Raw genomic sequence first — 240,654 nt, 5'->3', positions numbered from 1 at the left:
GATTTGTGGTGCAGTACCCCAATGGCCGCCGGCTAATCAATTCTCCACTTAAAACTTATACTCTGTGGTGTGTCTTGCTCGCTTCTGGTACAACAGTTCTGTATTGCAAAGTATATGAGACTCTCCGCGTAGAAGGTAGAAGAAGTAAACCATTTATTCAGACACCAGAGAACCACATCCCATAAGCCATTTATCCAGTCAGTCCACTTCATCATAACAGCAAGGAACCCAAAACATTCAATACACAATATAAAACCTGGAGCCTCACCATCCCAAAACTTCTCCGACCTCCTACTGGGGTCTTCCCCAAAACAAACTCACATTACAGCTAAATCAGTCTGTTCAGTTCTGACAATCATGAGGGCGGCCATTAGCAGCCATAACATATCTCTATCTCTCAGCATTTTCTGTGACATAACTTCCTTTTCCTGTCAGGAAGCTTCTCCCACCACATGTGTCTTAGGCTTCCTGTGATGTAAGCAGGTCACATGGCCTATTAATGGGTGGGAAAGATCTTCAAATCCAAACTGCTACTACACTTCCCTGCTCAATCCCTGAAACAGGGAAGCTGCCTTCTAGTTCCCTATTTAACCACTCACTTCCTATTTCCCTTCTTACCTCTTGGGAGGGAGGAGTATGGTTCTTGGGGGTGGGAATAAATTGTCTTCTTGGCAGTATTCCTTTAATTGCTATGTGATTTGGAGCTGTTATTAAAAACCCAGGTATTCATTTAGTATGAGTTTGTTCAAGTATCAGTGCATAGAGGAGGATTCAGAAAGGGGAAGCTGAAACCCAAAGAGAGAAGAGACTTTTTTCCCCGATGCAAGTTATATGTTATATGTGGGGATGAGTGGGGCATGGAACATTTTGTATTAAAGAGTATTTTCTATTTTTTTAATTTAAATTTATTTATTTTTAGTTTACAACATTCAGTTCCACAAGTTTTTGAGTTCCAAATTTTCTCCCTTTCCCTCTCCTACTCCCTCCCCCCCCCAAGACAGCATGTAGTCTGATATAGGTTCTATATATACCTTCACATTAAATGTATTTTCACAACGGTCAAGTTGAAGAAGAATTATAGCCAATGGAATGAACCATAAGAAGAAACAAAACAACAAAAAAAAAAAAGAGAGAGAGAACAAATAGTTTGCTTCAATCTGCATTCAGACTCTGTATTCTTTCTCTGGATGTGGATAGCTTTTTCCATCATGAGTCTTTGGGGTTGCCTTAGAACCTTCCATTGCTGAGAAGAGCCAAGTCTATCAAAGTTAGTCATCATAGACACAATGTGTCTGTGATTATGTATGATGTTCTCCTGGTTCTGCTCCATTCAGCATCAGTTCACATATGTCATTCCAGGTTATAATGAAGTCCGTCTGTTCCTCATTTCTTATAGCACAATAGTATTCCATTACATTCATATACCACAAATTGTTTAGCCATTTCCCAATTGATGGGCATCCCCTTGATTTCCAATTCATTGCCACCATAAAAAAGAGCTGCTATAAATATTTTTGTACATATAAGTCCTTGTCCCACTGGTATAGTCCCTTAGGGATACAGCCCTAGAAGTGGTATTGCTGGGTCAAAGCATATGCACATTTTTATAGCCCTTTAGGCATAGTTCCAAATTGCTTTCCAGAATGGCTGGATTAGTTCACAACTTCACCAACAATGCATTAGTGTTCCAATTTTCCCACATCTTCTCCAGCATTTATCATTTTCCTGTTTTGTCATGTTAGCCAATCTGACAGGAGAAACGTGGTACCTAAGAGTTGTTTTGATTTGCATTTCTCTAGTAAATAGTGATTTGGAGCATTTTTTCATATGACTATAGATATCTTTAATTTATTCCTCTGAAAAATGCCTGTTCATATCCTTTGACCATTTATCAGTTGGGGTGTGACTTACATTCTTATAAATTTGACTCAGTTCTCTGTATATTTTAGAAATGAGGCCTTTATCAGAGACATTCTTGGTAAAAATTATTCCCCAGTTTTCTGCTTCTCTCCTAATCTTGGTTCCATTTGTTTGAACGAAAACTTTTCAATTTAATGTAATCAAAATTATCCATTTTGCATTTTGTAATGAAGAGCATTTTCTATTAATAATAATTATTAATTATAGAATTTCCCCAGAATAGATACATATGTTATATACATATATATATTGTAATACATATGTGTATTGTGTGTGTGTGTGTGTGTGTGTATCTTCATGTCAATGGAGAAAGAGAAAGATCCTGGGAAGAAGCTGATATATAGGGAGCCAGGAACCTCTACCATGTCCCTCTCCCCAGCTTGCTGTACTAGAGACTTCAGGGAATTTTCTCTTAGCTGAGATCTGACACTCTGTGTTGAGCTGAGTTATTGCATGTCCAATGGGAAAGCTTATTCACTCTGAGTATTGTCCCGTGTATATTCTCATGTGTATACTCTCTTTGATGTATGTTTGCTAACTGTTTGATTAAATGGGTTAATTGGCTATTTGCTATGTGTGTTAATTATAGAATTGGCATCTGGTGGTAAGGGAGTCATGCCTTAGATATAGTTTGGGGGACTCTTCCCCCATTAAAAGATAGCGATCAGGAACACAACTTGAACATGAAAATTATTTCTCCTAGACTACCAATATTTAAGGGAACAGATAGATATTATTCTAACCCCACATGCTCTTTCTCTGAGGAAAGCAGTATGGCAAGCCTCTGGCCCCAACCCTTTGCTTCCCCTGTTGTCAGGAATAAAAGTCTTCCTTGGAGAAGGGTAGGGGGAGAAGATTCTAGAAATATCTATTCGTACTTCCCTTCAAGCCACATCTGGATAGACTTATGTGGACACATAACCTACAAGGACAAAACAATATAGCAAAACAACACACCCCCTTACCTATATATACATATGCATGCATACAGAGGTGGGATTCAGCCAGTTCACACCAGTTTGGCAGAACCAATACCTAATTTTATGTTGAGTTCGGAGAACTAGTTATTAAAATGGCATTTGTAATCAGAGTCCTCTCTAAGGTGGGTGCAAATTTATGTTCCTTACTCTTTTTTTTTGTTTTGTTTTGTATCCAATGCTGTGCTCATTTATTTCATACTTACAAAAAGAATCGCCTGCCTCTTGTCCCTTCCCAGAAAAAAAAAACAGTCTCTTTTACAAACATTTAAAAATTAAAAACCAAATGAGGACAGGTTAATTTTGGTACAATTACTGAGCAAACGGTAGCTGTCATAATTAGAGTTGCGATGTCCTATGGGTGACAACTGTCTACGTGCCCCATAGGGAAATCCTGATTAGTGGCCAAGGAAAGTCCTCTCTTACAGGTAAGCAGATTCTCCCGGAAAGCCTGCCTGTGAGGCAGCTCAGCCTTGCTCTGGGCAGGGACTCTCTGGGCTGCTTGTGCCTTCCTGTAGCAGGGAAAGTGGCTTCCGCCTTCTGCACGGCAGGGCTCGGAGCTCATGGGGCACCGGGGCTGCCCATGGCGGCTGGCGCTGAGCTTGTCCCTGGGCAGGTGATGGCCGGCTCCCTCCGCCTTCCCAAGCACTCGTGTCAAGTCCTCCGGAACACATGGGGAGGCCTCCTGTCCCGGTGGAGCTGCAGCTCCCTGCAGTCCCAGGACCTTGCTCTGGAGAGGGAGGTCGTTCTAGGAAGGAGGGCCAGGTCTGGCCATGTCCGGATGTTGCGCACCCTGCGCAGGTTCTCCTTGGACAAAAACAAGCTCCAGGGCACTGGAGACCCTCCCGCTGCCTCCCTTTGGGAGGACAGAGTGGCTGTCTGTCCATCAGGCAAGATGTGGCTGTGTCAGTGGTCAGTGCCGAGCAGCGGTGTTCCTCCTAGAGCAGGCCACCTCCAGGAAGCTGGAGGCTGCTGTTTGTCTCTCAGAATGTCCAGCTGCTCCTGGTACTCTGTGAATAGTTGTTGGAAGTGCAGGTTCTGCCCGATGAGCAAAAGCAGCTCTTTGAGGAGTTCTGGCTTTCTTAAGCCCACCATTGTCTATTCCCACTGACTTCCAGTAGAGTGATGGACCGGCCCCAGCAAATCCTTGCATAATTCTGGAAGCCAACATTCAAACCCTTCATTAACTATGTACCATGCATAGATGAGGAGCCGGTGGCGATATTCATGGACGGACTGTAATGTAGTGGGGCTGCCATCTGGCTCTCCAGGTAGGCCAAGATAGTCTCTTGCTGGAGACCACCTTCATATGCGTATGAACCCCTGTCACAGAGTCAACTGGTATAGGGATCTTTCCTTACTATTGGAGTAATACTTTAAAAGTCTGTCAGTAAAGGAACATCCCCAGTCCTTGAGTACAGTTATTGATTCCAATAGACTACATAGAAATTTTGTCAAAGATTTTTCACAATGCCTTTTAAATGATGCAATGGCACCCAAGTCTGATCCTTGAAAGTACTTGAGCAAATGAATGAGAGAAAGTGTCCTGGTTTTCTTTAGGAATATGCCTCTGCTTTATACGGAAATCATGATTCTTTGCCAAAGGTTATATTCCACAGAGAGAATGGATCTCGTGTATTGCAGGGCCTATATTTGACACCAGGTATCTCCTCATTTTCTAGGAATGTCCATCAAAGCAACCGGCAGAGAGAATGTAAGATTACCTTGTGTTCCTTACATAGAAAAAAGTCATTTAGATTGAGTAGAATCACAAGGAAACTACTCTATATCATAAGGAATATAGCAAAAGTCTTTGTTAAGGAATAACTCAATATCCCCCATTCTGTGATTCCCATAGGCTACATAGAAGTCTTTTTAAAGATTTTTCAAGATTCCTCCTAATGGCCTCAATGGAAGGTGAAGAAGGTGGCTCTACAGGCCGATTCTTGACTGTACAGATGCACATGAATGGGAGTTAAATGTTTCAGTTTCCTCCAGGAATATATCTTTTCTTTACACAGATATCGTGAATCCAGACAAAGGGAGGAAGGGAGTTTTTTGTAAGGCACCTTCTGATTGTTATAATTTTGAATGGATTGCTCTTTTAGCAGTATTGTTATATATTTAATTCAAATAGTGGAAGAGAGAGCTATTTAACCTTCATCATTTTTTCTGAATTTTTTTTCTCATTTCAAATGATTTCCCTTTGGTTCTTCTACAGATATCAGTGTTTCCACAATGGCTCATTGAAGAAAGTGCTCCTGAACCAGAATGTGGGTTAAATATAATGTTTCACTGTAGCAAGTGACCATTCCTTTATAATGAAGAAACTTACTCCTTGGAGTGAAAACAATAAAAAGAATATTTCCCCTAATAGGTATTTTGGCTGTATCCCACAAATTTTGGTATGTTGTCTCATTGATTTCATTATCTTTAATGAAATTAGTGATTGTTTCTATGATTTGTTCTTTGACCTACTCACTTTTTACAATTAGATTATTTAATTTCCAATTAATTTTTAATCTATGCTTCCAAGAACCTTTATTGAATGCTAATTGTATTGCATTATGGTCCAAAAAGGTTGTATCTAATATTTTTTCTTTTCTGCATTTGGTCGTGAAGGGTTTTCCCCCCTTATAATTGTCAGTTTTTGTAAATGTTCCGTGTACAGCTGAGAAAAGGGTATAATCCTTTCTATTCCCATTCAGTTTTCTCCAAAGATCTGTCATATCTAACTTTTCAAAAATTCTATTGATCTCTTTAGCTTCTTTCCTATTTATCTTATAGTTAGGTTTATCTATTACTGAGAGCAGTCACCTGCTAGTATAGTTTTACTTCTCATAATTCATTTAACTTTTCCCTTAAGAATTTGGATGCTATGCCATTTACATAGTATGTCATGTGCATATATTAGTACTGATATTTTATCTCTTTAATTAGGTCTATTTTTGCTTTTGCTTTGTTTGAGATCATGATTGCTACTCCTGCCTTTTCATACTTCAGCCATTCCCTCACCCCCTTTTTAAAAAAAAAAATTGTGCATGTCTTTCTGTTTCAAGTGTTTCTTGAATATATTGTTGGACTCTGCTTTCTAATCCATTCTGCTCTCTACTTCTATTTTATGGGTGAGTTTATCTCTTTCACATTACAGTTATTATTACTGTGTATTTCTCTCCCTCTCATTTTCTTTTGTTTATTCTTCCTTCTCTGTTTTTTTTACCCTGTGCCCTGCTCAAAAATCTGTTCTGCTTCTGACAACAGCTTCCCATAATGCACCTCCCTTTTATCACACCCCACCCTCTTATCCCCTTCCTGCCTACTTCTTTGTTGGATAAAATAGATTTTTTCCACCCAAATGAATTTGTGTATATATTCTTCCCTGCTTGAACCAATTCAGATAAGAGTGAGATTCAAATGTTGCCTCCTCCTCCCTCATTTCCCACTCTACAGTAAAAATTCTTCCTTGCTCTCCTCTCTTATGTGAAATTATTTTCCCTGTTCTTTCTATCCCTTTCCCCTTCTCCTAGTGAGTCTCTTTTCCTCATTCACTCCATTTATTTATTTATTTATTTGGAGATTATCTCAACATAATCCACTCACACTCATGCCCTCTGTACTATGTAGATTGTAGCTTCTTCTGGCTACCCTAATAATGATAAAGTTATTAGAAGTTACCTGAATCATCTTCCCATATAGAAATATTAAAGTTTAACCTTATAAAATCCTTCATGATTCTTCTTTTATATTTCTCTTTTTATGTTTCTCTTGAATATTGTGTTTGAATCTCAAATTTTCTATTCATCTCTGGTCTTTTTATCAGGTAGTATTGGAAATAATTATTCCTTAAATGTTTGGTAGAATGCACTTGTGAATCCATCTAGCCCTGGAAATTTTTTTCTTAGGGAGCTCATTTACGGCTTCTTCAATTACTTTTTTGTAAGATAGGGCTATTTAAGTATTTTATTTTCTCTTCTATTAATCTGGGCAATTTATTATTTTTGTAAATATTTGTCCATTTTACTTAGGTTGTCAGTTTTATTGACATATAATTAGGCAAGATAGCTCCTGATAATTGCTTTAATTTCCTCTTCATTGGTGGTGAATTCATCCTTTTCATTTTTGATACTGGTAATTTGGCTTTCCTCTTTCTTTTTAAAAAATCAGATTAACCAGTGCTTTATCTATTTTATTTTTTTTCCGATGAAACCCAGCTACTAGTTTTATTTATTAGTTCAATGGCTATCTTTCAATTTTATTAATCTCTCCTTTGATTTTCAGGATTTTCAATTTGGTGTTTAATTGGGGATTTCTGATTTGTTCTTTTTCTTGTTTTTTTTTTTTTTAAGTTACATGCCCAATTCATTGATCTGCTCTTTATTTTATTGATGTAAGAGTTTAAGGATATAAAATTTCCCCTAAGTACTGCCAAAGTTACTTCTCACAAATTTTGGCAGATTGTCTCATTGTTGTCATTCACCTTGTTTCTATGATTTGTTCTTTTACCCACTCATTCTTTAGAATTAGATTATTTCATTTCTAATTAATTTTCAATCTGTATTTCTATGGCCCCTTAGTGAATGTAGTTTTTATGGTATCATGATCTGAAAAGGATGCATTTAATATTTCTGCTTTTCTGCATTTGTTTGTGAAGTTTTATGCCCTAATACATGGTCAATTTTTGTATAGGTGTCGTGTACTGTTGTACCAGAAGTGAGTGAGACATGCCACAGAGTATAAGTTTTAAGTGGAGAATTTATTAGCCGGCGGCCATTGGGGTAACAACTGCAAATCAATGACCACATGTTGGGGTGACAGCTTGGCTTGTATAGGATATGTGGAGGTACAGGGCGGGGGAACAGGAACAAAGGTCCTGGCTGATCAAAAGATTCAGTCAGGTTATAGTACTAGGGGGATAATCTCATTCACATTCCTTGGTGGAGTCACGGAGCCCCAGGGATATCTGCTAGAAAGGGTCTACCAGGTTATCCTTCAGTGGTATGGTCCTATCTTTTGACATTCCTTGGTGGAGTCATGGAGTCCCAGGGGGTTTGCTAAATGCCAAAGATATCTGAGTCCATTCTTTCTGGGGGTGCTTGTCAGTAGCTAGGGGTTTCTCAGGGGTTCCTAATTTTCCCTGTATTACAGTACTGATGAGGGCACAGTCTCTGGGAACCCCTTGAACCCTTGAACTCTCCTTGAATCCTCCCACTTGATCTGGCCTTGGCCTGAGGCTATAACCATTAAGCCCAAATGCCTACCTTGACTAGTCCTCTATTGTCCAGCTGTTTCCCACCCTTAATCCTGTTTCCGATCCTTAATCCTGATCAAAATATCTATACCCTAGCTCTGTTACCCTAGCCCTTTATTGTCTGTCATTTCAATCACCCCAGACCACCCCTCAATCCCTCCCACAATCTTTGTGTATATAATCTCCATCTTGCCTCCATGAAATAGGTCAGATCCAATCTAGCTCAGATTTATCTGGCCCGCTTTCCTTACAGGCGTAGCAAGGGGTGGGATCTCTTGGGGCAGGCCTATTTGGCTAACTCTTAATAAACTTTATCTTTTGCCTTGGCTGAGAAAGCTTGAGTCGAATTCTTTCGGCAGGACCCGGTGTGTCAGTACTTTGGGGTGTTGAGCACCCCCACCCCAACCCTCTTCAGTACCACTGAGAAAAAATGTTTATCCCTTTCTATTCGCATTCTATTTTCTCCACAGGTCTATCATATCTAACTTTTCTAAAATTCTACTCACTTCCTTAGTTTCTTTCTTGTTTATTTTTCGTTTGATTTATTTACTTCTGAGAGGGAAAGTTGAAGACCCCCATTAGTATAATTTTGTTGCCCGTTTCCTCCTGTACCTCATTTAACTTTTCCTGTAAGAATTTGGATGCTATGACATTTAGTGCATATATGTTTAGCATTTATATTACATTATTATCTATGGGACCTTTTAGCAAAATATAGTTTCTCTACTTACTTCTTAGATCTATTTTTGCAAATGGTTTGTCTGAGATCATGATTTGCTGCCTCTGCCTTTTTTTTTTTTACATCAGCTGAAGCATGATATATTCTACTCCAGCACCTCATTTTTATTCTGTATCTCTGTTTCAAGCATGTTTCTTGTAAACAATATATTGTTGGATTCTGGTTTCTAGTCCACTTTGCTATCCATTTTTTGAACGAGCTCATCCCATTCATATTCACAGTTATGATTACTGTGTGTTTCCTCTATCATATTTCCCTCCATTTATTCCTCTATATCCTTTTCCCCATCCCTTTATCAAAAGTCTGCCTTGCTTCTTACCACTGCCTCCCCCAATCTATGCTTCCCTCTTTCACCTCACCCTTCTCCTGTTGCCCCTTTCCTCCTACTTCATTTTTGGGCAAGACTTTTATACCCAACTGATTGTGTTATTCCTTCTTTGAGACAATTCTGATGAGAGAACTCAAGCTTTTGAGCATTACCTGCACCACTCCCACCCCCATCTTGCCCTCCATTATAAAAGCTTTTCATTTTGTGCCTCTTTTATGTGAGATAATTTGCCCATTCTACCTCTCTCTTTACCCTTCTCCCTGTGCATCCCCTTTTCTCACCCTTTAATTTGATTTTTTTTTTTTTGGAAATCATCCCATCATAGTCAATTCACACCTATGCTGTTTATCTATGTATATGTCCTCTAACTGTTCTAATAATGGTAAAGTTTTTAGCAGTTGCAAGTATTATATTCCTATGTAGGAATGCAAACGGTTTAACCTTAGTGAATCCCTTGTGATTTCTCTTTCATGTTTAACTTTTTATGCTTCTAATGAGTCCTGTATTTGAAAAACAGATTTTCTATTCAGTTCTGGTATTTTCATCAGGAATGCTTAAAAGTCCTTCATTTCATTGAATATCTTTTTTTTTTCTCCTGTAGGATGATACTCAGTTTTGCTGAGTAGATGATTCTTGGTTGCAATCCTAGCTCCTTTGCCCTGCAGAATATCACATTCTAATCCTTACTGTGGCTACATGATATTTGAATTGTTTCTTTCTAGATGCTGGCACTATTTTCTCCTTGATCTGGGAGCTTTGGAATTTGGCTATAATATTCCTGGGAGTTCTCATTTTGGGATCTCTTCCAGGAGGTGATCAGTTGATTCTTTTGATTTCTTTTTTAACCTCTGGTTCTAGGATTTTAGGGCAGTTTTCTTTGAAAATTTCTTGAAATGTGATATTTAGGCTCTTTTTTTGAACATGGCTTTTAGGTAGTCCAATAACTCTTGAGTTATCTCTCCTTTATCTGTTCTCCAGATCAGTTGTTCTTCCAATGATATATTTCACATTTTCTTCCATTTTTATTCTTTTGACTGTTTGATTGTTTCTTGATGTCTCATGGAGACATTAGCTTCCATTTGACCAGTTCTAATTTTTACGCAATTATTTTCTTCAGTGAGCTTTTGTACCTCCTTTTCCATTTGGTCAATTCTACTTTTTAAGGAGCTCTTTTCTTCAGTGAATTTTTATACTTCTTTTTCCATTTGGTCAATTCTGTGTCTTAAGGAGTTCTCTTTATTGGATTTCTGTGCCTCTCTTTTACCAATGAGCTAATTCTGTTTTGTTTTTCCTTAGGTGTTATTTTCTTCAGTATTTTTTTTTGTATATGTGAGCCTCCTAAAGTCTGCTGACTCTCTTTTCATTATTTTCTTGCATCACTGCCATTTCTTTTCCCAATTTTTCTCTCTACTGCTCTGATTTTAAAAATCCTTTTTGAGCTCTTCTAGGAATTATTTTTGGGTCTGGGGCCAATTCACATTTTTCTTTTGAAGCTTTGCATGTTTGACATAGTGTATTCTTCTGAGGTTTTGTCTTGATCTTCCCTGCCACCATAGTAATTTTTTATTGCTGTCAGGTTCTTTTGTTATTTGCTAATTTTTCTAGCCTGTTTCTTAACTGATAACTTTATGTTAATGTTAGGCTCTGTTCCTGAGGTGGAGAGGACACTGTCCTAGCATTCAGGGTTTTTCTTCCTGCTATTTTCAGACCTAGCTCTGGGAGTCTATAGGTTTTCAGTTTTTCCAAGGTGGTATGATTTAGTATTGTCACTGCTGTCCTGGACTATGTCCTGTGAATGACCACAAGCTGTGACCAGGACCCTCTGCAAGCACTAGTAAGCTAGTGCTCCTCTTAGCTCTAGGACCATGACGTAGAAATGCGTATGAGCAATGATACAGGGTCCTGTAATCAATTCCAGGAAAGGGGCCCCTGTCATCTCTTTCTGACCAGTTGTCCAACATCTTTACAATCTGTGGGTTGAGACTCCCCAAATTGCTACTGTTGCTGATGATCTGCCTCCAAGGTCTGTTGCTGGCACCCTGCCACAGTGTGTTGGGCTCTCAATCATCCACCTGATACAGACCTTTCCTGCTGCCTTCCTAGGTTATCCTGGGCTGGAAAATGTTTCACCACATACTTTTGTTAGTTCTGCCACTCTGGAATTTGATATGAGGAGTTATTTTAAAGTTGTTTAGAGGGGAATTTGGAAAAGCTTAGATGATTCCCTGACTTTCTGTCATCTTGGCTCCTCCCCTTTTTATTCTTTTTACTCTTTTTCCAATGCACTCAATGATCCAGGTACACTGACATACTGTCCATTTCTCAAGCAAAACATATGATCTCTTGTTTCTATGCTTTAGCACTGGCCTATTGCCTAATATGCTTACCTTACTTACTTCCACCTATCAGCATCCCTGGCTTTCTTCGGGACTCAGATGTCATCTTCTGCAGGTGGACTTTTCTTCTGCTTGAGCCTTGCTTTCATTACTTCCCACCTACTTTGTGTGTACATTTATATGTAAGGAGGATTTTTGTTATCCTTTTCAGAGTTCAGTTTCTCAGGATCCATGGCCACGGCAATATCTAGTTTCCAGGTGTTAGATAATAACTCCCAGAATAGCCTCAAGGATCCTAGATAATAATTCCAAGAATCATAGTGATAGACAGTCCTATTGCAACTAAACCATGAGATATGGGGATGACATAACTGACATTTCCTATGCTTGCGCAGAATGACAATATTGCTAAAGTTAACCTTTGACCTTAATGTTGTCAAGATGCCTTCTTTGTTTGCTGCCCTATAAAGCAAGTGGTTCAGCGAGTGGGGAACCCATACGGGAATCTGTGTGTGCCTTGACAAGACCCTATCAAGGCTTGAGGGGACATAGGAGAGTATATAAGCTGAGCCTGTCTCAATTGATCCCATCGAGACATAGGGGTAGTTTCTCCTCCTTCTCACTTGCCCCTGCGAGAAGGGTGATTAGGGAATGCTGTAGGAGCTGGTCCTTTCATTATCAGCAACTCCCTCTTGAGGAGACTACACTAGAATAAAGCAAGATTATGAACCCCTCTGAAGCTGTCTTCCTGTCCTTCCTGTCTGACCAGATCAAGAGTGAAACTGTTGTAATGGCAAGCAGAGTGGGACTTCTTTGCTGTTTTTTGTTTTGGAGTGCTTCTCAGTGCTAAGGCAATCAAGTGCATTTTGAGTCTTGCCTTTGTTTCAATCAAGAGTCTTTGATTGAATCAGGAGTCTTTGATGACCTGCTTAAGTCACGGGAAGGTCTAGGTCACATGGGTTTGAGTTGTGTGAGCATGGTTGTGATGCCCTTTGACCTTGAAGAAGTGTATGTATACTCTGAGGTTAGCGTTTTGCTTGGGACTAACTCATTGGAAGAGTGTTAGTATGGAGATTCTGAGTAGCCGTTAAGGAGCTCCCCCCACTCCCCACCCCACCCCCCCACCCGCTTTGAAAACCCAGATGTTGGTGCTTCTATCTATGGTAACTATGTATGTATAGCTTTGGTCAGATAGCTAGAAGCCTGTTGATTTGTGTTATTTGCTCTCTTTGTAATTTCTATTTGTATTTGCTCTGAAGTTCAGGTTGCTGACTTTTTCCCCTGAACTAAGTGAATGATATATGTATGTTTAATTAAAGTGAGATTGTAAACCCCTTAAAGTTGCTTTCCTTAGAAAAGCAGATCAAAGGACCTGTGCTAGCAGCCCTCCTGCGTGCTGGTGTTAATTGGCCTTACACAGCCACAGTAGTGGCAAGCAACATAATTGTTACATCTGTTAGAGGCTGGAGTCCAGAAACTCCAGTGCCTCCCCTGTGTTATCTGTGAAACAATATTGCATGCACTTGTTTATTTACATGTTGTTTTCCACATTGGAATGCAAGCTCCTTGATGGCAGAGACTGCTTTTGAATTTCTTAATGTCTCCAGTGCTCATCATAGTGTCAGGGATATGGCACCAGGCCTGGAGTGAGGAAGACCTGAGTTCAAAACCAGCCTCAGACACTTACTAGCTGTGTGACCCCAGACAAGTCACTTACCCTCTGCTTCTATTTCCTCATCTGTGGTACCTGCCTCCCAGGGTTATTATGAAGAGCAAGCAAAATAATGATTGTGAAGTGCTTGACATAGTACCTGGCACACAGTAAGTACTATATATATGTTAGCTATTATTATTATCGACTGAATGGATGAACTGTGCTTATATTATCAAATTTTAAACAAAAGAGCCAAAGTGACCTCGGAATACCATTCCAAGAGTTCAAGATGTGATGCCTTGAACTATCAGGTCCCCTAAGCAACTACATGTGCTTGAGTTGTATATAATGTGTTTGTAGTTTAACCCAGAAATCCAAAGAGGAAGTACCACTTACCAACTACTTTAAAAAGGGAGCAAGCCAGAAACTGTTTCTGCTTTTTAACTGATCAACATTCTCTCCTACCCCCACAGCTCTCACTGGATGAGGAAGGACCAGGTGACTATCCAGAGTTTGCTACATCATAGCAAAGTACCAAGTCCTTTCCTAAAGTCTCAACATTACATTGGGTATATTCTAACCAGAGAAGTTGAGGTGGGGGAGGGGTGTTAAATACTTTATTACATGTATGGTTTCATCAGTGTGGGGCATTTTTTCAAGGGTTGGTAGTCTGGAATCACTATCCAGTGACATCAAAATTTTTTCAATCAGCAGGCTTGTTTCCCATGAAAAAAAAGGCAAAGTCTACAATTCTCCTGATATCCTTTTAGCAAGAAAAATCCATTAGAGGTTTCACTTCTTTGTTCTGTTTCTTCATTTGCATTGTCAAAAGGCTATCCTATAGCAAGACATATCTTGCCACTTTGGAGGAAGGGAGAGAAAAGCCAACTTATGAGCATTTGCTTAAAATTCTTAAGGATGATTGATTTTGCTCTTGAGACTGGAAAATAATTTGTTTTCTTTAAGGGCGTGTACATAAGGAGGATTTTGTTATCCTTTTTAAAGTTCAGTTTCTCAGGCTCTCTGGCCGTGGCAATGTCTAGTTTCCAAGTGTTAGATAATAACTCCCAGAATAGCCCCAAGGATCCTAAATAGTAATTCCTAGAATCATAGTGATAGGCAATCCTACTGAGGCTGCGCCGTGAGATGAGGGGTGACATAATTGATATTTACTACTCTTGCACAGAATGACGATATTGCTAAAGTTAACCTGTGACCTTAATGTTGGCAAGATGCCTTCTTTGTTAGCCTATAAAGCAAGTGGTCAGTAGTCAGTAAGTGGGGAAACCCTGGGGAACCCATAGGGGAATCCATTTGGGATTTGAGTAATGCATGTACCTGCCCCATTGAGGCTTGAGGGGATTTAGGGCAGTGCACAAGCTTGATTGACCCCATCAGATGTAGGGGTATTTGCACCCCCTTCTCACCTGCCCCTGCGAGAAGGGTGATTAGGGACTTGATTCCTCAACGACCCTTCTGAGTAGACTAGAATAAAGTAAGATTATTAACCCCTCTGAAGCTGTCTCCCTGTCCTTCCTGTCTCACCACATCGAGTGAACCTGTTAGTGGTTGGAGTCCAAAAACTCCAGTGTCCCCCATGTGTTATTTGTGAAACAGGGAGAAAAACTTTCTTTGTTTTCTTCTTTGTCCCCCATCCTGTCATGTTGTTTTCAGGGATTTTAAAACATAGGAGTCTTACCACATTTAAAATGAGTAAAAATCAATGGGTTATGTGTAGAATTCAGGCTAAAATAGTATAAACATCAGCTGCATAAATGATTAACTTTTGGAATTTTGGAAGCATTTGAATCATTTCTGGAAAACAGAAGATTCAAGGACTTATGGGCATGATGGACCTTCCAAATTTTCATTTTTTTCCACAAGAAAATGAAACATTTATATTTCATATGCAATATGTTATCTAATGAAGATAATATTCCATTCAAGGTAAAAGCAGCTAGAAGTTTTTGTCTTTCAGGATTGCTTTGATTTATTCCCTTATTTTTTTTTACCCAAATAAATCCATGTTTATTTTTGAAAGATTTTTGTGTAGACAACTATAGGAAATTTCCTGATTCACCAATATAGGTTCCAAGATTGAATCTGTGGATAGCGTAGTTACATGCTTGAGAAAGGAAGTGTCTTGTTTGGTTTTTTTTTAAATTCCTAAGTCTGGTGTGGTAGTGCTATTGCTCCAACATTTCCTGACACCATGGACCACAGCACGCCAGGACGTTCTATCTATTCTTTCTGTCTCTCGAAATCTGTCCATGTTCATTTTTTCCGTGCTCTGCCATCCCATTTTCCTTGTGCCTTCAATCTTTTTCAACATTAGAGTCTTTTCCCATCTTCTCATTATATGGCCAAAGTATTTAAGCTTCAAGCTTCAGTATTTGACCTTGCCGTGAACAGTCTGAATTAATTTCTTTTAAGTATTGACTGATTTAATCTCCTTGATGTCCAAGAGATTATCACAATTCTGCAGTGCTCTCATCAAGTCGTAGTGCTCAGCTTTCCCTACCTCACATCCTTACATTGTTACCGGAAAAACCAGAGCTTTGACTATATGGACCTTTGTTGGCAAGGTGATATCTCTGCCTTTTAGTATGCTGTCCAGATTTGCCATAGCTTTGCTTCTGAGGAGCAAGCATCTTTTAATTTCATGGCTGCAGTCACTGTCTGCAGTGATTTTTGGACCCAAGAATATAAAATCTGACACTGCTTCCATCTCTTCTCCCTCTTCTTGCCAGGAAATGATGGAACCAGTTACCAAGATCTTAATTTTTTTGGTGTTAAGCTTCAAGCCAGCTTTTTCACTCTCCTCTTTCACCTTCATAAAGAGGCTTCTTAATTCTTCACTTTCTGCCATCAGAGTGGTATTGTCTACTGGCTTTTGATTCATCCAGCCTGGAATTTCACATGATGTGCTCTGCATAAAAGTTAAATAAGGTGACAGTACATAACTTTGCCATACTCCTTTCCCAATCTTAAACCAGTCAGTTGTTCCATGTTCAGTTCTTACTGTTGCACCTTGGCCCACATACAGGTTCCTCAGGAGACAAGTAAGATGATCTGGTACTCACATCTCTTGGAGGACTTGCCATGTTTTGTTGTGGATCCACAGTCAAAGGCTTTAGTGTAGTCGATGAAGCAGATGAAGCAATGAAGCTTTCTCTATAATCCAGTGAATGTTGGCAATTTGGTCTCTGGTTTCTCTGCCTCTTCAAAAACTTGCTTGCACTTCTGGTAGATTTTGGTTCACATATTGCTAAAGCCTAGCATGCAGAATCTTAAGCATAACCTAGGTAGCATGTGAAATGAGCGCAATTGCTTGGTAATATGAATGTTCTTTGGCATTGCCCTTCTTTAGGATTAAGACAAACTGACCTTCTCTAATCCAGCGGTCACTGTCGAGTTTTCCAAATTTGCCGGCATACTGAGTGCAGCACTTTAACGGCATCATCTTTCAGGATCTCTTAGAATTTTAAATAGCTCATCTGGAATTCTGCCACCTCTGCTGACTTTATTGTTAGCAATGCTTCTTAAGGCACACTTGACTTCATTGTCTAGGTCATCTGGCTATAGATCAGTAACTACACCACAGTGGTTATGACAGATGTTATGATCTTTCTTGTATAGTTCTTCCACGTATTCTTGCTACCTCTTCTTAATCTATTCTACTTGAGTCCCTACCATTTTTATCTGTTATGCCCATTTTGCATGAAATATTCCCTTGATTCCTATTCTTCTTGACCAGATCTCTCATCTTTCCCATTCTATTGTTTTCTTCTGTTTCTTTGCATTGCACATTTAAGAAAACCTTATCTCTCTTCGCTATTCTCATGAATTCTGCTTTCATTTGTGTAGATCTTTCCCTTTCTCCTTTCCCTTTTGCTTTCCTCATGACTGCAATAGCATTGTTAATGTTGAGTTGTTTCAGTAGTGTCTAACTCTCTATGACCCCATTTGGGGTCTTCTTGGCATTCTGGAGAAGTTTGCCATTTCCTTCTCCAGATCATTTTACAGATGAGAAAACTGAGGCAAACAGAGTTAAGAGACCTGCCCAGGGCCACACAGCTAGTGTTTGAGGACAGATTTGAAGTCAGGTCTTCCTGACTCCAGGCTTAATGCTTTATCCACTGTACCACCTTACACAATTGACTGAGAGATGTAGCAATCATAGCTTTCACTTTGATTATCATTTGTTGAATGTAAAAAAAAAAAGTGTGGCAGAAAAGATAAAGAGTCATCCTCCAAGCCAGGGAGACCCGGGTTCAAGACTTCTGCTGTTGGCAGTCCAGGGAGCACACTCTGCCTTTGGCCTGTGCCTCTATTGTGTCCCTCATTCTGGAGACTGGAGTTTTGCCAAGATGCTTGTTAGTCTAAGCCACCCGAGTTAGACTTACAAGTAACTCCATAGCTGAGGGGTGTATGGTTTTGTTATATGGTTCTTCTGTCTCTGCTAAAAAACTTAAACTTAAAAAAACTTAAACTTGTAAGATTATTGACAATGTCAAGACCGGACCACATAGATTTATATGAAAAAAATAAAATTAAAAAACCACTTAAAACAGGCTTCTTTCTCTCCTCCATCTTTCCTTTGCTCTTCCTGACACTGCATTGCTGTTGGCTATGCTTGCTGCTGCCACAGTTGTGGTTCCATATTCCCAGCCCACTAAAAATTTATCCTTAGCTCAGAGCTTGTGTTAGTCTCATCTCCTTCCAGGGAAGTAAGAAAATGCTATCTGCATGGAACAATAATTCCCAGAATTCACACAGGTTTTAGAACCTCTTATTCTTTTCTAGGATGGAGAAAAAAACAAACTGCCTTGTTCAGACACAAAAAGTTCACCAGATCCACAGGCTTCATTCTCAGTGTGCATTTCTCCTTTGCAAAGAGTAATACTTGGGGTGATTCCCGAGGGAAGGCTGGTACTTGGGGTTACAACTTTAAAGCTCCAGATTTGAAACTGTAAGCCCAAATGTTCTGTATTGGTTATAATCCACTCCTGAAATTTTCTTCTTCTTCTCCTTTTTTTTTTTGCCAAGAAGCATTTAAAATACAATTTATCCACTACCCACAAAATCAATTACTGTAAACAGTAAAATAAGTAGTTAAAGGCACATCACTAGAACTGTTTTATTAAGAAAGAATGAGAGCATAGAATTTCATAATAGATTAAGCAGAATTGATCTAAACTTCAAGACTTCTGTTTCTTATGGCCACTCTTCTTTTTAGATGTATCTATATTCCAGTAGTTCCTGTTTTTCTTTTAAAGTTCCTAGATAGTTTCCAATTTCTTCTCATGGTGGTAGAGGGAGAACTTTAATTATTTACCCATCTTCCACAAACTACCCTAGAACATGAGGTGTTGCCAAGGAAACAATCCATCAGGGATACACACACTTAACACTGTATGCCTGTTGAATTCTTCCAACACTCTGGCAGCAACTCAACAACTTCCTCTTGCAGTCATGAAATCTAAAGAGAACTTAGAAAACAGCAATATCTTCCAGGAAGTCCCTCCCAGGGATTTGAATAAAGCTGATTGCTCTAGGCTGGCCTGCCACTGACATTCTGGGTTCTGAACTTGGCTTACCACCACCCCTCCTACCACTCCAATTCCCACAAGGCATGGCTGAATTAATTTCATTTCATCTAAGGCTTTCACTGCATTCGAATGAAGGCCTTTTTTTTTTTTACTTAGTTTAAATGGATATTTGATTGATTTATCAGGTGTTAATACATGATATGGTTATAACCACATATACTTTTTCCATTCAAAATTTTTTCTTATTCCATAATTATTGATCATATTTGTACAAAAGCTTTGTAGTTTTGTTATTGTAATTGTCTATTTTGTCTTTTAGGATTTTCTCTCATTTGGCTAAAAATTCTCATGTAAAGCACTTCCACCCTCTTCTAATTTTTTTAAAGTGAGTTGGCCTTTTATATTTAAGTCCAGCATACATTTTCAACTTAGTATGGGATGTGATTTAAGATGTCAACTCTCAAATCAACTTTTGGGAAACCACTTTCCAGTTGTGCCAGCAATTCTTGTCAAAAAGCAAATCTTTCCCCTTCAGTAATTTATTTTCTTAGGATTGTTCAACACTGGCCTACTGTTTTCAATTGCTTCTGTTTCTCATCATAGTCTCTACCAAATTATTTTAGACTTTGTATTTTATATATGTAATATAACTTTCTATTTTACATATATTAAAAAGCGATATATAGCTCTTTATTTTGAGGTCTGTTATCCCCTATATTCATGCTTTCCCCCATTATTTCCCTTGGGATTATTATTCCAATTGAATTTTGTCACTGTTCAGTTTTATTTTAGCCCTAATCTCCTTGGTAATTTAATTGGTATAGCACTAAATCTGTAAATTTGGGTAAAATAATTCTTATTATATTGATGCAAGCCAATGACAATCACACAATCTCTATTTCCTTGTTTTCCTATTATAAAATCCACTTTAAAGAGTGTCTTGTATCTGTATGTATATAAACTTTGTGTATATCCTGGTAGGCTAGCTCCAAGATACTTTGTGTTTTTGTGGTTAAGGAATTTCTCTCAAAACTTCTTCCTTTTTGAAAAAAAGTTATTATCGTATGGATAGTTTTGTGGAATTATTCTGTTAACCTCACTTAAGTTATTAAACATCCCAATTAGTTTCTTTGCTGATTCTCTAGGTTTTCTAAGCATGCTATCATGTTCTCTACAAATAGGGATGATTTTGGCTCTTCTTTGCCAATGTTTATAATTTTATTTTCATCTTCTTATAAGTAGCATTTTTAGAACTAGGTCAAATAATAGCAGGTTGGGGATATCCTTGCTTTACTTCATTTACACTTGGAAAGCTTATATTTCTCCATGGCTGATAATCCTAGGTCTTGGTTTTTAATTAAATGCTTTCGATTAAAGAATGGCCCTCTCATGCCTATGCTCCTTATGATTTTAATATGAATTAGTACTGTATTTGGTTAAAGGCTATTTTCTGAATGTACTGAAATAATCACATTTGTTTCTGTTGGAAAAAGTCATTGTAGCATATCTACTTTCATATTTCTGCTTCAATAATTCAGAAGTGTAATTGGCCCATGTTTGAATTTTCTCTCAATTCACCAGCAAATAGTTATTACTTTACCCTAGAATTGGCCTTTCTCATTCTGATTTACTCATTGAAAGTTATTTACAGTGAGCAAGCATGAGTCAAGGCAAGAGGAAAATCTCAGGAGTAAGTAACTCTAGACTTCCTAGGACCACAGACAAGAAATCTCCCTTCTCTGGACTTCAGTCTCATTCTCTTTTGGAAGGTATTTGCTCTCTTATTCTAAGCACTTCTCATATTCGAGGGCAAAGTTTTAAAATGACGACAAACTTTGGTCTAAGTTATAACTTCCCTTGAGTACAAAAGCTATTTTTCCAATGTTGGTGAAATTGAGATCTGAGCACTGCTTCTCTTTTTTCTCTTAAACTTGAAGCTGAACCTAGTAAAGGGAGGACTAGTGAGGGAAGTCAGTTTTACAATAAATAAGGTCTCTTTAGATTTGTTTTAATATCATACAGTAATGCATTTCACACAAGTATGACACTCCTCCAAGAATGTATCTGTTTACATTAACAGGGGCATGTGCTGGAACTAGCTCAAATTAACTCAGGCAAGCAGACTGCTAAATTTTTGGTGTGTCTTTATATTTCAGAAATTGGCAAATGCTATATATCAGGCCTTGATTTATTGTTTTATTATCTAGACTTAACTGATAGAAAAGGTCAATGATGCAGATAAATCTCAAAAATGTGTTATTAAACATTAAGAGAAAGCTGGTGGTGCAGTGGATAGGACCGCTGGGTTGGCAGTTAGGAAGAGTTCAAATCTGGCTTCAGATGCTGACTAGCTGTGCCACCCTGGGTAAGTCACTTAATTTCTGTCTGCCTCAGTTTCCTCATCTGTAAAACAGGGATAATAAGAATACCCATCTTGCAGGGTTTTTGTGAGGATCAAATAATAATTATAAAAAGCTTTTAGCACAGCACCCAGCACACAGTAGGTGCTATATAAATGCTTATTCCCTTCCCGCCCCACCCCATTTACTAGTACACCACCGATTTTGCATCACTATTTTATTTTAAACTCAAGGCAAATTTTAAAGGGGCATGCAACAAAAGAACTTCTGGCTCAGGCTTTTTGCTATCTGTGATAGGAGAATAACTGGCTCAGACTTCATACCACCATGATGATAAAAGGATATTGCGCCAGTCTCTATTTTGATCTTCCAGACACTATTCTAGGAAGCTAGAAGGTCACAATACCTGCAAAATCAGGATTGTTGGAAATCAAGCCATTTTTGACAAACTGGCAAGAGTTTTTATCTTTTCATTTCTGTTACTTGTTTTCAGACATGTATACCCTTATCTTTCCCTCCTGCTTCCTGTAAAATTCCATTTTCCTATGCTACTTATTTCTTCACATTCTATATAAGGTTATTAAAACTGATGGTCTGGGCTCACTGACTGATTGGTAAGCTTTCAGTGCAGCCCATGCTCTGAGCATAATAAAAAATCTACAGTTAATCATCTCTGCATCACTAATTCAGTGACTGGCAGCAGTAAGTAATCAATGGAACTTTTGATCATTTTTCTCTCAAGCATCTGCATTTGTCCAATCAGGCCTTTTCTCTCTATATATTTTATCTAATTTTTTGAAATAATGAATAGAATGAGATTAGTCAACCAGGAAACTCACTGCCTCTCATCTTAAGAAGTTAATTTTAATAACAACTGCTTGTTTACATAGTTCAAATAAAACTCTGGCCCAGTGTTATTTTACTCAATTTATTTATGTAACACTGTGTATAAAGCAATTGATTCATAAGCAATGATTCTGTACAATCATCTTGCAGAAATTTTTGGGTAATTCCTGGTAATTTGAGAACAGCAGGCTATATCCCCTCAGATTCCTAACCCCCAATAGGAAAGTGCTCAAAACCAACAGATTTATCTTTTTTTTTTCTTTTAAGAGCAAATAAAATATGGGGGCAAGGTGTAGGAAAGGAGAAAAGCTTCAACTTTTAATGTCTAAAATGTGCACATAAAACAGGCACAAAGAAACAAATATGTATTCTCATGAATTCTATATCACTAATATAGCAGAGGCAATAATCTGTACAACAAAATGCAACTACGGAAGAAAAAAAAAAGACTAACTCATCATTTGGAATACTTTAAAAAAAAGTATAGTTTTGCTTTTAAATGCATAGTGATAAGGAAAAAAAACCCCAGCAAATAAAAGCAGCTAAAGTTCAACATAAATAAAAAGCATCCCCTCCCCTTGAATCTTAAAGCATATTTCATTTAGGACTTAATATTTCGTCACAAAGCACAAGAATAATATGCAACTGGCTATAGAGCTACATAATAAATAATCAGGTAGAGAATCTATTCATGCATTAGTTGAGTACAGCTAAAATCTTTATATCACACAAAACCATTCATTAATAATGTAGTTTAAAGGCTGCAATGTAAATAAAGAGAATGTTACTGATTTGCATTAATTCATATTCAGGCATCTAATTATGTTACAGCACAGCTGTCAGAAGAGTATAATGAGGAAATAATAAAACTGGGAGTTTTTTTTTTCCTTTCCACAATATTCTATAAATGAACACTGATGGGCAGAGAAGCAATCACGTTGCTGTCCGACATAATATGGGTCTAGTTCTGCATCTGTTCAAAGAACTTGTAAGTTGGATTTTCGTAGCCATTTTGCTGCATCTTGGAAAGGTGGCGCTCCTCTGGGGTAACTGCAGCATCAATCTGGAAGGGCACACAAATGAGACTTGGGTCACTAATGGGCTTTATTCCTGCAACCAACACGTATGCGTAATGCAAAAGGAAAATGACTTAGTGATACCTTTCATACGTCCATGGAACAGCATGTCTATACTACGCCATTCAAAATCGCCTAACAAGGTTCTTTTCTGTTAGTCTGCACACTTTCATAAGTTGATGGGCTGAATCTCCCTTGGCTGAAGGTGACCTCTGGAGTAGGTTGAGTGGCTCTATTTTATGGCCACCAGGTGGCGCTCTATACCACGACTCCTCATTCACCTAAAACAATCTGTTACTAGACCAGTAGTTGTAAACGGCACCTATTGGGAATATGCCTTCTTTTCCCTAACTGCTTGTCTAAGCTCATAAGACGTACCAAAGATCATTCTCTTTAAATATTGGCACCTTCTGGGCATTTCTTACTAATCATACTGCTAGTTGTGATAAAACACTGTGACTAGATTGAATCTAAGGGTTCTCTGGGAAATTCCATCATGTCCTGATTGCTGGTGAGAACCAAGACTGTATGATTAAGTGCTCAATCTTACAGTCGGTTCTTACTATATTTACTTTAACTTATCTCAGAGAATCTTAGTCAATATTATTCAAGTGAAGCCAAAGCACCTTCTGGTTGAGAATGGTGCTAATGTTTATAAGGCTTTCTGCCTAATAAGTTCTCTGGGGAGGACTCCAGAAACACACTTTGACTTCTTGCTCTTCCAGAGATCAGTGTCTTTTTTTTTTTTGATTACTGTACAATGGTACTGTATCAAATTAAATATCCAAAGCAGAATTTCAGGGTCAATGTGGATGTTTAGATTTAACACGTGAAGCAACAGCTGTAACACTCAGTCTCTTGTAACTCTTGTCCTTTTTTTTTTTTTTTAAAGATAGGAGCTTAATAAACAGAATATTCACTCTCAGGGCTTCTAAATTATTTTTACTTCTCTCTTGAAGATAACTGAAGACGAATAGAAACAATAGGTTATGGTCTGCCTTTAAAATTTAAAGCATGTTTATTAAATTCTTTAAATGAAATAGGTACCCCTATATAAAAACAGCATCTGTTCCTTAAGAAAATGTACATTTGTTTTAGTAACTGCATTTTTTATCATGCATGTTGTAGAAATAGTCTCCTTACATATGAACTCTCATAAGCAGGTATTTTATTGATTCAACATGTGGTGAAGTGGAGAGGGTGCTGGATCTAGAGTCAGAGGACCTGGGTTTGAAGCCTGGCTACTTTACTTATGTGACACTGTGCAAGTTACTTAACCTCTCTGGGCTCTGTTTCATGAACTATAAAATGAGAGGGTTGGACCTGAGGATCCTGAAGGTCCTTCTAACTCTAAAGCTGTGATCCTATGATTTCCTTTTCTGTTACAGGGGAGAAGTGACTTAAGTCACTTGATTTTTACTTAGGTTACAAATCTAGAGGCACTTAAAGATAATTAACTTATTCATTTTATCTTATTAAGGTTTTATTAATGTCTTTTCTTTTTAAACCACATTAATTTCTTGATATACAACTGCCTCCCAATTGATGAACTTGGCCATGTAACAAAGAAAAACAATTAAACAAAATTGTCATAGAATATGCAACATTTTACATTTATAGTCATGTACATGTGTTTTCATAATACGTATTCCTGGATCAAGATTGGTCACTGTAGTTAACCAGAACTTTTTAGTGCTGTTTTCACTTATGTTATAGTTGTTGGTGCCCTACTACCATTTACTCTACATGCATTCTAACAAACTTTCCTGCGCTTTTCTGAATTCCTTATAGTTGCAATTGTATTTCATATTCCCACAATTTATTCATCCATTTCTACTACTGACAGGTTCCTATTTTAGTTTAATTTTTTTTAAACTGCCACAAGTGCTGTTCTGTCTATTTTGATATACATTTCTTTCTACTTTTGACATTCATGGCAAAGTCAATGGCTTCATCACACAAAGGCTAAGTTAACTTAATGTAGGTTAAGTGACTTGCTCAATCTAAATAAAAGAATTAGGATTGGAATCAAGCCCATCTGACTCCAAATCCATAGCCTATTTACTTATCATTCACAGAAAAGTCTATGGGATCTGCCCTCAAGTTCACATTTCCTAGGGTGAAAATAAAATACGGCAAAAACCAAATGAGAGTACATCCACTGAAACACGGCTAGTATGGGATGGAATTAGGTCTATCCCATACTCTGAATAGAATGGAGCCAAAAAATACTGAAGAAAAACTTATGCACAGAATTACAAATACGTCTCTATATTTCTTAACTTTAGATGAGGACTAGTTATCCTATAGGCTTAGCCCAAGGGCCAGCACATTACGTGTCTGCTTTTAGAAGGTGGCAACTGTAAGGAAGGATGGTGTTGTAACTATCACAGAGACTAACTCCAGATGTAACTGGGGCACTGCTGACGTGGATTGCTCCCTATCCTTTTTAGTCATACAGCTTTAGTCAAAACCATTTCCCCTATTACTGTTGTTCAGTTGTGTCCGACTCTTCACGACCCCATTTTGGGTTTTCTTGGCAAAGATACTAGAGTGGTTTGCTTTTCCTTCTCCAGCTTATTTTATAGGTAAGGAAACTGAGGTAAGCAGGGTTAAGTGATATGCCCAGGGTCACACAGCTAGTAAGTGTCTGAGGCCAGATTTGAGCTCAGGAAGATGAGTTTTCCTGACTCCAGGCCCAGCACTCTATCAACTGTGCCACCTACCTGCCCATTTCCCTCATTACTTGTTCAAATTATTAAGTATATATCTGATAAATGGGCAGCATGTAGTCTTGAAATTCTCCCACTCCTATCTTCTTGTTAAAGCTGACCAAAGTTCTCTGACTCATTTCCTCAGAGTAAAATGGTCCACTTCATAACTTGATTTGTCTTATGGGGCAACAGCACAGTCTGCTCTAAATATCATTTTGCATAAGGGAACAATTTAGTCACAAATCCTTTCCCATCTTTTCCACTTACTTTTGATCTGCTTTGAAGTCAACAAATGAGGTCACCTTGCTTTAATTGGCATTTGTGTAATTAGCAACAACTTGATAGTTAAAAAGGCCATCATTAAAGGATTTGGAGATCTAATACAAATTCATATTACTGAATCTAATCTGTCTTTCTGGAAGAGATCGTCTCAACGAGCTATTTTTATATGCTCTGAAACACTTTATTAGTGCTACATCACAGACGGAGGACTGTTTTGATTTTTTATTATTTTCTTGCTGGGGTGATAGAGAACACACCTATTTTCAAAATTCAGAAAGGAAGAATAATGATGTCTTTCTGACAGAATATTGTATTTGTATCTCTTCTGGAAAGCACATGAATGTTAACAGTTGTGAATAATAACCTACATTCATCAAGAGTAGGAGAACATCTGGGAATTTCACAGATCATCTTTTCAGCCTCTGAAGTCAACTCTAGTATACAATAATGTCCTCAGAGGATGATGTTTAATTCAGGTACTTCTATCTTAAGCTAGTCTTGTGTGGCCTTCAGTCTTATTTTCCCCAGGCTCCTTATTCCCACTTCCCATTGTTACATCGCTACTGCTACTAGAGAAGGGCAGGCTTCTCTCTTGAAATCATAAATCGCCAGGTGGAAGTCACCATTTTTATAAATATTGTCCATTCAGTTGTTTTATTTTTCTAGTGAACCATGAACCCAATCATTCCAACAACAATCCAGACTGTGTTCCATTTGGAAATATCGTTCTGTACATCACTACTATATTGTCCTGTGCTCAGCTGGAACAGGAGGAGTGGTGGTGGGAGAGTGGAAAGGGAACCCTGCTGAGGCCACCTGTGATTCCACCTTCCTTCAAGTCCCCATCAGAACGAACTTAGAACTCTTCTATATTCAGGAAGAGCAGAGATGGTGTGCTTTAGAAGAACCAAGACAGATTCCTTTGTGCCTGAAACAACTGAAGGGAAGGAGAGTTGCTTTTTTTCTCACTTCCACAAACAAATAAACCAACAGACAGCTCTGTAATTTACTGAGATGTATAACGAACTAGGGGGCAGCTAGTGAAGAGAGCACTGGGCCTGGAGTCGGGAAGGCCCGAATTCAAATCTGACCTCAGATACTAGTCTTACGATCTTAGGCAAGTCACTTAATTCTCTTTGCCTCCGTTTCCTGTAAAATGAGCTGGGGAAGGAGATGGCAAACCATTCCAGTATCTTTGCCAAGAAAACCCTAAATGGGGTCACAAAGACTCAGACACTACTGAACAACAGACTAGATTTGTACATGTGTAATATTTCAAATTAGAAAATTCCCCGTTTATTTCCTGGACTGGAAAACAAGAACAAAGAAGGCTGTTCATTACTGTCCAGTCATGCACTGATTTACTGTTCTAATTATACTGTCGTTCCTATGAACTATCGGTTAAAAATGAAAAAGGAATGAACAGAACAAATAGGAAGCAGTTCTTATGCAAGAGGCATAGCTGGCATAAATTTGAAAGGATAAACGGGTTCAAAAACCACAGCATGAGAAAAGTGGGGTCTTTTCAATTTTATCACAATTCTTGATTATTTACTGCTTAGTAATTTAGACAACACCCAAGTTTCTTGCTTCTTCTGCCTACCTTCTACTTGTTTCATTTGTTTTGTTTCTCATTAGCATAATCACATCTGGGTGACAGATTGGGATATTCTCTAGTAGATTTTAAATGTTGAGTAAAATGACATCTGAAGACTACCCATGGGCTTAATCGTCCACAATGATTTCTGTTCAAGAGTCGGTGGCATCACATTTCCTAGGTGGCTACTGAGAAGTTTAACTGGCTGGCAACATGGGGCTAGTAGCCCAGACCCAATTGAGATTCTAGTCCCAGTTCTGTTTTTGCCTTGCTATGTGACATTAGAGACTCAAGTTTCCTTAACTGTAAAATACAAATGTTGGGTGGGAAAACATGTGAGACCTTTGCCAGATCCAAGAATTTTATTAATGAGCTGGGAAAGGTGTGCCAATTGGTCTTCTGTAAATCGTTTAAAATGCTCTAGGAGGACTATCGATTTTAAGGAATCGTTATAATCCATCTTATGGTATCCTTTTCATTATTTCACTAATCATCTCTTAGGGTTACTGATTTAGCAAAACTGAATTTTTATCTAAACTAGTAACATATACACATACATACACACAGCTGGACCTGCATGAATTATTTTCATCATCTTTGTGTTTACCTAGAAAGTACTAGCATTTATTTTTTCATAATTTGTTATGGTAATGGGCCGGTAATCAGGACAAAAATCCTTTAGATCCTTAATTACACTGTAGCAGTATTTACTGCTTACTTTAAGCACTGAAGGTAAAAGTGGGAGGATAAAAATAATATTCAAAGTCTCTAAATGAGATCCCCAATAACATGATTCTTTCACATAATTCTTCCATGCAGAGCTGTTTGCATATGGCGCTTTCAGTGAAACGCTGGAAGACACCTTTGATTTTAAAAATTTCAGTGAAAACTGCCATTATTATGTGTTGTCTGGTTTGACATAAAAGCCAATAAATCAAATCAAATTTATGAGTGTACTTCTTAGAAAAGAGATAAAAGGGCGGATGAGGTTGTAATAACATTAAAAACATGAGGAAAATTGATTCCGGTGATGGCAAAACCTCTCTCCTCATTCATATCAAACATTTCTGTATAGTATTTCCCTTTTTTTATTATGAACAGCCATCAGCTCAGCTCCTCATGGTTTTTTGCCTGCATTGTGGTAATAAACTTCTTACCCTTGGTGGCCCTTCTTCCTACTTCCTCTTCTGCCATCTAACCTCCTACAGCTGCCAATGGAACCTTTCTAAGGCACGGGTCTCATCATTTAATTCCCCTGTTCAAAAACCTTCAGGAGCTTATTATTTCTAGGATAAAAGACATATTCCTTAGCATGGTGCTTAAGGTCCTTGAGAATTTGGCTTCAGCCTGAAAGCTGTTACCTGAATTTAACCTTCTGTGTTTTATCTCTGGGTAAAAGGACACAAGCTGTCCCCCATGCGCTCTCTCATATCTATGTCTCATAATCCTTCTTCTTCTTCTTTCAAGGCCAAGCTTAGGTCCTATCTTCTCAATGAAGCCTTTTTTTAACTCTCTCAGTTTTTAGGGGGAATCCTTCAAAATATATTGCATTTATTTTCTTGTGAACAGGTTGCAATCCCCAGAAGAACATAAGCTTCTTTAGGCACAGGTACTGTTTTATATTTGTCTATCCTCAGTGACTAGTACAAAACACAGTACATGTTAAAATGCTTGATAAATTAAATTATGATTATTTGAAGGCTTCTACATAATTTTATTTTTGAGCCAAAATTTATCTGGGTGGAATCTGACTAGAGTCTATGAAGGGGAAGAGGTATTATGGATCTAAGCTGGAAGGGACTTCAGAGGCCCCTGAATCCAATGATTTCATTTTTCAAGAGAGGAAACTGAGGGACATCATCGTGGGTCTGTATTAGGTATGCTATTTTATATTTCACAGGTGCCTGATAAATATTTGTTGAATAAAAGGCTAAATACAGTTGCTTACGTATCTTTAATTAACAAATGCAAAATTTTGTTAATAAAATAATTCATGACCATTTATTAGTAAATGCTGAACTGACTTGAATTGAAATTTTGGTGCCTTTTGTACTGAGGTGGTTTTTAGGCTATGTATGATTTCACTGTTCCTTTGTACCCATTCCTTAATGACCATTTGGCAAATACACAACTGATTTTACTTACCTCTACTACACCATGGTGGATAGATGTATACTGTTTCTTCCTCAGCATCACCAAGGTAAAGACAATGACTGTTGCAATGACAATGCCACCCACCATGAGTCCAATGATCGCGCCTTTGTTTGAACTCATATCTTCAGCAAAGAATACCTTGAAAACAAACAAAAAGATTTATTAGCGCTGAAGACAGTTTTACCTACATAACCAAACATTTTATGTCACAGTCATCTGCCTAATGAAATGTTCATTTCTTCTACATTTCTTGGTTACTTCAGGACCTAATTATTATTGAAGGAGTCTTTTTTTTTGGCCAGGAGTGATAATTTCAGTCTACAGAATTACCCCAAATTTGCTGCTTCCTCAGGGATTCCTGAAAATCTATTCTGATATTTATAGCAGCACTTTCTGTAGCAGCAGAAAACTGCAAATAAAGTAAATGAAAATTGATTAGGGAATGGCTAAACAAACTGTGGTACATGAATGTAATGAAATAATACTGTGTTGTAAGAAACGACGAACACTAAGAAGCGTGGAGAGACTTGTATAAACTAAAGCAAAGAAAACAATATACAAAACTACAACAATATAAAAGAAAAGAACAACCACAAGACTATAAAAGATGAATGTTGCAATGTTATAAAGAACAAGCTTGGATCCAAAGAGCTATGACAAGATGTGTCCCCTACTCCTTTGCAAAGAGGAAAGGTTGATGAGTATGGTACATTGCATAGGCTGCCAGAGTTTTTGGTGTATTGGTCGGTTTTGCATTTTTTTTTCTTCCTTTTTCTTTAAAAAAGAAAAAAAAGTTATAAGGGATGGCTGTTGGTGGAAAGGAAGGAAATTTAAGAGGATACAGGAGGAAATTTAGGCAATATTAAAAGATATTGGTAAAAAACATTAAAAAAGAAAATTTAAAAGTCAATTTGGGAGTTTCTAGTCAGCTCCTACAAACTACTCCAGCAAAATCTGAAACATGTACCAGATCAAATAATGATGAGGAAATCCCATGAGAAAATGTAATGATTTTTTTTCCACCCCCAAACTGCACAAAAAGTCAGCAAAGCCAGTGCCAAGGCAGACAAACAAACAGGTAGCCTTCCAATAAGACCACAGATTGGCCAGAGACATAACCTGCAAGGTACAAGATGCTATAAGACCAAAGGACTCCCCTCAGTCTCCTAGAAAGAACCAGGGAGATTGGAAAGCCTCGGGGTGGGGGGGGGGGATGCTGGAACGCCTGGGGAATGACCGTGATCAGAGCTGTGTGACAGTGCTTACACAGGGAAACATATGTGTAGCCTTCATTGGGACAAATATGGCTCTGAAAAAGAGCGAAAGGTAATGAAAATGTTTTTCTCCACTCATAAAGACTGTTTCTTATTCCATTGCAGAATCCAATTTTCCTCTACCCTTTTAGTACAATGCCTTATGATTTCAAGATTATTCTAAAGTCAATTTTTGGCACAGATTAAGATCACTGCACTACTGCTATACGGATAAAAGGAATATCTGCTATTGTAGAATGATATTTAAAGCAAAAGGTTTAAAACAAAAGCCATATTATTGCACTTACCAATTTTTGATGATGCACTTCATATCCTGAATCATGTCGGAACTCCGCATCCATCTTCACTTCTGAGATCTCCTCTGTTTTAATGTTTGTCAATCCAGAACCTGTATTGGATCATAATTAAACAATATACTAAAATTGTTATTGTTTAGGGGGATGTTATTTAGTCCATTGTAGGTATTTCCATATTTTCTCTTTGGGTAAAGGATATTAAAGTTGAGTATTATTTAACCAGAGAAGAAAATGGCAAGCCACTACAGTATGTTTACCAAGAAAATCCTACGCACAGTATGGTCCACAGGGTCACGAAGAGTCAGATACGACTAAATGCCTGAACAACAACCGAACAAGCCCATTTTGGAGGTTTGTTCCTATCACATTAAAGTATATTCATGAGAATAAGTAGCAAAGTCTTTGAAAAAATCAAAGTTCACTGAGCTAAATATTCTCGTAGAGTTTTATTTACCTGAGAGCATAATTAGCTCAGCAAAGAGTTAGAAAGTAACCTTTTTGAGAACGCTTTTATTCAACTAACAGAATTTATAATTTAACAACTCTCCTGACCTTCACAAGTCCTACTCTGGTGCTTCACTATATCATGATGGTGATGCTGAGTTCTTGAAAACTATGCCAGAGAAGGATGAGCTCTGCCACAATCTACTTGAAAGGCTCCAAGTACAGTCTTGGTGAGAGAACTAGGTAAGCACAGAAAGGCCCATCACCAATAGGTAGTTCACTCGGTGATGAATTCTTTGGCCATGAAAGCTAATGTAAGAGAAAAATACAATATAGTCCTCTGTCTCATGTGAGAAGATCTTCTATTTCTGTGATAAAGTAGCGAAAAAAAGGGGAAGAATATGGTAAGAACCACACAATTTTTGCTTAGCTGTTTATACTCTAAAGGTAGGGATCCTGGTCCAGTGACCAAAAAACGGACAGACCACTATAGGAGCTATATTGTATCACCCCCAATTATCCTCACAATGCAGAGGGAAAAAAAACCCAATTGTTATTTTTATGGTACATGGTTATATCATCTTGTGGCGTTCATGACAGGTATTTTGCAAAGAAACTACCCTGAAAATATTTGCAACTTATGAGTTAACTTTTGTAGCAGAGAAATTCTATGGAGAAGTAGTTCCTCACATACGGTGAAGTCTTCTAGATACTTAAATTTGTGGATGACAAATGGTGCTGACTGCAACCAAACCCCAGAACATTTCAGAGCTTCCTGAGATTCATACTCAGTCAAGAAAATATTTATTGACTTATTTTCAAGAATACGAAATGCAGTTGGTTGGTCAGAATAGAACATACCTCTTTGGACAAAAATTGCAAAGGGACAATGAGCTGGGCCCAGAACTGAACAGGAGGAGGAAAGTACACTGGATTGCCTTTGATTCCAGGTTTCATCATGAAACAAAGGTCTATCTTTTAATTTTTTTAAGGCAAGAATTACAATACCCGCTATACATATGAAGCCATGCAAAAAATATTTGTTACATTCCAAGAAAAAGAAAGAAAAAGAGAAAAAAAATTATACTTTAATCTGTACCCTGAGTTGATCAACTCTATCTAGAAGTGGTTAACATTTTGCATAATGAGTCCTTTGTAACCATGGTGGATCCCTGTATTGGTAAGCGTTACTAAATCCTTCACAAGTGATTATCTTTGCAATATTGCTGTTATTGTTTAAACTCTTTTCCTGGTTCTACTCACTTCACTTTGCATCATTTCATGAAGGTTTTCCCAGGTTTTTCTGGAACTATTCCCTTTCTTACAGCACAATACTATTCCATCACATTAACCTTAACTTGTCCAGTGATTTCCCAATTGATAGTCATCTCCTCAGTTTCAAATTCTTCACTACCAGAAAAAGAGCTGCTATAAATATTTTTGTATATATGGCTACTTTTCCTTTTTCTTTGATCTCTTTGGGATATAGAGCTAGTAGTAGTACTGCTGGGTCAAAGGGTATGCACGGTTTTATAGATTTTGGGGTATAGCTTCAAATTGTTATCCAGAACAGCTGGATTGGTTCACAGATCCATCAACGATGCATCACCTATTTTCCCATATCCCCTCCAGCATTTGTCATTTTAGTCACTTTGATGGGTGTGAGAACTTCAAAGTTGTTTTAATTTGCATTTCTCTAATTATTAGTGATTTAATATAAATTAATATAATTATATATTTTTAATATATTATTATTCATTTTTAATATAATTATTAATAGCACTGATTTCTTCTTTTGAAAACTTAAACAGAATGTTTCTATTCAAATAACAGATTTTGTAATTTAACAACTCTCCTGACCTTCTCAAACCCTACTCTGATGCTTTGCATCATAGAATGATGGTGATGCTAAGTTCTCACAGACTATGCCGGAGGAACAAGGGCTTTGCCACAGTCTATTTTACTTGGTAGTTTCTTGAAAGGCTTCAGGCATGACCTTGGTGAGAGAAGTAGCTAAGCACAGAAGGGCACCTTATCGATAGGCAGGTCATTCATATCCTTTGACTATTTATCAATTGGGGAATGGCTCTTATTTTTATAAATTTGGTTCTATTCCTTATATATTTGAGAAAGAAACCATTATCAGAGAACCTTGCTGAAAATTCTCCCTCCTGTTTCTTGTTTTTCTTCTAATTTTAACTACATTTTTTTTTGTACAAGAACTTTCATACTTTATGTCTAAATCTTGGTCTCATTTTGAATTTACCATGGTATACAGTATGAGATAATGGCCTATGTCTAGTTTCTGCCAGACTATTTTCCAGTTTTCCCAGCAGTTTTTGTCAAACTGCGATTTCTTGCCCGATGAGCTGGGATCTTTGGGTTTATCAAATACCACGTTACTGTGCCTATTTGCTTTGCTTTCACTAAAGAGAGTTATAACAATAAGATGATATCACAAAATTTGTGGGATGTTACATCCGGTACCAAATTATTTTTAATGATTATAGCTTTGTAGTAAAATTTGAGATCCTAGTACTACCAGGTCCCTCTCCTTCACATTTTTTTCATTGATTGCCTTGATATTCTTGACCTGTTGTTCCTTCAAATGAATTCTGCTTTTTGTTACCTCCTTCCCCTCCTACTTACCTGTTAGGTAAGATGAACTTCTTTACCCAACTGTGTGTATACATATATTCTTTCCTTGAACCAGTTCTGATGACAATAAGTTTCAAGCACTGCCAACCCCACCCCCCATCACATTTTTCCCTTCACTGTATAAAACCCTTCCTTGTGTATCTCGTATAACATAATTTCCCCCATTCTTCCTCTCCCTTCCCTACTATATACTCATACTCTTCCTCATAATAATTTTTAAAATAGTTGCTACAGTTAGCCATTTGTTCGAAGGGAAACCTCAGGCAATTTTACTACTGTGCTATAAGAAATCATAAGCTTGATGATCTTAGAAAAACACAGATACACCTTGCATGAAATAATGAAGAGCAAAATTAGCAGAACCAACAGTAATAGCAATATTGTTTTAAGAACTTTGAGTGAATAAGTCATTTCGGCTATTATAAATACCCAAATTAACTACAAAGGACATATGAACACTATTTGCATCCAGAGAAAGAACTGATAAATGGAAGTAAACATAGAATGATTTTACATGTGCATGTCTCTGTCTATCTGTCTGTCTATCTATCTATGTCTAATGGTAGCCATCTCTAGGGCAGGGGGAGGGAGGGAAGAAAAAAAAAAGTTAAAAAAAATTTACATGATAATTTTATTATGTATTTAAAAGGAATAGCAAGTTGTACATAAAAGATTTGCAATTTCATGTGCAATCACTTTTTTACTATACTATGTTATGGAAATGCTTGTTTTAGTCGATAAATTAAAAATCATATAAATACATAAAAGAAATACTGCTTAATTATTGGCTGGGGAAAACCATGACAAGGAGAAGAAAAAGTGATTAGACAATTTTTATTAATTTTGGCCTTGAGATTAGGAAAAAGGCTTCAATGGCACTGTAAAATTATTGAATCCTCTCTAAAATTAACAAGAGATATTGCTTTATAGAAGGTTATAATAAGGAAATAAAGGTCTCCTCAGCCTAAGCAGATCATACAGCATGCTCAGAGAAGGTTGATCAAGTAAAGCAAGTTAAATACCTGGTCGAGTTGTTAGTCCTCGGTCAGCAGCAGGGCGGGCATCAACAGGCTCAACTTGGCACAGGAAGCAAGACACATGAAAAAACAAACAAAATAAAAACACAAAGATGCTAAGTCAATTGCCCTATGAGTAAAAGAGGGAAAGCAAGACCCATAAACAAACTGGAAAGAGCAACAGCTGAAAAGATTTATACTAAGTTAATCTTAAAAATAAAGGAAAGGAAAGACCACCACATCATATAATTCCATCTAAAACAATAGGTCAGTGTGGTAACCACAGAACTGGGATCAGAGACAAGATTTTCTTCTCTGCTTATTTGAATAATTTCTCAGATTTTGATTAAAAATGAGACATAAAATAGCCTAGTTTTAAACCTCGATGACAGCCAGTTCTATCATATAAATTTAGACAATCACCTATGAACTTTCTGGCTGCCTGAAGTACTTCTTCTCTGACCCAGGAATTCTAGGTTTTGGCTATCATATTCCTAGGAGTTTTATTTCAATGTTTCTTTCGGGAGGTGACTGATGAGTTCTTTAAATTTTGTCCATTGTTCTAAGATGATTGGGCAGTATCTTTTGTTATTTCTTGAAATGTGAGAACTACGTTCTTTTTTTGGTCATGACTTTTAAGTAGTCTAAATGATTCTTAAATTATCTCTCCTTGCTCAATTTGTTTCCAGGTCAATTGTTTTGGCCATGAGATAATTCACATTTTCTTTTATTTTTTCAGTCTTTTAACTTTGGTTGTTTTTTAAGTATTTTTTTTATATTAACTGGAGTCATTCGCTTCTATTTGACAAATTCTAATTTTCAAGGAGTTATTTTCTAGGGTAAGGTTTTGTTGCAAACTGCTAATTCTCTTTCCATACCTTTCTCCCATAGCACTAATTCCCCCTTCTGGACCAACTTTTCCTCTAGCATTCTCATTTGGTTTTTAAAATGCTTTTTAAAAAGCTCTCTCTTTTTTAATCTTACTTTAACTCTCCAGGAATTCTGGTTGGATTTGTGTCCAAATTGCATTTTTCGATGAGGTTTTCCTGATAAATGTTTTTGAGTCATTTTCTTCTTCTGGATTTATGTCTTTAACTTCCTAGTCAATAGCTCTTTACAGTGGGTGTCATTTTGGGTTTGCTCATTCATCTAGCCTACTTTGTGACTTTGGACTTTATAATATTTATGCCTGGCCTGAGCTTCTGTCTTCTTACATCCTTCTGTTGCTTTCACAGTTAAGGATAGGCATGTGCAAGCTTCTGTTTCTTGTTCAGTACACAGCTAGTGCCCTTTAGTCACTCTTCCTACATGCAGATCCCCCTACCTCCCCAGTCTGATTCAGAGCTGGGTAGTAGGTGAGAGATCCACCAGATGGCACTCACGCTCTACCCTGTGCTAGGATCTCTTCCTGCCCTAGTGCCTAGTATCAGTTCTTTTTTAGCTCCTGGGAATTGTAATGTTCTACATGTGGCACACTCCTGGCCAAATCCTGTCCCTAGTGTCCTCAAACCTCTCTGCCTCTCTCCCTAAATGGCTAAAAAATGTCTTACTGTGATTTTTTTCCTTGGATTTCCCAATCAGAATTCTGTCTGGTGCATTTTCTAGATCTTTGCGGAGGATGTTTGGTGGAGGTGGTGGGCTATCCCTCTTCCTGCTACTCTGCCATTGTAAGTCTGCCTAACTGCTTCTTCTCTGCAAGATCAGAATTCTCTTCCCCACAAAATAAGCCCTCCCTTGCAACAAATAAGTATGTTTGAACAGAACAAACATTTGTCATATTTAAAAATCCACTACTTGTTTTGCACCCACAATACATACCTCTCTGCCAAGAGGCGGCACTAAATCACTTATCTTCTGAAGTTATGACTGGTTATTGCATTGGTCAGAGTTCGTAAAAATCTTTCAAAGTTGTTTTCCTTTACAATTCTCCTGGTTTTGATCATTTAACTGCATCAGTTCTTACATCTATTTCCAGGTTTCCATGACTCTATCCCTTTAAACATCTATGCTCAAACCCCATCCTTGGTCTCTCCTATGGCTAGTGACTTCCTTCTGAGATCCCCTTCCATTCCTGAAGTCAAGGAGACAAGAGTCACAATTTTTCTTTAGACCCTTATTAGCTTTGGGACACCGGGTGAGTCACTTAGCCTCTCAGCTTCAGTTTGTGCATCTATATAGTGAGGATGATAATGGCATCTACCTTATAAGAACATCACGGGGATCAAAAGAAATATATGTAAAGTGCTTTGAAAACCTCAAAGTCTTGTTGGTATAATTATTATTTAAGAAGATAAGCAAGCAGTTGAAATGTACGCTGAGGTATTACAAATAATTTGATGACAGCTATGACAACTTAATTGACATTCCTTTCTGAGAGGGTCAAAATTATTACCTAAAAGTGCTTTCAATGCACTATGATATATGTATATGTGTACACACACACACACACACACACACACACACTGCTATAGCACAATAATGGGTCTGTCAAAGGCAGGGTTTTCAGATGACATTTCACTGTCATTTTATAAAGGTCTTCTTTCACCAGAAACTACAGTAGTTCCTTGCAATTTCTTTCCAAGTGTGAAATGATTCTTAATACGGTCCAAAGCAGCTAGGTGGCATAGTGGATAGAGCGCTGGGCCTGGAATCAGGAAGACTTGAATTCGATTCCTGCCTCAGATACTTACTAGCTTGTTCTAAATGGTCCACTAAAAAGAAATTTAAGAGTACTAAGCATGAATGGTAAGTAAACGGACAAATATTTATTAAATACCTCCTGTGTGCCAGGCAGTGCTTTACAAATATCTCATTTGATCCTTACAACAACCTGGGAGGTAGGTGTTATTGTGATCCCCATTTTATAAGTGAGGAAACAAAGCCGAACAGAGGTCAAGTGACTTGTCCAGGGCCACACGGCTAATCTGAGGCCAGATTCAAACTCAAGCCTGCCTGACTCCAGGCCCAGTGCTCTATCCACTGGGATACCTGGCATGGCTGTCTGCTATGTTTATGGGAGACTGCAATACAGGTTTAAGGAGGGAATGTTGTGTAGATACTGTTCTTACTATGCAAGTCTTAGAAAAATGACTTTTCTTTGGGGTAACTGAATCTACTTGCTGACTTTGACAAAGAAACATCACAGGGAATTTATGAACAATTAGATGTATGAGGGCAGAACCAGAGGGCACCACCTGCCCTCAGGGGATTCAATCCACCATGAGGGTAAGTTGAGGAGATAGCTCCTGGAGGGGGATACCAGAGGTAGGATTGTCATTTTTCTTATATCTGCATGTCCAACAATGAGGAATTAACGTCTCTTCAATCACTTAAGTCTTCTTTTCTTTCTACAAGGGGCATTTTGTTACTGTATTCAGGTTAATTTATACTTATGTCTAGTTAAGTGGACTCCCTGGTCCTACTAGATATTTTCTCAATTCTGTAGTATTTTTTTTAGCTTCTTTTTTTTAAAAAAATTATTTTAGACTCAAACACCAGAGCACAAATACAGAACAGAGAAAAGGAACAAAAACATATCATAAATTTAAATATTGGAACCTAGGAAAAGAAAAAGCATGTCATGTGCACAGCAGAACATAAGAGAGGATTCAAAATATGTAACAATAAATTTTCATTTCAAGAAAGCCTGCATGTAAATACTACATGCTGTGTTGAGAGCTGGCCACCTTTCCTTTGCTTCCTTTTAAGTTTTCTTTTGTTCTTGGCTATACACTTTCTGACTGTTCTTTTTTTTTACGTCCCCTCCTTCCTCACCCAAGGCTACAATTAAGTATGGATCTATTTCTCTATAGCCATAGATAGATTCATATATATATATGTACATACATATAGAGGGATATACTTTCCCAAACAAATTCTACGCCTGATCTTTGTTTCTATGTTTGTGCATATTTTTTTCCTATCCCTCCTGCTTCCTCTACTTTACTTCTACCTGCACATCTATTACTTGCCTACTCCCCTCCAAGGATCCCTTCCCTATCCTCCCATTCCCATACATCTTAACACCCTTTGATAGCCCCCTACAGCCTATTCCCTCACCCTCCCCTCCAGAGATCCCTCTCTTATTGCCATTGATCTAATCTATAGTTATTTTGAATGCAATTTCTATTCCCCCCTCCCCTCCTTCTTGCTCTGTTTGGTTTTGTGGGTGTGGTGGGCTGATTCTTACTCTGGCCAGTCCCTTGGCAGTTTAGGACCAATACTGGAATGAAATGGGACGTTCACAGGTCATTGAACAGTTAACATAAAGGTTTATTTAGCTATAATATAGAAATGATACTCAATAAGACTAAGCATTCAGTCTGCTGACAAGGTCCCCCTATTCTCCATTTGGAAGTAAGTCTGCTCGGCAGGCCAGAGTGTGGAGACTCATGGGACATGAACAAAATCTGAAGAACCCCGACTCCATGTAGATAGCCCATAAAGGAACAGGAAGCCAGGTCAATATGGACTGAGGTCATCAATCACTAAGCAGTCTGAGCTTTAGCCACACTCTCTCCCCTTAATTCCCACTCCCACCTCCAGTAAAGTCTTGGGAACATCACCCTTGGCTTTTAGATATATAACTAGCTTAACTTGCATGCTGGGATGGGGTGAGGAGGGAGAGGAGAAGATGCTTCTGCCTCAGGTGTTACCACCTTTCACAGGGGTTGGATAATGACCCTTCTTCATCTTTATACAGGAACTTAGAATTACTATCAACGTACGTAGGATATTTCTTTTCTTCTAGGGGATCTCGAAACTTATGTAACAATAATTTCAACTCCCCCGTGCAATCAGAAAGCAAAGCACATCCTATCAATACCATCTCTTGGTCCCTGGGGTCTATTCTAGGAAGAAACTTTCCAAATCAATGCGGAGAAAAGGGGGCCTGTCAATTAAGGGGGGCCCTGAGCTGTTTCCCCATGATGTACAGAGGGAGCAAAGATTCAAAGGCCTCAGTAACTCTGCAACAGGGAAAGACTGAGGAAGTCCTGAAAGGGGACAGGTAGAATTATGAAAAAAAAGAAAAAAAAAGAAAAAAAGAATTCCATACCTACTAGACCCAAGAAGCGACTAAATAAGGGGGCCCTCTCCCCTTCCTAGCGTGGCACTGTTTTATCAAAGACGGTTTCTGAAAGGTTGGAACCTGACATTTAGAGTCAGGAGCACTCCCCCCAGGCCCATCCTCCTCTTCAGCAACATTAACTTGTATACCAATTTCTGGCAGTTTGTGTTCAATTGTTTTTTCCTTCGTTCCAGTAAGAGTAAACCTTCTGAGATGTCAATTCCCCCAGCCCTTCCCCCCGATTATATGCTCTTCTAGTCCATCCCATTTATAAGATACATTCAATTTCTTCCCATTTTCCCCTACTGTATTCCTGTGAGCAAGCACCAACATTTAGTCCCTTTTGACAGCTCTAACATATTAGCCCTTGACATAGTCTGTGTGACCCTGGGCAAGTCACTTCACCTTCCAGTGCCCCACATAATGCTCTGATCTAATCTATACTGGTAGAGGAAGTTTCCTTACTGGGAACTCCCTATACTGAAATCACAGGTACAGTTTAAAAAAAAGTACAGACTTGCTTTTTCTACATTAAATTATTATTTTTGTTTCCTTGACTTCTTCTTACTTTTACTATATAAAAATACCAATTTCTGGCTTTTGCTGTTTGTATTACCAATAAGACTAGAAGATGATTGTAAAAATATGAAGTTTGTCCCACTTACTAACATCATCAAATGAAAGCTATTTTCAAATAAATCATTTCAACTTTATATTTATTTATATGTATAATTTTAATATTTATTTACATAATACATTACTTACATATGTATTTGTGTTCCCTAATAAAGTATAAGATCCTTGTGATCAGGTATCATAATATTTCTATCTCCAGAGACTAGCACACGCCTGGCAAGTAATAAGTGCTTAATACATACTTGGCTGAATGACTGAATAGAAACCAAGTGGACATCTGATTATAAGGTAGGAGATGTACTTTGTAATCTTATAACAGCTAGATAATTATGCTATAGACATGTGTCCTCAAAAACAGAGGAAATGTTTTGCCAGAAAAGAGTAAATCTGTAAGAGGAAAGGTCTACATATGAAAATTATAAAATTAATCAAATCCTAAGCTTCACAAAGCTTTAGAGAAAGTAAACTTCTAAAAAAATGCTCCCAAATTTGGACATATTGATAATTAAGTGCATTGAGGAAATGGACTAAATTTGGAGTAAAATAACATGAAGGAAATACTCTAATGTTCCCTCCCAATCCTAGTGATTTACTGATGAGATTCATTAAACAGCCAACATCTTATATCACAAAGTGGATAGACAAGTGCTAGATAATTAACACAATGATGTCTTGCTGTTCTATAGACTGAAAGAAGGCAGCCCATGTGGATTAGGGAGGCTGAAGAGTGTTGCCACGACAGTGCTCCAAGTGTTCCATGTGGGATACATAGATCTAACAGCATATTGCCTAAAAGTTTCTATGCCTGCTTATTTGAACTTCCATTTCTATGATTGCACATCACCACTTTCACCAATTCCTTAAGACTCTTTCCCAGTCCAAATGCTGTATTGTAGCAGCAAAACATTCCCTACATCAACATGCTAGTACTGCTGCTTTGATTTTAGGAGACAAAAACACACACCTCCCGATCAGAAGCTAAATTTTTCTCTAACAATATGAAAAATTAAAGAACATAAAAGCATAAACGTACTCTCTGTGTATGTTTTGCACATCTGAATACAGCTCTTTGCTGCTGGAGATCTTACCTTCATTTTCTGTATTAGCTGGAACAGAATCAACACCAAAAGGATGCCATGGCTGCAGATCGTCTAAGCTGAATTCTCCGTCAACTGGAAGGAGTTCCACTGTGGTTTTGGTTTCAGTCAGGGATGGCATGAGGGCATCATTTCCGTAACTGATCCTGGGTTCACTGATCATGTTGGCCAAGACATCATCTGAGTAGTTTTGCTCTTTCTGAAGCAGCTCATCTATATGATTAGAACAATGTCTAAGGATTAGTAATTAGTAGTGTTAGGCCATCTCCTAATTTGGCATACAATCTGATCCTCTCAACAAACATATTTTCTAGAAGAGTAAGTTGGAGAGTGTGGGTGTCTATTTATTGGTAATGACAGGAGTGGGTGCATGGAGAAAAGAAATGTGCACCATTCTTTCAAGGAACTAGGAGGAAGAGAACAGGCATTTATCAAGCTCCCAGTGCCAGGCTCCATGTGCTAAGTGACTTACAAATATTGTTTCCTTTGTTCCTCACAAAAAACCCGGGAGGTAGGTACTATTACCAGACCCATATTTTTATTACAGTTGAGGAAGTTGAGGCAGAGGTTAAGTGACTGGTCCAGAGTCTTAGAGCTAGTGTCTGAGACTGGATTTCAATTCAGGCCTTCCTGGATTTAGGTCCAGAATTCTACTGTGCCATCTAGCTGCCTGGCAGTAATTTACAAGACAATGCTCCCCAAAGCCTGAAAGAATTGATGGCTCCTTTAAGAAAGTAGAGCCATTTATTAAATGAATATTAGATACCTGATATGTGAGAAACAAGTGCCCTGGACACTTAGGACTCAGAGTCTTGACTTTGTCAATAGAGGCTCTGCTTCATATTAAATTGGGGATTAAGTCACTTAACCTTGTCAAACCTTGAGTTCTTTACCTTTAAAATGGACTAAAATACACTAGTTATTTCACAAGGTTGTTATGAAAATAAAAAACATATAAACGCATGCAAAGCCTTCTGTAACTGTAAAGTGTGATATAAAACATGAACTATCATTTAACTGTGTAACTTCAGAGGGACTCCAAAATTAGGACTGACAGATGAAAGAACTACTAATTACCCAATAATTTGTTATAATGAGGTTAGCTCATGATGTTCCTGTCCCTCACACCAGTCTCTTTATTGATGCATCTGGGGGCGAGTTATACGCCCTTATCACTTCCCTGGGACACCTTCCTTCTGCTCCCCACCCCTTTTAGAGCCCTTCCTTCTAGACAAGTAAAAGAAAATAAACTATAGACTTCCACTTTGGAGCAGGTTCAGATATCGCCCGACAGCTTCCTGTGGGCCATGACAACTTAGTGGTTTGTACTATATAGCAATAAAAACTCTCTTAATTGGCTCTGGAGCTGAAACTCTCGACTATACGGGGGGGGTAAACCCTGCCCCTCAATCCAATATGAGCCTTGCTCTCAACCCTGATGTTATCTGTGACTTTTCTGGCATTCTCTCTGCATATCTAATTGGTTTTCCCCTTCCCATCTGTCATACACATTCCTTTCTCTTCTCTGCTGCCAAGTCTTGTCATTTCGGCCTTCACAACATTTCTCACACATGTCCCTTTCTCTTCATTCTCACTGTCACCACCCGGGCACAAACCCTCATCACCTCACACCTAGATTATTGAAACACACGTGTAATTGGTCTCTCAAGTTCCTCCCCATTCTAATCCATTCTCCACTCAGCTGCCAAAGTGATCTTTCTAAAGTACAAGTTTCACCGTATCAGACTCTCTTCCTTGATAAACCCTAGTGGTTTCCTATTGGATTAAATAAATAATCCTCTGACATCTAAGGGCCTTCACCATCCGGCCTCCTCTTAGCTTCTCTATACTTTACTCCTCTCCTCATATCACACGAGCCCTACACCAGCCCCTTGCTGTTTCTTCACGTATCACATTCCATTTCCCAACTCAGTTATAGTTGGCACTGGCTATCTCCTATACCTGGAATGCTCTTCTTCCTCCTCACCTCTAACTTCTAGCTTCCTCGGCTTCCTTCAAGATTCTGTTTAAATCTCATTTTCTATAGGAAGCTCTTACTGGGCCCTCTCTTTCTTCTAAGAGAAGGGCTCTTTACATGAACTCCAGTGCTTAGCACAGTGCCTGGCACCTAGTGTTGTTGAGTCATTTTTCAGTCATGTCTGGGGTTTTCTTGGCAGAGATACTGGAGTCCTTTGCCATTTCCTCCTCCAGCTCATTTTACAGATGAGGAATTGAGGCAAACTGGATTTAGTGAGTTGCTCAGGGTCGTATGCCTGGTAAATGTCCGAGGCCAGATTTGAATTCACGAAGATGACTCTTCCTGACTCCAGGTCCAGCACTTTATCCACTGTGTCAGACTGATAACTTAAAAATATTCTGACAGCTGTATTTCAATTTAATTGATTATATTTTAATATATTCATCTAAAACATTATTCTGAGAGGGGTCAATAGGCTTCAACAGACAACCAAAGAGGTCCAAGACACCAAAATGGTTAAGAATCCTTCCTATGAGACTGTATATATCTTATATGTGTATAATCATTTGCATGTTGTCTCCCTCATTAGAGTTTGAGCTCCCTGACAGAAGGGATAAGGTTGATGTCTTTCTTTATAATGTCAACATTTAGCACGGTTTCTGAGAGAGAGAGTGTCAGTCAATATATATATTAAGCAACTACTATTTGTTAGGTACTCCCCTAAACTCTGGGGATACAATGAAAGGCAAAAGACGGTCCCTGCTCTCAAGGAAGTCGCAATCCAACAGGAAGACAACATTCCTCATCACTACCTCCACCCCCACCCTCTACTGAGAAAACAAGAGGAAGAAAAGCTATTACAGACATAGGCAAAGAAAAAAAAATCCCACATTGGCCATGTTTGTTTATATGTGTGTATTTGTATATGCATTACATACGTACACACAGACACATACATACCACTCTATCTTTCCCTCTATGTGTATGTATGGAAATATGTGTAAATACGTGTATTTATACACATATACATATATAGTTGATTCTTATCACATGTAGTAGCTAGGTTCTATAGTCACTGTAAACAATGAAGTAGCAAATTCTGCACAGGGGTCAAGAAGGATGAGGATTAAGAAAAGGCCATTAGATACAGCATTAAGAGATCCTGAGTAATTTTGGAGAATGGTTTTAGTTGAATGATGAAGCTGGAAGCTAGACTGTAGAGGGTTAAGAAGGGAGTGAGAGGAAGCAGAAGGACCTATTGTAGACAGCCTTCTCAAGGAGTCTGGCCACAAAGGATAGAGGAAGATAGCTACCAGGGATGGATGGAATAAGGGAGGAATTTTTGAGGATAAGCGAGACATTGTTTTTTTTGTAGGCAATAGGGAAGCAGTCTAGGCATAGAGAGAGAATGCAGATAAATGAGAGAGTAGTGATGAGGAGGCAATCTGCTGGAAAAGATGGGATGCAATGGGATCACTTGTGCAAGTACGGGGGTTTGTGTTGAGCTCTTTTTGTGATGGTAAAGAAGTGGAAACTGAGGGGGTACTCATCAGTGGGAGGACAGATGAACAGATTAAAGAATATGAACGTGATAGAGTATTATCGTGCTACAAGAAATGAAGAAGTGGGTGATTTCAGAGAAAGCTGACACAAAGTGACGTGAGCAGAACCAGAACAACAATTCACACAATAACTACAATATTGTAAAGACAAAATTCTGAAAGACTCTGGAACTATGATCAACCAATGATTAATCACAATTCCAGAGGGTTCAGGGTGCAATATGCTACTCTCTAAAGAAGAGGGGTGATGGACTCATATATACACATATGATCTCTCTCTCCCCCTCTCCCTCCCTCTTCTCCCCACACATTCTCTCCATCTCACCTCCATTCCTCTCCCCACCCCCAATGAAAAAGCAAGAAAAAGAAAACCCATTACAGACATGTACAGTCAGGCAAAAAAATTTCCCCCATTAGCCATGGGGTGTGTGTGTGTATGTATACACACACATATGCCTATCATTCCACCTCTCCCTCTGCCTGTTTATGTAAATATAAATGTGTATATGCATATATGTATGTGAATATATATGTAGTATAGTCTTAATTATTCACAGATTCCATATTTACAAATTCACCTACTTGTTAAAATTTCTTTGCAACCTCAAAATTAATACTTGTGCTTTCATAGCCATTCATGGATATGTACAAAGTGGTGAAAAATTTAAGTCAAATGATAGACATGTTCCCAAATGAGACTGAACAAATGATGCTCTGCCTTTTTGTTCCCATTCTGTAAAACAAGTGTCCTTTCTGTAGTCTATTTAGTGTCATGTTTTTCACTTTGATTTTTTTGGTGATTTCGCTGTTTAAAATGCCTCCAAATGTAGTGCTGAAGGGCTGGCTAGGTGTTCCCAAGTGCAATAAAGCTGTTACGTGCCCTATGAATAAGGCTTCCTTCAAGCATGAGTTACAGTGCTTTTGGCCTGGAGTTCAGTGTTAACCAAACAACACGGTACATCCAGAAAAAGGAAAAGGAAAATCTCCCACTTGTACATGAGGCTGTTCCTGAAAGTGCTAAAGTAAATGTGACCAGAAGAAGCCGACAGGAACATAGCCCTGTATTTCTATTACAGGCAGAGGCAATTACAAAAGAAAAATTAGAGAACTGATTACATAAAACTGAAAAGCTTTTACACAGATACTTAAAACAGAAGAATAAGAGGGGAAGTACGTGAATGGGAAAAAAGTCTCTGTATCAAATTTCTCTCATAAGTGTTTGGCATCCAAGTTATATAAACTATATATATATATATACACCTAAGACTAAAAGCTATTCTCCAATAGCTAAGTGGTCAAATGATATGAACAAACAGTTTCTCAAAGAAAAACCGCAAATTACTCACAACCACATGAAAGGATGCTTTTAATCACTAAGTAATAAGAGAAATGCAGATCAAACAACTTTGAGGTTTCATCTCACGGCCTGCAAATTTGCAAAGATGACAAAAAATGGCAATAGTCAATGTTGGAGGAGTTGTGAGAGGCTGCATTTATGCATCATTAATGGAGTTCTGAAATAGTACAAGCGATTTTGGTAAATAATCTGGAAATATTCAAATAATTTAAAAAAATTTTTGGAACTATACAATTAAAGGGACTAAAATGCTCATACTCTGAACCACCTGTGACTCCATTACCAGTACACCAAAATATTGATAGAAAACGGAAGACATTAATAAAAACTTATTAAAATAAAATATCAATAGGAGAATCATATTATAACATAATTAATCGTTACATAGATTTGTATTTGCCACCAGTGCACTATATACTCTCCTACTAGAATTGCAAATAGGTAACACTGTATTTCCCTCCAGAAATTTATTCACTTCTTTTTTAAAATCCTAGGTACAGATTATAGGAGAAAGAGGGGAGTGGTTATAAAGCAAAGTGTTTATTAAGCAAAAATTTCAATATAACAGTTAGCTTACCAACTTCATCCTGAATCTCCTCAGCTACTGCTGGCACATTGTAGAGCAGAGAGAGGGACTGGTTCATCCTCTCATAAATCACACGCAAGTGTGTCATGACCTATACCAAAGATGGAAGCTCAAGATAAACCTAAAGTAGTTTTTTCTCTTATTACTCATTACAAATGAAAATAATTTTAAAGATATAACATTAGGAACTTTTTCTCTGAAAGGCTATTTTTCTTTTTGATCTTACTTATTTTTGTTCCTATTGCTTGTCTTCAGGACATTATATTTCCCAGTATACTACAAATTTGTTAAAACAGTCAGAAAGATCCTTGCTGTGTCACAACTATACAATTTTGGGACTAGAAAAACAGTGAAGCCAAAAATCTCCTTTCTATATTTTAAAATAGAGAGAAACAAATTTTGGTTTTACAAGTTGCCTGAAACAGATATTTAAAGATTCTGGCATTCTAGAAAAGGTAAAATCTAAACGCTAGAATACTTTTTAAATCTCAAAGAATCTGGCATGTTTAAAAATATATATTTAGTAGGACTTAGCTTTAAAAAAAAAGAGAGAGGATTAACAGATTAAAGTATCACATATGAAAGATAACCTATGATTCTATGAAGCTATTTGATTTGTACAATTTTGGAGCCTATAGTAAATTAGAAATATTTTTCATTTATTTCTTCTAATTTTATAAAAGATGACAAGAATAAGTAATGGTAAGCTTATGATTCTTCATTGCTCCTTTAAGCGAGAATTTGTAAAAAAAAAATCCTGCAAAGTGGGATTTCAGGAATTAATGAGTTATAAAATTCTTGGCCAAATTATTCAAGAGAACTATCATCTGCCAAGGGAAATTTCTCAAGTTCGGAAACTTGTTATGCCATTAACTTCATAGAAACAACTCTTTTGCTGCTTTTATTTAAAAGTAGTATCTTCTCAACATATACAAATTAGTAAGACAAATACTTAAAAATTTGAAATATTTGCTCTATGTTTAAAAGATTAACACCTTTATTATTTACCTGAGATCTGATTTGGGCAGCTTTCTTTGGATCCACCATACGAACATGTTCAAAATGCTTTAAGGTATGTTGCCTGTCTTTCTGTTCAGCACGTACGTATTTCTTCAGCATGTTGAATACATGACGTGGCTACAGAACAAAAATGGAAAATATTTGTTCAGTGTATAAAAGTAAAACCCCAGTGTTACTATTGCTAAAAGAACACCTAAATGTTTTTCAATAGTGGGCCATATAATCCGAATCCCTTATTATGTAGGCTGTGTGAACTTTTAAATAATTGTTTATTGACTTAAATTTGCAAGTATGATACATAATGGTGGTGATGGACAGGTTAAAAGCCCTATTAGTTGATTTCATTTGAGACCTATTAGGTCTATTAGTTCATGTGTTGCTGCCTAATTAATTAGTTTTCCTTCAAATTATGATCACGTTGTCTGAGTAATCATGTAGGCCTTATCAGTTACTACTATGCTCTGTGAAGTCTAAGAACTTGGTTTAGAACCATCTATACTATCAAAATGTTATGATATTTAGATGAATTTTCCTCCCGCTTACTCTAAAAATCCTTTCTTTCCCATCTTTTCTGAGGTATAATGACTCCTATTTTCCAGTACCAGTACTCTACTGAAACTATTCTCTCAAAGGTTACCAGTGCAAGGATGGGATTAAAACCACCCTATCTGACTGGGTGAAAACACTTTTTGATTGAATAATCAAAAGTGGGCGTGAATATATTACAATCCTCTTGTAAATACTCTCACTCCAAAGTAATTTTGTATAAAAAGGAGACAGGTCTTAGAATCTGGAAGGAAGAGATTCTGAGCATCTGGATTTAAGGAGCTGGAGGAAACAGGGAACAAAGGGAGAACTAAGCTGTAACAAATATAGGAGATATTGAATAGAATCCTTTGCCCCGGAGAAGGGGAGTGAGACCAAAGAAAGTCTGAAGAAAAGATGCAACGACAGTTGTCTGAAGAGAAATCACAAACCAATGTAGATTTTAAAAAGATATGCACAGAAGACAGAGAGTTGACAAAGAAGGGATACAAAAGCACGGTATGCCATGCAAAACCCGTCTCAAGAATGTGAAAGTGTGATAAAGGCCCGTGAGGTAAGCCGACATAAAAAAATAAACTATATCAAAGGAGAGGAGGGAGAGTTAGGGGGGAAAAGAAGGAAAGGAGGTTTGGATGGGACAGAAAGGAGAAGGGAGACAGCAGTCAAAGCCTCCACTGTTTCCTCCACTGTCACCGCTCCCTGAGTTTCTTCTCCGTGCTAAAGAGCATGAGGAAAGGGAGGTGGATGGGCTGAGTCCCAAGCAGCCTGGGTGGGGGTATGGGTAGTCAGTGAAGTGACAGGAGATATAGACAGGCTGCTGGAATTGAGAAGGTCAAAGCCATATTAAAAATTTCTAACTAGAGAGAATGAAATCTGGGGGACTGCTTAATATCAAGGGAATTTTTTTCTCAGCCTATCCTTTTAAAAACTTGAAGTGCTGCTTAAAATATGTGATGATATTCATGGTCAATATTATAAGCTGCCTAAGCTTTTTGAATATGGCAGTTTCCTGCTAGAAAGCAATGGCCTGTTTATTACAGATTATGCAGATGGGAGAAACAGTCTTCAGAAACTATCTGTCTCTTACTGTCCTACAAAATCAAATATATACAGATTCTTAGAAGGAACCATGCATGTGCTAGCATCAACAGAATTTATGGATTTTATGATGAATGTGCAAGAAGATACAATTTATTAAACTATGAAAAATCTTTAGACTGCTTTAATTGTAGCTATTATGAAAGAAAAAACAATCTATTATCTTGGAGGTTTGTAACCAAATCTTTAACTTATGGACTAGATTAAATGACTTATGGGACCAACTGATTTACCAGATCGAAATCTTTTTTTGTGATTTAGTGTGGTCCTGACCCTGACAAAGATGTATTAGGTTGGGGTGAAAATGACAGATGCATGTCCTTTACATTTGGTGCCAAAGTATTTTGCAAAATTTCTCCATAAGCATTATCTGAATCTAAATGTAGAGTCCAATGTAAAGATGGCTGAAAATGGATAGGAATTTTTTTTGTGAACAGGCAATTTATAACATTCTTTCCTGCCCCAAAGGATGTGGCGAGTTTGATAATGCAGGCGCCATGACAACTGTGGATGAAAAATATGTTCTTTTCAGATTTTAAAGCTTGTAGAGAAGAAAGAAGCTAAATGCCAGCAGGCCTGCAATTTGACACTGTCTACTGGCCTTGCATTATGGTATATGACCTTTATTCAAAAAACTGTAACATGTACTGTTCAGTTTGCTCAAAATAGATATGTGTATATGGTTTGGTTTTCCTCCCATTTTTAATTTAATGGATGGTATTTACTTTGTAATAGTAAATGAAAGATTTTCTCCATTCCTAAGAAAAGATTTTTTTTAAAAAAAGTCTATATTCCTATATAAGCAACTTCTGTAAGGAAAACTGCTGTACATTTCATAGCAGCTGACCTTGTTATTTGGGGTAAATATACAATTGATGTTTTAAAAATTCAGTGCAATACATGGGTAGTGTAAATGCTTATTTTTCTTTAAGATCCAGGGAAGGTACTAGTGTTCTTTGAGCCTAGACATTACTGTCATAAAAAAGCATACTATTATATGTGTGCATATATAAAAATAAATATGTATGTATAGACAAAATATATTAAGGTAGATGCCTCATTGTGATCCTGAGATACTTCTGGGTCCTCAAAGGATATACCAATGGAAGAGAAGCTCTGGCACTGTCTACTACATGGGAATCATTCTTGGAAAAGTTCATCTAATTACAGAGTACCTACACTGACTACTTGGTGACAAACTCTGGCTATGGCAAATAATACAAAATAGGACTCAGGCCCTTTTACTTCTATAGTGAAGAAAGCAGATTGGTTAAAAAATAGGGAGGGAAGGCAAGGCACAATTTCTAGACTACCTCTAAATACTACCTTGGTTGTCAGTAGCATAGGCATGAGAATCTTGCCCAACAATCGATGAATGGGCATAATACCAAAGGAAGTGAATCTTATCAATTTTGGCATTCCATCAAACATGAAAGGAGAAGATAGAAGGAAATTAGAATTACATGGAAGGATGGCTCCAAGAGCTTCTTGGAAAGGCAATTTAAGGTCATTTTATTCCAGCATCCAAAGCTAACAAAAAAAACATAATTTAATGGGGCATGTGACCACCCTGCCTTGCACTGTTTGTGACAGTGGCATCAAGCCAATGAAAACAACGCTAAGAAAATAACTATGGCTTATACATCACTATCTTCTGTAGAACTGAGGAATCCTCTGGAGAACTTGGTAGTAGTCACCAAGTTAAATCCATATATACCTTGATACTCAGCACATTCAATGCAAAAGCAACATCTTGTAAATATGTATCAGGTGTAAGGTAAGGAGAGAGGCTAAAGACTTGAGGACCAAGGAGAAGCATCGTAACCATATGCTATGAATTCTTTTTCAAAAAAATAATCATAAGGCCTTATATGTGGTCTGCTCTGAATAACATCACAAAAATGAAATTTATTATATTTTAACAAACAGGAAATGACTAATGCAGGAATCATTCTTCAGTCAGCTGAATTTGAATGTTTAGACCACCCACTTGTTAAAGCAAAAATGAATAAAAAGCGAGAAGAGTAAAAATGAACAACAAAAAGTATTCATGAAATTAAAATAATTCCAACCAAATAGGTTCTGTCACTGATGCAAAAATGGAAAAATCATCAGCGCTGATTATAATAATTTCATACGTTATTTTAACTATTATAAATCAGTTACCATAATGAAAAATAAAAAGGGCCTTAGTAAACACTTGAATAATTTGCCAAGGTTTACATCGGTTTAGATATTTATCATACCTTTTGGAGAAGCAAACATATAAGTACATATAAGATGCATTTATAGAGAAAGCAGAAAAGGTCCTAAAAAGAAAATTGGGATAGTGGTCATATATGGGGCTCAGCCAAGTGTAAACTGAGGTGTATGTGTAAGAGATGATACTTAATTTGAAGGTGTCAAGAGATCAGCCATCAAGTTATCTGAAGGAAAGATGCCAAAGGTAGAGGAAGAATCTTTGAATTTCTTATTCCCCAAAAAGGTGACCCTGAGAACATCAATAACCATCAACCCAGGTGCCTACCTTCCCATCTATATAAATTTTTTTAAAAGATGAGAATAATCTAAACATGCATTGAGGATATCCTGGCTGAGAGTATTTTAAGGGGATGGAAAGGCTTTTGCAAACAATATTCCACAGTGGACATCTTCACTTGAATGAAAGATGAAGATATGAGCTCATATTAATAGCTTTATGATTTATATAGTCCTATAATATTTGCAAAGCATTTAATATATTATCTCATTTGATCAAAGATAATACAGGACCCTTTCTGTGTTTACTGTTGTTGACTGTTTAAAAAAACTGGATGTTGCAGACCATATCGTCTTAAAGGGTTCTTTTCTGAAAATGAATCTCTGATGACTATGGTAGAAATCATAGAAGATTCCTTGTGTGTCTGGGTTGGGGAAGGGAGAGAGAGGAGTTGAAATTGCATTGGAACCTACCCCAAGCAAACTCGGGGATGGGCTTGTGAGACACATACTGTGGAACATGGAAAGCACTGAGTCTTATCTCTGGCCACTTAGTGAGAAACATACTTTGGCCTCTTGATAGATGGAATGTGGAATCAGGTTTCTGGTTGATCCCTGGGGATGATCCCCCCCCTCCACTCTATAACAGATTGCTATGTAAAAGATGACTGGCACCTAAGACATAAGCGCCTACGATGGACTTTAAAAGGAAAGCCAATGTTCCCTCTTCTCTTATGAAAGTGTAGCTTTGAACTTCCTGTGAAGGAGTGTGGGAGACCATACCCTACAGAGAAGGTGACTGAAGACTGACAGCAAGAATGTGTGCTAGTCTAAGTGAGCCTGAAGCTGGATCTCAAAGCCCTAGATGCTGCTTCTGTTGTGTGTTTATTTCCCTGAGCACAAGTGAATTAATAGGGATCCTGAAATACAGACTTTTTGATACATAGCCAATAATACCAGTTCCCAGGCTAAGGAATATCAGGGAGTTAACTATTGCTGAACTATCATGGTATATAGTTGCTTGCAAACATCAAACTAGACCAAATCTTTTGAAGGTTAATTCAGGTTCTTTTTTTATGATTTAGAACACAAATCATCAGATAGCCTCATTGTAGAATCAAGAAACCTTTCTATGTTAATCACCTCATAAACTTTCAATTTCCTTTTTTATTTTTAAACTTTCTCAAGAGATAGGGCATACTGACACTGATTATGGAGATTCATGCTTTAATCTCCCAGCATGACACCTTCAAGTACTTGTGATCCAGACTAGTGCTGGTAGCCTCGTAGGGGCTTTCCATCTAAGAGGATGTATGTTTAAATGCAGGATTTTCTGTTCTTTAAAGTTGTTCTCTTGAATACCAAAGCCCATTTGATGTACATAATTGATCCTAATTGCTTCTGAGCTGTGTATTTCCTTATTTGTGAACATGGGGGTGGCAACTGAGAAGACTTTGGTCCAAGGTACAAAAAGTTCCAAGTTCAGTAACAATCGCTACAAAACCCAGAGTTTGCAAACATTCCTAATACCCCTACGCAGAGGTTGGGTTCCCTTTGCAACCTTACATTTTTAGCTATCCCTGGTTTACTCCTAGCCTCTTTGTGCTTTAGGCAAAGTTCATCTTACTGGAGACACTTCAGTAACAAAACAAGAGATTATATTATTTTGTGTATTAGATAGAGGCACTGGGACAATAAGTTGGTGAAACAGTTGATCTTTTCTTGGGACTTCTCTCAGTCTGAGTTCTTTCTCAGATATCTGTAAAGCCAAAAACTCTCCTCAATATCCCTCCCCCTCCTCTGCGACAGCTCAGTCTTCTCTCTGTATGAAGTTTGGTCCAACTTCTTGAATCCAAATGCTCACAATCTCTTGCTCTTGGTTTCTGAGATAGGCTCTTCCTTTTCTGCAAGATGCTTACCATGCAGGGTGTGACCTAGTCTCTCACACAGACTCTGATTGATTAAAGGAGGTCTATGGGCCCCGCTCACACTCATAATACACCTGGTCAAGACATCAGAGCCAAATGTTTTGAAGTCACTCTTACATAAGAGTGAATATGTGGAAGGAGGCTTGGTAAATAAAAGAGCAGAAAACGCTTCTCTGAGGCGAGTAGCCTCAGGAAAGTTCACTATTCGCTTCTCTTCTCTGAAAGCTCTTCTGGAGAACAAAAATCACGCCCCTGGGCCTGGTTATGAGAGAAATTGGGGTATTAAGTCCCTACACGTATTCCAACTAAGTGGTACAGGAAGACCTGAGTTCAAATGCAGCCTCAGACACTTACTAGCTGTGGGACCCTGGGCCAATCACTTAACTCTGTTTGCATCAGTTTCCTCCTCTATAAGGGGTCACAAAGAGTTGGATACAACTAAAAACTAAACAATAACAACTACCCACATTCCAAAGATGGAGAGACTACCTCTAGTGAGAAGGGCTGGTTTGTCTGTGACACTAACTATACTGATACATATAGATCAGGAAGCTGAGGCCCAGACAGGCTAACCTGACTTGTCCAAGGCCACGAACCTCTTGAGAACCAGTAATATAAACCTATGACCTCTGCCTCTGATTCCAAATCCAAGATTCTTTCCATTACACTATAACTGCCAAGGTGCTGAGGACTCACTCCTTCCCTCTATGAACCCTAGTACAATAGTTCCCCTAGCTCAGGAAACCTTTGGGATAGACGGTCATCTAAACCCTTTCAAAGGTTTCCAGCGATCACCCGGAAAGAGATATTCAAAACATTTGTGCTTTTTTTCCTCTTTTTCTTTTCGTAGGAATTCAAAATCAAAAGTAACATTAAGAAATAACCTAGCCATACCCGTGGAGGAACTGCCTGGAGGGCTGTGATGTAGTTTTCCAGAGCCATACGACGACGGTCGTTGAGCATAGCTTCGACCCTGGCCATGTGTGTCTCCACCAGTTGTTGCCTCTCGTTTGCGGCTTCTTGTTCTAACGATTCCACTTTTTCCTGGAAATGCTTGAAGAGTGAACAAACATAGACACGTCAATGATAAAAGATACTAAATGAGGGAACGTGTGCAGTAAACCATCACTAAGAAATTAAAACTCTTATCCAAAGACCCACATAAGCTATTAGTAAATTTTTTCATATGTCTGCAAACCTCCTGAAAACTATCATTCATATGTTGTAATCAATATTTTATTGATTTACCTCTAAGAATCAGGTTCAGCTGATTGGCCTTAACCAGGGGTATATTTTAAAGCAGTTTAAACTGTTCTTTAAAAAAAGAAACCTAAAAGCATCTTATCTTTTCTGTCAACAGAACTTAATGATAGTTCATTATATAAGGATGAAAATCTTCCTGATAATGCATATGGCTAAATATATAAACAGGCCAGAGCATAGGTGCTTCCAATATGCCCACATTATAGAATGGAAATATAAGAAGCAAAATAGTGGAAATGATGGTGATATCAAAAATAAGGTCATAAACAAACTTCAGTGACAATTTGTGATAATTTAAGACTAGATTTGCCAATATTAATCAACTTGTATACTACAACTAAACTAATATTATCAATAACAATTTTTTTTCTGATATTTTGCTTTATTGATAATGTATGTGTAGTTACCTGGATAACTGCTTTCTTATCGGCTTTGGGCAGGTTCTTTGCTTGATGTTCTGCCTCTTCCCATTCCCTCATAACCTGCATATTTAAATAAATGGTTTCTGAATTAAGAATAATTCGTTTACCCAATAAAATAAGAGTTTGTATAACCATTTCCCAAGTTTTCCTTATATTTTGAATTGTCCTTCTAAAAAGAGTACTATACTTAAGGAGATATCAAATTCTATTACACTAATATAAGGAAATTAAATTTGTCCTAGTCTTGAGTTATTTTTAGTTTCTCATTAATGTCACTGTAGGTGACCTGTTAACAATGCATTAACTGTGAATGTTAATAGTTATTAAAAAGTTAGACAAAAGATAGTGAAAGGAGCACTGAGCAGTTCAGAGTACCCTATGAAAAGCAGGCTGATTTTCTCCAATGAATGTTTTAAACTATGGTTGAAATGATTTAATTTTGATACCAAAGTTCTCAACTAAACTGAACCAATGAATCAATCAAAAAGGATTTATTAAGCACTTATTACACACTAGACACTGTACCAAGAGGTAGGGATACAAAAAACCAGATCTTGACAAGGAACTTACATTTTAGTGTAGTAGACATGTAAATAATTAGGTACACGCTAAGTATATAGGGAGAAGATATACTTTTCTACAAGAGAGAAGCCTCTGATTTAGTTCACTACAAAAATGAGTGGTAACTAATTTCAGTAGGTCCTTCACTGGGCTGCTTGGCAATCTTTTTATTCACCTCTTGATAGCTCCCTATTGAATACGGTTGTTACAAACTCTTTCCACTGAAAAGTTCCCAACCCTTTTCCTACACCAAGGATGGGAAACCTGAGGCCTTGAGGCCACGTGTGGCCCTCTAGGTCCTTGGGTGTGGCCTTTTGACTGAGTCCAATTTTTACAGAACAAATCCTTTCATTAAGGGGATTTGTTCTGTGAAGTTTGGATTCAGTCAAAGGGCCACACTTGAGGACCTAGAGAGCCACATGTGGCCTCGAGGCTGCAGGCTCCCCATCCCTGCCCTACATTCCTCACTCTCTGAAGATGACTATGCCCCCAGAACTTTTCTGAGATAAATATTATCTGAACTTCCATCTCCTGTCTATTACCATTATCAATCTTTTCTTTCTTTTCTATTACTCAAAGAAAGAAGCAACCTTCCTCCTTTTAAAGGCTAATGTTTTTCATTGGATTACTCTTCTTTTCCATCCTCAACTTTCTAATTCTACTGACACTTAACCCAAGCCTCAGTTTCTTCATCTGTAAGAGGGAACCACCTCATAATATCAATAATGATGATAACAGATGACATTTTCTACAGTGATACATATAAATTATGTCATTTGAACCTCACATTAACACTGTGGAACTACAAATATTATGATTTCAATTTTACAGTTCAGGACACTGAGGCACAGAAGTTAACCGATTTGCTACAAAGCAAGTTAAGTGATCAGAAACTGAATGTGAAGTCTGGACTTCCTAATCTCAGGTCCAGCATAACAGCCAATATACTATGCTGGACTTTTGTGAGATTTCTGTTACTCACTAAATGTACCAATCTTTCACTTTTCCTTAATAACCAACCTACTTCTTGAAATAATCCACACTTCTTCCTCTTGCTCTCCACTAACTACTTAATGTCTCAAAATCTCTTTTTCAACTACCACTGCTCCACTAAGTGTCTTCTTCAAGTTTACCAGTGACTACTTAATCACCAATTCCAAAGGCCATTTCCCAGTCCTTGTCCTTCCTATTCTTTCTGAATTATGTAGGGCTGCCAACCAATTCCATTTTCTTGAAATTTTCTTTTTCCTTGATGTCTATGCCCTTGAACTGTTCTGGATTTCCTCTTATTTGTGACATTTCCTCGCTGGTCCCTTTTGAAGAAGAAGAACCTTCTTGTTCTTTAAAGTTCGGCTCAATGCTTGCCTTCCCTCTGCTTCATCTACCTATCCTATCTCTGCAGCTGGATTATACCAAATCTATCACACCAACCCTCATTTGCCTCTCTCCAAAGTATCTGAATAATTCAAATTGCCTATTGGATACCTCAGGTTTTTCATGTCTAGAACTATTTTCCCCATCTTAACCATGCTCAAAACCTGTCACCTTTGCCTTCAATCTCTCTCTAGTGTCTCACATTCATTCAAGTTGATAAGGTCTTTAATAGCCAACTCTTTCTCCATCTATCTACCCCCACAAACACCATCCTCCAAGATCTTCCTGGTTTCAAGGCCAGCCCTATCTACTGTGTCAGTGTCTCTTAGAGCAGGGTGTTTTGTGTGTGTGTGTGTGCATGTGTGTGTCGTTGTTTGGGGAGGGGGGACTATATATATATATGTATGTTTTAAATTACATGTAAAAACAATTTTTAACTTTCACCTTTAAAAGATTTTGAGTCCTAAATTCTCTCCATCTTTCCCTTTACCCTTCCCTGATAGCAAGCAATTAGATATGGATTATACATGTGCAGTCATAAAAAACATTTCCATATTAGTCATGTTGCAAAAGAAAACACAGACATTCCCCCCCCAAAACCCCAAGAAAAATAAAGTTTAAAAAAACATTCTGACTCCATAGTTCTTTTTCCGGAGGTAGACAGTATTTTCCATCATGAGCCTTTTGGAATTGTCTGGGATCACCATATTGCTGATAGTAACTAAGTCATTCACAGACGATCATCATACAATATTGTTACTGTGTACACTGTACCCCTGGTTATACTCATTTCATTCTGTATCAGTTCATGTGAGTCTTTCCAGGTTTTTCTGAAACCATCCTGCTCATCATTTCTTATAGCACAGTAGTATTCCATCTCAATCATGTACCACAACTTGTTCTGCCATTCCCCAACTGATGGGCATCTCCTCAATTTCTAATTTTTTGTCAACACAAAAAGAGCTGCTATAAATATTTTTGTACGAATTGGTTTTTTCTCCTTTTCTTTGATCTCTCTGGGATACAGGCCTAGTAGTGGTATTGTTGAGTCAGAGGGTATGCACAATTTTATAGATTTTTGGGTATAGTTTCAAATTACTCTCCAGAATGGTTAGATCAATTCATAACCCCACCAACATTGCATCAGTGTCCCAATTTCTCCACAGCCTCTCCAACATTTGTCATTTTCCTTTTCTGTCATATTAGCCAATCTGATAGGTGTGAAGTAGTATCTCAGAGTTGTTTTGATTTGCATTTCTTTAATCAATAGTCATTTAGAGCATTTTTTCATGTGACTATAGATAGCTTTGATTTCTCCATCTGAAAACTGCCTGTTCATATCCTTTGACCATTTATCAATTGGGGAATGACTCATATTCTTACAAATTTGACTCAGTTCTCTATATATTTGAGAAATGAGGCCTTTGTCATAGGAACTTGCAATCACCCCCCCTCCCTGCCAGTTTTCTGCTTTCCTTCTAATCTTGACTGCACTAGTTTTGTTTGTGCAAAACCTTTTAAATTTAATGTAATCAAAATTATCCATTTTACATCCTGTAATGCTCTCTATCTCTTGTTTGGTCCTAAGTTCTTCTCCTATCCATAGACCAAGCAAAGGGTTCTTAGCCTTTTTGGTATTATGGACTCCTTCGGCAGTCTGGCGATGGCTAGAGATCCCTTCTCAGAATGTTTTCAAATGCATAAAACAAAATACATAGGATGACAAAGGAAAACAATTATAGTGAAATACAAATGTCTAAATTTTTTTGAAAAAGTTCACAGACCCTAGATTACAAAACCCTGATCTAAAGTATAGCTATTACAATAATAATCATCTTATTAAAAACTCCCAAAAGCCTTATATCACCTACTGAACTAAATCCTAACTCTTCAATCTTTCATCTAAGTTCAACATTATAACTGAAGGAATATTGGATTTGGAATCAGATGATTCCCAGGGTTCAACACTGTGCCTGGCATAAAGTAAGCACTTAATAAACACTTGTTTGAGATAACCATGGTTAAATTCTGGCATTACATAGCTTTAAGCCTTCCCCATTGTGTCTCCTTGGACTTCAGCTCCTGGAAAGGGGTTGTACTAGATAGCTCCTGAGGTTTCTTTTCCAGATGTAGATTTATGAGTCATGGCTATGATTAACATTGGAAATGAGGAAGCTAAAATAGTATGATAATGTAATTAGAAAAATCTCATTATCTCAATTAAAAAATTAATGGAGATAAAAAATAAGTTCGTCAAGGTTGCAGACTATGAAATTAACACAAAATATTTTGCATTCTCAGGAAAAGGATTAAGAAGACATCATAAAAAAATTTACAATAACAACAATAACCAAAAATCCCCTCCAAACCACTGAATATCAGGGGCTGGGCGGGGAACAACACACTTGAAATACATATAACTTGGCTGAAGGAAACTGTAAAACTATAACTGCTGAAATAAAGGAAGATCTAAATAATTGGTGCGGGGGAAGAAGCATTTAATGTTCATCATATGTCAGTATATATATATATACGTATATATGCACATATACACACATACATATATGTGTGATAGTATTTCTAAAATGAATTTACAGGTTGCATATAAATATACACACATAGTAGCTAACATTTACATAGTTAATTAATGTTTGCAAAGTGATTTACAAATATAACTTCATTTTTTCCTCACAACAATCTTGGGAGGCAGGTGCTATCATCCTCCCTGTTTTACTGATGAGGAAACTAAGGCAGGGGAGAGATTTGCCTAAGGCCACAACTAGATCCGAACTCAGGTTTTCTGAACTCTAGGTCCAGAACTCTAATCACTCTTTTGTGTGTGTGTGTGTGTGTGTGTGTGTGTGTGTGTGTGTGTGTGTCTAGTTAATTCCTTCGACTAATGCAGATCAGTACCTTCTGTGTAACTTATGGTCTTAGAGAGTTGCCTAAAGCAGAGAGATTAAGCTATCTGTCCCAGTCACAGAGCCTGTATGTGTCAGAGGCAGGATTTGAATCCAGCTCTTCCTAGTTCCCAGCACCAGTTTTCTACTAACTACACCATGCTGCTTCAGTGCACCACAAGAAAGCACATACACGTTTATATATACACATACGCATGTATATATGTGCATAAAAACCACATATATATGTGTATGTCTGGGAGAGTCAGGACCTTCTCTGCAGCTTACAGTTCTAGAGAGTTGCCCAAGCACTGAGAGATTAAGTGATTGGCTGTAGTCACATGCCCTGTATGTGCCAAAGGCAAGGCTTGAATTCAGGCCTTTCTAGTTTCTGGTTCCAGCACCAGCTTTCCATGCTGAACCTCATGCCACTTCTATGCACTACATGGAAAATATATACATGCATTTTAAAAATAGGTACATGCATGCATGTGTATTTTCCCTGAAAAAATAATAATATTTAACAGAAACATTCCATAAGTCCTTACCCTGTATGCCATCCTACTTTTCTTCTTTCTTTTTTTTTTTTTGGAGGGGGGAAGGCAGGGCAATTGGGGTTAAGTGACTTGCCCAAGGTCACATAGCTAGTAAAAGTGTCAAGTGTCTGAGGCTGGATTTGAACTCAGGTCCTCCTGACTCCAGGGCCGGTGCTCTACTCACTGCGCCACCTAGCTGCCCCAGCCATCCCACTTTTAGCCAATATAACTGAGCCTTTTCTTAGTGGTAATTAGTAGTAATAATAATGATGATAGCTAGCATTTATAAGATAGCACTTTAAGGTTTACAAAGCACTTTACAAACATCTCATTTTATCTCCCCAATAACCCTGGGAGGTAAATGCAATTATTATGCCCACTTTACAGGTGAGAAAAATGAGGCAGAGGTTAAACAGATTCACACAGCTTGTAAATGTCTGAGGCCAGAAATGAACTTAGGTCTTCCTTCTTTCATGTCTAGCCTCTAGACACTGGGTTACCTAGCCTTCTTAGTATTTTAAATTATAACTACAGATGATGAGTTTGGATAGAGCAAAAATAAGACTATGTACCATGTTCACTAGATAAAACTACCTTTTAAAGCTTACGATCATTTGTGGTTTGGAGAGAAATCTGGACTCCCACAAGATGTTTTGTTAAAAATCAGAAGCACTGCTGAAAATCTCAGGCAAATGTAGCGTATCACTAGTTTTCTTTGGTTTTGCAAACAGAAAAATAAATCTAGGTTACCTGGGACATTCTTTCACGGTGCTTGGCTTCGAGTCTCTCTTTGGCTTTCTGGAAATGGGCATGTTCATTCTCATCACCAGGTGTCTCCAGATATTTGTCAACAGCATCAGGGGTGCTGGCTGCTGTAGTAGGGACTGAAAGGCAAAAGGGAAGGAGATTTGCAGGGAGGACAGATAGTTGGTTATAGCACTGAAACCCCTATGATAAATTTACCACCACTGTAAGGCTGTTTAAAAGTATGTCACATCACTGATTTCACAGCACAGTAACAGTTATTTCACCCCCTGTTAGTATTAGGGTAAAGAATATCTTTGAAATAATCAGATTTATAATTGTATTATAGTAACATTTTACATAATTTAAGGGAAAAATACACAAAGAATAATCCCAGTTGGTCTTAAAGCACATGTAGCCTGTAGCAGAAAGATTTTCCAAATCCATATATATTTTATTTGGCTTCATGGTTTGGGTTAAAGCAAATGCTTGGGTTTGAGATCTTCTAGAAAACTGGCACTCAGAGACATGCTCCAAGTTGAAGATCAGGTGGTGAGATTATATACCTTTTAAAAAGGTTTGGTTGAAAACAGGTTATTTGTGACAGATACGAGAGGGGACACACCTAATCATATATGTTGGAAAAGTTTTGGGGGTTGCTTATCGGTACTGGGCTTTGGTGAAATTTGGGTAGGGGGAGTTTCTTTATTCGGACCACAAATTGGTGGTGTGGTCTAATCTTAACTAGCGGCAGAAGGAAAATGACTCAAGGTCCCGGCAGCGTGTCAAGAGTTCATCCAATCAAAAAGCAGCAAGCCTTATCTGTCTGACACAGTTAAAAGTGGAAAAGTACAGTGCCTATTTTGCCTATGTTCCTATAGACATTAGGACCATTTAGCCTGAGTGACTCCAAATTGGAGTCCTATCATTATAACAGGACATCAAACAATATAAAGTTTATAATTATCATCACATGATTCATTATATTTGCTTTTCGTAACTCAAAATTAAACATCCTTGTAATTACACTTTTTATATTTGCAGAAACACCCAAACCTCAAACATTACACGATATAAAATGAACTTACATAGCTAAAGTAAAAGGGAATTCTAGAGACTGTATTTCTTTAAAAAGCACTGACATTCACCGGTTAAGAAAAAATTATTTAAAAAATACAATCCATCTTTGTTATAACAAAAATGCTTTAAAGGAAAAAAGTAAAACCCAAGAGATAATCAGCCTAATACAATGGATAAAGAAGTGAAAGGAATTTGCATCCTAAGAGCATTTCGGGTTAGTAAAGTAACAACACTGGGGAAGTGGAAGGGAATGAGCTATGTGTCAGGTACTATGCTAAAAAAAAAAAAAAAGCCTGGGAAATAAGTATTGTTATCTTCATTTTACAACTGAAGAAACTGAGGCAGACGTGGTTAAGTGTCTTGCCCAGGGTCGCACTGCTTGTGGCTGGGGCCTAATTCAAGTCTTCCTGACTCTAGGCCCATCTCTCTAACCACTGTGCCACCTAGAAGCCTCCTGTGTACTGTATTCCAGTATACCATTTATTACTACATTATGTGTAGAACTGAATCCAGCCATGTAAAAGGAAGGAAGAAGATATAGGGGAGAATGGAGCAGATTGACAATGGGCACGTGAGAAAGGAAACTTTGACACCCAGTGGAGACCATGCCCAAAACTCTGAGGTGATTCAGGAAAGGAGCCCAGACTGGAGAAACTCATATTAGACTTTTTATTAGGCTAATACAGGACTGCAGCTCTGCCTCTAGGGTTCTCTGCTACAAGAAAAGGAGAGAGATGAGTGTGACTAATGGAGAATGCAAGGAAAAGGCCCAAACAACAAAGACACTGAGAGAAAAGCTTCAATAAAAGCCTAGACATCAAAGAGATAAACCAAAGAAAGGATTCTAAAAATGGGAAAAAAAAAAACTTGAAAGAGAAACCAAAGTGTGATTGGCAAATGTTATAATACAAAGTAAAGTGAAACGTTAGTACTTAATGAAAGTATATCCTGTGAACCCCTCAGAGATCAAAGAACAATTGTAAGAAACTTCAGAAGGGTTCAAAATAGAAATCAAACTCATAAAATAAGAAATCAGAAAGAAAAACCAGATTTCTCAAGGAAGAAAAGAAAGCTCGATGCACAATTATATTTTTACAAAGCAATTATAAGTAGGAAAAATTAAATCTACAATGAAGAAAATCTCTAAAGTGAAAGAAAGATGAACAGATTTAAAACACAAAAATGCTTTAGTTGATGAAAATTTGGAATGAGACAAAGGATACCAATATTAAGTGAATAACTGAATTACGTACAAGTCAAAGGAAAAAAACCTTGGAGACAGAATACACAGAGATAACTTAAAGTTCACAGTATTGCCCAAAAACATGACAAATTTAAAAACAAAACTAAACACCATGAAACAGGAAACAATGTAAGAAAACTACCCAGAACTTCTGAATTCGGGCAACAAAATATCGACTAAGAAAATCCACAGAATGCCATCCGGAAGGCAAAGAAGTAGGCAAGCAAACAAATAAAAAAACTTGTGCTTCAAATTCCAAGGCAGGTTGTGGTTAAGTTGAACAATTTCAATGATAAACAACAAATTTTGTTAGTGGCCAGGGGAAAGACCTTCTAAAATAAAGGAAAGGTAATTTGAATAAGACAGGAAGATTCTATAGTTAAAAGTAATGGAGCTCTAGGATTAAACAGTGAAGGGGTGGAGATTTCTACCATCTACTGACAAGTTGGGATGTGGAGGCGGAGAGTAAGGAGAAGGCGGTAGATATGGCAGAAGGAAAGCCTAGGATCTGGAGAGTAGATGAGGAGGGCAGAGATGGGGCTAATTAACAGGATAGTGGAGGAGGAGGTAAGAGTCTGTGGTAAGAGATGAGGAACTTGTGATGGTTTTATTCTGGGAAAAGTTTGTACAGTGGGAGGTTGGGCTGCTGTGCCTGTCTGGCTAGTTTTCTACCCCTGAAGAAGGAACGTGTGAGTTCCTGGAGCAACCAGACCCAGAGGAGTGAGGAACATATAATGGCAAATGATGTATGGTGTGGCCTTGTGAACAGACACCAATCAAAGAGGGCAGGGGCAACAGCTATACTACACAGCGTTGGAGCAGATGAGTAACACGACCAGGTGTAATGGTAATCAGGGCAGGACTTTTTGGCTGCTCTTCTCTTTTGGGATGCTAAGTGCTTTTAATGAGTCTCGCCTTTGTTTGAATGGGGCAGATAAAGAGGACCCCTTTTTGTCTTGGAATGCTTCTCCGCACTAAGGCAATTGGGAGTCATTGATTTGTATATGATGTGGTGCTAGGGATTGGGGAACTTTCCCATACCCTGGATGGTGAGCCCCAGTCCTCAGGGTCCTAAACAGCATATATGTATTGGAAGGTTAGCATTTCACTTTTGAGGGGCACACTCATTGAAACAATGTGGGTGACGAGACTCTGGGCAAGCCATGGAAGCAGCCCCCTGGCTTTGAAAACCCAGACGTTGCTGCTTCTCCAGTAACAAATGTGATTTGATCAGACAAGGTCTGTCTGTTGATCTGTTTGTAATATCTGTTTGTATTTGCTCTGAAGTTCGGGGAGGGGGGCTGATCTTTTCCCCCTGAACTAAGTGAATGATATATGTATATTTAATTAAAGTGAGATTGTTAACCCCTTAAAGTTGCTTTCCTTAGAAAAGCAGATCAAAGAACCTTTGTTAGCAGCCCTTCTGTGGGCTGCTGTTACTGGTCTTGCATAGCCGCAGCAGCTGCTAGCAACGTTGTTACACCAGGATAGAACACTGGACGATCACAGAAACTGGTATGAAAGACAAGAAGAGGAGAGAGCTTAGAGGCAAGTCTGAAGGATATTAACATAATTCTGGCAAGAGGTAATAGTACCTTGAATTCGGGCTACTGAAGCAGAAATGGAAAGGTGAGAACAGATATAAGAGTGAAGTGCACAGATGGAATTAAGAAGACTACGCAATGAACTGAACAAAAGAAGGTTAAGGGAGCAACAAGAAGTAAAAAGCCCTAAGGGTCTCAACTGGTGTGACTAGAAAGACTGATCAACGGAAATGGGAAATACAGGGAGAAAGACAGGTTGGGATATGGGGGCGGGTGGAGAGAAGGCCACTAGAGATTTTCAGGCAGAGGTTTGATGATGACTTGTCAGGTACATTAGGGTAAGATTTCTTTCCAAGGCCCAGATAGCTGATGAAGTCCTTTCCAACTTTAAATTTTAATATCATCACTTTTACCATTTTGTTTTTGGGTTTCATTTTAATTTAAAAGTCCTAACTTGAGAGTTACTGGCAAAGTTGAGAAAATGTGTGAAAACATCTTGGGATAAATGATTAGGCTCTTTTGGTTTCCAAAAGTACAACAAGAAAGGGTTGGTTGGGCAGTTTGAAGTATTTTGGCCTTTGTTTTGTTTGCTATAATTATAAAGAAGAAATGGAAATGTTGGTATCTTTTTTTTCTTGACAAAAGTTCAATACATAACTATAAGAGTGTCAATGGAATATGAGAAACATGAAGAAGTGTACAAAAGGAAGTTCAGAAGGGGGCAAAGACAAGCATGGGGGTGTCACAGCCATCATTAATAACTTTCAATGTACTTTATAAGATTTCTGGGTAAACACGACCACCCACCCCAAATGGAGTACTAGATATATTCTCTGATTACTGGGCCTTCTCAGTCCTCTCCAAAACAGAAAACATGCACTGCAGATAAAGCAATGTCAGCTGTCTTCACAGTCCAGGAAACCAAAACACAAAAGAGGGTTAAAAAACCCCCCATGAATGGACAGCATTGCTGAGCTTAACTCCTTCCCTCTATTCAACCACCTAACACACAGTGAGGCAACAGGAGCTGACCCAAGGGTCTAACACATAGGCTCGCAACAAAACCAGGCGCTCCAGCACCAGCCCCACCCTCCCCTCCTTCCAGTAGTATGAAGACATGGGCTTCAGCTGGGGAAGTCTGCTGGGGCTGAGACAATTTAATAAAACAAAAAAGAGCGACAGATTGGATAAGAAAACAAAACACCCAAATCTGGTACTTACAAGAAACACATTTTAAAAACAAGACATACACAGGATAAAACTGAGGGGATGGAAAAATAATTCACTACGCATCAAGTGAATCCAAAAAGGCAGGAATTGCAACCATGCTGTCAGAAAAAGCAAAAACAAATATTCACAAAATGAAAACGGATAAACAAGGAAACTATATTATGCTGAAAGGAACCAGGAACCATAGATAACAAACCAACATTAGTATTAAACTTCAAGTAGATAAGATAGCCTTGGCAATGTTAAGGGACGCCTCTTCACGTGATACAGAGGTAGAAGGAGAAACAGCAGGGAAAGAAATAGGAGAGATGAGCAGGGAAGAGGGGGCTCTCTGAGAAGGCTTCAATTTTTTCAGTTAAGTACAAGGCAAAGTTCCCAGATGAGAAGGATGGGGAGAATGGGCACAATGGAAGCTCTCAAAGGGATGGAAAAGTTTAGAATAGATGCTGTGGTGACTGAGATACTGAGTTAATTAAAGAAGCATAAAATGGACATTAAAGATGCGTAAAATGTTGGGAACTCCACCTTGAGGCAAACAAAAAAAATTAAAATGGCTTGTCCCACCTTCCACCTCCAACATGTGAAATTTAGTATGCCTCTGGTTCTATAATAACAACTAGCATTCAAATGACACCTACTGTGTGCCAAGCACTGTGCTAAATGCTTTACGAATATTAACTCATTTGTTTCTCACAACAACTCTGAGAGGTAGGTGCTATCATTATCTTCATTTTATAGCTGAGGAATTTGAATCAGAGAGAGGCTGAGCGATTTGTCCCCGTTCACACAGCTAAACATCTGAAGTCACATTTGAACTCAGACCTTCCTTTCTCCAGGCACAGGGCTCCCACATCTCCTGGATCACAAAAGCTTCTACTGAAGCCATAACAGATGTTCATATCATTCTCTGTATCATACTGCACCTCTATTATGAGAGGTCAGTTACTTATGGATATGGTCTCTCTGAACTTTGCTACCTTAACAATTAAACCAAAACAGTTAAAAAAAAATTGGAGTTCCCATAATAACCTTGGAACAAAGAACCATTTTCTAGGAAGACATTTGATTTTTTTAAAGGAAATATATCTTCTTCCAAACTTTATAAGGAACATAAAAGATATACATATATACATACATACATATATAAAATTAAACTATGTGCTTGCCAGTGGTATCTCAATGTTCATTGCTCTCACCACTGACATCTAATTCCACCTGATAAAGTTAGACATAATAACCACATACAAAAGGAACAAAATGAGAAAACTATTTAGAAGAGAAAGGCTTAAGATACCAAAGTTTTGTAATATACAGTGATGTTATATGTGATATTTATGTCAGTCATATTTTCCTACTGCCCCAAATGATGATGTGTATTATATATTTAACTCCATTTTTTCAGAAGGGGTTCCTATGGAGTAGTGAGAAATTTTTGAGACACTATGGAAGACAGAGCCAAGATGGCAGAGTAGAGGCAGCAATCCAGACAAACTCTCCCAATACTTCCCTCCGAACAACTTTAAAATAATGCCTCAAATTAAATTTTTGAGTGATGGAGCCAACAAAGGGTCAGGGTGAGATATTTTCCCCATCTTTAAAGAAGCATAAAATGGGGAAGGGGAAGTCTGTGAACCAGGGTGGGGGCTGGCTTGGAGTGAAGGTTGTGGTAACACCAGCCATAGGTCTGGGAGGCAGCAGCTTTGGGAGCTCTCAGCCCAGAGATGATAAGGGTGCTGGACAACTGGTCAGAGAGGGATTATAGGGGACCCTATGCTGTCACTAGGCATAGGACTTAGCAACTCTATTGCCCATATGCAGTTCTGGGTCACAGTTCCACAGTGGAGAGGAGTGTTAGTGCTTGTAGCTACAGAAGAGCAAGGGATGTGGTCACAGTCCCAGGGACAAGAGAAGCACTAGGACTTGTGGCTAGGAACAAGGGGAGCAAGGGCCCTTTCTGGGTAAAAGCTGGAGCGCAGACCAGGAGAGCAGTGACTACACCTTTCCCCATGTCACATCACCTTGGAAGCACCAAAAACTTGCAGAAGCCCAGAACTAGTTCTGAAAACAGCAATATGAAAAAAGCCTGAAGTTTGGGACAGTGCCTCCCCAATCCCTGGGAAGTAGAACCCAACTTTAACATAAAATTCAAAGTCAAGAAATAGGCTGGAAAAATGAAACTTACCATAAAAAGCTACTACAATGGCAGGGAATATCAATACACAAACTCAGAAGAAGACGACATCATAAACAACTACAAGCAAAGACTCAAAAGGTAAATGCTAATTGGACAGAAGCCCAACAAGAATTCTTCGAAGAGTTACAAAAAGATATATGAGTGGTAGAGGAAAAATGGGGAAAAGAAATGACAGTAATGCAAGAAAATTACAAAAAAGAATTAACAGCACCAAAAAATACTCAAGAAAATGACACTTTAAAAAGACAGAATTGGCCAAATGATAAAAGAGACACAAAAATTCAATGAAGAAGAAATACCATAGAGAAAAAAGAAAAAACAGCCAAGAAATCTTCATGATCATGATTCCTGAAAGGGAAGAACATATGTACGGGCTCTATATTGGATTGAAAAATATATAAGGAATAAATCAGATAACACAACAAAACTCAGAACAGCTACTATATACTTCGACTTTTCTTTTAGTAAATTTTAAAAAATCATTATTATCGCATCTACTCAATCTTATACTAGTGACTGCTGTTGATGCTTTTCCATTTCACCCCTTTACATATACCTCTATGATTACTGGGTCTCAGTTAAAACTGATAGGTCTGTGATTATTTTTCCAGGTGACCTAATTTTTAATTTTCATCTATACCAAGTTTTGCTTGTAACAATTTATCTGTACTCCATCTTAGGATATAAGCCTACAGTAACATTCATTACACTAGTGATACCTGTACCTTTCAAGAATATTATTTTTAAAAAATCACAATAAAATGCTCGGAGTTCCAAAGGACCCATTTTACTACATAGTAAGTAAATGGTAGTTGTTGATGTCTATTAATATAGGTTGAATGGAAAGAGTAAATGTGAAAAAAAGGATTGAAGAAAATGCTCCATGAACCATATTTTTAAGTCTTAGGATCAAATGAAAAACAATTCAGACACACAAAACTTCTATCTTGCAACAAGTAAATAACACAATATTCATGAAAACAAATTCCCTTTTGTCTAAAAAGATAAAATTGTTGCAAACAGGACAGAAAAATCTACTGCGATGGTTAGAACCAGTTAGAATCACCAGCAAAAATTCTTTGTTCTAGACAGAGCAACCAACAAAATCACCCACTGTGTTCCATATTATACTCTTTAGCTTACTTAATTCCGTTGTTTGAAAGTGAAAGAACTTTGAACTAGCAGTTGAAATGATCAAATTAGAGAACTCTAAAAAAGAACCATAAGGAGTTAACTAGTTGATTTACCATTTTTCAGATAAGTCTATACTTATGCTACCCAAAGTACCCATATTATTCTATCACTAGAGAAAGGGGCTAAAAAGCTATGATAGCACCACCTTTACAAGTGAAAAAGTTCAATATTAGATGTTTTGCTGAATAGGAAGATGCTATTTTTTACAACCACATCTTCCCACTGTTTTGCCTATTTCTGTAGAGAGGAAGATTAATAATGGCACACTTCTGCAGATATACCAGTAAAGAAATGATAACTATTAGTCTCACAAGACTGAAGAGCAAGATCGTGCTGGATGTTTGGTAAGGGAAGCTGGAGACGGATGTTGTAGAAGGGATTCCAGTCCAGGTATGGGTTAAACTAAATGACTTGAGGTCTCATCTAATTCTGAGATTCTTTAATTCCTCAAAAGTGAGACCCAAATGGTGGGTCTAACACATGTACTTATTAATTCAATTTCTCTCTGAAATTTGGTTTCAAAGTTCTTAAAGTTACATAAGCAAGGACTGATGATTTTTTTTCCTTTCAGAATCTGATTATTAAGAGAAACAATGAACAAAAAGGAGATGAGGTCCATATAAACCTATTCAATGTAAAAAATACCTTATGATACTTGTCTGGTTGAAAAGTACATAGCATCTGTTAATCAATCAACAAACATTTATTAAGTTCCTACTATGTGCCAGGCACTGTACGATGTGCTGGGGATTGATATATAAGGAATGAAATAATTCCTGGTCCCAAGGAGCTTATATATTATTGGGCTCACATGTAAATATACATGATAAATAAAAACAAAATAAATTCAAGGTTTTACATTACAAGATAGAAATAATACAAGTATAAACAGCTTTTTCTAGGAGTTTGGCTGAGAATGAAAGGAGAGATATAGGATGAAAGCTTGAAGGGGGGGAAAGTATCATGATCCCATGATATTTCCTTTAAGGCCAAAGACCTGAAAGGTCTGCAACAGCTTATAAAGGATATATCCACTGTCATACTTTATTAGAGAAAGAAGGAGACAGGTGCTAATGACTAAAAATACTGCACAGATTGGGAAATTACAAAAGTTGATAGATGTATTGTTAGTGGTAGCAACAGACCCCTTCTCAGGAATCAGAAAAATAGATTTGTTGCAAAGAGCAGAGTCAGTGGCAAGAGAGTGAGATGGCCACATGCTTGAGAAAGGATCCACTTACTGATGCTGCCACAGACTGCCATGCAGTATTCCTCAGTGCCAAAGTTGTTTCGGTTTCCACCACATCCGCCGTAAAAAAATGGTGCGCACTTCCTTTCAGTCACATCAAAGTACCAACGGGAGACCATTGCTCGACAAGGACCAGTCTCAGCTTGTTCAGAGCACACCTCTAATTATAGGATATGCGGAGGAACTACATTTAGCATGAAAATGGTTTTTGCTCACTATTCAAGTATACATATTTATTTACCTTATTGTATGAATCCATATTTGAGATTGCTGGGAAGCAATTATCAATGCACTCCCTAGGTAATTCGATTACTTTGTATGCTTTAAAAAAATAACTGAAACAAAGGAGCATATTTCTTATATGATTTAATTAATGTAACTCCCAAAAGGATAAAAGGGAATACTGTCAAAGGCAATAATACTTTTAGCTCTTGTAAGATTAATATCAAATGAGAGAAAGCATCTGTAAATCAAAATCTTGAATTAAAATAATCAAAACAGACATTAAAATTCTGACTACTCCTGATGTGAGAAGATTATTTTATCAGCGATCTAGGACTTTATTCTTTCCCTTTCATACAGTGATTTTCCCAAAAGAGCTGTTGGCTAAAACATAAAAGTATGTTTTGAATATTATATGCACTTCTCATTTTTCACCAGGAGCCAGTACATCCACTGTACTTTTGTGTGCTGCACATGGAACTCATAGGACCACAGAGGTACAGTTGGAAAGGACATCAGCGCTCATCTAGTCCAACCACCTTATCTTAAACACATGAGGAAATGGAGGTTCAGGAAGATTAAGTGACATGTTTTATATGCAGCAAAACCTTAAAACTGAATTGCACAGAATTTTGGTCTTCGAATGGCAAACCTGGACTCTGCATTTGAGCATCCCAATATCTACTTATGTAAATATGACCCTTTACCAATAATGTTCCAAACAGGAAAACACATTTAAACATTAAGAGTGCAAGAACTCTGAAGAAATATATTATGAATGAGTTTGTATTAGTATGCATTTGTCTTAGGACAGGTGCATAAATCAAAGAATAGAGGCAGCAGGGAACAGTGAACAGAGAAGAAAGACATTTAGTAAGAGCCTACTCTGTGCCAGGATCTGGGTTAAGTGCATTTTACAAACATCTCATTTGAACTTTACAACAACCCTCTGAATTAGGTGCTATTACAATTCCCATCTTACAGTTGAGGAAACTGGCTCAGACAGCAGCTAAATGACTTGCCCAGGGTCAGAAGGCTAAAAGCAACTGAGGCTGGATATGAACTCAGGTCTTTGTGAGTCAAGGCCCAGCACTCTCTCCATTGTGCTATCTAGATGTCCCAAGAAAACTAGCATTTGAATAAATAAGATCCAAGTCCTTTATCTAAGACATACCGGTTATGTGTTCCCTGGTTAAGTTACTTGAACTTTCCGAGCTTTAAGCAGGTTTTTAAGACTACAGATTGCAGAGAAGGTGCCAACATACATTGACAAAACAATTCTTCTAAGAATCCCAATGAAATCACATGCTAAGTCCCTAATCCTATCTCTTAAATGTTTATGCTAGGCTTGGCACTAATTTCTGGAGATAATAAGAAAGGAAAAAACAAAGAAAGCAAGCAAGCAAACAAACAAAAAACAAACCCTAAACTAGTGTCCATATATTCAAGTTTACATTCTCATGGGGGAGACAACATGTAAATAATTAGGTACATGAAAAATACAGAGTAGACAGGGGCCTAGGGACACCAATCTACAGAGGTGGAGTTTGGTCTGAGCCTTAAGTCAAGCCTTGGGATGCACATGGTGAGGAGGCAGGGCCTTCCAAGAAGGTGGGAAAGCCAGTGCAAAGGTGTGGAGGAGACTGAATGTCATGTGTGAGGCACAGCAAGTGGGCAAATACTGCTAGATTGTGTACTGTGTAAAGGGGAGTAAAGTAAAAGAAGGCTAAAGAGAGAGAGAGAAAAAAACAGATGTGAAAAGCTTTAAATGTCAAGGGATTCTTATATCTGATGTTAGAGGTAACAGGGAGCCACTGGATTTTATGGAGTGAGGCTCAGATCACCACTTGAGGGATCTCATTTTGGAAGCTGTGTGGAAAATGGATTAGGGTAGAGAATTATCTGAGGCAGGGAAAATAAGAATGAGAAAACTAGTACTACAGTATAGATGAGAGGCGATGAGGGCCTCAGTTAGTGTGATGGCTGGGTGAGTAGAGAGAAGAAAAATAGGACAGCAACCAGGAACAGAAACCTGGCTATCAAAACAGTAGGATTTGAAGGATATCTCAGCTCCAAAACACCTATAAAATTACATCTGGAAATAGGGTCCAGATCTAAAGAGACTGAAGCAATGACGAAGACTGAAGACAAACAAAAACTAACAAATCAACTTTGATAAAACATAAACACTCAGCAAGGATTTTCATTAACAGCTGCAGGTATCCAGGTCGATACTGCATCCTACAAAGGATGAAGAGTACATTAGGTCTGATAAGCTACATTTCCTTCTCAGTACAAGCATACATAGGATTCATGAAAAGTGGGCCTTAATTCATTCAGTCTTTCCCCATTCCAACTCTGTGACTAATGGTGACCCTCCTTAAGGTCCAGGTCTGGGCAGGAGGAACAAAGCCCTAAGACATTCCATCCTTTGGGCTTGGCGTGGCTATGACGCAAAATTCAATTCTAGGCATTAGGTAGTAACAAATAAAACACTCAAGGTGAATTATACAAAATGCAATTTCTAATTAAGGGAGGAAAAACAAATTACAATCAAAATCATAAGGGATCCTAGAGAGAACTGCTGTCACCAAAATCTTTGGTGTCACCAAAAATCTTAATTTGGTCAGAAGGTTAAAATGAGAGTCTAATGAAAAATTGTACCAAGCAATTTGGTTCCTGTAGCAAACGGGAACAGAAATCTGGCTATCGAAACAGTAGGATTTAAAGGATGTCTCTGCTCCAAAACAAGAGTAAAATTATATCTGGAAAACAGGAGCTAAGTGTTTGTAATACTCCAATTTGCAACTTGTACTTCAGCCTGAGATAAACTTTTCCCTTCTCCGGTTCTGCCTGACCCGCGCCATCTTTCCTGATCTCTTGACTACCACCTCGCCTTCAGGGTGATACACATCCTCAGGCAAGCCAGGGGTTGGGTAGAAGGATCAGTTCAATAATAACTTCTCCCATGTCCTCCCAATTTCCTTCATACATTCCAGGCACGCTATCTATCCCCCGAAATGTCCTCTTTGGCTTTCAGGAAGATGAGTTGATACCCCCTTATGAAGGGGGTAAATGTAGATAAATATAAAATTCAGGGGAATATTTTGCCTTTCTCCCAGAGTTAGGCTATCTATTTTAGAAAGCTTTCGAGAGCAGGCTTGTGACTGTAATAAAACTAGACTTTCCCTGAGGCCATTTTGGGATTGCAATGAGCAGTAATGCATCATCACCATTAGATTCATTATCGTTACCATCATCATCATCCTCATTCCTTTCATTTGGCATTAAGTAAAGGCTGATGCAAAAAACCACCAATCTAAGTAAGCTGGTAATGATGAAGGGTAAACAGAATATAACAATCTGTTGCTTTCAAGAAATACTTAAAACATAAAGATTCATGTAGTTAAAAATGAAGGGCTGGAGCAAAATTTATTATACTTTAGAATGCCGGTTGGTCCATAAATGTTCAGTATTGATATTAATTCACTGTCTATGGTACCTTTTGGTGAAACATAGTCTCCCTGATTATCTTTTTTTTTTTTTAAACTCGGTCTGTATTTACTTTTGGTTTGTCTAAGATCATGATTGCTACCCTTGACTTTTTTGTTTCAGATGAAGCATAAGAGATTCTGCTCCAGCCCTTTATTTTAACTCTGTGCGTGTCTTTCTGCTTCAAGTGTGTCTCTTGTAAACAACATATTGTTGGATTCTGGTTTTTAATCCATTCTACTATCTTCTGTTTTATGGATGAGTTCATCCCATTCACATTCAGTTATGACTGCTAAGTGTGTGTTTCCCTCCATCCTGTTCTCTTCTGTTTATCCTTCTCTTTTTTAAATCTGTTTCCTCCTTGGAAATCTGGTTTGCCTCCCTCGATCTATCTTCCCTTTTACCACCCCTCCCCCAGCCCCTTCACCTCTTGCTTCCCTGTTGCGTGAGATGAATTTCTATACCCAAATGTGGGTGTATAGAAATTCATCCTTCTTTGTACCAGATCAGAAGAGAATGAGGGTCAAGCACTGCCTGTCCCTCTCCCCATTTTCCCTTCTATTTTAAAAACTCCTGCTTGCCCATCTCTTTTATGTGAGATAATTTCCCCCATTCTTCCTCTCCCTCACCCCCTTTCCCAGTGCATCCCCTTTTAACCTTTCCATTCTTCTTTTGAGATCATCTCAACATAGTAGATTAACACCTATGCCTTCTGTCTAAATTGACTCCTTCCAAATTCCATGAAGTTATTGGGGGTTACATGTATCATCTTCCTATTTGGCAACGTAAATAATTTAACCATATTAAATTTCTTATGATTTCTATATCATGTCTATCTTGTTGGGTTTCTCGAGTCTTATGCTTGTCAGATTTTCTAGTCAACTCTGATTTTTTTCATCACGAATGTTTAAAAGTCTTCTATTTTGTTAAACGTCTATTTTTCCCCCTGAAGGATTATACTCAGTTTTGTTGGGTAGGTTACTGGTTGTGATTCTAGCTTTTTTGCCTTCCAGAATGTCATATTCTGAGTTCCTTTTTCCAGGTAGCTGCTAAATCTTTTGTGATCTTGATCTGGACCTGTGATCTTTGAATTGGTTTTGACTGCCTGAAGTAGTTTCTCCTTGACCTAAAAACTCTGGAATTTGGTTATAATATTCCTGGGAGTTTTCATTTTGGAATCTCTTGCAAGAGTTGATTGGCAGATTCATTCAATTTCTACTCTGCCTTCTGGTTCTAAGAAATCTGAGCAGTTTTCCTCGATAATTTCTTGAAATATGATGTCTAGGCTTTTTTTTTTAAATTATGGCTTTCAGGTAATCCAGTAATTCTTAAATAATCTCTCTTTGATCCATTTTTCTAGATTGGTTTTCCTATGAGATATTTTACATTTTCTTTGTTTTGATTTTGTTTCTTGATGTCTCATGTAGTCATCATCTTCCACTTGATCAATTATAATTTGGGGGGACTTATTTTCTTCAGTATTTTTTCAAAACTCAGTTATCATTTAGCTAATTCTGATTTTTAAGCAATTATTTTCTTCAATTTAAGTTTGCTGCTTTTACCAAGCTGTTAATTCTCCTTTCATAATTGTCTTACATTACTCTCATCTTTTTCCAATTTTTCATCTACAACTGATATTTAAAATACTTTTTTTTGCTCTTTTTAAATATCTATCTTTAGTTCTAGCGATTCTTGTTGAGCTTGTGTCCAATCTAAATTTTTCTGTGGGGGCTTTGCTTACAGAGGTTTTTAAATTGTCTTTTTCTGAGCCTGTGTCTTGAGCTTCCCTGTTGCTGTAGCAGCTTTTTATGGTCAGATTTTTTTGTTGTTGTTTGCTCATTTTACAACCTATTTCTTGATTTTGGACTTTATGTTAGAGTTGGGTTCTGCTCACCTCTGGGGGGTAGGAGTGATTGGCCTGAGATTCAGGCTTTTAAATCCTGCTCTTTTCACAGCAAGGTATGTTGTTCTGTAAATTTTTTGAAGCTTCTAAAGTGGTATGATCCGGGGTGTGGTCTAGTCATTGCCTTCATGGTCTGTACTCTGGTCCTTATCCAAGTAGCCCTTATGTTCCCTTGCAAGGGTAATCAGTCATTTCTACACTTTAAGGCCCACAGACAATTGTGTACCATGTTCTGGCCTAGCTCTAACCCCACAGTGTTGTTAGACCTCTCTTTCTGCTATGAGCTGGAAAAATGACTCACTGTGACTTTTTGTTGATTAACTTCTGAGAATTTGGTTAGACATACTTTTTAAAGTTCTTTAGAGGGGTGAGTTGGGAGAGCTCGACAAAATTGCTAAGTCATCCATCTTGGCTTTGCCTCCTGAAAATTTATTATATTTTTAGATGAATTAAGAAAAAGTATAGTCATTATGATTTCAAATGAGGTAACATTAAGTACAGAAATGATAAAAAGATAACCAGGGAATTTATATTTTGCTTAAATCCACCATAAATAATCAACCGATATTTAATATATATGGACCAAATATCATAGAAACTGAATATAAAGGAAAAGTTAATTGAAGGGAGAAATAGATAGGAAATAACAGGAGGGGGCATCAAAGTACCCCTGTCAGACCTAGGCAAATCTAACAAAAAGATAAACAATAAAGAATTTAAGGACATTGATAAAGTTTTAGAAGAATTAAAGATAATATATCTTTGGTGATCACTGAAAGAAAATAAAAAGGAATTGACATATTGCTTGGCTTCACATAGCATATTTACAAAAAGACCACGTGCTGTGGCCAAAATATGTAGAAAAGCAGAAATACTGAGCACATAATTTACCAATGACAATGCAATAAAATCACATGCAAAAAAGGGTCCTTGAAGAAAAATGTAAAAGTATTTAGTAGGTAGGGTAGGGGATGAAGTCAAGATGAAAGAGTAGTATGAAGTAGTATAACAAGTTGTAACCAAAACTCCCCGCAAAAAAAAACTAGAAAATGCACTAAGCAAAATCCTGATAGGGAAGTCCATAAAAAAGGAATGTGAGTAATTTTCTTCTAGACCAAGACAGCTTAGCAAAACAGAGAGGTCTTCAGATAGGGGGAATGGGGTCTAGCCAGGATCAATAAGCCATGTGGAACACTCCAATGCCCAGGAAGAGGCTGGGGAAGAAAGGCTGAAGACACATACCAGAGCAATGTGACAGAAAAAGATGCAGCTACTCAGTTTTGGGTCCTGATCCAGGTTGGAATGAGGAAGGGAACTGATTCCATGTGTGGTTTTCTGAGGTAGGGAGCTGCTGCAGTCTTTAATCAGTGTAATTAAAGAGGAGTCAAGTTCAGAAGCAAGCAACGGGGGGGGGGGGGGGGGGGGGGGGGGGGGGGGGGGGGGGGGGGTGGGGGGGTGGCAAGATAGCAGAATGAGAGGAAGCAGGACAAGTTAGCACTCCACTGCCCCTTCTCAACAATGTACTAGACAGAATTCTAATTGGGAAACCTAAGAAAAATTTCCAGTGAGTAATTTTTTCAAGCTCAAGGAGGCTTGGGGAGATAGAGAGATCCGTAGACACTAGGACTGGGGTCTGGTCAGTGGTGCACACTGTATGCAGCATTTTGGCACCAAGAGACTAAAAGAGGGCTAGGACAGGGCACAAGGGCAGAAAGAAATCCAAGGGGATCCCTGAATTTGTGCTGGGTGCAGGAACAAGTACTGTCTAGTAGCTCTTTCCCCTGTTCCTCAGTTTTGGGTTACAGATCAAGAGTGATCATGAGAATGGGTCTTAGCCTGAGTAAGGAACAAGTTCTGGGAACAGGAAAGCAGGGCTCTTATCGTATGAGTATGACAAAAACATAGTTCTAGACTTCTGCCTAGTGCTTAGGTCTGTAGTCAAACTGCCACAGGAAGGTTCTACTGAGACTCCTATACAAGTAGAAGTCAAGAGACCCAAACCTGTGGCAGGAAACTGAAGGGCTTAAAGCAGGAGGGCAGTAAGCAGATCTTGCCCAAGATTATAGCACTTGAAGAGCACTGAAAGCTTGCAGGCTCATAACCAGAGCTGTGAAAGCAGCAGAAGGATGTAAGACGTTTGAAGCTCAGGACAGATATGCCCTCTTCTTAGAAGTATGCAGAGCCAAGCACTAACAAAGAATCCAAAGTCAAGAAGTAGCCTGGAAGAATAGACAGACAAAAAAGAATGCCACCATCGAGAACTAAGAAGATGACTAGGAAACACAAGACATAAACTAATACTCTCTAACACACACACACACACACACACACACACACACTCTTATATATATATATTTCTATATCTATATCTATCTGTATATATCTCTATATCTATATCTATCTCACAAAAGAAAATTACTCAAAAGCAAATACAAACAAAGCCCTACAGAAAAATGCAGCTTGGACACAAGTTAATAAGAATTTCTAGAAGAGTTAAAGCAAGAGTTAAAAACTAAATCAGAGCTATAGAGGGAAAAAAATATTGACTATACAAAATGTCAGAAAAATAGACCTATGTCTTTACTAAGTTTGGAAGTATAGCACAGGAAGCTTTCTCAATTTCTGAAGCTTCAGGTTATCCACCATTAGAGTTAATGTGTTCTCTTTATTCTGTAATTGTTTTTCATATGATAGGGAAGGAAGACATGAAAAGAGAATTAACAGCTTGGAAAAGGAGGTACAAAATCTTACTGAAGAAAATAATTCCTTAAAAATTATATTTGGCCAAAGAACTGGAAATCAAGGGAATGCCCATCAACTGAGGAATGGCTGAACAAGTTGTGATAAATGAATGTAATGGAATATTATTGTGCTATAAGAAACGATGAACAGGCGGACTTCAGAAAAACCTGGAAAGACTTATATGAATTGATGCTGAGTGAATTGAGCAGAACCAGGAGGACATTGTACACAGTTACAGCCACAGTGTGCAATGACTGATTTTGATAGACTTAGCCTTTCTCAGCAATGCAAGGACCTAAAACAATTCCAAAGGACTTATGATGGAAAATGCCATCCACATCCAGAGAAAGAACTATGGAGTCTGAATGTAGAGTGAAGCAGACTACTTTTGTTTTGTTTTGTTTTTTTCTTTCTTGTTATTTCTTCCATCCATTATAATTCTTCTACACAACATGATTAATGTGAAAATATGTTTAAGAGGAATTTATATGTGGAGCCTATATCAAATTGCAGGCCATCTTGGAGAGGGAGGGGGAGAAAATTTAAAACTTATGGAAATGAATGTTGAAAACTAAAAATAAATAGCTAATAAAAAAAAGAAAATTATATTTGGCCAAATGGAAACTAACAACTGCATGAGATATCAAAAAATAGTAAAATAAAGACAATTCTCTTCTCTTCCCTACCCAAATAGAAGAAAGGGTGAAATATCTCATAGGAAAAAAAATGACCTAGAAAACAAATCAAGGAAAGAGAATTTAAGAATCACCAGACTACCCATCAACTAAAAAAAAAATATTCCTAGGACTATTATAGCCAAATCTGGAGGTCCTAGGTAAAGATGGAAAATTACTGCAAGCAACAAAAAAGAATTCAAATACAGAGGAGTCACAGTCAGGATCACACAAGATTTAGCAGCCACACAGGAGCGTAAAGCTTAGAGTATGGTATTCCAGAAAGCAAAAGATCTAAGCTTACAAACAACAATAGCATATCCAGGAAAACAGTCAATTTCCACAGGGTAGAAAGTGGATCTTTAATGAATTACAGGGCTTCTAAGCACTACTGATGAAAAGCCCAGAGCCAAGTATAAAATCTGACAAGCAGAAGTCAAAGGAAGCATAAAAAGATAAACATGAGTGAAAAATCATAAGGGATTAAATATGATTAAATTGTTCATATTTTTACAAGGGGATATTATGTAGGGGCTATTTTTCCTAACTACATGCCAATGCAGTGGATGACTAATTTGAAAAAAATATAAAAACTGCCCAGACCACAGAACAGAAAATAGAATATTTAAATAAGCTTATCTTAGAAAAAGAAATTGCACAATTCATAAATGAACTCCCCTCCACCTACAAAATTCCACCTACCCACCCTGCCCCCAATTCCCTGCAAAAAATCCCAAAAACACTCAAACAAAAACAAAACAAAACAAAAAAACAGGGCCAGATGGATTCAGAGTTGAGTTGTACTAAAATAAATATGTGTCATTCAACTGTATCCAACTCTTTGTAATCCCATGAACCACAGCATGATAATGCTGTCTATGGCAGGGGTAAGGAAACTGTGGTCTTAAGGTCACATGTGGCCCTCTGACTTAGTCCAGACTTCACAGGACAAATCCTTTTATTAAGGGGATTTGTTTTTTGAAGTTTGGATTCAGTTAAAGGGCTGCACTTGAGAATCTAGAGGGCCAAGTGTAGTGCCAAGGCCACAGGTTCTCTATCACTGGTCTATGGGGTTTTGTGGCAAAGATACTGGAGTGATTAGCCATTTCCTCCTTCATTGGGTTAAGGCAAACAGAGGTTAAGTGACTTGCCCAGCATCACACATTTAGCAAGTGTCTGAGGTTGGATTTGAACTCAGATCTTCCTGAGTCCAGGCCCAGTGCTCTATCCACTGAGCCATCTAGTTGGTGGTATCTGTCTGAAGCCAAGAGCAAGCAGCATCTATAATGGGGACAAGCTAGAAGCCTTTTTATTAAGATGAGGAGCGAAGTCAGTTATTTCCATTATCACCATTGATATTCAGCATCATACTAGAAATGAGAACTATAGTGATAAAAAAAGAATAAGAAATCAAGAGAATGAATATAGATAAAGAAAAACAATACTATAACTTTTATAACTATATAACTTTTTGCAAATGATTTAACGGTATATTTAAAAAACTCTGGATTGTCAATCGAAAGCCTAACTGAAACAATGAAAAACTTCAGCAAGTCGCAGGATATAAAATAAACCTATACAAATGATCAATATTTCTATGTATTACCAAGACAATATAGCAGGAAGAGATAGAAAGTGAAATTCAAAATCAAGTAACTGTAGATAGTATAAAAACACTTATGATTTTACCTGAGAGGAAAGAGGAAGGAAAAAAAAATCTAAGGGTTTAAAATAATGATTTTTTTAAGCAGTATTTTATTCTCCCTCGATGATATGTAAAAATAATTTTTAACATTCATTTTTAAAGCATCTATTACTTCTTTAAAAGCAAACTGTGGAGACAAGAAGAAAGTGGGAACATTTCTCACATATGCAGCTTAGTGCACTTATGAATGCAGCACTTATCCAATAATCATTATGCTTTGTCAGCAAACCAAGTCATCCTAACTGGATTTTATACTTCATTAAGATATTTAGCATACATTCTTTGCAAACAACTGCTGAGTCCAATAAGTCCAAAAATATTTTTCCCAGATCATAATCTAACTTTCTACACACATGCATGTGTTTATATATTTGTAAAACATACTAAAAACACAAACCCACATGTATATGGGAAACACATATATGGACACATATACATACACATGTACAAACATACAAACACATACCCACATAAAAGCAGGCATTAAACTAAGGAACTCTTTTGCGTAGATACCATTTAAAACAAGAAAAGCATTGGATGTTAAAACAATTTGAAACAATGTGGAATATTTTGCTGTTTGGAACATTTTAGAAATAGTAAAGGTCCCAAATTTCTTGACAGCTAAAAACATCCAAAATGAGATTACCTCTGACAACCTCTTCTACAGATTCCGTGGTGGTGGTGGTGGTGCTAGTACTGGCCACGCTAGTAGTTCTCTCTGTAGCCTCTTCGTACTGTTCCTCCGCTTCTTCTTCTACTTCATCACCATCACCATCATCATCATTGTTATCTTCATCTTCTACATCAACTACTTCCTCCTCTTCTGCAACTTCTACTACTTTGTCATCACTGTAAAGAGAAAAGCATCATTTCAATGACTGTGTGAACTGTCAGAAAAAAAAAAAAGACCCGTGTCTTCACTAAGTTAGGAAGTGTCAGAACGGTCATCTACTGTTAGAGTTTACTATGTTCTCTTTATTGTACAATCATATGATACTGCTACAATATGTGACAGAAAATCGAGACTTTGGATTTGTGATTCAAGTAAGAGAACACAGGATCCCTGATCTAAAACTAGAAGGTACCTTGGCGGTGACCTAGTTCAACTCTTTCATGTTACAGATGCCCAAGGAGGTTAAGTGATTTGCTCAGTCATCAAGGTGGTAAGTACCAGAGGATAGGACTTCTAATTCCAGAGCAAACAGGTTGAATTAGACAAAGTTTGGCCATCAGTAGTTCAAGAGTTGGGGCAGCTAAGTGGGGCAGTGGATACAGCACTGGCCCTGGAGTCAGGAGGACCTGAGTTCAAATCCGGACTCAGACACTTGACACTTATTAGCTGGGTGACCCCGGGCAAGTCACTTAACCCTGACTGCCTCAGGAAACAAACAAGTAAATAAATAAATCCATTGTTCATTAGGTGCTTATTCTGTGATAAGCATTTTACTAAGTGTTGAAGATATAAAGAAAAAAGCCAAACAGTCCTTGCCCTCAAGGACCCTGCATTCTATTGGAAGGAGACAACATGTACATATATAGATAGATACAAAATGTATATAAAGTATGTACAAGGTAAAGGAAGGATTGGCACTAGGAGGTAAAAGGATCAGCAAAGTCCTCATGAAAAATAAAAGTGGAGTGTGAGGAAACCCCTATGGAACCAGGAATTCTAACAGGTACAGGTGGGACAGGAGAACCATCCATTCCAAGCATGCAGAGATAGAAGATGCAGTGTTGTTTGTCAAGGATAGAAATGGCTAGAGCAGAGGTTCCCAAACTTATTTGGCCTACCCCTCCCTTTCAAAAAAAAAATTACTCAGTGCCTCCCTGGAAATCTATTTTCTTTAACCTACTTTAACTGGTTGGTTTTTTTGTTTTGTTTTGTTTTTGCAATTTGTGTCATTTAAAAATTACGAAATATGGAGTGCTTGGGTGCCTGTGCTTGGCCTCCAGTTCCGAAATCACATCTCTCCCTAGCGTCAAAATACTGTCCCTAGCAGTTTCTCTCTAGCAAAACAGGACAGCATGCCCTAGCAAAACGCTTATCTCTCTTCCTGACACAGTAGCCAGCTGTTATAGAATTTATTAGTTTGACCAGTTGTGTATGCGCTGAACTGGCTGGGTACTGCGTCAGAGAGATACTTACTACTCACTGACCTATCATATGCATGATAGATCTAGACATATGTATACTCCCTTACATTCATCTTGTCTAACAAGACATTGATGGAGGCAGCCTGGGTATTTCCCAGTCAGCCCTGACCGTTAGTTGACTTAGTGACGTTTCAGACCCAAAACCATACCTCCAGGTAGCCCCTCCTTGGGCTATTTCCCAATGAACTCTGGGTAAGATCCCTGCGCAGTAGACACAAAAAGTTCATGCTCCTTTAAGAACTGACCACTTTAAGAACTTAACCACTCCCTAATCCCATCCCAAAATACCCAATTAACATATTTGGCATATGTTTTACCCCAAAATATCCTATAGAAACTTTACCTACACCTCTGTAAGGTTGCAGTTTTCCTAAGAACTCTTGCCTGCTGAAAAGCATAATAAATCTTTGCCACCTTGACTTGAATGCTTGAATCTGCGAATTCATTCCAAATGGCCCCAACCCTCTCCAGTACTCGGGTGCTTGAGGGGTACTCCCCCAATGACTCTGTCTGGGAACTTGAGTTTTGGGGTTCCTGGACTTCGTCTCTCATCCCTCAACATAAACAGATAGTATCATATTGTAAACAAGTCATTCCACGCACATACACCTGCTAATGCATGCTGGACTTCCCGACAATGCAGGACAGGCTTGCCTGCTAACACTTGCTTGTTAAGACCTGTAGGTGGATTTGGCCACTAATTGGTTATAACTTGAATTTTGTGTGTTTATATGGAAAATAATATAATCACTATGTCTTTAACTCTGTTACACAATAGATTAAACATGTACTAAGTTATTCATAATTTTCTTCTTTCTTTATACTTCCATTGCCCCCTTAATTTTATTCAACACCCCCTAACTGCACCCAAAGCTACTACCATCCCTCCCCCACTTCTGGATCATTCCAGTGTCCCCAGGGGTGCAGTATTGCTCACTTTGGGAATCCACGGGCCAGAGAGTCAACAAGCTATGTTACAGGCATGAGGGGTACAACTAAAGGCAAAAATGGTTCCTACATTCTAATAAGGGAGAAAACATGCAAAGAAATACATATGAGAAATATACAGGGTAAACTGGAGGTAATCTCAGAGTGAAGGCACAAGCATTAAAGGGGATGAGGAAAACCTTTATAGAAAGTGGGATTTGTACTGCGTCTTGAAGGAAACTGGAAAGCAAAGATTAGAAAGTATAAGAAGACTAGAAAGGAAGGAAGTGGGCAAGGTTGTGAAGGATTTTAAAAGCCCAAAAGAGGAGTTCGTATTTGACCTAAGAGGTGATAAGGAGCCACTAGAGTGTAGGAGGTAAAGGGGTGATGTGGTCAAACCTGCTTTTGAGAAAAACCACTTGAGCAGCCGAGTGGAGGGTGGACTGGGGTGGCGAAAGACTTGAGACAGGGAGAACAAACAGAAGGCCTTCCCAACAGTCTAGGCTTAAGGTGAAGAGGGCCCACGCAAGGGTGGCCAGCTGTGTTGGAGGAGAAAAAGAGGCATGTAAGGAGCTATTGTAAAGGAAGAATTAACAGGATTTGGCAAAAGATTAGACAGTCGCAGGGTGAGACAGAGTGAGAGGTCAACAAAGACAGCTAGGCTGCGAGCCTAAGGAGATGTGAGGATAGAGGTTCCTTTGTCAGTAAGAGAGAAGTTCTTAGGAGAGGAAGGTATGAAGTGAGATCTAATGAGTTCAGTACTGGACATGTTGAATTTAATATGTTTGTGGGACATTCAGCTCAAGATGTCCAAAAGTTAGACATGTGTGACTGGGAGATAGGGCTAGATAGGCAGATCTGAGAATCATCAGCATAGAACTGATAACTTGGCCATGTGAGCCGATGAAACCACCAATGAAATAGTATAGTGAGAAAAGAAAAGAAGGACAGAACTTTGGGGGTACCTACGGTGATGGGGCATGGCCTGGATGAATATCCAGCGGAGGAGTGCTCCAGTTGGTAGGAGGAGAATCAGGACAGAGTAATGTCACAAAAAACAGAAGTAAGAGAGTATTCAGAGAGAAGAGGGTAATCAACAGCATTAAAGGCTGTGGGGAGGTCAAGAAAGATGAAGACTGTGGTAAGGCCATTAGATTTGGCAATTTGGAAATCAAACTAACGTTGGAGAGAGCAGTTTTGGTTGAATGATGAGGTGGTAAGCTAGACTGCTGAGAGTTAAGAAGAGACTGAGAGCAGTGGAGGCACCAAGTGTGGCAGGCTTTCTCAAGGAGCTTAGACATTAATGGGAGGAGGGCTTTAGGATGATAGCAGAGATGGATGGATCAATATAGTCTTATAGGCAGAAGGAAAACAGCCAGTAATAGAGAGAGAGTAGGGATAATATAGGGGCAACCTGCTGAAGGATATGGGATAGAATGAGGTCCAGAGTGCCTATAGAGGGGTCAGGCTTGGAAAAAAGGGCCACCCCTTTAGGTGAGACAAGAGTGAAGGAGAAGACTGTGGGGGAAGACACCTTAGTGATGAGAGATGCGGAGGAGGGAAAAAGGAGCTCTTAGCAAATTCCTTCAATCTTTTTTTTTTTCCAGTGAACTATAAAGACAAAGTTCTCAGCTGAGAAGATGGCAAGGCTGAGGAAACAGAGTGGGTAGCATGGGAGGAATAAGGACACAAGTCTGGCACAGTGTGTGGAGAGGAATATGTGTGAGACATCTGGAAAGGTAGGTTAGGGACAAATTGTGAAATATTTATATTCACTCCTGGAAGTATTAGGGGAGCCACTGGAGTTTACCGAGTAGAGAAGTATAAATTCCTAAGAAATATGCTTTAAGCAAATCACTTCGGTAGCTGCATGGTGAATGAATTGGAATAAATTTGAGGCAAGAAGATCAATGAGGAAGTGAATGCAATGGTCTAAAGGAGAAGTGATGAGGGTCTGAACTAGGGAAGTAGTCGTGTAAGTGAAAAGAAAGATCACTTCTGCAAAGTGATTGCAAAGCTTTTGCAAAGCTTTTGCAGAGATAGGAATGACAAGATTTAGCAACAGACCAGACGCATGGGATGAGTAAGAGTTGTTTAGAATGACACCAAGGCTGGAGCGTTTGTGACTGAAAGAATGGTGGTAGTCTCAGCAATAAAAAGGCAACTCAGGAGAAGAAAGGATCTGAAGAGAAAGACAATGAATTCCCTTATGGATGAGTTTGAGATGCCTATGAGACAACTAATTTAAGATATACAAAAGACAGTTGGTGATATGGAAATGGAGCTGAGAAGAAAGAACAGAGTAGTATATTTAGATCTGGGAGTCATCTGCATAGCAACAGCAACTGAACCCGTGGGAGCCGATGAGCTCACTAAGTGTAAGAACATGGAGAAGTAAGAGAAAGTCCAAGAAACAGCCTTGGGAGCACAGTGCAGCATTAAGGAACACAATATTGATGATAACCCAGACAAGGAGACTGAGAAGGAACAGTCAGATGGCTAAGAGGAGAACCAAGAGGGAAGAGTAGCACAAAATCACAGAGAAGAAAAAGTATCCTGGACAGAAGAGTCAACTGCATGATTACTGCAGAAAGTTCAGAAAGGATGAGGATTCTGAAAATCAGCTGTAGCACTCAAAAATCACTGGTAACTTTGGAAACAGCATTTTCATTTGGATGGTGGGATCAGGAGCCAGAATGCAGAGCACTGAGAATGAGAAGAGAGGAAGTGGAGACAAGTAGACATGTTTTTCCCAGGTAGTTTGGCAAAGGGAAGAGATACAAGATGATAGCTTAAGAGGATGGTGTTATCTGCAGGGTTTTTGTTTTTTAAGGACAGGGAGACTGCCTGAAGACAGTCAGGGAGGAAGTAGGAGATAGGGAAAGATGGAAGATTAGAGAAGAGGGGGCACAATCTGCTGTAGAAGTCTAGAGGAAATGACCTTGGCTCAGAATGAGCTGTGATTGTTAAAGGAAGCTAAGGATCGCAAAAAAGGCTTTCTTAGTTACATAGGCACAAAAAAGGAATATCAAAGGTGGGATAGAGCTTTTGCTTGAGATGGATGGTATGATATCTGACTATAGAGAAAAGGCATATCACCTCCATTCTTACTTCATTTCTGCAAAGGGGAAAGACTTTTATACTGGAAATGGCAGGACAAAAACAACTATTGGGAATTTATACCCAAAGTAAGTAAGGTAATAGTTAAGAGCGCACTTAGACGATCCTGACCAACTTAAGTCTCCCGGCTCAAATGAACTACAACCCAGAGTCCTGAAGTGAGAGCTATCAGTGATATGAAGGATAATGAAGAATGCAAGAGGTGCCTTAAGACAAAAGAAGTGGTAACTATCACAGTTTTCAAAAAAGGGAAGAAAATTGAGCCTATAAGCCAGTGAACAGGACTCAGTTTCTGGGAAAATGCTTCAAAGGATCATTACAGAGATGGCTGAAGAATATCTAGAAAGAGATGTAGGAATTATGGAAAGTCATCATGACTTCATGAAGAACATGTCATGTTAGACTAAACTCAATTTCTTTTCTGACAGAGATACTAAAGGAAGGAAATTCTACGGATATAGTTTACCTAGATTTCAGCAAAGCTTTTGACAAAGTATCTCTCACTATTCTTGTGGATAAGAGTTAAGTGATAAAACAAATAGATGGATTCAGAATTGGTTAGGTGGCTAGACTCAAAGAGTAATTGTTAATGGTTAAGTGTCAAATGTGGCAGGTTTCCAGTGGAATACCCCAGCAATGAATGCTTGGCTCTGCAGTATTCAACATTTTTAAAAAGTTATCAGTGTCCCCTATAAAGTACCAGTGAAGTGGGCTGAGAGGAAATGGTAAGTGCAACTTCTAAGTTTGGGAGAAATAGGGTAAAAGGCTAGAGGGAATAATAGGAAGTTCTATATGATCAAATAAAACCATTTCAGAGCTTGAAAGTGAAACACTTGTGGGTAAAAGCAGGATAGAGGTGTGCTTATACCCTGTGAAGATGTGTACTCCACCTGACATGGAATGGAAGAGGAAGTCACGGGAGCTGAGTAGTTTGAAGAAGTAGGAAGTTAGGATATCTGAGTTAATATTTGGGCAAATTCTGAAGTCCTCTTGCTAAGAGTAATATGTCATGAACTTAGTAGGGGCAATATGTTATGAACTTAAAGGCAAGAGCTGGGGTATCGGGCAAGACTGTGAGTCAAACACTGAGCTCACTGAGAAAGGAGAGGGAATATCCTTTGAGCTGGTAGATAACCTTTATGTAATAATCTATATGATCTATATTTTAACTCAGAATCTGCAAGGCACTATTAATGACTGAAAATGAAAACACATAAAGGCTAAGATGTTTGGGAGTGTTCAGAGATTGAAAGGGGGAGAAAATCAGTGATCCGTTTTAGAAATCTAACAGATTCATTTCAAAGAATTTAATTATTACTCAATCATCAATTTCCCGCTCCAATATCATCCTAAAGGAAAAAGTAAAAGACATCTACTTAGTCTGCCACAACAGAAGGAAAAAAATGGCCTTTATTTGAATTCCCAGAACTTAGTACAGTGCCTGGTACATAGTAGGCACTTAATAACTGCTTGTTGATGCACAGGTGATACTGGATTCCTGAAAACTCTGGCGCCCCCCCCCCCCCCCCGCCCCAAAGGCTCTAAGCAAATCCTATCAAGATAGAAAGAGTGAATACGGGTATAATTAGATTGCACACTCTAAGGACCAGCCCAGCTAGGTTGAGAAAGGCTCAGGTAAGAAAGCTAGCAATTCAATGATGATATGTTCAGCCTCAGTAACTCAAGAATAGGATTTACTGTGGCATGTGGGAATGGGGTGAGGGGGCTATGAGGAAGGGAATAAACATTTATTAAGCACCTACCATGTTTCAGACTCTGTGCTAAGCAGTATATAAATATTACCTCATTTGAGCCTCACAACAAACCTGGGAGGTAGGTGCTATTATTATCATCCCCATTTTTATAGTTGAAGAAGCTGGGGCAGAAAAAGGTGAAATGACTTGCTCAGGGTCACACACTCAGAAAATGTCTGAGGATGGATTAGAACTAAGGTCTATCTGACTCTAAGCTCAGTGCCCTGTGCCACCTAGCTACCATGATGGAGATTATGATATGAGTTGTCAGAAGAAGTGCCTACTTTCATAAAATTACTGATGGCAGATGACACATCCATTGGAGGTCCAGAGTCTTAGGAAACTAGTAATACTGGAGGGCTCTTTTACGGGCCCAGAGATAAAGAGCTGAGTACTATTGTGCACAATTATATGCTAACAAAACTGAGAACACAAAAGAAACAGAGGAATAACTTTAAAAATATAAAATACCCAAACTATCAGAAGACCTGATAGAGATACAAATTATTCTCAAAAACTGAGAAAGAATTCTACCAGAATCCTTTTACAAGACAAATATAGTCTTAATATCTAAAGCAGTGAAAATAAAATGTGGAAAGAAAACTCTAGGCCAATATCATTCATGAATATTGACTCAACAATTTTAAATAAAATCCAGTAAAACAAACGGCAGTGTTTATCCAAGAGATCATTCATTACAATCAAGTGAGATTTATACAAAGGATGCAAGAATTTTATATAGTTAATCATATTATAAACCAAAACATCCAAAACCACATGATCATCTCACTAGATGCAGAAAAAGCCTTTGACCAAGTACAATTTTTAATGCTAAAAACTCTATAAAACAGAGGCATAGAAGGACATCTTTTAGTATCATAACAAGTATTTATTTAAAATCAAAAGCAAGCATCAGATGCAATGGGGATACACGAGAAGCTTTTCTAACAAACACAGGGGTAAAGCAAGGATGTCACTCTCTCCACTATTATTTGATATAGTTCTGGAAACAATAGAAATAAGACAAGAGAAAGGACTTAAAGGAATTAAGATAAGTAAAGAGGAGAGAAAAGTATCACTGTGTGCTGATGATATGATAATTTACTTGGAAACCCCCAGGGAATAAGTAAAGGAACTATTTGAGAAAATAATTTTTGTTTTGTTTTATTCAGTGGTTTCAGTCATGCCCCACTCTTCGTTACTCCATTTTATTTTTCTTGGTGGAGATACTGGAATGTTTTCCCATTTCCTTCTCCAGCTCATTTCATAGATGAGGAACTAGGGCAAACAGGGTTAAGTGACTCACACAGGGTTACACAACTAGTAAGTGTCTGAGGCTAGAGTAGAACTCGTGAAGATGAGTCTTCCTGATTCCAAGCCCAGTGCCCACTGTACCACCTAGATGCCCAGAGTTGCAGGCTACAAAAGAAATCCTCATTTCTAAACACAAGAAGTGTTACAGAAAGTTAACAGAAAGGGAAATCCCATTCCAAATAACTACAAAATGCATAAAATGTCTGGTGATCAACCTCCCAAAGCACACAAGACTTTCAAAAATTTAATTACAAAGCACTCCTTAAAGAAATAATGAACCAACTTAATAGCTACTGCAATATTCAGTGCTCATGACTATGGCATACCAACATCGTAAAAATGACAATACAACCAAAATTAATTTATACTTTTAATGTTATAGCCATCAAATTACCAAAAGGATATCTTATAAAACTTGATAAAATAGTAACAAAATTCATTTGGAAAAAACTAAAGATCAGAAATTTCAAGAGAAATGATGGAAAGAAATAAGGATGGAGAGTAGTTATCAAAACCATCTGCTGTGGAATAGACTAGACCAGGGAGAATTAGAAACAACATAAATAACTGAGTTTTTGATAAAGTAGAAACAAACTACCACAAAAATTCCACATGTGATTAAAAACTACTGAGAAAACTGAAAAGCAGTCTAGCAGAAATTAGGCTTAGATCAGCATGACAATACAGTCTAAATAGATGTTAAAGATAATGCTATTAAAAATTAGAAGAGAAACAAATTATATACCAATCACAGCTAGCAATAAAAGATGTATTCTTAACCAAACAAGAGATAGAAGCAGTTAGAAAAGATAAGATAGATAAGTGTAATTACTTGAAACTGAAAACTTCTGCATAGACAACCTTAAAGCATTTAGGATAAGAAGGGAAGAAGTCAAATGGGAAAAAATTTGCATCAAATTTCTCTGATAAAGGTTTGGTATCCAAGATAAATAAAACTAACTCACTCTGTGTATGTGTATAAATACACACATACATATATGAAATACACCTGCATATATATATATGTACATACACACATACATATGAAGATATATTATACACATACACATGCATATGACTAACAGCCATTTCCCAAAAGACAAATGAGCGAAAGATGTGAACAAAAAGTTTTCAAAGGAACTCCAAAGTACTCGTAATCACACAAAAAACTGATCCAAATCACTAATGATAAGAGTAATGAAATCTCACACCCTGCAAATTGGCAAAAATGGCAAAATATGGCAATAGCCAAAATTGGAAGGCTTTTAGAAAGATAGGTACACCTATGGTGGACCCATGAAATTATACGACCATTTTGGAAAGTAATTTAAAATTATACAAAGAAAGTGACTAAAATGTCCACACTCTTTGAACCAGAGACTCCCCTTCATGGATTTTATAGCACAAGGAAGCCACTGATTAGAAGAAAGTACCCATATATTTAAAATATTTATATATTTTTAAAAATATATTATATATTTTGTGATAGCTAAAAATGGGAGGCAAAGTAGATACCGATAAATTGGCAAATAGCTAAACAAATTGTAGTACATAAACATAAATGAATTACTATACTGTAGGATATGATATCTGATAAGTACAGACAATCATGGAAAGATGTATAGGAACTGAAGCAGACTGAAGTAGAGTCAAGAAAACATTATACACAGTAATTACAATGTCAATGGAAAGAATGACACCCTCCCAAAAAATCCAAAGTAAATGTAATAAAATTATAACTGGGACTCAGATGAAGAGATATGAAAAGTTACTGCTGACCTACCCCTTTATGGAGCTGGGAGGTCCACAGATGATACACATTGCACGTGTTTTTAGCTTTTTCCAATGTGTAGATCAGCTAGTGCTGACTTTTTTTTCCTTATTCTCAAAAATATACTATTTACCATATAAAAACTTTTAAAAAATAACAAAAGTATTCACAACCAAATGAAAGAATGCTCTAAATGATGAATAATAAAGAAATGAAAATCTAAACAATCCTGAAACCCTGTGAGGTTTTGCTTCACACCTGCAGACTGGTAAAAATGACCCCAAAATGGCAATATTTATTGTTAGAGGGGTCGTCAACTGATAGGCCTATTATAATATTCATGTTGGCTGAGCTCTGACATGGTATCATCCTTTTGGAAAGCAATTGAAATTTTGCCAGTAAAGTGACTAAAATGACTATACTTTTTGAACCAGAAACTCCACTATTGGACTTATACCCCAAGGAAACCACTGATAAGAAGAAAATACCCATATAAACCAAAATATTTATAGGGTCATTTTCTTTGATAGAAAAGAATTGGAAACAAAGTAGATACCCATTGATTGGGAAATAGCTAAACAAACTACTGAACATGAATACGACGAAATATTAATGTGAAGTTTATGATGAATGTGAATACAAAGAAGCATGAAAAGATCTATGTGAATTGATGCTGAAGTTAGCAGAGCCCCCCAGATATACACGATTAGTATAACTATGTTAAATAAAAAGGTAAATCACACTCAAAAAAACAAAAGTCAATGTAGCGAAATTATAAAGATCAAGTATGACTTTAATGAAGAGGCATGAGAGGATAGCCCCAAACCGCTCCCCTCTGTATAGGCAAGAGGTCCAAATGTGTTGCACATTGCATATGTTTTTTGGTCTTTTTTGATTTATTGGTTGTGCTGATTTTTTCCTCTTTTTATTCCATTTTTTTTCTTTAAAAAAATACTATTTCTTGGACCTAATACATGGTTCTCAATGGGGAGGGAGAGGAATACTGGGGGAAAATATATATGATTATATAAAAGACAAGTCATCAATAAAAACTTATTTAAAATTTATTATATATATGCAATATGTCATAATAATATGGAATATCTGCATCCATCCATCCATCCATCCATCCATCCATCATACTCTCTCTCTCTCGTTTAGTAATCATGTTGTTTAATTTTGGGACAGGGCTGAACTGTTTCCTTCTATTCCACATCTTGGCCTGGATCCAGTTTCCCTGCTACCTCTCCTCCACTTACGCCCATACACATTAATCATACCCACTCTGGGGCTATCTTCCTTTTCTCCTTTTGTTCCATTCTACCCCTGTTCTATTATTAACAAATTCCCTATCACCCTATCTTCATCTCAAATTCCACCTACTATCATTCATAGAAACCTGGCTGTCTCCAGAAGACAGTGTGGATTTCCCTTTCTTTCCTGCTCCCTGACACACTGGCCTAACAGGAAGAGTCAATCTGCTTTTGGTTCCTCAACATCATTTCCAAATTTGGGATGTCATCATAATTCTGCAACAGTTTATCCTTTTGAGCTCACTTCATCTATCTATATCTTGTCTCTCCTGTTCTGCCTTCCTGCTCCTAAGCCTGTTATTAAAGTTGCACTGATGCCTTTTTGTTTTTTACACTATTTATATTTCCTGACATACATGATTCTCTACACAGAACACTCTCAAGAAAAAAAGAAATATCATTCAGGAAAATCAAATAACAAACTGGCCACACACGACAGCATATGCAACATTCATATCCATAGTCCTTTTCTACCGAATGGAGAGAAGTGTGTTTCATCATCTGTACTCTGGAACATTGCCTTAAACCTGAATTCGGCTTCTTTTTATGGAAATAGATTATGTGTGGAACTCGGAGTCAGGAAGACCCGAGTTCAAATTTTACCTCAGACTTTCTAGGCAAGCCACTTAACTGCTCTGTGCCTCAGCAAGTTCATCTGTAAAACTGGGATAAGAGTATCTAAGTCAGGGCGGCCACGAAGATCAAATTAGTAAAAATATGTAAAGCGATTTGCAAACCACATACACATACAAACCTTATACACACAGACACACACACACAATCGCTCTCTTTCTCTCTCTCTATAAAAATGCTAGTCATTACTACATTACAATAGTCATTGTGGATTCTGTTCTTCAACTTTACAAGTCTGTCCAATCTCTTCCGTTCCAGCCTCACTCTCCTATCTTCACAATCTTGACCCTATAGTTCAACCACACATTGTCTACACTTTGGAGCCCTTGCTCCCTTGTCCTACCATATTTTGTTCCTATGCTGGTATCTTCAACCTTAGTTTATTACCACTATCTTTCTTATTCTTCCTTGATTGACTCTACCCCAGTCCTCTTAGTAGCTGTTCCAAACTCTGTCTTACTTCATCAAGTCCTTTGATCACCCCACTCCTAGAAGTTGACTTTACTTCCTCCTTCAACAAAGGAACTGAAGCCATCCATTCTGACTATATACCCTACTCCACACCTCAAAACACCTTCACTCATCTTGTTCTCTTTTACGCATATCTAAAGAAGAGGTGGTCCTTCTCCTTTTCAAGTCAATCCTTCCCTGTCCTCTACCAGAATTTGCCCCACCAATCATTTCTTCCTTCTTGCTAATCTTCAGCAAGAAGCCCTACTGGTTCTTTTCCTGCTACCTACGAATACACCCAGATGTCTTCCATCCTTAAAAACAAAAATCTTTGTCTGATCCTGCCACTCCCTTCAGCTCTATCTTTTATAGATTTTCTCTTTTTTACAGCTGAACTCACAGACTTTAAAAGATATGTATTTGTTATAGTTTTGTCCTCTTCTTTGTAATAACCTCACCAATTCTAACAGGTTTATTAATAGTCTCAATATAGACAGCATATACATACACACACTCACCTTTATATCTCATATCTCCTATCTGAACTCCAGTCCTGAATCACCAAATGCCTCCTGTACATCTTCAGATGGATGTCCCATTACTGTTTTAAACAAAATGCAACTCATTATCTTCCCCCCAAACCTAACCATGAGGCAAAGATTAAATGTGCAGTGGAATTCACAACACAAATGGAAGAGATGGGAGTGGAAGTGGAGGGAGGGAAGAGAAAATCAATTCCATTTTTGATGTGGTAAATTTTAGATGCTACTGGTACATCCAAGATATAGCTATCAGATAGGAGTCAGGTCCATCATACGGGGTAAATAAAATCATGGAGGTTGGCATAATAAAATGTAGAAGGGGAGGGGGGAAGGAAAGGGGGAAAAGGAGAAGGAGCAGAAAGAGAAGAAATTCAAGATAGAGCTTTAGGGGAAACCTGTGACTGTACAGCTGGGAAATAGATACCAATCCATTAATAGAGAATAAGAACAGCAGAGTTATCAATAAGGATGAGTTGGAGAAAAAACTGTCAAATTTAGGAGTTAAATAAAATTGTAAATAGGATAGGGAGAACAAGGTTTTGCTTCCAGGGCACCTAGTCACCTATGGTGACCACTATCTCTCTGTACTTTTCTTCATGGTCCTCGGTCAAAGTCTTGTCGTTTATTATAGTCCTTCTTTCATGGACCTCACTTTTCTGATAGTGGCTCCAGAGTTAAGGGATTAGGAGTTAAGAGATCATTGATGTTTTTAGAGAGTTTCATGTGAGTGATATGTTAGGAAGACAAATTGCAAGGTGTTGAGAAGAGTGGGAAGAAAATGACAGTATAATGGAATAGAGAAAGAGTATAATATTTAGAAGGCAGATAAATGGGCCAACTGAAGGTTGGTTTGTTTTTTTAAAGGTTAGGGGAGATGAGGACATGGGTTTGGGAAAGGAAACAGTTGAAAGCAAAGATTGAAGGATGGAGGGTGGGAGAAAGGGAGAACACAAGAGTGAAATTATGTGCATATAGTTAATGGGACAAACTCTCAAAAGATATAGGTTCTTGAGGACATGAGGAAAAGTGTTAACCTGGTAAAGAAGATTAATAATAATATATAGGACTTCAATGTTTGCAAAGCACTTTTCGTACACTGTCTCATTTGGCTCTCACAATCACCTTGGGAGGTGAACAGTATTATCTTCACTTTACAGATGAGGCCCAGAGAGGGGAAGAGACCTGCCCTGGTCACATAGTGAAATGTCTGAAAGCAAGATCTGAATTCGAGTCTTCCTGATTCTCCCTATCCTATTTACAATTTTATTTAACTCCTAGAATTCTCTGAATTCTATCCACTAAGCAACCTAGCTGTCTGAAACAGAAGGAAGCACATAAAACAGGAGAAGTGGATAGAAATGAGAAGCAGCCAGCTGTGAGCCTAATTCACTTTGTTCTGGGCTGACCTAACTCCCTAGGGCGCTGCCAGCCCCAAAGGAAGGGAGGAGGCATGAAATCTGAGGATGGCAGTTGGAGGAGCTAGCTCTTCTTACTATCATCTCACTCCAGGGATGAGGAAGGAGCCCACAGGATTACTGTGGGGGTGAGATTTTCAGGGCAGTCATAATATAGGACTCTACGTTCCAGACCAGGACTTTCTTCTGAGTTTAAAATAAAGGAGGAAAACTACAATTCTAAAAGATTCGTGATGAAACATGCTATCTCCACCTCCACTTCCACAGAGAGAGCTGATAGATGCAGAGTGCAAATTAAAGCTATTTTCTTCTCTTTCTTTTTCTTTATTATTTTATTTAGACACGGCTAATGTGGGAATGTTTTTTATAAGTACACATATTTGTAAAGCGTTTTGCTTTTCTTGCTTTCTCAATCCGGGAGAGCAGGAAAAGGAGAGAGAAAATTCTGAACTGAAAAAACAAAACAAAAACAAAATTAAGGAGGAAGGGGCGGGCGAAAAAGTAGAGGGATTTTGAGGTGTGGCATGAGGGATGGGAGCGCTCATAATAGACAGCATATATTTTCTCAGTAATTAGTAAAGAGGTCATCTGCTGGGACAAACAGGTTGGGGGGGAGGTATCACCGATTTTTTTTTTTGTAACAAGTATAACACTTGACATTTGTCTCTACTAAATATCTTATTTTGCCTGTTAAGATCTTTTTGAATTCTAATTATGTCACCCAACATATTACAACTACCCTCCAACTTCATGTCGTTTACAATTTTTATAAGCATACCTCCTCTGCGATCCAGCTACACTAGACTATTTACCAGTGGAGCATGTAACACTCCAATGATTCAGGTCACTGAAGACAGAAAATGGTGGTACACCATTAAGACCCTCCTTTTAACTTGGACAATTCATTAATCAACATTCTCGTGATAAAATTATCCAACTGACTACAAAAGTCAACCACTCAGCTGACATTTCTGTTGTCCGTGAACTCATTATTTTTCCTTCTAAACCCTCCTCCTTTTCCTGCCTTCCCTATTACAGGTATTGTAGAGCAATGCACCAATCTCCTAGGACCCTCAGGCTCACAAACTTGGAGTTATGCTTGACTTCTCACTATCCCTCACCCCTCCATATCAAATGTTGCCAAGGCTTGTCAATTTTTACCTTTGCACTTCTCTTGAATACACCCCCTTCTCTCTTCTGACACTGTCACTACTCTAGTGCAGGCCCTCATCACCTCACCCCTGGACTACTGCAATAGTCTTCTGATGGCTCTGCTTGCCTTAAAGCTCTTCCCACTCCAATCCTTCCTCCATTCAGCCATCAAAGTGATTTTCCTAGAGTGTAGGTGTGACCATTTCATATACCTTCCCACCTACTCAAACTCCAGTGGCTTCCTATCGCCCCCAGGAGCAAATAAAAAATGCTCTGTTTGACATTCTTCTGAAACCTTACTTCCTGCTGTGTAGTCTTTAATCCAGTGACATTGGCCTCCTGACCATTCCAGGAACAAGACACTCCATCTCTGTGCTGAGTGTTTTCTCTCCCTGCTCCCCCCAACTCCCCCATCCCTGGAATGTTCCCTCTCCTCAACTTCACCTACTGACCTCTCTGGCTACCTTCAAGTCCCAACTAAAATCCCATCTTTTATAGGAAGCTTTTCCTAACCCATCTTAATTCCAGTGCCCACCTTGACTGTTTCCTATTTATCCTGTATACGGCTTGTCTGTGTATATGGTCAGTTCTCAATATTAACGATTTCACTTTTACGACTTCAAGCATGCATGTGATTTTTATCAGTATCCACATCTTTTACTCTCCCACTGGTAACCGAGCACATTCACAGGTATGTGCTAATAGAAGAAAAAAATGAGAGGCACAATGTACCCTCAAGTTTGTGGAGGCAAGGGCTGTAAAGAACTCCCTGGATATTCCTTACATGTCTTCGCTGTTTGCCTTTAAAACTCAAGTTTTGTGTTGCGATCATTCCCCAAAGCATAGAGTAAGCCCTTTAGGCTTTGAGGCAATGTCAAGATCTTGCCCAGTCTCCACCGTTTCTGACAACAGTCAATAACGTTCCAGCAAACTCTCCCTTGGTCTTCAGAGGGTGTCCAAGGTAGAGAGGTTTATAGCAATATAGTACACTGTATAAGCCCTCACACTGCCATCTGGCACAGTGCAATGGAAGATTCAGGCTAGAAAATATTTTAGATTTAAGAATTTTACTTACTGTGCAGTATTTACGGTACTGTAGATTTCATGTATTATGAAAAGTGGATATTGCATGAAATTAATGTTTTGTTTTTTTCAAAATGAGATGTTAGCACAAAAGGTCACAGAATGCTACAGAATAACTAGGAAGAAAAAATGTGTAGCATGTTACCCATTTTATTTTGTGTACTGCATTTTATGGGTAATTCCATGGTTTCTGTTAGGAAAAGTACATATCATCAGGGTTAATGTTTCATTATAAAGAATGACATGCAGAAAAGTGTTTTCAGTAATCTCTAGCCAAATATTACAATTTTTGGTGGTCCCAGGAACCTAACTACCTATTTCCCTTAGGTTTAATATATTTGCGTTTCTGACTTTCTTGCTCTTTTCTAGGAATGTTATCCCTATGAAAGGTGAGGAATGACTACATATTTTCATGTGTTGTCTTGCCATTAGTTTGTAAGTTCCTTCAGGACAGGGACCATCTTTTGCCTCACTTTGTATCCCTAGCACCTAGCACAGAGTGCTTAATAACCGTTTATTGATTGTTGTAGTATTTATTGACTGCTATGATCTAAGTGTTGGGGATATAAAAATAAAATGAAACATTCCCTGTCTACAAATGTTCTCATCTCCCCTACGCCAAACCTCAGAATTCTCCCACTATTTTTTAACCTCTCTTCTCCTTTCTTTTAAATTCTAAGAAGAGTTAATCTTTCTCCATTACTAGGGCAACCCCTTTCCAACTGCCCTTCATTTCTCTATTGGCTCTGCTGATTTCTGTACGTTGCCACCATGCCTCAGCTTCCTTTAACCCTAGAACTTCCCTCAGTGTTTTGGGTGTCCAGCCTCCCCTGAAGCCTTCTCACCCTGGAACATCCATCTACCATGTGGGCCACCTCCTCCCACTGCTGAGTTTCCTCTAGAGGCCCTCCATTTTGGTAAGGGGCTTAGGCTAGCCAGACTTCCTTTGCCCCTGGTTCTGTTTCTGACTTTCTGGACTTTGACATTATGACTGCATTAATAATAATAAGAAGAAAAAGAGTTAAGAAGAACCAAAAAAAAAAAAGAATAACAGCTAACATTTATATAGTGCTAACTATCTGCCAGGCGCTACGCTAAGCACTTGATGATTATTTCATCTGATCCTCATAACAACCTTGGGAGGTAGGTGCTATAATTACCCCCATTTTATAGATGGAAAAGCTGAAGCAAACAGCTTAGGTGATTTGTCCAGGATTACACAGCTGGTTAACATCTGAAGTCCACATTTGAACTGTGGTCTCTCTTCTAATACTGCCATCACCTTGGAGTGAAGCCTTGGGGCAAGGCTTCATCATGTTATACTTTAGTGCAACAGCCTAGCAACTAAGTACATGTATATGGTGAGGGAAAACAATTGTATAGAAAAATGCTAATATGATACATTTGGGAGACTGGAACACCTAGCTGGGGATGGGTTTCTCTAAGTGTCATATGAATGAATACCCAGCAGAGGAGACTAAAGAGAGATGTCAGACCAGAGGTCAAGAGGCAAACCAGAATAGAGAAAGGGAGGAAAGAGTACCCAGGAAGGCCATCAATATAGTACCAAATGTAGCAGATAGGTTGCAAAATTGGGACTAAGAAGGAAACATCAGATTTAGCAAGAAAAGATCACTGGTAACTTTGGAGGCCATTGTCAGCAGAGTGATGAAGTCAGAAACAAGACGCAAAAGGTTAACAGGTGAATGAGATGATGTAATGGCAAATGGGACTGGCCTTTGTTTGAATCATGGAAGTAAACCGGGACTTTTTGTTGTCTTTTGTTATGGAGTGCTTCTCAGCACTGAGGCAATCAAGTGCCTTTGAGTCTTGCCTTTGTTTCAATCAGGAATCTTTGATTGAATTAGGAGTCTTTGATGACCTGCTTAAGTCATGGGAAGGCTTAGGTCACATGGGTTTGAGTCCCATGGTTGTGACGCCCTCTGACCCTGAAGAAGTGTATGTATACTCCAAGGTTAGCATTTTGCTTGGGGCTCATTCACTGGAAGAGTGTCCTGTGATTTGACCAGATAAGACTCTGGGTAGCCCTTAAGGAGCCCCCAGCTACGTTGGTACTTCTCTCTCTGGTAACTATGTATGTATAACTTTGGTCAGACAGCTAGAAGCCTGTCTGTTGATTTGTGTTACTTTTCTCTGCTTATAATTCCTGTGTGTAATTTCTGTTTGTATTTTCTCTGAAGTTCAGAGTGCTGACTATATATATTTATGTATGTATGTTTAATTAAAGTGAGATTGTAAACCCTACCCTTAAAGTTGCTTTCCTTAGAAAAGCAGCAGATCAAAGAACCTGTGTTGGCAGCCCTCCTGTGTGCTGGTGTTATTGGCCTTCCACCTGCACAACAGCTGCAAGTAGCTTTTTGTTACAGATGACTGCACATATCTAAACTATACTGAATTGATTACCATCTCAGGGAGGGGATGGGGAGGGGAAGAAGGGAGAGATAAAATCTGGAACTCAAAAACTTTTTTTAAAAGTTGCTTTAACATGTAATTAGGGAAAAATAAAATATGATTTTTAAAAAAGAGTAAATGAGAGAAGAGGAAGTGGGAGTAGTAATGTAGGTGGCTTTTTCAAGGAATTTGAGAAAGGGAAGATACAGATGATTGAAAAGACAGCAGTCTAGTGACATTATTTTTAAGGATAGAGGGAATCTGTGCATGTTTGAAGGTGGATAGGAAGGAACCAACTGACATAGAGAAGTTGAACAGTCTAGAGAGAGATGAATGAAATGGCAATCTGTTGGAGAAGATGGAATGGGATGGCATCAAGCGCACAGGCAGAGCAGCTGGCCTTAGAAATGAGAACCATCACCTCACCAGAGACTGGAAGAACTCTCACTTGACCTATGCATCCCTGCTAGTTCTAGTTCCTCACAACCTGGTCCCTTTGGTAAGAAGCCTTTCTCAGTCCTCCTTAATCTTAATGCCTTCCCTCTGCTTATTATCTCCAATTTACCCTTAACATATCTTGTTTGTATATAGTTGTTTTTATGTTGCCTCCCCTATTAGACTGGAAGCTTTCTGATAGCAGGGACTGGTTTTTGCCTTTTTTGTTTTTCATATCCCCACTGCTTAGCACAGTGCCAGGCACATGGTAGGTGCTTAACTAATGCTTGCTGAAAGAAACAGAGCAGGTAAATGATATCAAGGGGTTTGACATGGCCTCAATATTCTCAGTAAAGTGAGAGTCAAGGTCATCATGAGAGAGAGAGAGAGACAGAGAGAGAGAAGGGAGAGTTATGGAAAATGAGGGGGAAAGAGAAGGTCTGGATTACAGGGGTGAAGTTTGGATTCAGTCAAAGACTTCCACTTGAGGATCTAGAGGGCCACATGTGGCCTCAAGGTCACAGGTTCCCCATCCCTGGTTTAGAATAACTTCTATAACTAATGAGATACATAAGTAATTAGGTGAGAATAAAAAATCTGGGGGCAGCTAGGTGGTGCAGTGAGTAGAGCACCAGCCCTGGAGTCAAGAGGACCTGAGTTCAAATCCGGTCTCAGACATTTGACACACTTACTAGCTGTGTGACCTTGGGCAAGTCACTTAACCTCAATTGCCCTGCCTTCCTCCCTCCAAAAAAAAAACCCAACAAAAAACCAAACAAAAAAAGAATAAAAGAACTTGATGTAGTGAGAACCCAAGTAAGGTTAGGTAACATAAATTTGTAATGTTCCAAGTCAGCAAAACTGTGAGAAGTACTCAAAGTCTATTCAGAAAGTTAGTGAGAGAAACCCAGGGCTGAGGTTTGACAAGAAAGGATAGGACAAAGGGGGCAATGTACTGAATAACAGACAACAAAAAGGACAAGAGATGAGAAAAAGCAAAGAACAAGATCGACAATGCCTCTCATGTGGACTGTGGTGCAGAAGACTTCCCCCTGCACTCCACTGACTAGAACAAGAATCACCAGCCCTGAGAACAGATTCTAGAAGGTAAAGGCAATGAGAAAGGGGAGAGAATGAAAACAATACTGCTTGGTAAGGGACATCACAATTTAAAATCACAGAAGGAGATGCATAGATGGGGAGCATTAGAGACTGCACTGGGACAGGAGGTAGCCTGAGAAATAAAAAGGAAAAAACAAATGAGAGAGTCTAAGATAGAAAATAAAAAAAAATGTGCTCATGGAATTTAAGATTAATCAAGAAAAGAGAGTAGAAAGGGGAGGTGAGGATAAGTTCATAGTAGTATAAGCAAAGCAGACCAGAGAGACTATGTGCTGACTTAAAAGGAGTTAAGATATGTATGTAATTTAATAGAAAAAAAAATTATAACTTTAAATGTGAATTTATTTCCTTATTTTAAAAAGGTAAAGAATAGATTTCTTTTCAAAAATTAATAAATTGAGGCATATCTGTATAGTCCCTTTAAGGTTGCTGCCCTTTCATGTGGTGCCTGAAAAGAATAGGGAAAGAACACTGATTTAATAAAAAGTTATTGGTGTGTAAGAAAACCAAATTTTTCAGACAGGCTGTAAGCAATTGGACAAAAGGGACAGCAAATGAACTGCATCATAAATATAAATGCTTAAATTAGCTTGGAAAGACTATAGGCTGATTTTTCTTTTAGCAGTCTGATAGCTTAAAGGGTCACAAAAAGAACTTTTTAAAATTAAAAGTTGATGAAATATAAGCATAAAAAAACACAATATTCAAAGGTAGACCTCTCAGAAGACTACACATTGGCTGAAGCTGTAGGGCATCACTGGGTTCTTGGTTCATTGACATGTAATTGTTTTCATACTTAAAAAGGTTGAACTCACAAAAATAAAAAATCATAAAACTGAGTGAAGACAATGACATAATTTAATAAAAAAATGTTGATTTAACAGGTAAATTTTGTAAGCTTTCACTTCCTAAGTGAATGGTCAATCTCCAAGTACCAGGTGGCTCTGATTTAAGCCACTGAGGGTAGCAAGTGAAGAGTAAAGAGTTAATATTAAAAAACTACATAAAGAGCAAGGATTGTAAAAAAGCCAGCTCTGTTGGGGCCATGAAGCTGGAACAATCTCCTGAAAGACGACTTCAGGTGGTGGAGAGCCTCTTTATCTACACTTGCCCTTCAGTGCCATCTAAAGTTTGAGAAATACGAAGCCTCTCAGAAATACAATGTTTTCTGCTGCCACTCCCGCTTTGGAAGGGAGAAAGCAAAGGGGAAAGATGGGCTTTGTGGCTGCTTTGCTGAAAAATGATTTCAATGATTTCAGCATACTGGTCAGTAAAGAGCTGATTGGGCTTGTCTGTACTGCCCAAAAAGTTAACCTGAGCTGCTCTGCTAAAAGCTTTATTTGCTACAAGCTGATCTGATGACATAGCATTCTGGTGAATAAATAGATATCTGGAATTGTCTATGTTGCCTAGAGAGACACTCTGATGAACTCTGTAGTTCTCTGGTTTAAAGGGAACACTAGCTAAACTGGGCAGCTAGGTGGCATAGTGGATAGAGTGCTGGGCCTGGAGTCTGGAAGACTCATCTTCCTGAGTTCAAATCCGACCTCAGACACTTACTAGCTGTGTGACCCTGGGCAAGTCACTTAGCCCTGTTTGCCTCAGTTTCCTCATCCATAAAACAAGCTAGAGAAGGAAATGGCACATCACTCCAATATCTTTCTCAATAAAACCCCAAATGGGATCATGAGGAGTCAGATATAACTGAAACGAATAAACAACTAGTTAAATGAAGATTATAACACTTTCTAAATGCCCTTTAAAGGGTGATCATAAATTAAAAGAGCTTATAAATGCTTTATCTGATCCAGAATAGAAGCAAAGAGGATTTACCAAGCCGAATAGTGGTAAGGGATCAGAAAGGAAGCAGTTAGTAGAATGCACCTGCCATCTAGAGCTGCATTACCTCAAGAGTGGACATTCCTCACTCCTATGTCTCTCTAGGTATGCATGTACTCTTTCCACAGATATTAAGTGCACTGGCAGGAAAGGGCGATGCTGACTTATGGAGTGATTGTGATATATTTATTAATCTTGAATCTCCCTTAATATATGAGTATTTGTGATGTTATAACTTCTTTTGCCTTGTTGCTAGGTAAATGGTTACAATCTTAATCTTCATCATTGTCAGTGACTGATTTTGCGTAAATAGAAGCAAATCAGTGGGGCCTTCAAAGCTAAAGTAGTGAGTGGTGTGGATATAAGGCTATATCTAGGACCCTGAGCAAATCCAAGGGTAACACATGGAAGGGTGCCTTTTCTGAGTCAACATGAGGATGTGTTGGAATGAGTGAGCCAGACTAGAGAGTGCGCTAGGTGTCCACACGCTCCATGTACGAAGCAATACCGTGTGAGTGGCTATCCCTAATACCCGTTACAAAAGAAATATTTAAAATACATAGACACAAAGTGGAAACGAGAGAATGGAAAAATATATTGTGCTCCAATGGGGTACCCAGTTTCTGGAAGTTATTTATTAGGGGAAATATATGATTAACTAGGTATATTTGGTCATTTCTAATGAATGAAAAGAACTGAAAGTACAATTTTCACTTTTAATTTTAATTTTTCCTCAGTAAATGTTCTTTTGTTTGTACAAACTAAATATATATTTGTTAAATACATATTATATTTTAGACTAATTATATTTTTATAATTATCTCTTTCTTCTCCCATCACTGGGGGAAAAGCCCTCACAACTTTGTGACAAATGTATATCATCAAAAAAAAATTCTCTCAATGATCGTGTCCAAAAAGTATGTTTCATTTTGCATCTTTAGTCCATAGCCTCTCTGTCAGGAGTTAGTAATATGTTTCAGCATTATGTATGTGTGTATATATATGTATATATATATATATATGTGTGTGTGTGTGTGTGTGTGTGTATATACATATATGACAAACACATATATTATCTGTTTCAGATAAGTTTTCAAAAGTGCAGAGACCAAATCTGTAATTGCTTTGAACAGTTCCTAGCACTGTCACAACTAATACTACCATAAAAACCAGACAAGAAACAGATCATATACCTTTCACAGTTATGTTTAGAAAATGTATTCTTAAAAAAACACAGGATAAAATAATTAACTTTGATGATATGAAACTGAAAAGCTTCTGCACAAGAAGCAGCTTGAATGTCAAAAAAAATCTTTGAACCAAATTTCTACAAATACATTTATATATAAACATATATACATGTGACCAAAACCCATTCCCCAACAGATAAATAATGAAAGGATATGACCAAACAGTTCTTAAAAGAACTGCAAACTTGACAACCATATGAAAGAATGCTCAAAATCACTAATAAGAGGAATACACATCAAAACAACCCTGAGGTTTCTCCTCATACCCTGCAAACGGCAAAAATGTCAAAAAATGGCAAGAGTCCTTTTTTGAGAGGGTATGGGAAGATACACTGGTGGAGCTATAAATCAATACAACCATTTTGGATAACAATTTGGAGCTATGCAAATAAAGTGACTAAAATGTCCCTACTTTTTGACTCAGAGACTCCACTACTGAACAATATACACCAAGGAGTTCATTGGTTATTTTGTTTCTCTTCTTTTTCTTTAAAAAAAAAAATTCTTTGTGCATGGGATGGTAGGTGGAAGAAGAAAGAAAAAGCATAAAAGGAGAAATTTGAGGGATATAAAAACAAAATACATCAAAGAAAATTTATTTTTTAAAAAAATACATAAGAATGCATTGATCATGATGAATCCTGACTTATTGAGGGGCAGATTGCCAGGTTTTCTTATAATTCATTGAAAAGAGGTGGCTTCTGGCTATTTCATTTACACATGTTAACCATCAGTGTTAACAGTGTTAACACTGATTAAGTTAAGGCAAGAAAGGCAGTGTCCCATTGGATAGACAGCAGGTCTCAGAGTTAAGAAATCCTGGATTGCATCAGTTCCATCTCTAATATATACTGGTTGTGTTATCTGAAACAAGTTACTTAACTGCTCAGTGTTCTAGCTAACTCTCAAGATATGAAATTCCTTGCCTACCCCCTTCTCACAAAAAAAAAAAAAGGTTACAAGATGCTAAACCCACATTGATACTCAAAAAAAAAAAAAAAAAGGATGCTGAACTCCATTGGTAAAAGAAAATGCCTCACCAGAAACTCCCAACACCAATGAAATCAGAGATCTGTTCCCTTGATCAATGAAATCACAGGTCTGGGCCACAAAAAGCAAAACCCCCACAAAACTGTCATTGCATCTCACCTGAGTGAATGAAATACTGTGACATTTCCAATATACACTGTGATAGATGACAAGTCAAGGGTTTCCACATCTCTTCTCAGGTGTTCCAGACATCATTAAATCAGGTTTATATAATTCAAACTTACAATACTTGACTATGAAAGCATAGCTTCTGACCCTCTAGCTCCATAACCTAATTGATAATCAACGATCATATGACTTTATTCCTCAGAGTGGACTAACACTTTGGAGACTTCTTTTGATACAACACAGGATTTTAATACATGATGTTAGATTCAGGATAATATATTCTCTCCCAGTCTCCAAAATATAGTAAAAGAACAACTTACTGGGTCAACTAAAAATTATGTTATGTCCCTCGCTGATAGCAGAGTTCTAGAATAATGATTGAATACTATGTGCAAGTGATACCTAGTAAAATGATTTCTCATTCTCTCTCACCCCTACACACGCACACGCACACACACACACACACACACACACACGTGCACGTACCACTCACCCTACCTAACTTACTACAGTTATTCAATAAAGTTATATTTCTATGACATTTAGCCCAGAAATTTTTAACAAATTTCACATGTATGACAACTGTCAACTACCAAATGCCAAATTAATGCTAACTAGGTCTGTGGATGATGATATCACACAGATAAGGTGGTTCAGAAAGAAATATCTATCAGTTATAGATTATATAAAAATGCACATTACTCTTCAAATCAGTCATATTTTGAATAAAGCCTTCTCCAAATACCTCTTACAAAATATTTTTAATATATTGCTTCATTTTTGTCTTTGTACTTCCAGTACCTGGACTGTAATGGGCACTTAATAAATAAAAGTTGATTGATTGATATTTCAGTTAAACAATGAATTCAAAGACGCAGTTTTTATTCCATGTTAGGAAACCAGGGCAAACAATCTTCAGTCTAGAACTTTGTTATATTATAGCAACAACATGAAGTTCCTTTGATTTATGGTAACAGTACCAAGCAACAATCTTGTTTCCCTTATGAAAACTCACTAAAATCTGTTGGAAGTTTTTCAGAAATTCATACACAAATTAAAATTATTTACTTCTAGTCAATTATTTTAATAATTGAAATTCTGAGTTTTCCCAATGAAGTAGAGAAGGAAAAATAGGGTACTAGATCATGTTGCAGCTAAATTGGAAAACAATAAATCTCAATGTATTTCATTAATTTGAAATTTTGCTAATGTGGCACAGGCTATGTGGAATTTCTTCATCTGACTAACAATAGAGAAAAATTTTGCTAGGTTTATTATAGTTAAGAGATGATCCATTGGAAGATCAGTAGATTAATGCCAGTGCAAATACATTCCTAATTTTAAATATGCTGCAATGTACTCTTTTAATATAGATTAGTAATATATTCTTAATGCATCATTGACAGCATTCTGCCACATATCTAAGATCTAGGACAATACATCAATATTAGGTTATAACATATGGATCAAAGGACATGGATAATGACCATGTAAACAGTACTGGGAAATGGGAAGAAATGAGACATTTTGTATCACTGGAGACACAGTGACTTGACCCACAAATGGGACTCACAGATGGAAGAACTGTGTTTGTAAAAATTTATTAAGTTCCCACGTAGAAAACATTGTCATGCAAACTGAAGTGAGCAGAACCAGGAGAATAATTTATAACATTAACATTATAAAATGAACAATCTTGAGAAATTTTACAAATTAAAGAAGAACGAAATGAGCAGAACCAGGAGAATAATTTATACACCACCACCACTCTAAAAACAACAACTCTGAAAGGTATAAGAACTATGCTCAATATGGTAAACTTTCATGATTCCAAAGGACCAATGGTGAAAACATACTATCCATTATGGGGAGCTGCTGAATTGGGCAGGGTACTAGATTTGGTAGCTGTGTTGAGCTACTAGAGGAATTTGTTTTGCATGATTATGAATATCTGTAACATGAAATTTGTTTTTTCCTCTTTTTTTTAATGGGGCTGGGAGAAAGAAAATAGATTTCTGTTCATTTTTTTTTTGAAATGCGAAGTAGGGCAGTTCTAAAGATGTGAAATGTTGCATGTACTTTCAGATGAGGTCACTGTATTATTAGTTTTACTTAACTGTGTTACTTTGTTACAAGAGACCTCTCACAAAGTGGAAGGAATCTGTAAATGGACATAATATAAAAATAAAACACATCAATAAAACTAAAAGTGACCCAAAAAAGACACTGTGATAGGCACTGAGAATGAAAAACAATCCCTGCCTTCAAGAAGACTACTGTCTCCTGGGGAGATATGACCTATCTATATTTATATGGGTTATGATGGGTTCAAGAGGACTCTAGGAAAATTTGGGAAGCTAGTAGACCCACAGACAGTGCAGTGTTTGAGTTAGGTCTGAAGGGAAGAAAAGGATTTTTTGACAAGTGGAGAAAAGGATAATACACACTCCAACCTTAGTGGGACTTCAACGTAAGCATTTAGGTGTAAGAAAGTAAGTCAAATTCAGAGAACAGCCAGAAATCCAGTTTGGCAGATTCTGTGATTTTGTTAAACATAAAGAATACGAATTCAGGGACCAACATCTTATTAAAGTATTAGAATCTTTAGAGAGGTAGTAAAAGTATAGTCAGGCATATAGTACAGACATTATACTTAAAAGTGAGTTAGGAAAAGCCTGTTAATATCATAATGCACGGTGTATTCATTTCTGAGAGAGGTAAAAGGTTAGAATTCCTGAAAAATGTGGTTCAAAAATCCTGGCTGTTCAGCCTATCATCTGAATGACTGTAACAAAGAACAAACTTATTTAAGTGGCATGGTGGATAAACGGCTCACCTCAGAATCAGGAAGATCTGAGTTCAAGTACCATGACTGACACAGAGTTGCTGTTGTGACCCTGGATAAGTAAATTAATTCCTCAGCCCTCCCAGAAAACACTCTAAGTTGTAAAGTAGATGCCATCCCGCATTGATAAAGGGACTATCCTTACCGAAAGTTCCCTTCTTATATCAATAAAATCACATGTCCAAAGGGACCTGCATTGTCTACCAAACACTAGGCTTGGTACCATGGTGGACACAGAAGGAAGCATAAGTCCTCATAAGATGGCAGGGAATTTGGAAGTGGACTCTAAAATGTGCACATAATGGTGATTAATACATGAATATGTCACGTTCAAAAGTATTACAGCTATAGGAAAAAAAACACAATTTACACATGCAAGTTGAATTCTATCAATGAATATTTACTGGACATCTACTATATGCATGACGCTATGGAGATACAAAAATAAGTGCAATTAGGGACTTTTCCTTAAAGACTTAATAGTAAAAGGTATCCTGGGATGCTGGAGATCAGTAATCAGAACTTATCTACTGAGACCCAAGCAGACTGAGTCCTTCTACATTGTTAATGGAAGGAGAGAAAGAAGAGAGATCTCCTGGCAATCTATGAGGTCAGAAAGACTGCTAGTGAAAAGGGGGGTGAGGGAAACTCTCCAAGTTACTGCTACTTCTGGCTACTGGCAGGAAACAGAGTGGAAAAAGAGACTTGTAGCAGAACTGCGCCTGTTGCCAAAACCCAAACTGATGACATACAATCCCCGCCCCCTCCTCCCCCCACCCCGCTCCTTTGCTATTGTGCTTGTCTACTCTAGCATTCCCAATCTTTGGTTTCAAGAAGTTCCTTTTTTTTGGGGGGGGGGGTGGGGATGGGGAAGGAGGCTTCATTTTAAACAAACTGATTTCTCCAAACTAAATGTCTGTTCAGTGTACTGCCAGATGATAACTATGGAGTTTGTAACTAGACAGAATGAGGTATTGTTGATTCATATTTTAGAATTCCCTCCTAACAGGAGAAAGATCATATGAATCCAGAATCTTTATCAATTATGAAGACAAAGACTAAGCCTAAAGCAGCACAAATGTGGAAAGGGAAGAGAAAGCTCAAGTTCCTCCTTTCGGAGGACAGTTGCCTCTAGTACCTTTAGTCCTTTTGTTCCTCAGAGGAAGGCTGAATGAAACTTAGACCCCAAGATAGAGACCAGAGAAGAAAGCCACACCAGAAGAGTAGAGGGAAGAAAGAGAAAAAGGATGGCGGTTGGGGGAAGCTGGCCCACACAATGCTGGGGGACCAGCCAAGAAGGATCAACTAGTTCTACTAAGTACAAACACTTCCTATCCCACATAACTGGTTAAAAAAGAAGGAATAAGAAAGAGGCAAATAATTATAATCCAAAGTAGAACGTAAAGGTTTTATAGAAAGGTACAAAGGGTACTGGGATCACAGAAGGCAAAGTAAGCTTTATATAGGATAAGGAGATAATAATTAAAATAGGGAGGGCATGGGAATGAAGAGAAGCTGGGGACTTCCTCCTGTAGAAGGTCAGATGTTAGTTGGGCCCTTGAGTGTCGGTGCAGGTCTGAGGAGTGGGGCCAGAATGGAGCGCTAGATTCGCATATACTTATATACATGCGTGTTGTTTCTCCACAATAAAGTGTAAACTCTTGGGAGGGGGGCAGAGATTATTTCTTTTTTTGGCTTTGTATCCCCAGCGTCACACAGTGTTACTCAATGGATACTTTTTGACTGAATGGACGGAAGGGAAGGGATGGAAAGAGAAGGGAAAGGAAGTATTTATATAGCGTCTACTACATGCCAGGCACTAAGAGCTTTTACAAATAGCAGTTTCCTTGCCGCTTCAGACCCTGCCAGCATACCTGCCCCTGCCTTCATCCTACCATTCTGTGGCAACAAGCAGAAAACCAATTCTGCCCACCCATACATGGAAAAGGAAGTACAAGAAGGCTAAAATCAGCAGCTCTTAGAGAACTAAAGAATAAAAGGAAGCAGGGAAGGATGCCAGCATGGGTGGGTGACTGTACAGGTCTGAAGGAAAGGAAGCGAGCATCAGCTGGGGCCAGTTCTGGACCCCAGAAGTCACTTGGTCTGAGCCATGGAAAAATGAAATCCCCAATGTGAGGGAAGGCTGATACAGCTTTGAAAATCAGCCCCTGGAGAATGTTCTATGAAAGGGGAAAGTGTTTAACAGTAGGAAGAAAAAAGACTGAAATTACTAATAACCTCAGGAAGAAGACAACTAGTTTTAACCAGACAGACCACAAGAGATGATGACTCTCTCCCCCCAATTCTCTGGAGAGGTAGAATGTCCATGGTACAGAACACTGAATATATTTTCATCTTTTTAAATATAGGGATCAGCTTTGCTGATTTTTTTCTCTTTTCCTTTTTTCTTTATAACAGCGTTTGTTGTTATATGGGTTGGCTCTCTGGGAGAGGGAAGAGAAAGGATATAGAAGAAAATCTGGCAAATGAGATAGCAAAAGATAAAAGTTAAAAAAAAAAGATTCTTTCATACAGCTTTAGAACCTGGTGTAAAATGCCAACTTTTATATGGTGGAAAAATTTATGGAAAATTTCAAGACACGCCTCTTTGGTTTTAAAATGCAACAATTTTCATTTTGCTCCTATTTTAACCCTGGGTCTTTGCCAAAAGATATGAAATAAAAGCACCATGAGAGGAAGTAGTTTTAAAAACTTTTTATTTTTAATTCACAGAGCACACATTACATAAACATTATAGACATATTAGATCATTGACTTCTATCAGGCAGTGTAGCAGCCACATGGTAAAAATACTTTTTTCTATCTTTTGCATTAGTATTGGATTTTCCCTGAGTGATTTTCTATTACTTAAGTTTCTTTATATAGACAAGACAAGAAGTCAGTTGAGACAAGAATTAATCAAGACTAGTTTATGAGGATTAATTGGAGAAAGGAGGGATGCTTAGTCAGGAGAAGAAAAGAATCTGGGAAGAAATGATAGCCAAGTAACTAGGACAAATCGGTTCTTAGTCTTGCCATTTGCTTCTTAATTAATATAATTAATTCTATTCATGTGTAAGATTAGGTATATACGACATCACATCTTTCTGTATGATATGAAGATAATATATATACACATTAAGTGGACTAGGTGTCCAGAGCACTTACATATGTGAAGGACGGCTAAATCGATGGTTAAAAAAAAAAGAATGATTTTGAATCTTATTTTTGGAGTTCCTTCTTAAATGAGACTGATTTTTTTAAAAACGATTTGAGGTCTCTCCCTTTGAAATATTATTCTGTATCTCATGGGTTGGCTCTCTGAGAGGGAAGACATGAGAGAGGAGGGATATAGAGGGAAATTTGAAAGATATAAAAAGAAAGATATATCTCAATTCTGCTTTGAGTTGTCAATGCTTACATAAACCTCAATTAGTGATCATTATGGGATTCCTCAGGTTTGATAATTATGGTTAAATTCTGGTCATTCTAACTTGTGTCAATTGCCTGCGTATTCAGAAATTTAATTATTCCTGATCTAATATACTCCCAATATGGAAATTTTGGTATGGTTAAACACTGAAAAAAAAATCCATGGACCATAATAACAGACAAAGTGTAACATCCTTGACCCCAGGGAGGAAGTTTTGAAACTGAAAAATTATGTAAGCTTATGCTAACTGTTGAAGCTTCATACCTAAATCAGCTCACCTCGATGGTAATAATTATTGCAATTTTCATGCTAAACTCACCATCTCAATAAACTGGGACACCCACTAACCCTCTGATTAAATTTTCAGTGGAAAATAAGTTTTATAATAGGCAGGAAAAATTGTTGAGTATTTCAAAGACACCAATACACCATTAAAAACATGAATGTTCGTCTCTGAGTTTGAGGGAAGCAAATTGGACAATTTGTGGATAGTGGTCAAGGACAGATACCTTTGATCTAGAATTTCCAAGCAAAACTATTTCCCAGAAGCAGATGACTTCATGAAGGAAACAGTTAAACCCAAGATGACAGAATAAGAAATCTGCTATTTAAATGAACATTCACTGAGTGTTGGACATATGTGTTTGACCAAACCTTTACTATTCCCCAGCATGTGAACCACACTAGAAAGTTAAAGAAAGATCTAGAAGAAATTAAATATGTGATTGGGATATGTGGAGTTAGTTGCCAGGGTCAGGCTAGATAAAAGAAGTTTTAAAAACCTTGTGTTTTACAATACTAATATTTATTACTGTATTAATTTTATTTTACTGTAGTATTCAATGCTTTTCAATACTTGTATTTGCCTGTGGAAATGTCTGTCAGAAAACTTATATAAAGGAGGAGGAAAAAAGAAGGAAACAACAGGATATATGAGAATGAGATCAGAGCTACGCATGTGTAGCCAGAATGGCCTTTGTTTTCTTTGAATGACTCAGCTTACCTCATTGAGCCTCTGGACGCTGTGGCTTGCTCTTCCGGGGCAGGAGGCCCGGGGAGCATGCCGGGAAGCAGACAACTTCCTGTGTGATGAGTCGTGGGGCTGGCTGAGGGGAGGTGTTAACCTCTACCCTAGGGGGAGGGGCCAACTCAAGAACCAATCGGCCCTGGTCATTCGGGTGGAGCTTGATGATGTCAAAAACCCTATAAGAGGGGAGAGGACAGCTTGAAGATTCTCTTTCCTTTTTCGGTTGGAGCCAGCGACAGTTACATCGTCAGTTACGACAGTTACATTGTCAGTTACAGTTGCAGCTTCAGTTACAGACACAGACACAGCTGAGGCAGGAGCTGCCAGTAGCAGAGCTGATCTACGGGAGGAAGCTGAACAAAGACTTCAGTCCAGTGGGTAATCTTATTACCATAAAAGGGGGAAACATGATTTTGCTTTACGCAATCATGTTTCTCTGTAGCCTCCTGGTTACTCTTTCAAGGCGTACTTATTGGGCCTGGAAGCTTTCGATCAACATATCAAAATGGGGTTGCTGGTTCATGGGTTGGTTACTGTTGAGCCTAAATAAATGTTTTGATTCTTCTGCCTTCTACTTTGAGAGTTTCTTATATCCGGCGGTTCCGAACCTTTCAGACATGTTTATGATCCTCTTTGAGATTATAAACTCGGCCCTCCTGATACATTTGGCGTCACGAACAGGATCGCTAGGTATAAGATCTCTATTTAGAAGCAGAACAATTCCAGAGGAAGAGATGAATATCCCAGGATGGGAGGATCCATTTTATTCCTCCCTAGCAAAAGAATTGGCTAAAAAAGCTGGACCCTGTGAAAACTGGGAACCAAGGCTACGGAGAGGAGATCCTAGGGATTTGGAAAAGTGTTTACGAGAAGTTGGGATTCAGTCAGGGGCATCACTATCTAGGCAAAGCTGGATAGTGTTATCAGCCTACCGGCTAGTATACGAAAGATTGAGATTAAGTGAAAGACATGGGGACACTCCTACCCCACAGGAAGAAGGGGAATCTCAGATAGCAGAAGACCAAACTGACTCAAATGAGAACTTTTCTATTAATGTGGCTAAGAGCAACAGGAGACCAAAAAAGCCCAGAGTGCATTTCAACCCAGCCCAGAAAGAGCCTGACTGCCTGCTTCGTCCTAGCCATGGTGGCAGAGGAAGTGAGTGGGGAGAGAATGAGACAATGTTAGGGGCTGAGGCACAAAACACTACTGGGGTTCAGGATGTGCCTCACACAGAGAATAGGAGATGGTTAAATGATCAGACAAGGGCTCGACCCATACAAAGGAGGAAGACAGAAACCCGAGGTGAAGATTCAGTTACAAGGGAAATTCAGGAAGATTTCTCACCGCAAGAGGTCACAGATATTTTGAGTAGATTCAGCCAAAGAATAGGAGAACCATTGATATCTTGGATGGTAAGACTCAGTGATCAAGGGGCCGGTGGAATATCAGTAGATGGGACAGACTGCATGAGATTCATAGGTATCAGCCATGATCCTCTAGTTCAACAAGCTTTTAGGGAACATCATCAGCAAGGAGATGGTGATAGCAGGACTACTCTGTTGGCATTAGCCGCTGTGGGATGCAATAAGAGATATGCTACTGATTCTATGTGGCCCACTGAGCACAGACCCTGGTATTCACTTAGAGATTGTATCATGAGACTAAAGGAGGAGGTAATGAAGACTGCCATTATGACAGGAACTGCAGACAAATATTACAATGATTCAATGGAACTGCCTCATAGGAATTTAATAATTAAGACAGCTCCCCCTGCTTATAAACAACTAATTTTGAATTTATTACTTGGAGAAGTAGGGAGCCGTCTTACAACAGTGATAAATAAGATTTTACAGTTACATGACTTAGGTGACTGGGGAGGGGATAGATCTCCTCGAGAGAGAAGGGTGAATAACCAGCAAACTTGGCGCCAAAGGAGAGTAACAAGGAAAGAAATGTTTACTGCTTTATTGAGAGCAGGAGTAGGTTTTGAAATGATAGATGGAATTCCAACCAATGAATTATACAGAATGTATAGAGGACTTGATAACACGAGAAATAGGGAAATAAGAACTGCTCCTGCAAGCCCACAAGCCACTCAGAGTGAAGGTGACCTTGTGTGATCAACGGATGAAAACTTGTACATTTGGGGAAAGGCTGGGAGGACAATCTTAGTCTATATCTAGGGTGGGATCCTCTTGGCTTCCTCATTATGTTCCTTTTGAAAAGAAACATTTCCCACCTGAGTTTGGCTCTGATGTTGGATCTTTGCATAACTGAAATCTCAACCAAACTTGAGATGATTTTATTTGAAGAATTATAGTCCATACTTGTCTATTCTTTTTGGCCTTTGTTTTGGCTAACCTTGTTGCTAGTTTTGTTTCCTTCAGGCTTAAGCACCCTGCACTTTCCGGTGACTGCCTAAGCATGTAGCATTCTTGGAATTCCTGCCAGCTCGTTAAAGAAATGACCTCTGGAATGGGACTTTTTGGGGGCAGGGCCATCTCTACATCCAATTTCAGCATGAAGAAGCTATGGAAAATGAGACCTTCACCCCTCACCCCAAGATTTTGAGCCCCAATCGTTCAAGGGGGGTGGAAATGATGATAGTGTTCTGTTTACTTATTTTGTGTTATCCTTGCTGTGTTGTTTTATTGTTATGATATTATTGATCCTATGTAATGGATACAAGGATTTAGGGGTGGACATTTGAATTATTAATAATTATTTTGGGGATGATTGATTGAAGAGATTATTTTGCTGGGACCTAGGGGTGGATCACATTTGAATCGTAAACCAATATTTAGGAATGTCACCAAATGATATGTTTTAGTTTCCTTTGTAATTGGATCACAATGTATGTTCTAGGATACATGGCTGATTAGATTATGTATCCTATAACAAGGGGTGGAGTGTAGCCAGAATGGCCTTTGTTTTCTTTGAATGACTCAGCTTACCTCATTGAGCCTCTGGACGCTGTGGCTTGCTCTTCCGGGGCAGGAGGCCCGGGGAGCATGCCGGGAAGCAGACAACTTCCTGTGTGATGAGTCGTGGGGCTGGCTGAGGGGAGGTGTTAACCTCTACCCTAGGGGGAGGGGCCAACTCAAGAACCAATCGGCCCTGGTCATTCGGGTGGAGCTTGATGATGTCAAAAACCCTATAAGAGGGGAGAGGACAGCTTGAAGATTCTCTTTCCTTTTTCGGTTGGAGCCAGCGACAGTTACATCGTCAGTTACGACAGTTACATCGTCAGTTACAGTTGCAGCTTCAGTTACAGACACAGACACAGCTGAGGCAGGAGCTGCCAGTAGCAGAGCTGATCTACGGGAGGAAGCTGAACAAAGACTTCAGTCCAGTGGGTAATCTTATTACCATAAAAGGGGGAAACATGATTTTGCTTTACGCAATCATGTTTCTCTGTAGCCTCCTGGTTACTCTTTCAAGGCGTACTTATTGGGCCTGGAAGCTTTCGATCAACATATCAAAATGGGGTTGCTGGTTCATGGGTTGGTTACTGTTGAGCCTAAATAAATGTTTTGATTCTTCTGCCTTCTACTTTGAGAGTTTCTTATATCCGGCGGTTCCGAACCTTTCAGACATGTTTATGATCCTCTTTGAGATTATAAACTCGGCCCTCCTGATACAGCATGTCATCGTCAACCAAAGAGAGGACTGTAGCTAGCTCAAGCCTCTTGCTGTCACTGTGATAGGAGAAAAATTGTGACGGGAAAGAAACTCCGGCTCAGCCTTCTTGCCAACACTATGATAAGAAGAGAATGCTGCTCCTATCTCTATTTTGAATTTCTAGACATTGTTCCTGGAAGCTTGAGGGACACACAACACCCTCTTCAAATCAAGACTAGGAAAAAGGCTACAGCTCCTGCTCTAACTGGCAGATGTCTGTATCTTCCCCCCTCTCTTACTTGTTCCCAGGTATGTGCCCTTCCTTCCTGTTTTCTGTAGAATTTCATTTTTCCATCCTGCTTTTGGCCACAATTAGTAATCAATGGCTTCCTTGGACAATTTTTTTATTAGTAAAATCAAGACATTATATTTGTCTGCTTTCAAGAATCCAAGGCCACTTAAGTTAACTTCTCTATGGTTAAACAAATAGTAGGTGTAAGTGGTAGGATTGGAAACCAGACCTTGATGACTCAAGGTCTAGCACCTCACTATACCAAACTGCCTTTTATGACTGGATTCTACAGTTGCTAATGTGTTTGACAGTACATCACAAATCACACGTAAGCAGTAGAATGCAAGCTCCTGAGGGCAGGAATCTTTTTGCCTTTATATTTGTATCCCCAAAGCTTATCACAATGCCAAGCACCTATAGCAGGAGCTCAATAAAAACTTACTTATTTACATTAATGACATGTATGCTATTTTTGAAAACTGAAAACAAAGTATCATTTGAAAGAATCCCTATATTGCCATTAGAAAAAACTCCAAGACATATAGTGGTTACATTGAACAATTCCATTGAAAAGCAACAAAGTCAGTAGGTGACCCAGGAGAAAGATCGTGAAATATAAAGGAGAGGCAATTCAAACAATACAAGACTATTCTGCACCAAACAGAATCTAAAGGAAGGAATGGAATATGTTCCAAAGAGTAAAAGGAGCTCAAGATGCAGAAGGTAACCTACCATGCAAATCTCAGCTAAAGATGTATGTTCAAGAAAAGAGGCATTCAAAACATTCCCAAAAAAAAAAAAAAAAACAAAAACCTAAGGAAGTCATTTGCTTTTCATATCCTCCAGATAAAAGGAGTAGAAGGGTAAACAAATACGACAACCAAGAACAGTACCAACAACAAAATAACAAGAGAGACCATTAAGAGATTTCTTTCTAAATGTACACAAGGACATAGGGGGAAAAGATAGGCAGACAGAAACAGGCTTGAAACATTATGGACTAAACCTCACAACACCCAAAATGGAGATGAATCAATTTTTTTTGTGCGACTATATTATTTAAGTGGGAAGGCAAAGAGAATATTCGCTCTATTCTAATCAAATCAATGGTTAACAAAGAAAGAAAAATAACTTCCATCATCTCTTGGGAAGAAGAAAGCCTAAATGAAAACGCGTGAAGAGGCAAAGGGAGGCATTGAAAAGGGGAGAAACAACCCTTTGATCCAGCAATGCCACTAACTAGGTCTGTATCTCAAAGAGATCTTAAAAAATAGAAAAAGACCTCTACGTACAAAAATATTTATAGCAGCTCTTTTTGTGGTGGCAAAGAATTAGAAACTGAGGGGGATGCTCATCAATTAGGGAATGGCTGAACAAGTTGTGGTATATGAATGCAATGGAATACTGTGTCGTAAGGAATGACAGGCAGGCAGATTTCAGAAAAAAACAGTGGTTATTATGCTGATGGTTTATCATTAAGAAAATAATCAACATAATAACCAAAACATCCCAAACAACATAATAATCTCGTGAAATACAGAGAAAGCACAACACTCATGCTGAAATAATAGTAATAATTATTATTAACAATAGCTAGAATTTATAATCTAGTATGTGACAGGCACTATGCTAAGCGCTTTACAAATCTCTCATTTGGTTCTTACGAGAGCCCTGGATTATATGTACTATTATTAACTCCATTTTACAGCTAAGAAAACAGAGGCAAACAGAAGTTAAGTAACTTACTCAGCGTCACACAAGCTAGTAAGCATCTAAAGTCACATTTTAATTCAAGTCTTCCTGACTCTAGGGCCACTGTACTACCTACCTACAAAAACTCCTACAAAGTTAGGCGTAGAGGGACCTTTTGTTAATAGCATAAAAAGTATCCATCTAAAACAAAAAGCAAGCATCATATTGCAATGGAGATATCCTAATAAATACGGGAGTAAAGTAAATATGCCTAATGTAAGGCCAACCAGTAAGTGAAAGATCTTTCCCACCCATTGAATAGGCCTCAGGTGGGGCCAACAAAGGGAGGCCGGATTAGAGGCAGGCCCACACCCCTTCACTAACTAGGGGTGAGGCCCAGTGAAAGGGCATGAAGCCCTCAGGGCCCTGAGGAGAGTTGCTAAGACCAGAGCCAATGGTATGTGCACTGAGTTCTAGTCAATCAGAGGCCAGCTAGGATTGTATAAAAAGAGAGCACAGAACTGAGAGCAGCAGGATTCAGAAGCAGACATCAAGAGGACACTGAAGGGAAATCTCATTCCAAATAACTACAAAATACAGAAAGTATCTGGGGATCAATCTACCAAAGCACACAAAATATGTGTATAGCTTCAACTACAAATTGCTCCGTAAAGAAATAATGAACACCTTCAATCACTGGAGAAATATTCAGTGCTCATGACTGAACCATACCAATATGATGAAAATGATAATACTAGCAACGTTAATTTATGTCTTTAATGTCATATCAAATTCTCAAAAGTGTACTTCACAATAATCGATAAAATAACAGAAAATAACGAAAATGGGTAGGAAAAAGGGAGAAATAGAACTTTCAGAACTTATAATAAAAATCAGCAGCCTTTTTAAAACCATCAGATAGTGGTTAAAAAACAGAGAATTAGATCAATGCAATAGACTACACAAGGGAAAAACAGAAACAATGGAACTCAGTATCCCAGTGTTCAATAAACTAGAAAACAAATTACTTGGGAGAGAATTCCATACATCCCCAAAATTGCTGAGAAAACTGAAGAGCATTCTGATAGAAATGAAGCTTAAACCAACATTTTACATCATATTTCAGAATATATTCTAAATGGATACATGACCTTAATCATACTATTGAAAAAAAATAAGAGCATAGCATATACCTCTTAAAGTTATGGGCAGGAGATATAGTCTTACCCAAACAAGAGAAAGAAGCGAATACACAAGATAAAATAAATAACTTTGATTACCTTAAGCTGAAAAGCTTCTACAAAAGTAAAAATTAATGCACATAGATTAGAAGTGATCAAATTGGGGGAAAAAAATCTTTGTATCAAATTTCTCTGATAAAGGTTTGGTATCCATAACATATAAACAATTATATACATACACACACCCATATACACATGTATACACATATATCAAAAGGTCTGTAAACTATTAACAATCACATGAAAAAATGTTCAGAAACTCTTATAAGAGAAATGCAATCCAAACATTCCTCATATTTTACTTCCTACTCTGCAAATTTGCAAAAATGACAAAAAGATGGCAATAGTCAGAGAGGTTATGTGAAGTTAGGTACACTGCTGAATTGTTCGTAGAGCTGTGAATTGATAAAAAACATTTTGTAAAATATTTTGGAATTATGCAAAGAAAGTAACTAAAATATCCATATTCTTTAACTCGGAGATTCCATTACTCAGCTTATTCCCCAAGGAAGCTACTAATAAGAAGAAAGTTCATATATACACCAAAATATTTAAAGCAGCACTCTTTGGGACAGTAAAGAATTGGAAATAGAGTAGATGCCTGATGACTAGGGAATGGCTACACAAATTGTCGGTACATCAATGTAATGGAAATACATTCACATTACTATGCCATAAGAAACGATGAGTTCTGTAATGAATACAGAAGCATAGAAATATCTAGTTGAACAGATGCAGAGTGAAGTATGTACAGCCAATGATTATAACAATGTAAATGGAAAGAAACACATACACAAATCAAAGCTGAATACTGCAGAATTATAAAGAAGTATGATTTGAAAGAAAGGACAGGAGAAAATACTCCCACTCCATCCCTTTGTGGAGGTGAGAAGTCCACAACTATTGCACCCCGCACATATTTTCAGAGTTTTTTGACATATCAATGAGTAAGTAAATGTTTTTCTTTTCTTTTTCTTTTAAAGAAGTACAACTGATTATATGGGATGTCCCTCTAAAAGAAGGTAGAGGAGAGTTACTCGCTGAAACTGGTAATGTAACAAAAGACGTCAATAAAAACATTTTTAAAAATTACACATTTCATTTTTTAAAATCTCACTGGGAAAATTTATGTCTTTCAGGAACTTTTTTAACAAGGAGACAAAAATTTCTTGTTTTGTATTGTACTTGTATGAGATTGGAATGTATTTTCAGTAAATCAAAGTGAAGCGTTCAGGTGGGATTAAAATTGCACACTCTTACCTTCCATCTGCATAATCTGCATCTGCACCTCCCCACCAGACTTCTGAATCATCATCTTCTGCATCCGCAGAATCAACGTTGTCATTTTCATCAGCTAATGGGCAACAAACAAACTCTACACCGCGGAACTTGTCAATTCCACAAGGCAGCAACATACCATAGTTATGCAGATTCATGCTCTTTTCACTACAAGTCTAAAAAAAAATTTAAAGAGTAAGAGGAACAAAGAAAAAAATGTTAAATATTGACATAACCAATGAAGTATGACCAATAGAGAGATAAGTTTCAGTAAGAATATCCCAAATACAAAAACTATATTATTAGAATAGATAAATATGGAAGGTGTCATTTACAAAATAACACTTTAAGAAAGGAATTCACCATAGGCTTTCTATGAGAATGAGTTCCCTTTAATTTTTTAACTGGGAGGATTATAGTTCCAGCTATGACACAAACTAGTTGTGTCACTATTCTGGGTCTCAGTTCTCTTATCCATAAAATGAGGAGACTGGAGAAGGGGTTCTTAACCTTTTTTGTGTCATGGACCCCTCTGTTAGGTTAGTAAAGACTATGGACCTCTTCTCAGATTAATGTTTTTAAACACAAAAAATAAAATACATAGGATTACAAAGAAAATCAATTACATTGCAACAGTTATCAAAATAATATGTATTTTGAAAAAGTTCAAGGACACTAGGTTTAGAATTCCTAGACTAGATGACCTCTAGGACCCCATCTAACTTTAATATTTCATAAGTCTATGATTTAAAAAATATCAATTTGCATATGTCTTTACAGAGCTACTGCAGAAAACAGTTTCAATGAGATATTGAAGGGAAAAAAACCCCTATTCACAAGGACTCTAAAATGGTATTTATTTGATTTTTTTATGAATAACCGTAACTTTTCTACTATCATTGTTTTTTCCCACCAAAAAATCTGTTTTTGGAATCTTTTCTTCCATAAATATTTAAATGAACAGAGAAGCAATAACACTGAGAATGAAGTAGCAGTACTGAGAGTTGGAGAAGCTTTATTCAATGACTCAGAGCTAAAGTACTGCTCCACGTGTTAAGAGTGGTACATATGTATACGTTGTAAAAGGCACATATGTGACGAGTGTCAGCTTCACTCAGTAAGTGAGATTAGAGAATTATGAAAACTCCATCTGCATCTACCACTCCAATCTTGCACAGGTCATGTACTCTGTTGTTTCAAATTAATACACCTCAAAGGATTGGCTCAAAAGCAAAAGTGATGGAAATTTAAGGAATATAAATCTTCTAGTTGTTACAAGTTGGAGGTCACAGTGACAGTGAACTATCTATGAGATTACACCTTACACCCTTCAAATGGTTTTTAACCTATAACCTTCTTATGCCAGAATATCTGCCATCTTTGTACTCTGAAAGCATCTCCTAGGACACCTACAAGGTAGCAATAATTCAGTAAAGGAGGCAAAATAAACATTTTGAGTTTGTTTCTAATTTCCTGGTAATCAACTTCAATTTTTGGTTAGAGAACATCAAAAAATTACTTTGAAAAGGCATAACTTAGCATAAATTAAGCATACATAGTAGGCATCTTACTATAACTATATAACTTATTATAAATTAAATGACCACACTTGAGTACCAGCACAAAATTTCACCATCCCATTAAAATATAGGGTTTTTGTTTATGAGATGAAAAAAAAATTTAATGCAGATATAATCTTGCTTCAAAGAGAGTGGAAAAGTGTAATTTTACAGAAAGAGAAAGAACTTATTAGTCTAATCCAAGAAAAAAGCACTAGGGATACAATGAAAAAAAGAAAAAAAAAAGAGTTTGACTTCAAGGTGCTTATAATCTAAACTAAGTGCATACAATCTGTAAAGAGATAAATATAACCAGTACTTTGAAGTGAAGAGAAATAATCCGGAGGGCCATGAATAGTAAGTGATATATGAACTGAGTCTTTAAAGAAGGTAGGAATTCTCTTTTACAGAGGGACTTCTGGAGCATGATTCAATGATTAAAATAAACTGGCTACAATTAAAAGTGTTTTACCATTTATCAAGGAAGAAGGTTCTGCAAGGTAGAAATGGCAGCAGAAAGTATGATGAGTAACATATTATCATAAACTACCCATTCTTTCATTGGGTTAGTGACAACTCAACAAAAGATCTGTTCACAGTATTTTTCCACTGAGGAAGTCTGTTGAGGCAGGATGGTAGCATGGTATCATATATTGAAATTTTAACTCATAACTAAAAAATTAGGTTCAAATCTGGACTGCCCTCAATGGTCTGAAAACAGGAGCTGACTGATCTCAATTTATTAAAAGACAGCTCTACTATCCCAGCAAAAATGTGGTAATTAAAGGTACTTTAAAAGATTAACAGGAGAAGTAAAAACTTGAAAAAATATTTTAAATCATTAAGCTTAGAAAGCGATAGTAAATTTCAGATTATAGCTTTTATTTTAAATATAGATATATATATATACACACATATATATGTATATCACTTTAGATATGCAATGCAACAAATTAATCATGTTCAATTTTCCACAAATTATTTACTATCCATGGGAATTTAAAAATCTAGCTATTTCCTCCGAATATTTTCTAGAATGTCATTAGATAGGTATCACATATATACACATATATGTACACATGTATGCCCACACATATATATATTAACATGCCAAACAAATCTTACAACTTGCAGAGAAAAAAATCACACATTTTTACCTCTTTTGCAACAGTATGCCAGTGGAGATGAGTTTCACATAGATCCATCCTTTCTTGGTGCAAGAATTTGCATTTGTCTGGCACTAAAAGAGCATCACTTACAAACTCACCAACTGAAAAAAAGCAAAATAAAAGCTTAATTGGACACTGTAGCAAGTTTTTGAACTGAAGAGCTACAAAGGTTGGAAGAAATTGAGGGACTGCTCTGTCTTCTGACTTTAGGCAGCTGACTGGATAAGAACACAAAAGATAACTATTTTCTAAATAATCATTCTACATTATCATCTGCTAAGTTTGTTCCATTTTTACCACCTCATTAGAAAAAAATATTCTTAATGGCCCTACTGACATTTTTGCTACTTTTTATCCTTTTTTAAAGCCTGTCCCTCAAATAACACTAAAGATTTTTATGATTGGAATAATGATCCTCTGTGTCAAGTGTTCCAAGTAGCCTTTCCTTCCTACAAAGGAACTAAAAATGAACTCTACTTCACCTAGGAATTGTGCATTCTTTTTATGATTTTTTTTTCCTGGATGGATTTGAACCCTTTTTAGTTCAAAAGTAATTATGTAAAACACCACTCAACTATAAAACAAACTGCCATTCACCTAACATGGGAAAGTAAATACTGTTCCTGATGGATTTATACTGGAAAAGATGAAAAAGATAAGGCCTTATCTGTGCTTAGTGTCAACTGCTATTGCAACAGAATGAGGAAATAATAGTTGTACCCAGCCCTAAGCTGTGATTAGGGAAACTTGAAACTTGAGGTAAAATCTTTTGGGATTATAATTTGATATCGTTCTGAGTTTTGATTTCAGGTATGATTTTTGAATCGTCATTGAGCCAATGAATCCACCATTTAAGGGAAATGCCATGTGCTTCTTAAAGGGAGTGTGATCTGAGAACTGCTATAGGTACGTTTGTGCATGGAAAGGTTGAGACGAAAACTCTGAATGAATGGTGGCAGGATCTTCTTGACTCAGTTTCTCCACTGTGCTATTTCCTTTCTGAACAGGAAATTTTCCCACCTGGCTAATTCTGAACCTGGCTATAATACAACATAAACAATGTTGAACTTTGTTGCAGATTGGCTGCTCTAAAATAAAGGTCAACTATGATTCTTACTGGGAATCAAACAAAGCTAAGGAAGCTTTATCTTGTTATGCTTATGTCAATTCAGTCTGTGCCTTTGAAGGGACAATCTCAATACTGTTATAAACATGTCCTTTCCTTCTCTCATAGAAATTTCTATAACAACTCCAGGTGAATTGTAAAGATTTGGTTATATTCACACATACATACACATACAGTATATACATACATACACACATACATATATAAACTTGTAATACTCAATATTTGAGTTACTATAATAGGATGCAAGAATAAAAGATACTACTGTTTTTAATTTTCTATTTTGTACTTATGATTACTGACAATTATATATTCATGCAGAAGAGATTTAGTTCTTAAAATATCTTTTTCTTTCTGAATATATATAATAGACCTACACATTATATATGTGTATATACACACATGGATAATATATACATGCTATATATATGCATGTATATGTGTATGTATGTGTGTATACGTATATACATACATCCATACACATACAATCTCAAAGTGGGGACAGGAAATAAGGACAAAGATGTGATATGACAAAACGTAAAAGTTTTAAATGTTAATGGGAATACACTTCACTCTGAGAAAGCAACATGATTACCTGGTGTATGTGTGTGGCTTTCAAATGTTTCTATTAAGAACAATGACAGGACAAGTTAGCTCCACAAGGTTTGAATTGGTTTTCGCCACATGAAATAGTTACTGGAAGCCTAAATGTAAGAGGTTTTATTAGGCCTTATTAAATTGTATTACTAGGAGAACATCACTCCAGAGATGCCCTGGGAACAAGGCTTATTCCAAAATTTCCAAGGGAAAATGTTTCCAAAGATCAGATGGCTACACAGGACACCCAAGATCCAAGATGAAAATGTTTCTGATTAATGGAGTTTTAATCTGTAACTTGATTTAATTTACAAATGCAGTCTGCTTAACTAGATTTGTTTGATGTATGAGATTATGACTCCACTTAACTAAGTCTGTTCAACTTTTATGACATTGAAGGTAACATGGATTATAAATCTGTCTTTTTAAAAACTATTTTGTGATACTCATGGCCATATGTGTTCTCTCAATGTCTGGGAAAATCTCCCAGTATTGACTAGTGTATTTGTTTCCTGGTACAAGTCTAAGTCCCCTGAACTACAACCTCTGATATTTACTCATTCTGATCCCTCTGACTATGAGTTACCACCAATACAAGCCCAAGGAGATACCTTCCTAGTGATTTGGGTTATTTTAATGAACTTCCTTTGAAACCTTAACCTGGCTCTCTGCTTCTGTATGAGACCTAGGGAACAGTTTACCACCAATCTGGACCCTACACCTTCTTATAGAAATTCTATCAAGATTTAGATAAGATGGGCAGTGAAGGGAATGCCTCCACTGACTGGGAGTATTTAATGAACTTTCTCTGAAATCTTAACATAGCTCTCTACTTCTGTAATTGAGCTTCCTTCTAGTACAGGAATATTGGGCTTTTAAAAATCCAAAAGGAGAGAAACTGTGGGAAAAAACTGAATTGCATTGTTTGAACCTAGCCCTTGCTGCTTAGAGACCAAGTTATGTTACTACTCACCCCTTCAACCCCTCCAAAAAAAGTACTTCCTGGGGATCCAAAGACTGATGCAAGGAAGGTAAGGAGTTCTTCCAGCTATGCATCTCAATAAACCTACATGCCTCTATGCTGGCCAGTCAGCAGTTGCTTACTTGTTCCTTTGTTTGAAAATTATGCCATGTGTAACTCAGAGATTTGGGGGAGGGGGCCACCTATTCTGGCTCTCTTCTCTGCCACACAACTTAATACACTTCTTTCTAAAACTTTTTTCTGGGTTTATTCTTAACTGACACCAGCCATGTATTAGGACACAGAGATATGGCAAACAAATGTAAAAAATGGAAAAAGGCAATTAATATGTCCTTTACAAACCATAAAACAATAAAATAGTTATTGGTCCAACAACCACAAACAAAAGCTACAGACCCAAATGGAGACTTAACAATGAAATCCTAAATAATGATTAAGTCAAAGAACATATCATGGAAATAATTTATAATTATTTGAACAGAAATGATGATGAAACAATACACCAAAATTTCTAGGTTTGCAGTAAAGCAGTCCTGAGGATGAAAATAATATCCTTATAAATATATATTAACAAAATACAAATAAAGAGGATTAATGAACTTGTATGAATTAATGAACATTAACGAATATGTATGTTAAAAAATTAGAAAGCCAATAAATAAACAAGTCTAAAATAAGAACAAAAGAAGAGATGTTAATCATTGGAGGAGAAATAGATAAATTGGAAAAAAAAAATTTAAACATAAATATGGTAAATAAAACAAAAACCCTGTTTGTAGAAAAGATTAATGAAACGGATAAACCCTTAGTTAACTTCATTAAAAAGAAGATGGCAAGAAAAAACAAATACAATAGCAAATAAGCACGGTGAAAACAATAAAAAAGGACAAAATAAAAATAGTCAGAATAAATTATGCACAGTTACAAACCAAAAAAATTGAGAATACAATAGAAGTAGAAGAACACTTTCAAAAATACAAAATCCTCACATTATCAGATTAAGGACCTTATATAACCCAAACTCAGAAAAAGAAAAATAATCAGTTGTAATGGATCTGACCAGTTACCGGCCCTGGAAACTGTCCTATCCCCCTTTGAACTTTCCCCTGAACTCTCCTTGAATTTTCCCACATGGTCAGGTCTCTGGTATTCGCCTGAGGCATCTACCCATCTCAGTAACCCTCTCAACCCTTCACTGGCCTAACCCTACATTGACCTATGGCCAATCTCCCAATTCTCTATTACCCCTAACCTAGCCCAGTCCTGAGTTGGTTACCTCTAGATTGCCTCTGGCTACTTCCCACCCTGATCCTATCTAGACCCCATTCTCCCCCAGCCACCAGTCCTAATCTTTCACCTCTCGGTCATGCCAGTCTACTGACCACTCCCATCCAGCTCTTCCCTTCTCACAGTCACCCCAGCCTAATGGCCACTCTCATCCAGATCTTTTTCCTATAAAAAGAGTTAGTCTTGTCTACCATGGATTTTTAGAAACACACCCAGCCTGACCTGTGTTCTAATAAACCTTGTTTTTGGCTGAAATAAGGCTTGGGTGGAATTCATTCGAGGTAGGACATGTGTGTCATTATTTCAAGGTCCCAGCAGCCCTAAACCTCAACAGAACCATCAAAGAAAAAATTCTAGTCCTGATGGATTCAAAGGAGAATTCTATCAAACTTTTATAGAAAAATTACTGTCCATGCTTCACAAATTATTCTTAAATACTGAGAAAGTGCCCTACCAGAAGCCTTTTACAAGGCAAATAATCCTAATACCTAAACAAGGTAAAGATAAAACACGTTAGAAATACACTTGACACTGAAATTCAGGTATCAAGGGCAATTTATTATTATTGAGGAATCCAAAGGAATTGGTAAAGGTTCCTGGCCAGGGGCAGACTCCACCCTTCTTTAGGAAGAGGGAATAGGGAATACAGGAGTGAGACCAGCTTTATTCTGTTAGACTGAAGCAGATTGATTCACCATCCGCTCAGTACCTCCCTTCAGAGAATGGATTGGTCTACTCTCTTCTGGGTTACAATCTTCCCTATATGCCCCTCATATACAACTCCTTGGTATGTTCCCCTCCTCCCAACATATGCCCCATGTTTGAAAATGGCAGAAAACGCCTCCTGTGGGTGTGTAAGGTAATGGTCAATTAGCCAATTAAGCATGTGTGGGAACCATTTGACCCAGTTTTCTCTTCAACCCTGACCGTTATCTGGCTGGTTTAGGCCAGTTTTGCCTATATCCAGAGTTTGTGGTTTTCAGAAAGCCACTAGCTATTCTCTCATTGGTTGGGTACATCTACCTTAGTTAATTTTTATTCCCTTCTTTGTTCAAGCTTACACTTCATTAATTATTCCGTGGAACTTAATTAACTCTTCTGTGGAAATCTAACTTTCCCTAACTTACCAATCTCTCACACACAGAAGGAAAACTATAGGTTAATGTCATTGATGAATACTGACTCAAAAAAAAAAAAGAAGCCCTTCAAAGAGGATACAGCATTATTTGTCCAAGAAACCATTCATTATGTGTGTGATTCATTCATTCATTCATTCATTCATTCATTCAAGTGTGATTTACGCCAGGGGTGCCTGGATAGTTCAACATTAAGAAAAAAAATCAACACAATTAATTAAAATAACTAAAACCCAAACTTCCAAAATCACACAATCATCTCAATAAATACAGAAAAAGCCTCTGACAAAGTACAAAAAGCATTTGTCTAAAACCAAAAGTAAGCATCATAGACAACAGGGATACCTTTTCCAGTAAAGATGGGAATAAAGACAAGATTCCTAATCTTTCCACTATTATTTGATATATTTCTGGAAATGTTAGTAACAGTAAGACAAGAGAAGAAATTAAAAGCATAATGAAAGGTAAAGAAGAGAGAAAACTATCTCTATTTGATGAAAGAATGGTATTGTGAGAAACGTGAACGCTCTAGAAAGAACCATACTCCTTAAAGCCAGGAAAGCTCCTATTTTATATTACATTCCTGTGAATGGGTAACTCCCTAAAGGGGCACACTTGCTAAGGCTAACACAAGGCTATTTATTTCCTGTTCCTGATTCAAATTTCCCCTCCTGTTCCCCACTGGCTGGATGCAACTTCCTGAACCGTCTATTCCATGTTTTTCTCCTAGATCTGTTCCCTTCCCTTGTCATGGATCACATGTACATTTAAATTGTCTTGCTCCGCCCTGGGGGTATGTTGGATAATATTAAACAGCTGGTTAAGCATGCATACAAGCTTCTGGTCTTTTACTTGATCAGAAGCCTGGTTCTGCTAGGTCAGAGCTCCAGTTAGAAGCAGTCACCTCTGACTTATATCCTGTTATAACTCTTGTGGAAACAGAACTCCTCCTTCTGTTTCTCACAGTATATTTGGAAAATTATAGAGAATCAGCAGAGATATTGAAATAATTAGTAGCATCAGCAAAGTTGCAGGCTACAAAATGTTCAAAAATCAAAATCAAGCAACAAAGTGGAGTAGACATTTTCTCTGATTCCCACTCCTTCTCAAGCCCCTGCAAAATAGAAATTACGCACCCAAAATACAGTGACTTCAGTTGTCTCCATGGTCAAGGACACCCAGAAACCAAAAGAACATTTTATAAAAATTCATTAATGCTTACCAACCCTGAACTCACCATACACTCCTATGCAGACTTGCAAGCTACTGGCAACGAGGCTACACTAGTAAACCCAAGGACACAACACAGGTTTACAACAAAACCCACCCCCACACCTGGGTCCCTGGTCTTGCGTCCCCCTTATCCAGTGCTTCCAGTGAAGATCCCAACTCCAGACTGAAGAAATTTGCACCGGCTCTGAGAGATGGCTAGGAGGCTACAGCCTCTCTAAAGCAAAAACCAAAAGGTTCGGGGGAGGGAGGGGTTGGCAGAGGACACCGAAATTAGCAAAGATTTTGGGAAGAAGAAAATTTAAAGATGCTGAAAACAAACATATAAATCAATGAGATAAACAGTAACAACATTAGGAAATATGGTGTAGTAAATGAGTTCAGGCATCTATGGATAAACAAAGGAAAGTGACCCAACACCTGATGAGACAGAAGACCCTGTCGAATTTGTGGAGAACATGGAGCCACAACATGCTATTCCTGAGTGGTTCAAATGATAAGTGAGAAATGAAAAAAAAAATAAAGAGCAGAATTGATGGACTACACAGAGAAAATAATAATGAACAGAACAGAAAAAGCGGAATCTGTAATGACCAGCCCCACCAAAGAAACAAAAGAGGATGGGAGATTTTGAATATAAATTCACAGAAGGGAGGACAATCTAGAAGAGAAGCAAAAACCAAGAATATTAAATGAATATGCTCATTACCCAAACAAAAGATACTGATTATGCATACAGGATGCCTACAGACAATTTTTAATAATCAGTGACACAGTGGATGGTGCACTGGGCTTGGAATCAGGAAGACATCTTCTTAAGTTCAAATCCAGGCTCAGACACTTGGCTGTGTGACACCGGGCAAGTCACTTAACCCCCTCTGCCTCAGTTCCTCATCTGTAAAATTAGCTAGAGAAGGAAATGGCAAACTGCTATAGTATCTTTGCCAAGAAAACCTCAAATTGGGTCACAAAGTTGGACATGATTTAAACAACTCAACAGCACCAAATTAAATGAACTCCCAAAGAGGGGTAGGGGTCCGGGTGGGAGAGAATAGATAGATTTACAAGTGAATTCTATCAAATATTTAAAGAAAAATTCACTCCAATATTACATTAAATGTTTGCAAAACTATGAAAAGAAAACTTCCAATTTTTTCCTATGCTTTTGCTATAAAGCAGAGAAAGAAAACCACAGACCAATATCTCTAATAAACACAGACTCAAAAAATTTAAGTAAAACCTAAGCAAATAGGCTACAACTTATTTTAAAAGATCATATAATATGAACATATTGGATTTAAACTAGGAATTCATAAAGAAGACTATAAAAATAGCAAACCATATTAAAACATGAAGAATAAAAACTCACTGATTATATCAATAGATGCTGAAAACATTTTCTGTCAAAATCTACTTATTAATGTAAAAAAGCATAAGAATAAAAGAACTGATCCTTAATGTAGTGACTAATATCCATGATAATAAAAAGCCAGCACTACATGTAATAGGCCTTTCAAATAAAATCTGGGGTAAAGCAAGGATGCCCATTATCATCACTCTATTTAACAGGATGCTAGAAATGCTAAGTTTAGTAATAAGGCAAGAAAGAGAAACCAATGGAATAAACATAGGCAGAACAAAACTGTCTCTGCAAAAGATATGAATCCTAGAGACAATTAAAAAGACTAATCGCAGCAATAATCTCAGTAAAGCTGAAGGACAGAAAATAATTCCATATAAATCATCAGTATTCCTGTATACTACCAACAAAACCCAACAGGAAGAAAGAGGAGAAATTCCACTTGATATAGAATCTATAAAATATTTGGGCTTATATATATCAAGATACACATGAGAAATACATGAATACAACTACAAAACACTTTACTGAAATAAAGATAGAACTAATTAATTACAGATGGAAAACTTCAATTCTACCTAAATTAAGTTACTTATTTAGTATCATACCAATCAAATTACCAAAACATTACTTTATAGATCTAGAAAAATTATAACAGAATTCTTCTGTAGGAACAGATTTCAAACTATACCACAAAGTAGTAATCATCAAGATGATTTAGTACTGGTTACAAAATAGGGCAGTCAACTACAGGGAGTTCGGATTTGTTCATTTTTGTACCTCCAACAGGTCAGGACCCAAGATCCTTTTAGCCATAAGCCCTGTTTACTGGAGACTGTGATGGCCTGGAGACTCCTTGAATAGCCCTGGAGCAGAACATCTACAGGCTGATAGCTGTCTTTTTGAATGGTAAATGGAACTTGATTTTTTATTTAATGAATCATTTTTCTATTTGGCACTATTTTTCTTACTATCTAGAGTTTTTCAGGATAGCCATATTTGGCTAACATCTTTCACCACGCCGACAACAATGGGAGAATGTTGAAAATAAAGGAAGAAAATGCTATGAACAACAGAATTTTTAAACTGGACATAAACATTAAATGATAATATTATAAACAGCAGCTCTTGATGAACATACTAATACACTACTAAAAGACCTAAACCGTATCAGTAGTGACATGTGGACTACAAAGATATAGGAAACAGTCAAGTAACTGAGTTTAAAGCCAGGGTCTGCTACTTGATATGTGTGTGACCCAAGTCAAGTTATGTAATCTCTCTGAGCTTTAGTTTCCTCATTTGTAAATGAGGGAGCTGGAATAGAGGACCTCTGAGGCTCCTTCCCTGCAGATCTAAAGTTATAATCAATGAGTAAATAATTTACAGCGAAATGAAGTTCAGCTCACAAGTTCTTCTCAGAAAAGGCAATAAAGGAGATTGAAAAGTTAGCATTAGCACACATTACTCATTAAGAACACAAAGGAAAAATGATTACCATGAGAGAATAATTGCAGCTTACTTGCTATCATCTGTAGGAGGCGATGAACAAGATTAAAGTATTTATTTACAAGTCAACAAATATTTATTGAGGGCCACCTATTTCCCAGATATTGTGATAAATGCTGGAAATATAGAAGGTCAATAGAAAGATAGTGTTGGCCCTCAAGGAGTTTATATTATGAAAGGAAGATGGGACGAAAAAAGGTTTGGAGGCGAGTATGAGCAGAGGGGTAGAATACCCCTAGAATAGAAGGCAGCAGAGTCGGAAATAATCATGTCTGGGTGGGTACTTCCTCAAATAGGAGTCCCTCAGAGGAAATCTATAAAGACAGTGATGATATCTTTCAAGATAGTCAGTTATAGCCTTTAAGAAAGTTAATCAGTCAAGTACTTAGTATGCCCTAGGCATTGTGCTAAGATTCTGAAATTACAAAGAAAGGCAAAAAGACAGTTGCTGCCCTCACATTCTAATGTGGAAGAAAACATATAAACAGCTGACAGGGGTGGGGAACCTGCAGCCTAGAGGTCACATGTGGCCCTCTAGGCACTCAAGTGCTGCCTAGGTCCTCAAGTGTGGCCCTCTGACCGAATCTAAACTTCACAGACCAAATCCCCAAGCATTTGGGAAGCTAGAGGGCCATATGTGGCCTCGAGGTCACAGGTTCCCCACCCCTGGCACATGATATAGGTAGTATAAATGGAAGGTATCCTATGAGGGAAGGCATTAACACTGGAGTCTGGAAGGGCAAAAGTTTTGAGAGATAAGGTAATGGACATGTTGAGTTTAAGATGTCTAGGGGACAAGACAGTTTGTCCAACAGGCAGATGGAGATGTGAGACTGGGATCAGCAAGGAGGTACGGGCTGAATAAGGAGATTTAAGAATCATCAGTACAGAGATGATAACAGAATCCACTGGAACTGATAGGAATAAGGCTGGGAAGGTGGGTTGGAGCTAGAGTGTAAAGGGATTTAAATTCCAACAGAGGTGTATATATTTGATCTTGAAAGTAATAAAGAAGTCCTGGGAGGAACTGAATAAGCCGATCTGCACTTTAGAAGTCAGTTTGGCAGCTGTATGAAGTCTAGACTGGAGAGAGAAAAGACTTGAGGCAGAAATAGACCAACTAGGAGGCTACTTCAATAGTCCAGAGAAGCAATGATAAGAACCAGTTAATAGAGAATGAAATAAATGAAAGCAAAGGCAATTTTTTTACACTATGCACTCAAATACAGATATAAATAGAAAAGCAAAGATAGTCCTCGACTAAGAAGTTTATTTTCTCATGGACAATACAACATATATAAGTGAGGGAGGCTAAAGGAGAATAGATTGGCACCTCATCCAGAAATAATGGCAGAGTATTTGGTCATGCATCATGGTTCCAAAATGGGAAGCAAGGCATTAAAGGGTAGTCCTGAAGCAGCAAGGTGGTTGGACAGACTAGAAGATAAGGTGGAAAAGTGGACACTAAAGTATTAAAGCATTGAGCACGGGCCTTCCTGAAATAGTAGATGTGAAAGATGTTGGGGAGAAAGAGATGCCAAGATCTGGCAACTGAATAGAAACGTGGGGTAAGTTAAAGGAAGGAGCTGAGGCTGACTACAAGGTCATGAACAAGGGTGAATATAAGAATGGTAGTACCCCTGAAAAAATAGAGAAATTCCAAAGGTTAGATTTTGTAGGGGAAAGATAAATTTTGTTTTTGACAGGATGAATTTGGGATGTACACAAAAACCTCACTGTTTGTGGCTGAATAAACCAATTTGAATCTTGGGGAATAAATGGTCACAAGACCAGAAGTTTCATTCTGAAGAAATAGAAAACGACTGTAAGGTATGATTGAATTTTGTTTCCACAGAGATCATATGAAAATATGATTTGAAGCCATACTGGTGGCTAATTGTAAGAGTTTGGCCACTTGAAAATCAGCATATCTAAAAAGCAGAATCCTTTTTGTTCTAAGAAGGTCTGTTCCTGTATCTCAAACTGTCAGGCCAGGTGTCAATCACAAAAGAATAAGATTGAATCCAGACTCAGTATTAGATAATGGGTCTTTTATCATTGATATCATAGGTTTGAATCTCCAAACCCATGCTTTTGTCAATTCTCTTTAGCAATTGAGAGGGATCCTTTCTCATGCTATCTGATGCAGACAAACAGAAAGGAAACTAAAAATATAAAGAAAGTGGTGTATATGGATGAGAAGGGAGGGGTGAATTGAGGTGTGGAGGTGAAAAGATGTAATCAAGGGGTGGGGGTTTAGTGAACCTTGAAATGCTGACCAATGGGGTTCAAGGTGTGAAATTTGAATCTGGAGGAAATAAAAGAGGTTTGTAAGTAACTTGAGGTGTGCTTGTGCCATCAGAGAGGCCAAGTCATCCCATCAAATAATGATGTGAAATGAAAACGTTTTTTTCTAAACTCACACATGGCCAGGTAAAATTCTTGGTATTTCTAACAGGACCACTACCATATGAATTTATCTAAATCAGAAATAATAAGGTAAGTGCAAACTGAAACAACTTTGAGGTCCTATCTCATGAACCATCAAATCTGAAAAGGTCAACGCTGGAGGAGTTGTGAAAAGACAAGTACTTTAAAAAAATTAGAACAGTGAATTAGTCTAGCCATTCTGGAGATACGTGGAATTATATGTAACTAGCATTCCAAAATCCATTGGTATGGGACTCTTAGCTCATTGGTGGAGATCAGTGCCCCACATCTGTGTGAAGGGCAGGGCAGACTTGGGGAAAGCAGGAGAGAAAAGAGATTCAGTCTCTTAACCTTCTTTGGGTCTCTTGAATCTCTTCAGGTGCTTCTGGCTTCCAGTTTTAAGAGAGAAAAAAATGGACAAGGACAACCCTCACTTCAGGTGGCTAAAGGAAGAAAAAACTCAGGAAGAAGCTGACATGAGAGAAACTGATAGTCTCCATCATGTGCCTATCCTCAGTTAGAGACTTCAGGGAATTTGTATGGTATATGTTCTCATATGTATACTTTCTCTGATTTCTGTTTTGCTGTTGATTTGGTTAAATGGAGTTTCTTTGCTGTCTGCTGGCCACATGTGTGTTCACTGTGAAACTTGTATTTGGTGGGAAGGAAGTCAAGCCTTGGATATAAAGCTTAGGGCCCTTCTTTCTCCATTAATGAATAAAAACCAGAAGCTTAGCTTGAACCATAAAATCACATCTCCTAGACTAATAATATATAAGGGAGCAGATAAATATAATTCTAGCCTAGCATTGCTCTTTCTCTGAGGAAACCTCCTGCTTCTCCTCCTGGCAGGAAATAAAGTTTCCTTTGGAGAAGAGTGCAGGGAGAAGAGGCTGTTCTGCAACCCCTCAAACCATACAATGGTACATTCCAGCTATAAACAGGGAACAGTTTTTGCTACATATATAATCTACCCTTTGATGCAGTAATACCACTCTTAAGCATGTACCCCAAGAAAATCAATGGGAGAAAGAAAACACATGTAACAAAATTTCCACAGCAGTATTCTTTGTTGTAGCAAAAACTGGAAAAAAAAAGTGGAGATCCATGCTTAGAGGATGGCTAAACAAGATGGAATATGAATGAAATGGTAAATTGTTTTGCTCTAAGACATTCAGAGGAATTCTGGAAGACATATGCATGGACACAGAATAAAATAAATAGAACCAAGAGTACAATGTAGTTATAGCACAGAAGAAAAGAGCTTCTGAAGTCAGAAGATCTGGGTTCGAATTCCACCTCAGAACTACTTATTAACTGTGTAACCTTGAGGAAGTTGCTTACCTTCCCTGAGACACAGTTTCTTCACCTGTGACACAACTGGGCTGGCTTCTCAGGTCCCTTTCAACCCTAGATACAGGATCTACTCTAAATCCCATCCTCTGTCTCTCCCATGTACTGAACTATATCCTAATAATTAGCACAATAAGACAAAAGGAAACATCTGTAAAAGGAATCTGAACCTGAAAGATGAGTAACTTTGACTCAAAGAATATTGAAACATAACTTTTTCCTGTCAGTAGAGAAATAGTGGACCGCAGGTGCAAAATGAGGCACCAACTGTCAGACCTGATGAATGTGGCATAGTTTGTTTTGCAGAACTGTACTTTTTTGTTATTGTTATAAAGGAGGGTAGTTGGCAGCAGCGGAGGGAGAGAAGATATTGAGAAACCACAGCAACACTAAAAAAAAAAAAGCCAATTTTTAAAAAAGAATGGAATTCTTCCAGCGTACTGGGCAAAGTATTAAGATTTTTCCAGTTTTAGGAATCTGACTCAATGCAAAATAAAGTGTTATGGGTTGCTGATAAGCACACCGAACTTCCCCAAAATGCTGGCACAACTATTTAGGTTACTGTAGTTATCTAGACTCCTTCTATAAATGTTATTTGAATAATTATGTAGTACGGTATCCATGTAATTATATATAGGTGGAAATTCATTTGCACTGAAGATTCAGAAAGAACGAATTCAGACAGAAATGATCTGGGTGTATTTGTTAAGGGGCAGTTATGCTGCAGTAGAAAGCTGTACTTGTAAGCTCACCTGATTTTAAGTCCCAGCTCTACCACCCACTAGTTGTGTAAACTTCAGCATTAATTTGACCTCTCGGGACCTTATATTGCCCTTCTGGACAGTGTGGATAATAATATTTGTACCTACCTCATAGGACTGTTGTAAAGATCAAATGAGAACATGCATACAAAACATTCTGTAAATGTTAAACATTAGCTATTTTCTTTTTATTACTGATCCAACTAACACATCCTCTCTTCTCCAAAGCATCTTCAAAGTTAATAATAATTAGTTGGAAAAACTTTAGTAGGTCACTGTGTAGAAATAAAGACTGAATTCACAATAACCTTACTTTACAATAACCTCCTCTCTCATTACACTGTGAGCTCCTTGAGAACAAGGGCTATTTTTTGCCTTTCTATGTATACCCAGCAGTTAGCAGAGTATCTGGTACTTAATGGGTACATAAGTAAATTCTTGCTAATCTGACTTGACTTAACTTACGAGCTTACAAATCTGAAAGCTTTATTTTTAAGTTTACAAGAAGCTTAAAAGGAGTCCGATTCCACTTGCGTTATAGGACACATAACACAACAGATTTAGAGCTGGAAAGCATCTTATAGGCTATTTAGTCCAACTCTCCCATTTTACAGATGATGGAATGCAAAGCCACAGAGGTGAAATTGCCCAAGGTAACACATAATCAGAGATACTAAAAAACACACATTCCCAAGAACTCACCTAAGCATCGATAAGGTATGACGATGTGAGGATAACTCTTGCACTGCTTTCGGCCTCTCTTACACCAGTTCTGAATGGTCACCGGCTGGTTAGCTTCCACGACATTAGTAATCTGAAGTTCTGGATAGACCTGGTATAAAACACACATGAAGATAATTTTAATGGCTTCCAATTTGATTCTGTGTTAAGAAATGTAACAAAGTTTGTATTTGGAATTTCACATTAGCATCACTCTGATTACTTGAAGCATTCTATAGTTAAGGATACAAACTTTAAACTGATCCAAATGTAAAATGAAAATTGCTACACTGACCCAAAGATAAAGGAGAAGACTGATCAGTGATACCTTTAAGTATAGAATAAAAAAATCTAAATTTAATGTTGAGGCTAATTGTGATAATGCACTGAAAATTTTATTATGTACCTACTGTTTACAAAGGAATACTACAGCACTGTTCTGTCGGGGAATAGAAAAATCCCTATCTTACAGGAAATTACCGGTTTTATTATTGTATTCTCTTGTTTCTCAATGACTCTCATTTCTGTTCCTTATATAAAGAAAAATTAAACAACACTCTGAAGAAAGTTTTACATAGTGCCTGTAATAGTGGTTCTATGGTAGCGAGAAAGGGCAGATTCAAGAGATGCTGGGGAGGCAGGTGCAGTTAAGATTTGGCGATTGACTGGGAAAGTGGTATAAAGTAGAGTGAGAAATTGAGGACAATGCCAAGGTTGCTAACCTGGATCACTAGAATAAACGAACTTTTAAAAGTTTATTCTATCAATTAAAGAATTAGGAAGGTTCAGAAGAGAGCTGTGTTTGAGGGCAAAAAATAACGAATAATCTACTCTGTACATTTTGAGTTGGAGATGTCGGGATGGGGGTCAACAGAGTCAAATGCTGTAGGGAGATCAAGAATGCTGAGAACTGTTTAAGTCACTAGCTGGAAATACGGAAAGGTGTCAGCACACAGAGCCTACTGAAGCCAAAGATACCTAGTGGAAAAGCTCTAAAAATGAACCAGAAGGAACAATGATAAAAGAAATGAAAAGAGAAATAGCTACAAGTTCCTCCCTCCAATCCAAGAAAGACTGCCATCATTGGAATCTGAGAACACAAAGAATATAAACGTTAGTGTAAACCCTGTTCCAAGCCCCACTGATATGGGACCGTCTCTTTATTGGTGGAGATGAACGACCTCTGAGGATTAGGGTGGAGTTGGCAAAAATGGCTGAACTTTTCATTCAGTCTTTGGAAACCCCCTTCAGGACTCAATAAGGTTTGAGTCTTCTTTGACACTCTTCAAGCATCATCTGCTTCAGGTTAAATTTCCAGGCTTTGAAAGGACTCCCTTCCCTTCCTGGCACGAATGAAAGAGGAGAGAAGAAAAGACTTAAGGTGTATCTACCTTTCTGTTCTCTTAAATATTGTTAGTCTAGGGCTGAAGAGCTATGATTGGGTTCAATTCTGATCGCTTTGTCATTACTGGAGGGGAAGAGGGATCCCAAACCCTATATCCAAGGCGTGACCCTTTTCCTACTTAATACCAGTTCTGCAGTGAACACACATAGCAAAAAGCAAAGAAACACATTTATCTATATCATAGCAAAACAGCAATCAGGGAAGGTATAACACAGGAGGATATCTGCCAGACAATACAGAGTGAAGGAGCTCTCCCACTGGGATTGAGATAACTCAGCTCAACCAAGAGAAAGTAAACCTTGGATCTCACCCTAGGAGAAACTGCCTGCAATCTTTAGAGTACAGAGCTAGAGATATGGACATGGAGGAAAGTGTCTGCTCCTCTCATGTTTTCTTGGAGTCTTTTCCTTCAGCAACTTGAAATGCAACTGACTTCGTCCATCTTCTCTTTAAAAACTGGAAGCCAGAAGTGCCTGAAATAACTCACATTTGGAGTCAGAATTCTCAAAGTTTGGGGAGAACTGAAGGGGACTCCCAAAGACTGAAGAGCTCAGCTGTTCTGGCCAACTCCTTCCCATTCCTCATGTAGGGCAGGGCATGCAATTCCACCAATAAGGAGAGAGTTCCATACCAATGGGTCTTGGGCCAGGGTTATATTACACTGTTAACTCCTAGAGAGCTGAGACTCTCTTTTCTTTTTTGTATCCCGAAGCAATTAATATAGTGCCTAGAGCACATAGTTGGTGCTTAATACTTATTAAGTGACTGACAGGCCAGACCCAGATAAGGCAAGACTAGGACCTAGACACCTCTCAGGCCTCTCCCTCATATGCACAACTCTAACCCCAGGAACTACCATATAGCCCTACCCAAGAAACAGCAGGAGAGAGGGATACCCAGTACCCAAGCAGCACAAAATGCACACAAGCCCACGATCAGGAGGCAGAGCCAGTGGAGATAGAGCTGGGGCAACTCAGCAACCAGAAAACTATCTGAGGCATACTGGTAGAGAGAGCCAGACCAATACCCTGGCAGCACCTTCTAAGGAAACACAGGAGAAAGGGCCAGTGCAGCAGCTAAGAAGTAAAGTACTTAAGAGCATGCAATGACTCTATCAACAGTATCTAGTTGGAGTCTGTCTGATTTAAAGCAAGAGATGAAGCTAACTCTAGACTGGAGACCGTGCAAGAAGTCCAAGGCAGATTAGCAAACAGGAGACTGAGCCAAAACTCAGAAATTCCTGAAATGGTAGGGCCTAGTCTTAGTCCCAATGCAGAGGACCAAAAAGGTCTGCCCATACCATCAAAACATATGAAAAGTAGCAGTCCTATAAAAGCACAAAACCTGAATCCAGAAACTAAGGCTGGAAATATGAACAGAAACAAATGACTAAGACAATCAAGAAATATTATGGACCAAGATAAGCCCACAAGGTAAACCCAGAGGAAAGGAGTAATTCTACAAGTCCAAGTATCAACCTCAGAAAAAACAATTACTTAGTCACATGAATTACAAGAGTACCTGGAAGAATAAAACAAGAGAACATAAGAAATGACATCAAAGGAGGAAAAGATAGCAAGAAGAATCAATAGCTTAAAATAGATGGTGATGAACTTTAATTAAGAACTTAATTCCTTTAAAATTAGGATGGACCACACATAAAGTTGGATACAACTGAACACTACCACCACATAAAAAAAAACTTGACAACAAAAAATATGAAAATAAAATTAAAAGATTAAAAAAATATATAAGGTATATACCACACCCACACCCATTGTCCTGAAAAAAAAAAAAACAACACAAACAGATCAAGGAGAAATCAAGGAGATGGGCTACCTGAAAAATCATGACTTTAAAAAAAAAAAAAGCTTAGATAACATAATTCAAGAAATTGTAAAGGAAAAATGCATAGATGTATCAGAACAAAAGGGCAAAGTGAAAATAGGAAGAATGCAACAGTCACCTCCTAAGTAAAATCCCCCAAAATGCCAAAATTCAGTACGTTCAAAGCCAAAAAAAAAAAAATACTGCAAAGGGCCAAAAAGTAAGTGTTTGATGACTAAAAAACTAAGTTCAGTTATCATATGACCCAAAAGTTACAACTATAAAGGTGAAAAGAGCTGGCGATATGAGATTCCAAAAAGGAAAAGATAAAAGCTTTTAAACAAGAATAACCTACCTTCTATAACTAATCCTAAAGGGGGAATGGACCTTTAATGAAACAAAGGATGCCCAAGCAATCATGAAGGCCAGAGCTGAACATAAATGGTGAAATACAAATGCAAGAGTTAAGAGAAACAAAGACAGGCAAATATGCTTAGTCAAATGGAAGAGTCTATAATGTTCTATGTCTTTACATTCAAATAGGAGGACAGTATAGTAGACAGGGCCGAGGGTGGTTGTCTTCTGTTTCGATGATCTTAAGAGAAAAAAGGAAATAGCAGGGAGAGAAGTATGAGACAGGGGTTATATATTAGGGGTGCATGAGATGAAAAAATGTATAAAAATGGAGGAAAGGGAGGGGAGAAACAGAATTGCCTATGCTTTGTTGTTGCTCAGTTGTGCCCGACTCTTTGTGACCCCATGGACCACAGCACGCCAATACTGTCCAGGGGGAGGAGTGTTTTGTCATTTCTTTCTCCAGTGGATTAAGGCAAACAGAAGTTAAGTGACTTGCCTAGGGTCACACAGCTAGTAAGTGTCTGAGGCTGAATTTGAACTCAGGTCTTTCTGACTCCAGGCACAGCACTCTAGCCACTGAGCCACCCAGTTGCTGATAACATACAAAGGCTACAGCAAAAATAGAAATGATAAAAAGATATAATCAGGGAAATGGTAATGATACTTAAAGACTCCACAGAGATAACAAATCAACCTCAGTACTACACACACACACACACACACACACACACACACACACCACGGCATCTTGTTACTTAAAGTACTAGTGTGGATTCTCAAGGTAGCACTTTCCTAAAAAGGACAAATCTAACTGATAAACTGATAAAGATAAACAAGAATGTTAAAGGCTTTAGAAAAATTAGGAATGATAAATATTAGTGATAATTGAATAGGAACAGAAAGGACTTTAAATATTTCTTAGACATGTAAGGCACCTCTACAAAAATTTACAATGTATTAGTGCATAAAAACCTTACATTTAAATACAAGAAGAGCAGAAATATTAAATACATAATTGATGAATAAGAATATAGTAAATCTGTGTTCAAAAATGAAAAACTGAAGAACAGATTAAAAATCAAATGGAAATTAAATAAAAATCCAAACGATGTGGTGGGTCTAATAACAAATAACAGAAACAATAAAAAAATTTCATCACAGAGTATGACAACAATAAGACATCACATCAAAAAATTTATGCAATGCAAGCAGAGCAGGCTTTGAGGAAAATTTTATGTCTCTAAATAGTTTCATCGAGCAGAAAGAAAAAGAACAAGTCAATGAATTGAGTATGTAACTATAAAAAAAGAAGAGCTAAAATAACAAACAAAAAACCTTGAACTAAACACCAAAGTAGAAATTCCAAATATCTAAGAAAAGCTTAACAAAATTTCAAGCAAAGTAATTTAACTGGTAAGTAAAAACTACCATCTAGTTTTTGAAAAAATAATACTGGATAAAGAGTTAGATTGTTTAATTAAAAAGGGGGAGGAAGCATTATTGTTTGTATAAAAAATGAGAAATAATCATTTCTATCAAATGGAGAAGAAAATGAAAGAAACTATTTTGGGTATTTATATGCCCCCTAAATAGGATAAATTAAGTATGTATCAAAATATAAAAATACTCAAATTTACAGAATAATAGATCAAATAGTCAATATCAGAAAAAGAAACTGAAGACATTAAAAGGACTCTCAAAGTTAAACCCCAGTACGGTTTTGTGAAGGAATCTTAGTAAACACTAAAGGAACAATTAATTCTAAAACTATATAAATTCTTTGAAATAATAAGAAAAGCCACCCTTCCAATCTTTATCTATGATTCAAATGTGATCTTGACATCGAAACCAGGACAAGAAAAAAGCAGAGAAGGAAAACTAGAGCTAACTGTATCTACTGACCACTGATGCAAAGAAATTTAAATAAAATACTAGCAAATCAGCTATAATAACATATTAGAAAGAATATACATTATGACCAGGTTAAAATTATACAAGAATATGGAGTTGGTTCAAAATTTTAAAAGAATATAAACTATGACTACATCAACAGATGCTGAAAAAGCTTTTGGTACCTAACAACTATTTCTGTTTTTTTTTCTTTTAAAAGCACAGAAAAAAATGTTATTTTTTCTTAAAATCATAAATAGTCACTATCTAAAATCAAGAACAAACATTGTATGTAAATGAGAAATCCTAGAGGCCTTTCTAACAACATCGGGGTAAAGCGAAGATGCCATTCTTATCACTCCTCTTTAACGCAGTGTTAGGATTCTAGATAGAGGAATACTAGGAGAAAAAGAAAGTTGAATGAATCAACACAGGAAAAGGGGAAACAACACTGCTGATTTTTTTTCAGATGATGCAATGATCTATCAAGAGAACCCTGAAGACTCAACCAATAATCATGAAATATAAATGAAATAATAAATTCAAAGTTGCACAATATAATTGCAGCTGGGTAGCACGATGTCTAAAGTGCTGGGCCTGGACTCACGATGACCTGTGTTCAAATGTGACTTCAGATACTTACTGTGTGACCTTGGTCAAGTCACTTAAATTGTTTCAGATTCCTCAACTGTAAAATGATAATAGCAACGTTCTCCTAGGGTTGCTGCGAGGATCAAATGAGACAATACTGGGAAAGCACTTAGCACAACGTCTAGCTGCTACAAATGTATTTGTACATATGGGTCCCTTTTTTCATCTCCTTGAGGTAATAGGCCTAGTACTGGTACCACAAGAGGGAGGACTTTTGTGCTGTTTAAAAAAAAAATGAAAAGAAGGGCTTCAGAAAAGCCACAAACCAATATAAAGTGAAATGAGTTGGGTGGGGAACCTGCGGCCTCGAGGCCACATGTAGCTCTCTAGGTCCTCAAGTGCAGCCCTTTGACTGAATCCAAACTTCACAGAACAAATCCCCTTAATAAAAGGATTGTTCTGTAAAACTTGTACTCAGTCAAAAGGCCTCACCAAAAAACCTAGAAGGCCACAGGTTCTCCACCCCTGGTAGAACAAAGACCCAATAACAACACTATAAAAACCAATAATTTTAAAAGAACCTGGCTTAATGCAAGGCAATAACCAACCATGACTGCGGAAGACTGATACTGAACGATGTCATGGACTTAAAATGAAGTAGACCTACGTTGGGATATGACCAATGTGGAAATCTGTTTTGTTTAATCATGCATCTTTGTTACATATTTGTTACAATGGTGTTGTTTTTTCTTTTTATTTCAGTTGTGGGCACAGGTGGGAGAGAGAGAAAATAAATGTTAACTGAAGAAAAATTAATTCAATTTAAAGAAATAAAGTCTATGATAATTACCACTTTAAGTCTTTTTGTACTTCAATTAAGTTTTTCCTCTAAGTACATACATGTTATGACATTGGGTGTGTGTGTGTGGGTGTGTGTACGCACACATATACGGCAGTTAAGTGATACAGTGGATAGAGTGCTGGGCCTGGAATCAGGAAGATCTGAGTTCAAATCTAGCCTCAGACACTCACTAGCCATGTGATCGTAGGCAAGTCACTTAACCCCTATTTGCTTCAGTTCCTCATCTGGAGAAGGAAATGGCAAACTACTCCAGTACCTTTGCCAAGAAAACCCCAAACTGGTTCACAAAGAGAAGGACATGACTGGAATGACGAACAGCAAAATACACATAAATGCCCAACACATGTATTTATGTATTTACTATACACATACATACATACACAGATACATACATACACACATACCTGATATACATATATATGTGTATATATATATACACTCCCTAATTATGATCAATCAATAAGTATTTGTTAAGTGTCTAATATGCACTAGATGCTGTGCTTGGCAGTGAAAATACAAATATAAAGAATGAAGAAATTCCTATTCACAGGAGTTTGCATTTTAATAGTGGACACAACAATAACATATATAAATATATACAGCAAAAGTATAAAGTTAATAAATACAAAAACATACAAATTAATTAAATACAAGATATTTTGGGAAAGCGAGTATAAGAGGTTGAGGTATTTAGGAAAGGCTCCATTCAGAAGATGTTGCTTAGGCTGTGGTTAAAAGGAAGAGGGAGTCTCCATGGGGCAGATATAAGGAGAATGTATTCCAGCAATGTGGGAAGGCCAGTGCAGGGGCATGGAGGGTCATAAGTGAGGAACAGAGAGAAGCCAGATAGGGTGGGGCAAAGAGTACTAGAAGGGGAGTTTACCCAGAGAGGTTGGAAAGATAAGTTGAGGCCAGGTTGCATAGGGCCTTAAACGCTAACAGAGGAGTTTATACATTATCCTAGATGCAGCAGGAGACCCTGGGAGTGAATTGAGTGGTGATGAGGGCAGAGGGTGTCACATGGTCAGATCTCTGCTTAAAATAATTTTAGCAGCAATAGGTAGGTATAGTCAGAGAGAGCTGAAACAGAGCCCAATTAGAAGTCTCTTGCAACAATGTCGGCAAAAGATTGAACTACGGTGGTAGCTGTGTGAAGGAGAGAAGTGGTCAGATGGGAGAGATTCCATAAAAGTAGAGATGGCAGTGTCTGGAAACAAACTGGATATATGGAATGAGGGGAAGTGGAGTCCGGGATAATGCTGCACTTATAAGCCTCGGAGACTGGAAGGACACTGGTACCTTTGACAGAAGCAGAAAAGGGGAAGGGCGTTGGAGAAATATAATGAATTCCATCTTAGACATGCTGAGTTCAAGGAAGAAGGGTGAAAGATGATGTCCAAGGAATTTAGCAATGAAGAGAGAATGGAAGAAGAGTGAAGTAAAATCAAATGGCCTTAATTTTCTCAGAAAAATAAGAAAGACCCGAAGCCTGGAGAAAGGGGGGAGGAAGGGGATATATGGAGGTTTAAGGAAGCCATGGAAGGTTTGGAGTAGCCTAAATGTGATAGGGAATCAATTGGGGATAAATAAAAGAAGAGGTCTGAGACAGTGAGTCACAGTTTAAGGTGGAATACTAGGAGATTCAAGTCCTATAAGGAAACCTCAGGATTTTTTATGAAACTGGCACACTTATTGGTAATAAAATCTAGCATGTAGTCATACCTATGTGTGACTAAGGTGAAATGAAAGTAGAGGTCAGAGAATTTTAGGATAATCTGACATAATTAATCACCTAAACAAATAAAACCATGCAATTAATAGATGTAGAAAAACTCTTTGAAAAATATGGCCCATATGATGTTAATATGATCAAAATCATATATTTAAAGCCACGTGTTAGCACTGTTTCAATAAGCCAAACCACCACCATTTATTAAGTACCTACTATTTAAAAATCACTATTCAAGAGGCAGGAGAAACAAAAACAAAAAAAACGAAACAATCCTTAAAATCAAGGAACTTACATTGTACTGGGAGAGGGACATGTACGAAATTATACACAAAATACATACAAAGAAATGTAAAGTGATTTATGGGTTGAGAGAGGGTACTAACAGCAGGGAGAAAGGAAGAAACCAGTACACGTGATGGTGAAACAAGTATACCTCCTCTCCCTACTATTACTTTATGTAGCTCTAGAAATGCTAGCTGTACATATAAGATAACAAAATTAACCACATAATCACTGGCCAAGGGAACTCATAATTATCCCGATGTGTGGATGAGAGAGGATGGTACACTTATAAAAATCTAAAACATTAGCAAAGATCCTAAGATGATAAATAACGTCAGTAAGGTAGCAAAATATATCCACAAAAACGTTCGACATTTCTAAATAGGACTAATAAAAACCAATAATAAAAAAAGAAATTCCATTCAAAGTAACTGACATGTATAAAATATCTGGGACATGGATAAAATATCTACCAAGATACCTGTAAGAACTATATAAATAAATTTATAAATCACTTTTTTCACAGAACTAAAACAAGGTAAGGTTTGTACTGATGATTTCATTGGCTTGGGTAATTCCTGAGATAATAATAACTGCATCTAGCATTTAAATAGCACATTAATGTTTGCAAAGGGTGATACATGGATCATTTCACTTGATCTCAATGTGATTCATGGTGTTGAGAGTTGTCCAGGGTTCTAAGTAACTTGCCTAGGGTCACAAAGCTACTTCCTGTCAAAGTTAAGACTCAGTCTTCTAGGTCTTCTTGGCTCCAATGTCAGCTCTTTATCCACCACACTGTGAGGCCAGCTTTCTATACACGACTGCTTTATTTAGCCTCACAGCTGGGTTAAAGCAAATACCTGGGTTCAGGATTTCTAGAAAATTGGTACTCAGGAAAAGGATATGAGCATCAGCTATATCATTATGTGACATCAAACAGACAAAAGCACATACACACTATATGGTAATACAGACAGAAGTTGGGTTTTTTTTCCACATACAAGAAACTCTCCTCAGCCTGAGGGCAAAGGACATGTGCTAGGAGGAAACATGCTCAAACGTGGAGTTCAGGAAGGAAGATTATATACCTTAAAAATGGGTTTGGTGGAGAACAGATAATTGGTGCTAGACGTAGAAGGAGGCATTCCTCACTGGACCCGGATGAGGTAGAAAGAGCCTGAGGGTCCCTTACCAACATCAGGCTTGGGTAAAGCTCAGGTACAGGGCATTCTTTATGGGGACCACAAACTGGTGGGATGAGCTAACATTAACTAGCAGCAGAAGGAGAATGACTCAAGGCCCCTGAAGCAAATCAAGAATTCATCCAATCAAAAAGCCGCAAGCCTTTTGCACCTGACACAGTTATCAGTGAAAAAGTACCAACTGTTTCACCTGTATCCTTCTATGTTCATAAGGACTTTAGGGCATTAGCCCAAGTGATGCCACATTGGAGTGCTATCATAACTATAAGATCAAACAATATAAAGTTTACAATGATCACAACTACACTGCTTCTATACAGAAATAAAGAGAGTTAAATACCTGAAACTGAGTACCGACATGCTGCTTGAGGTTGGACTTTCACAGTATAATAAAATGACACTACTACCCTAAATAATTTACTCAGTGCTATAGCTATCAAACTCACAAGGTACTACTTTACAGCACTATAAAATAAAGTTACAAAAGGTAAAAAGTAGGATTTAAGGAGTTACTACCAGACCTATAATTATACTGACAAGCAATAATCACCAAAACTACTTGTACTGGTTAAAAAAAAGAAATGTAGATCACTGGGATAGATTAGAATAGGGAAAAATGTGAAACAAATGAACTTAACCCAGTGTTCGATAAACCTAAGAATACAAAATACTTGGAGAAGAATCTCCTATTTGATAAGAGTTGTTAAGAAAACTAGAAAGCAGTTTGGCAAAAATTAAGTATAAGGCATTTTTGTCCACCATATACCCATAATACACTCAAAAGGGCTACAAAACAATTATAAAAGACAACATATTGAAAAATAAATAGCAGAGAATGAGATCAGGTATCTTTTAGCACTTTAGAGGCAAAATTCCTAATTAAAGAACGAGTAGATAGAAAAAATGATTAAGAAGAAATGAAGTACACTACATAAAATATAAAAGCCTTTGTATGAATAAAATCAAAGAAGAGAGAATTAGAAGAGAAATGACAGATTAGGAAAGCACATTTTCATCACGTTACTTGTAAAAATTTGCTATCCAAAATATATGAGATCGACAAATAGATAAAACCAAATAAATGGTCAATGATTACAGTTTTCAAAAGAATTACAAGCCATATATAGCTACATAAAATTTATCTCGGGTGAATTAAAATAACTTCAAGGCTTCACCTTACACCTGTAAACTGGCAAAGGTAGGGAACAGTGTCCGAGGAGGTACAGAAAGACAGAGCCATTTGTATAATCACTTCAGTTCCTCACACACGACACTTCATCTCCCATCCCCATGCTGTTGCACCAGCCTTCTCACCTACTTGGAATGCACTCCCCCCTCCTTACCCTGTGCCTCAAACACATCCCTGCATCCTTTAAGGCAGACTCAAGCACCATTATCTGCAAAAAGCCTTCTCCTGTTAGCATCCTTCCTTCCAAACTACCTTGAATTTAACAAATAAGTTTATCTGTATATATGTGTTTTTATATATATATATATGTATATATTTATACACACACACACATACACACCTATTTGTTAAGTATATATATATATTATATACACACATAAAAATCTGAACTGCTTAATTTTGTATTTGGGCTATGTTTATATGTGTACTTGCTATCTCCCCCATTAGAATGGAAACTGTTTTTTAGTAGGGCCTGTTTCATCCTTCATACTCCTACCCCTAGAGCCAAGCATGGTATCCGGAATGAGCAGTACAGTGCCTAGCACATAGGCTCTAGATAAATATTTACTGATTTTCTGAAGAAAACAATGTATTGGCTGAGAAGCAAAAGGGATTCAATGGTTAGTACACAAGCTACATGAAAGTGCCATAATATTTACTCCATCTTTATTGATCCCTCCAAATCTTTGAATCGGTCCTGCACTAATAGCTTAGTTTTAAAGAGCAAATATGCAAAATGCATAGATACAGCGAGAACACTAGAGTATTTGATGTTCACACGTAAAAGTGCTCTCTATTTAGAACACATCACCAAATAAAGATCAATTAATATAAAATGTGGCACCATCCGGGCAGACCGCCATGTTTCTACATAGCCTTAAACCCATTTTCATCACTCCTTGACAGAATTAAGTATGGCTTTCAAGAATAAGAGAGAGGCATACCCAAACACTGCATTATTACCTAATATGCATGGATGATATAAAAGTATATAGCTCCTCTGAAAAACATATCAATCTACTTCATTTCATGGAAAACTTTCTCCAACGATACAAAAATGTGATAAGTATAAAATTTTTATCACCAAGAAAAAAGGTTTTGAGAATGAAGCCAGAGGTCACTGAACCAATGATGAAGGCAATACTTACACATACATTATTAGTATTCTCCAAGAAAGATAAATAAAGCATGAAGTTATCAAGGAGAAAGCTGAGGTTGTGAATGTAAAGAGACTGAATAGCACCTTGAAAACAAATTTAGTGGAAAAACACAGAAAGTAATGAATACCTACAGAATACCATTCTTAACATATACTTTTGACATAGTAAAATGGACAACTGTACCAGAATTAACTGGTGAAATGCTAATGGATTTATCCTACACTTTCAGTGAATATACAGAAAATAAGATGACAAACTAATATTTTGTCCACTTACAAAAAAAATTACCCTCTTTTTCAAGCCCCTAGAACATCAAATATAAAAGAATATCTGGATAACGACTTATGATGGAAAATGATAATGATTTATGTTTCTATCTAAACTTACCATCAAAAAAAAAGGAAAAAAAGAACAAATAAAAGCAGAGACAGTATTATATATACTTTTTTTGATTGGAAGTGCTTATTATCTAGGCTTTTTCACTTTCCTTATCTTGGGAGAAAATTTAAGCTGAATATTAAAGATCTGATTGTTAATTACTATTCATAAACTTCACAGAATTAGCTAAAATAAAACAAGCATTTTATTAAAGATAATCTTACGGTGTCTATTAATATCTTACTCTGTCATTCAATACTTATTCGGACTTTTAAAACCCTTCCGAATATATTGAGAATCAAAGCAAAGTTACACAACATTACACAAGAAATTTTTTTTATCATTTTTAGAGTAAAAACAACTTTTTTCTAAAATTGAATTCCTTAAACCAAAATATCACCAAATTAGCATAATCTTAACTGACAAATTACAGCAGAAGTACAGTAAGAAGTACCCTTCACAGAGCAAAGAATAAATAGCCTTTTCAGCCCCAGTGGGCTTCCATTAGCTTCTGAAAAAAAATCTTACAAATAATGTAGTCCTATTTTCATCTTTCTCAAAGATGAAATCAACTTATTTCAATGTAATAGCTCAAAACATTCAAACATGAAAACAAAAGCTAAGAAATAACACTTTACCTGAAAATGGTGTGTTCTGTGCTATTTTACAGAATATGAAAATTGGGTAAAAAAGAAGTTATTGGAGAAGAGGTGAAAAAAAGAGTCTATGAATACTATATTACCGTACACTAAGAAATGACAAATATAAGGAATTCAGAGAAAGGCAGAGCGAAATAAGCAGAATCAAGTGAACAATATAAACAAAGTCTATAACAATGTAAATGAAAAGAAAAGAAAATGATAGTGTTATAGAACAGGTAATGGAGAAGGAGGGAAGAAGCACTTGGACAGCATCTAGCATGTGCCAGGCACTGTGCTTTATAAATATCTCATTAGATTATTATCCCCATTTTACAGTTGAGGAAAATAAGGCACACAGAAGTTTAATTACTTCCCCAGGGTCACATAGCTATGAAGTGTCTGGGGCTATATTTGAACACAGGTCTTTCTGACTCCAGGCCCAGGGCTTTCTCCACTGTGCTACCTAGCTGCTCTAATGACGCTAGTTTCCTTCTTAGGGCAGACAGGTAGGTTCTACTAGGACAGAATACTGTACACCTTGTCAGATGAGATCAGTCACTGCACCAGTTGTTGTTGCTTGGTTTTTGTTTGTTTGTTACGTGGGAAAGTTCATTTTGGGGTGAGGGGGCAAAGGGATCCAGGAATTATTGCAATGTAAAGACAAAAGGTATTAATACATTTTTATTTATTTTATTTATACCTTTTTGTTTTTACTTCACCTTCATTTCTGAATACATCCTTCTCCAGCCCCAACCCAACTAACTCTCCTTTGTAACAAATAGTAATGTGCTGTTACAGCCTTTTTGTGCCCACCAGGCCCCTCTATAAAGCCCCCTGGCTGACCCTCAACTTTTAATTCTTTTGATGTTTGACATTCTGTGGCTCATAGCCATCAATGGGAGAACAGTGTTAAAAAGATGGGCTTGAGGAATCATGGGAAGCTGGCAGCACATTAGAAACTAAAGGGGCCGAGATTCCTCACAAGCACTCTAGTATAAATACTCTAAAAATGTACTCAATCCATCACTGCATATAAGACTGCCAGAAACCCTCAGTAGAAACAAACCTGGGTAGGTAGAAGGCAAAATCCAAAAGTATCTTAGTCTTACGATAGAAGACAAAGCCAGACAAACCGCAGCCACCACAAGGGATATAAATATGCCCAGTGCTAGGCATCCTGTGCCCTAACCACTTCAGGAAACTGGTCTAGCCCAACCCAATATTGGGCAAGGGAAGACTGTGCTCTAGGCTTTGCAAGAAAGCAGGCCAGTGACCACAGGGCAATCAAGCTACCGTAGGAGACAGGGCCAGACGACTATTCAGTATAGAGCTGAGACAGCCCAGGATAGAGCCTGACCCAAACTTGAAAAAAAGAGAGAGCCAAATTAGCCCCAAACTGGGACCTCTTCTTTCAGGACCGACTCCTGACCCAGAACCCAGGCAGTCTAGACTGCAATACAGAAGGAGAAACAGTCAGACCAGCCTGCGGGGCAGACCACAACAAAGATAACAGAAGAAAGGAGCAAGGCAGAATCTGGTAAGCAAACACCTAGGGTATTGCACCCTATCAATCACAATCAACATTTAGCTGGGGCCTGTCAGGCTCATAGCAAGTATGGAGTCTGGATCCAGGACTTTGCAAGGAGCCAAGACCAAAATCCAAGTTGAGCCAACAGGAGGCTTAGCTAAAACCCACAAATTCCTGCAGAAGGAATCATTTAAAGGAATTCAGAACTAAGCAACGTCTGTTCACACCATCTAAGAGTACAAAGAGTCTGATAAAAGAAAGAAGAGACAATACCAATCCAGAAACTATTGCTAAAGATACGAGTAAATGGAAAGGAGGCAGGGAAGGCAATAAGCATTTATGCAGCATCCACTATGTGCCAGGCACTGTGCTAAACCCTTTTAACAAATCCAATGAAGACATATTTTGAACTGAGAGAAACCCGAGAGGTGAACCTAAGAAGAAAATAACCCGACACATCTCAGTAGAGCCTCAGAGAAAACAACGTCCTAGCCACAAGAAGTGAAATGAAACACAAGATACAAAATGTATTATTAAAGGAAATTATAACTAGTAGGGAAGACAAAGAGAATCGATAGCTTAGACTAGACGGTGACAAAATTAGAATTAGCCAAACAGAAAGCAATGACTCTGTGGGGCAATAAAAAAATATTAAAATAAAAAAATTGGAAAAAAAACAAAAGAAAAAAATAATATAGAAAAGGTAACATATTTACTATCAGAAACAATGAACCTAAAAAACAAATCAAGGGGAAACAATCAGATTATCTGAAAATCATAATAAAAAATATGGAGATCGGAGGGTCTGGATAACATGTTTCAAGAGATTATAAAACCACCTACATCTATTAAAAGCAGATGGGAAAGTGGAATCATATGGGAAGAAACTCCTCCCAAAAGACATTTGACCAAAAGAAGGAAACCTTACAGTGATAAACGGTTTATGATTTTTTTTCAATCAACGAGTATTTCTTAAGGGCTGAGAAGACATGAGTTCCTCAGAACTCTAATGTCTTCAAGGATTACAGAGAAAGCTAAATAAGGGTGAGGGAGGATCTAGAGAAGGTGGTAATGTGTTTTGGAGGTGCTAAAAGAAAAAGTAAAGGCACCAATGAAGAAAATAATGGGAAAAAAGGAGAAGGAATTTATTAACATATAATAGGGCTCTATGGGGTCAAACCGAAAAAAAAAATGGGGAAAAGGCCATCTAATCATCTTTACTTTCTTTTGAACTATACAAAAGAAGGTTGAACACAAACGCAGGAAGAGCCTGATGTAGAAATACATAATATGCAATATGGAAATGAGGAAAAAGAAGAAGAAGAGGCGATAGGTCTAAGGGGGGAGGGCAAAATAAATAAGGTGATAAAGCAAAATAAACTCCAACCTCAAAAGGCGAATCAAGAAGGAAAGAGAAAAACTGCGATCAGGAGCAAGGTAAGGGGTGAGGGGGAAGGGGCAATGGAACAAAGAGATCACATCCATTATAGATCACTAGCCTTGAAGCAAACTCCTACTCTTTCATTATTTTCTTCTTTGTAAAGTGGGAGGAGGAGCAAAGACGAAGAACAAAATAGAAGCAAACAGTGAAACAGAATTTATTAAGCATGTACTATGTGCCAGACACTGTGCAAAGTGCTGGAGATATAAAGAAAGGAAAAAAAAAACCAGCCCCTGTTCTCAAGGAGCTCAGTCTAATGGGGAGACAATAAGTGAACAACTGTGTACAAACAAGATCTATGCAGGATAAACTGGGGGTAGTATCATAGGAAAGGTATGAAGATTAAGAAGACTGGGAAAGGCTTTTTTTCCCCCTCAAAAGGTAGGACTTTAGCTGAGGCTTAAAAAAAAAGCCAGGCAAGCTGGGAGACTGAGTTAAGGGGACAGCTGGTGAAAACATCTGGAGTCAGGAGATAGAGCATTTTATGTGAGGAACAGCAAGGAGGCCAGTGTCACTGGATCATAAAGTATATTGGAGGGGAGAAGCAAGGGGTAAGAAGACTGTTAAGGTAGAAGGGGTCAGGTTATGGAGGGCTTTAAAAGCCAAACAGAGAATTTTATATCCTATCCTGGAGGTGATAGGGAGCCAACAAAGTTTACTGAGTGGGGGACAGGAGGTAATAGGGTTAAATGTATGTTTTAGAAAAAATCAGTTTGACAGCTGAGTGGAGGATGGGTTGGAGTGTGAAAAGACTTGAGGCAGAGAAACCAATCATCACTATTGAATAGCAGGCATGAGGTACTGAGGGTATGTACCAGAGTGATGGCTATTAACAGAGGAGAGAAAGGGGCATATGTGAAAGATGTTACAAAGACAGGATTGATAAGAATGAAGAACCAGTTGGAAATGGGAAGGGGATGTGTGTGAGAGAGTGAGGAGTTAAAAATGATGTCGATGTTTCTAGAGACTGGGTGACTGGAAGGATGGTGGTACCCTCTACAGTACTATGGAAATAAGGAAGAGAGAAGGGTTTGGGGGAAAAGAGAATGTGTTCAATTTTGGACATGTGGAATTCAAGATGTGTACAGGAGATCCAGTTAGAGATGTATGAGAGAAATAAGGCTTTTGCACCTAAGCCAGAAAGAGACAAAGTAGAAAATGAAAATATCCAAGAAAGAAAGACTAAATCCCTAATGAAGATTAAATAAATATTTATATAATTTATAAACAAATAGGCAAAAACAAAATATTAGATTACACATAATAAACAGGATCGATTTATATCAGGAATGCAGAATAGGCTCAATATCAAGAAAACTATAAACATAATAGACCACATTAATAACAAAATAAATAAAAACAACATAATTATTTCAAAAGATACTGAAAAAGCTTTTTGACAAAATCCAATGCCCATTTCTGTTTAAAAAAAAAAAAAGAAAGAAAAGAAAAAAACACAGGAATGAATGAAATCTCTCTAAAACCAAGAACAACTATTATATAGAATAGAGAATAGCAAAGATCAAGGGTAAAGCAGGGATGTTCATTATCTGCCATTATTAGTACTATTATTTGATAAAATTCTAGAAATGTTAGCTATAGCAAGACAGGGGATAAACATAGGCAAAGAGAAAATAAAATTATCACTTTTTGCAAGTGATACGGCAACTAAGTCAACTAAAATAAATAATTTCTGATGTTTCAGGATTTAATCAATACATATACCATCATTTCTGTAAATGACCAACAAAACCCACAGAAATATTCTACTCAAAGTAATTTCATAACGTAGCTGAAAATCCATCAACACAGACACAAGAACTCTTATGAATACAATTACAAAACTCTCATTACATAAAGACAGACCTAAATAAGTGGAAAGATAGCAATTGCTCAAGATTAAGTCAATAAAGTATAATAAAAATGGCAATACAACCTAAATCAATATATTTATTTAGTAGTCATAACAATCAAACCACCGAAACATTCCTTTATGCAGTTAGAAAAAATAATACTGAAATTCATCTGAAGGAACAAAATTCAAGAAACTCAAAAAGAAATCACAAAAAATGTGGAAAAGAAAGGGTCCTATCAGTATCATATCTCAAACTGTGCGACACAGATTAAAAAAAGAGGTTAAAAAAATGGAACTGGTTAAGTACATAACATAGAGGAACAAGTGATTCTTAGCTTTTGATAAAGAGCAAGGCCCTAACTCCTAGGTTAAGTGAAAGACAAACCAGAAGAGGAAAAGCAAAAAGCAAAAACATTAGAAGAAAATATTCTAGCTCTATAAGCAAAATATATCTCAATGACAGGCTGAGCAAAGACAACCTAAGGATCATAAGCTTCCCAGAAGTCCATGACAGGACAAAAATCTTTAACACCACAATGAAGGAAATAATACAAGAGGCCTCCCCAGAACATCTGAACATAGGAAATGAAATTCCAATGAAAAGAATCCACAGATTGCCTCCAGGAAAAAAAAAAGAGCCACAAATCCCAAGACATATAGTGGTTAAATTTAACAATGCAATTCAGAAACGAATTCTGCAAGCCATTAAGAGAAAGACATTCAAATACAAAGGAAAGCACATTCAAATGACACAAGTCTATTCTGCACTTACTAGAAAAAGGAGGGGGGAATGGAATAATGTATTCTAAAGAGCAACAGAGCTCTGGGTGCAGCCCAGGGTGATCTATCCTGCAAATTAACCATACAGGACAGAAGATGGATATTCAGGAATAAAGAAGAGCTTGAAACATTTTTAGAAAGAAAACAAGAACTAAAGAGATTATTTGCTTCTCAAATACCCCAAATAAAAAAATTCAGGAGGAGCAAATAAAACCAGACAGCAACAACAACAAAGACTTCTTTCTAAATACACACAAGGAGACAGGAGTGAGGACAGAAGTCTGGTAGAGGTAACAGTGAAGAGGCAGATGGGGCATTATGGACTGAACCTGGGGACATCCTGCTTATAGGTGAATGCTTCTTGTGTGGAACTACGCGACAACATGGGAGAAGACATGAAAGGGAGAGAGGGTAGCAGGGGACACAGAGGAGAGAGAGATGTGCCAGGGCCAAATTAAGAACTCTCAATGAGGGGAAAGTGATCTCTGTGGGCTCAGAAAGAGCAGAGCCTACAGGAGACTGGGTAAGGAATGGAGGGGAGAGTGTAAAGAAGGGGGGAAAGGAAGAAGGCCTTACTTTGGAGGTGGAAGGAGATTCCACTGATGAATGCTTCTATGGGTGAAGAGAGATACACCTTAAACTGCATGAGGCCTGGGGAATATGGTACCTGAAAAGTCTACCTGTCCTAAGAAGATGGGAGCTGGAACCCTTGGGGACAACTGATACCTGGAAGAGTGGGAAAGCATGGTCACAGGAAGGATAATATAGGGTATTAAAGTCAACAAGAAAGAATGTCCATCAGCAGGCGATGGGGGTGTTAGGATGGGAGAGTTACTGTAGGGCAATGTCCTCTCCAACATTTGTAATAATTATAACTGTTTTTAGAGTAAGGCACGATGGAAAGGGGTAATCCATAGGGTAAGCCCTACCAGACAGTGGCAGAAAGTGCCCAGGGGGCTGAGCCTGGAATGAATACCTTGGAAACTCTGATTGTAAGAAGAATGACAAGAGAATTGACAAGAGAGACAAGAGATGATCATAGGGGTCGTGAATCAGAGGTCTAGAGTAAAGAGAAAGAGAAGAGAGATAATGAAGAGAGTGAGAGAAATCCTTTTCAGAAAGGGGCCAAACACCCCCAAAATTAAAAAAAAAACCAATGAATAGGGGGCGGAGCCAAGATGGCAGCTGGAAAGCAGGGACTAGCGTGAGCTCCCTGCCGAGTCCCTCCAAAAACCTATAAAAAATGGCTCTGAACCAATTCTAGAACTGCAGAACCCACAAAAGAGCAGAGGGAAGCAGGGCTCCAGCCCAGGACAGCCTGGATGGTCTCTGGGTAAGGTGTATCCCGCACAGAGCTGGAAGTGAAACAGAGCCCAGCATGAGCGGCTCAGACCAACCAGACCAGGGGCCGGGCAGAATGTGCCCTAGCGCCCTGAATCAGTGAGCTACAGCAGTTACCAGACTTCTCAACCCACAAACACCAAAGACAACAGAGAAGGTTAGTAGGAAAAGCTGTGGGAGTGGAAGGAGTTCGGGGTTCAGCTACTGCCCTGGGGGCAGCGGAGGTGGGGCAGCTACAGAAGTACAGCTGCAGTTGTTTCCGGCCCACCTGGTGGGAGGAATTAAGTGGCGGATCAGAGCAGGAGTGAAGAGCCTGCTGAAGATCTAAGGCCAGTCCGGGTCGGGGGTTCTTGGGGAAGGAGGAGTGCTGGTCTGACAGAGCTGGCGCATCCCCCCAAGCATGAAACATAGTGCTCTTAACTCCACAAAGAGTCATACCCCGCTGAAAAACTCAAGGGTCAAGTTAGTTGGTTGGGAATATGGCCAGGGAGTGAAAATGCACCCAGATTCAGTCTCAGACTTTGGATTCTTTCTTTGGTGACAAAGAAGACCAAAACATACAGACAGAAGAAGTTAAAAAAGTCAAAGAGCGTACAACAAAAGCCTCCAAGAAAAACATGAACTGGTCTCAGGCCATGGAAGAGCTCAAAAAGGATTTGGAAAAGCAAGTTAGAAAAGTAGAGGAAAAACTGAGAAGAGCAATGAGAAGGATGGGAGAAAACCATGAAAAACAAGTCAATGACTTGCTAAAGGAGACCCAAAAAAATGCTGAAAAATACTGGAGAAAACAACACCTTAAAAAATAGACTAACTCAAATGGTAAAAGGGCTCCAAAAAGCCAATGAGGAGAAGAATGCCTTGAAAGGCAGAATTAGCCAAATGGAAAAGGAGCTCCAAAAGACCACTGAAGAAAATACTACCTTAAAAATTAGATTGGAGCAAGTGGAAGCTAGTGACTTGATGAGAAATCAAGATATTATAAAACAAACCAAAGGAATGAAAAAATGGAAGACAATGTGAAATATCTCCTTGGAAAAACCACTGACCTAGAAAATAGATCCAGGAGAGATAATTTAAAAATTATTGGACTACCTGAAAGCCATGATCAAAAAAAGAGCCTAGATATCATCTTTCAAGAAATTATCAAGGAGAACTGCCCTGATATTCTAGAGCCACAGGGCAAAATAGAAATTGAAAGAATCCATCGATCGCCTCCTCAAATAGATCCCAAAAAGGAATCTCCTAGGAATATTGTCGCCAAATTCCAGAGCTCCCAGATCAAGGAGAAAATACTGCAAGCAGCCAGAAAGAAACAATTTGAGTATTGTGGAAACCCAATCAGAATAACCCAAGATCTGGCAGCTTCTACATTAAAAGATCGAAGGGCTTGGAATACGATATTCCGGAGGTAAATGGAGCTAGGATTAAAACCAAGAATCTCCTACCCAGCAAAACTGAGTATCATGCTCCAAGGCAAAATATGGAGTTTCAATAAAATAGAGGACTTTCAAGCTTTCTCAGTGAAAAGACCAGAGCTGAATAGAAAATCTGACTTTCAAACACAAGAATCAAGAGAAGCATGAAAAGGTAATCAAGAAAAAGAACAAGAAAAAGAAATTGCAAGGGACTTACTAAAGTTGAACTGTTTTGTTTACATTCCTACATGGAAAGATGATGTGTATGATTCATGAGACCTCAGTATTAGGGTAGTTGAAGGAATATGCATATATATGTTTATGTATATATATATAAGTGAATGTGTATGTATGTATATGTGTGTGTGTGTGTGTATATATATATATATATATATATATATATGTAGAGAGAGAGAGAGAGAGAGAGAGAGAGAGGAGACAGGGTGAGGTGAAGATGAAGGGAAGATATCTAAAAGAAATAAAATCAAATCAAGGGATGAGAGAGGAATATATTGAGAGAGGGAGATAGGGAGAGATAGAAGGGGGTGGATTATCTCGCACAAAGGTGGCAAGAGGAAGCAGTTCTGTGGGAGGAGGGGAGAGGGCAGGTGAGGGGGGAATGAGTGAATCTTGCTCTCATCAGATTTGGCCTGAGGAGGGAATACCATACATACTCAATTGGGTATCTTACCCCACAGGAAAGAAGAGGGAAGAAGATAAAAAAAGGGGGGATGATGGAGGGGAGGACAGATGGGGGTGGAGGTAATCAAAAACAAACACTTTTGAAAGGGGACAGGGTCAAGGGAGAAAATTCAATAAAGGGGGATGGTTTGGGAAGGGGCAAAATATAGTGAAGGGTTATACATAATGATACACATGTGGCCTATGTTGAATTGCTTGACTTCTTAGGGAGGGTGGGTGGGAAGGGAAGAGGGGAGAGAATTTGGAACTCAAAGTTTTAAAAACAGATGTTCAAAAACAAAAAAAAAAAGTTTTTCATGCAACTAGAAAATAAGATACACAGGCAATGGGGCACAGAAATTTATATAGCCCTACAAGAAAGGAAGGGAAAAGGGAATGGGAGGGGAGTGGGGTGACAGAAAGGAGGGCTGACTGGGGAAAAGGGCACCAGAATACACCCCATCTTGGAGTTGGGGGAGGGTAGAAATGGGGAGAAAGTTTGTAATTCAAACTCTTGTGAAAATCAATGCTGAAAACTAAATATATTAAATAAATAAATTAAAAAAAAAACAATGAACAGAACTAGCTGAGGTGGGAGAGTGGTAGGCAGAATTTACTTGACTAAGGAGGGAAAAATATAAACCAGTAAAAGTGGGAGAAGAAAAGGAACTAAAACAAAACAGTAAAGGGAAATGGGTAGAAACATGAAGAAGGGATCTGATGTAAGAAGAAAGCCAGCAAAAAGAAGACCACATAAAAAAAGATTAAAGTCACTGAATGAATATACTATTATGTTTACAGTTAGAAAGGGGGAAAAATCAAAACATGAAAAGAATTTACAGTTTCACAGACAGATGGAGGTAAATAGAAAGCTAACTCTTAAAATGTTAAATGTGAATGTTAAAGTCCAGTAAAATAAAGAGAGTGAAATATTGGATAAGAAAACAAACCTAACAATCTTCTGCTTCTAAATAACACAATTAAAAAAACAAAGATATATATGAGGAGATGGAAAAAGAAGGAATTACCATCACAATTACCATCATACTATCAGACAAAGCGAAGACAAATGTTCAAAAATTAAAAAGGGATAAACAAGGAAACTATATTATGCTGAAAGAAACCATATACAACAAACCAATATTTGTAATATATTTGGAGCAGCTAGGTGGTGTAGTGGATAGAATGCTGGGCCTAAAGTCAAGAAGACTCATCTTCGTGAGTTCAAATATGGCCTCAGACACTTAGGAGCTGTGTGACCCTGGGCAAGTTACTTAACCCCGTTTGCCTCAGTTCTTCATCTGTAAAATGAGCCGGACAAGGAAATGGCAAACCACTCCAGTGTCTTTATTAAGCACATCCCAAATGGGGTTATGAAGTCAGACAGGAATGAAACGAGTAAAGAACAAGAACAAATATATGCTTCAAATACCTTAGCATCCAAATTAATAAAGGAAACATTATTTGAGATTCAAGAAGACATAGACAGTAGATGACTTCAACATTGAAAAATATAGAACTGAAAAAATTTCTGAAGAAATTAGAGTTAAAGAGACTTATGGAGTCTTCTGAATTGGACAGCAAAAGATTTTCTGCACCACCTGAAACTTTCACAAAAATTTACCATGTACTAGGTCACAGTGATATTGCAAATAAACGTAAGAAGTCGTAAACAGTTAATACACCTTTACAGATGATAATGCAACAAGAAGAGAGTTTGGTTCTGGGACTGCAAACAGAAGACATAGACTGGAATACAGATTTAACAATGAAATATTAATGAGTCGGTCAAAGAATAAATCACAGCAATAATTAGTAACTATGTAAAGACAATAACGAAGAAATAATACACCAAAATTACAGGGATATAGCTAAGATAGTCCTTGCAGGGAAACATATCCTTACAATCTTATATCAACAAAACAGAAAAGGGGAAGATTAATGAAATGAATCTGCATTTTTAAAAATTAGAAAATTTACAAATAAGCCTAAAATACCTATAGAAGAGGAAATATTAAAAACTAGAAGGGAAATAGATAAACTTGAAACCAAAAAATACACATAAATGATAAAAGTAAAAGCTGGTTCTTTGAAAAGACCAATAAAATTGATAAACCCTTAGCTTAATCTGATTAAAAATAGAGTAGAAAATCAAATCAATAAAATAGCAAATGAATAAGATGAAATCACAGCAAAACCAGAAGAAATAAAAAGATCAGATCATATTATGCACAGCTATATGCTAATAAAACTGAAGTCACAAAAGAAATAGAGGAATACCCTCAAAAATATAAAATACTCAATTTATCAGAAAACTAGATAAAGACCTTAAATAGTTCAATCTAAGAAAAATATATCTAGCTGTAAAGGAACTATCAAAGGAAAAATTTAAAAACTTCAGGTCCTGATCCATTCACAGAAGAATTCAATCAATTTTTTGAAGAATAGTTAGTGTCCATACTTCACAAATTACTATCAAAATATAGAATAAATACCCTACCAGTATCCTTTTATGAGACAAATATAGTCCTAATACCTAAGCCAGGGAAAGATAAAACACAAAAATAAAACTACAGGCTAATATCATTAATGAACATTTTCTTAATAATTTTAAACAAAATCCTATCAAACAGATTATAGCAATTTATCCATTCATTATGACACCGTGGGATTTATACCAGGGATGCAACATAATTAATCATATCAAAAATGAAGATGTCCAAAACCATAAGCTCATTTCAAAAGACAAAGAAAGAGCCTTTCACAAAGTACAACACTCTTTTATGCTAAAACAAAAAAAAAACTTACAAAATACAGGCATAGAGAGAACTTTTTCAATATCATAAAAAAGCATCTATCTAAACCAAAAGTAAGCATCATATGCAACAGGGACACAGTACAACCTTTCCCAATAAATATGAGAATGAAGCAAGGATGTCCACTTTCTCCACTATTATTTGATATTGTTCTGGAAATGCTGGCAATGCCAGTAAGAAAAAGAAATTAAAGGATTAAAGACGGGTAAAGAAGAGATAAAACTATACCTGTTTGCTGTTATGATAGTTTACTTGGAAAACCTCAGGGAATCAGCAAAGATACTAACTGAGACAGTTAACAGCTTCAGCAAAGTTGTATGCTACAAAATCAGTCCTCAAAAATCAACAACATTTCTACAGAATAATATGAAAACACAAACAATACTGGAAAGGGAAATTCCATTTCAAATAAATGACAAAATTCATAAAATATCTGGGGATTAACCTCCCAAAGCACACAAAAGATTTGTAAAGATTCAATTATGAAGCACTCCTTAAAGAAATAAAGATCAAGCCAAATAACTGGAGGAATGTTCTGTGTTCATGGCTAGGCCTTGCCAATATAACAAAAATGACAATATTACCAAAAGTAATTTATATTTTTAATGCTATACCAATCAAATTACCAAGGGAATACTTTACAGAGCTCAGTAAAATAGCAAAATTCATTTTTTAAAAAAAGATCTAGAATATCAATGGAAATGAGGAAAAGAAGTAAAGATGAAGGGGGAAGTATTTCCTGACTTCTAATTATATTATTAAGCAGCAATCATCAAAACCATCTGGTACTGGTTAAAGAGAGATAGAGAGATAGGTCAATGGAATGGATTAGACAAGGGAGATTCAGAAACAACAGAACTCAATAAGCTACTTTTCGATAAAGTGGAAAATAAAAATTACCTAAGGAAATACTCTATTTAATAAAAACTGCTTGGAAAACTGGAAAGCAGTCTGGCATCACATTCGATAACACATTCTAAATGTATATGTGACCTTAATATTAAAGATCACATACTATTAAAAATTTAGAAGAGAAACAGATAATATATCTCTCACAGCTATGGGAAGATATATATTTTTACCCAAACAAGAGAGAGAGGCAATTACAAAAGATAAAATAGGTAAGGTTTTTCACTTGAAATTTTTGAAAAGCTTCTGCATAGACAATCTTAATGCATCTAGATAGGATAAGAAAAAAAGTGGTTGATTGGGAACACATCTTTGTATCAAATTTCTCTGATAAGGGTTTGGCAATAAATATAAATAAAATTTATATATGTCTGTATGTGTGTATACGCGCGTGCGCACACACACACACACACAGAGCCATTCAAATGGTCAAAGGATACGAACAAACGTTCACAAAAGGGAGAAAAATTGTCCCTGCTCTCAAGGAGCTCACAGTCTAATGGGGAGACAACATGAAAATAACTGTGTACGAACAAGATATAAATAAACTGGAGGTAATTTTAGAGAGAATTCACTAGCATTAAAGGGAATCAATAAAGGCTTTGTGAACAAGGTGAGATTTTTGCTGAGATCTGGAGGAAGCTTAGGAAGCTAAGAGATGGAAATAAAGAAAGAGAATTCTAGGCATGAGGGATAGCCAGTGAAAATACTCAAAGGTGGAGATGTAGCGTCTTATGTGAGGAAGAGCAAGAAGGCTAGTGTCACTTTCAATAGAAGTGATGAAACAAAAATGACTAGCAGAATTCATATCCAAGATAAGGTAAGAGAATAAGAAAGTATTTGGTAGACCTCCATGAATTCAAGTCTCCTGACAGAAATGGACTTGAATCTTAAAGAACTAGAAGATAAAACTGCTGAGCCATTGTCAGCATATTTGAAAGGTTGTGGAAACCTGGAGAGAAACCACAAGACTGGAATACGGCTATTGTTTCAATTTTCACAAAAGATAATAGAACAGAGATTGCAAATTATAGGCCAGTGTGCATTACTCTGATTCTTAGGAAAAATCTAAGAGATCATTAAAGAGATGGCTAAGAAGTGATGATTACAAAGAGCTAACAGGGTTTCATCGATCAATCAACAAGTATTTATTAAGTGCCAGCTATGTGCCAAGCACTGAGTTAGGTACAAAGTACAAAGAATGAAATGATTCTTACTTGCAATGATCTTTCTAGAAGGAGGGACACAAACATATATAAAAATAAATACAGCATAAATATAAATTTAACAAATACATATGCACATACATATACAAGATAGGCCAATACAAGGTTGTTTAGGAGGGAGAGAACTGTTCGTCGGGAGAATCAGGAAAGGCTTCATACAGAAGAGGATGCTTGAGCTGCATCTTAAGTGAAAGAGAGGAGCCTGACGGTAAGGAGGCAAATATGGGGTGACAGCAGCGAAAAAGTGCAGAAATGGGAAGTGGAGTCTTGTGAATGAAGGACGGTCTGGCTGGACTGCAGAGCAGGATGTGAAGTCATGTTGAACGAACAGGTCATGCCAGACTAACCACATTTCTTTTTTGACAGGATTATGAAATTAGTAGCTGAGAGGAATGCTATAGATATAGTTTACACAGCTTTTGGCAAAGGTTTGAAGAAAGTATCTTTTAATATTCCTAAGTGGAGAAATATGGATTAGAGTTAGATGGTCAAACTCAAGGCACCATCCTTTGCGGTTCCAATGTGGCAGGTGCTCACTAGTGGCATACCCCAGGGATATGTGATTGCCCTATGTTGTTTAACATTTTTATCAATGACTTAAAGACACAGAAGGCATGCTCATCAAATCTTCAAAGAACACAAAACTAAGAGGGCCTGGCTAACACAATGGACAAAGGAGTCAGGATCCAAAATAATTTTGACAAGCTACTGCATAGGCTGAATCTAATCATATTAAATTCACCAAGATTAAATGTAAAGGTTTATACTAGGATACAAGAAAAAAAAACCTTCATGCAGACAAGATAGGGGAGGTATGGTTAGACAGCAGTTCCAAAAATAATCTAGAGGTTTTAACAAGCCGTTCAACTTAAGTTGACAATGTGATAAAACAACCAAAAAAGCTAAAGTGATCTTGGGCTACGTTAAGAAAAGCATAGCTTTCACTAACAGGAAGGATACAGACCCACTGAAGAGATCTCTTATCCGACCTCTTCTAGAATAGTGTTCAGTTCTGAGTGCCACAGTTTAAGGACATTAATAAGCAGGCATGTGTCCAAAACAGGGTAACCAGCATGGTGATATCAGGGCCATGAGTCCATTTCAGAAGAGTATCAGTGGAAGGAAAGGGGTATGTTTAGCTTGAAGAGGAGAAGACTCAGAACAGTTAACTGTCTTTAAATATTTAATTCCCAGAAGGGCAGCAGAAGCAGAAATAATGAACAGACACTACAAAAAGAGCAAATTTAGGCTTGATGGTGGTGGTGGTGGAAGAAGAACAACTCCTTAGCAATTAGAGCTGACCACAAGCAGAATGCGCTGCTTCAGAGGTTTCCTTTGTTTGGAGGTCTTCAGGCAGAGGCTGGTTGAGTACTTCTTAAGTATAATCATATTAAACTCAGCACATCCAAAACTAAATTCAGTGTATCTTTCCTCCAAAATGCTCCCTACGTCCTAACTAGAGCACAACCAGGCTGGAAACCTAGATGTTATCTTGGATTCCTCACTCCCTCTCCCCCATACCCAATCTGTTGTCAAATCCTGCCAACCTCTAGAACTTCTCTTGTATATATACACCCTTCTCCCTGCTGAAACTGCCACAACCCTAACTACCCTGCTGCCTGGACTACTTCAATAGTCTTTTGTTTGGGCTTCTTGCCCCAAGTCTCTTCCCATTCCAGTCCATGCTCTGCTATGGTTTAGCTGTGTCTGACTCTTTGTGAGCCCTTTTGGGGTTTTCTTAGGAAAGACAGTAGAGGGATGTGCCACTTTCTTGTCTACCTCATTTTACAAATGAAGAAACTGAAGCAAACAGAGTTAAGTAACTTGCCCAGCATCATACAGCTAGAAAGTGTCCGAGCCTAGATTTGAACGAAGGTCTTCCTGACTCTAGGCCCGGCACTCTATTCCCTGTGCCACCTAGCTGCCCCAGACTGATTTTTACAAAACAGTTCTAACCGTGTCATACTCTTATTTGACAAACTCAAGCACAGAATCCTGTTTGGCCTTTAAAACCCTTAATAACCTGTCAAATTCTTAACCAGTTTTCTTATATCTTATTCTGCTCCCTGAAACATACTCTGTGATCCTTAATACTAGCCTCCTTGCTCTTCCTCACATGAGACTCTACATCTCTAACCTCACACCTAGAATTCTCTCTCCCTTCAATTTCTATCTCTTGGATTCCCAAGCTTCCTTCAGATCTCAGCTAAAATCCCATCTTCTCCAAGAACCTTTTCCTTTGATGCTAGCACCTTCCCTCTAAAATTATCTCCACTTTATCTAAACCTTGTTCATACATAGTTGTTTGTTCACTGTCTCTCCATGTTGCTCTCCTTGAAGAGCAGGGATAGTTTTTTCCTACTTTGTATCCCTAGTGCTTAGTAGTGTCTGGCACATAATGAGTGCCTAATTAATGCTTTTTGACTTAACTATCAGGGATACCTTTCAAAAATGTGCTGGAATCAATGGCCACTGAGGTTGCTTCCAATTCTCAAATTCAGTAATGCCATGGTTGTCTAACTGCTGTATTTGTAACCGTTGGGGGAAATTTCCTCACCAGGAGTTACCAACACCAGTGAAATCATAGGTCTGGCAAAATTTAAGCTTTTACAGAAATAAAAAGATGCAGATACACACACATATACAGTCATTAGCGCTAGTAAGCTAGGAAAGCAGAGCTGTCAGCAATTCACTAGGGTAAGGGGGGAAAGGGGAACTGGGGAAGAATGGCGAGAGAAGGAGAAAGAGAGGGAGGAAAAAGTATAAGAGAGAAAAGGGGGAGAAGGAAGAGGGAGAAAAGGAGAGACAGAGGAAGGGAGAGGGAGAAGGAGGTGAAAGAGAGAAGAAACAGTACAGAGAGAAAGAGAAGAGGAGAGGAGAAGAGAGGAGAGAGGGAGAGAAGGAAAGAGAGAGAAAAGACAGTCTTTGCATAGTAACAGTCTTGGGTTCCTAATTGGCTAGTATCTCAGGAGAAATCAGTATCCATATAATATTATCTTTCTCCCTTTAATGTACTATACTCTCAGTAAATAGTAAGCACAAGACACAAATCACTTCTCTGACAAAATAAAACTTTTGGCTTATTTTATGCAACCCCAAGGCTTCAAATCTGTTTCCCCACAAAGGTTTTGTCCTCCTTCAAATCCTAAACTCACTGAAAGCAATCAAGTATACAGAATTATTACCATCTACGTTTTAATGCAAAGACACTGCTAACCAAAAGTTATGACTCCTTAAGACATGGATGGTAGGGGCAACTAGGTGGCGCAGTGAGTAGAGCACTGGCTCTGGAATCGGGAGAACCAGAGTTCAAATCCGGCCTCAGACACTTGACACACTTACTAGCTGTGTGACCTTGGGCAAGTCACTTAACCCCAAATTGCCCTGCCTTCCCTCCTCCAAAAAAAAAAAGACATAGATAGTAACTTGATATAGTACAAGAGAAAGGCATGTGCATGTGGAAACTCCTTATACCAAGCACAAAGGAGTCCTCAATACAGGCAGACACAAAAGGGAGGTCTCACATGAGAGGAATTAGGAGCAAAGCAATTAATTTCATCTCTATCCAATTCTTTGTTAGGATAAAGCAAGGGAGTTAACAAGGCAGATAGCAGGTGAGAGGTTCTCCACTCCACTACTCCACTCCAGAAAAGCACAGGGGAGAAAGTCAATGTTAAGGTAGTCTCACCAAAAGCCTCATTTATTCCATTTCTGGTTAGTTCTAGGATTCTGTTCCTGATTCCTCAGTGCTGGTATAAGACACTGGGGCGTATCGATACTTGACTAGGTTCACACCGATCCACAGTGGTACAGCTCAACATATAGACTCCAGTTAGACACTGCTACAGCCTAAATGTCCCCATTCTACAGCTTTGTATCAAGGTATATAAATGTGTATTTTTATATGCGATATAAAATAGATAAATTTTCCTCAAAACAACAAGATTGACATTTTGGGGGATACAGTTGCTCTGACTTCTGAAAGATAGGAAATTAAACTGCATTTATTAATTCTGATTCACATTAGACACAAGAACACTGAAAGAAATCTTCCACAATATGAAGGACTATAATAAAGAAAATGCTGACTCTAGTGGTTCTCCATGTATACAAACAAAAGGAAAAACTTCCTTTGAGTAGAAATTAGTGACTGATAAAGTATAGATTTTTCTAGTTTAAAGATGTTTAGAACTCAAAAAATCCACATTCCTAGATCAGGTTGTGTTTTTTTTTTAAATAGCCTAAATGTTCACGAGTCTGTTAACTCTATTATTTTTTAGTTTAATGGAAAGATTGGGTTTTTTTGGTCCAGACCAGTAATTTCCTTGGTACAGGAACTCCTGGTAAAGAAACTTTCTCTAATACATGTTGGCACTTCATCTGTAACTTACAGTCTAACAAGTTCCCGGTGACAGAACCTGCCATGGTCATGGTTAAACAGCCAATGTTTCAGAGGCAGGATCTGGGCCTTGCTGATTTCAAGGTTGACCCAGAATCCACTATGCTATGCTGCCTCTCAAGTGGAAAGACTATTCTGAATAAAAACAATGATATGCAAGGAAAATGACTGCAGAAGTTCTTTTAAAAGTGTTACAACTGTCAGCTGACAGAGGTACTTACTTCCTGGCAGTACTGTAAAATTCCTTCTTTTGCTCCAATGCAAGTTTTTGTCCCGGATGGGTCAGTCTCCCATTTCCCGTTCTGTACATTCATATGCATATTGAGTTTTCCACAGATCATGGCAATCTGGGGTTCGGCCAAGAGTCCAGCATTTCCATCAGTAGATACCTGCAACAACAGATTTGTTTCAGTTACTGAAGTTTTTAGTTTTTGTCTCCAGAGTTGAGGATGAGGGATAGATGGGAGAGGATTAAAAGAACATTAAAACTCAGAAGAATACCTTATACCTTAACTAATTTTTGGTATTATACTATGAAGCAATATAGATGGTATACCTCTGACCCAACTTACATATGCATTTTAGATCATCGCTGGGCTGAAAACTAAGCAAGTTAAAGAGATCTTTATGGGAATTGTCAATATTTATTAGCACTTACACACTCACACAAACTTAGATTAAGATTATAAAATATTAGAACGAGATTTCAGAAATCAGAAATCTAACAATCACATTACAGAGGAGGAATCTGAGACCCAGAGATGGTAAGTACTTTGCTGAAAAGTCACAGAGCTTTTAAAGCTCAGAATAGATGAGATGATGAGAAAGAGTGAGATGAATTTTTTTTAATTTTTTCTACTAGCAGAAAATGGTATTCTAAAATTTGCATTGACCATATACTAAAAAACATGACAAAATACAAAACTAACTTTCATTATTATGTATTATATATTTGCATGCTTGGGGTGAAACTACTTCTAATGGTGGAAGAAATTAAATATAATTAAAACTCCCTACCCACTCTACTTTCATGATTCTGATAGTATCAATCAGATACTATCAGATAATAGCAACACCAGTGGAATGAATACTGATGTTGCACTATTATGGGAAGATGCTGGCTGTTCTCTCAGACTCCCATTATGGCTAATGTATTGTTGGTAGAGTTGTGAACTGGTCCAACCATTCTGGAGAGCAATTTGGAACTATGCCCAAAGGGCTATAAAACTGGGTATACCCTTTGATCCAGCAAGACCACTGCTAGGTATAAATAGCAAAGCAGACCTGCACAACTGGCAGTGGGTAGAAGCCAAAATTAAAATAGGCTAAGCTTCTTCAGGCTGCAGATAAGTTTTTAGTGGCTCACTTTCCAAGTAAAGGTAACTAGAGACAGACTGATGAGGATTGGTGGCCATGGGTAACGCAACAAACAGGAGAGAGGGTGCGGTGGCAACCCACCCACCAAGTTACACGGTGGGCACAATACTAACTAGTGGAAGGTGGGTTAAGCTGGGCATGGACAAAGCATCTGTTACATCTTTACTTTCTTTCACATCATCTACTTTTTTTGTGGGCTGTATGTTGTGCAGGACTGTTCCAAAGATATCCAAAAAAGGTAAAAGGACCAATTTGGACAAAAATATTTATAGCAGCTCTTTTTGTAGTGGCTAAGAATTAGAAATCAAAGGGATGCCCATCAATTGGGAAATGGCTAAACAAGCTATGGTATATGATTTTAGTGGAATATTATTGTTCTCTAAGAAACTACAAGCAGGGTGATTTCAGACAAACCTACAGAGACTTACACGAACTGATGCATAGTGAAGGGAACAGAACCAGGAGAATGTTGTACACCATAACAGCAATATTATTTGATGAAGAGCTGCGAACGAGTTAGCTATTCTTAGCAGAAAAGATCCAAGACAATCTCAAAGGACTAATGATGAAGCATGCTATCTGCCCCCAGAGAAAGAACTAATATTGATTGAATACAGACTTTCTTTCCACTTTCTTTTTTTCTTTTGAGTCCTCTTATACAAAATGACTAATATGGAAATGTTTTACATAATTGAACATGTGTGACCTACATCTGATTGCTTACCATCTCAGGGAAGGGGAGGAGGGGAAGGGAGGGAGTGAGGGAGGGATAGAATTTGGAACTCAAAAACTTTTAATGAAAAGGGCAGCTAGGTGGTGCAGTAGAGATAGTGCCAGCCCAGGAATCAGGAGGACCTGAATGCAAATTCGACTTCAGATACGGGACACTAGTTGTGTGACCCTGGGCAAGTCACTTAACCCCAACTGTCTCACAAGAAAAAAAAAAACAAACTTTAATTTAAAATGTAAAAAAAAAAACAACTAGGAAAGAAAAGTAAGTGAGAAGTGATAAAGTAGAAGCAAGAGGTATAGTACAGATGGCTCTTTTAGGAGTCTGGTTATGAGAGGAGAAATATGACAGTAGCTTGTTGGAGTAACAGGTCAAGTGAAGACTTCTGAAGGATATGGGGAGATGTGGGAATATTTTTAGGTAATAAGGAAGAAACCAACTGATAAAGAAAGGCTGAAGATTATATATAGAGGGAGCAATGGAATAAGCAAGTTCCCAAAGGAAGGGCAAGTTGAGCGGATTGAGGGCACAAGCTTGTGTTTGTCCTTCGTTCTTGAAGAGGATCATGATGTCAGGGAACGATGACATGATTTGCAATTGACTTTGATTTGAGCAAGAGAGCGCTGTGCAAAGTCACCAGTCTCACTTTCTCCTCCACAGCCATCTGGATCCAGTAGCCTGATATTCACCAGGACTACTGGAGATGGCCCAGGATGCACTGAGAGACCCTGGTCCTTTCAGGCTAAGGTCATTTCAGGTTCTCACTTTGAGTAAGGTAACACCCATTCAGTGAATAGGCTTCTTTGAGAAGTTAATCAAGGGAAGGCCCCTTTAATCAAAAACTTAAAAAAATATATATATCAAACTGGGAGGGGAAGAGGTCAGAGTTCCTGCCCAAAGGAGAAACAGTTACTATTTAGTATTAACATTCACTCTGGGCTAGGAGGGCAGGGACCTATTGTCCAATTTGTGAGCTCCAGTGAGCTGGGTTTAAGCCTTGGCTTTTGAGAAAGAAATCTAGCCAGTAACCCAAAGTTAAGGAGGCAGCCTTCAGTCATCCAAATGTACCCATTCAAATGTACCTTCTTGCATTTGGGGAGAGGAGGGTAGGGGAGGGGAGGGGAGAAGCTAATATCATAAGGAAATAACAGAAGAGGCCTTCCCAGAACATCTGAACATAAAAAATGAAATTCCAATTCAAAGAATCTACAAATTGCCTCCAGGAAAAAAAAGAGCCACAAATCCCAAGACATACAGTGGTTAAATTTAACAACGCAATTCAGAAACAAGTTCTGCAAGCCATTATTTAAGAGAAAGACATTCAAATACAAAGGCAAGCACATTCAAATGACACAAGACTATTCTGCACTTACTAGAAAAAGGAGGAGGGAATGGAATAATGTATTCCAGAGAGCCATGGCTCTCAGGATACAGTCCAGAGAGATCTATCCTGCAAATCTGGGCTTAACAACACAAGACAAAAGATGGACATTCAATAATAAAGATGTGTTTGAAACATTTTTAGAAAGAAAACCCAAACTGAAGAGATTATTTGCTTCTCCAATACTCCAAACAAGAGAACTGAAGGAGTATTAAATGCACACAGCAACAGGAACAGCATGAAAACAGAAAGACCAGTAAGACACTTCTTTCTAAATATACAAAAGGAGCAGGGGTGCAGACAGAAAACTGGTAAAGGTAACAATGAAGAGGAAGATGGGGGGCAATACCCTGCCAGCAGGCGAAGGCTTCTTTTGTTAGATTACATTAGAACAAGGGAAGGAGGGTAGCAGGGAGACACGGAGAAGAGACTAATGTGCCAGGGTCAAATCATGGGCTGGCAATGAGGGGAAGGTGATCTCTGTGATCTCTGAAAGAGAAGATCCTGCAGAAGAGTGGGTATGGAGGATGGGGGAAAAGACTGAAAAGAGGAGGAAAGGAAGGAGGCCTCACTTTGGAGGTGGGAGGGGATTTCACTGATGGACGCTTCTATGAATAAAGGGAGATGAGAATCTTATACTAGATGAGGCCTCAGGGATTTGGTGATTATCCTTTCTATGCCATCACTAAACAAATCTCCTTTCATTAGTTTTTGGATGGTCTACAGTATCTTATTTCATTCCAATTCTAAACTGGTAGGGCCAGATCAGTCTGAATACGGCCTAGCTCTCAATGGATTGTGGTAAGTCTAAATATGGCATAGTAGCAATTTAGATTTGAAGAGCTTTCCCACCCATGAATAGGCCATATGACCTGCTTACGTCACAGGAAGCCTAGGTCACATGTGGTGGGAGGAGCTTCCTGACAGGAAAAGGAAGTTATGTCACAGGAAATTGAGAGAGCGCGGGCGCGCGAGAGCACGGGAGCTGTTACCGCTGCTAACGGCCGCTGACTTAGCTGTGCTGTGAGTTTGTCTTTGGGAAGACCCCAGCAGGGGGTCGGAGAGGCTTTGGGATGGCGAGGCTCCAGGTTGTGATATTGTGCGTGGAATGTTTCACTGCTCTGATAGACTGGCTTGTGGGATCTGGTTCTCTGGTGTCTGAATACATGGTTTACCTCTTCTACTTTCAATGCGGAGAGTCTTCTATACTTTGCAATACAGAACTACATAGACGTTTTGACAATTATCATCTACATCAGGGCTGTCCAACCTTAGGTTTTTATTGAAACAATAGACAATTTATTTTGATTTGCCATTTCAGTGAGAGCTCTGTGGCTTCCTTTACTAAAGCATTTACATAAATTTCTATGCTTGTAGGTGGGCCGCATTTTGGACAGCCCTGATGTACATTGTTATTACTGCCTTACCGATACATATGGTTGCTCTACCTATTTAAAAAATGTTATTGCGACCCCTTGCTTTTATATCATCTAGTTTCCCAATACACCCTTTCCTTCTCCGCCTCCCAGAGAACCAACCTTTACAACAACAAAAAAAAAAAAAACCCAGGAAAAAAATTTTCAACAAAACTAATTCTGCAAGACTGCAACATTCCCCCTAGTAGTGCACAGAGCCTGGCCCTAATACAGTCTCAAGAGGACACCAACAGAACTATGATAGAACCAGAATACGAGAAACACCTAACAGCAAAGTGTCAAAGAGAAGAAACGGGTTGGACACAAGGTCCAACATAATGAATAAATGAAACAAGAGACTTTTTAAAATATTATAAATCAAACAAGAGCTCTAGAACAAAGGTTCTTATCTTTTTTGTGTCATGAACCCTTTAGCAGTCTATGCAAGTGTTATGGGAAACGTCTGCTGCCTAAACCCACAACTGAAGGAAATGCTAGATATCAGCTAGAGGTTAGTGAAATTAAAATGCACTGTTTTCCCATCCATGTTCATGGACCCCATGAAATCTATCCACTGACCACTTAGAGGTTGAGAAGTAAAAGGAAAATTAACAACTTATTATATGACATACAAAATCTTACACATGTGAAAATTAGAATGGACCAAATAGAAGTTAATGATGTCATGAAACAAGAAGAAATATTTTAAAAGGTCAAAAGTTAAAAAAAATTAGAAAATTTAAGTTTTCTTATACCAAAAATAACAGACCTCTGTCAGAAGTGTCTATACAAGGGTAAAATGTTTATATTCTAATGAGGAAGATTATACAAATCCACCTTCAGCATGATGATACTACCAGGTATCCCAGAAGGAGTTAAATGAAACAGAGCCAAGGAGTGGGTTGGTTAAGTTTTGATCATTTAAAAGAAGATGGGAAAGGGAAGGAAGAAGGAATATACAATGAGACAAAAGGAGAAAGGAAGGAGTTACTATCTCACATAATTGGGGTATAAAAGTAGAAAACTATAGAAAGAAGGAAAAGAAGGCAGCCACTTGAACCTTACTTTCATCAGAACTGATCAAAAGAGAGAGAATACATACAGAATTGAGTACAAAAATACATTCAACTTAACAAGGAAAGTGGGAATTAAAAATGAGTGGAAAGGACTAAGAGGGGGTGTGGACTTAAGAAAGGCTTAGTCACAAGCAAATTCTAAACGTGGAGGACAGATTGTGAAGAAAGGATTTAAAAAAGTATAGCAGGGAAATACATAGACTATGTTACATCTCTATTCAATAAACCCCAATGGCTCTCTATTACCTTCAGAATCAAATATAGGTCCTATGTTTGGAATTCAAAGCCTTTCATCAATCCGTCCACCAACATTTATTAAGTACCTACTATGCGTCAGGCACTGTGCTAAGTGTTGGGGATACAAAGAGAGGCAAAAGACAGTCCCTACCCTCAAGGAATTTAAAATCTAAAGAGGGAGACAACTTGGAACCTAATAAATACAAAATGAGCTATATGCAGGATAAATAAGAAATAATTAAAAGGGGGAAGGCACTGGAATTGAGAGGGACTGGGGGAGGCTTACTGTAGAAGGTAGGATCTTAGTTGGGTTGTAAAAGAAGCTAGGGAGGTCAGTAGTTGGAGTTGAGGAGGGAGAAAGTTCCAGGTATGGAGGATAGTCAAAGAAAATACCCAGAGTAGAGAAATGGAGTGTCTTGTTATTGGAACATCCAGAAATCCAATGTCACTGGACTGAAGAGAATGTGGCAAGGGAGATTGAAAAGGTAGAAGGGCCTAGGTAGGGTAAGAAGGGCTTCGAATGCCAAACACAGCATTCTATGCTTGCTCCTGGAGACAGCAGGAAGTCACTGGAGTTTATTGGGGTGGGGGTAAGGGAGTTTACATGAACGGAATGGTTTTAGGAAAATCACTTTAGCGGCTGAACAGAGAATGGACTGGAGATGGGAAAGACTGGAAGCAGGCAGACGTACCATCAGACCATTGCAACAAACCAGGTGTGAGGTGATGAGGGCCTGCACTAGAGTGGTGGCAGTGTCAGAAGAGAGAAGAGGATGTATAAGAAAGCTATTGCAAAGGTGAGATCAGCAGGCCTTGGCAACAGCTTGGATATGGAGGGGTGAGACATAGTGAGAAATTCAGGATAACTCCTAAGCTGCGAGCCTGAGGAACTGGGAGGATGGTGTTGCCCTCTATAGTAATAAGGAGAGGAGGGGAGGGTTTGGGGGAAAGATAATGAGTTCTCTTTCGGACAAATTTAGTTTCATTTGTCTACTGAACATTAGATTCAAGATGTCTGAAAGAGTAACTGGAGATTCAAGATTGGAGGTCAGCAGAGAGACTGAGGCAGGAAAGGTAGATTTGAAAATCATCAGCATAAAGACAGTAATTAAATCCATGGGAGCTGATGAGATCACCAAGTAAAGTAGTATAGAGTGAGAAGGGAAAAGAACCCAGGACAGAAGGGGATGAACTGGAGGAGGATCCAGCAAAGGAGACACAAGAAAAGAGCAGTCAGATGGGTAGGAGAAGAACTGAGAGAGAGAGAATGGTATCCCATAAACCAAGGACAGAGTAATCAGCAATGCCAAAGGCTACAGAGAGGTCTAGGAGAATGAGGATTGAGAAAAGGCCATTTTATTTGGCAACTAAGCTATTATTAGTAACTGTGGAGGGAGCAGTGTAATAATAAGGTCAGAAGCCAGATAATAAGGGGTTAAGAGAGTGAGTGGAAAGTGGAGGCACCTATTGTATATTGCAGATGGCCTTTTCAAGAAGTTTAACTACAAATAGAAGAGATATAGAAAGATAAGTAGCAGGGATCGAATGAGTTTTTTTCAAGATAGGTAAGGCATGAGCTTTTTGTAGGCAGCAGGAAATGAACCTGTAGGGAGGGAGAGATTGAAAATAAGCAAGAGTGGAGGTCTGTCATAGTGGTACAGGTGCCTATTTGTTGGAAGCGAGGGGAGGGGAGGGGATGGGATTACTTGAATAAGTAAAGGAGTTAGCCTTGGTAAGGAGTAGATCATTTCATCATGTGAGACAAGGGTGAAGGAGGAGAGACAGAAGGCATTTGAGTGATGGGAGATGAAGAAGAAGGGAGGAGGGGAAATTTCATAACATGGTTCCCCTTCTTACCTATCCAGTTTTGTTATACCCTATATCTCTCCATGTCCTCTACAATCCAATGACACTGGCCGGTCTCCTTGGTATACCTGAACAAGTCTCCTGACTCTGGACATTTTCCCTGGCTGATTCAGGCACAAAATGCTTTTCTTTATCTCTGACTTCCCTAGCTTCCCTGCCCAGCTAAAATCACACCTTCTACAGGAAGACTTTCCTTAATTCTAGTGTCTTCGCTCTACTGATAACTGTAATTTATAGCTTGTTTGTACAGTTATTTGCATGGTGTCTCTCATTAGATTATAATCTCCTCAAGGGCTGGGACTGTCTTTTACCTTTCTTTACAACCTCAGTGCTTAGCACGTTGGCTGGCACACAGTAGGCACTTAATTTCTTTTTCTTACAATAGAGAGGAGTAACTTGGTGAAAGAAGGCACTAGTAGCTGGAAAGTTCTAGGAATAACAGCTTCTAGAAAAGAATACTCACGCCAAGTCAAAAGTCTGAGTATGAAGCATCCTTCTTGCCTATTCATGAAGTGCGCTTCTCCCCTCCCTCTTCACAGGGAGGACAGGAGACAGATTTCTACACATGACCAATGAATGAATTTCTTTTACTTTGTATATTTATTAAAAGATGGCTTTTTGGGGAGTGGGGGGAGGCAGGTTAGTTTTAGGAGAGATACCGTTTAGTGAGAATGATGCAAAAAATGAAAAAAAAAAAGCAATGAAATATTTAAAAGCTACACAGTATAGCAGAAAGAAGTTTGTAAGGGAATACAGACAAGAAGCAGTTTTATTACCATCATTATAATTTAATATATACTCTCTGAGATTCATGAGTTTTGCTTGGATAGAGATGTGTTCGTTAGCAGTAATGCCTTGTTACTTCTCTTCTTCCAAACTGTTTTTCATCTTCCCTTCTCTGCTAAAAACACTTGCCACTGTAAATTCATTTTTTTTTCTCCTTTGCTAATTATTTCTGCTGTGCAGGCCGTAAGTGCTATCATTTATTCTCCTCTGTTTTTTTTTATGTCTTTCATGTCTCTGGAATTCTTGTTTCATATTCTTTTGCTATAAGACAGGATTTTGTGTTTTATCAGGTATTATTTCAATTTGTCTTATGTTAATTTGGAGCTATTTTTTTTTTTTACATTTTAGCACTCATTCTTCCTTACAATTTTGGTGTTACCTCTTGATTTATTTGCTTGTGATCAAAGTGTTTAATTAAATTACCTTCTCTTGAAATCTTTGATGGGTTTAACATTCCCTTGTCACTTGCTTTCTAATTTAAGGGGAATGAGAGGGAGTGTAGATTAAGATAAAGTTTCCTTCAAATTAGTTTAGATGTACAGAAAAAAGGAGGTATAAAAATACCACTGGCTCCCTTTGAAGTAGCAAAGAATGGGAATGTGAAGAAGTATACATAAATTGGGAAATGGCTAAACTAAGTATATAAATATGATGGAATACTATTGTACTCTAAGAATTAATAAAGGGGATGGTTTCAGAGAAAGCTGGAAAGACTTGTTTTCAGAAGTGAAAGAACTGATGGAAAATAAAGCGAACAGAACCAGGAAAACAATTTATAAAATGACGACAATACAGTAATGATAAGCAACTGTGAAAGAATTAGGAACTCTGCTCTTCATAATGATTTAGCATGGTGCCAGAGGACAATGATGAAACACGCTGTAAAGGACTCGGGAAGAATGAAATACATTTGTTTTGCTTAATTATACAAATTTGTAAACTGAGTTTTGTTTTTCTTTCACTCTCAATTGGGAAAGAGGGTGAAGTTGTTAGAGTGGGAGGGAAAGATTTTTTTCTGATTAAAAAATGTTTAAAAAAAAATCCTCAAGCACAAGCAGATAAATCAACCAAGAAGATATAAAACAAAAGAGAAGATAGTCACAAGGACATCTAAACAGCTGCAATCCTCTCAGACTAAAGATTTTTAAAAATTTTTTTAAATAAACAAAGAGCCATCTTTTCTCTACCCCACTCTTCCCCAAAAGAATCACACTGAGGCCCCCAACTATTACTTAATAATTGTTCTCTCTAAGTCATTTACCTCTTCCTTTAAGTATTTAGACACTGTCTCTCTTAAGCCTCTCTTTGAAATATACCCTCCTTAATTATAATATGCCTTGCTTAAAACTAATCTTTTGCTTAATCTACACTCTTATAACTCGATTTCCTTTTTCATTTTCCCCTCTTGTATCTCTCTTGAGTGAAATGTATTTCTGCACCAAAATGAAGGTTTTCTGTGTGCCTGTGTGTGTGTGGCATGTGCGCTCTCACATTCACCACTCCTTTTATCAGTTAAGAAGAGAGTAAGATTCAAGTGTCAGACACATCTTCCCCTCTCCATCCCTTCTTCCCTATCTGTGTAAAATTCCATTTGTACACCTCAATTGTATGTGAGATAATTTTCTCGTCCTCCATCTCCTTTTTCTACCTAATATATTCCTCTGCCCCTCCCTTTCCCCTTTTCAAAGATCATCAAAACTTAACAGAACCACTCCAAGGTCCTCTGTCTAATTATAATCCCTCTATGGCCCCTGATTAGGATACAATTTTGAGAAGACACACATATCATTTCCCCATATTCAAATTAAGCAGTTTATATTTGTTTAGGCCCTCTTAAGATTGCTTGCTAACGTTTACCTTTTTGTCTCTTTTGACTCTTGTCTTCGTATTCAAAAAACAGCTCTAGTTTTTTAATTAGGAATGCCTGGAAGTCTGATTCAATCTACATTTTTTCCCTTGTAGGATGATATTCAGTTTTTAACTTATTATTGATAAACAATATATTTTGTCTTCTAGAATATCATATTCCATTCCTTTATTGCAGTTGCTGGTAAATCACACGTGATGCTAACTATGGTTCCTTGGTACTTGAATTCTTCCCTTTTTGGGTGGTTTGTGACATTTTTTCTTTTTTACCTAGAAACACTGGATTTTAGAGACAGTATTCCAGGGAGGTTTCATTTTGGGGTTTCTTTCAGGACATGATAGGTGGATTCTTTCTGTTTTTACTTTGCCCTCTATTTCTAAGTGATCTGGGCAATTTAAGAAAAATGTTTTAAAATGTCTAGACTTCCTTTATGGCATTTGGGTAGTCGAATGACTCTTAAATGATTCTTAATCTGTTTTCCAGGTCAGTTACTTTTTCCAGATACTCTAAATTTTGTTCTCATTATCCCCCACAGAAATGGTTAGTAAGGGAGATGAGGACCATACACTCAAAGAGGCCTGGGGGATTTCATGCATGAAAATTCTACTTGTCTTACACTAGGAGAGGGAGAGTAGGAATCCCTGCAGCAACTAGCACCTGGAGGAATGGAAGAACACGGACACGGAGATTTTCTTGCAAATGTAGGAATAAAAGTCAGGAGAGGATATAGATAAATAATGAGGCAATGTCCTCTCTGACACCAGCGACAATTGGCACTGTTCTGGAAGTGAAGCGCTATGGAAAAGGGGAATCGATGGGGTACCTACAAGGTAGTAGCAGGAGGCACCTAGAAGGGGAAGCCTAGAATTGATACCTTGGAAGCTTTACATAAAGAATATAGTGAAAAGAGAGAGCAGATAATTATAGGGTTCATGACTCAGAATGAGGGACTAGGGTAAACAGAAAAGGAAGACAGATAATGATGGGAGTGAAAGAAATTCAATTTGGAAAGGGGTAAAAAAAAAAAAAGTAATGAACTGGACTAGATGAAGGGAAAAGAAGGAAACTACTTGATTAATAGAGAGAATAAAAGAGAGGGAAGAAATATATACCAAGATAAAATCAGGAGGGAATTAATAAACAAAATCCCAAATAGAAAGAAAAGGGTAACAAATGAGAGGGATTATTGGTGAGGAGAAGAGAAGCAGTAAAAATAGGGTCACTTTTAAAAAGACAAAAGTAAAGTAACTGAAGGAATATGACACTGTGTTTACAGGAGAAGGAAAAACAACTTTAACTCAGAAAAAGTTAAGAGATACATGGAGGAAAATATAAATCTAATTCTTATAACTTTAAATATAAATGGATTAAATAATCCAATAAAATGTGACATACTGCTTAAAAAAACAAAGTCCTATAATCTATAGTTTATAAGAAATACATTTAAAAAATAAAGATCTTCACAAATTAAAACTGAAGGAATAGGAAAAAATGTTTGTATGCATCAAGTGAATCCGAAAATATAGGAGCTGCCATCACGCTATGAGACAGAAAAAAAAAGCCATTTAAGGGATAAAAAGGGAGAAACAAGGAAACTACATTATACCAACAGGACATAGACAACAAACCACTATCGGTAATAAACATACACTTCAAATACCCTGGCATCTAATTTCATAAAGGAAACATTATCTGACCTTCAAGAAGACACAAACAGAAAGAAAACAGTAACAGGATACTTCAATATCCCTCTGTCAATAGTAGATAAGTCTAACAGAACAATTAACAAAAGGGAAACTACAGAACTGAGCAAATTTCTAGAGTTACTAGATACTAGAGTTAAAAGATTTATGGTGTTTTCTAAATGGGACAGTATTTAAAAGATTTATGGTGTCTTTTAAATGGGACAGTACACACACACACACACACACACACACACACACATAGCACATATTTCTATGTACCACATAGAACTTTTCCAAAAATTACATTAGAACAGAGATATTGCAAACAAAGATATAAAAGCAGAAAACATAGTTAATACATCCTTTACAGACCTTAATGATATAAGAATAGAAATTGGTTCAGAGACAACAAAAAGATACAGACCCAAATGTTGACTTAACAATGAAGTCTTAAAAAATGAGGGGGTCGAAGGACAAATCATAGAAACAATAACTATGAAAAAGAAAATGGTAATGATGGAACAACATACAAAAATTGCTAGGATGAAGTTAAAAGTAATCTTCAGGGGAAAAAAATCACATCCTTACAATCATAAATTAACAAAACAGAAAAGGAGAGAGGATTAATAAACTGAATGTGCATTTTTAAAAGCTGGAAAATAAACAAACCTAAAATAAAGAAAAATACGAGTTATTAAAATTGGAATAGAAACAGAAAAATTGGGGAAAAATCCATAAAATAACAAATAAAATTAAAAGCTGGTTCTTTGAAAAGATGAATAAAATTAACTCCCTTAGTAAATCTGACTAAAACAGCAGAAAATCAAATCAACAGAATAACAAATGAGCAAGGTGAAATCAAAGCAAAATTAGAATAATCAGAACACATTATGCATAGTTATATGCTAATAAAGCCGAGGACACAAAACAAATCGAGAAATTATTTCAAAAATGTAAAGTACTTAAACTATTAGAAGACCAAATAAAGATTAAATACCCTAATCTCAAAAAAAGAAATAGATCTAACTGTAAAGGAACTACGAAGGGGGAAGAAAAAACAACAGCAACAACTTCTGGTCCTGATCCTTTCATAGAATTCTTTCGAACTTTGAAAGAACAGACAGTACCCATACCTCAAAAATTATTCTCAAATATTAAGAAAGAAAACACCCTACCAGAGTCCTATTGTAAGACAAATATAGTCCTAATACCTAAACCAAGATAAGATAAAACATGGAAAGAAAACTACAGGTCAATTTAACAAACACTGACTGAATTTAAAAAAAAAATTTTTAAAAAGATCATACCAATTCATCAAAAAAAAATTCATTATAATCAAGAGGAATTTATATGAGGGATGCAAGGATGTTGCAACATTAGGAAAACAACATAATTAATCATATTAAAAAACCAAAACACCTAAAACCGCATGATCATCTCAATAGATGCAGAAAAAGTCTCAAAGTACAAAACTCTTTTATGCTAAAAATTTTTAAAAAGTAAAGGCATGATGTTGTTCAATCATGTCCAACTCTTCATGACCCATGGACCACAGCATGCCAAGACCTTCTATCCTCTACTATCTCTCAAAGTCTGCCCAAGTTCATGTTCATCCTTTCCATGACACTCCTCCATCTCATCCTCTGCCATCCCATTTTCCTTTTGCCTCCAATCTTTCCCAACACCAGGGTCTTTTCCAAGGAGTCTCATCTTCTCATTGTGTGACCAAAGTATTTAAGCTTTGGCCACACACTGCTACTAGAAAAAACCATACCTCTGACTATACAGACCTTTATCAACAAGGTGATGTCTCTGCTTTTTAATATGCTATCCAGATTTACCATAGCTTTACTTCCAAGGGGCAAGCATCTTTTAATTTCATGGCTGTGTTCACCATCGGCTGTGATCTTTGAGCCCAAGAATATAAAGTCTAATACTGCTTTCATTTCTTCTCCTTCTGTTTGCCAGAAAGTAAGGGAATAAGCTGCCAAGGTCTTCATCTTTTTTTTTTTTTAATGCTAAACTTCAAACCAGTTTTAACACATTCCTCTTTCACTCTCATCAAGAGGCATCTTAATTCCTCTTCATTTTCTGCCTTTTTAAAATATCATAAAGAACATCTATCTAAAATCAAAAGCAAGAATCATATGCAATGGAGATATACTAGAATGTTTCCCAATAAATGCAAGAGTGAAGCAAGGATGTCTATTCCTGCTCCTATTATTTTATACAGTTCTGGAAATGCTAGTAATAGCCGTAAGACAAGATAAGGGAACCAAAGGCATATAGGCAAAGAGGAGAGAAAACCATCCCTGTCTGCTGATATGATGGTTTACTTGGAAAACCCCAGGGAATCAGCAAAGATACTAATTGAGACAACAGGTTCAGCAAAGTTGCAGGTTACAAAATAAATCCTCAAAATTCAACAGCAGTTCTATATAATAAACAACACAAAAAGTAATAATAGAAGTAGAAATTCCATTCCAAATAACTACAAAATGAATAAACATCTCTGAAGCAGCCTCCCAACAGACATGAAAGACTTACATCGATTCCATCACAAAGTACTCCTTAAAGAAATAAAGAACCAACTAAATAGCTAGAGGAATACTCAGTGCTCGTGACTAGGCCATGATATAATAAGAAATATGATATAATAAAATAAAAAATGTAACAATATAATAAAAATGACAATACTATCAAAACTAATTCATAATTTTAATGCTTTATCTATGAAATTATCAAGGAGATACTTTACTGAGTTTGATAAAATAATAAGACTCATTTGTAAAAACAAAAGATCTAGGATATCAAGAAAAATGATAAAAAAAAGGAGGGACAAAGGGAAAACAGTACTTCCAGACTTAAAACTATAACATAAAACAGCAATTATCAAAATCATCTGGTATTAGTTAAAGCAGGGATGTCCATGGTGCCTGCAGTGCGATTTATGTGGCCCACCTACAAGCATAGAAATTTACACAAATGCCTTAGTAAATGAAGGCAAGCTACTGCAGAGCTCGCACTAAAATGGCCAATCAAAATATATTGTCTATTGTTTCAATAAAAACATACGGTTGGACAGCCCTGAGTTAAAGAATAGAGAGACAGATCAATGGAATGGACTAGTCAAGGGACAGTCAGAAATGAACTCAATAACCCAGTGTTTGATAAAGTAGGTCTGGGCCCTTTTGAACTAAAAACTTCATTACTGGGCTTATACCCCAAGGAAGTCATCAATAAGAACAAAGTCCCCATATCCTCCAAAATATTTATAGAAGCATATTTTGTGATAGCTAAGAATTAGAAAAGTAGATTCTCATCACCTGGGAATGGCTAAACAAACTGTGGTACATGAATATAATGGAACACTACTGTGCACTATAATGAAGACAGAGAAGCATGTAAAGATCTACATGAACTGATGCAGAGCCAAGAAAACAATATATAAAGTAACAACAAAAATGGAAATGGAAATAACATCCCCAAATCAAAAGTAAATGTAATAAAATTATAAGCAGGACTCAGAATGAAGAAATATGGGAAAACACTTTCAATCCACCCTTTCATGGAGGTGAGAGATTCACAAGTGTTACACATTGCACATTTTTGGACATTTCCATTGTATCAATAAGTTTTGTTGACTTTCCCCCCCCCCTCTCCAAAAAATTCTATTTGTCATATAGGATAGCTCTCTCTGGGAGGGAGAAGAAAAGGGATATATTGGAAAATATGGTGAAATAAAAAACAGAAAATGTTAATAAAAACTTATTTTAAAAAAAAAGGGAGAGGGAAACAGTTCAAGTGTCATCTTCTACATGAAGCTTTTCCTGATCCCTCCAGCTTCCAGTGCCTTCTCCACCAAAAAATTACTTTGTACTATATTTTGTACATATTTAAATATGTATGTGTCATCTTATCTGATAGAATTTAAGATCTTTAAGGGCAAGAACTACATCAGATAACAGTGTCTCATTTATAGTAGGCACTACAGATAGGGAAAAAACAGTCTTATCTGTATACAAATATTCATAATAGCATCATTTGTAAAAACTGAAACTAGAAACCGCCCATATATCTAACAATTCAAGAATGGCTAAACAAATTGGAAAATATTATAGAATATTACTACACCATAGGAAATGACATAGAAATAAGTCAAAGAAATATGTGATGCTATAGGATAGGAAGCAGAGCTGAGGAAACAGAATTTGAACATTAACACTGGTACTACCTATGTACAGAACATCCCTTCTATATTGCTTCCCCCAATTTGTATACATAAGTTAGGTCCCCCAGAAAGCAGCTATCCTGGGTTCAAGGTACCCTCTTGATTTATACTCCTAGAACTGTAATTCACAAGCTTCCACCAATATGTTTATATTTAACAGCCTGTCGATATATTAAGTCAGAGTAAAGCCATTTAACAAAATACAATATCATGAATAGTGGTAACAACCCATAACCTCCATAAACTTGTGAATTTTCAACAAACACAATTCATCAGCAAAAGAGTGAACAAACATTGGGTACAAATACAGGGAACTCACATGGCCAAGGCCATTCATACCTCCATGACTTTAGGGCCCTAAAGTCCTTTTCCTTCTTAAGTCATCTTCGTGCTGTACCCCACGCCCCACTCCCCACCCACCTTGGCCATGCACAGCATCTGCGTTGGGCAGGTTGCTCAGCTAGGCTCCCTGGCCCTCATCTACTCTGCTACTCAAATTCTGACTACGAAGTCTCTTGACTTGACAACTCAACTTAGCAACTAGACCCTATCTATCAGTCTGCTCTCTCTAGGGTTCATTGTCTCTCATTGTGTGGGCTGCTTTACTACAAGATGCCACTGCCAATATTAGACAACAGGAAAGAGGAGAGAGCTATGGAGGAAAGAAAATTTGTACTCCAGCAGAGGCACAAGGTGAAAGGCAGAATGACTTTTTCCCCCAAGAGCTAAGTTCTTCTGAAATGCCAGGCAACTCCATAACCAGAAATTACTAACTTCTAGATAGTCTAGCTTGCTATTTAAATGTCAATGGAGTATGGCTAATAGTCCAGCCAGTTAAAGCTAGCCACTTTATTGTTTTGTGGAGTTTCTTTACATCTCCTCAAAAAACAAAGAAATGTAAGCCATTCTTTATACTTCTTTTATAAGCTACGAATAGGCCACAATTTCAGACCTCTCAAAATCTGCAAATAGGTCACTTGGAGTGTGAGCCACTCAAAGTGTCATGTTTTTCATAGCCTGTACATGCAACAACTCACTGTCACTTTTACCTAGAAGATTCAGTTGATCAGGGAGCTACCATCAACCTCTCACACGTAGATTAACAAGATCCAGAAAATCATAGAAAAGAAAAAAGTATTCAGAAAGAAAGCAAAAAAGCTTGCTGACATTATCTAATTAAGGTTAATATGGATTTTTTAAAAAGTCACCCAAACAAAGGAAATGTCTAGTTTCATTTATATCTTTCTTCTTATTTATATATATATGGCTCTGTTTTTATTAATTAATAATAAAAATAACTGACATTAATATGGTGCTTTAAAGTTTACAAAGCACTTTAAAAAACATTTATCAATTCACGTGACAGGCAATATGGCAGTGTTTTCTTCAAATCTCTCCAAACCAAAGACCCCAGAAAAAGAAATCATATACCAAAATATAAAGTGACTAAAGCAGAATCCACAATATATTAAGGCAACGACAAACCCATACAAGGGGTTAAAAAACCCCTGAGAAATAACAAAGAACTACAATATTTGGAATTCCCATAAGGCCTCCCAAATCTCAAACCCATGCTGAGTACCAGGCCTATGCAGCATAAATAATCTTATAAATTTATGCTTAATATTCTGGTTGTAAGAGTTCTTAACCTGGTATCCCACAGCAGTGACTAAGGCTTCCCTTCCCTTCCCTCACTCCACAAGAGTCAAGAGTCACTAATTCTGTTTATTCATGCAAAGGAAATGGGAAACATTTAGAAAGAAAGAAACTTCCGTGTTAAGGAAAAGGGGACTGGAGAACCAATTAAACAAATCAAATCAACAAGCATTTATTGAGTCCTTACTTTGTGCCAGGCACAGTGCTAAGCAAAAACAATCCCTGACCTCAAGGAGCTCACAATCTAATGGAGAGAGAACAGGTAAACAATTATGCACAAAAAATAAGGGGTACCAGGAAAGTTTTTGGGTAAGGAAGTTACTAGTAGCTAAAAGGATAAGGAAAAGCTTCATGTAGAAGACAGTCAGTGAATTGAACCTTGAAAGAAACTAAACATTCTAAGAGGAAGAGGGGAGACGGAGTACATGGCGGTAGTCCTTTGTCCCACCCCCACCCCCAGAAACTATTCTGGGACAGGACTTTGTCATAGAGCACTCACACCCCTTCATAAATGCTTGCTGACTTGATCTGATTTGGTTGGTTAATTGGGTTTCCAGTCCCCTTTTTGTTGACATGGAAATGACTTCCTTTCTAATTGGTTCTAAATATTTTCCTTATACATTTGTCAAGAAGCCAGCAATGCCCAGCCCCAACTAACATCTATATTATAACTATACATATTCAATATATGGTAAAATCTGGAGGAAAAAATAGAGGCAACTCTTATTCAAAATAACTCTAATGTATATAAAATATCTGATTTAGAGGGATATTATTTAGCCATGGTTGAGGGTTGGGAGGCAGGGCACAAATTTAATGAAAATCATACTCAAATACTCAAATGTACCTGTGATCTCTTCAATCCACTGAATTCCCTCCAACAATTCAAACTGCAAATGATGCTACCTAAAATAATTTATATGTTCAGTGTTGTATCAAACTACCAAGCTAAGACTTGAGAGCCAGAAAAACAATTTTTTGGAAAAATGAAAGGTCTAAAATCTCAAGTGAAATGAAAGTAGGGAGGATCACAAGCACTACCAGATTTCAAAGTATACTACTAAACGGTATCATCAAAACTACTTGGAACCATTAAAAAAATAAATTTAGATTAGTAGAACAGAGAGAAAAGTTAGAATAAAAAATAACTGAATTTAATAGTGCAGTTTTTATAAACCTGGGAATACAAATTGCTTAGCGAAGGATTTCTCATTTAAGAAAAACTACTTGAAAACTGGAAATAGTTTGGCAAAAATTAGGTATAGGTCAATATCATATAACATTTACTACAATAAGGTCAAAACAGATTACCACATGAAATTAAAGGTTATATCATCAAGGGAATTAGAAGAAAAATAAATTAGTATCCTTCCTACATATCAAAAGGAGTAGAATTCTTAACCAAGAGGGAGAAAAGAGTACAAAAGATAAAACAGATGGTTATCATTATATGAAATTGAAAAGTTATGGCATAAATAAAATCAATGTAGCTAGGATAAGAATGGAACATATTGATTATGAAAAAAATTGTATCAAATATCTCAGATAAGAGTCTGAGATCTAAGATATACAGGGAATTTATACATATAAAAATGAGAGCCATTCCCCTCAAAGCAGTAATAATTTAAAATGAAATCTTAGATATTTTAATATTTTTATATGTACATATATGTATGCATGTATACATACACATTTTCCTAAACTCCAGTTGCCAACTAATTATTAAAATGCTACAGGGCCTGGTAATTCCTTTATGACTCAAAAACAAGTCCCTCGATTAAATTATAAAGGTAGCAAAAGACAGTAGCAAAGCAATGATGGACTACACCTAAATTGGGCCTTAAAAAAAAGTGGAATCAGTTAGAAACTAGAAGAAACCTAGCTTTAGCAGAGAAGAGAAGACATGGATCTGAGAGAAGCTGCCTTGAGAATTAGTCCCATAACTAAGAGTGAGGGTCCTAAGTAACCAAATGAATAACAAGATGTGTCAAATTGCTATGCCAAATAACAGATACTGAAAGAACTGCTGAAGAAATAGCTACTGAAAATATTTTGCATATCTTCATCATGATCAAGATATTACAGCCATAATGAAAAAAAAATCATACTTAAAAGATTTTAATTGTTTAAAAATTTATTGTTAAAATCAGTCTTTAAAGGTGATATAGTTATCCTTTCTAAGAAAAATCCACTTATCAATGAATTAAATGCCTCTTCTGGGGCATCACACTTAATCCAGAAAAAGGTAGACACTACATTATTTATTCTTTATTTAGTGCCTCCAGAGGCAGAAGCAGCACAGTAGATGGAGAGCTGGCTTTGAATAATAATAGTAAATAAATAATGATAGCTAGCATTTATATAAAGGAGTCAATTTAAGATTAGAAAAGCACTTCACAAATACTATCATGTTATCTTCACAACCCTTAGAGGTAAGTGCCATGTACTGTGCCACCTAGAAGCCAGAAAGACCTAGGCTTAAATCACGCCTCTGCCATATACTGGGTATGTGAGCCTCTCAGTGCCCCAGGCAAACTATGACTACAAGTCACAGAGAAGTTAGAGACCTGCACTGGTACAAGAAGTTCCTCATTCGAAGCTACCTACACCAAAGAAATCACAAGTTCAGTCCCTATATAAAATCCATATTACTTAACCAAATGAGTTTGTGATAATGGTTTAAAAAAACAAAAATAAAAAAATCTTTAAGTCTGGTACTATTATCTACATGAACCATATTTAACATCCATTCATCCTAATTTAATGTCTTCTAATAATGTGTTAGTATTCTTTATGAAAAACACCCTTTCCATCTCCCCAACAGCCAGAGGGATGGTAAAGGAAGATAAGTTTAGAGGTAGGACTATCAAGGGCCCATCTCAGGAAGTTAAGTTCCAGTTTCAGGATGTGAACCTCTATTATTTGGTTCCAAGTATAGCTCTATTTCCAATGCAACATGTTACCCCTAAAAAATTTCAAAGTTTTAACTATAGGTGCTTTAACATTCTTTCACCTGACCTTTTGCTAAATGTTGTTTTTCTTTTAAAAATTTAATTAAGTTCTAATTCAAAAAAGGGGCATATCAGAGAGAAGCAATGTACCAAATCAACCTCCCTGCCTAAGCCACAAAAAAATTACCACTATCAAATGAAAGGATTTCCCCCAAGACAGAGCTCCTTTTCTACTACCATTGCTTCAAGGCTGAAAAAGAATTTCTTAATTTCCCATAATCTAGCATGATAATACTTACCATCTTTGGAGAATATGGTACATGTTTCTCTCTGGGAAGAGAATTTAAGGCGTAAGACTTAAATAATTGGGTTCTCTTGGAATGATTAACTTGCAAAGATCAGACCACTAAAAACTGTGAAAATATTCTTCGTAGTTAATCAATGTTATCAATTAAAAAATACCCTAAAGTAACTCGGCTTCTAACCAAGCCTAAGGCATTCTGCATCCATACACATGGGGAAGGAGATATGACTCCTGAATGATGGAAAGGATGACATGAGACTGCATACCTGTGTAAAGAATAAAAGTAGTGCCAGAGCTTCTTCATCAAGGAAAAACACACATAAATCCAGAAACACTTTGGGAGACTGGTGGAGAGAAAAGCTGCCGACATGGAGGAGAAATCAGCTTGTTCAACGTGTCCTTAATTTCTAGCTTGTCGCCCTATAGAATAAAATGGACTTCTAACTTGCATGGGACTAGGCCTTCTATCTTGGTTTGAGATGAGAGATTTAATTTTGATTGCAGCCAAGGAACTCATTTACTGATGTTTTTTCTGGTATATTACAATCTGTATGACTTATCTGATTTCTGTTTGCTTGGATAAATGGATTTGCTCACTGTTCATTTATGCAACGGACTTTTCCGTAAGCATTTTGTGGAAAGAAGCTAAACTGGTACACAGAAGCTATCCCTTTAGCTGCAACCACAGCTGTCTCTTATATTTTTATACCTATGTTCATTAAGCTTGAGTGAAATAGAGAATCTAACGAAAAGTACAAATAAAGCAAGAGAGAGAATCATCTCCAAACGTTTTAGAGTAGGAAGGGAGCTCAGAACATCCATCCAGTCCAAGGGTGTGGAACCTGCAGCCTCAAGACCACATGTTGCCCTCTAGGTCCTCAGGTGCAACCCTTTGACTGAATCCAAACTTCACATTACAAATCCCCTTAATAAAAGGATTTGTTCTATAAAACTTTGGACTCAGTCAAAAGGTTGCTACCCGAGGACCTAGAAGGCCACATGTGGCCTCAAGGTTGCAGGTTCCTCACCCCTAAAACTTCCTCATATTTATAGATGATTAAACTGAAGACTAAAAAGGTGAAAGAACTTGATTAAAGACACAAGCTAATTAGTGGACCCTGTTGGACCATAAACTTTTTTGTCTTAGTTTTGAATTTGGCAGATACCAAAGACATGTTAGATGAACATATGTCATGCATTAGAACTCACTTTTCACAACTCTCACTCTTTCCACAACACTTAATACTGCTTATTATAAACCCATTCAGAAGATTAATTCAATTCAGCTGTAATCTATTTCACAACCAACAGATATAATAGGATCATAGTCCAAGGCATTTCAGTTTAGAATAGTATTGGTTTTACCCTGATGGTATGTGATCTAATTTCCCAGTTCCTTCTGTTCCCCTCCCCCACCCCAACAAGGGTTTGGTTAGCTTTTTCTGAAAAGTCACTTCATTTTTTCTGGTCTATTACAATCTGTATAACTTATCTGATTTCTGTTTGCTTGGATAAATGGATTTACTTACTGTTCATTTATGCAATGGACTTTTCTGCAAGCATTTTGTGGAAAGAAGCTAAACTGGTACACAGAAGCTTCCCTCTCCTTTAGCTGCAACCATGGCTGTCTTTGGGGACTTGGGGTGTGGAGGGGTAATCTCTGGATATACCTAAGGGCATAAAACGGCCCATCTACTTTGAGGCAGGGCCATTCAGACTTGGCAAATGTCCCAAGGTTATGTGAGACCCTGCCCTGCTAAGGCCAAGATTTAAACTCTGGGACTTTGTGCCTCTGAAGTCTAGCTATCTTCTGTGCTAATGCACTATGCCACCTAGCTGACACCCTGAATTTGTATAAAATTATATTTCAGGGGTGTGATATTCTATAAGTGCCATGACATGGGTCATCCTGATTCAAGCTAGTCCTATTATTAACTGCTGAATGACCTAGATAGCTGTGCCTCATTCTGTGTCCACATCAAGCCTAAACTAAGACAGTGCTTAACACAGCTCTTGGTCCATAATAGTCCCTAAATAAATACAAAGTAATTTCGAGGGCAGTGAAAGACGAGTAACTAGGTGAGGAGGGGGAAAGGGTGAACAAGAAAGGTCTCCTAAGTAGCAGCGGCTGGGTTGTACCTTTAAGGAAGGAGATGAGGAAGGAAAGCCACAGAAATGGTTATGCATAAGGAATAGCTATCAGGCCAGTTAGGCTGGGACACAGAGTATATAAACAGGATAATATAAAATAAAATTTAAAAGACAGGTGGAAGGCGGATTGCGGAGGGCTTAAATGTGAGGCAAAGATCTTTACTTTATTATAGAAGCAAATGAAGTGACTGAAGATTTCTGAGTAGGGGGACTACATAGTGACACAATCAGCTATGTTTTGGAAATATCGATTTGGCAGCTCGTGGACTGGAGAAGGAAAAGACTGGAGTTGGGGAGACCACTTATAGATTACGATAATAGTCCAGGCAGAGAGGTGATGAAGATCCAAACCAAGGTGGAGAGAAGGGCATAAATGCAAGAGACAGTGTGGATGCAGGATCTTGACAAAATTTGGCAACTGATTAAATAAGGAAGTGGAGGGAAAGCAAAGAGTCAAGGATGACTCCAAGGTTGCTAACCTGGTTAAAAGCATGGTTGTGCCATGGGAAAATCTGGAGGAGTGCTATGTTTAGGGGGAAAACAATGAATTCCATTTTGGATATATTGAGTCTAAGATACCTACAGGACATCCAGAGGGAGATGTTCAACAGTAAGTTGGCAATAATACAAGGCTAGCATTCAGGAAAGGCATTAGGGCTGAATATGCAGCTTTATTTTTCACCTACACAAAGATGATAGATCAGAGTTAATTAGATCATCAAGGAGTATAGAGTAGAATGAGAACAGAGCAGAGCATTAAAGAACACCTACATTTAAGGAGTGGAAGACAGATGTGAACACTGGTTAATTTGCAGATAATTCCTTAATACAATTAGAACTGAAAACATCAAAATTAACCTAAGAGAATTTCATTCTAACTTTCCAGGCCCATTTTCCGGATGAAGTGTAGATCAACAGTCAAATGGTTAAAAGGCTAGCAGAAAGAACAGAAATAGAAGCAAAGGCCTTCTGCTGTAGAATCAGGCTGTACCCGTTTAATTACCTAAACACTATATAGAAAAAGAAAACAATCAAGGTTCAGGAGGGTTGCTTTCACATTAAGTTTCAAACAAAAGCTTCAAAATACAGAAGGTAATAATTTTCATTCCCAAGAGCTTTTTAAATCAACAGGAGAAATCACATCATGGAAAAACTGAGATAATTATATAAATACATTTAGACTTTATTGCTTCAAAGTCCTCTTTTCCTATGGATTAAGAAAACCCAATCATGGCAAATTTAGGTTATCTTTTCATAAAATTATTCTTTTTAACTATAATTGGAATGATTTTGGACTCTGGAAGGTAAAATCCAGAAAGTTCTATGACCTTTACAAAACTAACAAGTTCTTAAAAATCGTGACGTTAACATTATCCCATATATCCTTCTTGGAATTACAAAAATAGTTATTAGGATTTTTTTTGTCTTGTTTTAATTATCATAATGGGGGGAGGGGAGTAGATGATGAGGGTGGAGGCAAAAGACAAATTGCCAAGTATGGAACTGGAACCCAACTGATGGTCATTTACCCCCACAGGCAATATAAAACACCCACAGAGGATTTAGGGGTTTCAGACAAAATGAAAAATTACTTCTATTTCTGGCACGAGAAATTAACTGAATGCTTGGAAATTAATGTAAAGGAAGAAAATGTGCTAAACCGCTAGTGATGGGTGAAATTCACCAGGATGCTGCTGCGTTCATCACAGCTCTTCTTTGCTGCACTGCAGAGACGCCATCTTCATCTAAATCTTCACTCAATGCAGCCCTTTCATCTGCGTCTTAAAAACAAGGTGGAAGAGGAAATCCTCTCCAAATACCGCCCGAGGGTCAACCTGGAGTCCCTGGCACACCCTGAGCTAAGGGCTGATCTTTACCCCTCAAGCCTCTCCTTTGATATACCAGGAGTAAACAGCCCATTTACAGGCAGCCTCCCCTGGCCATTCCTCTTGCTGCTTTTACACACCCTACTTCTTTCTCCTTGTATTTAATCTTAAGGACACAGGCTGTTCTAGAACGACCAAACCATCCAGAAGGCCACAGATAGCAGCAGCAGGAGGAGGAGGAGGCACGGAAGAAGTCACTCCAGAGGTGCTCCGAGTCTCCCCAGCCATGTCCCCAAAGCGGACACGCAGAAAAGCAGGAACTGCGAGGCAGGAAAGCCGCAGCTCTGCCCGCAGCATTCCAGACAAATGGAGAAGCCCGGGGAGGGAAGGGCGGCTGGGTTTCAGCTTTTGTTTCAGGCAACGTTTTCCCGGAGCCGAGGGAAGGGAAAACAGCAACATGTCGGGGCTCTGGAAAGGTGTGGCGAAGGGGAAGGGGGTGGAGGGGGGTGGGGTGGGGTGAATTCTCCATCAGTTTGCATAAGAGATGGGGGAGAAAAATTGGAAAATTGGCAATTGCTCCCCGAGGGTTGGTTGGGTATTGGCAACAGATACCTACTATTCCCTCTCCCCTCCACCCCCCTCCCCTCCACCTCCCCGCACTGGTGAATTTGGAAAGATGGTGGTGGAAATTCCAGAAGGTAAAAGGGAGAAACCTCTAAATAAATCACAGAGTCGCGTCCTAGTCTTTGCTTCGTGGATTTTACTGACACTGCCCTTCCCCAGGACACGAGGGAGACGAGCAATGGTCTGGAAAAGGCAGGGTTGATGCCCAGTGCATCCTCAGTTTTCTAAATCCGTTTCCTGTCCGAGTTATTGTCCCCTTCCCCGGGCAATCGTGTCGGAGCTCGGGGTCGCCTTCTGGCTTTTTCTATGCACAGACCTCGCCTGGCCGCCCATGAAGGAGTTGGGCTGGGTTGCAGCCCTGCCTAGTCTGACACAGTCTAACTTAAAAAGAGGCCGTCATTTTTGGGGTCAGGTGGGAGGAGGAGAGGAAGGAAAAACATCGGCTAGGGAGGGTAGGAAGCCCGTGGTCTGGATGGGGAAGAGGGAAGACACCTGCCCACTGCGGGTGGTTATGGCAAACTCCCCCCGCCCCTAAACTGCAGGCGCTGGACTGAGTAGAGACAAAGACTGAGCAAAAGACGGTTTCCAGGAAGCGAGAAATCCTGCTCCGTGCTCCCTTCCTGCACCTCCCTGGGCCCCTAGGCCCGTGCACCTACCTCCAGGGCTCCAACGGTCCAAGAGAGCAGCAGCAGCGGCACTAAAGGAGGCAGCATCCCGACCCTGCGGTAGGAGATGGACTCGGGCTGCTCGGGGGTTCCTCGCGGCCACTGCAGCTACAGCTGCGCTATTCCTCTTCCTCTCCCTCCTCCTCCTCTTCCTCCACTGCCGCGATCGCCGCCGCCGCCGCCTCCGCTTCCTCGTAGCCTCCCTCCCTGCCTTGTCTGGCTTACTGCTGCTGAGCAGAAGCAGCTGCTCCAGCCGGGATCTGGGAGAGAAGTCACCTGATTCCGGCGATCCAGAACAGCGTGGATGCTGAGGGGACGGCGAGAGACCCCTAGCGGAGGCGCGGGGTAATGGCGCCGGCCTTAGCGAGAGCTTCTCTCACATCAGATAGGAGTCCTCTCCGACTCAGCCTTCGCTCCCCGAACGGTCAGTAGCACACCTGAGCCCCACAGGTGGATGCAGAAAGAAGAGTGGCTGCTCAGTATTCCAGAAGAGGGATTGAAGGATTAGAAAGGGGTTTAGATGAAGTCTTATCCACCCTCCCTCCCTTCCAATGAAAACCAGAGGTTCAGTGTGGAAGACTTTGTGTATCACACTGTCATAAAGACCGTGCTGGTCATTTGTTTTGCAATAAAGAGCATGGAAACAAGCAAAACGTGACAGAAGGGGCATCATTTCCTGTGAAATACAATCTTCCTCTTTGCACTTGTAAGGGAGCTGGTCTTCCAGCCTAATCACAAGAAAGTAGAAGGATAAGGAGGTGTTAAACTAAGTGTAAAAATTGATCCAGGAGATGATCCCTTTATGAGGTGCAAGTGAGTTCCCTGAACAATCAAAAAGGAAGTAGTATAGTCTGAAGAATGGCATACTGGGCCTTGGGGTGCCTTCAAACGTTATTTCAATGTCCTGGACTAATCAAGAGAGAAACTTTGAAGATGAACCAAGCTGGAGGTCACCGCAAAGATGGTAGAAGAGGAAAAAACTATACAGCCTAGCTCTGCAACACAACCATTCCAATAAAGACAGAGGAAAAGCACCAGATGGAATAGAGATTTCCTGACTTCAAGGAGAAATCACAACGGGTAAACGACCCATTTTTCAAGCCTAGGGTTCAACATACAGACAAGTAACCAGGTTGGATTGTAGATTAGTTGACAGCTCTCTGTCTCTCTCTCTGTCTCTGTCTCTCTCTCTCTCTCTCTGTCTCTCTCTCTCTCTCTCTCACACACACACACACACACACACACACAGAGTCTCAAATTCAGGACTGAGCCTGTGGCTCTGTAGCTCTGAACCTGGAGAAATACATGGGATTCAGCCCACAGATGAGTACCATGGAGAGGACCGCAGATCAGAGGTGGGCCTACAATTCTGTTGCTCCAGAACAGGACTTCAGATTTAGTCAGCAGACCAGAGCAGAGGCCAGAAACTGAGTGACAAAGACAGAGACCATCAAAGTTGAGCTGGCAACTCTGTCACTCTAAAGAGCCTCAAAGACTCAAAGTTGCAGAAGAAATTAAGGAAGAGTTAATAAAAGAGTCAAAATTATATTATAAATGGAATCATAGCTCTAAAGGCAAGAATTGGAAAAGAAATGAGAACTGTATAGAAAAACTTTGAAAGGAAAATTCTAAGTACAAAAAGTACAAAACCTAACTCAAGTAACACACTCTTGAAATAAGAATGGACAAAATAGAAGTTAATGACTCAGTGAGGCAATGAGATATTAAAACAAAATCAAAAGTCTGAAAGAAAGGAAGCAAATATAAGATGTCTAAAGTGAAAAATAACTGAACTGGAGAATAGGGTCAATGAAAGGTCATTTAAGAATCACCAGATGCCCTGAAAGCTATGACCAAAAAAGAGCCCAGACATTGTATTTCAAGAAATAATAGAAGAAAGCTGCCCAGATTTCTTTAAACCAGAGGGCAAAGTGAAAGTAGAAAGAATGCTCCAGTAGCCTCCAGAAAGCAACACCAAAATGAATACTACTAGGAACATAAGAGCCAAAATTCAGAACTTCCAGGTTAATTAAAAGTACTAAAAGTAGTGAGAAAGATAGAATTCAAATACCAAAGAACCACATTCAAGGCCACATTGGATTTAAAAGCTGAAACTATAAAGGAGCAGAGAGATAAAGGAAAAAGTGTAAGAGGAATACCCAATTAACTATGAGTGCAAATGATATGAACTACCCTATAAAACAGAAGCAAATAGTAAAATGTACTTGTAACATAAAATTTACACAGAGTTAAAATAAGGGCCTAGAACAAAATCTATTCTGTTTCAGCTGAATCACAACAAAAAAATAGCAGATCTCAGAAAACGCACTGATAAACAGAAACTTGCAGTTGCTTAAAGGCACCAAAGAGAATAAATTAATATCAATATTTAATATATGTATATATGAATCACGTGTTATTACACTTAAATATTAAAGGAAAAGCTAAGTAATTTAAGAGAAATAGATAGTTAAAGTATCATAGTTGGGGACTTCAATGTATCCCTTTCAGATTTAGACAAATTTAACAATTAAACGAGAAAGAAATTAAGGACCCAAACAGAATTTTAGAAAGGTTAGATATGATAGATCTCTGGCTGTTACTGAATGACAATAGAAAGGAGTAAACATTTCTCAATTGTGTATGGCATCTGTAAAAAAAAAATTTACTTGTGTATTAAGGCATAAAATGTTACCAAAAATTCAGAAAAGGAAAAATATTAAACATATTCTTTGTTGACCACCATACAATAAAAATTATATTCAGTAATGGGACTTTGAAGAAAGAGCAAAAAATTAATTGAAGACTAAACAACAATACTAAAGAATTGGTAGAATCATAGAAACTATAGATAATTTCATCAAAGAAAATGAAAACAATGAGAAAGCATACCAAAATTGTTGAGATAGAGCCTAATACCAGTATCCTATTAGTTCAGAGTAGATGTTGGGATAAAAATGAGATAATATGTTCAATTCCATATTTTCTTGTTTGTTTATATTTCTGTTAGATGGATAAAAAAACTGAAGGAATATTAAAATCTCCTTCTACTGTTGTATTACTGTCTATGTCTTCTAATTCACTTAATTTTTCTTTTATGAATTTAGATGCCAAAGCATTTGGAGCATGTAAGTTTAACATTGATATTGGTTTGTTATCTGTGCTTTCTTTTGACATGATTTAGCGTCAAGATACTATTAGGAAACGCCCTGTTTTCCAGAGCTAAGGCCCAGCAAGCAAGCTGTGCCCTGAGCTTGGCAAACACAATCCTTTGGGCTCACCCTCTGGATGAACACTGCTACAACTAAATCACTGAAATGATTGTCCCTGAACTTGGGCAATCCCCAACAGGCCCAGACGTGAAGCCCTGCTATGAACGGACTTTTTGTCACTAGACAACCTCGCCTCATCATTTCTGTTGTGTCTCACTACTGTTGCTATGCTACACTGACTCTGTCTAGCCACAAGTATATAAGTTGTCACATCCCCCCACTAGGGGTGGGGCCCTGGCACATGTGTCTAATCTGCCTCCTTCCTACTTATTACCTCAGTAACCTCCGATAAATCACATAACTACTCTGAGCCTCAATTCCCCGATATGTAAAATGAGGCAGTTGTATTAGATGATCACTTAGGTGCTTTCTAGCTAGGTTTACCAAAATGAAAGCTTTAAAAAGCAGTTATAACAAATACATTAGTAAGATGCAACTGATTTCCATGATAAAGATGCTAGTGCATACCAACTAGTGGGCAACCCTCATTCCATCATTTCATTATGCACGTAGCTTGTTTATGCATATTTCTTTCCTTTTTTTCTTCCCCATTAGATTATGAGCTCCTTGAGAGCAGGAACTGTTTTTTACCTCTTTTTGTATCCGCAGAATTTAGCACAATGCCTAGCACATACCCAGTGCTTAATAAATGTTTATTGACTAACTAAATGAGGGAGATAGAAGTTCTATTCAAGTTTGTGAGGTTACCTTAACTTCAGTCTTAGTGTCCTCCCCTCTCCTTTAATGTCAATGTCATATATCCATTTAGAATGAATTGAGGAACACGATGTAAGGTATTGATCTAAAACTAATTTCTGCTAGAGTGCTTGCCAGTTTTCCCAGTAGTTTTTTTCTCTTTTTAAAAAAATTTTAAACTTAAATGGTAAAACTTACATACACAATAAGAAAAGAAAAAGAAACATATTATAAACTTAAATAGTGAAACAAATATAAAATAAGAAAAGAGAAAAAAAGCATTGTCATGTGCACAGCAGAATGTAAGAAAGGATTCAAAATATTTAACAATAAATTTCCATTTCAAGAAAGCCTATATAACAAATACTATGCGTTGTGATCAGAACTGTCCGTCTTTTCTTTACTTGTAAGTTTTCTTTTGTTCTCTGCTGTACACCTCTTACTTTGTTCTCACCCCCCAGGAAGACTAGAATTAAGTCCAGATATATTTATATATACATACATATACACACATACACAGAGACATATATATATATACATATGTATACATACATAGATATACTTTGATATCTATAATTGTACTCATATGTAGACAAATACATTCATATGCATAGATAAGACCATATTATGTTTATTTATCCTGTTTCTCTGAGGGTAGATAACCTCATTCTAGTAGTTTTTGTCAAATAAAGGATATTTTCCTAGGGAATTTATGTTTTCTACTTTATTAAATACCATATTATTGAGTTCCATTGTTTTTGATTCTCCTGTGTCTAGTTAGTTCCATTGATTTTTCTATTTTTTAACCAATACCACATGGTTTTGATTAGTGCTTCTTTATAATATAGAAGAGGTTCTTCTTTCATCCCATTTCTTTTCATAATTTCCTTTGTTATCCTAAATCTTTTGTTTTGTCAAATGAATTTTATTTTATCATGTTCTATAAACTATTCCATTGAACATTTGATTAGTCTAGCTTTAAAAGCATGTTAACTTTAGAAGTATTGTCATTTTTATTAAATTGGCATGACCCAACTATTAATACTATCCCCGATCAATTTAAGTTATTCTTATTTCTTTATGGAGCATTTTGTAATTTAATACATATATATAAGCCTTTTGTGTATTTTAGTATGTTGATTATAAGATGTTTTATGCATTTTATATTTATTTGGAATGGGATTTCCCTTTCTGTTTCTTCTTCTTGGGTTTTGTTATTATTATCTAGAAACACTATTGATTTTTGAGGGTTTATTTTGTAACTTGCAACTTTATTGAAGCTGTTAATTGTCTCAAATAGTATCTTTTCTTATTCCCTTGGATTTTCCAAGTATATATACTTATAATTATGCCTTTAATTTCTTTCTCTTCTCTTATCGTTGCTAGCATTTCCAGAACTATTTGACATAATAATGGGGAGGGTGGGCATCCTTGCTTTACTCTCATATTTATTGAGAAAGGTTCTAGTGTATATAGCTTTGGGGTTTAGATAGATGGTTTTTAAAATGTTAAAAAAAAAGTTGCTTTATGCCTATATTTTGTAGGGTTTTTAGTATAAAAAAGTGGTGTGTACGGGTGGCGGGGAAGACTAATCTCTCTGGTGTGAGGGCTGCCAAGCAGAGGGGCTAAACCAGGTTGAGGGTAACCAACAGATCTCAAACCTGTCAGTGAATTAGGGAACTGTCTATCCCAAACATGTATGGACTTCCCCGGCAGAATCGGCAGATTGGAACAGTTGTTGCAACTGCCCGTGAAGGTGGCAGAAACAGACACTGTGGAGTACTTAGAGCTTGCTCAGACACCAAGGTCATCCACTGCATCCTGAGCCATCTCCAGTCATCTTGACTTTTGTCTTGTCACTGGACTTTTGTTGACTCTGGAAGACAGAGTGAGGCTAACCACTTTGTGCAACTCTGCCTCACTTAAATCCAATTTATGCTTTAGTCAAAAGACATCACCCATACCATTTTATCATTTTAACCTACATCAAAGTCACGTGGGACAGGCAAATGATGATGTAGCAGGTGCAGATACCCTGGGAGCTGTAGTCAGAACCCTGCATGCAGGCAGCCCAGGCAATAGTGTTGTCTTCTCATTGGACTGAAGCAGCCGTGTGATTCAGAAACCTCTGAGTGTCTGAACAGCCTTTTTACATAACCACACTGTTTACCTCCTGGTGCAAAAAAGGGGCTAGAAAAGTGCCCTAGAAACTGCCTGTTTCATCAAACCTAATCCTGGCCTGCTTACCATGGCAGGCAGAGATCTTACTCTGCAGTTGAAATACAAAAAAAAAAAATGTACAAAAACTTTTGCAAAGATGATTCTACTCACCATTGGTACATGGAACGTATGCACTTACAGACAACACAAAATACAGTACTCTTGAAAGACAAACAGCTCTTGTTGTGAGAGAACTCAGCAGGTATCACATCCAAATAGCAGTCTTGAATGAAACAAAGCTGGCAAATGAAGGCCAGCTTGCCGAAGTCGGAACTGGATACGTGTTTTTCTGGCATGGCTGCAGCGATGGGGAGAACTGCGAAGCTGGCATAGGTTTCACAATCAAAACTAATCTAGTCAACAAGTTTGTATGCCTCCCAAAAGGAGTGAATGACAGGCTCATGATAATGTGATTGTCACTTGCAGGAAAACACCATACCTGGATCAGTGGAATAGATTAGGTACACAAGACACAATAGTTAATAACTATAGTAATCTACCATTTGATAAATTCCAAGACTCTATCTTCTGGGATAAGAACTCACTAGTTAACAAAAACTGCTAGAAAACCTGGAAAACAGTATGGCAGAAACTAGGCATAGACCAACATATACCAAGATAGAATCAAAATGGGTACACAATTTAGATATAAAGGCTGATACTATAATCAAACTAGGAGAGCAAAGAATAGTTTAGTTTGTCTGTCAGATTTATGGAGAAGGGAAAAATTTATGACCAAACAAGAGATACAGTATGAAATATTTGCAAAATGGATGATTTTGATTACATTAAATTGAAAAGGTTTTGCACAAAGCCAGTGCAACCAAGATTAGAAGGGAAACAGAAAGCTGGGAAACAATTTTTACAGCCAGTGTCTTTGACAAAGGTCTCATTTCTAAACTATATAGAGAACTGAGTCAAATTTACAAGAATACAAGTCATTCCCCAATTGACAAATGGTCAAAAGATATGAATAGGTAGTTTCAGAGGAAGAAATTAAAGCTATCTATAGTCATATGAAAAAATACTCTAAATCACTATTGATTAGAGAAATACAAATCACAACAATTCTGAGGTACCACAACCCACCTACAGATTGGTTAATATGACAAAACAGGAAAATGATAAATGTTGGAGAAGATGTGGGAAAATTGGAGCACTAGCATGTTGTTGGTGGAGTTGTGAACTAATCCAACCATTCTAGAGGGCAATTTGGAACTATGCTCAAAGGCTATCAAACTGTGCATACCCTTTGACCCAGCAATACCACTTCTAGGTTTGTATCCCAAAGAGATCATAAAAATGGGAAAAGGACCCACATGTACAAAAATATTTATAGCAGCTCTTTGTGGTGGCAATGAATTGGAAACTGAGGGGATGTCCATCAATTGGGGAATGACTGAACAAGTTGTAGTATATGAATGTGATGGAATATAGTGCTGTAAGAAATGGTGAGCAGGCAGATTTCAGGAAAGATTTATATGAACTGATGCTGAGTGAAGTGAGCAGAAACCAGGAGAAAACTGTATGCAGTAACAGCTACATTGTGTGATGGCTAACTTTGATAGACTTAGCTCTTCTCAGCAATGCGAGGATCTAAGACAACTCCAAAAGTCTCATGATAGAAAATGCTTTCCACATCCAGAGAAAGAACTTTGGAGTCTGCATGCAGATGGAAACATACTATTTGTTCTCTCTCTTTTTTTTTTTTTGGTTGGTTTGTTATTTCTTTCTTGTGGTTCTAATGGGAGCATTGGTTCTAATTCTTCTTTACAACATGACTTAGGTGAAAATATGTTGAATAAGAATGTATATGTAGAGGGGCAGCTAGGTGGCGCAGTGAGTACAGCACTGGCCCTGGAATCAGAATGACCTGAGTTCAAAGCTGACCTCAGACACTTGACACACTTACTAGCTGTGTGACCTTGGGCAAGTCACTTAACCCCAATTGCCCTGCCATCCCCCCTGCAAAAAAAAGAAAAAAGAATGAGTATGTAGAGCCTGTATCAGATTGCATGCCCTCCTGGGGAGGGAGGAGAGGAAAAAGGGGGAGAAAATTTAAAACTCAAAATCTTATGGAAGAGAATGTTGAAAACAAAAAATGAATAAAATCATTTTTAAAAAGAAAGGAAAGCACCACACTACCATCATCAATGTGTATGCTTCTACCATGATGAACCCTGATGAGGTAAAAACGAAATTTTTATGAAGACCTGGACACCCTCATCATCAATGTGCCAAAAAAGGACAAGCTCGTAACTCTGGGTGATTTTAGCACTAGTGTAGGTACAAGCTATCAGATATGACAAGGAGTCCTTGGGAGGAATAGAGTCAGAAATAGCAACAGCAACCGTCACTTACTACAGAAGACTTGTGTGTTTAGTAACCTCATCACCAATGCTGTCATCATTTACTTAAACACCAAAAAAACTTCATGGATGCATGCCCACAGCAAAGATTGGCATTTAATAAACTGTGTCAATATAAGAAGAAGAGATAGACAGGATATGAGATTGACAAAGGCAATGTGTGGTGAAGAGTGCTGAGCTGATCATAGACTTATCCTTTCCAAGCTAACATTTGCATTTAACAAAAGCAGCAGCCCTAAGATAAGACTACTCTGACTACCGTAAGACTTAATGTCAACAGATGAGAGTGCTTCTCCATGTGTTAACAGTTTGTTGCTAACCTGGAAGGAAAGCTGAGTTGACACATGGTTGGCAACAGTGGGGCAGAAAAGGAGCGAGCAGCTTTCAGAGATTTGTTGTACAGTACTGCATTTACTTATCTGGGCTGGAACACTTGCAAATATCAAGACTGGTTTGATAAAAATGATAGGGAAATTCAGAAGGTGCTAAAAAAAAATGAGAACTTCACAGGGTTTATCAGCAGGATAGATCATCTGTCTCTAAGAAGGCATCATTTAACTCCATCAAAAGTAAAGGGCTAGCAAAGCTTAGAGAGATGCAGGATTCTTGGCTCAAAAAGAAGGCAGATGAAATTCAGTTTTATGCTGATAACAATCCAAAGTGCCTTTATCATGTCCTGAAGTCTATTTATGGGCCAAAGACACATTGTACATCTTAACTACTCATCACTGATAGAGACACATTGATTAGTGATGAGGAAATGATCCTGGAGAAACGAGCTGAACACTTCCATAGTGTTCTTAATAGACTGCCATCAACTAGTGCTGAAACCATTGACTGAATACCTCAAGTTGAAGTCAATTTTTCTCTTAACAAACTTCCAACTGAAGAAAAGGTTTTGAACGCCCTTAGGCTTCACTTGCATGGCAAAGTGCCTAGTGCTGTTTCTATTCCAGCTGAGATTTACAAATCAGGGGGTCCACTGCTCATAAAAAAATCTGATCGAAATCTTCTAGGGTGTATGTCAAGAGGTTAACTCCCAGGCGTTCAAGGATGCCTCCATTGTACATCTCTATAAAGGAAAAGGAAATAAGTTGTCTTGTGACATTCACAGCGGGGTATCTGTCTTAGTCATTGCTGCAAGATTCTTGCCAGAGTCCTTAATAGGTTGATCCTTCACCTGGAAGATGGTTATCTACCTGAGAGCCAGAGTTGCTTCAGAAAAGGACAAAAAATGGTAAATATAGTGTTTGCTGCCTGACAACTCCAGGAGAAATGCCAGGAGCAGAACAGAGATCTGGCAGTTTATTTTCTAGGGATGTACACATATATAAAGAGGTTGACACATGCATTGCTAGCATTTTTGGGAGGCTCTGAAGGAAAGTGTGGAAGAGAAGAGGTACTAGGCTGCCTACTAAACTGCAGGTCTACAGAGCCATTGTACTGACCTCATTGTTGTACTCCTGTGAAACCTGCATGGTATACCAGTGCCATGCCAGGAAAATGAATCACTTCCATCTGAATTGTTTTAAGAAGATTCTATAGATCACCTGGCAAGATAAGGTGCCAGACACAGAGGTCCTTTCTTGAGTTGAACTCCCAACCATTCAAATTCTATTACATAGAGCACAACTCTCATGGGCTGGTTTCATTGTTTGAATGCCAAACGTACATTTGCCTAAAAGACTGTTTCACAGAGGCCTCCTGTAAAACAAGCACTCACATGTTGGTCAGAAGAAGTGATACAAAGGTATCTCTCTCAAGGTATCTCTGAAGAACTTTGAAATTGATTGTAAGATATAGGAGCAAAGGACAGTGCAGCATAGCATGCCTGCATAAAAGACGGTGTTGTGCATTATGAGCAAAGCAGAATCACAGTAGCTCAAAAGAAATGCGAGATGCACAAGTTTAGAAACATCTCCTCTCAAAATGTTATATGGATATTTGTGCTTATCTTGTGGTAGAGCCTTATGAGCTCATATTGGTCTGATCAACCACAGTCAGACACACTGTATCTTGACCCCAACATAGTGATATCATTTTGATCCTCTTCGAGCACAAAGACCACAATCAGTATAAAAGAGTGCTATACTTTGTAAAAGGCTTTTCCTGAACCTTTTGAGATGATCATGTGGTTTTGGACATTTTAGATTTTAATATGATTAATTATATTGATTGCTTTCCCATGTTGAACCGTCCTCACATCCCTGGTATAAATCACATTTGGTTATAATGAATGATTTCTTGGCTGAATTGCCGTAGCCTGTTTCATAGGGTTTTGTTATAATTTTTGAGTTGATATTCATTAATGATATTGGTTTATACTTTTCTTTCTGTGTTTTATCTTTTCTTGGCTTAGGTATTAGGAATTTATTTATCTTATAAAAGGATTCTGGTAGGGTGTTTTCTTTCTCAGTTTTTGAGAATAATTTTTCAATTACTGGCACTAATTGTTCTTTAAAAGTTTGATAGAATTCTCCTGGGAGTTTTTCAGGACCAGCAGTTTATTTTTTCCCTTTGGTGGTTTCTTTACAGATAGATCTATTTCCTTTTGTAAGATTAATCAAGATCTCTATTTCGTCTCCTTTTTTAAAGTTATTTTATGTTTTTGAAAATATTCCTCTTTTTCTTTTGTGTTCTGTTTTGTTGGTTTTTTAGCCTATAACTATGCACTTTTTCTGATTATTCTTTTTATTTCTTGTGATTTTCTTGTGATTTCATCTTGCGTCTTTGCTATTTTATTGATTTGATTTTCTGCCATCTTTTAAATTAGATTAGCCAAAGATTTATCAGTTTTATTAGCCTTTTCTTTTTTTTTTCTTCTTCTTTTTTTTTAATGTGTACTAGTTATTTGCATATCGTTTCTCCCATCAGAATGTAAGCTTTTTGAGTATAGGGACCATATTTTACCCGCCTTTTTTTGGATCTCCAGAAGTTAGTACAGTGCCTGGTACAGAGTAAGAGACTACTAAATGCGATTAAAGTTATTTTGAATTTATAATAGTTGACATTTATTTTTAAGGTTGACAAAGTGCTTTATGCCCATGGTCTTATTTGATCCTCACAAAAACCTTGTAGTATAAATACTACTTATTATTATATTTTATATAATTAAATTATTATAGCAATCATTTAATTGATTGTACAATTATCACATAATTATTATACAATATATAAATACTTCTTGTTATGTATTTTTTGATGGACTTAAGGTTTTGTCTAGACAGTGAGGTCCCTAAGGATTTCCCTCTATCAATAGAAATCAGCTATGGCTAGACAGTTTATATAATCTTTTCATTTATTTATTTATTTATTTATTTGTTTGTTTGTTTAATTTATTTATTTAACATATTTAGTTTTCAGCATTGGTTTTCACAAGACTTTGAATTACAAATTTTCTCCCCATTTCTACCCTCCCCCCCCACTCCAAGATGGCGTATATTCTGGTTGCCCTGTTCCCCAGTTAGCCCTCCCTTCTCTCACCCTACTCCCCTCCCATCCCCTTTTCCCTTCCCCTCTTGTAGGGCAAGCTAAATTTCTACTCCCCGTTGCCTGTGTATCTTATTTTCTAGTTGCATGCAAAAAACTTTTTTTTTTGTTTTTGAACATCTGATTTTAAAAACTTTGAGTTCCAAATTCTCCCCGCTCCTCCCTTCCCACCCACCCTCCCCAAGAAGTCAAGCAATTCAACATAGGCCACATGTGTATCATTATGTATAACCCTTCCACAATACTCATGTTGTGAAAGACTAACTATACTTTGCTCCTTCCCAACCCATCCCCTTTATTGAATTTTCTCCCTTGACCCTGTCCCCTTTCGAAAGTGTTTGTTTTTGATTACCTCCACCCCAATCTGCCCTCCCCTCCATCATCCCCCCATTTTTTTATCTTCTTCCCTCTTCTTTCCTGTGGGGTAAGATACCCAATTGAGTATGTATGGTATTCTATCCTCAGGCCCTATCTGATGAGAGCAAGATTCACTCATTCCCCCCTCACCTGCCCTCTCCCCTCCTCCCACAGAACTGCTTCCTCTTGCCACCTTTATGCGAGATAATCCACCCCATTCTGTCTCTCCCTATCTCCCTCTTTCAATATGTTCCTCTCTCATCCCTTAATTTGATTTTATTTCTTTTAGATATCTTCCCTTCATCTTCAACTCACCCTGTCTCCACTCTCTCTCTCTGTCTCTCTCTCTATATATATATACACATATACATACATACACATTCACTTATATGTATATGCATAAACATATATATGTATATATGCATATTCCCTTCAATTACCCTAATACTGAGGTCTCATGAATCATACACATCATCTTTCCATGTAGGAATGTAAACAAAACAGTTCAACTTTAGTAAGTCCCTTGCAATTTCTTTTTCTTGTTCTTTTTCTTGATTACCTTTTCATGCTTCTCTTGATTCTTGTGTTTGAAAGTCAAATTTTCTATTCAGTTCTGGTCTTTTCACTGAGAAAGCTTGAAATTCCTCTATTTTATTAAAAGTCCATATTTTGCCTTGGAGCGTGATACTCAGTTTTGCTGGGTAGGTGATTCTTGGTTTTAATCCTAGCTCCATTGACCTCGGGAATATCGTATTCCAAGCCCTTCAATCTCTTAATGTAGAAGCTGCCAGATCTTGGGTTATTCTGATTGGGTTTCCACAATACTCAAATTGTTTCTTTCTGGCTGCTTGCAGTATTTTCTCCTTGATCTGGGAGCTCTGGAATTTGGCGACAATATTCCTAGGAGATTTCTTTTTGGGATCTATTTGAGGAGGCGATCGATGGATTCTTTCAATTTCTATTTTGCCCTGTGGTTCTAGAATATCAGGGCAGTTCTCCTTGATAATTTCTTGAAAGATGGTATCTAGGCTCTTTTTTTGATCATGGCTTTCAGGTAGTCCAATAATTTTTAAATTATCTCTCCTGGATCTGTTTTCTAGGTCAGTGGTTTTTGCAATGAGATATTTCACATTGTCTTCCATTTTTTCATTCCTTTGGTTCTGTTTTATAATATCTTGATTTCTCATCAAGTCACTAGCTTCCACTTGCTCCAGTCTAATTTTTAAGGTAGTATTTTTTTCAGTGGTCTTTTGGACCTCCTTTTCCATTTGGCTAATTCTGCCTTTCGAGGCATTCTTTTCCTCATTGGCTTTTTGGAGCCCTTTTACCATTTGAGTTAGTCTATTTTTTAAGGTGTTGTTTTCTCCAGTATTTTTCAGCATTTTTTTGGGTCTCCTTTAGCAAGTCATTGACTTGTTTTTCATGGTTTTCTCGCATCCTTCTCGTTGCTCTTCTCAGTTTTTCCTCTACTTTTCTAACTTGCTTTTCCAAATCCTTTTTGAGCTCTTCCATGACCTGGGACCAGTTCATGTTTTTCTTGGAGGCTTTTGTTGTAGGCTCTTTGACTTTTTTAACTTCTTCTGTCTGTATGTTTTGGTCTTCTTTGTCACCAAAGAAAGAATCCAAAGTCTGAGACTGAATCTGGGTGCATTTTCACTCCCTGGCCATATTCCCAACCAACTAACTTGACCCTTGAGTTTTTCAGCGGGGTATGACTGTTTGTGGAGTTAAGAGCACTATGTTTCATGCTTGGGGGGATGCGCCAGCTCTGCCACACCAGCACTGCTCCTTCCCCAAGAACCCCCAACCCAGACTGGGCTTAGATCTTCAGCAGGCTGTTGCACTCCTGCTCTGATCCGCCACTTAATTCCTCCCACCAGGTGGGCCTGGGACCAGAAGCAAGGACAGCTGTAGCTGCCCCACCTCCGCTGCCCCCAGGGCTGGAAGTCGAACCGCGAACTCCTTCCACTCCTGCAGCTTTTCCCACTCACCTTCTCTGCTGTCTTTGGTGTTTGTGGGTTGAGAAGTCTGGTAACTACCGCAGCTCACTGATTCAGGGTGCCAGGGCACTTTCCGCCCAGCTTCTGGTCTGGTTGGTCCGCGCAGCTCACGCTGGGCTCGGCTGGGCTCTGCTCCCCACGGCTCCCCTCTGCTCCCAGCTCTGTGTGGGATAGACCTCACCCAGAGACCATCAAGGCTGTCCTGGGCTGGAGCCCTGCTTCCCGCTGCTGTTTTGTGGGTTCTGCCATTCTAGAATTGGTTCAGAGCCATTTTTTATAGGTTTTTAGAGGGACTCGGCAGGGAGGTCACGCTAGTCCCTGCTTTCCAGCCACCATCTTGGCTCCGCCCCAGTTTATATCTTTATTAGCTTTTCCAAAGAAGTAGCTTTTAACTTTGTCATTTTTACATTTTGACACATATTTCTCCTTTAATTTTAAATATTTCTTCTTTTTTGTTTATTTTAGGTTTAGTGATTTCTTAGCTTTCCAATGTCTTAAAATGCATATTCAATACATTGATCCTTTCTTTTTCTATTTTTTTTAGGTTTCTTTTTTTTATTAATTTTTTTTATTTTTAGTTTACAACACTCGGTTCTACACAATTTTGAGTTCCACATTTTCTTCCCTCCTTCCACCCCTCCCTCCCCAAGTCAGCATGGAATCCCATATAACTTTCACATATAACTTCGCATTGAATTAATTTATACACTAGTCAAGTTATAGAGAAGAATTATGACCAATGAAATGAATTATGAGAAAGAAGAAACAGGACCTCCCCCCCCAAAAAAAAACAACCCAAAAACAAAAACAAAACAGAGAAAAAGAGGAAAAAAAAGGGGGAAAAAGAGGCCAGCATGAAGTGTGCCTCAATCTGCATTCATACTTCACAGTTCTTTCTCTGGATGTAGATGGCATTCTCCATCATAAGTCCTTTGGAGTTGTCTTTGTACCTTGTGTTGCTGAGATGAGCAAAGTCTGTTAGGGTTGGTCCTCACAGAATCCATATATCTGTGGTTGTGTGTGATGTTCTCCTGGCTCTGCTCCGCTCACTCAGCATTTCTTTTTCTGTTTTTAAAAAGTATGTTTGTAGAGATATGATTTTCCCCTTGAGGACTGCTTTACCTGCATCTCAGAAATTTTATTATATTGTTTCATTGTTATCTTTTTCTTTCACATAATTATTAATTATTTCTATAATTTGTTCTTTGACCCACTCATTATTTAGGATTTTATTGTTAAATCTCTATTCTATGTCTTTTCTTTGTGGTTCTTGAGCTCATGAGTATTTTTATTGCATTATGGTCAATAAAAGACATATTAACTATTTCTGCCTTTTTTAAACTTTTTTTTTTTTTAAATACCTCTGTTGTAGTAAATTTTTGCAAATTTTCCATGTGGTGCTGAAAAATAAGTATTTTTTTTTTTTAAAAATCCAGTTTAGAAGACTCCATAAGTCTTTTAATTCTAATTTCTCTGGAAATTTTTTGTTTCATTTTTCCCCTTTTGTTTATCTTTCTGCTATTCTTATCCAAAAACAATAGAGAATTAATGAAGTCTCCTGTCACTAATGTGTTCCCATTTATGTCTTTTGTAGCACAGTTAATGTTTCCTCTATGAATCTGGATGCTAAGACATTTGGAGCATGTAAATTTATTACTGATATTGTTTTGTTGCCTATAGTTCTTTCACTGGAATATAGTTTCCTTTTTCTTTCTTTCTATTTTTATTTTTTGCATGTTTATTTTTTCTTTGTCTGAAAGTATGATTTCAATGTATGATTTTTAAAATCTTCTTGATACATTTTTTCCATCTCCTAAGTTTTATTTTTTGTATATCTTTATCTTTAAATGTCTTTCTTATAGGAAGCTGATTGTAGGGTTTTGTTTTCTTATCCAATCTGTCAATTTTTTGTTCTATTGGATAGTTTAGTCCATTCACATTTAAAGTTATCAGATTTGTGTTTATACTTTTCTTTATTTGTCTCTAAATTTTTTAAGTTGTGACTTTTCCTCTTCTTCTGCTATAAACACAGTACTATGTTCCTTAACTTACTTTTTTTTAATACCCATTAGCTTTCTTCCTCTCACCCTTGATCCTCTCCTTCTTTCCCTTTGAGGTTTTGTTTATTAGTTATTTTTTCTTTTCTGATTTTATCTGGTCAATGCTTCCCCTCTTATTTCCCCTCTCATTAAAGCAGTTTTCCCCTCTTCCTCTTCAACTAGTCTTGTTCCTTAGTTTTAAAAATTTTCATTTTTTTTTTGCATCCCTTTCCAGAGGGAGTTTCTCTCACTCTTTTCATTATCCACCCTCTGTTTCTGTCTGCTCTCATTTTCTGGCTCCTGATTCCTGTAATTTATCTAGTTTCTCTTTTCTATACTCCTCATAGAATCAAAACTTTTGAGGTATCCATTCTGGCCCCTCCTGTCTAGGCAGTTTCTGCCACTGCCTTGTAGAGCTTGCTTTTTTTATTTGCCTTTTTCATTTTTCCTCACTTCCAAAAACCAGTTCCTTCAAGTGACAGAGAAGACGCCGCCCCATGGGAGGATGCCTCTATAACTGCCACTACTGCATCTCTGATCATGCAGTGCATCACTGATCTGTACTCCCCCTCTCCACCCCAGTTACATTCTTTTCTCCATTTGTTTCAAAATCTCCTTCCCAAGTCCATGCCCTTCCACTCTCCCTTCCTAGAGGTTCCACCTTCCTTCTTGAGGTAGAACAACTAGTCTTTTAGAACAAGAGGCTGGATTTGAACTCAGGTCTTCCCAACACCAGGCCCTTCATTCTATCCACTATCTAAATCCATCCCCAACATAAGATATCCATTTCCCTTCACAGGACATCTATGTTCACCCATAGGAACTTTCAATGGGTGGAACCTCCTATTACTACCAAAACAAGGTCTTGCTTCTTTCTTCCCACCCTTTTTAATCTTACCTCCCTCCTCCTCACCCATTCCCCTACAGACTCTTCTCTTCCTCACACCACAGAGATTACCTTCCCTTCATTTCTAGCCCTTGATTTGACCATGTACACTCCTCTCTATCTTCCTGCTTCCCCTTTCATTTACCTCCCATCTTGTAATGTAGTCCCACAAAAACCATTGATTCATCTGTAGACAGGGTGTCACTAGGTTCTGTCCATAAAGCTCCTGGCCTGCGTCTTCGTTGTTAACTTCTGCCTAACTACCATTTTTAACCCTGTCTCTTTGTGTCCATTTAGAAAGAAGTCTCTTACAGGACCCCCTATCACTCTATTGCTGTTGCTGTCTTTAGCTGCTGCATTCATTCACGCCTGTTACATTTCTGTTGTCTGAGGTGTTCAAAAAAGCAAATAATTTCTTAAAGCTTGGTTTTATTTCTAAGGATATTTCAAATTCCTCTTTATAATTGAATATTTATCTCTTTTCACTTGAGCTCAGAATTACAAGGTAGGTCACCCTGGGCTGCATCCTGAGCTCTACTGCTTTTCTGAACACTGAATACTTCTAAACATTGCTCTTTTTCCATTCCCCTTGACCCTCTGCCATGTTTTCTCCTTGGTGCAGAATTTTCTTTCCTTTCTATTTGAATCTTTTTCCTGATTGCAGCTGTTGGCAGCAAGGTGGCCCAGTGGATAGAATGAAGGGCCTGTTGTTGGGAAGACCTGAGTTCAAATCCAGCCTCAGACACTTACTAGCTATGTGCCCCTGGGCAAATCACTTAACCCTATTTGTCTCAGTTTCCTCATCTGTTAAAATGAGGTGAAGGAAATGGCAAACCCTCCCAGTATCTTTGCCAAGAAACCCCCAAGTGGGGCCATAAAGAGTCAGACACACTGAAATAACTGAACAGCAATATCTGCTGACTGATTGCAGATCTTATTGTGTCTGAATTGAATTATTAAATTTAACTGCTATGTGTCTTGGAGTTTGCAGCTTTGGGTTTTTTCTTGGAGGAAATCTATGAATTCTTTCAATTGGTATTTCATTTTCTATGTTCAAAAGTTCTGGAACGTTCTCTTCTATTATTTCCTTCATTATTGAGTTAAGATTTTTTTTTGTCCTGTCATGTTCTTCTAGGAGAACTATAAGCTTTACGCTGTCTCTACACAGCCTGTCTCTGAGATTCATATGTTTTGCTTGCAGAGTGAGCATATTTTCTTTTAATGTTTTTTCTTCTTCTAGATCATCCTTCACTTTTGTGAATTTTCATTCTCAATCTATTGTTCTCTCTTTTGTTTCTCTTCTAAGATTAGCCATCTCAGCTTCTGCCCATTATTTTAGCTATGTAGGAGATAAATTCTACTCACATGATTCTCATTCCCTTCAGGAACAGCTTGTTGTGGTTCCATGTTCTCCTGAATTTCCACAGGGTCCTCTCTCTCTCTCTCAAGTGTTGGATCATTTTTCTTCATTTTACAGTATTTATTCACAGATGCCTGAAATAGTTGACTAGATCTGGAGGCTATATTTCTTTTTGCTGTTAATGGTTTCCCTGTTGATTTATCTGCTTATGCTCAGGATCTTTAATTTTTTTCTTCATGAGATGTTTGATAATTTCAGTTTTTCCCTTTATTTCTCCCTATTGTTTACAGCCCAAGCTCTTCCCTCTGAATATCTCAAATATATCTTTGGGGGGTCTATATCTCAAAGCATTTCAGCTGGGCAAATCGTGGATCACTAGCCTAGGACTTTGCTTCAAGTGACCTTTGGGGAGATAGAACTGACCTCATTTGGATGCTGAACTCTTGCCTTCAGGCTTAGTGGACAACTACAAATCTCCCTCACCCACACACAAATGAAGTCTTGTTCTTGTGACCAGTCCCTCAACCTTTGTTTCTCAGTTTTCTGGCCCAGCATCAGCAGCTCAGAGAGCTGCCATGCTGTTGCTATAGGGTTGATTTCTATAGTGTGGGTCTCTGAGGATCTGGGAGGAGAATATGTTAGGATGGAGTATTGTGTTCTATTTTAAGCCTAAACTTGTATTCTGCTCCTTTCTCTCATTACTGGCTCAACCACAGAGATATTTTGCAGCAAAGAACACTGCCCCTCCCACCAGCAAGCTCCTGCCCCTGGAGCACTGCCATGTTGCTGACTGGCTGTCGGGGTTCCAGCAGGCTTCCACTCCTGGAGCACTGGAGCATTGTCTGTCTGTCATGGCCCTTGCAAATTTCTGCAGCCAGGATCTGGTGTCTCTACATTACTAAAAAGAGGGAAGGACCTGGGGGTTGAGATTTGTTGGCAGCTGTGTGTCTCATCCTTGGGTTGGATTCTTGGGTCAGCTAAGTTCAACCTTGCTGCTTGTTGTAGGAGGTGGGGGAGGGGGTGTTGCTGAGTGAGCTCAATATAGAAGTCAATTCATAGGTTTTGTTGTTGTTTTAGCTTTCTTTTCAATTCCAGTGTTTTCAATCATGGAGACAGCTGAAATTGCTTTATCATTGGCAAAAATTTCTGTTTTGGAAAGGCTTGAGAGATTGGGAGGATTAGAGAAAATGTCTAGTCCTCCATCTTGTTGATCACATGACCCAGAAGTTCTGTCCCATTTAGTTTTTTCCAGAAACTTCTGGGTAGCAGCTATGTCCTTAAAATGGATATGGCTATTGGCCAGCTCACAGGCTATGATCCCCACATTGGAGATTTCACACTCAGCATCATAATCCTGAAGATTCTAAAAAACGAAACAAAACAAAAAAACATCAGGACCAAACCAAGGCAGGACCCTCATGCTATATTTGGGGAAAACATGGACAATGCTGCTGCTGTCTATGGCTGATCATGCTGAGGCTGCCTAACAGGCCAGAACCAGACAGATAGACCTTCCCATCTTCTAAGATTAGGATGTGACTGGCTTTAACATTCCTGTTTACATAGATCATATAATGGAGATAATCTAGTGCTTTTAGAATTCCTTGCAGGATGTATGCAGTTACTTTCTTATTTATGCCATCCATGAACTGCGTGCAGATGAGATCCTTTGCAGAATCATATATCGCCAATGTGATACCCACAGCGGCTGCTGCGAATTCCCAGGTTTGAATTGCAAGATATAACAGACTCTTTTCATTGAAGACGAAACCAAGACATTTATTCAAACACTAGAAAGTCAAATTCATCCTAGTAATGAAAAAGTCCATACATGTTAGCAATGCAGGGGGTATTGCCATCCCCAAGCCTTCCCTCAGTCAGGCCTCCCCACAAACAAGCTCCTGTAAGCAAAATCACTCCCTCTCTCATTCACACTAGGTACTCTGCTCTCTCTGCCTCCTCTTTCTCTCCCAGCTCCAACTCACTCCAACTTCCTGCTCCACCCCAACTTCCTGCTCCACCCCTTCCTGTTCCACCCCTTTGGCAAGCTCCTCCCACCATAGGCTTATGTGACTCAGGCTTCCATATGACTCAAACAGGTCACATAGGTCTATTAATGGGCAAGAAAGATCTTCCCATTCCATTAGCAATACATTAACAATACAACCCATATGCCACGAAAGAAGTGACAACCCACAGCTCATTGTCAGCAACGAAGGTGGCTCAATATGGCACCATGTTGAGGTATTTGAAAAGCTTAGAGACATGAATTTTCCCCTGTAGGAATGTCACTTTCTCATCAGAACAGGCTTCCACGTTCATCTTTACTGTGATATACTTGCCTCTATTTAGCATTTGAAGCCTGCATAATCTAGCCCACTTCTCTGCCTTTCCAAGTAGGAACGGTCAAGCCTCCAAGGACGCCTTGACCTCCTTGATGTTCCTTACACAAGACACCTCATCTCTTGGCTCTGTACATTTTCATCAGCTGTGCCCTATTCCTGGAAAGCTTATCTTCCATTCCCTATCTCTCATTCCTGCCTCCTGGATTCCCTGGCTTCCTTTAAGCTCAGTTAAAATCCCACATTTCACTGGAAGCTTTCCCAAATCCTTCTCCCTCTTTTGATTATTTCCTATTTATCCTTTATATAGCTTGTTTACACATAGTTTTTGCATATTATCTCCCTCATTAGAATGTGAGCCCTTTGTGGGCAAGGGCTTTCTTTTTCCTTTCTTTGTATCCCCAGTGCTTAGCTTAGTGCCTGGCACATAGTAGGTATTTAATAAATGTTTATTGACTGACTAACATAGCTAATGGCAAAACTAAGAATAATTAAGAAATATACAATACATGCCTAGTGCTAATGAAAATAAACATAAGAAAAATAATAAATTGGGAGCAGATTGAACATGCAATAATCATTGCATGAGTCAAAAACTTGTGTTATCATCTAGATACGAGTATGACTGTTTCATCAGTTTTACCTTGAACATCATAAGTCAGTCTGATAGCTGGTCCTTGTCTTTCTATAGCCAATTAATATTTTTGTTATTATACCAGTGCTAGTTGGCATTATGAGTGACATATAATCCCCATCAGTCTTGGCTTCCTAAACCTGAACTTGTGGAGGGCACAGGCTAGGTAGTATAGCTACCTAAACCAGGTACAGTAGTATAGTGTACCAGTGGGTATGGTAATATAGTATAGCATAATAGTAGGGTTTTTTGTTTTTACCGTGCCCTGTGGGATACATGTACTCTAGGAGTCTGGTCAGCTGAAGTACTTGGTAGAAAAGGTGGCGTGTCTGGGTTCAGTCCACTCCCAGCATTTGAACTCATTTTGGGGTTACAGGATACAAAATCTTATTTGCTTGAAATGTCTGCTTCTGAGTCATTGTTTAGGTCAAGATGACTTCACATGATTTGGCAGGTGAGTATTCATTAATGTCAATTTGCTTGTGAGGGAGGCTAATTAACTCACATCGGTGATCGTAGTGGGTTGTCTTTGAAGGGCCCTTACCAGTTTCTGGGTCTATTTTGTTAACTGACAATTTGACCAGCTTCTCCACAACGGAATATGGAATAAATTCCCATTGATTTTCTAGTTTGAGTGAATACCATGAATACCAAGATTTCTCAGTAGAACTCTGTTTTCCTTCTTGAAGGTGTTGCCAATGAACTTGGCCAGAATATTTTTTCTTTCAACATTCTTGGCCGAAGGTGTAGCTAGATGGTAAGCTTGCTTTACTTTTTTTTTTTAAGTCAGGATTTACTGGTTGTGGATGCCTCTGGTCTCTCGTCCTCAGAGACTCCAAAGCACAGATCAATATGTAGGCATAGCTCACGCTCAAGACACTAGCAAACAGGGTGTAAAGCCAGTGACATTATTCCTGGTAGAATTGAACATATGTACTAAGAAACCACATAATGGATTCACTGAGATTTTTGTTCTGGTCTCAGTGTAGCTAATATATTCGTCAATTAAAACATTCAGGTTACCCCCTTGACAGAGCAAGGCATTGTTCTATATTTCCTAATGCTAATCAAAGCTAATATTTTCTTAATAGCATACTTTCAAGGTGTCTGTTGTTCCACAATTTTTCAGTCATGTCTGACTCTTTGTGACCCCTTTTGGGGCAAAAGATACTGCAGTGCTTTACCATTTCCTTCTCTAGCTCATTTTACAGATGAGGAAACTAAGGCAAAAAGGGTTAAGTGAATTGCCCAGGGTTACACAGGTAATAAGTACCTGAGGCCAAATTTGAACTCACAAACATGAGTCTTCCTGAATGCAAGCCTGGCACTCTATCCATTGCGCCACTTGCCTTGGTTCAAATGGATCCTAGCAGAAAGTCCATATGCTAAGAAACACTTCTTTCACAGTATTTTACAATCACGGAAGCTCTCTGGTTGTCAGATAGGTACACCTGCAAATGCTTGTAGTCAATTACAACTGATATCTCCTTCCAGAGATAAAACAATACAGCCAAAATTTAAAGGGTTTCTGGTACTTCTAGTGTACAAATATTCTGTAGTTTGAATGAGTAGTGTTTCACTTTACACACACTGAACCCAAGCAGCGGTATGTTTCTGGTACTTATATTCTCCAAATTTTCGGTATGAGTTGGTAATGCTTTACTTTACACATAACAAGTACAAATCTCAAATTTCTTGATGACGTATGAAGCCATCCTGGGAGATCACAGTCTGCTTAATACTAGTGTGGGACCTTTCTTGACCCATATAGGTCAAGAAAGTCAGTCATATTATACAAAGTTATCATGTAGTGCTTTCATGGCTATGACCTGGATAGCACCAACTGTGCCCTGATAGCATGTTTGGTTATCAGTTTGGTGAAATAGCTTTTACTCTTTAAGGTATTGCTATAATTTCAATATCATGTGGCTTCAGGATAGGTTATCTACACCCACAGTATTCTTTCCTACCTGATAATGTATGCTCAGTTCCTAATTAGCTAGTACTATCATCCATCTCTAATCTGGCACTAGTTAGAATAAAAGTCATTCGATTGTTTTCAGCCCTCAATTGTAACTTTGCTCCCTTCTCTCTCAGAGGGGAAACTCAGTTTTCCTTTTTTCCAGTTTTGTTTCCTCACTTTTGCTACTTATTAAAATTCCAGTTTTTATTTCTTTTATTTTTCTGTATTTACATGGTTTAGGATAGGCCCATTTTAAGTACTAAGCGAACAATGACCTCTGGTGCCAGAGTTGGACAAGACCTTGAAAACGACTCATCAATAACAACAACCAGAGGTAACCATTTTTGTAAAATGTTTTTTGTTGAATTTGTACAAATCCATATTTGGGAGGAAAGTGTAACTTTTGCCAGCAAGTTTGGGACTATAAGGCTATGTCACATTGATTATTTGGAGACTTTTATGTATGGAATATTGGAAGCAAGTGAATAGAAAATCCTTGAACTTTCTGACAGGCAGGAGCTAGTTATTCTTCATGGACATACTTGAACTCTACCATCTCAGTACCAAATGCGTTATATAAGGAAGTCATAATGGTACTTAAGAGTAGTGAGAACCAAGCAAATAATAATGATAATGACAATAATAACTAACATTAATATAGTGCTTACTATGTGCCAGGTACTGTGCAAACAGTTTACAATTATTATCTCATTTGATCATCTTGGGATGTAGGTGCTAATAATTTTACAGAGAAGGAAACTGAGGCAAACTGGAGTTAAGTGTCTTGCCCAGGGTCGCATAGCTATTAAATGTCTGAGGTCAAGTTTGAACTCAAGTCTTCCTGACTCCAAACAGGTCTAGTACTCGATCCACTGTGCCACCCAGCTGCCACTAATGTAAACAAAAGAAATTTCTGATTAAAAACAATATAATTTTTAAAGTACTAGAGCTGTTTTCAAAAGTTGTCTCAAAGAAGGCAGCATTCAGAAATACGGAAAGTTCACAAACAGAATCACAGAGCTATCTGTAAATGGAATGAGCTTCTGTATTTTCTCCACTTCACCTCCCCCCACTACCACCAGAGGTCTTCAAACAGACATTGGATTACCAGCTATATCCTGGTGGGAATTCCTTTTTGCATATGAGTTGGACTAAATAAATGGCCACTGAATTCTGTTCAAACTCTAACATTCTGTGAAACGTGAAATGTGAAAGAAAGAACCAATTAATTCAACTGAAAACATATTGATCAAATAATAAATATTTCTTAAGCCCCTAATATTTGTCAGGCACTGAGCTAAGTGCTGAGGACACACACACACACACACACACACACACACACACACGCAAAAACCCCACAAACAAATCAGTCTCTGATTCAAGGTTCTTACAGTCTGTTCAAGACCCTGAGGGCTGGGGCCAACTTAGCATTTAGGGTGTGGGAAAGTTCTTCAGTCACTAGCACCATATCATATACATTGTTTCGAATCAATGATTCCTGATTGCCTTAGTGCTGAGAAACACTCCAAAACCAAAAAGATCCCACTTTACCTGCCCCATTCAAACAAAGGCCAGAATCATTAAAGGCACTTGGTAGCCTTAGCTTCCCAAAAGTGAAGAACAGCAAAAAGTCCTGCCCTGATTATCATTATACCACCTCATTCTTGAACCTAGCTTTGTCCCCTATGCATTGGCTGGGTGCTATAGGGCACAGAGTCATTGCCCTTGACTGGTCCACCATAGAGGTCTGGAAGCCTAATATGGGATAGCTTAGCAAATCCCAAAGGATTCTGACTGATTATGCCAGGGATGTGGTTCCTCTTCTCTTCAGTAGTCACCCTCCCCCAAACAGAAAATACCTCTTGCTGCCAGTCAGCTCCCTTTGAGGAAGCCACAAGCTTCTGACATCTTGAACTCACAAGGCTGCCACTAATATTAGGAATTTTCAGCTCAGGATCATCCACTTATGCTCAGGGAAAGAGACACAAAGCAAAAGCAAAAATACGCAAAGCTGGAGACTCCTCTAGGCCAATACATGGTTTGATCTGCCATGTGCAAACAGTGGTTACGATGAGGTTTAAGAAAAATGAACCATAGGTTTTTAGGGGTGCTCAAGACCCCAGACACCAACATGCCAGGTTCTGCTGAATGAATTCGACTCAAGCCTTCTCAGTCAAGGAAACACAAAGTTTATTAGGGATTCGCCATATTGGGTTGTCTTAAGAAATCTTGTGTTTTCACAAGCCAGTCAGATTCAATCTAAGCTAGATGGAATCTGAGTGCCTTCATGGAGGCAAGATGAGAATTATATACAGAAAGACTGTGGGAGGGATTGAGGGGTGGTCAAGTAGTCTGGGGTGACTAGAGGAGGGGTTTAGGGAGGGTGTTGAGGATTCTAAGGAGGGTCTTGATGGAACTGGGGTGACTAGAGGTCAAGACTCCAGGAAACAAGAGAATGGGATTTTGATGGGAATCAAGGGTGGGAAACAGCTGGACAATAGAGGGCTAGGCCAGGTAGAGATTTGGGCCTAGATAATGAAAGGCTTATGGCCTCAGACAAAGGCCAGATCTAGTGGGAAGACTCAAAAAGAGTTCAAGGGGGTTTCCAGAGACTGTACTCCATCAGGTTCAAGGGGGCTCCCAGAGACTATACCCTCATCATTCCCCGCTCAAACAAATGGGACCCAAATTCTTTTGGGGTCAAGGATGAAGGTCTCAGCTAATGAAACTGCTTCTTGCTAGCGGGGGGGGGTATAGAGCTGTCCCTGCCTTGATGGGTCCCATTCAAGGGGTACATAGTCAGAATAGTCATCTGGAAGTTGATGGGTTGGAGCCTGGAGGAGACAAATCTGGCAAGGAGGGTAAGCAAACAAAGACCAAGCAGACAGTATAAGAGTATAGAGAAAGGACAATTTCCCTGGTGTAAAAGACAATTTCCCTGGATAGAATTAAAGATGACTATTTCATACCTAGCTTTCATAACCACTTGTTCTGCGTACCACACTGCTTCAGGGTTCAGGAGTGTGTGGCACACTCGAAGAATTAGGTCAGGGGTATCTAAGAGCAAGACTTGATATTTGGTGAGCCTGTGACTAGCCAGCCACTGGTGGCTCTCTGCTTCTGGGATGCTCTGAACTGGATAGAAAGTCAGAACTTCTAGGGGCTGGTCTGCTGGAGGTTTAGAAGCTTCCTCAATTAGAATGTCTGTAGCAGCCATGGAGTCTAATTGTTTTGAAAAATAGGCAACTGGCCTGGGGTCAGGTCCTAAGGACTTAGGTTAGGACTCCCAAAGCCTGTCCTCTCCTTTCATCAACATACTTAGTGAAAGGTTTTTCTAGATTAGGTAGAACTAATGCTGGAGTGGTGGTCAATTTAGTTTTCAAAGTCTGAAAAGCTTTAGCCTGCTTGGGGTCCCACTCTAGAAGGAGAGAGTCAGGGCCTTGAGTAGCAATTAATGGGTGTAGTCCCTCCCAAACCTTGGGCTTAATTGGATATTGATTGCTATGGGTGAACACTTTAAGATCTTGGGCAGGAACTATGGCTGGAGTGGCAGAAGTAGCTTGTGCAGGAATTCCCTGATCCCAAACAATTGGCTCAACTGTGTCCTACATCTCTGGGGGAACATGGGGAGGTCTGGTAAACAGAGGGAAAAGGGAGCTGGAGGGTTTAACTAGAGAAAATTCACTCTCCAATTTCACCATCAGGTCACTTTCAAACAAGGGGGCAGGGCCAGAGGAGAGCATAAGGAAGGAGTGTTCAAACAACAAATCCTCAAGTAGGCCCACGAGGGAGTAGGTCGGGAGACATCCCTTAATTTCCCCTTTGATGCCCATGACCTGACTGTACTCTATCAGGTTCAAGGGGGTTCCCAGAGACTGTACCGTCATCAGTTAGTTCTGCTGGGGGGAGGGGAGTAAACCTCTCTGCAGGGAGCATCTGTCACCCCAGACAGAGATAGAGACACAGACAGTCTCTTTCTCCCTTCAGATTGATAGAGCAGCCCTTGTGCTCAGCAAATCAACTAGGCAAAATTTGGCATATTTGTCCACACATCCAGAGGTAAAGCTCCAGAGGAAAATTAAGCAGTCTTTTTACATCCTCCAACCAGTCCTTCGCTCCAAAGAATCACAACACAGTTCACAAGGCTTTCTAAAAGGGCTTCCTGAAGGTTTTAAAAGTTCTCAAACTATTCCTTCAGCACAGTTTGGCAATCCTAAAATTGCAGGCATCTGTCTTGGTTTGTATACTCTCATTGTTGGGATTCTTCATGCCACCCCTCAAATGGCAGGTTATGTCCATGTAAAATTATAGAACCGAGTAGAGTTTATTCAACTGCACTGCCATTTCCAAAAAAAAATCTTAACAGTTTTTTCTTCATTTAAATGCATATCTCATAGTAAGATCCAAAGGACAAAAATCATTCCGTTTAAACTACCATGTTTTGATGTCAAATTTACATTGTAGAAAACTCTCTTAAAGCTGACAAGAGCTTTCTCCTTGGTAGGATTCCCTCAAGGTGATGATCATTAGCAATACGAAGGCATCAGGTGCCAGCAAATTCAGGGCACCTCTCATTCGCATGCATTTGTCCTTTTCTACAGGGAAAAAAAATCACTTTTCATCCCCCAAATTCAATCCCTGCCATCTGCTTTGAGTTTTAAAGAAATCCCTTAGTAGAACTTGGAGGAGGCTTACATTACCAGACTGGACGCACCAGGGACAACACAGCTGGTAGGCCTAAAACATAGTTTCCTGTTGTTGTCTTTAAGGTACAGGTCTCAAGGATATATTGGTCTCTTATTTGCTGAGTGGTCATAGACGGTTTACTCACTTATTCCTCAGGGACCATAGTGGAAACCTTAAAGTAAGCACCCACTATTATCAGAGGTAATAGCAGAAGCTTGGAGGTCCACTTTTTTTCCTGCATTGTCCAACTCTGTTCCTTCTCCCCAGTCCCCTAACTATCACTAATTGTAATAGGCTGGACCTGACTCAGGCACCCTAGTAGTTGAGAATGACACTGAAGTGCAATGGGAGACTCATAATCTAGTAGAAACAAAAGGTTTACTTAACCATGGCGTGGAATGATGTTCAGCGCAGAGAAGACATACATTCTCCTGGTCCTTCAGGTTCTCAGCTTAGGTCTCATCCACCTCAACTCCTCACCATCTTTCACCCTCCATATATCCAAACTGTTTCCAAGGCTGATTGATTTCACCTTTGCAACATCTCTCAAATACATGCTCTACTTTTCACTACTTGTTACCTTGTCACTGACCTTGATTCAGGCCCTCATCAATTCATGTCTGGACTATTGCAATATCTGGCATGTAGTTCTGCCTGCCTCAAATCTCTATCCACTATCTCCCATTCAATTGCCAAAGTGATTTTCCTGAAGCATAGGGTGCAATCATGTCACCTCTTAGTCAATAAACTCCAATGCAAAATCCTCAGTTTGGTATTCAAAGCCCTTTATAGCTTGCCCCTCCCCAGCCTTTCTAGTCTTCTTACATCTTACTCCCTACCATGCACGCTTTGATCAAGTGATTCCAACCTCTTTGCTCTTCCTTGAACAAGACTGTACATCTTTCGACTCTGGGAATTTTCTCTGGCTGGAATGCTTTCCCTCCTCATCTCTGCCTACTGGCTTCCTCCAAGTCCCGATGAAAATCCCATCTTTTAAAAAAATATTAATAATGTCTTTCATTTATATATCACCTTCATTTCCCAATATATCCCTTCCTACCTCTTTGCTCAGGAAGACTTCCCTTAAAACCAAGAACAAAAAAGAAAGAGGAAAATAAAGCAGTTCAGTAAAACTAACCAATGCCAAGTACAAAATTGTATGCAATATTCCACATCCACCCCTTCCACCTACCCCATGCCCATTAAAGAAAGGAGGAAGGTATGGTATAGCAGAAAGATAACTGGCTCCAGACTCAAATGACCTAGGTTCAAAGATTGGGCCACAATAGATCTCTGCCCAAGCTCCACTTAATGCCTGTATTTTGGGCCCTCCTGGCTTAGAGTGGATGTCAATGGTAACTATTTCTCTTTGGAACAACAACTCTGAGGGTCTTCCCCTCCCACTTTGATTTTTTTTCTTTTTTTTCTAATTAAAGGGGCCATCCCTTGACTCACTTCTTAAAGAGGCCTATTCGCTGAATGGGCATTACCTCACTCTAAGTGATTACATGAAAAGGCCTTAGCTTAAAAGGGCCAGGGTCTCCCATTGCATCCTGGGTCATCTCCAGTCATCCTGTTGAATATCAGGCAACTGGACCCAGATGGCTCAGGAGGAGAAAGTGAGGCTGGTGACCTTGCACAACCGTCCCTCACTCAAATCCAAGTCAACTGAAAGTCATGCCATCATTTCCCTGATGTTATGGTCCTCTTCGAAAATGAAGGACAAATAACAACAACAACTCTGACTCATGACCAACATGACCTTGGAAATATAATTTTGATTCCCTGGGTCTCAGTTTCCTCATCTATAGAGTGAAAAGTCAGACTAGTTTCTGAAGTTCCTTCATGTTCTAGAGAAACAATCCTAGGATGATATTTCTTCTTCGGGACCCAGTTTTTTTTTTTTTGAAGTTCTACAGCATTCAATTTAGAATTCCAGTGTTGTTGCTCTTTACATTTATGTTGTTGTAGTCATTGTGTGTGTGTGTATGTGTGTGTGTGTGTATTAGTTCCGCTTACTTCACTTTGCATCTAATTCAAATAAGGCTTCCCATGTTTCTTGTTTTATATTTAGGTACTTTTTTTGGTTTTGCTTTTTTAAAACAAATTTGATTTTTAATTGATGTGATGGGGTGCTTGGACCCTAATTCTAACATTTCTCCTTAACCTCTGCTTGGGTGCCTGTGCCTGGACACCAGTTCTAAAATCACATCTCTCCCTAGCTTCAAAACATTGGCCCTAGCAGTTTCTCTCCAGTTCAAGGGCGGCATGCCTTAGCAAAACACTTATCTCTCCTCCTGATACCGCGGCCAGCTGTACCTATAGAATTTATTAGTTTGGACTCCCTGTGTATTGCTAATTGGCTGTGCACTGGGACATAACAATATTTACTACTTACTGACCTTCCTGATATGTATCCTAGACATAGTCAAATATATACTCCCTTACATTCATCTTGTCTAACAAGACATTTGATGGAAGCCACCTGGATATTCCCAGTCAGCTGTGACTGCTAGTTGACTTAGTGACTGTTTCATGGTCAAAACCACACCCCCAGGTAGCCCCCCCTTGGGCTATTTCCCAGTGAACTCTGGGTAAGGTACCTGCGCAGTAGATACAAAAAGTACATGTTCCTTTAAGAACTGACCACCCCTTAACCACTCCTTAATCCTACCTCCAAACACCAAATTGACAGGTTTCACCCCCAAATCTTGTATTTAAACTTTCCCTGTAGCCCTGTAGGGTTGCAGGTTCCCTAAGAACTCTTGCCCACTGTAAAGCATAATAAATCTTTGCCACTTTGACTTAAAGAATGTTTGAGATTGTGAATTCATTCCAGACAGCCCTGATCCTCTCCAGTACTTGGGTCCTTGAGGGGCACTCCCCCTTAACGACCCCATCTGGGAGCTCCAGTCTTGGGGTTCCTGGACCTCGTCTCCTTCACCCCTTAACAGATGGAATAAAACAAGCATTTCTATAACATAGTATAATTTTTAAAAGTTTATTGTACATGAAACTGCAAATATGTTATGTACATCTTGCCATTGCTTTTAAATATATAATAGCTATCATGCAAATTTCTTTTCCCCCTCCCCTACCCTAGAGATGGCTACCATTAGACACAAATATGTATAATTATGTAAAATTATTCTATACATACTTTTATTTATCAGGGAAACGGGAGCTGGGAGGTTTAACTATAGAAAATTGGCTTCCCAATTTCACCATTGGGTCCCTTTCCAACAAGGGGACAGGGCAAGAGGGGAGCATAAGGAAGGAGTGTTCAAACAACAGATCCTCAGGTAGGGGTATGTCTGAAGACATCCTTTAATTTCCCCTGTGATGCCCATGACCCTACGGGTCAAGGGGTGAGGTCATGTAGGGCCAGAGTAATTGGTTAAAACAAGAGAACATAGCCATGATAAAGTGGGTAACCTTACCTTCAGCCTCGATTTTGCCCAGGGCTAGGTGAGAAAAGTATGGTATCTTCCTTCATATAGACTTTGTAGTTAATTTGGGTATTTATAATAGTCAGAATGACTTATTCACTCAAAGTTGTTCTTAAAACAGCATTACTGATGAGGGTACAGTCTCTGGGAACCCCCTTGAACCTGATGGAGTGCAGTCTCTGGAAACCCCCTTGAACTCTCCTTGAATCTTCACACTAGATCTAGCCCCTCCTCCTGCTCCCTAGCCTCCCCAGAGCACCCTTGTTTCCTGTGCTCCCCCTTTCTTGGCCACCCCCTCTTTCCCTTGGTTTCCCTTCCCTTTTCCTCTAGCCCAACCCCCCTCTTTCCCTGCCTCCTTCACGGTCCAAGTCTCCTATCCTGCATCTCCTCCCATGGCCCCTACCCCTTTGGTGACCCCTGTTCAGGTCCCAGACAAGGGTGTTGTTGAGGTGCCTCCCTTTGTGGCCCCTTCCCCCAAAGGGACTCCTACTCAGGTTCTGACCTTTTGGCCTGCCCCTACTGCAGGCACTGCAGTATCTATCACCATGGGCTATCAGCACACAAATTTGGATCCTGATTCTATAGAAGGGGCAGAAATTCTTAGCATGTATTTCATTAATCAGTCTGCCCCAGATATTAGGAGGAAATTGCCGAAATTGGCAATGGGACCCCAAAAACCTCAGGCAACCTTTGGAGTCTTTAACAACAGAGACCTGGTTGCAGCAGAGGAAAGAGAACACAGGGAAAGGGCTAGAGACAGAGAACATGCTCAATTCTTGGCTGCTGTCATGGCCAGGAAAAGACCCAATGAGCACCCCTCCAGGGGGCCCCCTTGGAGGAAGCCCTGAAACTTGGGCAGTGGGGATGCCACAAGGAGGGTCACAGGTTCAAGGAGTGCACCTCTAGGGCACCCCCTGGAGGAAGCCCCCAGGATCCATGCCTCTAGGACCGTGCCCAGCATGTGACCAGGAGGGAAGCTGGAGGAAGAATTATCCCAGAGGTTGGAAAAATGGTAGAGACACCTCCCAGTACCCTGTCCTCCAGTTTTCTCAAGACTTGGAAGGAGGGGAAAGCCTGGGGTTTGGCAGTGCTACCACTTTCTCCACTTCTCTCACCGAGCCCTGGGCAAAATCGAGGCTGAAGGTAAGGTTACCCACTTTATCATGGCTGTGTTCTCTTGTTTTAACCAATTACTCTGGCCCTACGTGCCCTCACCCCTTGACCTGTTGGGTCATGGGCATCACAGGGGAAATTAAGGGATGTCTCCAGATATACCCCTACCTGAGGATCTGTTGTTTGAACATTCCTTCCTTATGCTCCCCCCTTACCCTGTCCCCTTGTTGGGAAGGGACCTGGTGGTGAAATTGGGAAGCCAATTTTCTCTAGTTAAACTTCCCAGCTCCCTTTTCCCTGTGTTCCCCATGTTTCCCCTGAGGTCTGGGAGACAGTTAAGCCAATTGTTAGGGATCAGGGAATTCATGGACAAGCTACTTCTGCCACTCCAGCCATAGTTCCCTTTCATCACCTTCAATATCCAATTAAGCCCAAGGCTTGGGAGGGACTGCAACCATTAATTGCTACTCTAGGCCCTGACTCTCTCCTTCTAGAGTGGGGCCCCAAGCAGGCTAAAGCTTTTCAGACTTTGAAAACTGAATTGACCACCACGCTAGCATTAGCTTTACCTAATCTAGAAAAACCTTTCACTCTCTACTGTATGTTGATGAAAGGAGAGGACAGGCTTTGGGAGTCCTAATCCACTCCTTAGGATCTGACCCTAAGCCAGTTGTCTATTTTTCAAAACAATTAGACTCCATGGTTGCTACAGCCACTCTAATTGAGGAAGCTTCTAAACCTCCAGCAGACCAGCCCCTAGAAGCTCTGACTCTCCATCAAGTTCAGAGCATCCTAGAAGCAGAGGGCCACCAGTGGCTGGCTAGACACAGGCTCACCAAATATCAAGCCTTGCTCTTAGATACCCCTGACCTAATTCTTCGAGTGTGCCACACACTCCTGAACCCTGAAGCAGTGTGGTACACAGAACAAGTGGTTATGAGAGCTAGGTATGAAATAGTCGTCTTTAATTCCATCCAGGGAAATTGTCTTTTACACCAGGGAAATTGTCCTTTCTCTATACTCTTATACTGTCTGCTTGGTCTTTGTTTGCTTAACCTCCTTGCTAGATTTGACTCCTCCAGGCTCCAAGCCAACAACTTCCAGATGACTGCTCAGTCTATGTACCCCTTGAATGGGACCCATCAAGGTAGGGACAGCTCTACACCCCTTGCTAGCAGGAAGCAGTTTCAGAAGCTGAGACCTTTGTCCCTGACCCCAAAAGAATTTGGATCCCATTTGTTTGAGGGGGGAATGATGAGGGTATAGTCTCTGGGAACCCCCTTGAATCTGGAGTACAGTCTCTAGGACCCCCCTTGAACTCTCCTTGAATCTTCCCAGTAGATCTAGCCCTTGCCTAAGGCCATAAGGCTTTCATTATCTAGGTCCAAATCTCTACCTGGCCTAGCCCTTTATTGTCCAGCTGCTTCCTACCTTAATCCTATCAAAATCCCATTCTCTTGTTTCCTGGAGTCTTGACTTCTAGTCACCCCAGTCCCATCAAGACCCTCCTTAGACTCCTCCTCAACACCCTCCCTAAACCCCTCCTCTAGTCACCCCAGACTACTTGACCACCCCCCAATCCCTCCCACAGTCTTTCTGTATATAATTCTCATCTTGCCTCCATGGAGGCACTCAGATTCCATCTAGCTTAGATAGAATCTGGCTAGCTTGTGAAAACGAGCATCACAAAGGATGGGATTTCTTAAGACAACCCAATATGGCGAGTCCTTAATAAACTTTGTTTTTCCTTGGCTGAGAAGGCTGGAGTCAAACTCATTGGGCAGGGCCCAGCATGTTGGTGTTTTAGGGTCTTGAGCACCCTTACAAACATATGGTTCCCTACCATCATCATTTTTCTTTAAGCTCATCATTACTGTTGAGCGGGGATAATTCTTGTGAAGACTTCACAGAGAGAGAAAACATAAAAATTACTTTTTTATTTCTGGAATAAGCAGAGGCATTGAGAGGATGGGATAGACTTGGGATTTAACCTTGTAGGAATGTGATTACCTAACTCTCAGGAATTGGGGGCCTGGGGCAATAAGCGCCTCCCCCTCCTCCCCCCTTCCCCCCCACTTCCCTCACCCCCCCCCCCGCCCCAGCACAGAGTTGTTACCAAATAAGGACAAAAAGGACTGCGTATAGGTTGTTAGTTCCCTGCTCCAGGAAGCCCCATCCCTCTTTCATCAGCAGCTAGTTACTAAATAAGGACATTGGCTATACTCTATTTCCTGGTTCTTTGTCTAGCATTTTGTGCCTAGATTGTAAGCCTGCCTCCCAGCCAATGGAGAGGAGGGATAGTGGTAGGTGGGAGTTCTTTCGCGATGGGATATATGTTGGTGCTTTGCCTTTGTGATTTGCCTCCTTCCGCTAGTCCGTCCTAGTGGAGGTGACGCCAATTTCTAGCGAGAATTGAATAAAATACTTTCTGTTTCTCCTTGAGACACCTCTTTGTTTTATGAATTTTTATTTCATATTGGTAGAGGTCTTGTACCCTACACACTGTTGCCATATACAATGTTCTCTTGTTTCTGCTCATTTTGCTCTTTATTATTTTGTACAAGTCTAGCCATATTTTTCTAGGTTCATTGAGCTCATCATTTCTCATAGCAAAATAGTATTCCATCACACCTTGTTCAGTCATTCCCCAATTGATGGGCATCCCTGCAATCCCCAGTACTTCACCACCACGAAGGGAGCTGGTATAAATATTTTAGAATATATAGATACTTTTCCTTTTTCCCTAATCATCTTTGGAAATAGACCTAGTAGTGGTATTGCTGAGTCAAAGTATATAGGCAGTTTAATAATTCTTTGGCCATAATTCCAGGTTCCTTTCCAAAATTATTGAATCAATTCACAAGTTCACCAACAATGAATTAGTATCTCAATTTTTCCACATCCCCTCCAACTTTGGTCCTTTTATCAGCTTTTTCCTTGTATCAGTAATTAAGGTGGGACTTTTTGCTGTTCTTTTCTGAAGTGCCTTTACTGATTCTGGTCTTTGTTTGAATGGGGCAGATAAAGTGGGATCTTGTCTTGGAATGTTTCTCTGAACTAAGACTATCAGGAGTCATTGACTTGTATATGGTGGGACTGGGGATTAACTTTACCACACTCTAAATGGGATTTTTCACTGTTCTTTGAGTGTTTCTCAGCACTGGGGTAATCAAGTGCCCCAGGGTCCTGATACAGGGTATATAAGATCCAAGGATGGGGTTGACTTTTGGGGCACACTCATGAAAGGAGTGTTAAAACTCTGGGCAAGCCATGGAACTGCCCCCTGGCATTGCTAACCCAGACCCATTGGTTCTTCTCTGGTAACTATGTATTGTGATTTGAATCAGACAAGGTTGTCTGTTTATGTTTGTAATTTCTGTTTGTATTTGCCTTGAAGTTCAGGGAGCTGATACTTTCCCCCAGACCCAAGTGAATGATATTTGTATGTGTGACTAAACTGATTGTTAACCCCTTAAAGTTACTTTCCTTAGTAAAGCAGGTCAAAGAACCTGTGTTGGCAGGCCTCTGTGTGGTGGTTGTTGGCTTTACACAGCCACAGTAGCTGCTAGCCAAATTGTTGCTACACTCCTTCAATCATTTTAGCCAATATGATAGGTATAAAATGATATCTCAAGGTTGTTTTAATTTGCATTTCTTAAATCAATAATGATTTAGAGCATTTTTCATATGACTTAATTGTTTTGATTTCTTCATCAGAAAACTGCCTGTTCATATCCTTTGACTATTTGTCAGTTGGGGAATGACTCATATTCTTATAAATTTGACCAAGTTCTTCATATATTTGAATGAGAACTTTATCTGAGAGTCTATAAATTCCCCCTCCCCTCATTTTCTGCTTTCTTTCTGATCCTGACTATATTTATTGTATTTGTAAAAACCCTTTTTAATTTAATGTAATCTAAATTATTCATTTTACACCTCATTTTGCTATCTCTTGTTTATTCATAAATTACTCACCTATTCATAAGTCTAATAAGTAATATATTCCATGTTCTTCAAAATTTCTTGTAATATCTCTCCTTATATCTATGTCATATATCCATTATATTTTGGTAAGTGTAAGATATTGGTCTGTGCTCAATTTCCGCCATACTGCTTTCCAGTTTTCCCAATAATTTTTACCAAATAATGAATTCTTATCCCAAAATCTTAAGTCTTTCCATTTGTCAAATACAAAGTTACTATATTTATTGCTGCTATAAATTGTATATCTACTCTGTTCCACTGATTTCTATTTCTTAGCCAGTACCAGATAGTTTTGATTATTACTGCCATATAATATAGTTTAAGATTTGGTACTGCTAAACCTCCTTCCTTTACATTTTTTTTAATTTTTTCCTTTGATATTCTTGAATTTTTGTTCTTCCAAATGAATTTTATTATTTTTTCTGATTCAAAAAATAACTTTTGGTGATTTAATTGGGATTTGGTAATTTAATTGAATATATAAGTTAGTTTAGGTAAAATTATCATTTTTATTATGTTGGCCCTGCCTACCCATGAACAATTAATATTTTTCCAATCATTGAAATTTGATTTTATTTGTATAAAATTTTTTTTATAATTTTGTTTATGTAATTCCTGGCTTTGTTTTGGCAGGTATACTCCCACATATTTTATACTGTTTAGAGTTATTTTAAATGGAGTATCTCTTACTATCTCTTCTTGCAGAGTTTTGCTGGTAGTATATAGGAATACTGATGATTATGTGGATTTACTTTATATCCTGCTAATTTGCTAAATTTAATAATTGTTTTACCTAACTTTTTTAGTTGAGTCTTTTGAATTTTCCAAGGATATCATCATACTATCTGCAAAAAGAAATAGCTTTATTACTTCATTCCCTATTCTTATTCCTTCTATTTCTTTTTCTTCTCTTATTGCTATTGCTAGGATTTCCAATACAATATTGAATAATACTAGTGACAGTGGGCATCCTGGTTTCACACCTGATCTTACTGGGAATTCTTCTAGCTTATCCTCAGTACAAATAATGCTTGCTGATAGTTTTAGATAAATGCTTTTTTATCAATTTAAGGAAAAATCCATTTATATCTATACTTTCAAGTGTTTTTAGTAGAAATGAGTGTTGTACTTTATCAAAAGCTTTTTCTGCATCTATTGATATAATCATATGATTTTAAAAAACTTCTACTATATATTGATGTTATTAATTATGTTAATAGTTTTCATTATGTTAAACCATTCCTGCATTCCTGATATAAATCCCACTTAGTCATAAGGTATAATCTTTGTAATTTATTGTTGTAACGTTTTAGGTAGCATTTCATTTAGGATGTTTCCATTCGTATTCATCATGAAATTGGTTTTTAATTTTCTTTCTCTGTTTTTAATCTTCCTGGTTTAGGTATCAATATCATATTTGCTTCATAAAAGGAGTTTGGTAGGATCCCTTCTTTACCTATTATTACAAACAATTTATTTAATATTGGAATAAGTTGATCTTTAAATGTTTGAGAAAATTCACTTGTTAATCTGTCTAGTCTTGGCCCTTTTTCCTTAGGAAGCTCATTTATGGTATGTTCAATTTCTTTGTCTAAAATAGGTCAATTTAGATAATCTGTTTCTTTTCCTAATTTAGGCAATTTATATTTTTATAAATATTCTTCCATTTCACTTAAATTATTAAATTTATTGGTATACAATTGGGCAAAGTAACTCCTAATAATTGCTTCAGTTTCATCTTCGTTAGTGGTATATTCATCCTTTTCATTTTTAATACTAGTGATTTGGTTTTCTTCTCTCTTTTTTTAAAAAAAAAATCAAATTAGCCAGTGGTTTGTCTATTTTACAGGGTTTTTTCCCCCATATAATTAACTCCTAGTTTTATTAATTAATCCAATGGTTTTTTTTTTTACAATTTTATTAATCTTGCCCTTAAGTTTTAGGATTTCCAATTTAGTGTTTAATTAGGCATTTTTAACTTATCCTTTTTCTAGTACTTTTTAATTGTATATCCAATTCACTGGTTTGCTCTTTCTCTATTTTATTGATGTAAGCATTTAGAGATATAAATTTTCCTCTGATTACTGCTAATGCTGTAATCCATAGGTTTTGATATACTGTTTCTTTATTCTTCCATGAAATATTCAATTATTCAATGAAATTATTGTTTCTATGATTTGTTCTTTAACCCACTCATTCTTTAAAATTAGGTTGTTTGGGCAGCTAGGTGGTGCAGTGAGTAGAGCACCAGCCCTGGAGTCAGGAGGACCTGAGTTCAAATCCGGCCTCAGACACTTGACACTTGTACTAGCTATGTGACCTTGGGCAAGTCACTTAACCCCAATTGCCCTGCCAAAAAGCAAAAAAAAAATTAGGTTGTTTAATCCCCAATGAGTTTTTAATCTACATTTCTGTGGTCCCTTATTTAATGTATTTTTTTTTATCGCATTGTGATCTGAAAAGGATACTTTAATATTCCTGCTTTTCTGCTTTTAACTGTAAAAATTTCAACTAATATATAGTCAAACTTTGTAAAGGTACAATGTACTGCTGTGGAAACGGTATGTTCCTTTCTATTTCCATTCAGTTCTCTCTAGATATCTATCATATCTAGTTTATCTAAAATTCTATTCACTTTCTTGACTTATTTATTGATTTGTTAAAATCCCATCTTCCACAGGAAGCTTCTTCCCCACCCCTCTAAATTCTAATTTCTTCTCTCTTTTAATTATTTCCTATTTTTATTTTTAATAGATTGCTTGTACATATTTGTTTGCTTTTTATATTTCACATTAGATTATGAGCTTCTAGAGGACAGGGATTGTCTTTTGCCTCTTTTTGTGTCCTTGGTGCTTAATACAATGCCAAGCACTTAATAAATGTTTATTGAGTGACTAGTTAATTTGTTCATACATGATAAAGCATTCATTTAGCTGAGCACAGTTTCCCAGTCTTGTTCATGCTACCCATGGTCTGAAGACTCAGGATGGGGCCCCAGTCCTAGTGTCCTGTACCTTAAAGTACCCAAAGGACCAACAGACCATGTCAATGGCCTGAGCTTTAGCCCACTGAGTCAATCAAACATCAAGGGTGTTTTAATGCCCTTTAAGGAAAAACTAACCTAAGTTTCATGGGACCAGAGGCCTCAGGATATTGTTTCCATCATAGCCTCCTATTTGGCCTGCCTGTCAAGTCCTTTCCAATCCAAACAATTGTGATATTTCTAAAGCTCAAGCTGTCTAACCATGCTCAAACAGCCCTAGTAGTTCCTTGTTGCCTCTGGGATAAAATGCAAATTTCTATTTGGCTTTTTCCAATCTGACTAAGGTTCTTTGCTATACTTAGTATACATTATTCTCTGTCACATACTCCACAGTTCAGGTAAACAGATATGATCTTCATTCTGAACATGCTGGGCCTCAATCCTGGAATACACCTGATCTTTACCTGGAACTCTCTCCT

General features: G+C 38.1%; 1 protein-coding gene and 1 pseudogene across 2 annotated transcripts; both read right to left on the bottom strand.

Annotated features, from left to right (window-relative positions):
- Window positions 1-22,028: 22,028 nt before the first annotated feature.
- Window positions 22,029-200,903, bottom strand: LOC118835857 (amyloid beta precursor protein). 2 transcript variants are annotated; one of them, XM_036743137.1, is made up of 17 exons: window positions 200,322-200,634; window positions 173,724-173,891; window positions 141,575-141,704; window positions 127,090-127,202; window positions 124,356-124,549; window positions 83,744-83,946; window positions 72,352-72,519; window positions 62,632-62,765; window positions 56,496-56,570; window positions 55,720-55,878; window positions 48,764-48,892; window positions 47,747-47,846; window positions 42,264-42,485; window positions 35,478-35,531; window positions 31,345-31,445; window positions 29,775-29,921; window positions 22,029-23,023 (listed from the first exon to the last, which is right to left on the bottom strand). In XM_036743137.1, exons 1-17 carry the CDS (start codon window positions 200,376-200,378, stop codon window positions 22,922-22,924), a joined length of 2,256 nt encoding a protein of 751 aa, XP_036599032.1. In that variant the 5' UTR covers window positions 200,379-200,634; the 3' UTR covers window positions 22,029-22,921. The 2 variants fall into 2 exon arrangements, with proteins under 2 accessions (XP_036599032.1, XP_036599033.1); XM_036743138.1 differs by lacking the exon at window positions 72,352-72,519 and having other exon boundaries at window positions 200,322-200,903.
- A 19,306-nt stretch (window positions 200,904-220,209) lies between these two features.
- On the bottom strand, window positions 220,210-221,373 carry LOC118837202 (annotated as a pseudogene).
- Between the last annotated feature and the right edge of the window lie 19,281 nt (window positions 221,374-240,654).

This window comes from Trichosurus vulpecula, chromosome 2 (assembly GCF_011100635.1).
Source record: "Trichosurus vulpecula isolate mTriVul1 chromosome 2, mTriVul1.pri, whole genome shotgun sequence".
NCBI lineage: Eukaryota > Metazoa > Chordata > Mammalia > Diprotodontia > Phalangeridae > Trichosurus > Trichosurus vulpecula.
The sequence above is the reverse complement of the archived record's forward strand: the minus strand, read 5'-3'. Positions and strand labels throughout refer to the sequence as shown.

Bases quoted from the DNA above. Each gene is read 5' to 3' on its own strand.
- LOC118835857 (XM_036743137.1), bottom strand. From the start codon at position 200,378: ATGCTGCCTCCTTTAGTGCCGCTGCTGCTGCTCTCTTGGACCGTTGGA. The intron at 127,203-141,574 runs GTGAGTTCTTGG...GCTTTTTTTCAG, and splicing joins CATACCTTATCGATGCTTAG to TTGGTGAGTTTGTAAGTGAT. The intron at 62,766-72,351 runs GTAAGTGGATCC...TTTGCCTTTCAG, and splicing joins GGCAGTCTGTGGCAGCATCA to TCCCTACTACAGCAGCCAGC.